Here is a 224,803-nt window from a genome sequence, read left to right on the forward strand (position 1 = left end):
TTTTAGCAAAAATGTTTTGGAGATATAAGTATCATCACTACAAAGAATTGTATGTTCTCCAGGATTTCATTTTGCATTTATTTATAGGACCAAACTGTAAACTTACCAATAAAGAAATGATTATTCATTTAATTTTAGCAGCCAAAATTATAATTATGCAAAACTGGAAAACTGTCATCCCCTTCCCTATTTCCCATCACATCCCTATACATGCTTATTGTCCTTTTGTTCTCTGCACCCGTCTCCCCCCTTTCCTCCATTGGTTGAGTGTTCTATAATATATTCCTACAGCAATGTCATTGCTTTTTTCTTTTATATTAACCTAAATACATTCAAGAAAGTTTTCATCCTTGTTCTTTTACATTCAAGAATGTTTTCATCCTTGTTCTTTTGCATTTGTGTAGAGATGTAGTTATTTCTTATATATGATGCAACTCCATCTTTTTTTATTAGATCTTTCTTTTGAACAATTTAAATCCCTCTAGCAATATGTTCTAGTCATAGGTTTTATTCCACCAGGTTTTGGTAATGGCACCAATGTAATATCTGCTCTCATATACTTCAAGTTTATCCTGTTTGTTCCTCCTACTTTGAGCATTAATGTCAGAACAATCAGCTTTGGCTTTGCACCTTGCCAGCATTCTGTCATCAGTGGGGGAAGGGAGGGGAGACAAATGGTCATGTTGTAGTTTAACTTCTAGATTACTAAATTGTTCTTTCAGTTTAAGCTGTGTTTGTATCTTTTCTTTATTCTTTTTAGCAAGATAATTAATAATCCCCCAGCCAATCAGAGCACAGCCAACCCCCCAGCCAATCAGAGCACAGCCAAGCCCCTAACCAATCAGAACATACCTCCACCCAATCAGAACATAGCCAAGCTCCCACCCAATCAATTCATACCCCCACTGGCAGTTAAAAGGAAGAAACAGCTAAGACCACACATTGCTCCTCGAAGCACGAAGCTGAAAACACCAGCCTGAAGATGACAAACGAGACTTCGTCGAAATGTCGCCAAGACATTTCCAATTTTACGCGGGAGAAAACCCAAATAACCAAAGACCTACATACATGAAGCAAACTGACACCCACCATGAAGATGAGGCACGACCATGAACGTGAAGCCAAAAAATAGCAAGGCAGCCCACCATCTTAAATCCCCCTACAACTCAGACTAACCTGATCACAACAAAGCCCCCACCCAAACAGAACACTCCCCCAGCCAATCAGAGCACAGCCAACCCCGCAGCCAATCAGAGCACAGCCAAGCCCCTAACCAATCAGAACACACCTCCACCCAATCAGAACACAGCCAAGCTCCCACCCAATCAGTTCATACCTCCACTGGCAGTTAAAAGGAAGAAACAGCTAAGACCACACATTGCTCCTCGAAGCACGAAGCTGAAAACACCAGCCTGAAGATGACGAACGAGACTTCGTCGAAATGTCGCCAAGACATTTCCAATTTTACGCGGGAGAAAACCCGAATAACCAAAGACCTACATACAAACACCCGCAAAAACCTCAGAAAACAAATATCAAACCTCTACGGGGAGGAAATCCACCATCTGACCAGGACCTATGAAAAACTTGAAGTCCAAAGAGCTTCCATTTTATGAGACCTCACATTCCTACACAACTGCCGAGATCAAAATTTAATCCCCACATGTTTCCAACTAAAATTCCACTCCAACTCTGCAGCCACCAAACGCATCCTGAGAAGAACAGAATTGGCCCTAATCAGAAATGAACTTCACACAAAAAGATTCCTCCTAGACCGAATTAACAAAGATCTCCTCACACTTCACCTCAAACTCAGCAACAAGATCCACCTGCATTTTGGGACAAATCCGAACAACTCGCCATCTGGAGAGCTGAAACCCAGACCACCCTCAAGACAGACACACACACCAACAAACTCCAAAGACTACAAGAACGCCAGAAACAAACCTCTCCTCCCTCACAGCCACAAATGAAACAGTGTACAACATCTCAGATAGGATCCTCACCAAAGCCTGAAGGTTCTGGTATTTTTAAAGTCAATTTCATGTCCTGTGGCTTTAAGGTGTTGACATGAAATTGACTTTAAAAATACCAGAACCATTGCCAAAAGTGAACATTTTAATAACAGAATAATCAGAGAAGCCATCGAGATAGAAAAACGCCCACACAGCATGAACAAGCGAGATGATACCTCCCGCCTACCAGCCATTTGGAAACCCGCCCTTATTGACAAACGACTCCCTAACACAAAAAATGATACCAGACCCACACTTACAAAAACCACACAGGAGGTCACCACCACACATCCACGCAAAAAACAAACCCAAAGCCACACCGATGACAAGGCACGACCACAAACCAGAAGCCAGATCACAGCTGCATCATTAGCCACTTTAAACCCCTCCAATCCATACATGAAGCAAACTGACACCCTCCATGAAGAAGAAGCACGACCACGAACGCGAAGCCAAAAAAAAAATAAGAAGGCAGCCCAAAATCTCAAACCCCTCTGCAACTCAGACTAACCTGAGCACAACCAAACAGAACACTCCCCCAGCCAATCAGAGCACAGCCAAGCCTCTAACCATTCAGAACACACCTCCACCCAATCAGAACACAGCCAAGCTCCCACCCAATCAGTTCATACCCCCACTGGCAATTAAAAGGAAGAAACAGCTAAGACCACACATTGCTGCTCAAAGCACGAAGCTGAAAGCATCAGCCTGAAGATGACGAATGGGACTTCGTCGAAACGTCGCCAAGACACTTCCAATTTTACGCGGGAGAAAACCCGAACAACCAAAGACCCACATACAAAACACCCACGAAAACCTCAGAAACAAATATATATATATATATCCCGCATAAAATTGGAAGTGTCTTGGCGACGTTTTGATGAAGTCTCGTTCGTCATCTTCTGGTGTTTTCGGCTTCGTGCTTCTAGGAGCAATGTGTGATCGTAGCTGTTTCTTCCTTTTAACTGACAGCGGGGGTATGAACTGATTGGGTGGGAGCTTGGCTGTGTTCTGATTGGGTGGAGGTGTGTTCTGATTGGTTAGGGGCTTGGCTATGCTCTGATTGGATGGGGGGGGTTGGCTGTGCTTTGATTGGCTGGGGGAGTGTTTTGTTTGGGTGGGGGCTTTGTGGTGCTCAGGTTAGTCTGAGTTGCAGGGGGATATGAGATGGTGAGCTGCATTGCTGTTGTTTGGCTTGACTCATCATCCATCGCCAAAATATCACCAAGACACTTCCAATTTTACACGGGAGAAAACCCAAATAACCAAAGACTTGCATACAAACACCTGCGAAAACCTCAGAAAACAAATATATGTACATGTATATATGTATATGTATGTATATTATATATGTGTGTGTGCGTGTGTGTATGTGTGTGTGCGTGTGTGTGTGTGTGTGTTGTATGTGTATGTGTGTGTGTGTTTTGTGTGTGTATGTATATATATATCCTTAATGGTTGTAAAAATGCGAATCCCGGGCATATTTGTTCAATAATGCAATCTCCGGGAAGAGTATAACCTAGTTGTTTATTGTTAAAACAATATTTAAAACAATAAAAACAGTTATATACAAAGTTAAAAACAAATTAGCTTTCGCTGGTCCTCTGCCAGTGTCCTCAGAGTGAGGCTCAGGGGGTGGGGAAGTTCTTTTTATCCCCCTGTCGATCTAACTGCTTGCTCATTGCTCGTGTGACAGAGCCACTCTTCCTGATTGCTTGTAACTGCTTTAGTTGCCCCGCCCTCCCTTTATTGCATTCTAATTTTGCATTTTTCTGCTCTGTCAACCTTGTTCAGCCTCCTCTTCCCTGTACTGTTGTTACTAATATACTCTCCAATCGCTCTTTCCTACTCATTGCGGGGTACACCTTCCAATTCAGTATTACAAGAGTCCTGCCATGGGGTTTTCCCTTTTTATTCTCCTTGTTGGTCTGCTGGTCTGTGTTGGAATATTCATGAACAGGAAGAGTCATGTGGTAACTCAGTCAGCCAATGGGAAGAAAGTGCTACTGAGTCTGTGCAAAAAGAGTATTGAGTTAGGAGCTGGATTTTCAGTCTCAAAGTTTTGTCTCTGATCTATCTCTGTAAGACGTCTTCATTAAGCTATGTTGCTGTAAAGAAGAATGGTATTGTAAATATTTTTATATAAATATAAAGTTATTTGAATCAGCTAAATGCAGTCAACTGTCAGAGCTTCTGATTTATTTTTCACCAATAGAGAAATTAAAATTCTCTAACAGTCTGCCTGCTGTTTTTGCGTTCCATTATCCGTTCCTATCCCATCTCCCTCCTCCGGTTTTTCTTCTCTCCTGATCTGCCGATCTATATACCATTTCTGCCTTCCATCATCCATTCTTATCAATCCTCCCTTCTCCAAATTTTCCCCTCCCCTGACCTGCCTACCTATATACCATTCCTGCCTACCATCATCCATTCCTATCGATCCTCCCTTCTCCAGTTTTTCTCTCCTCCTGGTCTGCTGGTCTACCTGCTGTTCCTGTCTCCCGCGTCAAATTGGAAGTGTCTTGGCAACGTTTCAATGAGGTCTCATTCATTATCTTTAGGCTGGTGTCTTCAGCTTCGTGCTTCTAGGAGCAATGTGTGATCGTAGCTGTTTCTTCCTTTTAACCACAATCACACATTGCTCCTAGAAGCACGAAGCTGAAGACACCAGCCTGAAGATGATGAATGAGACTTCATCGAAATGTCGCTAAGACACTTCCAATTTGACGCAGGAGAAAACCTGAATAACCAAAGACATACATACAAACACCCGCAAAAACCTCAGAATATATATATATATATTCAATAGCACAAACTTCAATCTCCGGGAGAGGTATGAACCAGTTGTTTATTGCTAAAAAGATATTTAAAAACAATAAAAACAACTATTTACAATATTAAAAGAAACAACTTAGCTTTCGCTGGTTCTCTGCCAGCATCCTCAGAATGAGGCTCAGGGGGTGGAGAGATTCTTTTTATACACCTTGCTGGTCTAACTGCTTACTCATTGCTCGTGTGATAGGGCCATTCTTCCTGATTAACTGTAATTGCCTTGGTTCTCCCGCCTTCTCTTTTTTTCACTCCAATTCCACACTTTTCCTCTCTCTCATCCTTGTTAATCTCCTCCCTCCCAGCAACGTTGCTGCCGTGTGCTCTCTAACCGCTCCCTCCTACTCATTCCAGGCTGTGTATTCAAACCCAGTGTTCCAAAAGGTTTACCATCAGGGCTCCCTTCCTTTCCAGCCCGTTGGTCTGCATGCTGTTCCTGCCTTTCATCATCCATTCCTGTCAGTCTTTTTTTTTTTTTTTTTGGTTTCCCTCCACCCCATGAGGCATGCTCCATTGTGCCTCATCCTTCTGCTCCATCTGCCTACAACCAGTGGGGATGCCTATCAGTTTGCTCTTAGGTTCAGCCCCTCTCATCCTCGTTAGCCTTATCTCTCCCAATTTCCTTTCACACGTAGCTGTGCGTGTGCACGATCTTGTCCCATCTCTCTGCCCTGTCTGCCCACGGTCAGTTGAACTGTCCGTTGGCTCCTCTCCAAGTCCAACCTCCCCCTCTTTTCCATCGCCTTCCCCCTCCTTCCCCTTCCTGGTTAACCCTGTCTTGTTAGGTATCCCTGTCCTATGTGTTTTAAGTTGTATGGCCAGTTCTGGCATTCCTAATGCCCCCTCATTATCATCTCCCCCTTACAATTCTTCACCATGCTCATGTCCTCCCTCCTTTTCACCCCATCCATCCATCCGTGATGCCAATACTTCACCATCCATCCCTGCCATCCCTATTCCCTCCAAATCTTTTCTTTGCCTAGCCATGCAACGACTGCCTTCCCCAGTTCTGGATCTGCCTCTAGTAAGCGCCATCCGCGTCCTGACTTGCTCCTCATGTATTTTTAATGTCTGGTATGCCGGGCGCAATTTTATGCATCGATTGATTGAATCCATGTTGGAGAGCCAGGCCTCCTTCAGCAGGCATCCTCCTTTGGAGGCATCTTGGGCGATGGCTTCTGCCCCCTTGAAGTCGAATGAATGTCCGTTGTTAACCATATGCATCCATATTTGGGAATACTGCTCCTGCCTTCTGACAGCCAATCTGTGTTCATGTATTCTGATTTTTATCCATTTGGCCGTCTCCCCTGTATAGTTACATTGGCAATCCTTGTAGTGTACCCTGTATACAACCGATCACTTTTCTTCCTTTGGTCGCGGTTCCTTGGGATGCATTGCTTTCATCCAAAGTGTTTGATCGTGTCGGTGAGCCACTCTGATGTTGTAAGGCGCTAATATACATGCTGTTACCTCTGATACTCCCTGGACATACGGTATCATTGTCCAGGATGTTGTCCCTGGGTCATCCAGTACCTTGCAGGGTTCTTGACGTTTGCTGTAACTTTGGATGAAACTGGTTGGGTAGCCATTCCACCTACACACCTGATGGAGCGGGCACAATCTACTTGCTTAGCCTTTTTAGTATTACAGTGCATGTTTATGCGTGCAAATAGCGTCCTAACACATGCGATCTTATGGGCTGCTGGATGATTACTTGTGTAATGCAGCATCCTATCGGTGTGAGTGGCTTTCCTATATACTGTCATGTGGAGGGCACCATTGGTTGTAGGCAGACGGAGCAGAAGGATGAGGCATGATGGAGCATGCGCACACCCGGGGGTGGAGGGAAACAAAAAAAAAAAGACTGACAGGAATGGATGACGAAAGGCAGGAACAACGTGCAGACCAATGGGCTGGAAAGGAAGGGAGCCCTGATGGTAAAACTTTTGGAACACTGGGTTTGAATACACAGCCTGGACTGAGTAGGAGGGAGTGGTTAGAGAGCACACCGGCAGCAACGTTGCTGGAAGGGAGGAGATTAACAAGGATGAGAGAGAGGAAAAGTGTAGAATTGGAGTGCAAAAAAGAGAAGGCACGGCAACTAAGGCAATTACAGTTAATCAGGAAGAATGGCCCTATCACACAAGCAATGAGTAAGCAGTTAGACCAGCAAGATGTATAAAAAGAATCTCTCCACCCCCTGAGCCTCACTCTGAGGACACTGGCAGGGGACCAGCAAAAGTTAAGTTGTTTCTTTTAATATTGTAAATAGTTGTTTTTATTGTTTTTAAATATCTTTTTAGCAATAAACAACTGGTTCATACCTCTCCTGGAGATCAAAGTTTGTGCTATTGAACAAATATGCCTGGGATTCACATTTTTGCAGCTATCAAGGACATATATATACCATATATCAGTTTGTGTCCCACATTGCTCAGTTTGGTAAAACACTTGAGATATATTTCTGAAAACAATGCATCATAAAAAAAATCCTGCCATGGAGACATTAGCTTATATCCCATTTCATGTGCCTTCTATAGAGATTCCCACAATATTCAGGACTTGCAATGAAGATGGCTGACTGACCAGTCTAGGAGAGTTTCCTCCGGACTGACATTTCTTCAACTACTAACAAGGGAACCATGTTTTCTTTGTTTTTATAACATTCCTGGATTAGAGAGTGTCCTAGAATCACCCCACAAGACCCTCCATACAACAGCAATCTGCAAGTAGCTTCAGGAGCTGTGCTTCAGAATAGCTGGTGAACCGTTCAGCTGGGAGGTGAGGCTGCAATCCCTTCCTTGTTGAAAAACAGCCATTCTGAAATTTATTTTTTAAAAGGACAATAACTCATGGCTTTCATTTCTTAATTACTTTGTAGGATTATTATTTTTATTAGCTAAAAGAGGCTTTTTAAACCACAACCTGTTACTTCCTTTTAAAGATCTGCATCATTTTTTGTTCTTTATTGTTAAATATCAATGAAGAAGGTTGCTGGAGGCAAGCTAAAATAATGAAGCATAGAATATCTTTGATTGTAAAATATAAGAGCAGAAAGTTTTGGCTCCATTTTATTACATTTAAGTAATCTATAGCTTTGGATTGTTTTATTGTGGGTGGTTGAAACTTTCTTATTTATATGAATTCTCATTGGCCAAGAAGTATTAACTGATTTATTTTTTAAAAATCTACTCTTTGACCACAAGAGGAAGCTAAGAAGATGGAGATAGATGGATTTTTGTCATTTTGCAAAAGAGCTTCTTGAGAAATGTTTAAATAAACTGTTCACTTTATAGATCAATTATGCTCTAAAGATGTTATGAAAACTGCTCAGGTAATTGGAAGAAAAATCAGTAATTCAGACATGCAATTATGTGTAGAAATTCCCAAAATGCATCCTAGCCTGGCACTAAAGTCAATAAAGATCGCCAGACATGAGGAATGGCTTTTCCAGCTTTTTTTATTGGAGTAATCCAGTAGAAGAGTTTCAACAGCTAAAGAGGGGGTAAAGGGTAAGGAGGTGGATCGCCATCTCAGCAAATTTTTTCCTCCTTGTTCCCAATCCAGCAAATTTCCTAAGACAAACAAGCACACAAAACTAAATGCATCGTTATATAAAGACACAGCAAAGGAGCCAAATGAGAGAAATCCACGATCCTTTGATGCTTCCTGGGTGGAAGAAAAAGAAAGGAAAAATGCATTTGAGAAGTGGGCAGGGGACGGGAGAAAAAAGGGGGTAGGGCACTGTTGTGCTAAAGGAGGAGATTAAAAGTGAGGAAGTCAGAAGGAAGGCAGCCATAGTTCTGAAATGGGAAGGGGGGGGTCACAGTGCTCATCCCAGTTGCTTGGCTAGCAGCACCCGAAAAGGAAGCCAGAAAGAAATTATTGGGAATTATTTTAAAGTAAGCCAGCAGCAACCTGAAACCTACTGCTGCTGGCAAAGCCTCACCTCTCTCCCTTGCCATCCAAACGCCGCTAGTGAATGTGACATTGCACCCCCTCCAGTACCCTCTATACTGCTGCTGCTTTCCAGCATCACTGCTGCCAATTTGCCATGTGCCTCTCGCCGTCAGGTATGCTTTAGTGTGTTTAATCATCCCATAGTGGGAATTGGCTATGAAGACTGAGTTGCGATGCATCGGCATGATTAGGCAACCTTGGAGAAACAGCGGAAGTCACAGTGGCAATATGTCACCAGTGGAAGAACAGCCATGGACAAAGGGCCATGATGGGTTAGCCATGCTAGAAAATCCAGGGTGAAATGGGCAGGGTCATGTGACTGTGAAGAATTGTCCTAGGTCCATTGGCCTTCACCATCCATCTTTAATTTTTTTTTACCCAATTCTCGACCCAATCCTCTTCCTTCTGAGTGTCAACCATCCCATTTGCAGATTCAACAAAAGAAACTCCCAGCTCTTTAGATTGACCAAGAGCGTAGCTTTATTGTAAGATCCATCTAGACATAGCAGAAGCAAGTCAGTTTTGACCATGAAAACCCACCTAGGTAAAACCCTCCCCCCCCCAGGCACCCATAGTTCAAAGTTCACCAAATGAGTTCAGTTCTTTTATTTTGGAGGAAATTGTCTGTGCCAATCAAACAATCATGATAGATAATATCTCTCCAGCATTCCATAGCCTCTCCTCCCCTTAGGAATTCCCCACCCTCCTCCCGTCACTGTTTGGAAAATTGTGATAGAAAGCAGGTACAGGTAACTATGGAGTCGAGAAGTTTGACATGTCAACATGTCCCTCCAGAAGAATGATAATCTTGGAAAATAAAACACAAGAGTGCACACATTATTAGACATTGCTGTCCACTTTCAAGATCACCCTTACTTGGGCTGACCTGATTACTCGGCATGAAATCTGCACACTAACCTAGCTGCCTTCACATCTATTTCTGCCACTCATTCTGAATTAGCTAGAGGGTAGCCTTTCCATAATTCTAAATATTGCAGTTTCCGTCTATGATACCTGGAGTTAGGAATTTCCTTAATTTCACAGTTCCGCTCCTTTGATCAGAATAGGAGGAGGAGGCACTTCCACAGCAGATCTTAATCCCAAGCTGCAGGCTGCAGTGAAATACTCGGTGGACTTGCCTAAGGCTTTTTAGCAGTTGTAACTCTACAGTAACCAGATTTATAATCCAGATAATTTGGAAAGGTCCTATATACATGGGACCCAGCTTTTTACAAGGCTACCTCAAGTTGAGCAATTTTGTAGACAGGTACACTTTATCTCCCACCTTGAATTCCTTCTGTGGTGCCCTCTTTTTTTCTGCTTGCTTCTTTTGTGTTTCTCTAGCTTTCTGTAATGCTCTGCTCACTACACATCACATTTCCTTTAAAGTTTCCATCCACTTAGCCAATGACACCGAGAATAGCCATCTTTGAGTGATCTCTGGCATCATCACAAACTCCACCCCAGTAGCTATCCTGAAAGGGTGAGCTGCACCCCACCCCATCTGATGCACTTTGGCATTCCAATGCAGCCAGTAGATATGTTGTATGAACAGCTTTGCCAGGGTTTGGGCAGAGGGAATCTTTCTGCATACCACAAAATTTGCTTACTTGGAGAATAAATCTGTAACGATCCAAATTATAATGTTCCCTATGCTCTCCAGCAAATCCACAATAAAATCCCTGGGGATTTCCTCTTAGGGGTTCATCAGGTTGGCTACTGGTTCCAGTAACCTGGGGGGGCTTCCAGGGCATTTGTTTCATTGAAGCACACCAGGGCAGCTGACCACATAAGCTTTTATGTTGTTTTTAATTTTTGGCCATCAGAATTGTCCTGGCATTGTGAGTCGTCGATAAAATCCAGGTCCACTGGTTGACTGGGACATAGATACATTTTGGCACCTTTCCATGCCAGCTTCTCCCTCACTGATAGGTCATCTTGTGCTGCTGGAACCATTCATCTCTTATTAGGGCATCTTTTAAGGGTTGCACTAAGATTTGGGTTGGCTTTGGCCAGGGCATTGCTTGTTGTTTGGTAAGAGCTGATGCTGCAAGCCAGTCATATGGGATGATGGACATTACCACTGCCTCTTGGGTGCTAGTGTACTGTGGCATGTGAGAGAGGACATCTACAAGGAAGCTTTTTCCCCCTGGAAGATACTGGAAAGTGATGTTGAACCATGTGGACACTCTTATGCAGGAGCTGTGGTAAAATTTGAGACTCCATGGAAACCTGCTGGCCAGAGGCCAGAATCCACTCCATTCAGCAAGGAAAGCAGCCGGTTGTGGAGTACATTTGAGAGTTTGGTGGCAAGCTTGAGAGAATGGTCTGAGGCCCTGTCCCAGTTCCGGGACAGGCTGAACTGGGAGCTGTACACAACTGCCTACCTCGGGGGATGCCTAATGACCTTAGGACATAGTACCAGCTGGCCACTAATGTGAAGCTAGACCTGATGGAGTACCGACAGCATGCTGCCCACAAAAGCTGGCCCTGCTAAAAGATTCCCCGCAGCCTGAGAGGGGAAGAGCAGTACCCCTTGGACCCCAGGAGAAGCCCTGCTGAATCCTAGAAGCCTGCTTCTGATGCAACAAGGAAGGCCACTGAGTGGCCGACTCCTTGGCTCTGCATCCAGCATCTACACTGCAGACCCCAGCCCAGCCAAAGGGGGAAAAAACTGCCGGCAAAGCCAAAGTAAAAGATGTGGGTTGCGCAACAGGTCATGGAGGTCTCCCCACCTATCCAGCGAAGGGGAGGGAACTTTGACCTTTGATAAGTCTGGTTTGGTCTTTTATGAGTGTGACAGCAAGGGAGAAGACGACCCAATGGTAAGTGGCACCATCACCCTTATGACTACTCAGGTAGAGATCTTTGTCCCCTACTCAGACTAAAAGATATCCTCATGGCTCTGTTAGACTCAAGTTGCATCTGGTGCCTGATCGGCTTGCCAACCGTGGAAAAATTGGGGTTGAGACTCAGGAAACTAAGGTAGCCTGTGGGATTTGAACAGCTAGATGGTTCCCTTATTGGGGGGGGGGAGTGCCAGTGACCTACTTGACAAATCAAGTAGGTCACTTCCCAAAAGGATTGGGAAGCATATTTTATTGCAGCCTCTTGAATAACTGAGACTATGATCTAGGGCTGGCCTGGCTGAAGAAGTGGAATACGGCAGTAGAATGGGACAATAGCAAGTGGTGCATGAGAAAAAGGGTGGCTAAGTAGCAGAAACTGAGGAAAGCACCAAGTGCCAGCCATGAGCCTATGGTTAGAGAGGCAAAAGTGGATCTTGCTAATGCACTAACAGAGGCTGAGAGGTTAGAACCATTCATTCTGGGGATATACTGCAATCTTGCTGAGATGTTCTGCAAGAGGGAGTCAGATGTGCTACTGCCTCACCATCCAATGGACTGTACCATTGAAATTATACTGGGGGCTGGGGGGCGGAGCCAGCTGTCAGAGCAGGTGGCAGTGTGAATGGTGTCTCCGGCACTGCCAAACACTCATCCTAGGTCCGTGGGGCTCATCCAAGCCGAAAGAAGCCTCGTGGGGGCGACAGAAGGTGTGGGCGATCTGCTGCTCTGCCATCGGTGACAACTGGTGAAGGGTAGCAGATAAACCCTGTACCGAGTGGATCGGGAAGAAGACGGCCAAAAATGGCCACTGAAGCTGACAGCTGGATGGAGTAAGCGAGGAAATAGTGGGACGACGGTAAATTAGATTTGACTAAATTGACTTTTCCCAAAGCTTTCTGAGCAGTTTTGGTAGACGCATCAAAAGAGAATGCGGAAAGGGGAAACTTGGAAAAAGAGAAGCTGAAGGAGTGGAAAGACAGCGGCGAGTGAAAGTGGCAGGAAGAATGCCCGGAAGGACCTGATGTGGAGGAGCCAGGCTGCACTGATTAAAGACCTGGCATTTTAAAAGCCACACAAAAGGACAGGAATTAACCTTCATTTAAGCTAAGAACCTTGTCTTATGGCCTCGGGCTTTTGCCTTTGTCTGCTGAGTGGATTGGCCGGCGGAAAGATGTCTCATCTCTTTCTTTTAGTGTTTTTTTTCTTCTCCCCAAAAAGAGATAGAGATTGCATGATAGAAGGAACTGGAACAATATAGAGACTGACAACTTTGGAAAGTGTTGCTGAGAAGATAGCAAGTGACTATATGGACGTATAGAATGGTGTGGTGTGAGACAGAAGAAAGAAGAAAAGAGAAAGGACATTAAAGAGAGATTGAAGGGTTTATTGGATTATAAAAAGAAAAAAGGAAAACGCTGGGAAAGCTTAAAGTTAACAGCTGAGATTGAACTGTTAGAACTTGTACTCACATTAGCATTATATTGATAGAGTTACATAGATGGAATATACCAGCGATATTGTTGTTGTTTAAAGGGGGAGAAAGTAGAAGAACGAAAAGAGGGAAGTGGAAAGTGGATATTTTGGGAAAAGAGTAAGTTGTGGGAGAGTTTATTTAAAATGGCAAGCAATCCAAGTTTAGCTAAGATTGGTGGGGGGAAGAAAAACGTAACACAAGGTTCCAACCCTATGAGCCAAAGATCATTAGATGACATGCTTCAAAGAGAATGTTCCAATCCACTTAAAGAATTGCAGGCAATGATGCAGGCAATCCAGGAAGTCATGATGAAGAACCATGAGGAAATCAAAACAGAACTAGAAATAGTTAAGAATGTTACTGGAGAAATGAGAGAGAAGATTCAGGCAATGGACGGAAGATTTGAAGCTTTTCAGCAGCAAATTGCAAAAAAATGAACAGAAGTTGCTGGCAGTAGAGCAAAGATTGGATAATGAAGAAAAGAAAGTGGAAGAGATGGACAAAAAATTAACTGAGGCTAATAAAGAGTTAATGACAGTGGTGACGTTACTGGAAGTGGAGAAGGTGACCCAATATCTTAGATTCCAAAATGTTATTGAGGAAAGAGGAGAAGATCTTCCAGACAAGATGGTGGGTTTGTTGGCAAGAGCTCTGGAGATTGACAAAGAAGAGATGATTGCTGGAATTGACGAGACATACAGGGTGCAGACAAACTATGGGAGACGACATAACCTTCCCAAAGAGGTCCATGTAAAGTTTATAAAAAAGAAAATTAGAGATGAATTATTATATAGAACACGTGATGAACAGTTAGAATATGGAGGGAAACAAATTATTGTATTAATACAGATATTAAAAAGCATAGAGAATTCCGAAAGAACTACCTCTTCCTGACGTCCAGGTTACATCAAAGCAATGTAAATTTTAGATGGTTAACACCAGAGGGGCTTATTGTGACTTGGCAACAGAAGAGGTTTAGATTGGATACAGTAGAGAAAGCGGAAGACTTTTACAGGCAATACTGTGCTTCAGAGGAAGACTTGAGGGATCTCGGAGAAGAAAGAGTTGTAGTTGAAAAAAGAAGAGATATTGAAGAGGTCAAGATAGGCTAGAACAACAGGAGAGAAGCTCAAGAGGCGAAGGAAATAAGAATTACTAGAAGCACAAAGACACGACAAAAACAGGACAATGGGAGAGGAGTATAAGATTTGATCTACAAATATTAGAGGGTTGAATGCACCAGTAAAGCATAGGAAAGTTTTCAGTAAGCTTATCAAACTAAATGTGGACATTATCGCCTTACAGGAGATTCACATAAAAAATGATCAAGAATGTCTATTAGAACAACCTAAATTAGGTAGGCTATATGTTTCACTAGACGAAAAAAAAAAGAGGAGTAGCTCTATATATTAAGCAGAAGATAATTTCGAAACAAATCTATAATGACAAAGAGGGAAGGGTCTTGATAGTTGAGGCTAAGTTGAATAAAAAAAATATAATAATTGCTGCAATATATGCCCCAAATGGAGCTCAAGTATCCTCTTTAAAAATCCTTCATAATAAGCTGAGTAATATAGAGGGAGATGGTTTCTGTATAATCAGAGATTTTAATGCGATTGCAGATAAAACAAAAGACCATAAAAGTATGGAGGCAAGGAAAGGAAACAAACAAACAAAAAAAAAACACTTCCCAAAACCTTTTTTGAGATGTGTACAGATTTTAGCTTACATGACATTTGGAGGGAAAGGAATTAAGATAAGAGGGAATACACATACTTTTCTAATAGACATAGATCAAGGACCAGAATAGACATTCTTACAAAAGAATTAGCCTTGGAAATTTAAGAAATTATATTGAACCTAGCCTCTGGGCAGACCATAATCCAATAGGTTTTCGCTTGAAAGGACAAAGGAGCAGGCCAAGATGGACTTTCCAAAGAGTGATTCTTAAAGAAAAAGAATTTAAGGAAAGAATGGAGAAAGAGATGCACCTTTTCTTTCAAGCGAATGACAATGAGGATACATCCTTGCAAAACATTTGGGATACAGCAAAAGCATACATGAGGGGTGTAGCAATTTCATACATGGCCAAGAGAAACAAAGAGAAAAAACAATATAGGATGAGGCTCGAGGAAGAATACAAACAGGCCAAAACACAATTTCAGAGAGATCCTGAAAACAAAGGATTGAAAAACAAAATGGATTTAGTTAAACATAAACTATGTATAGAGGATTCAGAAAAGTTAGCACAAAAATTACAGGCAGCTAAGCAAAATAAATTTGAACACGCGAATAAGCTGGGAAGATGGCTAGTGTATAAACTAAGAAGGCAGAAAGAGAAGCAACGGATTATTAATTTGGAAGACGAGAAAGGAGAGATTCAGGGGGAGGAGACTATAAAAAGGGGAATCGCCCAAAGATACTATGAAAAACTATATAAGAGAAATGAGGGGGAAAATGCAGAAAGGATAATAGAGTACTTAGAGAAGGCAGACATATTGAAGATTCCAGAGGAAATAAAATCTATGTTAAATGAAGAAATAAGAATGGCTGAAATAATCAGGGTTATAAATAAACAAAAGATCAATAAGGCGACTGGCCCAGATGGAATACCAGCGGAACTATATAAAGAACAACAAAGTGCATTCAATCAATACCTATTAGAAGTTTTCAACACTGTATTAACCAATGCTAAAATACCTAAGTCCTGGTCAGAGGCAAATATAATATTGATTCCAAAAGAAGAAGCGGAAAAAACACGGATACAAAATTATAGACCTATATCATTATTGAATTCTGACTATAAAATTTTTGCCTCAATAATGGCGGAGAGATTTAAAAAATACCTAATTGACTTCATACATTCGGATCAAAATGGGTTTTTACCAAACAGACAGACTAAGCGGAATATAAGAACAATCTTAGACATTCTCGAATTTTATGAATCGCATAGTGATCGTCAAGTGGCACTTCTGTTCCTTGATGCACAGAAGGCTTTTGACAATGTCAATTGGCAATTTATGATCCCACAACTAAAATTAATGGATGTTGGGGAAAAAAAATTAAACATGATAACCGCAATATATTCTGAACAAAAGGCCCAGATCATAATAAATGGAGAGGCCACTGATAAATTCAACATACAGAAAGGTACAAGGATGTCTCTCATAGTTGAGGTCTACCTATGATGACAATTACAGGCCTCTCTCATCTTTTTAAGTGGGAGAACTTGCACAATTGGTGGCTGACTAAATACTTTTTTGCCCCACTGTATGTGCCCCTCTTTCCATTTTTGTATTTGTCCTTTTTGTCTTTCAGTTTGTCAGAGAGATCTTTGTGCAGCTATGTTGGTTTCTTCTTGAATTTCTTGTTTTTCTTTTTCAGTGGTATTGTGCTGGTCTGGGCTTTTGTGATCACATTTTTCCCACGCTTCTTGGGTTGTTTTCCCCTTTAGGATTTTCATCCATGGGATCTTTCCTAGGTTCTGAGTCAGCTCTTTTGAAGTTTAAGACACTGGTTGAGTTGTTTTCTATTGCTAGTGTTTTCATTATATTAAATTCCAGTATGATATGGTCACTTTCACCCAATGTTCAGCAACTTCAACTCCCTCTATCACTTTTTCTCTATTAGTAAGACTTAAGTCCAGTATAGCTTTACATCTAGTTCCCTCCTCCACCTTTTTGGTGACAAAAATGTTGGCTAAGTTGGTTAGGAATCTATTTGATCTCCCAGTTGATATCTGGATAGTTGAAATCTCCCATTACTACTGTGGTATGCTTCTTACATACATTTGTTAACTGGTTAGTTAGATAGCCATGGACTTTATAGCTGAGCTGCCAGAAAGTGGTGGGAATTCTGTAATATGGACCATTGTTGACCTATTCTCCAAGCAGGCACATTTCATACCATGCCCAAAGCTTTTCTCAGGCCAGCTCCTAGCAAAAATGTTTGTGCAGTATGTTTACAGACTGGACAGGGTCCCAAAGATGATTATCTCGGACTAGGGGGTGCAATTTACTGCAAAGTTCTGACAGGAGTTTGTGAGCCTGGTAGGCTCATCCTAGGAGCTTGGCTCCAATTTCCATCCCAGTACTAACAGATCAGCAGAGCAAGTGAACTCAATGGTAGAACAATAACTAAAGTATTATTATGTAATTATGAGCACTTATGGGTTAAAGTTCAAAAAGATTTAAATGATTGGCAAAAGCTACAACTATCGTTATTGGGGAGAATTTCAGTAGTGAAGATGAATGTTCTACCAAAGTTTCTTTTTTTGTTTCAGATGATACCCATTTTAAAGAAGGATGCTAATTTGGATGAGTGGCAGAAGGGTATTAATAAATTTATTTGGGGCGGGAAGAAATCAAGGGTAAAGTTTAAGATTTTACAAGATGCTCGAGAAAGAGGTGGACTTAAAGCACCAAATTTGAAATTATATTATGATGCGGCCACTTTAACTTTAGTAAGTGACTGGCTTAATTTAACAAATAGAGATATTCTTGTTCTTGAAGGGTGGGATTTATTATATGGTTGGCATGCATATTTAATTTTTGATAAGAAAGTAGATTTGGTCTTTAAGTCACATATTTTAAGATATGCTTTACTTCGAGTTTGGAAAAAATATTATTATAAGTTAAATTATAAAATACCTATTTGGGGGATCCCTGGACAAGCAATCCAGGGGGTTTCTAAGGGGGTGAATTTTGACAACATTTCGTATAAAGAGTTACTTACTTGGTTGGGTACTGATTGGCAATTAAAGTCTTCTGATGTGTTAAGGCAAGAAAACATTTTACAATCGTGGTTTCAATATTTGCAAATTGTGCAGAGATGGACTTTGGATAAGAAAGTGGGAATTACTTTATTAGATGAAAATTTGGTAGTTCAGATCAAGAATCAGAAATGTGCCCATATTAAAAGAATTTATAATGAGTTAATAAAATTGGATTCAGAAACAGAGTTAGTTAAAGATTGTATGATTAAATGGGCCCAGAATATTCAAGAACCAATCTCGTTGGACTTATGGGAGGTAATTTGGACTAGAAATGTTAAATTTACGCAGGCCCAGAATTTGAGGGAAAATTTTTACAAAATGTTTTATAGATGGCATCTGGATCCTAAAAATCTGTCCTGTATGTACCCGAACCTGCAACCTAAATGCTGGAGATGTGGTTGCTTGGATGCAACCTATTTTCATGTTTGGTGGACTTGTAAAGTTATTAAAGCCTTCTGGATTATGATTTGGTGGAACATTTAAAAGGTTTTTAAAAGGAAGATTAAGTTTACTCCCCAACTGTTTCTTTTGGGAATTTTCGTGGACTTTAATGTTAAAGAAACTATTTTAATGTTGAATTTAATAACAGCAGCAAGATTACTGGTGGGTCAATATTGGAAGAAGGATACTCTGCCTTTTTTAGAAGAATGGGTATTTAAGGTTTCTAATTTAGCAGAAATGGCTAAAATTTCTGCTTATTTAAAGGACCATTCACAAGAGAGATATTTTAACGTATGGAGAAGATGGATAGAATATGTCCAGAAGAAATATGGAACTACAAAGTTTCACTTATTCTATGAGTAATGATTTTGTTTATAAACTTATGATGTTAAAGTTTGAAGAGAGTTAAGGGTTTTTATGATTTTGTTCATTGTATAATTAGTAAACTTAAATAGATTATGTTTAATATGTTTGCATAATCCTGTATTTTGCTCTGGGAAGTTGGGGGGGAGGGGGGTGGGGGGTGGATGGGTTGAAGTTTAAGTAGTTCAGATAAAGTAGAAATAGTCTTATTGTATATAATATTAATGTTTTAATTTTGAGAGAGGAACTGCTCGGGCATTTCCCCTGGATCACATCAAGAGGGACGAGAAGAAGATGAGAAGTAAGTAGGAAGGTTGAGGTGAAGGAGGAGAGGGGGTGAGTGAAGAAAAAGAGGGAAAAAAGTAAGTTGGTTTGAGATGGGATGCGGTTTGGGGGGAAACGGGCGGGCAAGACCAAATGTGGTGTGTATCAATTTGTTTTATTTTTTATCTGAAGTATTTGTAAGATTGTTATGTATTGTAAAGTTGAAAATAAAAATTTTTACAAAAAAAAAACCCCTAAGTGTTATGTATCAGCAGACTAACTGGGCTGAGCTGCTGCTGTTCACTGAAGTGGCTTACAATAACTCAGTGCATAGCAACACAGGACTTACCCCTTTTAAGGTCAGTATGGAGGGTTGAGTTCATAGCCATGCTGAAGCTTTTCCCTGGGATCCCATCCTCCGCAACACTAAAGGAAATGGGTGGACTCTCTGAGAGGTACATGGGTTATGATGAACAAGCCACTAGGGAAAGCAAGAGAGGACTGGAAAAAGCCAATTAGAAGAGATCCCTCAAAGGGAGTTCAGAGTGGGTGATAAAGTGTACTTGTCCACAAAGTATTTAAACCTAAGACAGCTCTGTAAAAAGCTGGGTCCTAAATATATAGGTCCTTTCTGCATTGTGTGGATTATAAATCCAGTGACAGTGAAGATGCTGAGAAGTCTAGGCAAGTCCACCCAGTGTTTCATTGCAGTCTACTAAAGTCCATTTGAGATTCTAAGCTAAGGCCAGTGGAGGCATCTCTCCACCTCCAATCCTTATGAAAGGGGAGGAACACTATGAGATTAAGGAAGTCTTGGACTCTAGGCACCACAGGAAAAATTGCAGTACCTTATGTGGTGGAAGGGCTATCCTGTAGCAGATGCTGAATGGGTGGTGGCAAAGGACATTAAAGCAGCTAAATTAATAAAGAAGTTTCATGCCAGGTACCCTAAATGACCAAAATGAAACAGTGTTTTGTAGATGGTAGATTGTGTATGGTAATGTGTTTGTGTTCATTCCAAATGTATCATTCTTCCAGGGGGGTCAGCATGCCAAGAGTGATTCGTTTTTTACCTAGTTTCTTCTCCGCTCTCAACTTGACAACTATCAGGAGGGGGATAGTTGAATTGCTTGGGGTGGTAATGGAATGCTAGGAATCCATCTACAGATTATGAGGCCCTACTTCCCCCTTCAAAATCATGCTGCACAGGTATTTGAACAATCCAGCCAATTCTCATAACGAAAGGAGCGTAGTTGATTGGACAATGCAATGGACTGAAAAGAATGGGCAAAGGGGGGAATGCAAGTTTAATTATGTAGACTTCTGAGCGGGAAATTCAGAACTGGTTTTGCTTCTTTTGTGCCATTGCAGTGTATTCAATAAAAGTATTGAATAAAAGTATTGAATATTTTTGGGAAGAAGAATGTTCCAGGAGTTTCTTTCTTGGATTTGCTAGCTGGACATCTGACACCTGCCTTCTTGCCCTTCATTTGCCTGGCCACTGTCAGGGTTTTCAGGTATGTTGCACTGATCTGGGCGTTCTGCTCCACTTAGCTGCTGTGCAGTTGTCCACCATACTGCCCTCAGCCACTGCTGATCTGCCACACTACTCTCAACAGCTGCTGTGAGCACTCCAATTCACTGTCGTACAAATATGTATTCATACACACATATATTTTCATATATATTCATACACAAATATATTGTCATACACATATAATCATATATATGTGATATATATTCATACAGATATAATCATATATATGTCATATATTCATACACATATAATGTGGTAGGATATTTATTGCAATGTATTACATTGTTTATTGAGTTTATTTTCAATGACAATGATAAAAGATATTTTATTTGATTGTACAACATCCATAAAAGTTATTGATAGAAATATTGAAACCACAACAGCTGAAATATGTATGTTCAGACAACGATATATTACAATGTAGCAAGGGAAAAATAATAAACAAATAGAGATGGGTTGTGTGTCTGAAGACTATCTTTAAATATAACCAGAATACATATTGATGAATAAACAATAGCTAACATGCAACACTCTCACAAAACTCTGCTAAAACTAAAATTCTGAACACTTGAATAACTGTTCCAAAAGCAAGAGCAAACTGTTCTTTCTGCTCACAGAGCAATTCATTATCCTAGTTACTTAAAAGAGCTTCATTCTGCAAGGACCATATTCTTTGAGTGTAATTTATCCATTTCTTGACCAATATTTCCTTCCACTGTATCACACTGTGCAAGAAAAGCCTGAAAACAAAAATAAAGACAAAGCAATATTTGTCAAAATATAATATTCTTACTACATTTCTAAGATAAAAGTGACAATTTAATTATTTTAGTTATTAATTATACACTGAACACCACAGACAATTCTACTAGAGCATTTTCTTCCATATAGTTATATTAACACAGTTTTCTTCCTCCCTTTCATTTTCCTTCTCCCCCCTAGTGCAGCTACTCTTCATTTGACAAATTAACTGATTGACAAACCACACTCAACATATAGTGCTTAATAGAACTACATCTATATGGAGGGAAGTAAGCAGAGGGGTACCCAAGGTTCCGTTTTAGGCCCAAGAATCTTCAACATCTTCATAAACGATTTAGATGAGGGAACAAAAGGGAAACTCATCAAATTTGTAGACAACACTAAACTGGCTGGAATAACCAACACCCCAGAAGACTTGAACACTGGGGCCTATTTAATAAAATGAAATTCAATGAACAGAAAAGTTTTACACTTAAGCAAGAAAAACTAAATGTACAAATATAGATTAGGTGAAACCTGCCTCAATAGCAGTAACTGTGAGAGGCTGAAGTCCTAGGGAAAATCATTTAAATACAAGCCAGCAGTATGCAGCAGCCACCAAAAAAGCCAATACAATCCTAGGTTGCATTAACAGAGGAGTAAAATCATCATGTGAAGTACCGTATATTACGGCGTATAAGATGACTGGGCATATAAGACGACCCCCAATTTTTGAGAAGATTTTCAGGGTTTAGAAAGTCGTCTTATACGCCGGAAAATATGGTGCAATATTGAATTTCTGTTTATAGATGAGCACAATAGGAGCTCCATTCCTTTGCTGCTAGAAAGCGGGTGTTGCCCACCACTGCTTCCCTAATGCTTCCTGAACTCAGCTGGTATTTTTTCCCCATATATTTTATTAATTTTTTAAAACATAAATCACTTAATAGTTGGTGTGTTTCCTGGGTTTACATTTGCAAAGAAAAATCATTAACAATTGGTTTCTATAATCTATAATCCACATAGTACATTTAGTTGATTTCCCCTTTCCCCCAAAATGTCTTCTTTGCAAACCTTGAAATAATATAGTTCTTATTATTTTGATAAAATATATTTAATCTTTAAATATTCCATTTAATGTGCCTAGTCATCTAATCCTTTAGGTCTTATTCAAAACATTTTTTTCTTTTTTATACATTATAATTTCCCTAAATTCAGACACATTTAATTATCTAAAACATTTCCTTCATCTAGGCCATTTCAGCAGTATTATATTACTTATATCAAGAAATAAAATAAAAGGGGGGGAAGCATACAGTATTATTTAAGGAATTCATCTCTCTTAGAATGACATATGTATTCAGAATCTTTTGTTTCTTTAACCATATTCAAACAAATGTTTCTTTTTAAAATATTTCTCTGGTAGATCCCATCATCTATTTACTTAATTTTCACTTTGAACTTTTTCCTTTGACCAGTATCTTTCTTAATTAATGTGATTTGCTGAATCAAAAAGTTTTTCCATATATTCATGTCTGCTGCTATAGGTATAAGAAGTAAATCGAATGTTTCTTTTTTTGTAGATGTAATATCCTTAATTTATATAGCTTACTGTTTTCTACTATTTAATTGCTTTTCCTGAAAAAGAATAAAGTGATGGGCGATGTAGAAAAATGGGATTTTTGTATGCTTTGTCCCGTTAGTGCTTATTTCTGTAAAAAAAAATAGGGCTGGCCTCTAGGGGACAGATTGGTTTTAAATTCAGAGAACAACTACCTGTATATTCCGGCGTATAAGACGACCCCCGACTTTTGAGAAGATTTTCAGGGTTTAGAAAGTCGTCTTATACGTCGGAAAATACGGTATTAGTACCACTTTATAAAGCCTTAATAAGACTGCACTTAGAATATGGTTTTGGTCACCATATTATAAAAAAGATGTTGAGACTCTGAACAGAATGCAGAAAAGAGAAACAAAGATGATTAGGAGTCTGAGGGTAAAACATATGAAAAACAGCTGCAGGAATTGGGTATGCAGTCTAGTGAAAAGAAGGACCAGGGGTGATATGGTAGCAGTGTTCCAATATTTAAGGGGCTGCCACAAAGAAGAGAAGGTCAATCTATTTTTTTAAAGCACCAGAAGGCAAGAGAAAAAAACCAATCAACCAATCAAGGAGCGAAGCAATCTAGAACTAAGGAGAAATTTCCAAATAGTGAGAACAATTAACCAGTGGAAGGGGGCTCCATCACTGGAGGCTTTCAAGAGACCGGACAGCCGCTGGTCTGGAATGGTATAGGGTCTCCTGCTTGAACAGGGGTCTGGACTAGAAGATTCCCAAGGTCCCTTCCAACTCTGTTATTCTGTTATTTATTTACCCTATTTACATCCTTTTTTTTTTTTGCTATTTTTTCTGGAAAGAAAGATGGAATTATACAGGTCTGTGTTTTGGTTTATGAAAGAATGGTACTTTAGTACTTTAGTTTAGAGATTAATTTTAATGGATAATTATTAATTTAATTATTTTTTTATCATAATCTTTTTTGAAGATGGTTTCTGGAACAAATGCATAAACAAACAAGCTTACACACAGAAAGGTATACAGTTCTTATGTATTATTATATAAGAATATATAAGTAGTAGTAAAAAGATCTATGTAATCAATGACATTTAGCTATTCTAATGCAAAAATTTGGAAGTATTAAATTATGTGTTCAACTTTTATTCTTTAAATATAAATGTGTATTTAACTCTCATGAAATAATGAAGATAAGAACTTGCTGGACAGGCTTCAGGAACTGTTTTCTTCTCTTTTCTCTGTAACTGTTTCCATTTGGTGTTAGTGGATGAAGACAGGTCTAGACCTAGTCCCTACAGTGTGGATTGCCACAAGGGACGTTATTTGATAGCATTGGATGCAGTATTATTAGTACACTCTACTTACTTAATCAGTGTATTATTTGCTGGTCTTTTATTGTCTTTGGTTTGGACTATAAATACATTTTGATTGATTGATTGATACAACTCCACCTTTGGCCAAGGATGTGATGCTATTTCAATGCTGACTCAGTAAACTTGTGGCTGTGAAGGCTTGGGTGGAAATGAACTGTCTCTTATTTAACCCCATAGTCTTGTTATATAAGCGAAAAAGGGTTCTATGCTGGAGTTCTGTCAGCCTCCTGAACATACCAGATAGGAAACAAGACTTGATGAGCTAAATCTATTTTAAAGCTACATTAACCATATCTTACAAGTCCGAAGTTACAATGCTCCCAACACCACTTTTAACCATTTGCAATTTCTGATTTTCTAATTTCTGCTTTACATGCAAAACTTTCTCTTTATTTTTAGTCAATCTATCCATTTTTGCACACTCTAAAATTTTCTTAATTAGTACTTCTTCAGCTGGTAAATTTTCATTTTTCCAATGTTGGACAAATACAATTCTTGCTGCCATTAGTACATGTAGTATTAAATATATGCAATCTTTCTCATAATTTGCTCCTATTATTCCTAACAAAAATAATTCTGGCTTAATGTCTATTTGTTTTTTAGTCATTTTCTCCAACCATAAATGTATTTTAACCCAAAATCTTTTTGCTTTAGGGCATGTCCACCAGATATGATAATAAGTACCTGGTCTTTGTTTGCATTTCCAACAGTTGTTTGAAGTATTTTTAAATATTTTTGCTAATCTCACTGGTGTCATATGCCATCTGTAAAATATTTTATATAAGTTTTCTTTATATGCCACTGCTTTATTTAATTTAACATTTCTTTCCCATAACTTTTGCCAGTCTTCTAATTCTATATTATATCCAAAGTTCTTTGCCCATATTATCATTATTTCTTTTATTTGTTCTTCCTCCATCTTTAAGTTTAACAGAAATCTATAGTTTCTTAATCAACTTTTTGTCTGTTTTTAACAGTATCTGATCAAATTTTGTCTGTTCTTTATAAAATCCTGTTGTTTTAGCATCTTTTTCATATCTTGTTTGAATTTGCAGATATGGCCACCATGCTAAATCAATACCTTGTTCTTGTAAATCTTGTCTGTCTTTCAATTTTCCTTCATTGTCCAAAATATCTTTATAAGTCACAACTTTATCGTAGTTAATTAAATTTGGGTAAGCAAAAGCTTCCATTGTTGAAAGCCATCCAGGTATCTTAATATAAATTTTTTCTTTTATTTTTTCCCAATCCGAAAGAAGTGCATTCCTTATAAAATGGTTTTGAAAGTATCTATGTATTTTATTCTTCCCATACCACAGAAAGGCATGCTAACCAATTTGTAGGTCATGCCCCTCTAGATACAATAGTCTTTTGTCTCTAAGCATTATCCATTCTTTAAGCCATGTTAGAATAATTGCTTAGTAGTATAAATTCCAGTCCGGCAGTCCAAATCCTCCACTTTCTTTCGCTTCTTGTAGCATTTTCAATCTAATTCTAGCTTTTCCCCCCCTTGTCAGATAAATTTCAATATTGTTGTATTCAGTTCATCAAAAAGGCTTTTCCCAATCTTACAAGAATCGTTTGAAATAAAAAGAGTATTTTTGGTAAGATACTCATTTTCACTGTTGCTATTCTCCCCAACATTGAAAGTTGGAAGTTTTTCCACTTTTCCAAATCCAATTTTTATTTGTTTTAGCAGTCTTATATAGTTATCTTCTTTTATTGTTACACATCTTGCTGTTAGATAAATTCCCAAATATTTAACTTTTTTAACTATTTGAAGATTTGTTTTTTTGTTAGTTGATTTTTTTGTTTTCTGTTATATTCTTTGTCAGCACTTTAGTCTTTTCTCTGTTTATTGTCAACCCTGCCACTTCTCCAAATTTTTCTATTTTCTCCATAAGGTTAGTGCTTGTTTCCAATGGATCTTCCAATATGAAAACCAAATCATCTGCAAAATGCTTGTAGTTTATATTTTTCATCTTTTATCTCCAGTCCTTTAATTTCTATATCTTGTCTAATATTTCTATTCGGTGCTTCCAATGTTTGTATAAATAGTAATGGAGATAGTGGGCATCCCTGTATTGTGCCCTTTTTAATGTTGAAGTTTTCTGTATAATCTCCATTTACAATTATTTTGGCTGTGTGTTTACAATAAATTGGTTTGATTACATTTATAAAGTTTTTTCCAAAGCCCATTTCTGCAAATTGCTGGAACATAAATTGCCAGTTTACATTGTCAAATGCTTTCTGTGCATCAAGGAATATTAAAGCCATCTATTTCCCTGAATGAACTTCATAGTACTCTAACACATCAAGAATCATTCTTAAATTATTTTTTACCTGTCTTTTAGGTAGAAAACCATTTTGGTCTATATGTATAAATTCAATCAAAATTTTCTTTAGTCTTTCTGCCATTATTGAGGTGAAGATTTTATAATCTACATTTAATAGTGATATTGGTCTGTAATTTTTTATTTGCATTAAATCAGAGTCTTCTTTGGGTATTAAAGTAATATTGGCTTCAGTCCATGTATTTGGTATTTTAGCCTCCAGGAGTATTTCATTACACAATTATTTCAGGATCGGACTTAATACATCTTGTAATGATTTATAAAACTCTGCAGGTAATCCATCTGGGTCAGGAGTCTTATCAATTTTTTTTGCCTTTTTGTAGCCTCTATAATCTCCATCACTGATATTTTTCCATTTAATATGTTTCGAATATTCTCTGACATTTTTGTTAAGTTTGCTTTTTTAAAATACTGCTGTATTTTTTCTTTTGGAATTTCCTCTGCCTTATAAAGTATCTCAAAATAATCTTTAATAATTTTTTTTAATTGTATCATTTTGAAACTGTAATTCACCTTTTGGATCTTGCAGCTTGTTTATCATTTTTTTCTCTTTTTCTTTTTTCAGTCTATATGCTAACCATCTCCGCGGCTTGTTGGCATTTTCAAAGAAGTTCTGTTTAGCCCCTTTAATCTGTTGAGCCATTATTTCCATTTCGGCTAGAATTAATTTATGTTTTATTATCCCCATTTGATTCTTAAGTATTTTCTTTTGTGGGTCTATTTGTAATTCTGATTCTAACTTTCCGAATTCTTCCTTCAACTTTAATTGTTTTGTTTCTTTTCTTTATTCTTTTTAGCAATATAAGTTACAACCAACCCTCTGAAATATGCTTTAGCCATATCCCACACATTTTAGCTAAATCTATTTTAAAGCTACATTAACCGTATCTTGCAAGTCCGAAGTTACAACACTCCCAACGCACTCTTAACCATTTACAGTTTCTGATTTTCTAATCTCTGTTTTACATGTAAAACACTCTAACTTTATTATGGAACTTACCTGAATTTTTTTCACTAGTCCTTTCTTTTTTTGTTTACTATCATTAAAGTTGTCTGGTAGAATCTGAGAAGAATAAAAATAAATATCATTAAAATTGTCTGGTAGAATCTGAGAAGAATAAACATAAATCTTGGATGAGAAGCGAAATGTCTTCAAGGAAAAACAAAGAAGTCCAGTTGCCTCTTAGAAAAGCACCTTTGGGGCAATCATGACTTAGATGACAGAATTTCCATAGACATCTTGGAGCCCTTGTTATTTAAAAGGTAAATTGACTCCCATTATTAAATGTTGAATTCTGATAGAGGAATAATGGCTTCAAAAGTTTGCCAACAAGAGAAAATGAAATTCCCTGCTCCCACTTTGTCTGTGAAGAGAAATGTTAATAAATATATTTATAAATAAAAGCTTTAAAGAAGCTGACAATAAACTACTGATAAATATTGCTGCATTAGAAATAATTATTCTCTTTCCAGATCCTATTAATACTCTTGAGAGAGAGGAAAAAAACCTTTCTTATTTGGAATTTTTGGTCTTTTGGAATCTCTTTTCAGGATTTATAAAAGCATTAAGCTAATATCAACACAGTGCTGCAGAACAAATATTTTTCATAGAGATATGAAAATGAAAGACAACTACATGAGACAAGATTTTGAAAACAAATAGGAAAAGCACTAATAATTTAGAAACAAGATTTCAAAATATTAATATCAGCCACTTAAACATCTTTATAGAGTCATTTTTAATTAGCTTTTTTCATAAAATAGATACAATCAGGAAATTAATCCTGTATCATGCAGGGTTTTGCTCTAATTTAAAACTGAGGTCATGCTTAATTATATTCTTTTGATCAACAACTCAAAATAGTATCTTGCAGCTCACTGGATTATATGTTCTTTGGAAAACACTGAAATAATTATGTTTCCTGGTGTTGAATTTCAATTCCAAGGTGGGAATAAAATGGAGGCTGCTTAAAAAAGGTTTCTGTTTATTGACGAGTAGAACCAGTAACAGCATGCAGTTCTGGGACAGCTGACAAAATGGAGTTGAGAATAGGTGGGTTTTTATACCTTCTTTGGGCTTTGTATTTGAGATGCCTGTTCCTGTGCAATGTACTTTGACCTGTGCGTGAGCATGCCCTTTTGGTATTCTAATTATTGTTGCCTGACTCCTATTGTGTCTGGGAAGTCATTTCCTGTCCTTGGAGCTAGGTAAGGAAATCTAAATTCTTAATCTCATCAGCTGTGGGGGCTGAAGGCACTTTGCTTATGAATAGCGTACCTCAGTTTTTCTGAATGGATTACCAAATCTCCATTTCTAAAAACTTCAAGCTCTTCAGGTTTCCTGCAGCAGGAAGACTGGGGCAGCTTTCTGTCTTTAAGATATGCATCTCAAATACAAAGTCCAAAGAACATATAAAAACCAACCCCCTCTCAACTCCATTTTGTCAGCTGTCCCAAAACTGCATGTTGTTGCTGGTTCTACTCATCAATAAACAGAAATCTTCTTTCTTAAGCAACCTCCATTTTATTCCCAGCTTGGAACTGGACCTGCCTTTTTTGTCCAACAATCTGGCACCCCAGATGGGACTCCAAGCTAACTTGACCAATGGACTAGGCTTGGGTAAGCCTCCACCTTGCTGGCAGCAGATCCATTGTGTCTGTGGATAGGTTTCTCAGACCCTGCCCATTTGGAGCAAGAGTAGTAAAGGAAGTTTTGAGCTTAACCTGTTTGGAAAGAAGATGCGTACCTCTAAATTTTAACTTTTAAAGCCCAGGGGAATGAGGGAAATGTCTGTATGCCTGTCTGTGTGAACAAAAGGAACCTTCTCCCAATCACAGCTGGATCCTTCTCCCTCTATGTCTTTCCTAGCCACAAAAAGATCTGTTTAACTGACAGATCCTGGAAAGCAAGGGGGTTTGGCCAGAGCATAGGATCTTTTGTTAGGGAAAAGGTAGAGGTTGTGTGAAAATGGAACAGAAAAGTGAGTGAGAGAATTGGACCTGGGCAACCAGCTGGGAAGTCACTGAGCAGGTCCATTCAGTAGGAGGTGCCCGTACTACTGCTGAGGAGAGCAGAGGTCCTCCCAGACTCCTTTTTGGTTTGAAAATCTCAAACAGGGCAGATGTTCATAAAGAGACTTAGAAACACTGATTTTTTACCTCTCTCTTTCTTTTCTATGCAACCACTTATTATGTTTGTTAAGATTTTTGCCTTCCCTAATTTGAGTTAACTGAGATTTATGATAGGAATGACCAGGATGTGTAAACGTGAGAGTTCTGTTTTCCTTCCCTTTTCTTTCCCTTGTCTTTTTATGTATATGTGTATCTGTTAGGTACATGTAACTGTTAAATGTCTCTAACCTCTAGAGAAAAGAATTTTCAATTCTGCTAGGAAAAAATGTTAAAATAAGCCACTAAAGGAAATACCTTCACATTAGTTTGCCTGGCCAGCAAAATAGGGTGAAGAGAAATGAGTTCCCTTATTCCTCCCCTCTGTACCTTTAACAACAGCCCAACGTTGTCAGGAGGGAATGTTTTAAGCTCATTCAGAGGAAAATGTTTATTTGCATTTTCTGTAAGTGTTGTAAATGGGTTTTACTGTCTATCCTTCTCCTGAAACATGAGGTACGTCCACCCACAGGAGCCTCATGAGCTCAAATTTGGGCCTGCAGGGAAATAACTTTTTTCTTAAGTTACTTTTCTTATCATTTCAGTAGTCAGTAAAATTACTATGGAACTAAACCTGGAACATATAAGCATTTTTTTTTCAATTTCTAAAATAACGTAGTCTTTTCATCTAAATTGTGTATTGATAATGCCAGGCAAATGCCATCAGGATGTTTAAAAATTTCAAAACAAATGTCAAAGGTAGACTCTCCTGCCTCTGGCAATTTGTACACATTAAACTATTAGGATTAAGTACTCATTTAACAAGTACTGTTTAACATGTGCTTTACAAAATTTATATTGCATTTGTTCAATTTCAGATGTTACATCCTTCCTCTTTTCTTGTTTTTTCATCAATAGACATCTTTTGCCTTATTACCAGAATCCAGCTTCTCTTTTTCCTCATCTGTGGTGTTCCCATTTTGTTGTGACTGGTCTCATCTATTTCTTTAACAACTGCAGTATGAATGTCTTTTTAAACTCTGCCTGCAAGCTACCCATCCCACTCTACATCCCATCTCTTATTCTCTGTTCTCCATTCCTATGTCAGACCAACAATGCCTCTTCTGGGATGGTCATCCACAAAGGGGGAGGGACCCTGTTCTAATATCATTCAGCCCTGCACAGATGACTCCACAACCTTTGGAAGACGAACACATGACCTAGACGCTGCCTCCAGAGGAGACCCTCCATTCATTTGAGCCAGGGAATTGGGTATGGATCTAGCCATTCACTAGAAAGTCACTCTGCAACCAGAGCGGAACAGATTTTCCCAGGTCCTATATCACCCAGATGCCTGTGAAAGCTGAAGAGAAAAGAAGGACTTATGGATCCATTGGCCCCACGTAAAGCCTCAGAAGACAACTGGAAAAACTATGGGGGGAAGGTAAAAACTTATTGTAAGGTTTTCTTTTTTGCCTCATTTATGTTGCAATTAGCCAGTTGAATGGATTCATGGAGCGATGGCATTTGGGAGTGTTTGGCAGAGGAAGTCTGAACACCTTGGACTTCTGTTTAGTGGGAGGGAGATATGTGAAGGATGTTTGTATTACCTGCCTTGTAGAACTACACACACACAAACACACACACACACACACTCACTCACACACACACACACACCAGAACCACACTAAGGCTTCACCTACCTCTGTGTAAAGCTCTCCAAGGTCAGCACTTGCTCCTTTGCACTAAGGCCTATGCATGCATACCTTCCTGCAAATTCCAAATTCCATTGGGGGGGGCATGCCCACACTGAGGAGGTAGCAGAAAAAAGATCTCCAAACCCCAAGCCCTGATTGTGACTCATAAATGATACTGCCCAGTAAGGCAGAATATGTTGCATTGGTGGTCTCATTAGTTGGAGTCTCGGGCTCACTCTGTGCAATTTAAGAAATATTAATAGCTTGGCTTGCACACTGGCTAATCTCAATTTTACATCATAAACTCTGCATGCACTAAATTAAGAGCTAAGGCAGGTTTAGGAAGCAACTCTTGAAAATGGGTAGCCAGTAATTATTTACTATGGCAAAACCGTGACTGTGAAGAATTTTGGGGCATGTGCTTGCTTCAGACCTGAGTGAAAGCTCACAGAAAGTGACATCAAACATCTAAAAGAATAGGCACAAAATATTGGATCAAATAATTTTTCTTTCTACCTTCACTGGCTGGAAGCTCTTCTTTTGGGAGCCACAGTGATAACCATCATAGGATTGATTCTCTGCTTCCTCAACCACTGTATTTTCCCTTGTCCCAGTAGCCTGCAAAATCACTTCCCATCTCAACAGACACCCCTTTAATGATGAGCCAAAAAGACAACAGATACCAAGTCTACTCAGATAGGACCTAAAATTGTGCAAAATACAAATATTTCAGAAAATATTTAAATTAGCACAAAACTGGGGACTTGTAGAAAGTCAGTACTTCCCCCCTCCAGAGAATGAAATATTTTCGGGAAAATTAAAATGAGGCAGGATAGAATGTTTCCCCTAAAGGAGAAAAAATCTTAACAAAGACAGAAAGCTGCCCCAGTCTTCCTGCTGGAGGAAACCTGAAGAGCTTGAAGTTTTTAGAAATGGAGATTTAGTAATCCATTCAGAAAAACTAAGGCACACTATTCATAAGCAAAATGCCTTCAGCCCCCACAGCTGATGAGATTAAGAATTTACATTTCCCCACCCAGCTCCAAGGACAGGAAATGACTTCCCAGCCACAATAGAAGTCGGGCAGCAATAATTAGAATACCAAAAGGGCATGCTCATGCACAGGTCAAAGTACCTTGCACAGGAAAGGCATCTCAAATACAAAACCCAAAGAAGGTATAAAAACCCACCCACTCTAACTCCATTTTGTCAGCTGTCCCAGAACTGCATGCTGTTGTTGGTTCTGCTCATCAATAAACAGAAACCTTCTTTTTTAAACAGCCTCCATTTTATTCCAGCACGGAACTGGAACTGGATCTGTTCCCCCCCCCCAACACTGGTCTGTTTCCTCAGATAATTAACAATTCAGTGAGATTTGGTTCTTCCAGGAATACAATGGAGTTAGAACCTTAGTGATAAGAGGAGCCAGTGAATGGATCAACTCTTCAGAACTTTTCTCAGGAGAGGACTACAATCACTACAAGTTTGTTCCATAAAGAGAGTTCTCATAAAAAGACCAGAAAATAGCAATCTGTGGCAAGTTTTAGACCTCTGGATGCTTGGGGGCATACAAATAAAGGGAATCATACAAATAATAAGTGAGAAAAGGAACTTTAAATCTTTCTTACCATGGATTTACAAAAGGGAACTAGTGAAGGAGTTCCTGAGAGGAGATGAAGAGAAAAAGATAAAGAATCAACTTTTCAGACCTTATTTGAAGGCATTAAATATGAATCTTTTTTAAAAATGGAAGGAATATAAAATAGACATACTTGACCAGGGTTAAAATATATATGTTGTAATTTTTAATAGCTATTAATGCAAATTTTTATTTGACCAAGACTGACCAAGCTTTAAGATTTGTTTATAAATAAAAGATAAAAGATTTCTTTTGCTTTATTTCTTAGATAAAGTGATAAGTTGGATATTCAAAGTGGATTTATTTGATTAAGATTAAAATTCATTTATTCATTTGTTCATTCATTCGCCTTTGAAGGACATTTGCTGGTTAGGATTGAATGTTAAGTTTTTACAATAGGTAAAAGGCAGGTATCATTTATTTACATATCTTTTTTCTTATTTTTGTTGATTTTCTCTCTGCAGTTTTCATTTTTTCTTTTTCTTAGTATTAGTCTTTTACCTTTGTATTTATAAATGGAAAAAGGTCTCCTTTACTCAATGGAAGTACCTGTTTTGCAATTCAGACATGTCCGTTCCAAATTATATTTTGTTTTTTTCAACACTAATATTAAGACTTGATCTAAGACTCACAACAAATGACAAATGACAAAATTTGAACTAAGACCTGTAACAAATGCCAAAAATAACAAAAAAGTTTTTTTCAATATGTAAAGAAGAAAAAAAATCAAGGATATTATTGGTCCACTAATGGGAGAAAATGGCAAGAAGGTGACAAGAGGCAGGGAGAAAGCAGAACTGCTTAATTCATTTTTTTTGCATCTATCTTCATGCAAAGAAAAAAAATAGTCCAACCTACCAAAAGCAGCATCATGGGAGATAAAAAAGAATGCAGGTCAAAATAGGCAAGAAGCTGGTAAAAAAAACACTTATCTATTCTAAATGAGTTCAAATTGCCAGGATCAGATGGTTTGCATCAAGTTTCTGAAAAAGGTGGCAGATGTGATCTCCAAACTACTGAATAAAATCTTTCAGAACTTCTGGAGTACTGGGGAAATACCAGAGAACTGGAAAAGAGCTGTTATGCTTCCATTTTATAAAAAGTGGTTCCAGGAAACTATAGACCAAAAAACTTGACATCAATATTCAGGAAAATCCTGGAAAAGATAAACACTAAATTTGTGAGCATCTAGAAATGAACCAGAAGCCGGCCTGGGTTTGTTAAAAACATATCATGCCAGACAAAACATATTACCTTCTTTGACAAAATGACTAAATTAATGGATCTGGGAAAATGCTGTAGATATAATATCTTTCAGTAAGGCATTTGACAAAGTAGAACACAGACTATCTCTTGGTAAGGTATAACAGTGAGGGATAAATAGTACCACCATCAGATAAATATGCATTTGGCTGATTAATTGCACTCAGCATGTAGTCCTCAATGGAACTACATCTATACAGAGGAAAACATACAGTAGGGTACCTTAAGGTCCTGTTTTGGGGTCAGTGCTTTTCAACATCTTCATAAATAATCTTGATGAGGGAATAGAAAGAGGGACTCATCAAATTTGCAGATGACATTAACTTGGGGGGAATTGCTAACACTTTGGAGGATATATTCAAGATTCAGAAATATCTTGGCAGACTTGAGCATTGGGCCCTAGCCAACAAGATGCAGTTCAGTGGTGTGAACTGTAAAGTCCTGCATTTAGACAGGAAAAATCAAATGCAGAGAATAGGACCTAGCTCACCAGTAGTAACTGTGAGAGAAATCTAGGTGTCCTGGTGGACAACCACTTAGGTATGAATCAGCAGTGTGTGCAGCTGCCAAAAAAGACTGCAATCATACGCTGCATCAACAGAAGGACTGCATCAAGAACACAAGAAGTGATAGTACTGCTTAATTCTGTACAAATGAGGCTACACTTGGAATACTACATTCAAATCTGATCACCGTGATATAGTGAAGATGCTGAGGCCCTAGAAAGAGTGCAAAGAAGACCTACAAAGGTAAGGAGTCTGCAGGACAAATCATATGAGGAATGATTAAGAGAGTTAGATATATCTGCAAATTTGAAGAGAAATATTAGGGGTGATATGATAGCTGCCTCCCAGTACATGAGGAGCTGCTTATTCTCCAAAGCTCCTGAGGATGGGAAAAGAAGCATTGGGTAGAAGCTCATTAATAGAGATACAGCTAGGAACTAAGGAGAACAATTAATCAATGGAACAGCTTGCCTCCTGTAACTGTGGGTGCTCCATTGTTGGAGTCTCAAAGGTGTTTTTTGAAAAGGCAACTGGACTGATTTTTTTGAGGAAAAAAAAGAAAATGCTTCCAATGTACAACTAACCAAGCTTCCTGGATGGGAAGCAAAATGTCTTTTTCTTCTCCTTCCTCAAAAAAATCAGTCCATTGCCTTAAAAAAAAAAAAATTGAGAAAACTACGACCTGATGACTGAGAATCTTCATAGGCATCCATTGCTGGAGTTTTCAAGAGAAGACTGGACAACCATTTGTCTGGGATGATATAAGATCCCCTGCCATGGGCAGAGGGGTTGGACTAAAAGACCTTCAAGGTCTCTTCCAGCCCTATGATTCCATTCCGTTCTATTCCATCCCATCCCATCCCATCTCAAACACTACACCACATTGGCTCTCTTTAACTTCTATCATGAAAATCTGATTATTGCTTTGAATTTATTAAAATCTGTTTTGTTCAAGTCTAAGCTATGTCTTTAATTACATACATAGTTTTCCTTAAAATCAAGAATTCTTTTGATGTTCCACTTCATGTATAGTTAGATCTAAACTATTCTTCACTTGATGCCTTTCTTTACCCTCTGAAGGAAGAAGTTGTTCATAGGACAGATCAGGAATCTCCGAGAAGGGGCATAACTGACTTTGTTCCCAGTAGATATATTAGTTTAATGAAAATCCCTTTCACTATCACTTCATTTCCACTGAAATATCTGCAATTTGTTTCTTGGAAAATATTGTATCTCCTGTGATAGGGCTGAAGTTGAAACTATGGAACATGTCTTATCATACTGCCCTATGTATAACACAGCCAGAATTAAATTATTGTCTCTCCTTGGAATTGATCCCTCTGGTTCTAATGTTAGTAATTTGGTGTCTTATATTGTCTAGGGGATGGCTCCTCCTATATTACTTCTCAGGTTTCTAAATTTCTTTTAAGAGCTGTAACTATTAGAGAACGTTGTAATTCCCTTTAGCCAAGGTTTCAGTTAGCAAATTAGCCAGAAGACATCCTGATAGAATGCTTCTAGGATGGGCTCAACAATATGTATACAACACCTGCATCTCACGGGGAGCCCCCTGCACTCTACGCCAGTGGTATGCACTAGCTGGGGAGTTGGAAATCAACTTGGGTAAGAGTCACAGTCACAATGCCCACGGATGGCACTGTTCCTCCCCCCTGGAGAAGGATGCCCCAAGAACACCTGGATGCCCATACACCAACTCATTGGCTGCTTCAAATGTGGGAAGGGCATTGTGCCGCCGACTTGCAAAACAACTCCAAAACCCAGTGGCAATGCTAGGAAGAAAGTGGGAAAGCTCACCCCGAGGGCTCGCAAGATGGTGGAGGGACTTGAAATCGTTGAGTTCTCCCTGCCTAGCTACAGAGACCAGGGAACTCTGACCACACTGGAGAGGAGCGACATGGACTCCAATAATGTCCCCCTAGTAAGTCACCCTTGAACCCCGTAACCATTCCAGTCTGATTGTGCCGTCATTGGGCACCTAGGGGAAGGTGTTGGCTTTACTGGGCTTAGGCTACACCAGGTGCATTGTGAGCTCTTAGATAGTAGAGAGTTCAGATACTGGTTGAATTGTCTCTATATAAAAATAATGATATAAGTCTGCCAGTTAGATATATGGGCTGATGTTTTGGAAGTATAAGGTTTTCCCTCATTTCTTTGATGTAGAAGTTAAACAGCAAAAGATTTAAAATATATTCTTGTTTAGATCTTGAAGATAAGTGCCATAGCAGAAAGCTGACCTGAACTAAGGTCAAGTCTTAATTGAATATATATGTTATTAAGCAATATTTTTATGAATGCCAGCAGGAGTTTATTAATATCAATTGAAGCTTCTAATTATTTTTTACACAACTTTTCTCCAGAAATGGAGTCAAAGCTTTTTTTAAAATAATGCAGCGTTATGAAATTTATTTGCCAGAATGGACTGGCAAATCACCACATGATGCTGCCCATTTCACCCTGGCTAACCCACCACAGCCATTTGTCCATAGCTGATATATCGCCGCCACAACTTCACTGCCTCTCCAAGACTGCCTAATCATGGCTGATGCATCGTAATCCAAGTCTTCACAGTCAATTCCCCCAGAGGACGATTAAATGTGCCTCTGGTGTTTCTAGCTCACTTTTGGCATGTGCCTGATGGGGAGAGGCGTGGGGGCATTGGCAGGAGCACTGCTGTAAATCAGCGGTGTTTTAGCAGGTGCTGGGGGGCTGCAGTGTCACATTTGACAGCAGCATTTGGATGGTGGGGAGGGTGTAACAGAGAGGCTTTGCCAGCAATGATATTACCACATTTTGAGCATTAAATTCTCACACAACATGGGGAAAAATCTATTAGTTTAGGGGCAGGGAGGGAAGGTAAAAACGTATGCATGCAGGCATCAGGCGCAATAGCCACCATCCCCTTAGTTTGAAGAATGAGGATTTGGCTCCCATGCAGCTCTACTGGGGCCACAATCCCATGCCACCAAACACGCCCTCCCAATATGCCTCTTCCCCCTGACCCAATATATCTCTTCATTCAGAAATTGCTCCTCCTTTTATTTTCCACACCTGAAACATCTCTTGCGCTTGTTTTTCCTTGCACTGTGAAGTTCTTTGCACTGGGGGAGGGGGAAAACTTAACAGCTGCCTTGAAAAAAGGGGGTGATCACCATCCCAGCAAGAGCAGATTAAATGCTGGGTGGGGGAGGTTGGCAGGAAGGGAGCCACAGCTCCAACAGTGTGTGTGTGTGTGTGTGTGTGTTTGTGTGTGTGTGTGTGTGTGTGTGTGTGTGTGTGTGTGTGTGTGTGAGAGAGAGAGAGAGAGAGAGAGAGAGAGAGAGAGAGAGAGAGAGAGAGAGAGATCCTCCCAGTTGTTGGCTACCAGAATCCATCACAGCTGCTGAACTTTGATGAAAAGGAAGCCAGGAAAAAAAATGGGAAATTGAGAATCATTTTAAAATAAGCCAGCAGCAACCCTGGTCATAAGAATAATACATTTCAGCCACTCTCTTCATCTCCCACCCTGAGCTATTGAAATGCTGCTGGCAAAGCCTGTCATCCCCTCCCCTTGCCATCCAAATGGTGCTGGTGAACGTTGTACCGCAGCCCCCCAGCCCCTTAAATATCACCACTGCTTTCCAGCACCGCTCCTGCCAATGCCCCTTGTGCCTCTTGTGGTCGGGCACGAACCAAAAGCGGGTCAGAAGTTAGAAGAACCAGAGGCACATTTAATCATCCATGGGGGGAACTGGTCATGAAGACTTGGATCATGATGCATCAGCCATGATTAGGCAGCCTCGGAGAAGCAGCGGAAAAGTTGTGGTGGAGGTATATCACCAGTGGAGGACCAGCCATGCACAAAGGGCTGTTGTGGGTCAGCCGTGCTAGAAAATCCAGGGTGAAATGGGCAGGGTCATATGGCTGTGAAGAATTGTTTCAGACCTTTTATTTGCTGCCCATCTTGAAATTCTAGATGACACTGAGAATCTTATAGTAAGATAAAATATACAAATATCCGAACAATTAGAAATAGAAAACCATTATAAAATTACAAAAATTAAAACAAACTAAAATGATAGGCTTAGAGGTGAGGGGGCATACCTTCTTTGTTAATGTACCAACCACCTCCAGCCAACAGCTTCTCCCTCATGACCCCAAGCCAACATAGTTAGGTTTTAAGGCTTTTTCTGAAGGCTTAAAAGAGACGAGGTAATAAGAAGTTCCAAAGAGCAAAAGTCATGGCAGAAAAGGCTCTTCTCCTGGATCACATCAACCAAAATTCTGTGGTTTATGGGATCCATAGTAGGCCCTTTCTGTCAGCACATGTGGAGCAACTGATACCATGGTAGAAAGACAGTTCCACAGGAATCATGGTCCCATGCCATAAAGGACTTTAAAAGATAGCAACCAACATCTTGAATTGCACCTGCAAGGAGATTGGCAGCCAGTACAGCTCACATAACAGTGTGTTACAAATGCCATCCTAGGATCATCTAAAACTGCCTGCGCTGTGCTTTTTGACAATCATACCTTCCAAGAACGCTTCAAGAGTGGCCCCAAATACATCACATTGCAATAATCCAAGCAGGAGAGGACCAAGATATAAGTGACTGAGTGCAGGATCTCATGATCCAGAAAAGGATATAATTGGCACATAACACAGAGATGTGCAAAGGCTCTCCTAGCTATGATTGCCTCGGCTCTTTGAGCAGGAGTCATGAGTCTAGATTGAAGAAACTCTCAGCTGTGGATTGGATCTATCTGGGATAGTGCCACTCCACCCAAACTAAAGATGATAAACATCTGGATCCTGAGGCTCCACATATTTTACCAGGACTCAGTTGCAGTCTGATGTCCCCCATTCAGGCCCCCACAGCCACCAGGTATTGTGAAAGGCAGCTACAGCATCCCTTGGGTACCAGGGGTGAAGATGTAAAGCTGAGTATCATCAGCATATTGATGATATCACATCCCATTGTGTTGTATGATCTCACCCAGCATGTAGAAGCTAAAAAGGAGTGGAGAGAATACCATGCCCTGTGGAACCTCACAAAGAAGCAATCTATTAACCCAGATTGTAACCGGTCATGGGGAAAGAAACTAAATTGATGCAACATTGTACCTCCCAGTCCCAAATCTGGCAGTTGGTCCAAAAGGATACCATGGTTGATGGTATCAAAAGCTGCAGAAAGGTCAAGAAGAGCAAGAATGGATGGACTGCCTCTATTCTACTGTCAGCAGAGATCATCAACTAGTATGACCAATGTTGTTTCTTTCATATGACCAGGTTTGAACCCTGACTGAAAGGAAGCTAGGTAATCTGTGTCATCCAAGACCTTCTAGAGCTGCAACATACTCACTTTTTCCATTACCTTGTCTAGAAAGGGAAGGTGGAAAACTGGATGACAATTGTCCAGTACAGTAATCCCCCAAGTACGAATGTTCATTTAGCAAGTTTTTACAAAAACAAATTTATTCAGAAAGGGTACTTACATTAGAAATTCAAAATTGTAAGCAAAGAGGCCTCTGTAGCCATGTGACTTGGATTCAGTTACTGCTGCAAGTCGTGGCCATTTTTAACTCTGTGACTTGCCTGGGCCAGTTGGGTTACGAATGCAATTTCCTGAAGTTGGGGGGGGGTGTTTTGGTCCCTGGTCACATGGCCAAACAAGAACTGAGTGGCACCAGTTTGTTTTTCTTTTTTGGTGCTGCGTGGAGAATCTGCTGCTGTCTGGGCTTCAGGACTGCTTCTGTAAGTATTTTAAAATATTTTTTTTTTGTTATTCTATAGTGCTTGCTTTCTGCAAGCACTTTGGGAACTGCTCTACTTTTTAAATACTGTAATTTGCAAACTATTGTATTTGTAAGTACAGTATTTTCAAAGATAAAGTTTGTTTCCATTTTCCTTGAAACTGCTTGTAGGAATGCTAGCCAGGATCTATACAAAGTATTCCACAATGTTGTGTTTCCTTGTTTTTATTTTAGAGATTAGCGTATATTGCTGTAGATTGTAGGTTTTAAATTTAAATTGCCTTCAGAAGTTGTGGGTGCTCCATCACTGGAAGCTTTTAAGAAGAGTATCAAGGTTGAATTGTTATGATGCTTGCTAACTTCTATAGCTGCTCAACTTGCCATAGAAAAGGAGGGGAGAGATAGTCTGGGAAAGAAATGTTTCAGAAAGCCATCTATGGACTGTGAGAACCAAGGTCATCCAAAGCAGGTGTCTGGCAGAGAAGTGGACCATTCCCATAACAATCAGAAAGAACGTAAGTAGCCAATGTGAACACATGGTGAGTAGGGGTTATGAAAAGCTATTGGTAACTAACCAGAATTTTGTGCAGGAAACTTAGAGTTGATATTACTTCTTCAGTGCCGGGATGTGTATTCAATAAAAATTTATCTTATGGCATCTCAAGGCGGTAGAGTTTCTTGAATATTGATTTTGCCATCCGAGACTGGATAGGCATTTATCAGAAATTCTTTATTAGGGGAACAGTGGGTTAGACTAGATGACCTCAAGGTCCCTTCCATCTCTATTACTGTTGCAACCTGAGAGTTCTGCAAATCCCTCCCCCATCTCTCTTTGTGTACCTGGCTGGAAACTCTTAAGCTAATTAGTGGCAAGTGATTGTTGTTTTTTAAGCACTTGCTCTGGGCAGTTGAAAATGCTTGAGCTAACTACAATAGCAGCAGTTGTTTTTTTAAAAAAAGCAAAAAAACAATTGCAATGGCTGCAAGCCCAGCTTGAGGCAATTTAATTCCTGCACTGGCTGCACCCCAAATAGCTAATGGGCGGCCGGCAGGAAAGCCTCTCAGTTCAATTAACTGAACTGAACGTGGCAGCGATCAATTAACAAATCGGAGAAAATTGTAAGTCAGGTCTTCGTTCATTTAACAACCCATTTCATTCAATTAATGAATTTGATTTAAAAAATTTGTAAAATTGAATCTGATTCATTTGATGAATTTTTTGACTTACGAGCCTAATGGGCATAAAGTTCGTACCTCGAGGACTACCTGTACAGTAGGGTCTAATGATGGCTTCTTAAGGGAAAGACATACCATGGCCTCTTCAAAGGATGTCAGGAACTTCCCCTCCTGCAGTGATGCTTTACTTGTTACTTGCACCCACCCAGAATTCACTGTTCTGGAAGTTTTCAATAATCAAGAGGGGCAGAGATCAAATAAGCAAGTAATTGCACTGACAGTCCCAAAGATCCTATCTACTTCATCAAACTGCTCCCACATAATAGGGTAAATCCATTCCCTGGGCATTTCAATTAGAATTACACCACATTGGACTCCAATCAAGAGTGAATCTGAGTGATTTTATCCATCAAGTATTGCACAAACTCTTCTGTGAGGCCCTGAAGATGATCGTCTGAGACCTTTCCCCAAGGTGGGACCAGATGCCAATGTTGCTTCTGTCATCAACTCTTTTCAGTTCCTTGTGGACCATCGAGAGTGTTGGGGCTGATGTGCCAGGGGAAGGCACATAAGTACAATTCTGTTCAGAACTTCAGATGTTCTCTGATTCCAGGTTGCAGCCAAAGCCTCCACAAGAGCATATAGCAATGTCTCTAGGATCTCCCCTAGCTCTCTTTGGAACCCAAGTGGATTCATCAGTCACCGAGACAGACCATATGAATAAGTCTAGTGCTCTTCACAGTGGGGGGCAGTATAAGAGGATCTCAAAATCATCAGGGCTTGGACTGACCATGAAAAAGGGGATATTGACAGATCCCCCATCAGGTCACGTTGCCACTGCTCCAACATGAAGATTATATCTGGAGTACAACCATGTAGAGTCATGCCATGGATGTCTTGTTATCAAAGATACAGAGTTTGGGAATAGTGAGGGAGAAGCAAAACAGTTTAGGGAAGAAACAAAGCCATTATAGAAAAGATGTTTGAGTCTAGAGAAGAGGAAAAAAAGAAAATCACTCTAGTTACAGTTGAATGTAGGAGAATTGTTTTGATTAGCTTTTAAAATTCCGTAATGTTATATTACCAGCAATAAATATATTTCCAGAAATCTAAGGGATTCTTGTTTCCTAAGCTTTCCAGCCTCTGAGGGCTTGACAGTCTGCATTAAAAATGGCCAACATTAAACTTAACTAATAAAATGCAGTTTTCTCAAAAGGGAGATTTTACAACTAATGATTTAAAGCAGGGGTATCAAACTGGTGGCCCATAGGCCGGATGCATACGCGCAGGGCACGCCCACCCTGACTTCACAAAGGCAAAAAAGTCACAATACGTCATGAGATGTGATCGAGTTTCACACCCGTGATTTAAAACCTCAAGATTTCGTTATAAGACACCTATAAAGCCATGGCTTATCTTCCAAAATCATGTCCATAAACACCAAGAATTCAATTGAAAATAAAATAAAATAAAATAAAATAAAATGGCCAAAATCTCATGAGAATTTGACATTCCACGAAACTTCAAAAAATCTGGATATGAAGTTCAACAAATCTTGTGGATTTAAAAGTATTTTAACATTCAGAAGATTTTCTTGGGATGGTGGAACTACTTAGATTATTGAAGGTTGGTAATCTCTGTGACAAGGTATTATATTACTATAGTGATTATTATAAATTTACTTATGTTGACCATTACGATTAACCATGCTTAATAACTCTGATATCAACATCATTTCAAATTAAAGAACTGAGATTTCTTTCAGTTAACCACAATATGTTGTCATTATTTACTTACAATAGCATCTATTTGTTCCAGAATTTTCATAAACTGCTCAGCAATTCCCTTTATCCGCTTATCCAACTGACTAAGAGCTTCAGTTTGATTATTCTTTGCAAGAAAATCCTATATGAAAAATACACTGTTTACATTATGCTTATTCATAAGTTAATTGGAATAGGCATTTTTATTATTACAGCTGTAAGAGCTATGTTCCTATAATATCCATAATTCTGTAATTCCATGTATACAACAGGCAATATGTGTCCAACTTTCTATGGAGAAAAGCACTGACTCATATGAATATAAATGAAATTTACTAATATACCTCAGTAAGCATGATACACCACTGACTTACATTTGTTCATCAACATCACATACTCAAACTTCCTTCATGTGCAGGCTTCTATTCTCTATTTTCTTCTCTCTCTACTGCTATGCAAGCTGGCTGTCTTCTACATCAACTCTGAACCTATACAGTCCTTCCCCAATATCACATGAACAGATCACACATAGTCTTACAATTCCGCACCATTAATTGGGAGAGTTACTTTCAGATATAGGCTCTATTATAATGTTAGTAATACTCATAATCAAAGATATATCACTCTTCCCTCACTGGGAGCGCCTTCCCAAATCTCAGTTAGATTAAATCTATCACAATTCTAGACTAAAATATGCATGATCTGCGTTACACCTGCACATATCTCAGAGTCACACCTCCAGAGCCCTACATATTATATACAGTAGCAATCATTCTGAAGAAAATTCATTTTCATATTCATATAGAGATACTTTTGACCATACATTTTGCTAGATTTTGTCAGATTCTAAATTGAAAAATCTATCCCTGACTTTTACAAATATATATTAACTATTGAAATGTAAAGTAACTTACTTTCTGAATCTCTCTAAGTTCTTTATTTACTTCATCTATTTTTTTAGCAAGCTGTTCCACTGATTTCTCCAAAACTTTTAGTTTCTTTAATTCGGTCTCCTCCTCAGGACTGTTCTGTTAAGAGAAGAAAACATTACATCATGAAGTACCTAGCTTGCTGGGGTAGATGCATTCAAATAAAAGGCAAAAATATTATAATCACAGAACAATATATAAGCGAACAACTGAATGTCAGCCATAAATCACAACAAAATTTACATTAAAACATATAATGAACAGGAAGCTATATGATATAAGTACACACTATTCCATTTGGCCTTAAACAGATGCCTAATGTTACAGTCCAAATGACTGAATATAACTGCTCTGCAATCTATGGGGAAAGTAAGATGCTAAGCTAGCTTTTCTGTTTTCAGATTGCTACATATTTGCCTATAGATAGGTTTCTGAAACAGATAACAATCTCCAATTGTCAAAATCTAAAGTTTTTGCTTTAGTACAATCCCTGCTTGATTACTGATGCTACAATAAATTAAAATATATTTATGCCTAAGAAAGATAGGGCATTTTTTATGACATCTTTCAAATCCTACTTCTAAGAAGCGAGTATGTGATTACATTGCAGAATCATTTTATTACAGATTTTGAATATTATAATACTAATATATTATTTTGCAAACTACTTTTGCATATTTGCTAACCAAAATACACTCCCTTTCTTTAGAATGTTTCAGGATTGACTGATATGATTGATGGGAAGAAAGTACAGTTATCTTGAGTTTGAAGCAGGAGACTCTGAAATAACAGAACATCCAGACAACCTTAATGGCAAATATTAAAGGGCTCCCTATGACAATAGTGGACGGATGATAAATGCACAGGGAGGTTTGTCTCTCTGGAATGGTATTTTTTTCAACTTAATAACAGAAGAAAAGGCATTCCTTTAGTTTATATGATTCTCCTTGGTAAGGGACAGTCCTAGAATCACCCCAGAAGATCCTCCAGATAGCAGTCGTCTGCAAAAAGCTTCAGGAACTGTGCTTCAGAGCAGCTGGTAAGCCGTACAGCTGGGGGTTGGGCTGAATCACTTCATTGTTGAAAAAGAAGCCATTTTGGAATTTATTTTTCAAACAGACAGTAATTTGTGCCTTTCATTTCTTAATTTATGGGATTATCTGTATTAGCTAAAAGAGGCTTGTTTTAGTCACAATCTACTATGACTAAATGCACCATTTTTGAGACTTTATTATTATAACAAGGAAGAGGGTTGCTGAAGGCATGCTAAAATAAGTATGGAGTATTGGGGTTTTTTTAAAATTTGATGGAGAAACATAATGGAAATCTGTGACTTTATTTTACTATACTTAAGTAATCTGTTGATTTGAATTGCTTTATTGTGGGTGACTGAAACTTTTCAATTTTTATGAACTCTGGCTAGGAATCAATAACTACTTTATAAAAAAAATATTCTTTGACCACAAGAGGGAGCTAAGAAAATGGTTAAAAATAAGCATATTTTTATAGAAACTAATTCCTTTATAGACCAATTATGTTCTAAGGATGTCATAAAGGAAGATATGTTATAAATGATATAAAAGAAGAGCAAGAGGTGCAATCATGTGTTAAAGGTATCAAACCACTGACACAATTTCACAAAAACCTGACAATGTAAAGCAGGACTCCCCAACTTGTCTATTGGTCGCCAGCATTTGTAGCCCTGCCTGCACAAGCATTGTTATGAGTGTCACAGGCATTTGTGGCCCCATTGCGCGAGCATTGCCACGAGCATCATGGGTGTTTGCAGCCCCATTTGCCACAAGTGTTGCGGGTGTTTGCAACCCCATGAGAACATGAGTGTCATGGGTGCTTGCAGCCCCACTTGCACAAGGGCTCATGGCCCTGCTCATGTGAGCGAGGCCACAAACATTGGCAACACTCGCACAAGTGGGTCTGTATGTGTGCGCACACACTCATGGACACACACATATACCTGCCCCTCCCACAAAACCATCCCTTCTTTTCCTCTTTTTTTTTCCTCTTCTTTTCCAGGCTGCCAACCTGGAAAGGTTGGGAAATTCTGATGTAAGTGACTTATCTGCAATTATGGAATACAAATATGACACCAATCTTTATTATGATGGTGCATTAAATCCAACCCTCCAAGCGCAACTGAAACAAGAGTTCCAAATAAATCCACAACTCTCAAGAGGACAAGTTTGGGACTTTTTCTTCATGGATACTAACAAGGATGAAAATTCTTTGAGAAAAAGAGATTTGACAGTCATTCCAGAGAAGCATAAAATTTTGTTCTCTGAGGATACGTTAATGAAGCAACTGGAGTTAGGACAGCTCTTTACAAATCTGATATATGTAATTGAAAGGAAGCTCTAATGTAGTTTTGTGTTTATATAGTGGGTTTGAACATTTTTTTATACATACAATGCTTAAATAATTCTTAAAATTTGTAAATTCTATTGAAAGTGAATTTGAAGGTATAAAAGTTAGGAGGAAGTAAAAATGATGTACTAAAATTTATTGATTTTAGAAATATTTTCAAAGAAAAGTCTTGAGTCTTAAAATGGGTTTAAACAAAAGGTTTTTCTCCTTTAAAGTTAAAGAACCTGAGAGAGTTAATAAATTTGGTTAATATAAATGATAGTTCATAAAGATTAATAAGTACAAACAGAAATATATATTATTTCCCACAGCAAAGGAAAAAAAGTAGAGACAGTTAAATCGATTGCTTTATTTTAAAAAAAGAACCTAATCTTCTTTCCATTTGCAAATCACTTCTGGATTTTGTGATTGTGATAAAAAATGAAATTTTGATTTTGCTGATTAGATGGGTTTGTGCTGATTAGAAATGGCTAGTAATTATTACTTAAAAGTACAAAGTTGAGGCTCTACTTTTATTATCGAAAGTCAACACCTTTTTTTCCCTTCTAGTCCATTCTTTCTCCTTTCTCTTTTTTCTCCCCTAATTTTCCATTTTTTTTAAATTTTCTTTGTATTTTATATTCTGATAAACTAATAAATTTTATAACAGACAACTTTAAAGGCCAATATTAATCAGTTTTTAAAACCCCAAAGTCTTAGATTTTTGGACCAGAAAGTTGAAAACCCCTTAAATCTTAGCCTCCTTGGTATGGAAGGGATTTTAAAATCATCATAATGAAATGGAGAGCTTTAAGGAATTGCTCTGACATGGCTAGATATACTAAAGAAAAGATTCTCAATGTTTTAGACTCCATTCCTATCACTTATAACCTAGCAAAAAAAAAAAAAATCTGTTCTGAAGCTGTAAACTTTTCTTTAGAAAAAAAACTGATAAAAGTTTAAAAAATAATAAATCCATGGTGAGCAGGGTATTCTTTTAAAAAAGGAATAAGATTGAGACAATTTTACTAAGCAAATTGGATGCAAATACATTTTGTCCTAAACCATTTCTTTAGTGACTATTTGAAGTTACAACAGCACTGAAAAATGACTTACTTATAACTGGTCCTTAAACTTACAACTGTTGAAACATCCCCACAGTCATGTGATCAAAATATGGGCACCTGGCAACTGAAGAAGAAACTACCCTGTCTCAATTCTCTGGGTATCTGGGTTCCTGTGGAAAACTTTGGAGCAGCATGAAGAGACTCGGTTAGTCTTCAGTTACGGGCAGGCAACCAAGAAGCAAGATTACCATGGAAGAATCAAAGATTTTTAATTATTTTTAAAATGGACAATAAATTGTGTATTCCATCTCTTAGACATTTAATTTTGTTGATTTTTTCTACTTTAAAGGGGACTTTTTTTGGCTGCAGCCTGCTTCTTTTTTTCAAACTGCATCATTATAGAAGCTCCATGACTTTAAAATGGCAGGGAGGAAAGATAATGGAGATGAACCAGAATTACGAAGCTTAAAAATATTTTCACATTTTTGAAACATAATGACTTAAACTTTTTTGAGGAGTCTATTCCTTTTACATTGACTTTGCCTTAAGTTTTTGAATAAAAACTTTTATAACTAGTGATTTTAAGAAGTTTGTTGTGGGAGAAAAAGAATTCTGATTGGACAGAAAATAATATCAGAATTAAAGCTGTTTGATTTTAATGGAATATTTGAGCACAAGAGAGAGCCAAGACAGAATATTGCTTGTACCAGTAAGATATAATTTAATGGAACAAATTTCTAGAGCTACTATTTGACCACAAAAGGGCAACAAGGATCGCAAAATTGTCTGCAAACAATTAATTTAACTTTAACAAACTGAGCCTTATCATTCATATGGGTTTAGTTTAGTGGTTAAAATATCAGACTGGAAACTGGGAGACCATAAATTCAAATCTTGCCTTCTCTATGAAAGCTAGCTAAGTGACCTTGGGCCATATACTCTCAGCTCAATTCACCTGACAGGGTTGTTGCAGTGGGGAAAATAGGAGGGGGAAAGTTTGGGAGTTATGGTGATAAGGAAAAAGCAAGAAGGAAGAGTTTAAGAGTAACCTCAATTCCTAAGAGCTGTTCTGGAAAATATTCAAGTGAAACACGTCAAGCAATTCAAGCAAATGAAAGCAAAGCTAGAATTAAAAATTAATAGATTCCTAAAAGACATTTGTGAGAAGATTCATCAGCTTACTGGAGAAATCAAACAGCTAAAGAATAGTGTGGATTTTTTGAAGTGTAAAATAGAAAAGAAAGACATTCTGTATGAAGCTGATTTGGATGAGAGGCCCCCTTGGAACTATGGGGAAAAAAATTCAACTGAGATAGGGCTATTTATTTAGAGCTGCAAGTTGATTTCTCAGCCCTACCTAGAAACACTTCTTGAGCCACTCTGCACACCCTCTCTACCAGCTAGGTATCTCTGTCATATAACCAGTGCTTTTTTTCTAAAAAACAAAAAAAACAAAAAACCCTCTCATCTTGTTAATCTTTTATTTATATAATTTTATTTATAATTTTATTTATATAAATATGTATGTATGTATGTATGTATGTATGTATGTATGTATGTATGTATGTAGGTCTTTGGTTGTTCGGGTTTTCTCCCGCGTAAAATTGGAAGTGTCTTGGCAACGTTTCGACGAAGTCTCATTCGTCATCTTCAGGCTGGTGTTTTCAGCTTCGTGCTTTGAGCAGCAATGTGTGGTCTTAGCTGTTTCTTCCTTTTAACTGCCAGTGGGGGTATGAACTGATTGGGTGGGAGCTTGGCTGTGTTCTGATTGGGTGGAGGTGTGTTCTGAATGGTTAGGGGCTTGGCTGTGCTCTGATGGCTGGGGGAGTGTTCTGTTTGGTTGTGCTCAGGTTAGTCTGAGTTGCAGAGGGGTTTAAGATTTTGGGCTGCCTTGCTATTTTTTGGCTTCTCGTTCGTGGTCGTGTCTCCTCTTCATGGAGGGTGTCAGTTTGCTTCATGTATGGATTGGAGGGGTTTAAAGTGGCTAATGATGCAGCTGTGGTCTGGCTTCTGGTTTGTGGTCGTGCCTCGTCATCGGTGTGGCTTTGGGTTTGTTTTTTGCGTGGATGTGTGGTGGTGACATCCTGTGTGGTTTTTGTGAGTGTGGGTCTGGTATCATTTTTTGTGTTAGGGAGTCGTTTGTCAATAAGGGCGGGTTTCCAAATGGCTGGTAGGCGGGAGGTATCATCTCGCTTGTTCATGCTGTGTGGGCGTTTTTCTATCTCGATGGCTTCTCTGATTATTCTGTTATTAAAATGTTCACTTTTGGCAATGGTTCTGGTATTTTTAAAGTCAATTTCATGTCCTGTGGCTTTAAGGTGTTGGACCAGGGAAGATGTTGGTTCCTCTTTTTTGACTGAGTTCTTATGTTCTTCAATGCGTGCACTTATTCTTCTGTTGGTTTGTCCGATGTATGTGGTGGGACAAGTGGTGCATGGGATTTCGTATGCTCCTTGATTTTCTAATTCAATTTTATCTTTGGGGTTTCTAAGGATGGTGGATATTTTTCTGTTTGTGCAGAATGCTGTTTTGATGTTGTGTTTATGGAGGATCTTACTGATTCTGTCTGTGGTGCCTTTTATGTATGGGAGGAGGGCTTTGCCGTTTTCTTGTTCTTTGTCTTGGATTTTAGTGGGGGTTTCTTTTTGGATTAGGTTTGTAATCTTATTTCTATGGAATCCATTGGATGTTAGTACATTGGTGAGAGTGTGCTCCCACCCAATCAGTTCATACCCCCACTGGCAGTTAAAAGGAAGAAACAGCTAAGATCACACATTGCTGCTCAAAGCACAAAGCTGAAAGCACCAGCCTGAAGATGACGAATGAGACTTCGTCGAAACGTCGCCAAGACACTTCCAATTTTACGCGGGAGAAAACCCGAACAACCAAAGACCTACATACAAATACCCGCGAAAACCTCAGAAAACATATATATATATATATATATATATATATATATATATATATATATATATATATATATATATATATATATATATTCAATTCTTAACATAAATTTAATTTATTGTATTAAAGACAAATGTTCATAATAAATTCTAAAGTTTTGTCTAATTCTCATCCGGCAAATCTTCTCGACTCCTTTCCTTGCTCTTAGTATCTATGGCCGAATGTCGTCCTCTGAGTAACCACAGATCAACGTACTTTGAAGGATTGAAAAGTCTCAGAGGTGATCTGACAAGTTTAATGAACAAAAGTGCTGAAATTGTTTTAGTCTTTAACGAAGCTCTTGTTTGGGTAGCAATTAGATTAAACTATGAAAATCCACGTTCACATTCACTTGAAGAAATGGGAATGGTATTCAGAGTCTGTATCAAATGCAACAGTTTTTCTGGATATGTCTTTTCAAGAATATGTTCACAAAATCCACGAATCATTTCTCTTTCATTTGACAAGTTTCTAATTTCCACTTCTCCAAATGTCAGTTGAGTATTAACATCTTCAGGTCAATGTTTTTGATCAAGTATGTGAGACCAATACGCCAACTCATCGTCTTTGCTATCAAGCAATCTTTTTTCAATTGACTCTTTCAATTTTATATAAAATATACTTGGGTCAATGAGAGGATCCTTTTTTGAATCTTTTTTGTGAAGTAAAACTCCACGAAAGCGAAGATCATGTACAGCAGCAACAGCACATTTATAATAAGGCCCAAAATTCTGCCTTCTTTCTTCAAAAAATTTGTACCAGTATTTTTATTTTTTTATTTGCCTTATACAGGTCCATGTTGCGGTCTTGTAGGTCCAAACTTAAGTCTGATAATTCTTGGAGAGCATCACACATCAATCCTAGGTCCAATAAAAATTCTGTAGATGTTATTTTTCTTTTCAAGCCATCGTAAGTGCACTTATCATTTTTATCTCTTTTTTATAACAAATTTTATTGTTTTTTTAACTTTTACAACAGAATGCTCAAGACACACCATGGTGGTTAGGTGATCAATCATCCAAAAACAAAATCATATAATAGCTCAAGTAAATACATTAAATGTTCCCTCTCTATTTCCTTCAAATAATATAATCTATTTAACATAATCCATTTCTACATTACATATCTATAAATCCTAATCCTGTTTTGAACTTTATTCATTTACAGTTACCATAGTCCAATTTAATCTTAGTTAAACGTATTATCACTTCAGGTATCTCTTCTAAAATACTAATCCAGATATATTCTAATTCATAATCTCATAAATCATTAATTTTATCACAAATCTCTCTTATTTCTTCAGATAGCTGTTATGGTTCCGGCTAATGAAACACTTCAAAGAACTTCCAGGCAAATATTGTATATTCTTGCTTTGACAATAGCATTTAAATCTCATTCAAATAATTATCATGTCTAAAAAAAAGGAACACACCTATCATTACACAAAACATCATCTTACTAACTTAACATGCTCAATTAGTTGTTAAAGTAATCTGAATTTCTAAAAAACTCTTTCATACTCTTATTCTCATTCCATTACAAAATAATTTTCATATAAATAAACAAATTACTCCAAAAAGTACATTCTTACTCTGTTTAACATATACATTCTAATAATCACGAATTTTCAACTCTAAATCTTAGTCCTTATATCAATCCATATTTCTCAAAATCTTTTTAATTCATTACATATAATTTTAATTTTCTCTTTTTAGTCTTATTCTGGCTTTCTTTTTATGCCAAGCACGTTTCCATAACAAAGCCTCTATTTCAGCAAATAGATCTCCCATTATTGCTTGTAATGTCATTTGGGTCAGTAAAAGACCTCCCATCCTCTGTTTTTGACGCCTGGCTCCTGTCTGCTGGATAAAACACTCGATCATGTCCAATTTTATAATTAGTAGATGATTATCAAAGTTGTCATAATTCTCCAACAGTTGTAATTTCAAGTCCATTTCTGTTGGTTTTGCAATTGTAGATAATTTAGTTACAATCATTTTCTGGTCATCCAAAGTCTCCATAGGTTGTATGTAAATTAATTCCTCTTCTATTGCTTTTTGGTCTGTAGAATGATCAAATAGAGTCTGAAGGTCAGTTTGTAAGTTTACAGTAGAATTTCTGTTTATTATTTCTGCAGTTCTCTCTCTTATTTGGGAACATATTTCCTCAGTAGCTTCATAAATTTTTTCCAGTATGAGTTTACAGTTGAGTTGTAAATATGGTTTCTCCATTTCAGTAGTAACTAAATCCAATCCTGTTATCTTTTAGTGGAGGCAAAATATATTCCAAAACGTTTAGTCAGTATCCACCCCCACCAAAGAAACAGGAGATAGTTGCAATTTTAAATTTCTCCACAAGATGTCCTCAGTAAACTATGAAAGTCTCTTCCAGACACCAAGAATGAGATTAGCAAGGTCAAAAAGCTATGAAATCTCTTTTCCGGCTTCTCATAGAGTTGTTCTTGTTGTTGTTTTTCAAACAATAAAGATTTATCCCTTAAAAAAAATAAGTCCAAGACCTAGGAAAACAATATTCTCCAGCTTAGAAGATATAATAATAAAGTTTTATGATAAGGATTTTTCCAGGGTCCCCAAATAACCAAAAATAAAAATAGTCAATAAAAAGTTTTTTCCTTTGTTATGGAAAGCTCTTTTCCCCAGATAAACAAAGGCAGCTCTTTCAAAGCAGGGAAGTAATTCCAAAAGGCTTTCAACAGAAGAGTAGTTAGGCAAAGAGAGAGGGAAAAGTCTCACCGGGATCATCCACAATGGTTTCTTAACGCTTAGATGTTCTTTTGACTTTTGGCTGGAGCAGCTAAATGATCGGCCATGTTACTGGCCGATCTTTTCTCCGTTGGCCCTGAGGAGCTGCCTCGGACCACGGAGGGAGCTGCCTCCTTCCCCCGCAATCAACGAGAGTCCTCCTCATTGGTAGTCACCTGTCCAGGGTGACTTTCGACCCAATTAAGAGTCTACCGGCAGAGGAAAAGCAGATAAAGAAGAGAGAAGCCTCTTCATGTACCTGCAGCCACTGCAACCCAAAACCGGAAGTCATCATTTTTATCTCTTGTGGGATCATGCATTGCTTCTTCAAAATGATACACAAGGGATTAAAAATTATTCCACACAGCCAAAACTGTACGCAAACTAGATGATACCCATTCAGTACTTAAAATTCTTCCAATTTTCAGCAGCTCACCCCCCCAGTAATTCTGAACATAAATGCAACTCTCTACTATTCTTTGCCGAAGCATGGTATATGTCATAAAGTTTATCAATAAATGATTTGAATCTATTTATTCCTGAAGTTTCCTTGACAGCATCACCTACTGATAATTCTAGTCTGTGATTAGCACAATGCCAAACTATAATAGAAGGAAAACGTTCTGACAGCAATTTTTTCACTCCATTTTTACATCCTATCATCACAGCAGCGCCATTGCATGCCAGAGAAATCAAATATTTTTTTAAATAATCTTCTGTCATCCCATAAGAGTGAAGACATTGGAGTAAGGAATCAAATACTCCTTCTGCTGTTACTTTTTCAAGTTCTACCAAGTCCAAAAACAAATTTACCAGTGAATTCATTCCAACACCTTCGATACAGCATCAAACATATACTATGAAGGTAGTTTTTTTGCTTATTGTGGTTGATTCATCAATTATCAATGAAATTTTTTTATTGGATTGAATAATTTCTTTAACCACAGTTTTCCTCATTTCTTCACTTATATGATTAACAATGTTAATACACGCATTTGTAGAATGAAGAATGTGACCCATTTCAACTCTGTTCTGTTCTTGTAGATCAATTTGTTTCAAAATGATGGAATGATTGATTTTCCTTTGCTACTTTATATGCAGTTCGAAAAAATTTTGCAGTTATTATTTTTTCATGAGATAATGATGTTAAAAAACCATTCTCAAGAGTCATTTTTCGCTTTCAGCAACTATTTTTTTTATTAAAAGTTTTAAAAATTTTATACAATATATATCCCAAATCTCTCCCACCCCTCCCCCACTTCCCAGAGCTGATTACAGGGTTAAAAATAAACAATCATAATCTAACTAACATTACCTAACTATACAAACAGTCAAATCCATAACATGCTTCAACTCCTTTTCAAAGTAAATTTTAACAAATTAAATACAAAAATAATAATATAATTAAACCATAAAACTAAGAGTAATATAAATTTTACCATATTAAACTACTAGTAATAATCTGAGATTTACTCATAAGCTAGATAATGCTTTTTAGTCTCATATTTATTCTGAATATAATCTATCCATCTTCTCCAAACCGAAATATATCTTTCTTATGAATAGTCCTTCAAATAAGCGGAAATATTTGCCATTTCTGCTAAATTAGACACTTTGAGCATCCATTTTTCCATAGTAGGCAAAGAATTTTTCTTCCAATATTGCCCCACCAATAATCTTGCTGCTGTTATAAGATTCAACATCAAATTAATCTCTTTAACATAAAAATCTACAATTGTTGTTGTTGTTAATTGCGAAGTCGTGTCCGACCCATCGCGACCCCATGGACAATGTTCCTCCAGGTCTTCCTGTCCTCTACCATCTTCTGGAGTCCATTTAAGTTCACACCTACTGCTTCAGTGACTCCATCCAGCCATCTCATTCTCTGTCGTCCCCTTCTTCTATTGCCCTCAATCTTTCCCAGCATTAGGCCCTTCTCCAGTGAGTCCTTCCTTCTCATTAGGTGGCCAAAGTTGAGTTTCAACTTCAGGATCTGGCCTTCTAAAGAGCAGTCGGGGTTGATCTCTTCTAGGACTGACCGGTTTGAACGCCTTGCAGTCCAAGGGACTCGCAGGAGTCTTCTCCAGCACCATAGTTCAAAGGCCTCAATTCTTGGCGCTCAGCCTTTCTTATGGTCCAACTTTCACAGCCATACATTGCAACTGGGAAAACCATGGCCTGGACTATATGCACTTTTGTTGGCAGGGTGATGTCTCTGCTTTTTAGTATGCTGTCTAGATTTGCCATAGCTTTCCTCCCCAGGAGCAAGCGTCTTTTAATTTCTTGGCTGCAGTCCCCATCTTAGGTGATCTTGGAGCCCAGAAAAATAAAATCTGTCACTACCTCCATTTCTTCCCCATCTATTTGCCAGGAATTGAGATGGCCAGATGCCATGATTTTGGTTTTCTTAATGTTGAGTTTCAAGCCAACTTTTGCACTCTCCTTCTTCACCCGCATCAAGAGGCTCTTTGGTTCCTCTTCACTTTCTGCCATTAGCGTGGTATCATCTGCATATCTTAGGTTGTTGATATTTCTTCCGGCAATCTTAATTCCAACTTTTGTTTCATCTAGCCCTGCCTTTCTCATGATGTGCTCTGCATATAAGTTAAATAGGCAGGGCGACAGTATACAGCCTTGCCGGACTCCTTTCCAATTTTGAACCAATCAGTGGTTCCGTGTTCGGTTCTCACTGTTGCTTCTTGACCCGCATATAGGTTTCTCAGGAGACAAATGAGATGGTCTGGTACTCCCATCTCTTTAAGAACTTGCCACAATTTGTTGTGATCCACACAATCAAAGGCTTTAGCATAGTCAATGAAGCAGAAGTAGATGTTTTTCTGGAACTCCCTAGCTTTCTCCATGATCCAGCGTACGTTGGCAATTTGATCTCTAGTTCCTCTGCCTCTTCGAAATCCTGCCTGTACTTCTGGTAGTTCTCGATCCACATCCTGCTGGAGTCTAGCTTGTAGGATTTTAAGATAACTTTACTAGCATGTGAAATGAGTGCAATGGTGCGATAATTTGAACATTCTTTGACATTGCCTTTCTTTGGAATTGGAATGTAAACTGACCTTTTCCAATCCTGTGGCCACTGTTGAGTTTTCCAAATTTGCTGGCAAATTGAGTGTAGCACTTTTACTGCATTGTCTTTTAAGATTTTGAATTGCTCAGCTGGAATACTGTCACCTCCACTAGCTTTGTTGTTGCTCAGATTTTCTAAGGCCCATTTCACTTCACATTCTAGGATTTCTGGTTCGAGGTCAGTGACCATCTCATTGTGGTTATCTGGGATGTTAAGCTCATTCTTGTATAGTTCTTCTGTGTAGTTTTGCCATCTCTTCTTAATCTCTTCTGCCTCTGTTAGGTCTCTGCCATTTTGGTCCTTTATCATGCCCATCTTTGCATGAAACGTTCCCTCATATCTCCAATTTTCTTGAAGAGATCTCTGGTCCTCCCTATTCTGTTGTTTTCTTCTATTTCTTTGCACTGTTCATTTAAGAAGGCATTCTTATCTCTTCTAGCTACTCTCTGGAATTCTGCATTCAATTGGATGTATCTTTCTCTTTCTCCTTTGTCTTTTGCTTCCCTTCTTTCCTCAGCTATTTGCAAAGCTTCCTCAGACAGCCATTTTGCTTTCTTGCATTTCTTTTTCTTTGGGATGGTTTTAGTTGCTACCTCTTGTACAATGTTGCAAACTTCCATCCATAGTTCTTCAGACACTCTGTCTATCAGATCTAATTCCTTAAATCTATTTGTCACCTCTACTGTATATTCATTAGGAATATGATTTAGTTCATACCTGAGTGGCCTAGTGCTTTTCCCTACTTTTTTTAATTTAAGCCTAAATTTTGCAACGAGAAGCTCATGATCTGAGCCACAGTCAGCTCCTGGTCTTGTTTTTACTGACTGTATAAAGCTTCTCCATCTTTGGCCGCAGAGCACATAGTCAATCTGATTTCTATGTTGACCGTCTGGTGATGTCCATGTGTAGAGCCGTCTCTTGGGTTGTTGGAAAAGAGTGTTTGTTATGACCATCGTATTCTCTTGACAAAATTCTATCACCCTGTGCCCTGCTTCATTTTGTACTCCAAGGCCAAACTTGCCTGTTATTCCGGTTATCTTTTGGCTTCCTACCTTAGCATTCCAACCCCCCACGATGATAAAGACATCATTTTTTGGTGTTAATTCTATAAGGTGCTGTAGGGCTTCATAGAACTGGTCAATTTCATCCTCTTCGCCACCAGTGGTTGGGGCATAGATTTGGATTATTGTAATATTGAATGGTTTGCCTTGGATTCGAATTGAGATCATTCTGTCATTTTGGGGATTGTATCCCAGTATTGCTTTTCTTATTCTTTTATTGACTATGAAGGCTACTCCATTTCTTCTGAGGGATTCTTGCCCACAGTAGTATACCTGATTGTCATCTGAGTTAAATTCACCCATTCCTGCCCATTTTAGTTCGCTGATTCCTAAGATGTCAATGTTCAGTCTTGTCATCTCTTTTTTGATTACGTCTAGCTTGCCTTGATTCATGGATCTTACATTCCAGGTTCCTATGGAGAAAATCTACAATAACACCTAACAAAAATAATTGTGGCGTAAAGTTAATCTTTCTCTTAAAAATCTTTTGAATGTTCCACCAAATCTTAATCCAAAAAGCTTTTATATTTCTACACGTCCACCAAATATGAAAATAAGTTGCATCTAAGCTTCCACATCTCCAACATTTGGGCTGTAAATTAGGATACATACAGGATAACTTTTGAGGATCCAAATGTCACCTATAAAACATTTTATAAAAATTTTCTCTTAAATTTTGAGCTTGAGTAAATTTTACATTTCTAACCCAAATTGTCTCCCATGTGTCCAATAGAATCGGCTCTTGAATATTTTGTGCCCATTTTACCATACAATCTTTAACCGTTTCAGAATTCAATTCTATTAAAACATTATAAATTCTCTTTATATGGGCTCGAGTTTGATCTTTAATCTGTTTTATCAGATTCACGTCATCTAAAGTAATACCAACCTTTTGATCTAAACTCCACCTGACTAACAATTGATTATACTGAAACCAAGAGTGTACAATATTTTCTTGCTTCAACTCAGCTAAAGATTTTAATTGCCAATCCTTCCCTACCAAACTAAGTAATTCTTTATAAGAAATCCTATCCATATTCACACCCCTAGATACCCCCTCTATCACATGTCCAGGAATACCCCATATTGGAATTTTATAGCTTAACTTATAATAATACTTCTTCCAGACACACAATAAAGAGTTTCTTAAAATATGAGATTTAAAAACCTGATCTTTTTTTTATTGAAAATTTTTAAACTTTTTACAATAAAATACCTCTCCCCCTCCCACCCTCTATAACCCTCCCCCCTCCTTCCCAGAGCTGAATACAGGGTTAAAAAGAACAAAAAAAACATACAAGTTAAATGAACATTAATCAACTATACATACATCCAAAAAATTTAAAGTACTTTAACTCCAATACATAAAAACAACAAGTCCAACCATAACATAACAATAAAAAAAGAAAAATACCCACTTTAAACTATAAATTATTCAAAAGCTAAATAATAGTTTCTAATCCCATATTTATTCTGTACAAAATTTACCCATCTTTTCCACACCGAGATATATCTCTCTTGTGAATGGTCTTTCAGATAAGCTGAAATTTTTGCCATCACAATCTTCAATAATACCTAACAAAAATAATTGTGGTGTAAATTTTATCTTTCCATTAAAAATTTTCTGGATGTTCCACCAAGTCTTAATCCAAAAAGCCTTTACATTTCTACATGACCACCAGATATGGTAGTACGCTGCATCCAAACAACCACATCTCCAACATTTGGGCTGTACATTCGGATACATACGAGACATCTTTTGTGGACCAAGGTGCTATCTATAAAACATTTTGTAAAAATTTTCTCGTAAATTTTGAGCTTGGGTGAACTTAACATTCCTCACCCAAATTATCTCCCATGTATCTAATAAAATCGGCTCTTCAAAATTTTGAGCCCATTTAACCATACAATCTTTAACTAATTCTGTTTCTGAATCCAATTCCACTAAAACATTATAAACTCTTTTTATATGAGTTCGACTTTGATCTTTAATTTGTTTCATCAAATTCACATCTTCCATAGTAAAACCCACTTTTTGATCTATACTCCATCTTTCTAATAATTGCCTATACTGGAACCAAGAATAAATAATATTTTCTTGCATTAAGTCCTCCATAATTTTAATTGCCAATTATTCCCTTCCCACTTAAGCAATTGTTTGTAAGAAATCCTATCCATTTTCACTCCTTTCCTTATCCCCTCTATTGCATGCCCAGGAATCCCCCACAATGGTATTCTAAAATTTAATCTATAATATTTCTTCCAATATTATATATGGAATTGCAATAAAGCAATTCTTAAAATATGGGACTTGAAAACCCTATCCACCTTTTTATTATAAATTAAATACGCATGCCATCCAAATAATAAATCCCATCCCTCCCAAAAAAGTATATTTGAATTTGTTAAGTTAACCCAATTACTAATCAACGTTAAAACCACCGCATCATAATACAATTTCAAATTCGGCACCTTGAGTCCTCCTCTCTCTCGAACATCTTGTATAATTTTAAGCTTAACTCTTGGTTTTTTTCCAGCCCAAATGAATCTATTAATACCCTTCTGCCATTCTTCTAAATTTACCTCTTTCTTTAAGATAGGTATCATTTGAAACAAGAAATTTTGGCAGAACATTCATTTTAACTGCAGCAATTCTCCCTAACAAAGATAATTGCAATTTTTTCCAATCATTCAAATCCTTCTGCATTTTAAGCCATAACATTTCATAATTGTTTTTATACAGTTTTACGTTAGAAGCAGTTATATAAACCCCCAAGTATTTAACCTTCTTTACAATTTCAAAACCTGTCAAATTAACTAAGATCTCCTTGTCCGAATTGGTCATATTTTTAGATAATATTTTAGTCTTATTATTATTGACTTTAAAACCAGAAATTTGCCCATACTGATTTATAATCTGTAACAACTCCAATACCGAATAGGTTGGTTGAGACAAAGTAACAACCAAATCATCAGCAAAAGCTCTTAATTTATAATCTTTCTTATTAATCATTATTCCCTTTATTTTAGATGATTCACAAATTTTAATCAACAAAATTTCTAATGTTAAAACAAACAACAAAGGGGACAATGGACATCCCTGTCTTGTACTCTTTCCGATTTGAAAAACATCAGATAAACCTCCATTAATTATAAGTTGTGCCGATTGTTTTTGATAAATACCTCTAAGACCTTGCAAAATTTTATCCCCAAAATTCATCTCTTCAACCAATCTTAACATAAATTGCCAATTTAACTGATCAAAAGCTTTCTCAGCATCTAAAAAAATCAAACTTGCAGGAATCTGATTATTTTTATCCAAATATTCTATTAATTCTAACATTATTCTTCATATATCTCCCAGTTATAAAACCTGTTTGATCAGTATGTATCACTTGGTTCAAAACAATCATAAGTCTATTCGCTAAAATTTTTGAAAAATTTTTATAATCTATATTCAAAAGAGATATAGGTCTATAATTTTTAGGTAAAGTAAGATCTTGATCCTCTTTTGGAATCAAGGATATAAAAGCCTTCTCCAAGATGGAGGTATCTCTAAACCCAATAATATACTATTAAAAAGTTCCTTTAAAGGCTCTATCATCTCCTCACTTAAAGTTTTATAATAAATTGATGTCAATCCATCAGTACCAGGTGCTTTACCAACTTTTAATTGCTTAATTGCCATAATAATTTCCTGTGAAGTAATCAATCCGTTAATCTCATCTCTTTGATCATTTGTTAATTTAGGAAAATGAGCCTCTTGTAAATATTTATCTATATCCAAACTCTGTACCTTCTGACCCATATATAATTTTGTGTAAAAATCTAAAAAAGACTTTTTAATCAATTCTTTCTGAAAAACCACTTTACCATTATAATTTATTTTATCTATAATTCTCAACCTGTTTCTTCCTTAATTGATAAGCCAACCACCTACCCAGCTTATTTGCGTTACAAAATGTGTTATGTTTCATATAACGTAAATTAGTTGCAATCTGATCAGCCATTAACATATTAAATTGTGTTTTAAGCAAATTTATAGAAGCCTTTACATTCTTATCCAAAGGAATCATAATTAATGCTTTTTCTTTTCTTTTAATCTCATCCTCCAATTCTTTGTTTTTGCATTTGTTTTCGCCTATAAACATTATTCATTTGAATCAAAACCCCACGCATATAAGCCTTACTGGCATCCCAAACCACTGCCATTGAAGTTCCCTTGGACATATTTAAAATAAAAAATTCCTTTAAATGTTCTCTAAGTTTCTGTACATTCACCTCATATCTAAATAAATTTTCATTCAACCTCCAGGACCTTCTCTCCTCCTTCTCAGCAATTAATTCCAACCATACAGGACTATGATCAGTCAATGTCCTTGGGAAAATTTTTACATTTTTAACACTAAAATATAAATCCGTAGTAATAAAAAAAAATCAATTCTTGAAAATGATTGGTGCCTATCAGAAAAAAATGTAAATCTCTCTTCCGTATTACGCTCCCGCCAAATATCTCTCAATTCCAAATCATCTTTCAAATCAAAAAAAGCCTTAGGTAGTTTAGCTTGCTTGAAGAAAGTAGAAAGTCCTTTTTTATCTTTATGTATATCCAAAACTCCATTCCAATTCCCCATCAAAATAACAGATTTATAATCCAATAAAGTCAATTTTTGATGTAAAAGCTTATAAAACTGTTTTTGTTGTTGATTAGGAGCATACAAACCCACTATAAGCAGTTTCTTACCATGCAATCCCACTTCAATCATAACATATCTTCCTTGAGAATCAGAGTCTATTAATTTAGCTGACAATTTTTTCTTAACATAAATAAAAACACCCCCTTTTTTCCCAGGAGCAGGAGATACAAAATGTGAACCCAATCGAGCATTAATCAAATATTTTTGATCCTTTAAAATAATATGAGTTTCCTGCAAACAAACAATATCATTATTATATTGCTTCAAATAATGAAATATTTTCTTTCTTTTCTATGGAGAATTAAGGCCGTTAACATTCCAGGTCAGGAGCTTTGCCATCTCCTCCGGCTGCAAGCCTGGAGAAGACTGCTCAAAGATCTACTATCGAAGATCTCTTAGGTCTTGCTCCTCCTACAGGCTCAGAAACAGATTCTTGTGTGGATTCTCTTATTTCCTTCTTCTGTTGCTCCTTTTCTTTTCGTCTATGAGCTGCTCGGGTCATTCTCTGTTCTTTTATCTCAGCAGACTGCTGTAACAACTCAGCCTGTGATTTAACAACTTTCAGTGTTACAGCATCTTCAACTAACTGCTCTCCCTCTTTCACATCAAGAACTTTAGACCGTGGAGGTGATGATGAGCGAGCTCCCAGGACAGAAATGTAAAACTCTCTTGCCTTTAAAACAGTATTAAGTCTATAACATGTCCCCGCATAGCTCACCACAATTCCAATTGGGATATCCCATCTGAACGGCATCTGTCGTTTTTTAAGTTCATCTGATAGAAAAGCAAAATCTTTTCTTCTTCTTAAAATTTTTGATGGAATCTCCTTTAGAATTATAACATCCTGAGCAGCAATCTGAAATCTCTGATTGTAAAATGCTTGTATTACTTCATTACATAAAGATCTTTTTCCAAAATAAATCACCACATCTCTTGGTAAATTTCTCTGCTTTGCAATCCACGAGTTAACTCTGAATATTTTTTCTATTTCTCTCAATATCTCCTCAGGTTCCCTCTCCAATATCACAGCAATATCATTTGCCACCACCTCCCTCAAATTTTCTTGCATATTTTCCTTTAAACCTCTGATTCTTAAAGTGAATTCCATTTCTCTATACTGAGACATAACAATTTCATCCTGTGAAATCTCCACCGTTTTTTCCACACTTTCAACACAATCTTCCAATAAATCCACTTTATCTGCAACATCCTCAATACGATAGTCCAGCTTTTCAACAACAGAGGCAAGTCCTTGCAAAGCCTGTACTATATCCTCCCTCATAACTTTATTTCTCTCTTCTAAAAGTTCCTTCACTTCTTGTCTAATTTGGCACACAACATTGCCCATAACATCTTAAATATCTTTTACCGTAAGTGGTGGCACAGGCGGAGAGGGTGGTGGTGATTTAGGTTTAGGTTGTTGAGCTGTCAGTATTGCCAGAGAAGAAGCCATCTTAGGCACAGCAGAGATTGCTTGATGCTTTGAAGCCATTTTAAAAAGTTTTTCTCCTTCTTGAAAAATCCAAAAGACCAAAAAAAAAAAAAAAAAGAAGAAGAAGAGGGAAAAGAAAACCCCTCTTCTATTTATAAAGAGAAAAAAGAATATTTATCCTTCTCATGCAAATATCCAGAGTTCCAAAAGTTGCTAAAACTTTATAACAAAAAAATAATAATGAAAAAGTGAAAATCCTTTCCTCACTTTCCTTTCATGCACATGAGAAAGAGAAACCTCTCATCGCCATTTTACTTTCCCTTAAAATAAAAAAAAGGAAAAGATTGTTCTTCTCTTCTCCAGAGTTAAAGCCCAAAATTAACATATAAATTCCCCTGATCAGCTCTGTCCACTTCAAAATCAACTCACCAGTTCACTTTAATTGCGGATGTGGAAGCGGCGTCTTGCTTGATCTACTTTTTTATTATAAATTAAATATGCATGCCATCCATATAATAAATCCCATCCTTTAAGAAGGAGTATATTTTTATTTGTTAAGTTAAGCCAATCACTAATCAATGTTAAAGCCACCGCATCATAATACAATTTTAAATTAGGCGCCTTAAGTCCTCCTCTTTCCCGAGCATCTTGTATAATCTTAAACTTAACTCTTGATTTTTTTTCCCTGCCCAAATAAACTTGTTAATACCCTTCTGCCATTCCTCCAAGTTGGCAACTTTTTTCAAGATAGGTATCATTTGAAACAAAAAAAGAAACTTTGGAAGAACATTCATTTTAACTGCTGAGATTCTCCCCAGCAAAGATAACTAATTTTTTCCAATCATTTAAATCCTTTTGCACTTTTACCCATAAGGTCTCATAATTATTTTTATACAATTTAACATTAAAAGCTGTAATATATACTCCCAAATATTTAACCTTTTTCACTATTTCAAAACCTGTTAATTTGGCTAACATATCCTTTTCCTTCATAGACATATTTTTCGGTAATATTTTAGTCTTATTGTTATTTACCTTAAAACCAGAAACTTTCCCATATTGGGTTATGATTTCAACCAAATCCCTTACCGAATCTGTTGGTAATGTCACAACCAAATTGTCTGCAAAAGCTCTCAACCTATAATCATTCTTATTTATTTTTATTCCCTTTATTGTAGGTGATTCACGAATTATAATAAGTAAAATCTCCATTGTTAAAACAAATAACAATGGGATAATGGACATCCCTGTCTTGTACTCTTTTCAATTTTAAATGCTTCTGTTAATCCCCCATTAATTATAATTTGGCTTTCAGCAACTATTTTTAATGCTGCTTTATGTGCAGCAGATTCTCTGTGATCAAAAATTTTTTTACAAAGTGAGCTCAACTGTTGCTTCCTATCTTTGCCAGAATAGGTTATCTCATTGTTGATCCATTCTTTGGAAAGTTTCATTCCCATTTTTGTCTCAACTCCAAGAGTTCCAACTTTTGTACAAGGCATACAGCCAAGTTTCATTTTACAAACACAGAGCCATTCATTCTTCAAGCAAAATTTTTTTTTTTTTTTGATCATAGGTCCAGCAGTCTGGCCAATCATTTGTAGTTTGGCTTTGCTTCTCAAGATCAGATTCAGAAATATCAACAGGCATTGTTATTTCCGTGTGTTCTGTTATTGTGTCTGTTAATATTCTGGCCTTTTTATTAGCAGGACCAGTGGTTGAGAAGTAATTAGTAATTTTCTTCATCTTTAAATTTGGGGGTCACACTTTTACACTAAAAATTTAAAAAAATTAAAAAATCAGTCCTGCAATGGGGCGTTGTCTTACCTAAACACCTTTTCTCAGCACAGAGATGGAGAATCCACCAATGGGTTTAGACTGTGTTCCTGACCAATCAGATCAAGTCAGCCAAAGTTGCCATGCCTCTCCTGGGCAAGAAGATCCCAGACTTGATGGAGGCGAAGCCATGACTGACAGCAAGACATGTTGGCTCATAAATGTAAAACTAGACCTAATAACCTGCTAGGGTGGGAGTGGATTCTCCATCTCCATGCTGAGAAAAGGTGTTCAGGTAAGACAACGCCCCTTCTCCAGCACTGGAGATGGAGAATCCACCAATGGGATATATTAAAGCTTATTGTCTCTAAGGGAGAGAATCTGGCCTGCCCAGTGTGGCACTTAGTACGTTGCAGAACCCTCCTGCCAAAGGATGCCTCCGCTGAGGCGAACTTGTCGATTTTGTAATGCCTAATGAAGGGTGATGGAGAGGACGACGTGGTCGTTCTGCAAACGTCCTCAATGGACGCTTGAGTGTCCCAGGCTGCAGAAGTAGCTGCGCTACAAGTGGAATGGGCAGGGATGCGCCCTGGAACCGGCACTGAATCCACCCTATACGCCTCTGCAATATAAGCCTTAATCCACCTGCCAATCATGGAGGACGACACTTTCCTGCCCCTGGAAGGAGGATGATATGAAACGAAAAGGGCTTCAGCAGAGCAGAATGCAGCTGTCCGCGAGATATAATAATGGAGTGCTCTGCGAATGTCCAGCAGATGCCACTGTTGTTCCAGATCATGTGAGGGATTAGGACAGAAATCTGGTAACACAATTTCCTGTGAAATAAGGAATTTACCTTTGGAACAAAAGTCAGATCAAGACGAAGGACCACTCGGTCCCGGTGAAAGATACACAAATCATCTCTGGTGGAGAGAGCAGCTAATTCGGAAATCCGCTGCACAGATGTGATAGCCACCAAAAATGCTACTTTGAGTGATAAGAATCGCAAATCACATGTTCTGAGGGGTTCAAAGGGCGGATTGGTAAGAGCCCGCAAGACCCTCGGTAATTCTCAGGAGGGATATCTATGGACTACAGGGGGCTTGGTGTTGGTAGCACCCTTGATGAATGATCAGATCAAGGGATGGTGATCCAGGGAAGTTGCAGATTCACATGTAAGGATGGTGGAAAGAGCAGCAATCTGTCTGCATAGTGTGTTGGGAGCCAAACCCCTCTCCAGACCCTCCAGTAGGTAGTCCAATATGTGAGGAATTGTCAGATCCAGTAATGTCAAGTGGTGCCTTTAGAACCATGAACAGAAATTTCTCCACGTGGCTTCATAAATATGGTTGGTAGAGGCCCGACGGGAAGCCTCCTGGCGAGCTGTGCTCCCAAGCTAAAACTGAGCGCTCAAGTGCCATACAGCTAACTGGAGCCATTGGGGGTCTGGGTGAAGTAGTGTCACCTGACTGAGCAAGACCCTGTCCGGAGGAATTCTCCACGGTTCCGCTAGTGAGAGGTTCACTAAGTCGGTAAACCACGATCTCTGAGGCCAGTATGGTGCCACTAGGAGAACTTCTACTCTTTCCCTGAGGATCTTGCGTATGACCGCCGGGAGAAGAGGGAGAGGAGGGAAGGCGTAGAGCAGACCTTCCGGCCACAGACTCCATAGAGCGCCCGTGCACTCTGCCCCTGGGCATGGGAAACAGGAGAAGAATCTCAGTACCTGAGCATTTGTCGGGGAGGCAAATAGGTCTAGAATCGGAAGACCGAATCTGTGGGATATTTACCTGAAAATCCTCAGGTGCAGGCGCCACTCTGAGTGGTTCACCGTCGTCCTGCTGAGGAGATCTGCTTGCGTGTTTGCCTCCCCTGATATGTGATCTGCCTTGATGGAGGCCACATTTGACTCCGCCCAAGAACCCAGAAGAGCCTCGGTCAGGAGGGCACGGGGTCGAGTGCCCCCTTGCCAATTCACATGGGCTTTGGCAGCAACGTTGTCCATGAGGACCAGTACGTGACGTTTCGCTACCAAGTTGTGGAAGTGTCGAAGGGCCAGGTGTATGGCTCTGAGCTCCAACCAGTTTATATTGTGTTGTAGGTCGGATCGGGACCAATGGCCTTGGACCCATTGTGATTGTAGGTGCGCACCCCAACCATACAGACTGGCGTCAGTCGTCAGAGTAATTTGGTCCAGCTCCTTGAAAGAGGACCCCCTGAGCATGGCCAATGAGAGCCATCACCTGAGGTAGCGGAACACTTTGAGTGGGATCCACACTCTCCGAATGGATGAGCTGAGGTTCCGTCTCTGAAAAGGGAGCAGAAAGCACTGAAGTGTCCTGGAATGGAGCCTGGCCCAAGGCACGATGGCAATGGCCGATATCAATTTTCCCAATAATTGGGAGAGACTTGCAAGTGTTGCCATGCCGCTCCCACAGATTTGTAGGACCAACTGTCGTATGCTGTTCCGACGTTCTTGGGATAGAAAAACCCGGCAGTCAACTGTGTCTATGATGGCCCCTAGGTGTAATAGCCTTGTTGTGGGGGACAAGTGACTCTTGGAAAAATTTACCAAAAACCCATGGTTTTGAAGAAGGTGGATCACCCGTTTTAGATCCGCCAGAGCGGCTTGTCCTGATGATGACTGAATCAGAATGTCGTCCAGGTAGCACTGGGACTCTGACTGACACCATCTGGAGGTGAGCTGCTAGCACAGTGAGGACTTTGGTAAAAACCCTCGGGGCCGAGGATAGATCGAAAGGTAACGCCCTGCCCTGTAAGCAAACCTTATAAACCGGCGGTGGCTGAGAGAGATGGGGATGTGAAGATAAGCTTCCGTGAGGTCTACGGACGTCAGGAAGTCTCCTCTTCTTACGCTTCCGAGAATTGACTGGAGCGTTTGCATCTTGAATTTGTGATAAACAAGATGCTGGTTTAGTCTTTTTAGATCTAGGATTGCTCTCCATCCACCTGAGGCTTTGGGGACGACAAAGAGGATGGCGTAGAATCCCCGACCTCTCTGATCCAATGGTACTGGTTCTATGGCCTTATGCTTGTGAGGTGCTGAATGGCCTGTTGCATCAACCTTTTCTTTGTGAGATTTCTTGATTGGGGACAAGAGATAAAGCAATTCGGAGGGTAGGTGAGGAATTCTAGGGAGAGCCCGTAGTGAACCGTGTTCAGCACCCATGTGTCTGTGGTGGTGACCTCCCACTGGCTGGTAAAGAGAGAAAGTCTGCCGCCTATGGGAGGGACCGCCGGAGAGTCATCTGCAACAACGGAAGGGCCGATCACTCCCAGGAAAGGGCCGTTTGCCCTGAAATTGTTGTCTGGCTTAGAGCCCGTTCTGTCTGATTGTCTGTCCTGTCTGACAGGAAAGGAATGGGGCGGATAGGAATAATTGGGCCTAGTCCCTGTACGGAAGGACTGCCTCCATGAGTATGTGTTGGATCTTTTGTCCGGATGCTTAATAAGGTGATTGAGGACCTTACGCTTATCCTTATTCTCTGTAAGGTATGGCTCTAAAGCTTCCCCAAACAGCTACCCCCCCTCCCGGTAAAGGGCTGCAGACAGGCGCCATTTGGACCTGGCGTCCACATGCCAGTGTTTCAGCCAAAGCATACGGCGTCCAGTAACATTGGAAGCCATTGCCCTGGATAAAAATCTGGCCTCCTGTAGCGTTGCATCGGAAGCATATTCTATTGCCGCCACCATCTTGCTCAAATCCTGGTGGGTTCGTATATCTTCCATTGGAATTCTGGTCTGAAGCTGTCTGAGCCAGCGGAGAGCAGACCTATTAAAGAGGCTGATGTAGCTACCCTAATAGCCTAAGCTGTAGCTTGGTGTGTCTTGCGAAAAGTTAGCTCCTTTTTATGGTCTTCTGCCTTTAGGGCATCAGACACGTCCCCAGGAGTGGCAGTGAGAGATACCAGGGGTCCCAAGGGTTCATCCACCTTGGGGACCTCCAGGGCATCTGCCAAGTCCTGTGCCACGTTATAAAGCCTTTTCTCACTGCCACTCAGAATGGAGAGGGTACCCGGGGATTCCCACTGTTTCCTGGTTGCATTTAGAAACATAGATGGGCATGGTATGTGGTGTTGTGTAGTTACCAGTTCCATAAAGTTCGGATCCGCCTCCGAGTCCGGAGCAGCAGTCGATGTTGATGTGGAAGGCTCAGGATGGGCCGTTGAAGTGCCTTTCGGAGCAAGGGGACAAAATGAGACAGATTAAAGAGACCCGTAAAGGATGGGCATTTCAGGAGAGTCTTCCTCCTCATCTGACATCAGAATCCCCACGTCCGCATCATACTCACGAAAGGATGAACTCTTAGAGTAAGAAGACTGTGAAGGTGAATTAGGTGCACCATATGCCTCGGTAGTTGGCTGGTGGATCAATAGTGGGGAAACCGAGGTAGACCTAGGCACCTGAGATCCAGCCTGAAGGGCGCGTGCTACCTCCTGTGCAATCAACTCATTTAGGCGGTCCTCTGAGGGAAGAGGAACTGGCTCTGTTGGTCTGAGTCCAGCCGCAGTAGGAGTAAATGTGGCTTCCGGAGCCGACTGTTGAGCCTGCTGAGCCACAGGCTGCACAATGTGTTCCCGATGAGATGAATCACCCGGTAGAGGGGTAGAGACAGTATCCCCTGTGGACCAGATCCCCAGAGGGGAAGCAGAGGTTCCCAGTGGTAAATCAAATGAAGGAATTTCAGCCTGAGTGGCTTCAGTCCTGGCCTGTCTTTGAGCTTTAGAGAATACCCTAATTCCTGGTATCTCCTACTGGCCTGTTTTTCCTCCTTTTTTGATGTTTTGCCTGCAGACCTAGCCTTGGCTGAAATCTTTCCTGCCGCCTCTTGATTAGAAGACTTCTGTCTTTTAGAGGCTGATGAGAGTGGTGAAGCTCCCTTCTTGGAAGAGCCAGACTCCTCCATCCTCGTGGATTATCACAGAAGCACGATTGGGTACTCCTGGTATCCAGAGGCAGCTGTTTGTCTACTGTAGATAAGCACAGGAGCACGATAGGGTACCCCTGGAATCTAGAGACAGCTGTTATTGTCTACCTGGATAATCACAGATGCATGATAGGGTACACCTGGTAACCAAGGACAGCTGATTTGTGGATAACACAGGTGCACCATAGGGTACACCTGGTATCCAAGGACTGCCAATTTGTGACTAACACAGGTGCACGATGAGGTATACTTGGTATCCAAGGACTGCTAATTTATGGATAACACAGGTGCACGATAGGGTACACCTGGTATCCAAATCCTAATTTGTGGATAACACAGGTGCACGATGGGGTACACCTGGTATCCAAGGACTGCTAATTTATGGATAACACAGGTGCACGATAAGATACACCTGGTATCCAAGGGCTATTAATTTGTGAATAACACAGGTGCATGATGGGGTACACCTGGTATCCAAAGACTGCCAATTTATGGATAACACAGGTGCACAAAAGGGTACACCTGTAATCCAATACTGCTATACAGGGTGAGCCAAGGACCTACTGTGTATGTAAATAATGTTAAGTGTAGATGAGGAGACACCAATTCAAATTATGCCAGAAGGAGTAGTGTTATCAACTGAATAACTGTTTGGATAAGAGGATTAGTGCAGGCTCCAAACAAACAAACCAGGACTGGCAGATAAAATATGAAGAGAACTGTTAAGTTCTCAAAATGGTGGTTTCAAAATGGCGGCCGTTGTGAAAATGAAACTCATTGAAGCTATTAAACAATAGAGAATGGTGCCCAACGTCCACAAAAAGGCGGACGCAATTCTGAAGGAGCTAATTGGCCACTACGATGTGGTCTGAACGTCCCTAAAGAATCCAGAGGACCTTCCCAACAGAGAAATCAATAAATAGCTTAGGCGGCACAGTCACAGCATCCGAAAAAACAAACGGAGCTCGCCTGCATCTTCCGCCCTTTTTAGCCACCTAAAGGAGCCACCAGCCAGCTTATTTAATGAAAAAAAAACCCAGTTCGGAGTGGCGTGTGCTCAGCCGGTGACGAGGACTGCAATAAGAAAGGAATGAGCCTTCAGACTGCTAGAACTGCAAAGGCAGCTCCGTAAATCATGAAAACAGCGTTTTAAAATGTTGGGAAGCCTTCCTGCTTCGCTCTAATTCAATTGTGTCCTTGGGCCTACGCACCCAAAAACGAAACGAAAATAATCCTCAGGGAAGCCTTCCTGACTGATTAGTACTTCTACCCTCCCCCTCCTGAATCGCAGCCTTGGAGCTGCGGTTGCAAACCCCAACCAGGGAAGGAAAGCAGAGCAAAATAGAGAAAAAACAACTATTGATGTTTGTGAAGAATTAATAAAAGGTATTGAACTTAATAGAGAACCAATGAAGAAGGTTAGGGAGGAATGGAAAAAAAAGAAACCGAAAGCCAATCAAACACAGAAAGAGAAGCTGAACTAAGCCTCACTTTAAGGCTAAGAGGGGAAGGGGGGGTTGGAAATAAACAGCAATCTGATCCCAGTGCTGAGCCTAGCACTGAGCAGAAAACTGTTTAAAGTCAAAGAAAGATGGAAAATCCACCAATGGAGACTATACGTGCCTAAGAATCAAACTTGCACGTCCGTCCATGGGCAAGATCAAGTCAAGACTGGGATCTTCTAGCCCAGGAGAGGCGTGGCAACTTTGGTTGACTTGATCTGATTGGGCAGGAACACAGTCTAAACCCATTGATGGATTCTCCATCTCCAGTGCTGGAGAATATGGTTTTTTAAAAAAGTTTCCTGTTTTTAGTAGTGTACATTTAAATTGAAGAAATGCATGGAAGCTGACATTCTTTTTTCTTTTTACACATAAGTTATATTTCCAATGCCTATGCCAAGAGTTCCATTGTTTCTTTGAAAATATAATCTTAAAGGACTTGCCATTGTGATAGAAGATTTCTACTACTTCTCCAGAGTTTGGCTAACATAAATATGCATAGCATAATTAGATTTATTATTGCTGCTAATCATATCTTACAAAACATGTACTTTCAAACATTTAAAACTGGTTTATTTGGGGAATACCTATTACCGTTTCCATTTGAAATAACCAGTGTTTCGGCAGAGATGTACCTGATCAAGTGTTCCTGCCAGAATAAGAACACTGAATTTATTGCAGATGGTTTGTAATTTCACCCAGGGACATTCTTACTAATGCTGCATCTTAAAGATTTGAGCTAAGTTTAATTCATAATTGCCTTTAATTTTTTTCATCTGTTTTTGGCTTAAATGAAGTAATACATCTTTCAGGCATTCACCAAAAAAACTAGAATTTGTTGAGATCATCTCCTTAAATACAAACAGCTCATAAGCCGGACTTACTTGTATTAACCACCACATTATTGATGGCCTGTACATCTGTCATATTGGAACAGAACTGCAATGAGTTTAATGTTGTTGAAGTTTAGAATTACTCTCATTGCTTTGCCACAGTTGCTCTTAAAATTAATCTCAGCTAAAACTTGTAAACCAACTTTGCTCAGTTCTAAAAATTCTAACAAAATTCATCCAAAATTCTACCAAACAATAATTTTACTGGGACCAATAAAAATTCCACAAAGAAATGTGTAATCTTTTGAGCGCTCCTAAATTATTCTGCAAAAGTAGGAAAACTCACAGTGATCATTTTCAGCCAAATATCCAAGTCCAACACAGGAAAATAAAACAATTTTGGTACCTTAATGCTTGTTCAAGCTTGGCAATGTTGAGATTTGTGGGTTTCAGCTCCAACTAGCATGCTACTTCATAGCGGCTAGTAACTGAATTTCAGTAGTTGCTGCGTGAACAGTTGTAAGTTGAAGATTACCTGTATAGCATCCACCCACACTTTTTTTTTTATGAATGCTTACATGGAACCAACTAGGACAGTTTTTGGAGAGGTATGGATGCATCCATCTACAGCAGAGTTCTCCAACCTTTCCAGGTTGGCAGCCTAGACAGGGGGGGGAAGAGGGGATGGTTTTGTGGGAGGGCAAGCATGTGTGCGTACACATGTAAGTACATGAGTACCTGTTGCTTGTGTGAATGAGGCCCCGAGCGCTTGGGTGAGTGAGGCTCCAATCACCTGTAACACTCGCACGTGAGGCCCCAAGTGCTGATATGAGGCCCTGACCGTTCGCGCAAGCGAGGCCCTAAGTGCTTGCGACTCTCATGGGAATGATGCCCTGAGTGCCCGCTCACAGCCGCCTCGCCAGCACCACCATCTGAAAAGTCAAAAGTTAAGATTCTTCTGGCATTCCTCTATTCCTTCAAAGAAAACACATTTTGAATGAGATTTCTCGTCCTCATCACCATCCCTCACAGGAGAGTTTCTTCATTCCTACTCTTTCCATCTTGGGGAAAAACTTATTTTCTTTCTTATGTTCCTCAAGAAGATCCCAGAACAGCTTAATTCATCCCTCCACCTATCAGGCCAAGTGGGCTGTTCTCCCTATGAAGGACCAGTTTCCTCCTCTTCAGGAGGATCAGGAGGCACATAGTGACAGCCTTCCAGTACTTGAGGGGCTATCACAAAGACGTGGAGATTGTGTTATTCTCTAAGGAGGGCAGGACAAGAATTAAGGGTGGAATCTTGTTACAGGGAGATCCATCCTAGAAGAAGACTTTTTTTTTCTGACAGTGGCAGCAATTAATCAGTGGAATATCTTCCCTCCTGGGGTTGTGGGTGCTCCATCACTGGTGGTTTAAAAAAAAACAGACTGGACATTCATTGGACTGGGATGGTGTAAGTCTTCTGCCGTCAGCCAGGGATTGGATTAGAAGACCTCCAAGGTCCCTTCAAAGTCTATGGCTCTATAAAATATATCACTGTTCCTTCTCAAAGGATAGATCTGTATCCTCTTCAAACTTTAGGCAAACCATGCTGCCTCTGATTTTCCATCTTTCTATCTAGACTGAATTCTTTCTCCAAAGTGTTCTTGCCCTTTCTTCAGTCATTTATAACTGCAGCCGCCCCTCCAGCACCACCACCCCGCCGTGTAGAGCGGGCCCCAGTTCTGGCTCTGGGGGCAGCCCGTCACTGATGCACCCCGCAACCCCGCCTGCAGCCGTGCCACTGCCCCATGTAGAACGGGCCCCGTAGCTGCCAAAACAGTAGCTGTGCCAGCTCCGGGGACAGGCCGCCGCCAGAGCACCCTGCGCCCTCTCTCACAGCCACGCCGCCACGTAGAGCGGGCCTCGCAGCTCCCAAAACAGCAGCCATGCCAGCTCTGGGGGCAGCCCACTACCGGTGCACCCCGTGGCCCCGCCCACAGCCGCCTCACCACGTAGAGCGGGTCCCGTGGCTGCCAAAACAGCAGCTGCGCCAGTTCCAGCAGCAGCCCGCCGTAGGTGCCCCCCGTGCCCCCACCTGCAGCTGCACCGCCGCCCTGCTGTGTAGAACGGGCCCCGCAGCTGCCAAACAGAAGCTGCGCCAGCTCCAGGGGCAGACCGCCACCGATGTACCCCGTGCCCTCGCCCACAGACGTGCCACCCCATCGTGTAGAGCGGGTCCCACAGCTGCCGAAACAGAAGCCGTGCCAGCTACGGCTCCGGGGGCAGCCCGCCATTGGTGCACCTCACGCCTCTGCTCGCAGCCCCATGTAGAGCTGGCCCTGCGGCTCCCAAAATAGAAGTCGCACCAGCTCCTGCTCCGGGGGCAACCCGCCTTCCATGCACCGGCATTCTGCCCGCAGCCACCCCATTTAGAGCAGGCTCCGCGGCTGCCAAAACAGCAGCCATGCTAGTTGCTGCTCCGGGGGCAGCCCACCATTGATGCACCCTGCACCCCTGCCCACAGCCGCGCCCCTGGGTAGAACGGGCCCTGCAGCTGCCAAGACAGCAGCCATGCCAGCTCTGGGGGCAGCCCACCGTTGATGCACCCCATGCCCCTGCCCGCAGCCACCCCGTCGCCCCATGTAGAACGGGCCCCATGGCTGCCAAAATAGCAGCCATGCCAGCTCCGGCCCTGGGGGCAGCCCGTTGATGACTCCGCACCCCCACTTGCAGCCGCTCTGCCATGTAGAACGGGCCCTGCGGCTCCCAAAACAGCAGCCGTGCTGGCTCCAGCTCCGGGAGCAGACTGCTGTCGATGCACCCTGCGCCCCTGCCTGCAGCCGACCCGCCAGCAACGCCACCTGCAGCAGCCCCGCCACCCCTGCCTCCTGCACCCACAGCCATTATTGCCCTAGCAGGGCTGAAGATCAAGAGAAACATACCGTGGTGTCGCCACTCCAGTCTCTTCCAGGTATCTTTGGGACTAACTAGGAGATGGTGTAGTTGGGCAGCAAGGAAGGTTGCAAAATTCCTGCCAACTCTTGTTTGCTGCAGACAACTTGCACGTGCAATGTTTGCCGGCCAGGTCTTTTGGCGCACTCAGCAGCAATTCCTATTGGCTTTTGAAAACCAATAGAGGGAGTAGCACAGCTCATGCAAAAGTTGAAAAAAAATGCCTTTGCTGCAGACAACTTGCACATGCAACATTTGCCGGCCTGGTCTTTTGGCCCACTCAACAGCAATTCCTATTGGCGTTTGAAAGCCAATAGAGGGAGTAGCACAGCTCATGCAAAAATTGAAAAAAATCCCTCAAAAGAAGGTGCCTGACGTCATTCTGAGCGTTCTATGAGAAAAAAAAGAGAAGGAGAAGAATTTGCTCCTGGAAGATTATTTCAGGGTTGCGAGGGATTGTGTGGAACTGAAATGATGAAAGGTCCAGAATGCCAATAAAGGAGAATATTTCTGACTCAGGATTAAAATGAAGGGTCCTTGGGGAGTTGCTGAGAATGGTGGTTTTCTTGCAGATATTTCAGGACCCAAAGTGGGATAATAAGTGAACTGATGATGTTATCTAGTTTGGGTCATGAGACATCTATAAGAAAGCCACGAAGCTCAGAGGACCAAGGAGCCCACAACTGCCTCCTCTTCCCTTCTCCTATACTCCATAAACCCTGCTCTCTTCTGGCACTGCGGTTGTTACCTAGTTTGGGTCATGAAACGTCTGCAAAAAAGCCACCAAACTCAGAGAGCGCCAAGGACTCCACTGCTGCCCTCCTTCTCCTCCTCCATTCCACAAACCCCCTCTATTCTGGCATTGCTAATGTTACCTAGTTTGGGTCATGAGGCGTCTGCAAGAAATGCTGAATGGAAATGGCACCTTGCCTTTCTGACAGATGTAACATAGCTACTCAACAGTTTCAATGTGCAACTTCAAGGAAAGGGGAAGCTCATCTGTGACATGCATTCATATGTGAAAGCATTTGAAGTAAAATTGGACATACTCATTAAACAAGTGAGGGAGGAAAGCTTCTGCCATCTACCCACAACTCAAAAACTATTTGAGGAAAAAACAGCAGCTGCATTCCCAAAGAAAACATATGTGGATTCACTGGAAATGTTGTATATTTTCTTCACTTAAAAACTCATTCAAATAATTAACCAATTTATTTTTCTTGTTTCATTTTTTCATTTTATACTTGATTTTACATTGTTCTATAGTCATTATTTTTTTTCAAACTATAGTCCGCCCCCCCAACAGTCTGAGGGACAATAAATTGGCTCCCTGTTTAAAAAGTTTGAGGACCCCTGATTTTGACAATAACTTGAACAAAAGGACAAATGTAATTATTGTTTGGGATGCTAGTGATGAAGTCACAAGAGGTCACGTTAAACATTAAAACCATTTAGAGCAGAAATCTCAAAAAAAAAATGCAAAAGATACTGAATGAAATTAGAAACAAAAGGATTGCATTGCAAAAAAGCACCAATGGATTCTAAAATCCTACATCAAATTAAATTCCTATGCCAACAGTCTATGTTAACAGTCCAAGAAACTAAACTGAATTATGTGAAGCAAAAACCTTTTGAATTTGTAAATTAACCAGAAGTTTGATTGGCATATAACCTGAGAAAGGAAAAGGAAAATCATAGAGAAAATCCAAGGAGACAAAGACCTTATTAAAAAGTTGTTTTATAATTTCTTTTCCAATTTTTTATAAGAAACAGAAAAAGACACACAAAAAATAGATGCATATCTACAAAACATTTACATAAGCTCTCACAAGCTTAGAGACAACTTATGAATGAACCACCTTTGAAATATCAGAAACTGTTTACAAAAAATGAAAATAGGCAAAGTTCCACATCCACAAGGTCCCACAAGCCAATTTTATAAATGTTTTGAGAATCATTCCTACAGCCATTAAAATATATAAATGAATTGTCTATTACAAGAAGCAAAGATTCTTCCAACTTGGAAAGAAACCAACATAGTGGCATTATCAATGAGGGAAAGATGCTTTGAGGATAAAAATTATACACCAATTTCATTATTGAAGAATAAGTATAAAACTTTATTTCAATTTTGGCAGAAAGACTGAAGAAAGTTCTACAGCCTTATATTCATGAAGACCAATCTGGCTTTCTGCCAATTGAGAGACAATTTGAGAACTGTTTTGAATGTTATTGATTACTTACAATATTGCAATAAGAACCAATATTTAATATTTCTGTTTGTGGTGAATGCCTTTGACAACTTAAACTGGCTCTTTACATTTGTATTTTGTCTTGTATTTTGGAGAGAAATTTATTCAAGGGATTAAAGCAATATACACATCACAGCAAACAAATAACATTAATAATGGAGATTTAATCAAACCATGTGAAATTCAAGAAAGCGTGAGACAACAATGTCCCTTATCTCCTTTGTTGTTTATATTAGTGTGTGAAGTTTTTACTAAAGATATTTAGTCATAAGGAGAAAATAATGTGTATAAAAATTAAAAAGAAAGTTGATAATCTTTGCTGATGATCTACTTTTATTTCTGCAAAACCAAAACCTGTATAGAATATTTGTTGAAAAAGTTATATGACTTTATTTTGAAGCCTACTAACCCTCAAATAGAAAAAAACAATGCTTCTCAAGAAGATAGCTTTTTCAGATTATAAAATATTGGCAAGAATGACAATTTTCAAGGTGAAGAAAAAGGTTAAGTATCTTGTGGTTACTCTGACAAATACAAATTCTAAAAAACAAATTTGTGTCCGTTTGGAGTGATATTAAAAAAAAACCTTATTAAGATGGGACAATTTACAATTATCCTCATTGGACAGAATCTCAGTAATTGAGAAATCTTACCAAATGGGCATGCGCACGGTGGGAGCACTAGCACCCACGCACATGTGCAAGCAAGCCACGCACACCCGCAGCGGGGCTAGTAGCAGAGATGGCGCATGTATGTGTCTGCAAACGGGCTGGTAGTGCCCACATGGATATGCAAATGGGCCGCTAGTACCCGTATTACACTGGTGGAAGCGCTAGCACTCCTGTGCATGCGCAAACAAGCCGCTAGCACAAGTGGAGGGCTGTATGCACACATGCACTTATTTTCCAGCTATTCCCACAGCCCAGTGGCCAACAGACCTCAGCTTGGAGACCCCTGCCCTATACCAGTGATGGCGAACCTATGGCAAGCATGCTAGAGGCAGCACTCAGGGCCCTCTCTATGGGCATGTGCACTGTCACCCCAGTCCCGTCTCCCCCTGCCTCCCCCTCACCAGCAGCCCCCCCAGAGAGTCACCACCGAGTGCAGCCCGCACAGAGCAGTGCAGCCAGGGACATGGCAGTTGGGCAGCAGGGACAAGACCCCACCCTCATGCCCCATTGCCCGCAGTTAATGCTGCGGGCCGCGGGCATAGGGTGTGGCTGCCATGACTTGCTGGGCTGCCTGGGCAATCTGCAGCAGGCCATGGAGACAGTGGGTGGCCCTTTGGGCAGGCGTGGGGCGGAGCGGGTACAATTATTGGGCACTTGGTTTCTAAAAGGTTCGCCATCACTGCCCTATACCATTTCAGACAAATGGTTGTTCAATTTCTTTTTTAAAATCTCCAGTGATAGAGCACACACAACTTTTGGAGACAAGCCATTCCACTGATTAATTGTTCTTACTGACAGGAGATTTCTCCTTAATTCTAGGTTCAATTTCTCTTTAACAATCTCCATTCCATTGTTCTTATCCTGCCTTTAGGTGCTGTGAAGAATAGGTTGATTCCCTCTTCTCTGTGACAATCCCTCAAGTACTGGAAGACTGCTATCATGTCACTGAAGAACTTTCGATACTTATTCTTACAATTGAAGAATGGCTGAAAAAACTTATGGAAGTAGCAGAGATGGCCAAACTATCTATTTTAATCAAAGAATACATCTATTTTTACTTGGAAACCACTTCTGAATTTTGTGTTTGAAATAGAAAAAAAATGAAGCTCTGATTCTGAGATTTGCGGCTGAGACAAGTTTGTTGTTATAGAAATGGCTAATACATATTAGGTATGCAAAAGTATAAAGTTGAGGCTGCTATGTTATTGTTTTTATTCTACTGCACTGAAAAAAGTAACATTTTTTTCTCCTTTATGCTAGTTCATTCCCCCCTTTTCACCCTTTCCGTTTTTTGTCTATTTTCTTTTTCATATGTATGTTATACTTTTATAAGTTTAATAAAATTATGTATAAAAGAAAAAACAACTGCCTTGCTTAGCAATGGAAACTCTGGTCACAATTGTGGTCATAAATTGAGGATTTCCTATAGTGAATAAACTGTACCACTGAAATGAAGACTGGATTAAAAGAGCTCTGTTCATAAAATTGCAGTTTCTAAGTCAATATTGCAGGAAAATCAGTAGATTTTAGGATATTTTTCTGTAATTTCTTAACTTTAAATTATTTAAATTTATTTAAATTTAATAAAAAGGTTTTAATTAAAAATAATTTAATTTTAATTTAACCTTCAATGTTAAATTTAATTATACTTTATTTTTAATTAATTAACTTTAGTTAGATATTTCAAATTCAGTTTGTCTTAAGTGCAAAATATGGCCTAACTCAGGGGTGTCAAACTTGCAACGTCATGTGATGTGTCACGACGTATCGCGACTTCTTGCCATTACTGGCAATGGGGTGGGCACGGTTTCGCTATGATGCATCTGGCCCGTGGCCTAGCTCATTAGCTTAAGGACTGCAGTACAGAAGCTCTTTCATAAAATGAGACAAACATGAAGAGTACTACAGTATACCATTAAACATTAATTTATTAAATAGCAGAAATAAACAAAGGTGTTATCAATTTCAAATACAACAATACAGTAACTACCAAATGTAGAGCAGCAGCTTGACTAGATGTAGGGCAAGAGCATAACAAGAAATAATTTAATACCCAGTCAGAGAACGATGAGAGGCTGATGCATTCCTTACCCCACATCAATGCAACATCACAGCCAGGAACAGGCCCTATAAGCTTGCTGCTAGTAGTAATGGTAGTAGTAGTAATAGTGATAGTAGCAGGGACTACACTCTTCTTCATGTAAGGATAGATCTAGAGCGCATGGCCAAGATCAACAAGATGTCTTAATGCGTGTGTTTAATAGATGCACAAAATTATATAAGGGACATTTTGATTTTGTAAGCCTCCCTAAAAGCTGTATCTTGATTATTTATTGGTTTTCTTGTACTGTAAAACAGTTTTCCATTAATTGAATTGTTTCACATTTCATCAATATATTAAGTTATTAACGTAATTTATTAGGTTCTTACTTCCTATATTATGTGAACCATGCCACTCTGGTTTATTCAACACATGGCAAGAACAAACCACAAGTCTAAACAATGTGTGAGTCCAATTATACTGCCATAACCAAACCAAAATCGTTTGGTGGAAGTTATGCAAGTATTTGGGTTTGAATGGAAGAGCAAAAATTGCAGAATTAAATTTTTTTATTGTTCCTTTAATTCCTTGACGACATAAAATGAAATAAAATTATATAAGAGTTCCAAAAACAGACTAGAATACAATGCCATTCTATACTTATCGCGTAATGGATATTCACCAATGTCATTGATTTGCAAAATTCAATATAGACTTCATAAAAACAGTTACCCTTTTCCCAATCAGCATAACTTTACAACCATTTTTCACTCCAAGCGTTGACAATGGTTGTTCCATTTCTTTCAATGACTTTCCTAATAGAAAAAGAATAACCAAATCCTCAAGTTCATTTTGGGAAATTCAACAAACCAAAACAAAAATAAAGTTTTAAATGTACTCAAAATGTGTGAAACAACTTTATTTAAAAAAAATATATTATACTTCGTATATATGGTATATGTCAATAAAAACTTAAGTGCAATCTGTTTCCAATAAAATTATTAACCTCTTGCCCCAAATGCAAGACTACTGCTTTGGGGAGTGGGGCAGGAAGGAGGTAGCATTTTGGAGGCATGCTGAGCTCAAAGCAAGTCTGCTTTAAGCTCAGATTCCTTCAAAAATGCATGAACTATCATTATAGGAATGAAATGTTTTACAAAATTTTTCCCCCACCACAATATTTTAAATCAAAATAATTTTTGTATTAAGTTTTTTTCAATCCATCAAATAAGCGGTTTAGAAATTATCTTAACATTTCAATTTTATTTCAAATTTTAAAAATATTTTAAATTTTAATTTTCTTTAACATTATTAAAAACAGAAAGCAAGTGAAATAGTTTGGAATGGTTTCCATCATTCTTGACTATTACTGATATTTTTGTTAATATACATATCCTTATTTTTCAACTATTCCTAAGTAAAAAAGTTGATATGAAATATTATGAAAACATTTCTATGTCAAAATCTCTTACGTATTTTCCTCAATAACAATAAAATAATTGTATATGATTTTAAAATCAACCCACAGATAATAAAATATGAAATTATTTTAACTATCACAGTTTTCCACATATTTAATACTAAATACAGAAAGCACTTTGTTTACAATTCTATATCAGGGAGTAATCTGGATAGAACTTAACAGGATTTATGCCTGAATATACATGGAAGTTATACTTACCCCTATATATCAGTTTCTGAAAAGAAACTGGAACTCCAGTTACTTGCTCAGTTAGTAAAGCCAAATCATGTACTGTTGGTTGACTATCTTCCTGAGAATCAACCTGAAGATTATGCTTTTCATTGCCTGAAGATAAACAATAAAAAAATATATTCAGGTTCCATTCAGGAAAAACAACAACTAACATTAGAATCCTTTTTAAAAAAAATCTACCCTGATTTTAGACTTCTATCAAAGATTAGACCAAGCAGTTTTAATTCTAAAATCTCTAAAAAACTAGGTAACAGCAGATATTTCAAGGATTTTTACTATTAAAGTTTTTTTAATACAGATACAACAATCATTTGGTAAATATATAGGAGCCTAACGCATAAATGTCAGCCCCAAGGATTCAACCTTAATTTCCTTTCAGTTTTAAATAAAAAAACCTTTCGATTATTATTATTATTTTGGCCTCGACAACAAAGTCCATATAATAGATCTGTCTGGTCTGGATATCATTGGTTTTCACCTCATCATCTTTAATCATTACAGCTTTTTTCTTTAAAAAATGTTTTGTTTAAAAAAACTAAACTATTTTTCCTCATAAATTTTTATTTTATTCAGAAAATTAAAATACAAACTTCAAAAAACTTCAGAAAAACAAAACTAGACAAAGCATATTAGTAAAAAATTGTGTGTCGTGGTGAAAAAATTGTATCTTGGTAAAACAGGACGCAGGAAGGCAGAGCTCTGCCTTCCTCACCCGATTTCGCCCTGCTGGGGGCCTTGAAAAGGGCCTAAAGTCGCCTAAAGAGGTGATGAAGAAGGGATGCCTTGTAGATCACTGAGAGGTGGTGGTCTCTCTGTTTGATCCAAGGAAAGCCCTCTAAACCAGCAGGAGAAAGACTGGCCACATTTCTGCGGCCAGCCATTAGCTGCTGACAATTGAAAAACAAAAGCTTTAATTAGCACATTGTAAACAGCATATTTGGACTGTGTGAGAATACTGATCCTTTCTTTACTATTTTACAACTGATTTTCCTGGGAAAGGCTCCCAAGAAGCTTAAAACCTCCAGATGTGAACGGAAGCAGCATTTTAATTTTTTTACAGGGGACAGAAATACACAATACTGAAGTGAAAGTAATACAAAGCTACAGTTTTGGTAAATCTGAGAACTGAGATAATTGTTAAGATTTTCTCTTTGGAAAAAAAAACTATTGAGGTGAAATATAAGAAATCAACCCTTTGGAAAATGGATTTTGAATGACATCCAGTGGTGGATTTGAGTATAGCACTATAACTAGCTTCTTGGCTGCTTGGTGACTTTCAGCTTAAGGGAGAACAGCTGGCAATAAAGGAAAATATTAATCATCCTTCATGGACTATAAATACCTACTGAGCTTGGACTTTTAATCTCAAGACCTAGTGGGAGAGAAAGAAAAAATTGACTTTTGAATATGTCTGGCTGCAGAGAGGTTGAACATTTTGAAATTTGGAACATTGTGGATTACAGCCTTGCCTGATTGATAATTTTCAGGGTATTTGAGACAAAGGATCACTATAAAATATTGCTATTAAGACTGGATTATAAAGGTTATATATAAAGATCAGGAAACTAGAGGAAATTTTGTTCCATTCTTACTGAGATTGGTGATACTAGAGGATTTCTAGGAATGATGCCTCAAGAAAAAACAAATACTTTTTAGAAGGAAGTACTCTCTATGCTACAGCAAATTTCCCCCTCATTAAACAATTACAATTCTTAGTACTATTAATGTATACAGAATTAGATATCTGCATCATATTTTAATAATATTATATAAATAACAATAATATCAATTCATAAGTCAATATCCTGTTTTTCCCATCAATATTTAAAGTATTTTGTCAGTTATGATTCTCTCAATATTAATTACATTTATATAGCTAAAAAAATTTATTCATACCAATCCTTCTCTTATTTTAAATTTTCCATATCAAAAGAAATAAAATGCTATTTTAATTCTAAATAATATCTTCCATTATAAAAATCTAGTTATATCTAAGAGTCATCCGTTCTTTTAATCATATTCAGACAGATAGTGCCCCCTCTGATAGGTCAAATCCTCTGTTTTTTAAGACTAACTCTCGCTTTCTTTCTTTGGCAAGCAACTTTCCAGGCCAGGGCAATTAAATCACCCAAGAATTTTCTTTCTCTTTTTGTGAAAGTTGCTTGGCATAAGAAAGACAATTTAGGTAAAGTATTTGGGGGGGGGACTCCGCCCATCCACATTCTCTAGATATTTCCCCCACCCGCTCTCTGTTCCATTTTCTAGAATCTTCTTCCTTGTCTTCAGGTGTATTTTGGAGAAAGGAGTAAAGGGTCTTTTGTATTTGCAACCAGTTGACCTGCTATCTATCTACTGTGTATAAAAATGTAGTTAACTGGTAATCTAACAGTGAAGTTAAATTTTAAAACCCTCTGTTAACAATCTGTTACTGATTTAACTTGTAGGTCTACAACAGCTTCTTATCTACCACACATCACAAACATTGTCTCTGATCCATTATCTTTGTTTATTATTAATAATAAATTTCCTTAAAATTTTAATTAAGATCTTTCTGAACAATTGCTTCTCATTTCCAAAGTCATAGGCCCTACTGTAGGTTGAGACATGTCTCTTAATATTTATTTTCTAGTTAAATATAATAATTCTACTCCCCTATCTCCATCAATCTTCTTGAAAGAATCCATTTCATCAGTCATCAATTTTGGCAGCTTTGAATCTTTAAGATCCATAGCCCCTTCAGCTTTCTCCAAGCAGCCCGCATTCAAACTGGGCTCCTTCTTCAGCTCTGCTAGCAGCAAATTAAATTCTAACCCATCCAGTGTAAATCTGACTTGATAATTGTTGTTGTTACTGATCATCCTTAGGTGGATTTAAAACCATTGTTAATTTATCAAACTTTTAAACTAAAGTTTCAATTATGGCTTGTAAATTGAAAAGTATTTTGTTTTTGAAAGCTTTACAAAGGACTTTGTCTTTAAGTTGATTTATTGTTTGCATTTTTTTAATCCAAGGTTCTTCTGTAGCTGAGTTTTTACAGCGAGTTATAAAGAATTCTGAAAGGCAGCAGAGGCACCATGACAAAGGAGCTCAGAGAAGGTTGAAAAAAATCTTTTCCACAGTAAAAAATATAAGCAAAAATCAAAAATTAAAAACCAGAAGACCAGAGCTTTTAAAAATTAATAAAATATGAAATTCCTGTAGTGAAAGTCCAGTACAAATGCAAATTATTTCCAATCCCTTTTACTATCTAGAGCAGTGTTTCTCAACCTTGACAATTTTAAGGCATGTGGACTTCAACTCCCAGAATTCCACAGCCAGCATTGCTGGCTGTGGAATTCTGGAAGTCCACATGCCTTAAAATTGTCAAGGTTGAGAAACACTGACCTAGAGAATTGCCATGCACTTCCATGTGGAGAAAATGAAAATGGTTTAAAACAGCTGTCAAGTAATAAGAGAAAGTACAGAGAATCTATTTTAAATACCAGCAAGGGCTTAGAATAATTCAGCATTCAACCAGTCAATTAATATTTGAAACTAAAGGTCAAAAGGAAAAAGTATCAAAATGTGGGGTTAAAACAAAGGCAGGTTTAAAAAAATAGATAACTGAAAGGAAATGGTGGAGACCCAATGCTCTGGCCACTCCTATCCAAAATTGCAATAATCAAGATTCCTCTTCAGGTAAGTCCACATTTGTCCAAGGGTCATTTTGGATCATTCAAATCTAGAAAGCTATGTGCAGCCAAAAGACCATCTTTAGCAGCAAATCAGCTGTCTGGCAAAAGGTAGAAAAATTACTTTGTGATAAGACACTAAACTAAACTCTTTTTCTGACTTAAGATTTTTATTAAATCAGCAAAAAAAATTCTGATCATGAAAGTTTCTGAGCTTAAAACAGCTGTTTTCAGCACTTGTATTCACAAGGGTTTGTTCCAACTAGAGATAAAACATAGCCATTTTTACAGTATTTCACTTTATATCTTTTCTGGGGAGCACACACTGGATGTGAATAATTACAGTTTGAATACAAACTTCCTTGGAAAATATTTGGCTTGGCTGCCCCATAAGTCATTTGAGTAATACTGTATGCTTATAGTTATTGTAGCTTAAAGCAGATAAGAATGAATAGTCTGAAAAAAATTGAGAGGAAAAAAGATGCCAAAATTTCAGACGTTTAAGAGAAGCTTTTAGCCCATTTCTGGCAAAATCTGAAACTGTTGCCACCTTGGGTTGTACTGTTACTTTTATTATGACATTTGTCACCTGTATTTAATTCGACTTCTAAATCCAATTTCTAAGCAAGCTACAGAAATTCTCCATTTCATATTTTTCTTGCAGAAAGTAATGATGATATCACTTTTAAGAATATCTTATCAGTAAGAAATGGATTGTGAAACAAGATATATATATAACTCAACCTCACTAGAAACAAAAGGATATATTTAATTTTAAACTTAATTTTATATTACTCTATTTTACAACCGAGTATCATGTTCTCTTACACTATTGCAAAGTAGTATTAAAATGCAATGATTAAGTATTTAAGTATTTTTATTTTTTATTTCTAATTTGAGTTTTGCAAATTATATCACACTAGAAAACCAAAGATGCATTGGGTCATGGTTTCAGAGATATTTTCTTACCTAAACCAATAAACCAAATGACCACAGCCAGGCGAAAAAGTAGTGAGAGTGGGTTCAGATTTCCTGCAAGCTTCCTCATTGACTGCTTGTTGGAAGTTAACAAGGAGTATTGATCAAATGACTATGGTGGTGTTGCAGGGGATGTGGCTACACATTACCTTCTACACATTACATACCTTCTATTAAAGTACTGATGTTTGCAGATGCTACAACAACCAATCTCATTCAAGAAGTGTTGAATTTGCATAGGATTGAACAACTAGCCCTATGGTGCAGATGGAATAATCTGAACATGCTTACAACTGTAGAGATGAGAATGGATTTTAGGAGGAGCCCTTCTATTCTACCACCTCTTACTATATTAGTCAGCACGGTATCAATAGTAGAGTCCTTCAGGTTTTTGGATTTTATAATCTCCCAGGATTTAAAATAGATACCTAAGATTAGAACCATAATTAAAAAGGCACAAAAAGAATGTACTTCCTGCATTAACTTAGGAACTTCAGACTGCCCCAGGAGCTATTGATACAGTTCTGCATTGATTCTGTCATTTGTACTTCTATAATTGTCTGGTTTTGTGTAGCAACTAAACAGTACAAGTACCGACTCCAATAGATAGTTAGGACTGCAGAAAAAAACAACTGCAACCAGCTTGCCTTCATAGAGGACCTCTATATTGCATGGGTCAGAAGAAGGGCCAAGAAATTATCTACAGCAGGCATGTCAAACTCACGACGTCACGTGACATCGCGTGATGTATCGGAGCTTGTTCGCTATTGCCGGCAATGGGATGGGCGCGGCTCCAGTATGATGAATGCGGGCTGGCAGTTTGACACTCCTGATTTACAGACCTCTCATATCCTGGACATAAACTGTTTCAACTCTTTTCCTTGGGATGCTGCTTCAGGGAATTGCATCCCAAAACAACTAAATATAGAGACATGCCATCACTCTAGTAAACACCTGATTCCCGCAGTACTGTCTTATGTCTATTTACCCATGTAGTATGGCTATATTATTATCTTTCCCATCTTCTCTACTATCTCCTATTGGTATATCATTATTATGATTATTTGTACTGTTTTTTGCGTGTACATTGAGAACCTCTGCACCAGAGACAAATTCCTTGTGTGTCTAATCGCACTTGGCCACATAAAGTATTCTATTACATTATATAGTAGTTCAAATACCACAGGACCAGAACCAGCAGTATACCTTCACTTAAAAGAAAAAGGACACTCTTCTGAAGATCATAATGTTCACATTTTGGACAGGGAAGATAAAGATAGATGGTTTGAGAGAGAATGAAAAAATCCATTCATGCTAAAATGGAAAATCCTTTCTTCATTAGAGTTGGAGGCCTGAGACACAACCTGCCCCCCATTTTTAGGCTGCTTCTGCATCAGTCCCCAGGAAGATCAAGACTACTTCACAGGTTCACCAAGGAGGCCATACTTAACCACCCACCCAAGACCTAAGAGAAGGATTTAGGACAGTGGTTCTCAACCTTTCTAATGCTGCGACCCCAATAATACAGTTCCCCATGTTGTGGTGATCCCCCAACCACTTATACATCACCAGGTGCCAGGGGTGTGGCCGAGTGGGTGTGGCAGAGTAGGCGTGGCCACCAAATGGGCATGGCCACCAAGTGGGCGTGGCAAGAAAAACAGCCCCAGCCACTATTAATGCTGTGCCGCCGTTGCATGTATTTTAATGCATGTTTACCCTGCCTTTAAATGTGGGACCAAAATTTACAGAAAGTTAGTAAATAATAAATAAGAACAGGCTGCTTTCATTTGAAAGCAGTGGGGACCTAGAGGGATTTTCTTTCACTGAAGATGAAAGAAAGTATATGAAAGAGAGGGAGTAAAAAGCAAAGCAGAAAGGAATAAGAAGAGTGAGAAATGGCATGGAGGTTATAGGTTTCGTGGATCAGAAATAAACAAAACAATTAAATCAGTTTTAAGAGAATAAATGGTAACAAATGGAAGATTTAAACTAGTTTTAAGGGAATAAAAGGAAATAAATGGAAGTATTAAACCATTTTAAACAATAAATGGAAGAATCAAAGCAGTTTACAAGCAGTTTATGAGGGGAAGGGATGGAGATGGAGAAGGAAGGAAGGAAGATTGAAGGGGAAATGAAGGAGATGGAGAAGGAAGGAGATTGAAGGGGGAAGGAAGGAAAGAAAGAAAGAGATTGAAGGGGAAGGAAGGAAGATTGAAGGGGAAAGGAAGGAAATGGAGAAGGAAGGAGATTGAAGGGGGAAGGAAGGAAGGAGAGATTGAAGGGGAAGGAAGGAAGGAAGGAAGGAAGGAAGATTGAAGGGGAAAGGAAGGAGATGGAGAAGGAAGGAGATTGAAGGGGGAAGGAAGGAGAGAAAGATTGAAGGGGAAGGAAGGAAGGAAGAAAGGAAGGAAGATTGAAGGGGAAGGAAGAAGAGAGAGATTGAAGGAGAAGGGATGGAGATGGAAGGAAGAAAGAAAGGAAGACTGAAGGGGAAAGGAAGGAGATGGAGAAGGAAGGAGATTGAAGGGGGAAAGGGGAAGGAAGGAAGGAAGGAAGGAAGGAAGGAAGGAAGGAAGGAAGGAAGGAAGGAAGGAAGGAAGGAGAGGGAGATTGAAGGGGAAGGGATGGAGTTGGAGATGGAAGGAAGGAAGGAAAATTGAAGGGGAAAGGAAGGAGATGGAGAAGGAAGGAGATTGAAGGGGGGAGGCGCTGCCAAGGACGCACAAGCAGCTCCTCACAATTGCCCGGGGAGGCTCTGGCAGAGAGCTTGGCGGAGAGCCAAGCGGCGGCACATCCGGGGCATCAGAAGCTGCGCGGAGGATCCACGCACCTTGGAACCGCCGGCTGCCCTCTTACACCTGCCAACCTGGAGCCCCCCATCCTCATCCCGGCACCTCTTGCCCTCTCCCAGCCGCCCCCGGGACCTGCCCACCCCTCCAGCCTCCTGAGCGCCATTGCCCTCTGCACCGGCCAAAGCATTGCCTGACGTTACAGCTGACGGGCGCAGGTCCGGGGATCGCCAGCTGATGGCACAGGAGGTAGGCGCCACGGCGGCCTCCCACAGTGGGAGCCAGGCCCGCTTTCCCACAGGTGCAGCACTGGCACCCGCGGGCCTTGCCGGCCGCTGCTGACTCCTCACCCAAGCACGGCGGTTCCTGGCCAGCCAACGGCGTGGGCCCCGAAGACGCCGAGGAGGAAGGCGGGTCTGCAGAAAAGGTGCCGCACCCACCACATCTCCCTTCCCGCCCGACAGCAGCCCGGAGCTCCGACTCTGGTACCACGGCCTGCCTCCAACCGGCTCCCCATGGCTGGCCCTGAGATCAACAAGCAACTTCCGCCCAGCGCCGCCTCGGCCCCAGCTGCCTCGCCCCATGTGGCCGGGCTTCCCGCGGGAGTTTCCGCCGCGCCAAGCGCTCTCTTCAGGCAGTGCCTCCTTGCAAAGCGGGAGAGGCTGCCAATAACGCTGCCAGGGACGGTCCCGCCTGACTCCCAGGCCGAGGGGCACCCCAGTTCCCGAGCGGCCGTGGCCAGAAGTGGCAAGCGCGTGTGCAGAGGGACCATGGGACGCCCGCCAGGTACACTGGCCTCGGCCCCTTCCCACGAACAAGCTGGAATGCCAGGCAATGCTTTGGCTGGTGCGGAGGGCAAGGGGGAGGCCGCCGCAGCGCCAAACTCCTGCACCCGTCAGCTGGGAGGTCTGGCGGCGGAGCCGGCTGGCGTGGAGGGCAATGGGGAGGTGGCAGCTTGGTGGAAGTCGAAGCTCTCCCCCCCTCCCCTGCTCTTTGTCTCGCATCCTTCTAGATTTGCCACAGCGAGGCGCAGGGCAACCACCAGCTGGGCCACCAGGTAAGCCACCCGCCGGGCCTCATGTGCGCCAGCAACCCTCCCTGTGCCCGCCGCTGCCCCGCTAGCCTTACATTGGCCACCGCACATTCGGTGCAGTGTCAGGCACGCCCAGGCGCTCCTGGGCATCCATAGCACGCGGGAGCGAGGGCGCAGGCTGACCACCAGCTGGGCCACCAGCTGGCCCAGCCCAAGGGAGGTAAGGCACCCGCCAGGCCCCACGCGCACCAGCAACCCTCCCTGCGCCCGCCAGCCTCCCACCCCTCGCCCTCTTTTACTTACTTTTAGTAGTTGCTCAGCAGGGAGGGAAGCTTTCCAGAAAGTTTGCCTTGCAGCACCGTTTGCAGACTGGGGCTTTTGGCGGGCTTAGCAGGACAGAGACAGCCTGGACAATTCCTATTGGCTTTTGAAAGCCAATAGAATTAGACTCTATTCAAGAGAGTCTATTCTATTGGCTTTCGAAAGCCAATAGATTCTATTGGCTTTCGAACACCAATAGAATAGAGTCTCTTGCATAGAGTCTATTCTATTGGCTTTCAAAAGCCAATAGAATAAGAGGGAGTAGCACAGCTAAAGAAAAGGGGGAAAAATGGCGAACAGCCTTGTTTGGCGACCCCCGTGAAATGGTCGTTCGACCCCAAATAGGGTCGCGATCCATAGGTTGAGAACCGCTGATTTAGGACAATGCTCTTAAGGATTATCTGCCTACTCACCTAACAAGCCTATTTAGATAAGATAAAACAATCCAAGAGGTCATATATATAAGGCCCACCCTAAACAACTTGCTCAGATTGAAAAAGCTATGTTTGAAGCTTCTTCAAGAAGAGAAACGTTTCAAACCAAAAAAAGAAAAAGTCCAGTTGCCACAACTTCCAGACAACTACTTAGATGACTGAGAATATTTATTGATACTGAGATTGCTACATTAGGGTCTGAACAAGAACTATAGCAGTTTATCCCAAAGATAAAAAAAAAACTTCTATTACAGGTTGGAATATAACAAAAATAAATGTCTATATAGATTATTCAAATTAAAATTTCATTGGATATTAGTTTTCTCCTAAAACTTTCCTATTTTCCATATATAAAAAAGGGAAACTTTTTTTTTAAAAAGCCTTCACTTTTCCAGTTCTGTTCCATTGTTTCTTAAGAGACAGAAAATGTTACAATAGTAGGGGCAGAAATAGGAATTAATATAGGAATTAATATAAACATCAGACCATGGGTTTGGGAAACTATATCTGTAACAAAACAGGCTGTTGTTAAAGCACTCCTCCTTAAGCCCAATTCTTCCTCTGATTTAGCTTCAAACAACTGAGTGAATTAACTCCAAGAAGGCTAAGCTCCTTATGTGAAAAATGGCTCATAATTTAGTTAATTATGACTTACTGAATAAACCATAATTGGCTGGGTTCATACAATTTACTAAACTTATAATTAAATGAACCTCTGTTTGTGTGTGTGTGTGTGTGTGTGTGTGTGTGTACTCATTTTATCCCTAAACCCCATAAATTTTAAATGAAAACAGACACATATGAAGAAAAAGAAGTAGCCTATCAACTTTTAGAATATAGGGTGTTCTCTGCTTACAAATATTAGTTTAGTGACTGTTCAAAGTTACAACCACATTGCAAAAAGTGACTTATGACCATTTTTCACAATTATGACCATTGCAGCATCTCTATGGTCATATGATCAAAATTCAGAGGCTTAAAATATTTATGACAGTTGCAGTGTCTTAGGGTCATATGATCATCTTTTGTGAACTTCTGACAACCAAAGTTAATGGAAAAGCCAGATTCACTTAACAACCATAATACTAACTTAACTACTATAGTGATTTACTTACCGTAACAATTTTGGCAAGAAAGGTTGTAAAATGGAGCAAAATTCACTTAACTGCCTTGCCAACAGAAATTTTGGCTCAATTGTGGTCATAAGCGGAGGACTATCTGTATAGTCCTTGGTATGCCATATAAAACCTAATATGACCATTAAGGTGATAAATGAGATAAGCCATAATTTGTTTAGTTTTAGTTTAATGTGATAACCAACCAATAATTGATGGATTGTTACATATTTTTTTACGAAGAAGGCTAGTAATTGTATTGTGAATTACAGCCAATTGAGGTTTATTCATATGATTATATAAATCTTTTTATGCCAGTACACACTATGAATTATGAGTTAGCATCTCAGTACCATTTCCAATAATTCTATAACACTGGTCACTGTTAGTATATTATAATCTAGATTTTGGAAAATGGGGGATTTAGTTGCTAAAGCCACCTAGTTGACTGTCAGTAATAAAGCTATTATTGTTCCTACATGTTGCTCCATTTCATGATTTATAGAATTATAATTTTAATTATATTAATTTTAAAAATTAATTAATAACATTTAACAATCTGACAGGCCACTCTTTAGGAGCAGCATGACCAATTCATTCTAAATACGTTTTCAAACAGCCATGTTTTTACCATTCTATGAAAATAGTTAAGGACAGAATGTTCCAGATATCCAGGTATAAGCTATTCCAAAGGCACAGTTCTTTGTTAAGAGTTTTACCTAACAAGATAAAGTGTAGATCCAGCCACTGTATATGCCTCATCTAATTGTTAACTTTACATGCATCTATGAGAAGTCTAGTTCAGCCTTCCCAACCTAGTTGCTATGGTAGAACTACAACTAACATGCATACAAAGATCATCAAAAGCACTGTCATATGAGATGATGGGCTCTGTCGACAGCATTAGCTGCTCTAAGCATGAAGTAGTCGAAATGTGGTTTTACCTTTACCAGTTTTTTATTTATGCACGCACTCACCAAAATACAGTACGGCTACTTCCACTGGGAGAAGTAATTACCAAGCCAACTGCTAGATTAAATTCGATCAAAATTCAAAAGAAATAGAAATAGGATGGGGAAATGGAGGCGAAAACACCAACACAAGAGGTACGAAGAGAATTCCTGTACAGTTTCTGTGGACACTCTATCTCACAAACCCAGTTAGCCTCGCGAGACTGCGAGAGTCAGAGATCAGCAGCCGCAACAAGTCAGCTAAGACTTGTTCTAAGTCAGCTAAGACCCCTTCCTTTTCCCGTTTTTTGGCATGACTTCTTACCGTACGTGACCGTTACTATCACGGCCGACTTCTCGTAAGGCCCCGCCATTCCTGTTGTCCACCTCTCCGCTCGAGCTGCCTCTGAATACCCAGCAGCTACTTCTCCTTCCTTCTAATCCGGAAACCGCCCGGCGCCTAGAAAAAAAAGGGAAGAAGGGATGTGACGCCAAAAAACTTCCGATTGCCGTCCAATCCCTCTTGACAGCAGGGATTGGACGGCAAAGAAATGCCGCCTTCTTTGTCCTACAAATAAGGTACTGCAAGATATTTCTGAGAACCAAGTTCAAGCAGCATTTAGACGTTCATTGTGTAGAAGGAAAATTGTTGGCAGTTTATTCCATTACACGATGTCAAAGAAAATTTTTACAGTAACACAATTCTGAAGGCAAAGATAATTGTTCCAGCAGTAATAAAGGGATTTTCGACTATCTCATAATTAGCAATTTATTCTATATTTTTTGCTTGACTGTTCAAACTGAATATCCAAAGCAGTGTATAACTTAAAAATAACGATAATTAAACGGTTTTGTTTTGCATATGTACCAATACAAATCATATTGCGTTATTCCATCAGAGCAAGATTTTGTGATTAGATTTAATTGACAGAAAAAGGGACCTGAAATCCAGCAGTTTATCTGTTTTGAAGTAATTGAAATAATATTATTACTTTTACACTACATTTATAAATCAGGTTATAAATACATCTATTTGTGATTATATGACATGCTTTTGTTGTGTGTGTCATCTTATCCTGGCAACTGTCTGAATTATGTCCCTGCAGTTTTCTTGGCAAAGTTTTCAGAAGTATACAGAATAAATATACTTTATTAACCTCAGTATTTGAGTATTCATAGCACTCTGAATCATAAACATGATTGGATTCACTTAGCATTCTAGACTAAAATGTAATTAGGTTGTTTCAAATTCAGTGTGGTACTGGATGCAGACTAATGGAGAAGCTCTAGGAACCATAATTTTTACTTATAGCTTGTAAAACTCTCAGTTTTATCCAGGCCAAGAAATGGACATTAAGACCTGTTCTTACAGTTTCCCAAAATGGTTTTGAAACATTAATCCAGTTCAGCATTTTAATACAATACACTGAACCATAAAAACAGAGGAACTATAAACTGGACAGATTCATAATATATGGCACTATAAAACAGCCTATATCATCTTTTGTCTAGCACAGTGGTTCTCAACCTGTGGGTCGGGACCCCATTTGGGGTCGAACGACCATTTCACGGGGGTCGCCAAACCACGCTGTCCGCCATTTTTTTCCCTTTTCCCTAGCTGTCCTACTCCCTCTTATTGGTGGCCACACCCACTTGGGGGTCACCACAACATGGGGAACTGTATTATGGGGTCACGGCATTAGAAAGGTTGAGAACCACTGGTCTAGCAACTTTCATTGGCTTTTATTTCCTTTGCCCAAGTCTGCCTCCATATCTTTTTTACTACCATATCTTCATGACATTGTATTCGTCTTAAGGTAGAATAATATAGAATAATGTGGAATAATAATAATACTAATGAAAAATCATTAAAATGATGTGTCTGCATAATTACTGGAATAAAGCTGTGTTAACAATATGTGACTAACCAAATGCACATTGCATTCAGATACAATGTATGTAGCAGATTCTCCATTGTGTGCCCATGAGAAATGAATCTAATGTATTACAATGTAGATTTCTATGTGTGTTCCTTTGTTCCTGAGAAAGGGAAAGTATAAAACTGTAGTTTGAACCCGCCCCCAGGGTTCAGAATTGCTTGTCTTCACTGCTTCTGAACCTTGCGCAATAAATCTCTCTGCTACACCCTCTGGAATTCGTAAAAGTCTCTTTCGTTTTCTACAAGAATTCTGGCACTCCAGACGGGATTTTTGGGAAAAGGCCGTTGACCTTCCAGACGGACTGCCCTGGTGGGGAGCCACTCTCTTAATGATGACTCCTCCAAGCTGGCTCCGTGGCCTTTGTCTACGGGGAGACCTCGATGGGAAGGGAAGGGAACTGAACTCACCCGCCAGCGAAGCACTCTAGTCAAGGATCCACCGAGGGTAGCAGACAGGTCTTTAATCCTGGGAAGGGTCTGGAACACCTGCAGGCAAGTATCGTAAAAGGGGATACCTGATCCCTTTTGGATCAGAAGAGGGGACTGATCATTCTCTAGAAGACAAGGCGACATCCTTAAGTCTTCAATAGGTAGGATTGTGTGGGTGGTTAAACCATCGCATTTTCTGCAGTGACCGTTGGAACGTCCAGCACCTCAGGTCGGTGGTAGTGTGTTAGGGAGAAATGGGGGGGAATCAGACAAAGAAGGGCGTTGATCAGATGCCGCTTCAGTGCATGTTAGGAAATTTCAAAAAGGATTTTTCTAGGGATTATGGGGATCCAAGACCAAATCCAGCCATGTTAAAAAGATTATGTGAATCTGAATCGACCACCTTTGGCGTAGGGTGGCCCAAAGAGGGATCGGCGAATCCCGAACTCGTGGCACGGGTTCATCAAATTGTGACTGGAAGTGGTCATTGGGACCAATATCCCTATATAGACCAATGGCAGATTAATATTGAGAAAAAGCCTCGATGGTTAGCAAAGCGTCAGATAGAATGTGCTAAAATATATTTGGCATGCCAAAAAGCCAAACCTCAGACAAAAGCTAAGATTTTGAGCCAGGAAGACAGGGAGGAAATTGCCAGACCCCCTCCCTATGTTCCTAGAAGAGAAGAAGGGAGAATACATCAGCAAATTCCACCCCCTTCAGTTGAAAGAAATGAAGTCCATCTTCAACCAGAAGCCGGTGTGGAAAGAAAGATACTGTAAAAGAAGATAAAACCGTTCAGAAAAAAGAACAGGACTTAGATAGCGATGAAAGCAAAACATCAGTTTCTAGTCGAAAATAGGGGTCAAAACAGAAGAAATGATAGCCCCTCTAAGAGAAGTCTTGGTCCCTGGACCAAATAACACCAATATTCCAATGCTTCAGTATGTTCCCTTTATAACCACTGATCTATTTAATTGGCGTCAGCAATATGGACCATTTTCAGAAAAACCTCAAGAAATAATAGACCTACCTATTCTCCACCATTATTCAGACGCATAGTCCCACCTGGGATGATATGAAACAACTTATTTCTACTTTACTGGATATGGAAGGAAGAGAAAAATATAGATTAAGGAAATTAAAAGTACTTGCCCGCTGACACCCCGAGGGAGAAGCGAATTCTCAGGCAAGCAGAAATACCGATGCAATAGAAGAAAGACCAAACTGGAATGCTAATGATGCACAGCACCAAACTTTGTTGCACAATTATCGGCTTTTGTGTTTAGAAGCCCTGAGAGAAGCAGCAATCCGTCCAGTTAATTATGCTGCAGTAACTAGTATTTGGCAAGAGAAACATGAATCACAAACCGCTTTTCTCAGCAGACTGATAGAAGCTTATAAAATAAACACAGGTCTTGATATGGAAATGGCACAAAACCGCCCCCTCCTAATTGAAAGATATATCACCCAAAGTGCCCCAGACATAAGAAAAAAGTTATAGCGCATGTATGAGAAGTCTCATACATGCGCAAGAGGCATTAGGCAAGAATGTAGCAGAGATGGGGTATTGTCTTACCTGAATGCCTTTTCTTAGCATGATGATGTAGAATCCACTGGATGGGTAATTTCAGCCTTCCTGCTCAGAAGGGACTAGGTCAGAACTTTGGCCATGCCTCCCTCTGGGTGTATCCTCCCAGTTTTGATGAGGTGAAGCATCCCTTACGAAGTCCGATGCAATGGCTCCAATCATCGTGACACCTGCCTAGACTACCCTAATGGGAGGGTGTGGATTCTACATCATCATGCTGAGAAAAGGCATTCAGATAAGACAACGTCCCTTCTCCAGCATGATGAGTGTATAAACCACTGGATGGGACATACCAAAGCCACTCATGTCCCTATGGGGGGAAGTTTAGGCTTGTGACCCCTGAGAAGAAACTACCTGTTGCAGGACCCGCCTGCCAAACGCAATATCCGCTGCTGCAAAACTATCTATCTTGTAATGTCTAATAAATGCAGACGGGGAGGACTACGTCGCAGCCCTACAAATCTCCTCGACCGAAGCCTGTGTGGACCAAGCCACAGATGCAGCGGCACTGTGCATTGAGTGAGCTGTGATTTGTGCAGGAACTGGAAGTGACAGGGAAATATAAGCCCGAGTAATGCATGCCCTAATCCACCTACCTATGGTGGAAGAGGAGACCTTCCGACCCATGGTAGAGGGTTGAAAGGACACAAATAAGGCCTCCAACTTGAGAAAGGCCGAAGTTCATTTAACATAGTGACGCAGAGCCCTGCGTACATCCAATTTATTCCACTGCCGTTCTAGTCTATGTGAAGGAAGCGGGCAAAAATTGGCAAGAATTAATTCCTGGGACCTGTGGAAGGAGGTATTAACCTTTGGAATGAAGGAAGGATCCAATCTGAGGACCACCGTATCCTCGAAAAAGGTACACAAATCAGCCCTAATTGAAAGGGCAGCCAATTCCAATATCTCCCTAGCCGATGTTATAGCTACCAAGAAAGCCACCTTCAAAGACAGAAAATGAAGAGAACAAGAATTGAGAGGTTCAAACGGAGGAGAAGTCAAGGCCTGCAACACCTTGGGTAAGTCCCAAGACGGATAGCAGTGTACTACGGGCGGTCTGGTGTTAACCGCCCCTTTCAGAAAGGCACTAACTGCCGGATATTGTGACAGAGGACCCCAATTATCGCAGGAGAGGACTGTTGAAAGGGCCGCGATCTGCCTGCGAATGGTACTAGGCGATAAGCCTTTGTTCAGACCTTCCAACAGATAATCCAAAATATTGGGAATCGTAACCGAGAGCTGGTTGAGGTTTTGTTTGGTGCACCATGTGCAGAAGTTTCTCCATGTGGCATCATAAATCCTATTTGTCGAGGGGCGTCTCAAGGCTTGAATCATCGAGATCACCCCGGACGAATAGGATTGCCCCAATCCCAATCCAGATTCCCGCTCAAGTGCCATGCGGCCAACTGGAGCCACTGTGGATCTGGGTGTTGAAGTTTCCCTTGGCTGAGAGCCACTCACTCTGGGGGAATCCTCCACGGAGGCAAAAGCGAGAGATCCACAAAGTCGGCAAACCATGGACGCCTTGGCCAATGTGGAGCAATCAAGATTACCTCCGCCCTTTCCTGAATCAGCTTGCGGATGGTTGCCTGTAACAACGGAAGGGGAGGAAAGGCATAAAGTAGACCCTTTGGCCACTGGCACCGGAGGGCCTCCGTTCCCTCTGCTCCCCGTGTCAGGAACCTGGAGAAGAACCTGGGAAGTTGAGTGTTCGATGGGGAGGCAAAGAGATCCAAGTGAGGACAACCGAACTTTAATGAGATGTCCCTGAACAGAGCCGGGTCCAGTCGCCATCCAAGTGGTCCACTGTGGCCCTGCTCAGGGAGTCTGCTTGTTGATTCGCCTCCCCCGAAATGTGTTCTGCCCTGATGGATGCCAATGGGACTCAACCCACAGACCTAGATCCAAGGCCACCTGCATGAGTGACCAGGACCGGGTCCCTCCCTGCTTGTTGATGTGAGCCTTGGATGCCACATTGTCCGTCAGGATCAGGATGTGTTGCCCTGCCACTAGGAATGAGAACTGTTGGAGTGCTAGATGTATGGCCCTGAGTTCGAGCCAATTTATATTGTGAACTAGATCCGACCAGGACCATTGTCCCTGTGCCAGATAAGTCTGAAGATGAGCACCCCAACTGAACAGACTGGCATCTGTGGTCAAGGTAAGCCTGAGGGGTTCCTTGAAGATGGTCCCCTTGGACATCATGGACGAAGTCCACCATAGGAGGGATAACAAGGTGTGGTGGGGAACTCTGACCCTTCTGTTGGAGGAACTGAGGTTCTGTTTCTGGAAGGGAAGAAGGAACCATTGGAGGCGTCTTTTTTTATTGAAAAGTTTTACAAAAAATTACAAAATATACCCCAAACCCTGGACTAGATGACCTCCAAGGTCCCTTCCAACTTTACTACTATTACTAAGGCTCTGATAGATAATTATATGGAGAGAAATTAAGTTTATTCATAACAAATTTCATTTTTATTCATTGCTCCAAATATTATATCCTTCTGCCATTCCTCCAAGCTGGCATCTTTTTTCAAAATAGGTATCATTTGGAACAGAAAAAGAAACTTTGGAAAAACATTCATTTTAACCGCTGAAATTCTCCCCAACAAAGATAATTGTAATTTTTTGCAATCATTTAAATCCTTTTGCACTTTTACCCACAATGTCTCATAATTATTTTTGTATAATTTAACATTAGAAGCTGTAACATATACTCCCAGGTATTTAACCTTTTTCACTATTTCAAAACCTGTTAATTTAGCTAACATATCCTTTTCCTTCATAGACATATTTTTCGGTAATATTTTAGTCTTATTGTTATTAACCTTAAAACCTGAAACTTTCCCATACTGAGTTATAATTTCCATCAAATCCCTTATCGAATCTGTCAGTTGAGATAATGTCACAACCAAATCATCAGCAAAAGCTCTCAACCTATAATCATTCTGTTTTATTTTTATTCCCTTTATTGTAGTTGATTCACGAATTTTAATTAATAAAATCTCCATTGTTAAAACAAATAACAATGGGGATAATGGATATCCTTGTCTTGTACCCTTTTCAATTTTAAATGATTCTGTTAATCCTCCATTAATTATAATTTGTGCCGATTGTTATTGATATATAGTCTTAAGAACATATAAAAATTTATCCCCAAAATTCATTTTCTCTACAACTTTCAATAAGAATTGCCAATTTAACTGATCAAAAGCTTTTTCAGCATCCAAAAATATCAAAGCCGCAGGAATTTGATTATTCTTATCCAAATACTCAATTAAGTTAACAATTTGTCTTACATTATATTTCATATATCTTCCAGTTATAAATCCAGATTGATCACTATGAATCAATTGTTTCAAAACTTGCATTAATCTATTTGCCAATATTTTTGAAAAAATCTTATAATCTGTATTCAAAAGAGATATAGGTCTGTACTTCTTAGACTGGGTCAAATCTTGATCCTCCTTTGGGATCAATGATATGAAAGCCCTTCTCCAAGATGGAGGCACCTCTGCCCCCAGCAAAATACTATTAAAAAGTTCCTTCAATGGTTCTATCATTTCTTCAGATAACATTTTATAATAAATTGCTGTTAATCCATCTGTACCAGGAGCCTTACCAGCCTTTAATTGTTTGATTGCCCAAATAATTTCCTCAGAAGTAATTAAACATCATCTCATGTCGTTGATCGTTAGAAAGTCTAGGAAAATGTGCTGCCTGTAAATATTTCTCTATATCTAAAACTTGTATACTTTCACTAGCATATAACTTTGAATAAAAATCTATAAAACTCCTTTTAATCAGGTTCTGTTGATATACCTCTTTACCTCTATAATTTATTTTGTCTATAATCCTTGACTTCTGTTTCTTTCGTAGTTGGTAAGCCAACCATCTACCAGGTTTATTTGCATTGCAAAATGTATTATGTTTCACATACCACAAATTGCAATGTGATCAGCCATTAACATATTAAATTGCTCCCTAAGCATAGTTATAGAAACCCTTAAACTATTATCCGATGGATTTAAAATCGGAACCTTCTCTTTAAGTTCAATCTCTTCTTCCAACTCTATACATTTTTGCTTCTGTTTACGCCTGTTCACATTATTCATTTTAATCAAAACACCTCTCATATATGCTTTACTAGCATCCCAAACTATTGGCATCGAAGTACCCTTATATATATTAAAAAGAAAAAATTCCTTCAAATATTCTCTACATTTCTGTACATTCACCTCAAATCTAAATAAATTTTCATTCAATCTCCAAGTCCTTCTATTCACATCTTCAACAGATAACTCCAACCATACTGGATTATGGTCAGACAATGTTCTAGGAAAAACCTTGACATTCTTGACCCTAGAAAAAAAGTTATTAGTAATTTTTAAAAAATCAGTTCTGGAATATGATTGATGCCTGTCCGAGAAAAAAGTAAAGTCTCTTTCTTCAATATTCCGTTCTCGTCAAATGTCTCTAAATTCCAAATCATCCTTCAAGTCAAAAAAAGCTTTAGGTAGTTTAGCATAATTAGAAAGTTTAAAAGAACCCTTCTTATCTTTACTTAAATCTAAAACCATTCCAGTCACCCATCATAATAACAGATTTATAATCCAATTGAATTAATTTCTGATGAATCAACTTATAAAACTGTTTCTGTTGTTGATTAGGGGCATATAATCCAATAATCAGACATCTCTTACCATTCAATAATAAATCAATAATAACATATCTTCCTTGTGAATCAGAGTCAATTAATTTCAGTGACAAATCTTTTCTCACATAGATAACTACTCCTCCTTTTTTCTGCGGAGTAGAGGCTATAAAATGTAATCCCAGCCGGGAGTTAATCAAATACTTTTGGTCCTTTGAAGTAATATGAGTCTCTTGCAAACATACAACATCATTCTTGTGTTGTTTCAAATAATGAAATACTTTCTTTTCTGGGGAGAATTCAAACCATTAATATTCCATGTCAGAAACTTTGCCATCTTTAGTAGCATGAAGCCTCCGGAACACTGCTTGTAAATCTGCCATTGAAGATCTCTTCGGTCTTGTTCCTCCCACTGGCTCTGAGGTAGTTGATTGAATTGTAGAACCAGCATCCACTTTCTGTTGTTCTTTTTCTTTACGTCTATGAGCTGCACGAGTCATCCTCTGCTCTTTTGGATCATCTTTTATCTCGAGACACTGTTGCAAAGATTCAGCCTGCAAATCTCCTGAAACTGATGACATTGCTCCTTCAGCCAGCTTTTCTTCAAGCTTTCCTTCAATTTTCTTAGATGGTAGAGATGGTGGTGTACCTGCCTTCAAAACGGAAGCATAAAAATCTCTTGCTTTAAAAATTGTGTTAAGTCTATAATGTATCCCAGCATAGGTCACCACAATTCCAACAGGTAAATCTCATCTGAACTGAACCTGTCTATTTTTAAGCTCCTCAACCAAAAAAGCAAAGTCCTTTCTTCTTCTAAGAATTTTTGGAGGTATTTCTTTTAAAATTATAACATCTTGAGCTGCAATTTGAAATCTCTGCTTATAAAAAAGCCTGTATAATTTTGTTACGAAGTAATCTTCTGGAAAAGTAGATCACCACATCTCTTGGTAGATTTCTCTGTCTCGCAATCCATGAATTAACCCTAAATTTTTTTTCTATTTTTCTCTAAATTTCTTCAGGATCACATCCCAAAATAGGAGCTAAATCTATTGCAATTTCTTCTTTCAAATTCTCTTTCAAATTCTCTTTCAACCCTCTTATTCACAAAGCATATTCCATATCCCTATATTGTCACATAATAATTTCATTCTGTGCAGTATCAACATTATTTTCTACTTTTTCCACTCTATCTTCTAACCTTTCAATATTTCCCACCACTTCATCCACATGGTCATCCAGCTACATGAGCTGCTAGCCCTTGGAGAGCCAAAACTATATCTTCTCTCATCTCCCTATTTTTCTCCTCAAAAAGCTCTGCTGTCTCTGTTTTAATTTGTCATGCTGTTATATCTCTGAGTGTGAGTGTGAGTGCCGGTGGTGGGGGAGAGGGTGGGGGAGACTTAGGCTTGGATTGCTGTACAGTCTGAATTACAGGAGAGGAAATTGAGCTTTTAGGAACGGCAGAAATTGCAGGACGTTTAGAAGCCATTTTCAAAACACTTAAAACCACTTCTCTTATAAATCCAACAATTACAAAAGATAAAAATAGGGACAGTATAAAGAAGAAGAAGAAAAAAGCTTCTTTAAATGAATACCAGAATCCGCTACTTTGTTAAAACTTTGTTATCAAATGAAAGTGAAAGTCTTTCCTTTCAAAAAAAAGAAACAGCATTCCTCCGCCATTTTTTCTGCTTCCTCCCTTTGTTAGAATAATAGATGTGAAAGATACTTCAATTATTTCTTGAGTTAAAGTCCCAACATATCACAATTCTAATCCTCCTGGTCAGCTCTGTCTGCTTTTTGTTTTACTCACAATTCCTCTTTAAGCAGCAGATGTGGAAGCAGCATCTGGCTTTGTTCCTAAGAACAAAGGCATCTCAGGATGCGGAGAAGAACCCAGATTCCAAGGGAGTTCTCACCCTTCGCCCTCCAAAAAATAAATTTATGGAGGACCTGGGGAACTCAACTTCTATCTGAGTAAGCTCATCTTCTCCCCTTCTCCTGGGGAGAAAGGCTCGAAGCCGTGAAACAGCTGTTAATCACTGTCTCTGCCGGTTTTAACGCAATCCCAGGGAAGATGGCTGAAAAAAAGCTGCCATCGGTGCGGTGATTGCCACCGGAGACATCTTGAGTGAAGCCTGGCCCACGGGACGATCCCCATGCAAGAAACCATCTTTCCCAGGAGCTGGGACAGCTGTACCAGGGGCACTGTTTTGTCCTTCCGAACCTGATATACCAGCTTCCGGATCCTGACCCGACGTTCCTGGGAGAGATGAACCTTGCAAAGCTCCGAATCTATGATCGCCCCAAGATGTAGGAGGCGCTTTGTAGGGATCGTGTGGCTATTCTTGAAGTTCATGGAGAACCAGTGAGCTTGAAGAGTCCATATCGTGATCTGCAAGTCTGACTGTGCCGACTGAAGGGAACTGGACTGAACTAGAATGTCGTCTAGGTAGCATTGCACGCGCACTGGCATCAGCCTGAGGTGAGCTGCCAAGACTGCCAAGATCTTTGTGAAAACCCTTGAGGCAGAAGATAGACCGAAGGGAAGGGCTCTGTATTGGTAATGTCAGTGCGTGTGACAAAACCGGAGGAACTTGCGGTGTTCTGGGAGTAAGGGAATGTGTAGGTACGCCTCTATGAGGTCTATGGAGGAAAGGAAATCCCCTTTTCTGATGCTGGTGAGAATGGACTTTAGGGTCTGCATCTTGAATCTCCTGTAGGTCAAGAAGTAATTTAGACCCTTTAAGTCCAGTATCACCCTCCATCCTCCTGAGGCTTTTGAGACCACGAACAGAATGAGTAAAATCCCTTTCCTTCTTGATCTCGTGGTACTTGTTCTATGGCCTGGATTTCTAACAGATGGGAGATGGCCGTGGCTACCAATTTTCGTGACACCGGACACCATATGAATCGGTCTGGAGGGGAGGAGTAGAACTCTAGGGTAAGACCGTATTTGACGGTCTCCCTTACCCAAGAGTCGGTGGTGGTTGCTTCCCAAATGTCACTGAACAGTGCCAGATGACCCCCGATGGGAGAGTCCTCCCTGGCGTCACGTGGACCGCCTGTACGGGCAGCCCCCCGATCCCCGAAAGGGATGTTTGGCCTTGAACTGTGCCCTGGCTCCCATGTTCTGGCGGTCCTGCAGACGATCCTGCCTGGGGGGGAAGGATCATGAGCCTCTTGACCAATCTCAGAACTGCCCTGCCCGAAAGGGCTGTCTCCACTCCCAGGAGCTGCTGGGACGGAAGGGCTGCCTACGAAACTCCTGTTGGGGCTGCCTATCAGACCATTTGGAGGGATGAGCCAAGATCTTGCATTTATCCTTGCCCTCAATAATGTGAGGTTTCAGGATTGGGCCAAACAACTGTGTACCCCTATATTTAGATGTGGACAAATGCCACTTTGACTTCAAATCCACTCTCCACTGTTTCAGCCATAGCAGTCTATGAGAGGCCACCATGGCTACAATGGATCTGGTAGAGTACCTGGTCGAATGAAGAGAGGCATCTGCCACGTACTCTGAAGCGGTCATGAGCTTGCCTAGTGTTTGGTGTGTTCGAACCTGGTCTGGAGGAATGATTGCCTGTAGCTCGCGAAGCCACATGACTGATGCCCTGGCGAAGAAAGAGGATGAAGTTGCGGCCTTGATTGCCCATGCCAAAGCCAGATGCGCGCAATGGAGAGAGAGTTCAAACTTCTTGTCCTCCACTTTCAATGCCTCAGCCATATCCCCTGGAATAGCAGCTGTGGAAAACAGAGAAGTCAGGGGGGTGTCAACAGAAGGGACTTCCAAGAGGGAAGCAAACGAAGAAGAAACATTGAACAGTTTCTTCTCTGAACTGTTAGGAGAAGGAGGAGTTGCCAGGGAAGATCACTGTTTCTCCACTGTGGTACGGAAAACCTGTGGACAAGGAATCTGCTTGTCTTCCACCACCTGTTCCGCAAACAGAGGGTTAGACTCCTGACTGGTGGAGGTAGAAGGCTTCTCCTCCAGTACCGAAGTGAGGTTGACGATAGTAATAGCCTTTACCAGTAAAGACCTGAAGAGAGAAGGGTCAAAAAGTCCCGAAGTTGGTGCCTGTTCGGGCACTGCCTCCTCATCCTCTGACATGGGCATGTCAGCTATCTCCAGGTCAACAAACTCTTCCTCCTCCAGTTGGGAAGAGGTCTCGGAAACACCCAAAGCGGGGACTGTGGTATGCCCTGCTTGAGAATGAGGGATAGATGGAGGTGGTTGAAAAGGTCATTGTCCTCTGGAAGATATGAATTGCATGAATGCATTTTGCATGAAAGACTGAAACTGAGTTGACCACATCCCACCTTGTTCCATGTAACTATCACCAGTTTCAGCTGGAATGCACATGGCCTCAGGGCCTTGGTAAGCCAATGATGATGAGGAGCGAGGGGGGCCAACCTGCTCAGTTTCCCCCTGAGGAGACCAACCCCTTGGGTCATCACGATAAGGAACAACAGGAGGTTCAGATATAGGAATGTCCAATGGAGCGGGGGAAACCATTTCCACTTCACTGGACCTGAGCCTTTGAGCTTTAGAGAATTCCCTTTCCAGTGCCAAATGTCTCCTCGAAGCCTCTCGCTCGGCTGATTTTGAGGGTTCCTTGGGAGAAATGTGTTTTCTTTTGTCTTTCTTCTTCCCCCCCCCCCCGTGTCCAAGTCAATAGATCTGCGCTTTGATTGAGGGGGGGGATCCCGGAACCCTGTGATGCCTGAGTCAAAGAACTGTCCGCCATTGCGATCCAGATATACCAAGTAGGAAATATCCAGATGGTGGGGGGAGACCAACAACACAGATCTGGTTGACAGAGATGGAAAACCGATCCTCGCTCTGCACAACAGCAATGGCAAGGGACAGCCAGACAGTTTCCTAGAACTGCCTGTCTAGGCCTGTGACAAATGCCACGCACTAATTGCAACAGGTGGATTAAATAATGCCCCTTTGCTCAACTCACCCCAAGGACCAACCGGAAATGTGCTGAAGCATAATAGGTAGGTAGAATCCCAATGACCCACAATACGGGTCTGAAATCAGCCCAGTATAACTTCCCCCAAAAGAGGACTGACAGGTCAGGCCCACAAAGAGAAGGATCAGGCCTCTGTGCCATGTAAGGCACACCGAGGTTGTCCAAGATGGCTTCCCTGTTCAAAAAGCCCCACTCAAAATGGCGACCCTCCAGGCCACACCCAAAATGGTGGCCGTTGTTTCTGCTGGCTTCAAAATGGCGACCGCCTGCCCTACATGCGGTTAAGATGGCGACCGCGCCCCTTTTAGAGCCCTCCAAGGACAAGTACTCAATATAGAAAGGGAATGAGGGAAAACAAATCCCCTGCCAGAAGCTGATCCCAGAGCCAGATAGAATGAATAAGCTATTTCTCCTAAACTTGCGGTTAACTGCGCCGCCTCCGCTGCGATCTCAGGGTCCGAGAGAAGCCTCATGTCACCAAAGCTGAAAGGGAACCGTTTGAGTCCCAAGGGACTCCAATCGCCGAAATCCAGCTGATCTGCCAATCCGCAGCCCCGCTATTACGCTGCTTGAGAGCTGAGTCCGCAGCTGGAAAGAAACTGCTGCAGCCCTCTTCAGAGGAGCCTGTGGCTATTGAAGCCAGAAGGCCCTACAGTGAATTTCAGCATTCAGTTAGCCAAGTTGCCAAATTTAGTTCCAATTTTGAATAAAATACGAATTGAATAAGCCAATTATAATTTAAAATTGATTAAATTCCAATAAGAGAATATTAAAGTCAATTAACCTAGCCTGACTAAGGGAGTCGAAAAATCTGCGCCCAACTGAGCCAGAGACTAAGTCAAAACTGGGAGGACACACCCAGAAGGAGGTGTGGCCAAAATTCTGACCTAGTCTCTTCTGAGCAGAAAGGCTGAAATTACCCATCCAGTGGATTCTACACTCATCATGCTGGAGAATATGGAAATAGCACAGGTGTTCCGTAACCATGAAAAAGAAGAGGAGCATAAATCAAATCAGAAAGAGAAAAAGAAAGTTGAAATGTTAGCAGTGGCATTGGGGGGGATGCGTATTGGACCCAACCAATGTGCCATCTGTAAACAGGAAGGACACTGGCAAAGGGAGTGCCCCCAGAGGAATGGCCAACCTAGGGGACAATTTCGCCAGCATAGAAGAGGACGAGGAAGAGGATTTAGAGGGACTTTCCAAAGAAGTTACAGGGGAAGCTTCAGGGGAAGAGGGCGTCCAGCCTATCCCAGTCAGACAGAAGAAAGAAAAGAAAACATGATCGGCTTAGCTGACATGGAATGGGGAGACTGAAGAGGACAGGGTTCTATGGTCCCACCCCCAGAGCCCATTGTTAAAATAGGGTGGGAGGACAAATTGTCCCGATGTTAGTTGACACAGGAGCCACCAGATCAGTCCTACATAAATCTATTGGCAAGCCATCAAACCAGACCATCCAAATTCAGGGAGTATCCGTAGAAACTCAATCCCGACCACTCCTGGAACCCCTAACATGCCAAGTGGGACAAGGAATCATTAAACATCAATTTCTATATGCCCTAGACTGTCCAATTCCATTATTGGGGAGGGACTTGCTTACTAAATTGAAAGCCACAATATCCTTTCACCATGGGAAACAATTAATGCAAGTGCACCACCCAGTGGAAGAAATATGGCGTTTGATGATAGTGACAGAAAAAGAGAAAGTAGGAGGTAATACATGGCAGCAGTTTAATGTCTCACTCCTGTGGCGGAGGATAACCCCCCTGGATTTGCAAAATATGCCATGCCCATTATGGTGGAACTAAAACCCCAGACATACCCTGTTAGGGTACCCCAATGATATTGTACTTCAGAGGCTGCAATTGCCATTCAAGAATTAATTCAAAAATACTTGATAGCAAAAATCATTAGAAAAATTCAGTTACCCTGGAATACTGCAATTCTACCTGTTCGTAAGCCTGACGGACAGTGGAGACCAGCACAAGATCTCCGCCCCATTAATAAATTGACCTTAACCCTACACGCAACTGTTCCTAATCCATATATTCTTTTGAGTACAATACCTGCATCCGCTAAATGGTTTTCAGTTGTGGATTTAAAAGATGCATTTTTCACCATACCTTTAGCTGAGAATTGTCAGCCAATCTTTGCATTTGAATGGGCTAAACCAAAGACACGTTAAGACTCAATATACCTGAACTAGACTACCACAAGATTTTAAGAATTCACCTACATGTTTTGGTCAAGCTTTAGCCCAAGATCTTGCATATTTGAAGTTAGTCAGACAAGAGGACTGTTGTCTTCAATATGTAGATGATATTCTGATAACTGGACAAAGCAGGGAGGATTGCTTTGAAAACACATCCAGACTGCTTCAATTGTTACAGGACTGTGGCTACAGAGCATCCAGAAAGAAAGCACAATTAGTTCAAAAGACTGTAATGTATTTAGGCTATGAACTATCACAAGGACAAAGAACTCTGGGCCCCCAGAGAAAGCAAGCTGTCTTACAGATTCCCATCCATAAAACTAAACAGGAAGTTAAAGCCTTTTTGGAAATTACAGGCTTCTGTAGAATTTGGATTCCTAACTTCGCTCTCACAGCTAAACCATTATACCAGATTTTAAGGGGACCAGAAAAGGAACCTCTTTTGTGGCAACGAGAACAGACCCTAGCAATGGAACATCTTCAACAGGCACTTACTACAGCACGAGCCTGAGGACTATCTGATATATCTAGGCCGTTCTCACTTTATGTTGATGTGAGATAGAATGTGGCGTTAGGAGTTCTTACCCAAAAGCAGGGAAATTGGAACCGTCCAGTCGCTTATCTGTCAAAACAGCTGGATATGGTCTCGCAGGGTTGGCCACAATGTTTAAAAATTCTAGCAGCAGTTATACTGTTACTACAGGAGGCAAATAAGTTAACCTTTTCAGCACCGGTGGCTGTTTGTACTAGTCATGCCCTGCAGATAATTATTGACAATAAGGGACATTTATGGATCAGCAATCAGAGGATGCATAAGATACAGGCCCTTTTATTATAAAATCCACAAGTTACACTGCAACAGTGCTCAACTCTCAATCCAGCCACTCTCATGCCAATACCAGATTCAACTATGCCCTTGCATAACTGCATGCAAACAATAGAATTACAATATTCTTGCAGACCTGACCTTACGGACCAACCATTGCATGCTTCAGACTTTCAGTGGTTTACTGATGGATCCAGCTTTATGGATCAAGGAATTAGATACTCTGGTTACGCAATTGTTTCTCAAACTGCAACTGTAGAATCAGCACAGTTACCTAGCCAAGCAGGTACACAATTTGCAGAATTATATGTCTTAACCCGAGCATTAGAAATAGCTGCAGGAATGATTTTAAATGTATATACGAACAGCAAATATGCATTTTTTGACAATTCACGCACATGCAGCAATCTACAAAGAGAGAGGATATTTGGACTCCACAGACAAGATCATCCAATATGCAACTTTGATTAAAAGACTTATTAAGGCAGCTCAATTGCCGTCCAAAGTTGCGATCATCCATTGTCCTGGACATCAAAAAGACTCAAGCCTCATTACCCAAGGCAATAGGAAGGCAGACAAAGAAACCAAGAAAGCTGTGTTAGAAGGCCCCCCTCTCCAGTCAGATGTCACCAGGTTCATGTATTTAGACACTTACTTAGAACAACTTGATCCTACATATACAAAAGAGGAAAGCCAAAAGTTAAAGCAAGATATACAAGCCGAACTGGTTAAAGGCTGGTACACCCTTCCTGATGGACGCATTGCTGTTCCTCTGGCGCTTGCCTGCCCCCTTATTTTTCAAGCCCATAAGCAACATCATCTGGGAAAAACTGCATTATTACAACAGCTTGAATGATTTTTCTATTTTCCCTTTGCTTCTTCGCTAACAGCCCAAGTATGTTCTCAATGTTCCATTTGTGCCCAAACCAATGCATGCCAAGGACCGATAGTATCACCTGGTCGACAACCAATCGCTATGTCGTTGTTGATTTTACTGATATGCCTAGGAGTAAAAAATATGTAGCCCTGTTAGTTATAATCAATACCTATTCAGGGTGGATTGAAGCCTTTCCAACTGTAAATAAGAAAGCTATACAGGTTGCCAGAATCTTTCTAAAAGAAATTATTCCTAGATTTGGTTGCCCTTCTAAGATTTCATCAGATAATGGCCCTGAGTTTGTACACTAAATTAACCAGGCTCTAGCCCAGGCATTAGGAATTAAGTGGAGATTTCACTGTGCCTTTCACCCCCAATCGGCTGGAAGGGTAGAACGTGTTAATTGCACAATTAAAACCCTCATTACCAAATTTTGTTTGGAAACTCATCTCCATTGGCCAGATGTTTTGCCTATGGTTTTGTATGCAATCAGACTGCCCCCCCCCGCACTAAACTACAACTTAGTCCTTATGAGTCATGTTTGACCGTCCCCCTTGTCTATTTAAACCTGACAGTCAGGGCTGGTCAGACTTGGCCCATAAGGGGGGAATAGACCAACAGAAATTGTTACATCAGTTACAGCTTCATAATTTAGCTGTTTCAAATTTGCGCCATTATATGATGGAACAACAACCCCCTCCAGTGGTCACGGCAACACATGGGTTCAAACTAGGAGATAGAGTATGGGTAAAACACTGGAAATCAGACCCCTTGAGCCCAAGATGGAAAGGACCCTGTACTGTTAGTCATGTATTCTCCTTTGGCAGTGAAAACCTTGGAGGGAAAGTCCTGGATCCACTGGAGTAGATTGAAAGCAGCTGCACCTGCCGATCCAGTAACTTACAAGGTGGATAAAACGGACAAACCTTTGGTGTTGAAATTTACAAGAAATACACCCTGTCGAACCCTACCGGCAACAGGTTCTCAACACACAGTGTGAACAAACCCTGCCGAGACACTCCGGAAGCTGTCTCTCTACGCACAGTGGAAGATATGAGGATTCTACAGCTCGTAACATCTGTTAGTTATTTAACATGGGGAACATACACACACAAAGACAGAACAAAAACACAGGGGAACCAGGGTTGTCAAAACTGCATCAAAATTACAAAACAAGGAAGCCTGATAACTAAGACTTTGATTTATTATACAATGAAACCAGAAGGGTGCCAAGATAGTTCTCCTAGCTCCTGTACATACAATAGAACTACATATAAAGTTTGTATAAAAGGGGTCCAAGGTCAGTGTTATAACCCGAAGTCTGATCCTCACAGCTGGGCCTTGCAGATCCGAATACATAGAACAAGAGGGAGCCCTAGGGACCAGGCATTATTAGGGATCTCCCAATGGAAATCCAACCCACACTCCAGTTTTAATGTCACCTTTGATGTTTGTAAGGCAGCTAATTATTGGGCTGCAATATATGGTTGCGGAGGGATCGGTTATATCCACAGCTATATCCCAAACCATAAGTACTTGTGCCCACCGGATGGATGTGCAGTCTCTATGGTCAGATGTAAGTAGTGGTCATGTATTAAGTGGCATACCCAAGACCCAAAGGAGATGGAACACATCTTGTTTGAAAAGAATAATACAAAAGCAGACTCCTGTGGAAGGGACAACTGTAATTTGGTGACTCTCACAGTCAATAATGGCAGTTGGTTCCTGGAACAAAATAGATGGGAAAGAAAAAACTGGATGTTTGGGATAGGAATAGATGCCAACGGCTATGACCCAATATCAGAGGTAGAAATCAAAATTAGAACTGCAACCAAAAGATCAGAACAAAAATCATTATTCTGGTCATATTATGAGGAAATGGAGAAAACAAATATTCCTGAAATACCTAGACAGGTAGTCAATACCTTTGTTAAGTTAGCTGAAGATATTTCCCATACTTTAGGCGTGTCTAACTGTTTTGTGTGTGGTGGAACAAATATGAGAGAAAAATGGCCATGGGAGGCACAAGAGTTAAATTATACCAAGGTACTAGAAATGTCTGAGAATAATAGTTTAACCTATACAAGCGGGAAAGATGGTGATTGGACTCTCACTTCCAACTTGGTAGGACATGTATGTTACTCAAGGAACAAAACAGAATCTTGCATAGCAGTAGGTGACCTCCTATGCACAGGGACTTGGGAAAACAGTAAATGGTGGTTTGGAACCAACAAAACCACTACTATGGATCATTATGCCCTTACTAACATATCTTGGATGCCATATCTAAAAGACCCCACAAATACCAGTCTCCTTTGGCTAGCCCCAGATGGAATGTACTGGATTTGCGGAAAAATGGCATACGGACAACTACCTAAGAACTGGTGTGGATCTTGTGTATTGGGAATAATTCAACCAGGATTTTTCCTGTTACCATTAAAAACTAAGCAAATTCTTGGAGTTCCCATCTATGATGAAGTTGGCAATATAAGACAAAGAAGGGAACCAAGTGCATACACCCAATGTGCAGGAGTCACTTGGCAAGAACATGACTGGCCACCTTACCGCATTATCCTAGTCTATGGCCCGGCTACTTGGGCTGAGGATGGAATGTATGGATACCGTACACCTATTTATATGCTTATTAGGTTATAAGCGGTGGTAGAATTAATCACTAATGAGACTGTGAAGGGACTAAATGAATTGGCCAAAGAAAATGTGAAATCAAGGACATTTATTAGGCAAAATAGGTTAGCCTTCGACTATCTGTTGGCCAAAGAATGAGGGGTATGTGGAAAATTCAACCTAACAAACTGTTGCATCGAAGTAGATTAAAGTGGAAAAGTGTTGAAGGACATAACAGACAGAATGGTCAAACTAGCTCTTGTTCCGGTGCAAACCTGGAAAAGATTTAATCTGGAAGACATATTTTCAGGATGGTGGCCAAAGTTACCAGGCCTACAAACCATCATTGTTATAATAGTATTGTTAATTCTAGGATGTATTCTGATTCCCTTACTCCCCTGTGTTATACTGATGATTCGAAGAATCTCAGAAAGTACAGCCCAATTAACTGCAAAACTTGAAACAATGTTAGCCTTATGGGAATACAAAAGATTCTGAATCAGAGGTAGAATGATGGAAGTTTAAGCAAGAAAACTTCCAAAGGGGGGAATAAGGTAGAATAATATAGAATAATGTGGAATAATAATAATAATAATTAATAATAATAATAATAATGAAAAATCATTAAAATGATGTGTCTGCATAATTACTGGAATAAAGCTGTGTTAACAATATGTGACTAACCAAATGCACATTGCATTCAGATACAATGTATGTAGCAGATTCTCCATTGTGTGCCCATGAGAAATGAATCTAATGTATTACAGTGTAGATTTCTATGTGTGTTCCTTTGTTCCTGAGAAAGGGAAAGTATAAAACTGTAGTTTAAACCTGCCCCCAGGGTTCAGAATTGCTTGTCTTCACTGCTTCTGAACCTTGCGCAATAAATCTCTCTGCTACACCCTCTGGAATTCGTAAAAGTCTCTTTCGTTTTCTACAAGAGTCTCATTGAGAACTCATAACTAAGACAACTTAAAGTTATCCATAACTATATTTTAAATGCTGAAATAATGCTTTTTCCCCAAGCAACAAGGCAAGATATTTTTTGTGCTGAAGAATCTGTACATCTTACCAATCATTTGGATGTTAGTGAAATCGGGTGACATTGCATCTCCCACCCCAGGGCTGGGATTAGTTTGGTATCTATTGGTTGATTTGGGCTAAGGCTGGCATGTGCTCTCTTCTCTCTAGTTCAGGGCTATTTTGCTTTATACACAGAGTCTACTTTTTGAAACCGGACTGTCCTTCTGTACTCAACTGGTCTACAAACTGACCACAGTTCAGAGACCTATATCAGTCTGAAGATCAGTTGATGGCCAATGGCAGTAGATAAGGTGGGGGGAGGAATACGCCATACTGTAAAGAGAGAGGAGATTTTCTGTATCTGTTGTGCAGGTCTCCCTATATTGCAAGTCTCCCAAGTTGCTCATTGGATTGCTTTTGAACACAGGTGTAGCATTTTTCTGTAACTGCCTTGTTTTGCCTAATAATTACACTTCCTTTGATTGCAGCCATATTTGCATACAATCAGAATGAACTTTGGTAGGTAGCTAAACTCTTGGTCTAGCTATCAGTCAGAACTCGTTTTCCTTACTTCCATCTCATATTAAGAGAGTGATTAACTTTTCATCTACTGTCAGAACCCTCAGTTATTAATTATGCATATTCTCTGGGTTTAGGTTATTGGGGTTCTGCCATCCTCCTATGGGGGGAGGGGGGTAGCCGCGGGCTTGTAGTGCATATAGACTGTTTTCTCTATCTGCTTTGATATATCCTTTATGGGGTGTGAAAGGAATGCCTCGGGGCCATCTGCCTTATCTCAGAGCACAGGGAGAAACTAAAGAAGACCTAACAACCTTGAGAGAAGCACCTTATTGGTTGCTTTCCCATAGCTCGATGTCACCTGTGGATTGGCCTGTTTGAACTGACTGGATGGACAGTTGGGGTGGGATTATTGTTTCACAGGTTTAACCTATTGATTCGAACAGGAAGTCCTCAGATCCTGCCTAGCTTTCCTGCTTTCTGTACCTGCCAATAAAAGTTCCTTTTGAAATGATGCCAGTTTCAAGAGTTCTGCTTTCTTGATAAAGAAACGAAGGCAGGTCTTTACATTAGGCAGGATCTGCAAAGTGGTCAACCCAGAGGACTAATCCTACCATGGGCACCATGCAAAATGATGTCTAATCACAGAGGTGAGAAGAGAGAAACCGAGCGCTTGGAGGGGGCCTCGCTGAAAGCTTGCCCAGGCAGCAACGGCTCGGACTCCACCAGGCCATCCAAAGAGGTGGACACTTGGTCGAGATGGTCGATCGGAGTGGGGAAGGACGACTGGGACACGAAACCTAGGAAAGTCACTCTCAAGTGTGGCAGCCATCAACCTGGTTGGAAGCACAAGATGGAGAGATCACTAAATGTCACTGAAGATGAGAGCGAAAGGCCAGCGTGCTCTGACCGCTTCCTCAAGCAAACCATTGGCATGCTGGTAGAGGTGTTCAAAAACCTCCAGGAAGAAGAGGCCGATCCCTACAGGGGTTCAATAGCCATAGGCTGGGACGAGGAAGAAGGCAAACCCTGGCCCTTCCACGAGCGCCTTGAAAGCCGTTGGAGTGACAGTCAAGGTCACCACCCCAGCCCGTGCCACCCCAGCTGGAGGAGATGGATGCTGAGCCAGAAGGAGGGGGATTCAACTGCCTGACTGCAAGGTTCCAGCCCTGTGGGTAAAGTACGATGGATCACCCCAGCAGTTGGGCTTTTTCCTAGCCCACATCCTAAGCTACATGCACAAATATGGGTGGGACATCCCTGGGACCGTGGAGGTGTCAGGATTGTAACCCTGGACCTGGAAGATGGCAGCTGCCCAGTGAATGGTGTCCCTACATAATGTTGATGCTCCTGAGCTCCAGAATTTTAACCTGTTTATGGCAGCCCTGAGATGCAGGTTTGAGGACTTGCTAGCCAATCAGAAAGTGCAGGAAACACTGTCATTTGAGAATATTCTCCAAACAGGTCCACTTTATACTCTGCCAGAAACTTCCCACTGCTAAAGCTCTAGCCAAATTATTTGTACTACATATATATCAGCTGCAAGGGGTCCCACAATGCATTATATCAGATGGGAATCCAGTTTACCTCCGAGTTCTGGAGAGCTTTTTTGGACCTACTTTGTACCAGTCAAGGACTGACATTAGTCATCATCCGCAAACGAATGGTGGGACAGAATGTTCAAACTCAGTATTAGAACAATACCTGAGATGCTTCATAAATTACAACAAGATAACTGTACTGAACTGTTCCCTTTCACAGAAGTCGCTTACAACAATGCACTACATTCAAGTACCAGCCACAAACCCTTCCAAGTGGCAACAGGACAAAGTTTCAACCCAATGCCTGAGTTACCTGTAAATGAGCCCACCATCCCCTCTTTGAAAGAGTGGATTAAACAGCTACAAAACAACTGGCCTGTGGTTAGAAAAGCTGTAGATGAAGCGAGGGAGTTCAGGCAGATAAGAAACAAATGAAACCCAAACCATTCAAAATAGAGGGGAAATATATCTCTCAACCAAATTTTTAAAATCCCTGCAGCCATCGAAAAAGCTAGGATCAAAATTCATACGACTCTTCCCCATAAAACACATAATTAACCCAGTAACAGTGGAATTGGAACTCCCAAAACCATTGAGACAGGTCCACCCTGTATTTCACTGCAGCCTAGTTAAATGGGAACTAACCTCTCCCCACACAACCCTTTATGGTGGAAGGGAAACAGCATTTTGAAATTAAAGAAATATTAGACTCCAGGAAACATCATGGATCGCCCCATTCAGTACATGGTGGCATGGAAAGACCTCCCACCATCACAAAATGAGTGGGTGCATAAAAAGCATGTCAGAGCTCTTTGACTGCTAAAAAAGTTCCATGCCTGTTATCCGGATAAGCCTGACTAACGTTGTTTCAACTCTCTCTCTCTCTTTGTTATTTTCTCTATCTCCAGGTGGATCTCTCATTTTTCTAGAGGGGCGGCATGTCAGAACCCTAAGTTATTAAAACAGTGCCTGTGGAAGAATATCAGTCATCAGTGGGAGGAACATATTTTATGCTGTACAATTTTCTGCCAGTTCAAGGGCTCATGGATAATACTTTAATTCAACAAAAGCCTGTAGTATATAACACTGAACCCAGGAACAAGTGTGTATGTGTAAAATGATTTTAATATTTGAAGAGCACATTGGGACTTTTATTACCTTAGATTACCATGTTCTATAAACACAAATTGAACATAAGACTTACAGTGAGGAGGGAAAAGTATTTGATTCCCTGCTGATTTTGTACATTTGCCCACTGACAAAGAAATGATCAGCTATAATTTTAATGGTAGGTTTATTTTAACAGTGAAAGACAGAATAACAACCAAAACAATCCAGAAAAACACATTTCAAAAACTTATAAATTGATTTGCATTTTAACGAGTGAAATAAGTATTTGATCCCCTATCAATCAGCAAGATTTCTGGCTCCCAGGTGTCTTTTATACAGGTAACAAGCTGAGATTAGGAGCACTCTATTAAAGGGAATGCTCCTAATCTCAGCTTGTTACCTGTATAAAAGACACCTGTTCACAGAAGGAATCAATCAAGCAGATTCCAAATTCTCCACCGTGTTCCAAGACCAAAGAACTGTCCAAGGATGTCATGACAAGATTGTAGACCTACACGAAACTGGAATGGGCTACACGACTATCGCCAAGTAGCTTGGTGAGAAGGTGACAACAGTTGGTGTGATTATTCACAAATGGAAGAAACACAAAATAACTGTCAATCTCCCCTGGTCTGGGGCTCCATACAAGATCTCACCTCATGGAGTTCCAATGATCATGAGAACAATGAGGAGTCAGCCCAGAACTATATGGGAGGATCTTGTCAATGATCTCAAGGCAGCTGGGACCATAGTCACCAAGAAATCAATTGGTAACACACTATACTGTAAAGGATTGAAATCCTGCAGTGCCCGCAAGGTCCTCCTGCTCAAGAAAGCATATATACAGACCTGTCTGACATTTGCCAATGAACATCTGAATGATTCAGAGAATTGTGTGAAAGTGTTGTGGTCAGATCAGACCAAAATTGAGCTCTTTGGCATCAACTCAACTCGCTGTGTTTGGAGGAGGAGAATGCTGCCTATGATCCCAAGAACACCATCCTCACTGTCAAACACGGAAGTGGAAACATTATGCTTTTGGAGTGTTTTTCTGCTAAGAGGACCGGACAACTTCAGCACATCAAAGGGATGATGGACAGGCCATGTATTGTCAAATCTTGGGTGAGAACCTCCTTCCCTCAGCCAGGGCATTGAAAATGGGTCGTGGATGAGTATTCTAGCATGGCAATGACCCAAAACACATGGCCAAGGTAACAAAGACCTTAATCCCATAAAACAGGTCCCCAACCCCAGGTCCATGAATCAGCACCGGGCTGTGGCATGCCAGAAACTGGTCTGCACAAACAAGCAAAGCCCCATTCACGGAATGCAGGCAATACATGAAACCACGCCCCCTCCAGTCCACAGGAAAACCTCTCTCCATGGAACCAGTCCTTGGTGCTCAAAAGGTTGGGGACTTCTGCCATAGAAAATCTGTGGAGGGAGGTGAAAGTTTGATCCACCAAATGTCAGTCTCAAAACCTTAATGACTTGGAGAAGATCTGCAAAGAGGAGTAGGACAAAATCCCTCCTGAGATGTGTGCAAACCTGGTAGCCAACTACAAGAAACATCTGACCTCTGTGGTTGCCAACAAGGGTTTTGCCACCAAGTACTAAGACATGTTTTGCGAAGAGGTCAAATACTTATTTCACTCATTAAAATGCAAATCAATTTATACCTTTTTTGAAATGCATTTTTCTGGATTTTTTTGTTGTTATTCTGTCTCTCACTTTTAAAATAAACCTACCATTAAAATTATAGACTGATCATTTCTTTGTCAGTGGGCAAATGTACAAAATCAGCAGGGGATCAAATACTTTTTTCCCTCGCTGTAGTTCAAATAGCATGTTAAACCATGCATTTTATTCAAGTTTGGTTTAGTCTCTTTATGAACCTGCAGGAATGTATAATATTCAAAATGGGTAAGAGTTGAGGATATCTGTGCTAGATTCAAAGAGCCTTTCCCGTTTTGGACACAAATATTTCATATCTCTACAATCGAGTCATTGTGTTTTTTAAATCATGAATTTCAGCTAGTGCAGTGTTTCCCAAACTTGACAATTTTAAGGCATGAGGACTTCAACTCCCAACGCTGGCTGTGGAATTCTGGGAGTTGAAGTCCACATGCCTTAAAATTGTCAAGTTTGGGAAACACTGAGCTAGTGTGTTGTATGAACCCAGCCAGTGGTTTATTCAGAAAACCTTGGTTAAGTAAAACATGATTCAGTGCAATAAGTGAAGTCTGACTCTGAGATCACATTCAGTAAAATAGCATTGATAAAAGAATTGTCTATGGTGGCAAAAAAAATAGCATTAAGTGCACACTTACAACTCAAAATTTGTAGTTGACCTTACCCTGAAAATATATATATTATTGTGGAATAAATGGGATATTATCTCCAATCATGCTGGCTCAACATAATAAAAGGACACATATCTTCTTTATGATCTATTTTGTCTATCTAAAGCAGCGGTTTCCAATCTTTCCTATCCCTGCACCCCTAGAACATTTCTGATATAACAAAAGTTCGAAATAATGGCAATGAATTATGCATATACACTATAATTTTGAAACTTCTAAACCCCAGTTTTTGCACCCCATGGAATATCGTCTTGCACCCCCAGTTGGGAACCCCTGATCTAAAGTGTTTGCATTGAACCTATAATTGTGATTTCTATGTGCATGAAATAAAATTCTATTTAAAAAGTTTTATCAGTACTGTGAGATGTAAAAACCCCAAATTTTTATACTCACAATACGAAGATAAGTCTGGTTAACAAAACAAAGATTTATTAGAGAATAATATAAAAAGAATAAAAAGAAAAGAGAATAGAATAGAATTGAAGCGTTTGCAAACGGGCCTCCTGGATCCTTCCCAATGGATTGGCTTCCAGGAGCACATTGGCCTGGTTTCAAGATCTGCATTTTATACCCCTACAATGTATGCCACATCTAAGAAGCTCTTTCATCTTTATAATGTACTTTGAAGTTGTATTTTGTTAACCTGACCTCTTCCATCCATCTGCTGTTATCTTGTTTATTTGTAATTTTCACCTAGGGTCAAAATCCCCCTTTGATAGTGATTTTTACTCAAAGTGTAAGTTCCTGTGTCCGGAGGATTTTTAGGCAGGAAATAGTAAACATTTGGTCACAATTAATTATCTTTGCTGATCATCATTTGTAGTCACTTTTACATGGGCAGGAAACAGTAAACATTCCTGTTTCATATATTGGCATTACATTGTTACATTCGCATTACAGTGTTTAGTTGTACTAAAGAGACAATTTCACATAATGGCATTACATTTCTACAATCATTTCTACAATTATTAAAAGAATAACTTTTATTTCCTTCAATCCTCCCTTCTTCTCTTCCACCTGAATTTATTCTTTTATACTTTTAACAGTTCATAACTTCCTATATTTTCTTTAGATTCCTGTGCAAGCAAGTTTTCATATTCTGAGTCTTCTTTCCCCAATGTTCCTTAAAGTATTGGGCCCATGGTCTTTCCTTCTACCAAAGAAAGTACTAAGAAAACAATAGTAGCAGAAGAAAAACTTTTCAACACATAGTCCAGGTTCTAGGAACACGTCCAATCCATTTAAGTTTTTCTCCCACTTAGATGGAAACAATTCAACAGGTGAGGCAGGTTGAAATTTCATTTTCAGGCCGTCCAGCTGCGGAGTTTTTCACTGGAGAGGATATGATGGGACTTTCCATGGACTCATGCCTTGATTCCTTAAATCAGGAGGACTTGGCATGGTTGAGACCATTCAGGACTGGTATTTCTAGGTGATAGTTCTTTTCACCTGAATCCACTCTCCAGGAACAATGGCCAGAGACAGGTGGTAAGGCAGCCTGGGCCCGTATTGAGATGGAAGACAAAACCTGCACCACAGTAACCTGCAGTTACTGAGTAACTTTCTTCTCTTCTTCATTGACATTCTTGAACCTTCATGTAACAAAAGCCTCCCATTTCAAAGAAACAAAAACAACTTTCCAGTTGAGGCCTATATTGACATGGTCTCACCACTAAATATTGTAAAGCTTTTTTTTTTTAACTTGAATTTTATCACATATTTGTTTAACTAAAATATAAATACAACCATCCTGTTTTAGAAAATATTAATCATCCCTTGCAACCCCCCTTCAGTGGCTGCTTCTGTGTTCCAGCCATTGTTTTGTTGTTGTTTTTTCTTTTTTCTTTTCAACATCCCTCTCCCATCTTGTAATATCCACCTCCCATCTTTAGTACATTCTTATTCCTTCAACATTCTAAGGCTTGTGTTAAGGCATACAATTCACATGTTTGAGCTGACCACGTTAATGGCAGTCTCCCTGCTTAATGCATGCAATTCACAAGTCTGTGCAAACCAACTTAAAACAACTTTCTTGTTTCTTTCTTCTATTATCCATTCCTTCCTTCCCTTCTGCCACTCTAGCATAACTTCTTTCTTTTCTTCTTCCATCAGTATTCAAGACTCCATAAACATACTTGGAGTCAGTGTATATTTTCTCCTTCTCCCTTTGTCATTTTTACACTTTGCTTACATGACTCTAATGGTTGGACAGGTTTTAAGAGTATAATAAGAACCCCCCCCCAGACATACCACCTTGGAATGTTCCAATACATCTTCTAAGACTGAATATCACTATCTCACACCCTGTGCACTGAACACAATTAATAAAGTGAGAGCAGCAACAACACCCACAAAGAAACTCACAAAATCAGCACATGCGGCGGTCTTGGTTTTCCTTTGGTTCTAGATAGAAAAAGAAATATAAAGTTTAGTCCTTTTTCCTCTATTACCCCCCTTTCTGTCAGGAAGATTGACTATTAGTCCATGAAGTCCTTCGGAACTTTAGCTTCAGTGGATCTCCTTGGTGAGATTCCATCTTCTACTCCTCTGGGGCTGGCACGGGCCCTTTTACTCAGGAATAATGGTCCAACTTTTTTTAGCTGTCCGGATAGCTGTCTCAGTGGTTAACAAGACGATGTAAAGTCCTTCCCAGGTTGGAGTTAGTATACCCACTGTCCTGCTTTGTATTGGTATACTGCAAAGCCCAAGGGTGGAGTTTGGGCAAGAATGCCTTTCTATTGCAGGAGAGAAAAATATCTGGACAGTTCGAGTACATATTTTCTAATTATTTTATCTTTTAATTCAATTCTTGGTAAACCCTCCTTCCCCATCTACTATCGTATCTTCATTATGTCTCTCTTTTTCTTGCTCTTTTCTTTTTCCAACTACTTTGTTATGAACAAGTGTATACCTCCTTTAGGCTTCCTGATTAAAATTGTCCACACTTGATAAGAAATGCTAATCACCAAGATGTCCCCCAAGATGTCAATTTTAGATACAAATGCCACTGGTTGCCTTTCCCCCCCACACACACACTTCTGGGTCAAAACCTCCTCCAACCTTTGTCCTTGTTTATAAATAAATTACCTAAGCAAAGAGCCAACAAAGGAGAGCTCACCAAACCCTGTTTGCATTTGTTAACACAAGCTTTTTTTCTAACAGTTTTGCATACAAATCTTTAATCAAAACAGCATAGCTATTTATAATCCCAATTTTTTTCTCAACTTCTTTGTTTTAACTTCACCAAAAATAAACAAGTTTAATAAGATATTCTGAGTTACTGAAATAGTTTTTTTTATCAAACTCTAGTATTGCTTTTAATATAAAGTTAGTCAAATTCCAATTTAATCAAATTCCATTCAAATGGAAACAAATTTCCATTAAATAGGGAAAACATTTATAAATCTAAGCAAAACAATTTAGAATCATTTCTTTTGGTTGATATTAAACAATTTAAACTCAAAAATTTCCCAAAAAAGTTGTCCAACAATTACTGACCTCTCTTTTGAATAGAAAAAATTGCAAAAACGGGCATTAAATTTTCACAGCCACCCCACCTTTCTCAAACCTGAATTCTAAGCAGAGAAAAGGTTAAAAAGATCAAACCCCCTTCTCCTTTCTCTCTCTCTCCCTCTCAAAGCAACACAGCCAGAAAAAAGCAGAGAGAAAGGGGGGGTTGTGTCTGCAGATAGAGTTTGAAAAGGCATTAACACACCTAACATTTGCAAAAGGGAGAGAGCAGAATAGGCAAGAAAATGGTATAGGATATCCTGCCTGAGCAGGTAACTTTGGGCTGCTCTTAAGAGGGAGAGGAAAAAATTAAACAAACAAACACATCTTTCTTCACTTTGTTTGTTGGCCAGACAAACAGAGTGAGGATGTTTCTTTTGGCATCTTCTTTTCTCTTGGGATTAGAAACAATTAACAGTCACATTTACCTCACACACAAAAACTTTGACACACATATACATACCAAGACAAGGAAAAGAGAACAGAAAACTGATTGGGAAAAAGGTCTTCTCACTCACACACAGAGACAAACACACATTTCTCTCATTCCCCTTATTTCCCAAAACTTCCTTTCCTACCTTAGCTCCACATGGGCAGAGCCTGGGAAACCCATTCACAGACACAAGGCATCTGCTGTTAGCAAGATGGGTTTTCCTGTTTGAAGCTACTCAATTTTACAGCGTTTTTTTCTTTAGATTTACAACAACGACTTACAACAACAACCCATCTTCTTGAGAGTTTCCCTGATTATAGTTCCCTGAGGTTCTCGATTTGACGGCCACTCAAAACTCTTAACACCAGTTTGCTTCCCTTCAGGCTGGCCTTCTCCCTTGCGGGAGTAAGGGATCTCAACCTTTCAGGTCCGCACTCCTCTAGACTTACCAGTGTTCCCAGAACACAGCCCATCACACTCACACAGCCGTTATCGCAAAAATCCTCCCACAGTCGCTCTCCTGATCACCCAGGTACAATTGCATGGTTCCCTACTTCGGGGCAAAAGTGTCTTACCTGGGCCAGTGCACTGGGTTACCTGGTCTGGGCTTCAGTTGCTGATTTTCTTCCTTTTTTCCCGTTCTTTGATTTTTGTAAACCAGAGTTGTCAATTTAGTTTGGCTCGGAGCCTGCAAAGGGAAACTAGATCTCAGATAACTCCAGGCAGTTGAAATCAACAGGTGCACTCCTCATTTTACTGAGAACAGTGTCCTCTAGAAGCTCTTAATGCCCGCATTCTCCACCAAGATTGTGAGATGTAAAAACCCCAAATTTTTATACTCACAATACGAAGATAAGTCTGGTTAACAAAACAAAGATTTATTGGAGAATAACATAAAAAGAATAAAAAGAAAAGAGAATAGAATAGAATAGAAGCATTTGCAAACGGGCCTCCTGGATCCTTCCCAATGGATTGGCTTCCAGGAGCGCACTGGCCTGATTTCAAGATCTGCATTTTATACTCCTACAATGTATGCCACATCTAAGAAGCTCTTTCATCTTTATAATGTACTTTGAAGTTGTATTTTGTTAACCTGACCTCTTCCATCCATCTGTTGTTATCTTGTTTATTTGTAATTTTCACCTAGGGTCAAAATCCCCCTTTGATAGTGATTTTTACTCAAAGTGTAAGTTCCTGTGTCCGGAGGATTTTTAGGCAGGAAATAGTAAATATTTGGTCATAATTAATTATCTTTGCTGATTACCATTTACATGCTGATTACCTTTACATGGGCAGGAAACAGTAAACATTCCTGTTTCATATATTGGCACTACATTGTTACATTTGCGTTACAGTGTTACATTTGTACTAAAGAGAGAATTTCATATAATGGCATTACATTTTTACAATTATTTTTACAATTATTAAAATAACTTTTATTTCCTTCAGTACTTAACTATTTGTTAAACCAGGATCACATGTAATTCAAATGTATAATTCAGTGATGTTGAATAGTCATTGTAGTTTATAAATTCATGTCTTAATTTATTATATGAATCCAACCAAAATCTTTCCTATTGGCTGTATTTGCATGATGCACCTACATTATCTGAATATTATGGAATATTTAATCTTTTAAACTTCAATGGTACAAAGAACTAGTAATTTCACAGACTGGGCTCACATATACTGGAGTAAAATTTGGTTGGTCTTTCCAGCATTCTATGCAAAACAAGAAATATATGCATCTAGAGTCTGAACACATTCACGGAAAAGGAACCCTAACTTTTATATTGTTAAAAGTAAATTAAGCCAGTTATTGGTCTTTTGTCCTTATTCAAGTCACTGTTAAAGCTGGTTTACCTAATTCACTAAAACATATTTAAAGATCAGTACAAATTTAGCCAGCCATTATTAAATAAAACAAACTTAACAGAATGTATAAACTCTTTTAACGTACAATGGGAACTTGTTAAAATGGTTTCCATAATAATCCAGAAAATCTTGTAGCTTTCCTTTAGTCCAATCTGTCATAGTATTTTGCCTACTATTTTGCAAAGGTAAAAAGAAGATAATAAACATTCCTAAGACTTTACTCTGTCCCTGTTACTCCAGTCTTTATTTCCATCCTTTCCTTGTTCGAAGCAAATACATCCTTGCTCTACTAACAAGTTCTCCTCCACAACGGGGTTTTCCAAAGAAACCCGGAAGAGTTTAATTTTCCTATCACCATTTTTTCTCAACATCTTCCGGCCTTTAATCCAAATGTCACTCGCAGTTTCTATCGTCCACTGATTGGTCGTTGTCTCAGAAGAGCGAGATTACTGAGCAGGCGCAATGGATAGTTTCCGGGTCCGAGGGGTTTGTGAAACTTTTCAAGTCGCTCTTTGTTTTCTATTTGGGCTGTATTTCTCCGGCTGAGATGAATCGTTTGTTCGGCAAATCGAAGCCTAAGGCGCCACCTCCGAATTTGACGGACTGTATTGGCACGGTAGGTACCACACACAGAGAGGGTATGTGGCTGGAGCATCCTTACCTATCGGCTTCTCTAGAGAAGAATATAGTCGTCGTCGAGGTTGAATCTCATTATCAGAACATTTTAGTACAGATATCTATTGGCAAATTTACTATGTTGTTTTTGATAATCTAGGGCAGTGTTTCTCAACCATGGGCCCTTTAAGATGTGTAGATTTCAACATCCAGAATTCCCCAGCCAGCTTTGCTGATTAAGGAATTCTGGGAGCTGAAGTCTACACGTCTAAAAGGGGCCAAGATTGAAAAACACTGATCTAGGGTGAATAAGAAGACGTAGTCGGTAGCAGAGCAGCATACTCATTCTCGGGAGCAATATTTACTGGTCGCGTCGAATGAGTGTTTGTAATGTAGTTTGAGCACTGAATTGCATATGGCTCCATGGCTCTGACTTGAATTGTTTAGAAGTAGTCAGTAATTTGATTCATGTCTTGCGGTGAGCCATGGTTTGCTTAACCATAGTTTGTTGAATAAATTGTTGGCTGGATTCTGAGAACGTGCTTGGCTTGATGTGGTTGTGATTTATTTAAAACCAAAGAATCTATATTATACCTGCTAATCACTTTTATCCCTTTCGTTTGCCCCTCCAAAGAATTATGTGGTTAATTCTGCCTATTTATAATGGTTTGTATCTTGTGCTTTCTAAATAACAAGTTTCATTCTACTTGGCAAGCTATTTCAAAACTAGGGGAATTGGGGAACGGATAGAGAAGTAATACTGTGCATGATCATGTTTTTGATGAGTTCTTGGATTCCAGCCACTATAATTTAGGATGTATTATGGAGGAAAATCTCAAGATAAAAGTTACCTTTTTAGTATTTAGAAGCGATGATAGGGGTACACAGAGGAACAATAAAAGTGTCAGAGTCAATTGTTACTTTTCTCTTATGTGTACTTAAGGCTTTTTAAGCAATGTAGGTGGGGATTAATTGTTTTAATTATAATGTGTGTTATAAACTAAATTTTATTCATGTTTGCATACCATGATATAGCAATTCTTTTTTAACAAGAATTTTTTTAAAAACCCTTTGTTTGTCCCTTACAACCTGTCTACAAATAAATGCTTTTAACAGTTATTTTTTATTACCTTCTCTTTAAAAAGGCTGAGCCCTGTCAAGTTGTTTTTAAAAATTAATCTCTCACTTAGTCCTAATTATTTTATTTCTTCTGTGATTCCTTTTGTGAATAGTTATTGTTGATAAACAAATATAACCATTTGCTAAAGATGGCATGTTTAGAATTAGAATATATACTGTAGAACACTTTTATATACGTATATATATTTTATTGGTTTTTTTTACATATCACCATTGATATTTGGTAAACAGTATGTTGTCTAGGTTTGTATTTACAAATAATCAGTAACATTTAATTTCTATAGTTCCATATTCCACATAGTAATTTTCCTTGATTTTCACTTCTTCCAATATTCTTTTAGCAACCTTAAATTAAAACATTTTTTTGAAAAATAACAATTAAATGTCTACGAATATCCTCCACTTGGTTATTAAGCTTTTTTCTAATTAATCATCTAGATCACCTTGTCATAGATCCTTTTTAAAGTTCTCATTTAAATTTACTTTCCCCAAAATATTCAAAAGAAAGCATTTTACTTGTTAAAATTTTCTTAGAGTTAATTACACTTATATATTGAAATCTTTTTCTTCAAATGAGCCATCCCAACACTTAAATTTTTCATATCTTGAAATAGAAAGAAGAAAAGACAAGAATATCTAAAAAAGCTTATCCCTCTTAAACTAAAATACCTTATTAATCAATGTTTCATTTTTAAAAACATATTCAAATCTTCAAAATCCATTATATTTGAATATTTAATACATTTCCCTGATATAAATCTTCCCACACATTTTTATATTTCTCATATCATAGGCAAAAAAATACTGCATTGCTTAAGGAGCCTATCCCTCCTAAGCTTCTTTAACCATATTCAAACAAGTGTTTGTTTAATCTTTAAATATTCCATCAAATGAATCCCATCATCTAATTTAATAATAAAGTTGGAAGGGACCTTGGAGGTCATCGAGTCCAACCCCCTGCTCAGGCAGGAAACCCTACACCATTTCGGACAAATGGCTGTCCAGTCTCTTCTTAAAAACTTCCAGTGTTGGAGCATTTACTGCTTCTGGAGGCAAGCTGTTCCACTGATTAATTGTTCTCACTGTCAGGAAGTTTCTCCTTAGTTCTAGGTTGCTTCTCTCCTTGATTAGTTTCCACCCGTTGCTTCTTGTCCTGCCTTCAGGTGCTTTGGAAAATAGCTTAATTCCCTCTTCTTTATGGCAGCCCCTGAGATATTGGAATACTGCTATCATGTCCCCCCTTGTCCTTCTCTTCGTTAAACTAGACATACCCAATTCTAGCAACCGTTCCTTATATGTTTTAGCCTCCAGTCCCCTAATCATCTTTGTTGGTCTTCTCTGTACTCTTTCTAGAGTCTCAACATCTTTTTTACATCGTGGTGACCAAAACTGGATGCAGTATTCCAAGTGTGGCCTTACCAAGGCATTGTAAAGTGGTATTAATACTTCACGTGATCTTGATTCTATCCCTCTGTTAATGCAGCCCAGCACTGTGTTGGCCTTTTTGGTAGCTGCAGCACACTGCTGGCTCATATTTAAGTGATTATCCACTAGGACTCCGAGATCCTTCTCACAGTTACTACTATTGAGCAAGGTACTCCCTATACTATACCTGTACATTTGGTTTTTCTTGCCTAAATGTAGAACCTTACTTTTTTACCATTGAATTTCATTTTGTTAGATAGCGCCCAGTGTTCAAGTCTGTCCAGGTCCTACTGTATCTTAAGTCTGTCTTCTGGAGTGTTGGCTATTCCTGCCAGCTTGGTGTCATCTGCAAATTTGATGAGTTCCCCATCTATCCCCTCATCCAAATCGTTGATGAAGATGAACAGAGCCCTGGGGCACCCCACTACACACTTCCCTCCATGTAGATGCAGTTCCATTGAGGACCACACGCTGAGTACGGCCGGTCAGCCAGCTATGGATCCATCTGGTGGTGATGCTGTCTAACCCACATTTTTCTATCTTATTGAGTAGTAGGTTGTAATCTACTTTATCAAATGCCTTACTGAAGTCCAAGTAAATTATATCCACAGCATTCCTCTGATCCACTAATTTTGTCACTTGGTCAAAAAATGCAGTAAGGTTTGTCTGGCATGGTCTGTTTTTGACAAACCCATGTTGGCTTTTAGTAGTGATTTTGTTTGCCTCTAGGTGTTCACTGATTCGTTTTTTGATTATCTTTTCCAGAATCTTCCCAGATATTGAGGTCAGGTTGATAAGTCTGTAATTTCCTGGAACCATTTTTTCCCTTTTTTGAAGATTTCTTAATTCTGGTTTTAGCCCTTTTTTTGGCCAAACACTTTTTCTAGTCAGTATGTTCTGTTAAATCCCAAGATCTTCCCATGGTTTTATAGATGTTATCAGTACAAAAGCTAAGTCAGTTAAAGTATTTTTGTGAAGATATTCCTCAGATACCTTTTTCTTTCTTTCTCTCTTAGTTTCTCCCATCACCTTTTTTCTCTCGAATTCTTGACATATAGGTTGTCTTTTCCTTGTCCAGGATTTCCTGGAAGCTTTTGTCCATCTGACTCCTTCCATTATTAAATTCCATCTCAAAGTTTCTTTCCACTAGTTTATATTCAGTTGTCTGCTTTACATGATCCCTCTCTCTTTTTGTTTTCTGGTCCTTTATTTGTTGTGACATTAAATTGAGAATGCATTCATTTAAATTTTGAAATTCATTCTTAATTTCCTCATGGTTCAAAATTAATTCATTTGTATTTGTTGTAACATAACATAAATTTCTTCCTGGAAAGTATTTATTTTTTCTTGATATATTTTTTCTGCACGCCTCTGATGCTCCATAATGACCAAAAATCCTTTCTCTGCCAACTGCTTTAAAGTTATAGTTTAAAAAATATTTATAGTCCAGGAAGGTCAATTTTTTTCTAAATTTTACAAAGCTAGTCCACAATCTTTTCTTTTATTACAGCTGTTCTTTGTTTAATTAAAGCTTTGAATAACAAGTTTTTTTTTCTGAGCTGTATATTTAGGGTAGTATTTCCATCCACCAGTAGATGTCAGCACCAGTCCATCTTTCAATTTTCAAAATAAATAAACAATTTACAGGTAGTCGTTGAGTTATGAGTGTAATGGAGGCTGCCCATTTCACTCATAATTCGAAAACTCGTAGAGTGAATCTTGTTCAAGGAATGAGATCACTCCCTTGCTTGTTAAAACGCATGCGGCTCATTAAGCAAACATGAGATATCTCAGGGTGGGGAAGGTCATGGAGGGCTTCGTGCTGGAACAGGCCTCCAAGGCCTCCCCAACCCACTAAGATATCACATGCTTCCCCCTCCCTTCCTGCTGCACTGGACTCACATGAAAAATATCCATCTCCTCTTTGCTGCGGTTCCTGCTGCCATCTGGATTTGAGGCGACCCCCCCTCCACGGTCTGATCTGGGCTCCAGAGGCCTTTTCCAGGCTGCTGGATTTGAGGCAAAGGAATGCTTCTGCGCACCCTGCATGGCCCGATCCAGGCTCCAGAGGCTTTTCCAGGCCACTGCTGCCTTGATTTGAGGCCGGGGAATGCTTCCGCAGTCCCCCCGTGGCCTGATCAGGGCTGGAAAAGACCTCCAGAGCCCGGATTGGGCCGCATGGGTTGCGCAGAAGCGTTTCCCTGCCTCAAATCCAGGTATCAGCAGCCTAAAAAAGGCCTCTGGAACTGGACCATGCAGGTTGTTCAGAAGTGTTCCCCGGCCTCAAATCTGGTTAGCAGTGGCCTGGAAAAGGCCTCCAGAACCCGGATCGGGCTGCGCGGGGTGCACAGAAGCATTCCCTGACCTCAAATCTGGCGGCGTCAGCTTGAAAAAGGCCTCCGGAGGCATGTGGAAGCATCTCCCAGCTTCAGTTCCATTCTCTGTTGAGAGAGCAAGGCCTAAAGTACTGTGAGATCATGCGAGATCAGTAGCGTGAGATCTCACCACACTGATCTTGCATGATCTTGCATTACTTTAGGCCTCCATACTCTGCGAATGCATTGAAGGCTGGAGCAGCCAAGAAAGTGAAGGATCTTAATCTTCGCAGAGTGAATATTGAAGGCTTTATGCCTAGGGAGACCCAGGGCAAGGGTGGGAAGGGAGGGAATAACCAGGGTGAATGTTGCAGAGCCACTGCGATCGCTCATAAAGGCGAACAACTGCTGTGTTGCAATATTCGTAACTTCGGGACTTGCTCATAAGCACTAGGAAGCGCTCATCATGTAACTTTGAATGAGCGTTAAGTGAATGCTCGTAACTTGGGGATTACCTGTATCTCCCATCAATAATCTTTTGCCAGGAAACTCTTAATAAATTTCATCAATTTCACTTTTTCCAAGTTTAAATCTTATATTAATTTTATTTCTGTGTATTTTTATCCCCCATAAATTTAATTCCCTGTTTCTGTTTAGAGGAGAATGAAGCAAAGACTCCCCCTCACTTTCAGAGGATTTTTACTTCTGGGGTTTTTTCTTTTTTTTTTTTCAGGAAATCAGTCAGGTAGAAGAGAGAGAATCAGTATTCTTACCCAGTTCAATCACGGTGTTTACGATTGCTTAATTTAGTGCTTTTTGGCTTCAGCTGCATATAGCTTGGGTTAGATTCACGAATGATGCTAGCCTGTCTTCTGTTGGTTTCTGTAGAGCATTCCCCGGACGTCTGGATCAACCACTGTCTTCCGAGGCTCAGCGGGACTTCCCTCCTTCTTTGCCACCTCTCCAGGGTGACTTTTGGCCCATTTAGGGTCCCAAACGCAGCTGTAGAGTATAGAGCCCTGCAGTCCCTCGGCTGTTGCGCTAACTGCACAAAACCAGAAGCCATACTGTAGAAGCGGGCTTTTCAACCTTTTCACAGATTGTACCACTTTTAGGACATGACAATATTTGACTATCACCAGTGCTTAGCAAGGTGTCAAAAACTTGATGATTAAAAAAGGGGGGTTGGGATTTTGGGTTTTACTGATTAGATTCATTTGTTGTTATAGAAATGACTAATTTATAATATGGAAAAGTAAAAAGCTGAGGTTCAGTGTTAATGCTTCCTTCTACTTCAACAGAGGAAGTATATTCTTTTTCCCTTCTCCCCCTCACTTTTCCCTCTTTTTCCTCCCCACTGTGTCCTACTATTTGCTTTTGTATTTTTGTATTTTATTCTATAATCTAATAAAATATTACAAACTGTAGAAAAAAGTGCCAGTTTTAATTTCTTTGGTGGCTGTTCCTTTACTGAATCACTTTCCCTTTGCACTGACAAATGTATGATGAATTTATCCATGTTTATTAATATTCACCACTACCAGTTAGTTCAGGGGTCTTCAAACATGGCACTTTTAAAACTTGTGGACTTCAACTCCCAGAATTCCTTAGCCCTCATGGCTGGTTGAGGAATTCTGGGAGTTGAAGTCCACAGGTCTTAAAGTTGCTAAGTTTGTAGACTCCTGAGCTAGCTGATTTGTCCTTCTGAGCTCTTCCAATGTAGTAAGAATGCACCACCCAATCCCTTAAAGACACAGGAATCAAGTGCAAAGCAAGAAAATAAAGAAACACAAACTCCGTTGTTTTTTTTTCCTCTCTTTAAGCTGCCTCAGGCTTGTTATGTGTCACAATGTTGCAATTCTAGACTGAAAGGTTCCTGCAGTTGTGAAAAGCTTTAGCTTTAAATTAAGCTCTTTACCTTCAAAAGAAAACTTTCTGAAAGCCACAGACAGACTCAGTTAAAGGGGGTAAAACTAATTTCATTTATTTAAAGAGATTAAACCTTTCCTGTTGTCTTTTTTCCCCTTCTCCCACCCAAACCACGTTCTTTTATAGCCTCTCCTCTCTTTCCCCTCCTTTTTTCTTCAGTTCACCTCCAGCTGCTACATTTGGCTAGCAGTCACATACCACCTGCCATGTGGCAAAGTACCAAAAGGGGTAGGCATATCACCCGTTGAAAAGCCCTGCTGTAGAACATTTTTACTTTTTATTTTGACTGATATCTTTTGCTGCCAGTTAATAGTTTCTTTATTATTATTTACTAAAGGTAGATAGCAGAGCAGAATCGATTGATAAGAAAATTTCTAGACTTGATGCAGAGCTGGTGAAATATAAAGATCAAATGAAGAAAATGAGAGAGGGGCCTGCAAAGGTAAGATGTAAATAGTTTTATGGTGAAGTGATTCATGGTCACATGATAACTATGTCTCCTGGTTTTTAGGAGGATTTTTCAATGTACCAGAAATTAGAAGAAAATAAATGAATAATAGTATATAATGGTAGAAATAGGGTCTGCAGGGCTTGAAATCAATGACTAAAAGGAGTTTCTGAGTGACGGCACTTGTCTGTGACTTTTAAGAACAGCTACATACCTTTTAATGCCAACAGAAGCCAACAGTATTGATGTTGAAATCCTGCTTATGTTAAAGAATTTTGAGTCTAGGATGGGTATCACCTTGCACTTTGAACTGTGTGTCTTATGTTCAGGTAATAATAAAGCCATAGTAAAGTCTTAATGAGGCTTTAGTGCACAGAGGCATACTGTATGTGAATTTTAGCTCAAGAGGTATATAACTTAACTGAATAAGGTACAATTGACTTGTGGTTCATATATAATGTGAACTTTACAACAAGATGAATCATCTAACTTTGATTAATACATTTATATTGATTTTACATTTTTATAATGATTATTTATACATGCAATGGGTTGGTGATTTTTTTTAATTATTATTGTAAGTCATCCAGAGTCTCTTTTTGTAAGATGGGTGGCTGTATAAATTTGACTACTAAATAAATAAACCTTTTCAACTGACAGTGGGTGAGTCCACAGAATATGATAGGCCAAAGTCATTTTGACTATATTGTGGATTAATATGTGTGAATCCATGTTCACTATGTTATAAAATTTACTCCATAGCTTTGCTTCTAAATTAAGTTAGCTAGCTTCAAGTCATAAACTGCAATAAGCAAAGTGCATATTGGTTTAATGTATTGAATGTAGATAATGCTTCTTATTGCATCTAGCAATAAAGTGTAATAGAGACTAGTCTCCTCATGGTGCACCCTGGGCAACATGATTTTGTCATGGCTAAATAGTCTACACGTTCTGGCTGCTAGACCTCACAAGGATATCCCAACAAGAAGCAGCAGCATAAATACTGAAAATAAAAATAACATCTCTTTTCATAATCAAGTGATAAAAGACATAGGAGATGTCCTGAAAATTGTATAACTTTATGTGGAAGTTATTTGTTTATTCATTCATTATGAATTTATTTTTTCATTAGTATTGCCCATAAACCAAATTAAATCCTTCGTGCCAAAATAATGTGCCCCAATGAAGAAAGATCTTCAGTGATATATAGAGTGAAATGTAAGGATTGTCACTGCAATTACATTGGGGAGACAACCAAACGGCTTGGAACTAGAATCCATGAACACAAACTGGCCATTAAATGACATGAGCAACGCTCGCAGGTGTGGGTCCATATGGCCAACAGCAATCACACGTTTGACCTTGCCGGGGCAGAGGCCATCGCACAAGATGTCTCCAAAGGTGGCCGATTACTGAAGGAGGCTTGGCTGTCGGATGAACATTCAATTAATCGCCACATAGATTTGCCTGCTTATCAGGCACTAAGGAAGTGGGAACAACAACGCAACAACCCACAACGAGTACAATGGGTACAGCCTATGCAAGACCAGAACCACTGTCTCATACTTCAGCAAAGAAATATGACTGGCAAAAGGGGAGAAATTCCCAGCACGATTCATACAGGAGTCAATGATGGGAAGCGGAGTGCCACACTCACGACAAGGGATGGCCACAAGACAGGATGCACTGGGGGATTATCCTATAGCAAAGTGTACCCAGATACCCCCAAAGCAGGCAAAGAGAGCGGCAATAAGAGAGGCGGTGATCCCTGAACAAATATACAAATATACAAATATACAGACAGATGCAAGACTATTAGAAGTAATACGGTCAGCTGGGGCGGGCAGACCAGTGATGCATTTTATGAGCAGAGCACATAAACTGCTAGTCTTATGAGCAGGCTTTCAAACCTTCGGCATTCCACACTGATGACGTTGGCAGTCAGCTGACGAAAGCTAAGTTGTTAGTTTATTAAACAGTTGTTTTTATTTATCCCGGTGTTCTACTACTTCTCTCAACATTTATTCATTCGTAAGCCTAAGTAAATAGTCAGCTTTAGCCGTGCTTATACCTTCTGCATAAAGTTATACAATTTTCAGGACATCTGAAATTCAGTGGATGTTGTCGTACTATAAGAAATTGATTGCATTGATGAAATCCAACTTAAAAACAGATGGAAACTTCTAGAATATTCTCTAGCTGCAGCTATTTATCCTGCAATATAAGGACTGCAACTTACGTAAAAAACAATATAGATCAAGTACAAGATATGAAAAGTTATACTGAAGTAAATATATTTGTCACACAAACAAAAATTTCCAACATTAAAATCGTCAACATGTATAAATCACCCGCAAAACCATGGGATGATAGGACGTTGTCTAATATGCAGCATTCTACAGTAATTATAGGCAATTTTAATAGCTAAAATACATTATGTGGACACACAGACATTAATGAAGAAGGTAAAATGGCAGGCACTAAAAATGTCTTCCTAGTCCATGATGCTAAAAATAAGGGTATGTTCCACTTGGTCAGATGGAGTAAGGACTATAATAACCCTGATTTACATTTTGTCTCCGTGATATGCACAACAGACCATTACATTGTAACAAAAGAGTAGTTCCAGAAATCTCTTGAAGTCAGCACAGACCTGTGCTATTAAATGTTGGAGTGCAGATCTCAAATGTAGGATAGAACTCTAAGCCTTGATGGAATTTTCAAAAAGCCAAATGAAAACATTTGTTGTTGAACTCAACCACAACATACAGTGGATCCCCCTAACGTAGAAAATTACAATCAATAGGTGGGATTGCTACTTTTTGTAGTTAAGAAGCATATCCCAAGGGGCTGTAATAATAATAATATCTTTATTGATTAGCCCGTGGGCCATATCAAGGTGCAGAGTTCCAAACACACAGTATACTAAAATGCAGTAAAAACAATTTAGAATGGAATTGGTTAAAATATAATTTAGAATAAAATAGAAAGAAAATACAACTTAAAATGAAATTGGGATAAAATACATTTTTAAAATGAAATTAGAATCAAATACGGCAATTTAAGATGTAGATAGATAAAATATGATAAAATTATATTTCACTATCACCCCTACAATCTACCCCAATCAGTCTCACATATGCTGATCTCCGCCAAACCATTTTGCTCAGGTACTATTAAATAAATGTATTAAATGTAATTTTCAAATTCTGGCCACACATAAGGTAAGTTATTTTGATATGGGAGTCCCAATGGGTCATTTGCTTAGTGTATAGGCCAAGGTGCCTGCCTCTCATCCTCTTATACAGGCAGCAGTGAAATAGGATGTGAGCCAGGTCCTCAACTTCTGCCACTCCGCAGATACAGAGACATCCATTATAGGGTATAGAGTGGAATCTCCCATATCTGACCATTGTATCAAGCTGTTCAAATCTCGCTCACGGGAATATTTCCCTAAGATATTTTGGCAGTTGTAACTTCAAATAGCTGTCTGCTTGAAAAGTGCATTTGTATTTGCTCAGCCATTTCAAGTTACTCACCTTACTAAGGATGGCTATGTCATTTTGTGCTTCAATATCCTTAATTCTTTGGGCAGCTCTTTTTTTAGATCGTTTCCCCATTACACAAGAGGCAGGAAGGCCACAGCTTCTTACAAAATTTGTCAATTTAGTGAACCAGGAAGTTTATGATTGTAATTTTATCTGCTCTAGTAGACATAACATGGGAGTCTATCACTCTCTATTTCATTAATTTTATGCCAGTAATTATATGTTCTGATTTTGGATAGAGAATGAATTGTATGAATTCCCAGTTCAGCTCTAACTGGTACAGCAGATGTTCTTGGATCTACGCCCAAAATATATCTCAGGTGCTGGGACTGTGTTTGTTCTAGTGTTGTAATTGAGTATATACCCCAAATTTCTGCTCCATACAAAAGCACAGGAGTAACCTTAGCTTTATATACTCTGATTAATGGAACAAGGGACCCTGGATAACTATGATTCTTTAATTTAAGCAGTAGATTAAAATGAGCCTTTGCTCTAAGTATGCTCTGTTGATGATGGCAAGCCCACGATCCAGTCTTGGAAAACGTTATGCCTAAGTATACAAAGGTGTTAACCTGTTCAATTGGTTCACCCTCTAATTGCCATCTATGTCTCTCATGATGTTTTCCAAACACTATGATTTTTTTATTTAGATTTACTGATGGTTAGGGAGTTGTCCTGGCAATAGGAGTTAAACATTCTTAATAGTCTGTGCAATCCTACTAATAGGATCATATCGTCGGCATAGAGCAAACTATTACAGTGTGTATTTAGCATCATCAGCATATGTACCGTGGGGTCTTTCATTAACCCTGGCAGGTCATTAATGTATAGATTAAATAATAATGGGGCCAGGATACACCCTTGTCTTACCCCTTTATTTGTGTGAATCCTGTTAGTCAGGGCCCCATAAACCCCATATCACATCTTCAAACAGGTACTTGTGTAAAGGGCTTTAATCAAAGCTAGTAATCTAGGTTCTATTTTAAGAGATGTCAATTTACTCCATAGTACTTCTCTGTTTACAGTATCAAATGCTGCTGTAAGATCTATAAAAGCAGCAAATGGGTCTCCTCCTATAGGCATATTTGGCAATTAGATGGTTCAGGACAAAGCAGTTATCAATGGTAGATTGGTTTTGTCTAAAACCCGTTTGTTCTTCTGCAAAGATATGATTTTCTTCTACCCACATTTCAATTCTATTCAAAAGGAACCTAGCATATATTTTTGCTACAATGTCAATAAGACTAATGGGCCTATATTTACTAGGATCCTTTTTATTCCCCTTTTTTATATATGGGGACAACTATTGCCATCTTCCACCCATCTGGTATATGGCAGGTGTTATTTATATTTGTAAAAAGACCTGCCAATACTGGACCCCACAAGTCAGAATTTCTTAAATAATTCTGCTGGCAAAAAATCTTCACCTCAGGCTTTATTATTCTTTAGGCTTTTAATGATGGATTGTATCTCTTTTACTGAGATTGTGGGATCGATATGTGGGATTGCTACTTTCAGTAGTTAAGAAGCATATCCCAAGGTGCTGTAGAAGCCTGAGCCAAGAATGCACAGAATTGTACAATCAATATGTGGAGAGTCTTGAACCTGAAGTTTCTGATGACCTTCAGTGCCTAGACTCTGCCAGAAGAGAAAAGTGGCACTCTCCTATGGAGCAAATGAGTTTTCAACATGCCAGCAAAAGGGCTTACAAAACTGGGAGATAGCTCCATGAAAGAAATCTGAAATGTTGGCAATATCAGCCCTAATGATCCTTACAAGGAAAACATCAGGAACAAATAAAGAGAGAACTAGTGAAATCAAAAGGGGGAAAAAAGCCAAAGTCAATGAACTAACATCTCAGAAGAATTTTCTACATTAGAAATCGCTAAAGTGCTATCGATAAAATCGGGAAAAACAGCTGACCTAGATGGAGTATCCGAGTTTCTGAAGCATTGTGGACTGTATACTATACTCTGACTTACACAATTTTATAATGATAAACAACAAACAGGGAGGCTTCCAACAATACTCAAAAGACCCCAAATTGTAGCCATCCTGAGACCTGGTAAAGAAGAGAAATCTATGAAAGCATTTCTTATAATTTACTGGAGAGACTCATTGTAAACAGAATTAAACCCCTGACCAAGGAACATATATACCTATAGAATAGGCTGGATTTAGCTAAAAAGAAACTGTGATCAGGTATCATCACTAATATCCCATATAGAAAATGGATTTCTGTGGAGAAAAAATATGTTGCTGTGTTCATCAACCTATCATCAGCTAGAATACAGTGTGAAGAGAAAGAATGATTCTAAAGTTCTTATACATTGTGCCTTGTAAGAAAACAGTTATTCTATTCAACAATATGCTTTCAAACAGATACATTGAAGTACATCTTCAATGTAGTCAGAAGTATAGGTTAAATGACGGCTTGCCACAAGGTTCTGTGCTGGATCCACTTCTTTTTAATATTTATACATCAGATCTACCAGGCACTGCTGCAAGAAAGTATATATGCATTGATGACATTGTGTAGATAAAAAATCTGAGGACTTTAGTACCTCTGAAAAAGCCCTCAAAAATTATCTAAAAGAAATTGATTTTTTTTTTTAAATCTGGAGGCTAAAATTAACAAAACCAAAGTCTCCAGTTTTCACTTGAACTACAGACAAGCTAACTATACACTCAAAGTGGATTTAGGAATCAGCTGCTAAAGTTTAATCTTAATGCAAATATTTAGGAGTGACCTTTGACCGGTCCTTAATCTATAAGGAACATTTAATAAAAATCATGGATAAAATAAAAACCAGGAACAATATTATACATAAACTTTCTGGCACTAGCTGGAGAGCAAATGTTACAGCTCTTAGAGCATCAGCTGTTGTTTTGGTATATTTGGCAGATGAGTACTACAGCCCTGTATGGTTAAATAGTGTTCATACAAAAGCAGTGGACACTCAGCTTAATCATATTATGACACTAATATCAGGAACTATTAAATAGATGCCTTCTGAATGGCTATCAGTACTATTTAACATATCACCCCCCACACTTTAGAAGACAATCAGCCTTAAAAAGGGAGTGGCAGAAGTGCAAGGCAAATCAATTATTACCTATATATGAAGACTGTCACATCCAAATACTCAGACTCAAATCTCAGAACTCACCATGGAAATTTGGATAGCAATTAATCAGAGAAGACTTTGATACTAAGACAGCATGACATCAGGAATGCACAACTTATAACCTAGATCTATTTAATTTAGTGCCTGATCCAGTACAATGTCTCTCTGGCTTTGATCTTCCAAGGAAAAATTGGACAATGCTCAACCAGATCTGAACCTACCATGCAAGTGCCAATATTGCAAATAAAATGGGGGTTGTTTAATAACACTAACTGACTGTGGGAACATCCTGCAAACTTTATATCATATTGCAGTGGAATGCCCTTCAGAAAGTTCCCTGTATCTCTGCAAAAACTACATTATCTCCAGGGTACTGCTGTCAATGGCTAAATAGATATCCGGTTATAGGCTTAGCCATTCTGCATAATTTAATTTTATTCATAATTTTATTCATCATTTGTATTGTGCTTTTTAAAAACAATTCACTGTACAGGTATTTTATATTTTGATACACATTTTATATGCTATTTTTGTGAATTTTATGTACTTAATGCTTTATTCTGTTACACCATATGAAATAATAAATAAATTCCATTTAGTGTCTTTATCAGGATAAAGAGATAATAGCAAATAAAATGATGTGATTTGAATTCTTTTAAGAAAAAATAAGCAATTTTGGAGTTTTTTTAAAAAATATCCTTAATTGGTTGATTATTGCTAATCTTATCAATGAGTGTCTTATTTATTGATCCTAGGCATTATAGTAAAAATCTTGTACTGTATATATATTTTAAAATCCATTATAATTAAATATTTCTATTCAACTATTAATCTTTATTGAATTTAATATCTGCTTTTTATATTTCCTTTAGAATATGGTAAAGCAGAAAGCCCTGAGAGTATTAAAACAGAAACGAATGTAAGTGTCTTACTCTCTAAACATTATGTTCAAACAGATCGTCAATCAGAATGGATAGCAACATGAGTCCTAAGTTGTGTTTATAAATAGCCTGCTATCCAGCCATTCTTTTGAACTGGACTTGGGAATAAGATGGGTCATCACTCATTTTGCATTGACTATTGTATCTTGGTTGCCTCTAACCTAGACATATCAAATATAAGGCCTGCAGGCTGGGACTGGCGTGGGGAGGGCCCAGATTTGGCTCCCCGGGGCTGCCCCAGCCCTGGCCCACCCCAATCTGGCTGAGCACGCTCCCGGTGCACACATAGGAAATGACAAGTGCTCGGGCTGCTGGTGCTCAGCAATAGCTGCAGCTCATTTGCCTCAGCCCACCGCACCCCTCCCAGCTAATTCCGTCATGCCCAGCCACGCTCTGCTTTGCCGGGCCTCTCCTCATCTAGCTCTGCTTTGCCACGCCTTTCCTTGCTTGGGCCATGGTGTTCTGTAAGCCTAGTACCCCAGGGCATGCCCGGCCTGTGGGATGAAAGGCACGGAGTTGGGACCACACGGTGGCACAAGCCGAGCATCAGCCAGCTCCCAGGCACCCTCTCCACCACATGGTAGGGCCAGAGAGGGAAATGCAGCACTCATGCAGAGCCGCAGCCTGAAACTGTGTGAGCCTCTGTAGCAGCTGGAGAGAAAGGGTGAGAAAGAGGAGAAAGCAGGAAGAGTTTTCTCTCTCTCTCTCTCTCTCTCTCTCTCTCTCTCTGTGTGTGTGTGTGTGAGAGAGAGAGGGGGGGGCGCCAGGAGGAGAAGAGGAGGAGGAGGAAGCCAAAGTGTTATAAAAAAGGGGAGCTTCCCCCTTTCTCCCCCCCTTCTCTTCTTTTTTTTTAACCTCCCACTCCATTCAGGTGCAGCTGGAGGAAAAGGGGGAGAAAGCAGGGAGAGTTTTTGTGTGTGAGTGTGTATGTGTGTGTGTGAGAGAGAAAGAGATTGAGCCAGCAGGGAAGTAAAAATGTGGGGAACAGGAAGCATTGCAGAGTAAGAAAATTTACAAAAAGGGGATCTTTCTCTGTCTCTCTCTCTCACACACGCACATTTGTTTCTTCTGCCTAATTTATTAAATCAATGTCTCATTCGAAATTACCGTATTTTCCGGTGTATAAGACGACTTTCTAAACCCTGAAAATCTTCTCAAAAGTTGGAGGTCGTCTTATACGCAGAAATATACGGGTAGCTGTTCTCTGAATTTAAAACCAATCTGCCCCCTAGTGGCCAGCCCTATTTTTTTTACAAAAATAAGTACTAACAGGACAAAGCTTTCTAGCAGCAAAGGAATGGAGCTTCTATTGTGCTCATCTATAAACAGAAATTCAATATTGTACTGTATTTTCTGGCGTATAAGACAACTTTCTAAACCCTGAAAATCTTCTCAAAAGTTGGCAGTCGTCTTATACGCCCAGTCGTCTTGTACGCCGGAATATACGGTACATGTTTCTGAGAAATCCAAGGTGGTTTACAAGAAAACTCTCAAAGACAGCTATTGTAAAGTAAAGCATAACCAGCACTGCTTAAAACAATATTAAAAGTGTGTATTTTAACAAAGAAAATATTAGTAGTAATTTACTTAGTGCAGTTTGGTGTTGTTCTACATATGCCTGGCTGAACAGTGTGTTTGGAATTGCCTCTAAACGGGTAAGAGATGCACTGTTCATATTTTCCTTGGGGAAAGTTCTATAATTGGGGTGCTGTCTCTGAGAAGGCACTGCTCTGGGCCACTGTTCTATAAACCAAACCAGGGGGACCATCTGGTCTAAATGGATGGTAAACAAAGATGATTAGGGAGCTGGAGGCTAAAACATATGACAAATGTTTGTGGGAATTGGGTATATCTAGCTTAGTGAAAAGGCCTAGGGGTGATGACATGATAGCAGTGTTCCAATATTTGATGGGCTGCCACAGAGAAGAAGAGGTCAGCTTATTTTCCAAAGCATCAGATGGCAATAATAGATGGAAACTAATCAAGAAGAAACCCAGCCTAGAACTAAGGACTTGTGAAAACAATTAACCAGTGAAAAGGCTTGCATTCAGAAGTTGTGTATGCTCCATCACTAGAGACGTTTAAGAAGAGATTGAATATTCCATTGTCTGGAATAGTCTAGATTCCCTGCTTGAGCAGAGAGTTGGACTAAAGACCTCTGTAAGGCCCCACTTCAACCCACATCTTAAGAAAGCAGAACTCTTGGAAACAATCTCTTCCAACAGGAACTTTTATTAAGAGTAGTTGATACGGGCATAATAGACAGGCTCTGAGGGATTCCCTTACAGGTCGATGTATTAAAGTGTCCCTAAGCACCCCACCCCACAGTTCTTCCGGGCAATTCAAACCGGCAAATTCCTAGGTGTTAAATCCAGGAAAGATAACATCAGTCCGGCTCTGTTGTGCACGATCATTCAACAACTCTTCACACCTTATTTGATGACAGAGAAATAAACCATATCCCAGAGGTCTGTATCTTTTCACACACACCCCTTTTCCTAGCTGCCCGGTAAGGAGGAGATGTTCAGAGGGAGCATAGGATAAGAGGCAAATTGTTACATTGTAATGGTTAGCAGATACGAAGGTGAATAAATAAAATATTACTTTGTAGTGAATAGAGGAAGTGAAAGTAATAAACCCGTATGCATATCCCCCCTCTCCCTTGGGAGTTTGGCAAGATCCAGGGAAGGGTAAGAATTGGTTTTAGATCAAAGAAGATAGGTAGAAAGGAAATATAACTGGATTCTGACAACCTCAAAGATCTCTTCCAACTTTCTTATTCTTTGAGAGAAGCGCTGTCAACCTCTCCCCCTCCCCTCGTCCCTTCCTGGGCACAGAGAGAGGAAAGGAGGGAAGGAAGGAAGGAAGGAGGGGATGGAAGCAGGAAGAAAGGATAGGAAGGAAGGAGATGAGAATGAAAAGGAGGGAGGCAGGGAAGGAGGGGGAGGGAGGGAGGAAGGAAGGAGATGGGAATGAGAGGGAGGGAGGGTCTGAGGGAAGTCCTGCCTTAGCACTTGGCCACCAGCAGCCCTGTTGCCCTTTCGTCATCCCCTGGTGGTCTCCCATCCTATTGCTGAGAATTCTTTGGTTACAAAGCCAGGTCTCCTCACATAGAGAGGGAATGGGCCTCCCTCTGACCCATTCACTTTGCCCTCCTGCACCCACCTTGAGCAACCTGTCCAAGGAGAGTGAGCACAACATTAGCAGTCTTGAGGAGGCTTGACATTACTTTGACATTTTTTGACTGCTTCAAGACCGGTTTAAGCCAAAGTCATCCTTGATTGATGATTTAGTGCCAGAGAGACCTAATAGGGAGCATGACGTTTCTGATATTGCTCCCTCAACCACATTAGTTATCATTGGCCCTGTTATTCCTCTATATCAGAATAATACGTCAAGATAAAAGTAAAGAGAAAAAAAAAAGAATGGAAGGCATAATGAAGTGAGAATTCTTATTCTTCCTGCCAAAGACCTAGATGAAGGGCCAGATTTTTCGGATTCTTCTAAATAACAGCAGAATTGGGACTATTTGGATATGGGGAGAATACCAGTCCAAAAGGCAAACGCTGCTACAAGAAAAGACATGCTTCTAATCTTGAGAGACATTACATGTAAATCCTTGATTTATAACTATTACATGTAAATCCTTGATTTACAACTATTCATTTAGTGACCGTTCAAAGTTACAGTGGCATTGAAAAAAGTTACTTGTGACCATTTTTCCTACATAGTTGTTTTAGTATCCCCTTGGTTATGTGATTAACTTTTGGACACTTGGCAACTGGCATGTATTTATGACAATAATAGTATCCCAGGGTAATGCGATCAACTTTTGCCATTTTCTGATAAGCAAAGTCAATGGGGAAGTCAGATTGACTTAACAACCATGCTAGTAACTTAAGAACTGCAGTGATTTACTTAATAACTGTGGCAAAAAAGGTAAAATGAGGCAAAACTCACTTAATAACTGTCTTGGTTAGCAATGGAAATTTTGGACTCAGTTGTGATCATAAATTGAGGACTATCTGTATTTAATAGTAGGAACCCAGAGCATGCCACCCCTGTAAGACTGAACATGCAGATACTATGCAAAATAGGTGATCCTTCAGGTAACCAAGCCCTATGCCATTGAGTTCAAAGGCAAATTGGAACCAGTATATCTGTCAGCCCTGCCCCAGCTTGGGCATTTAGGAAAGAAAGACCTTTGACTCCATTTACAGAGAAAAAGTATTCTTTTACAAAAGCCAAGTGGATACAGCATGAGCAAAACCAGATCTGAATATTCCCACAGAAATCATATGATTTTCCCTTTTTTCAGGACCTCCCCCTTGGTCATTTGGTCAGTGTCCAATAGTATTCAAATTAAGTGTTTTGGTAACAGTACCAAAGTTTGGTGCCTCTGGTGTGTGTTTGCATTCAATTCTCATACTTGTGTCCTTATATCTATCATCTGTTGTTTCTGGTTGGTACATCTGATTCCTGTCATCCCACTCTTAACCTTTCCCCCACTATTTCCTTTTCTCTTTTATGGCAGGATGCCATCAATGCATAGCGAAGCTAAAGCAATCTGGCATTCTGCCCCCCTTGAAAAAGAGTCTTAATCGTGAAAAAAACAGAAAAATGAGAGAAATGTTTAGAGTGGCATCTGGGTTTCAGTGGGATTTGTCGGGTATTTGTTATTGGAGTTGGGGAGCTTTGACATGTTGGGCATCAACTCATTTAGTTTCGGAAGGGGCAAAGACTTTCCATGATATCAAGTACTGCATTTTCCCTCTATGTCTGCAGGAGTTTAAGATTTCTTTGACTCTGAAGTGTTGTTCTCCTTCAATAAATACAGGGATTGGCCCTTTTGTGGATGCAAGGGGAGGTGATTGCTGGTTTCAACAAGCTGTAGTGGAAAACTGGATGGATGCATCAAGGTTTTGGGAAATCTAGTTGCTCTGTTATGAAAAAAGGTCCAATGTACTTTGATCAAAATTTTTTCAAGGGTTGTCAAGGTATTTGATAGACAGGTAGATTTTGTCACCGATGTTAAAGTCTTTCAGTTTAATCCATTTTTTTAAATCAGCCTGCTTCTTATAGTTTTCTCGTGCTTCTGCCAGCGTTTTGCTCACCACCAGCCACATGCTTTTAGTGCATTGATCCATTCTGTTAGGGATAGATTTGGGGGGAAGTGACCTGGGGTAGCTCCAGCATGGCTACGAAGTCCTGACCTGTGACCACTTGGAATGGCATAGTGGTATAAAGCCTGTGCTTCTGTATACTGCATTGTGAAGGGGAGGAGGTCAACCCAGTCATCCTGTTGGTAATTAATGTAACATTGAAGGTACTGTTCTAGAATGCCATTATCATGTTCACAGCCTCCATTCATTTGAGTATGATGCAAGGAGCTGAGTCCCTGTATGGTGCCTAGCATTTTTAGGAATTCTTGCCAAAACTGAGATGTGAACTCCACTCTGTGGTCCAAGATGATTCACTGAGGCACACTGTGGAGCCTGTGTATGTGTTTTACAAATAGTTTGGCTAGCATATGTGCTGAAGGAATTCTGGGTTATGGTATAAAGCAGAGGTCCCCAACCCACAGTCCATGGACCAGTACCTGTTTGCAGCATGCCAGCAATCGGTCTGCACAAACAAGCAAAGCCCATCTGTGAGATGCAGGCGGCACACAAAACCACACACCCTCCGGTCCGTGGAAAAAACTCTCCACGGAACTGTTCCTTGGTGCCCAAAAGGTTGGGGACCTCTGGTGTAAAGTGCATTTGTTTGGAGAATAGATCTGTGACAATCCAGATCACAGTGCTTCCTGAGGTTTCTGGTAGTTTTAGTGTAAACTCCATATAGATCTCCTTCTAGGGCACTTGGGTTTTGCTATTGGTTGCAGGAGGCCAGGGGTTTCCCCTGGTCGTCTTTTGGCTGAGGAGCAGCTGGGGCAATGTAACTCTCAATGTCCTTTTTCAAGGATGGCCACCAAAACAGGCACTTACTAAATGTAGGATTTTCATGAGCCCCAAGTGCCCAGCCACTTTTGAGTCATGGCTTCATTGGAAAATCAAGTTATGTTAATTCTCGGGTACATACAGTTTAGTATCAATCCAAGACAGACTATCCTGCAGGTACAGTCTGATTGGTGACTTTTAAACCATCCATCTTGATTTAAGGCCTCTTTCAGTATTGCTAGCAGGTTGTCAGTTATCCTGGGGATGGATTTTTTCTAAGTTCTGGTGATAGTAGGGGCAGCCAGGTGGCTGGTGGGGGTGAATGGACTAATGACTTCAGTTTTGGAGCTGTTGTATTGAGGCAGCCAGAAAGTTTTTCCCCTGGGGAGATAGCACAATGTAAAATTAAATTGGTTGAAATACTGAACTCATCGTAGTTCAGTACTGGGAATTTTCAAAGCCTCTAGATTTTTGTGAAATGCCTACACTTCAAAAGGAGCTTTATTATCCTCTAAAAAATGTTTCCATGTGAGGAGAGCACACCATACATCACGCCCTTCTTCTTCCCAGACTACTCACCTCTGCTCATCCTCGGATAATTTTCTAGAGGTGTGGCTGAAGAACCTCTTGTTCATTTTTCTGGAGTAGGGCAGCCCCAACTGCCACATTGCTGGCGTTGGATAACAAATGGCACATTTGGATGTTTCACAGGTTCGGCTGTGAACAGGCGCTTAAGTTTTTCGAACTCCACTTGGCACTTCATAGTCCATTTGAGGGGTTGACTCAGCTTGGGTTTCCCCTTTCCCTTGGTCTTTAGAAAGTTAGTGATAGACATTATTATTTGGGCAAATATAGCAATTTAATTTGATATAAAATTTTAGAATCCATTGGTAACGCCAATGGCATTCACAACATGCTGGGAGGGTTGTATATGAGATAATTTCTCAGCCCGCAAGATAGAATGAGCAGCTCCTGTGTCTATGAGCAGCCTAGCAGGGTGGCCATTAATAGAAACTAGAAGTTCTGAATTGGAAAAACTGAGAGGAATAAGGGGGTAGGCTGAAGAAAAAGCAAAATCATTGATCTTCAGACTATTGGATAGTCATTGGGGAGGGTGAGAAGAGTAAACAGGAGAATGCTGAGGGAGACTCCTGGACTGAGGGACTGGGGGTTGGGGTTGGAACTGCTGGAAATCAGGGGAAGGTGGATACGGGCAAGCAGACGTAAAGTGACCTTCAAGTTCACAATTAAAGCATTAAAAGGTTTTCTGCTGGAGATTAGAAGGAAAATTGGGGTGAGAATTAAAAGAGGCAGGAAAGTTAGGTGGAATTATCCTGGATCTCGAGCGATGGGGTGGAACAGGTAGATGCTCAAGGCCATGGAGTTGCAAGGCCATAAGTTTGGTCTCCTTCTCCTTCCTCTTTTGTTTAAAGGAAGAAGAATAGAGGTCAGCAATATCCACTATTTCAGAAAGTGACTTGCCCTTCCATCCAATGACATTAGTCCTGATAGCTTCAGCAATTTTAGGGCATAGTCCATCAACAAAAAAGGAAACCATACTTTCCGTTGCATTAGAGTGTGGGTCCTGCACCCCAGAATGTTGTTTGAACACCAAGGTGAGACGTTCCATAAATTTGGCAGGTGATTCCTGGTCTAGCTGCTTGCAACGGAAGATATGGTTTCCTTTTTTATTGATGGACTATGCCCTAAAATTGCTGAAGCTATCAGGACTAATATCATAAACTAGCCATGGGGGTGGAATTCATGCCCATGCCAGAATGCCTTTAGGAACCTCCCTCCTTGGGCACCTTAACAGTGGGTAGATCCGTTCAAACGTGTTGGAGTGACACAAAGAAAGCTTTAGCCAAAGCAATAGAGAGGCAGAAGAAACAGGCAGACAAAAAGCTAGCTCCCCAAGGACGCTCTACATAGGGGATAAAATGTATCATCCACTAAATATATCAAGTTGAGACAAACTTGCAAAAAGCTATATCTGACGTACATAGGCCCCTTTCCTATTGTGAAAATCATAAACCTTATGACAGTAGAGCTCAGACTGCCTAGAATACTGAGTAAAGTACATCCAGTATTCCACTGCAACCTACTGAAACCATTTTGGGGCTCTACAAGGAGACCAGTGGGGAAGGCAGGCTCCGATCTGATAATTGCGGGGGAAGACACACTATGAAGTCAAGCGGATCTTAGACTCCAGAATCCACAAAGGGAAGTTACAGTACCTAATCCAATGAAAAGGTTATCCAATGTCAGAGGCTAGATGGGAAAGACTCACAGTGTGAAAGTGGATTTCTTATTTTGTTTCAGCAGTTATTATTTCTCCACTTGTCAACAGACACAGATGGGAGGGGTATGATTGGAATGTATTTGGAGTAGTTTAGTTTGGGAAACAAAGTCCTATTAGATGATTGCTAGGAAACAAAGGAGTTTTCCCATAACAATTATCTGGTGCTTAATTGGGGAATGTGACTTGCACTGTCAGGGAGAAGGGGAGTTCCTATACTTTTAATGTGCTGTTCTGGCACCAAAAGACCAGAGCTGTTTTTCAGCTTGTTAAGTGCTGGTATGCTTTGCCCAATAAAGATTTGCATTAGAGATTGGAATGTCTCCAGTATGCTTACGTTGTTGGGATCTCTAGCCAGAACTATGAGAACTACACCTTAAGAGACAGTTTTGGTGGCCATCCCTCAAAAAAGACATTGAAAGCTATGTTACCAGCTGTCCAGTATGTGCCTCGGCAAAACTGTGGCAAGGGAAAACTCCAGGACTCTCTCAAACAGTAACTGAGCCGTCAGCACTTTGGAAAGAGATTTCTGTGGCTTTTATTGTAGAACTTTCCAAAAGCATGGGAAACACAGTACTTTGGATGGTGACTGATTTGTTCTCCAAGCAAGAGCTTTTATCCCTTGTCAAAAGATCCTTCCTGCCCAAGGTCAGCTGAAACTGTTCTGTATCACATCTATAGACTACATGGAGCGCCCCAGTGCATCATTTCAGATAGAGGGGTGCAATTCACATCCAGGTTTTTGTCGAGCCTTCCTGGATTTATTGTGGACTGATCAAGGATTAAATCTAGTCATCACCCACAAATGAATGCGGGTTGTGAATGAATAAACTCAATAGTAGAATACTGGCTTAGATGCTTTATTAATTATCAACAAGATAATTGGACGGACCTCTTGCCATTTGCAGAAGTGGCATACAATAACTGTACATAGTAGTACTGGTTTCACCCCTTTCCAAGTGGTTATTAGTCAAGACTTCAAACTAATGCTTGAGCTCCCCATTAATGACCCTGGGGTGCCATTCCTGAAGGAATGGGTATCTCAACTGCAAAATCCCTGGCCCATAGTACAGAAAGCACTCACAGAAGCTCGCGACTCTTACAAAGCACAGGCTGACAAAGGGCTGAGCCAAAATCTTTCAATGTGGGAGACAGTGTTTACATTATTTGCAATCACTTCTAAGAATTGGGACCTAAGTTTGTAGGGCCTTTCCCATTAAATGCCTTATCAATCCTATTACAGTGGAGCTAGATTTGCCAAAGTCATTTTGCCGGATCCATCTGGTTTTTCATTCCAGTTTATTAAAACCCAAGATATTCTCATCCCTTAGGCCAGTTCCTCCCCTGTCCCAGAACCATTAATGATAGGGAACAACACTTTTAGGTGAAGGAGATTTTGGATTCCCATAAGCACAGGGCAGATTTCTAGTATTTAGTAGCCTGATAGAACTTTCCTGCTGGCCAGAATGAATGAGTTGATCAACGTCATGTTAGAGTCCTTGATTAGTAAAACATTTTCATAATATCGTTATAAACCTAAATTATTGTTTTAATTTTTTTGTGTCTTGTCTTCTGCAGGTTTAATCCCTCTCTTGTGGGATGGCAACATATCAGGTCCCCTTTTCGGGTGCCTTGCCAGTTTGGTGGAGGGGGGAGTAGGACACTTTGCATACTTTCGCTTTTGCTATAATGCTGTACTGTTTGGGAATTAGGGAGGGGGATCATCTTCAGAGATGGAACGGACTCCCAGACAGTTCCAGCCTAACTCCAAGGCTGCTGCACCCTGACGAGGACCCGTTATCTGTCCTGTACTTCAATGTTCTCAAAACAACTTTGCTGCACTGTATTGGCTGCCAGTGGACAGGTCAAGTGGGAAGAATAGCTTGGTGCTTTGCACTGGAATTTTGGATTCCACTTGACCTTGCTGCAACTGCTGTCTTTCAGTAAAAGTTCTTTTGATTAACCACAGGAAGTCAAGAGTTATACTTTCCAGTTGTGACAGTTCCTTACAATAGTATTGCTTGCACCTTCTCAGAATCTATCTCAGTTGCTTTGTGGGAAATACAGTAGCCCAAATATTCAATTTTGGCCTTTGGAACTCGTACTTAGAAAATTTTTTCAGTACCGGTTTCACCAGTCTCACATGTTCTTACATGGATTCAGTGTAAATTAAAATATTGTCTAGGTAAATGAGGATCCTGTTCATGCCTGAAGGGCAGTATGTGGAACTGGAAATTGAAGTGGCAATGGAAGACTGTTTTCCACCCATCCCCTTCTTTGATGTGTACTCAGTAATATGCTTCTCTTCAGTCTAATTTGGTGAAAATCCTTCCCTTGGCTAGGTGTGTGAGCATGTCTTTCATCAGCAGGAGGGGGTAGACATTTTCAATGCAGATAGCGTTCAGCCTGTGATAATCTATGCACAGGAGGAGAGACCCATCTTTTTTCTCCCAAAACAGTACAGGTGCCGTCATATGTGACTTTGCTGGTTGAATGAAATCCTCCACCAAGTTTTTGTCTATTGAAGCTCAGAGCTCTCTAATTCTTGGGTCAGTGAGTATAGTTTCAGTTTGAGCAATTTGATCCCTGGTACTATCTCTATAGAGCAGTCTGTGGGGTGATGAGGGGAAAGTGTGTCTGAGTCCTTTTCACTGAAAAGTTTCTCCAAATCTAATACTCTTTAGGGATTCGAGGATCTGCCTTTGTTTGCATGTTGGCACAGCACCTTCCGCTTACCTTTTATAATGAATGGCACATGGTGCTGTGAGTTCAACTTCTCTTTCAGTCCTCCGCTGCCTGATATCTGCCTGATTTTTAATATCCGCCTCCAATTCATGGAAGTGTTTCACTTTAGTAGCCACACTAAGCCTAGCACTAGGGGTCTGTCCATGCCTAGACCTATTATGAAACTGATGGTTTCTTCATGGGGCCCCATCTTCATCTCTACTGGCTGTAATGAATGTTGCGGAGCCCCCTACACCACTGAGCCATCTAACTGGCAGAATGACATAGAGGCTTTTAATTTCCTGAGCCGCATCCCTAATTTTTCCACTATGCTAGGACTGACCAGACATCTGGTATAGCTGGAGTCCAATAAGGCAATCAAGTTCTCCTTGCACCTCAAGGAAGGTACAATTAATTTGATTGTCATGGGTATTATGAGGCAACTTACCAAGGGGTGGTTGTCTGTGCCGCTGTTGCTCTCTATCCCAGGGTTTGGGAGTTTGATCAGAATTCCCTTGCAAACAGCAGGTGGTGGGGTGAACTCAATGACTTCTACCTCATTAACGGTCATCTCATGGGACATGGGCTGCATGCTTCCTCATTGCATGCAGCCGGTCATTGGCTGAGTTGATCGGCAGTCAGCTGCCCAATGGCCTTCCTTGCCACAATGAAAGCAGTTGATGGAGCAGTGGCATGGACTCCCTTTCCCGGGTTTTGGGATTTCCTTCTTCTCCACGGGAAAGATTGTCACTGTTCTTGATTAGCATGGCCATGAGTATCTGGTTAGGTCAATTTCTACTTCATCGGCCAGGATGTATTATCCTTGAAGAGTTTGTGGTGCACCCCTGAAGAGACAGGTTAGAGCAGTGGTTCTCAACCTTTCTAATGCCGCGACCCCATAATACAGTTCCCCATGTTGTGGTGACCCCGAACCACTTATACATCACCGGGTGCCAGGGGCATGGCCAAAGAAAAGGGGGGAAAAATGGCAGACAGCCTTGTTTGGCGACCCCCGTGAAATGGTTATTCGATCCCAAATGGGGTCCTGACCCACAGGTTGAGAACCACTGGGTTAGAGGATCTTGTTGCTCAGTTAGTCTTGGAAACACTTAGCATGTCCTATGGCCAATCAACTAACTTACAGGCAAAGCTCCAGAATTTTTGAATATAGACAGTGATGGGTCGCCTGCCCTGCTCTATAGCCTTAGTTCTCATCCTGGCCTTTTGGTCGCTGGGGGGGAGGGCTTTAAAATGCTTCCTTAGGGCTGCTATGAATTTATCAAAGATTCTGTCACGTCGTTATGGAGGGCCACCATCCATTCTGCTGCTTTGTCCTCTAATGCCATGGTGACAATTCTCACTTTAGCTAGGTTGGTTGGTAGATTGGCCTCCATAATCCTGCATGTAGGTCCATACCTGGGTTAGGAAGAGCGGTAGCTGTTTTGGGCTGTCATTGAATTTCACCACCAGGGCCAGTGGCCTATGTTTTCTCTTTCGCAGAAGGACTTCTCAGACTAGTGGCTGTGCTGCTGAGACTGCTCCCAGTTGTTGCCCTGGAGCCAGCAGCATGAGGGCTAGAACTGTATCTGCTTTAGTCGCTGAGTGGGCCGGCTGGGCTGGTGGTGATGCTGACCATTCTTGGGTTCTTCGATCCTTCTTGGGTCGAAAACATCTCTCAGGAAGTTGATGGCTTGCTCAGAGATGACGTCGAAGTCTTGTTCATCTCTTGTTGCCTCGCACTCTTCCTCAGTGAGTGGTGCCCGTGATAGGCTTCCCCGGCTTCCCCAGGAAACATTTTCTCCGTAGGGCTTTCCTTCTCAGTCCTCTCATCTGTCTGATACCAATGGACCATTGGGGCTTCAACTGGTCCCCCAGGGCTTCTGTCCCCTCTTCCAACTTGGGGTAGTCTTACCCTCTCCTGGGTTTTGAAGCAGTTTCTTCCCAATTCCTCATGTTCTCCTGCTCACTCTCATGGATGAACATTCTGTGTATGGTCCCCACAGTAGATGCAAGTCTCTGGGTGAAATGTTATTGCAGACCTGGCTTAATGTGAGCCTTGTCCCAGCTCCAAATGGGAGGACTCGACATAGCCAGCAGAGGGCAGCCTTACCACTGCTCACTCCTTGCTCCCAACCTGCTGCCACCATCTTTGCAGGACATCTCAACACCATGATGAGACTACGACAAGAACTAAACCACTATTTAACTTTGAGATTGAGACCGAGGCTAAACGGATGGTGCTATTTATTTATGATTATTTATAGACTTTGCTTTGGACATTGGACCTTGGTTTTATTTGGTTTTAATACACAGCCACGGGCCCGGTCTTGTTTACAGTTGGCCAGCTGTCCTTAAATTTGGGACTGTAAGTCCATAATATCTTCCGCCATTCTTGGAATGAGTATATCTGCAGGAGACTTAACTTTTATGATGATGTACGATTGACTGTTTTTATTTTTTAGTTTTATTGTATTAGGGTGTGTACGGGTGTGATTGATGGAGCTGGGATTGAGAACTGGTGCCCCCTCTGTTGAGTGTGTAAACAGAAGTGGGGGGGGGGGCGGATGTACTTCCTGGCTCGATATGAATCTAGATGTGGACTGCCGGGAGGGAGGGATGGTGGGAGGGAGACCTGCGGGGTGGGTGGGGAGTTTTCGGGGGTGGAGGTGGGCCGGAACATCCCGGTTATCGTAGGGAGAGGTAGATATGGCGGGAGCCAAGGGGTGGGCCATCTTCAGGGAACAAGGACTCGCTGCGTCAAAGCGATTACTTGTTCTGGCCCGTTGGACTCTTCTCCAATACCTGGAGAGGGGGGTGTTCAGGACCCTGGCCTCAGGTTGCTGCTTCTTAATGCCAGGTCAGTTATTAATAAAGCTCACCTCATCTGGGACCTGATACTGGATGAGGAGGCCGACCTGGCATGTATCACTGAGACCTGGCTGGGCCAAGAGGGAGGTGTTCCTCTCTCAGAGATGTGCCCAAATGGGCTTCAGATAATGCACCAACCGCGATTCCAGGGAAGGGGTGTGGGAGTGGCGATTCTTGTCCGAGAATCCTTGAGACCTCGCAGGATCCCTGCCCCAGAGGTTATTGGGTGTGAGTCCCTTCTCTTGAGGTTGGATTCAAGGGTTCAATTGGGCTTGTTGCTGACATACCTGCCTCCCAGCTATGTGACAACAGCCCTGCCCGAGCTGCTGGAGGGGGTAGCCGGGTTGGCGGTGGAATTCCCCAGGCTTATGGTGCCGGGGGATTTCAATCTGCCGTCACTCGACAAATCTTCCGGTGCAGCTCAGGAGTTCATGGCTTCCATGACAACCATGGACCTGACCCAGATAATTCAGGATCCAACCCATAGGGGAGGACACACGCTCGACTTGGTATTCCTCTCGGGGCAGTGGAGACGTGATTTCGATTTAAGGGGTATAGTTACTTCTCCCTTGTCATGGTCGGATCACTTCCTGTTGAGGTTAGATTTCTCGGTCCTACTCCCCCACTGCAGGGAGGCGGAACCGATTAGGTAGTTCCTCTCCAGGCGTTTAATGGACCCGGAGAGGTTCCGAATAGCGCTTGGGGGTTTTCCTGATTCCCTCCTCCACGAACTGGCTGAGTCCTTGGTTGCTGCTTGGAATAAGGCAACATCAGGGGCGTTAGACCGGATCGCGCCTTTGCGACCTCTCCGTGATTGTGGATACCGGAGGGCACCTTGGTTTACCGAGGAGCTACGGGAGATGAAGTATCAGAAGAGATGTCTAGAGTGACGGCTAATAACTCCGAACCCGACCGGACATCTTTAGGACTTATTTAGTGGCGATACGAGCGGCAAAATGTTCGCATTTTTCCGCACTTATTGCGTCTGTGGAATCTCACCCTGCCACCCTGTTTCGGGTGACCCATTCCCTACTTAATGTACGGGAAGCCAGGGAGCCCTTACAGGGTAGGGTGGAAGAAGTTGTGCAGTTTCTATCAGACAAAATCGCTCGGATTCGGACAGACCTAGACTCCAATTGGGCAGGGCCTTCTGAGATGACCGGGGCAGGTCTTAGCCCAGTTTTATGGGATGAATTTGAGTCGGTGATCGCTGAGGATGTTGACAAAGCGGTGGGAGCGATGAGCGCCTCCACTTGTTTATTGGACCCATGTCCTTCCTGGTTGGTCTCGGCCGCCAAAGAGGCTGGCTCCAGGTGTTGATCAATGCTTCGTTGAGGGAGGGGTCTTTCCCGCAATCCTTGAAGGAAGCGGTTGTGACGCCCCTTCTCAAGAAGCCTACCCTGGACCCGGCTGACTTAAATAACTTCCGTCCAGTCTCCAATCTCCCCTTTTTGGGGAAGGTTGTAGAGAGAGTGGTGGCGCTCCAACTCCGACGGTCTCTGGATGAAGCGGATTACCTAGACGCTTTTCAATCTGGCTTCAGGCCCGGCTTCAGCACAGAAACTGCTTTGGTCGTGCTGATGGATGATCTCTGGCGGGTCCGAGATGGGTTATTCCTCTGTCTTGGTGCTACTTGACCTCTCAGCGGCTTTTGATACCATCGATCATGGTATCCTTTTGCGACGACTTAGAGGGGTGGGAGTGTTTTATGGTGGTTCTCCTACCTCTCTGGCCGGTCGCAGTCGGTACTGGTGGGGGGGTAGAGGTCAACCCCAAGGCCCCTTGAATGCTGGGTACCACAGGGGTCGGTCCTCTCCCCCCTCCTATTTAACATTTACATGAAGCTGCTGGGTGAGATCATCAGACAGCATGGGGTGAGGTTTCATCAGTATGCTGATGATACCCAGCTATATATCTCTTCCCCGAGCTCTCTCAGTGAAGTGGCTGATGTGATGGGCCGTTTCCTTGAAGCCGTGAGGGTCTGGATGGGGGTTAACAGACTCAGGCTCAATCCTGACAAGACCGAGTGGCTTTGGATGTTGCCTCCCAAGGATCATGTTAACTGTCCAGTGTTGACTCTAGCAGGAGAAAATATATCCCCTTCGGAGCGGGTTAGCAACTTGGGTGTCCTCCTTGATCCACAGCTGAAATTGGAACATCATTTGACGGCAGTGGCTGGGAGGACCTTTGCACAAGTTCGTCTGTTGCACCAGTTGCAACCCTACCTGGACCGGCAGGCTCTCCTTACAGTCACTCATGCCCTTGTCACCTCACGCTTGGACTACTGCAATGCGCTATACATTGGGCTACCCTTGAAAAGTATTCGGAGATTACAGTTGGTCCAGAATGCAGCCACAAGAGTGATAGTGGGTGTTCCTCGGTACACCCATGTTATACCTATCCTCCGCGAGCTGCACTGGTTGCCTATTGGTCTCCGGGTCCAATTCAAGGTGTTGGTTATTACCTTTAAAGGTTTATATGGCTCAAGGCCAGGCTATTTGCGAGACCGCCTACTACCTCATAGTTCCCTTCGTTCGGTTAGATCCTACAGGCTGGGCCTCCTTCGGTCCCGTCAGCCAAGCAGTGCCATTTTGCGGGGCCGCAGGGGAGGGCTTTCTCTGTGATGGCGCCCACGTCTTGGAACCAGCTCCCCCCGGAGATTAGGACCACTTCCACCCTGTTGGTTTCCGCAAGCTGCTTAAGACCTGGCTTTTCCAGCAGGCCTGGGATTTATAAAATCTGACCCCTGGATGAATGTTACTATATTGTTTGTCTTGTTAAGTTATATTGTGTTTTTATTGTTAGCCGCCCAGAGTCCTGCGGGAGTGGGGCGGTTTATAAATTTTAATAAATAAATAAATAAATTCACTGTGGGGACAACTCACTACAGGTGCCGAATGGAGAGCCGGGAGGGCAGGTGGGCAAGTCAGCTGTCAGAAGAGAGAGGTGATGGGTGGGGCTGCACTGGATAGGAAGCGAGTGGGGTGAGGTGTCAAAATGGAAAGCCCCTGCTAACCTGCAAATAAGGGCAGCTTTGGGAAGCAATGGAGTGGAGAAGTGAGTGGGGTGGGGTGTCAGAATGGGAAACCCTTGCCGCCCTGCAAGTTTGATTCTGTCCTATGGTCAAACAGCACTCCTACAGTGCTATGATACAATTTACAATTAGAGTTCAGATTGTAAACCTCCTCTTGTGGTCAAATGATCCATTACGTCAGCTTTAAGCTTGATGTTCACTCTTATGCAATCAGCAATAAAGAAAATCAGAACTATTTTTGTCCTCACAACAGACTTTGAAAGTCACATTTAAAGACTCTTTGTTTTTTATTCTACAATTGTAGAAAATCAGTGAAGTCAGTTTAAAAGAAGTAAAATCCTCTAGGAGACTTAAATTTCTGAAAGAGTTTTCAACTTTCTTATTCTGGCTAGGTTACAGCAACTCCTCACCATTTTAAAATCACAAAGCTTCAGAAATGATATTGCTTCAAAAAAAAAAAAAAGGAAAAGCAAGCTGCAGCCAGGAAGAGCTTCTTTTAGAGCAAATAGTAAATGTACAAAAAACATTGAATCTGTGAAGCCTGTGCTGGTGTGCACAGCATTATTGTAGGCTACTTCAGCAAGAGATTCATTCAGTCATCTTGTTGGTAATTAATGAAACAACGCAGGTATTGCTCCAAAAATTGTTCTGTCCTGCCATTTGTCTGTGGATAATAACTAGAATTGAGTGCTTGGTCGGTTCCTAGGAGGTCTGGACTCCTCTGTCCAAGATAATTTGATGTAGTGCTCCACGTAAGTGGTAAATGTGGTGCAGAAACATCTTTGCCAGTGCTTCAGCTGATGGAATTTTTTTGGCAAAGGATGAAATGGACCTGCTTGGAGAATAAGTTAGTCATGAACTTTCAGGGAATTCCACAATAGAATCCATAGAAATCTCTCTCCAAGTTGCTGACAGATCAGCTACTGTTTGAAGTAAGCCTGGTGTTTTTCCCTGCTTCTGCTTTGCGATCACACATATAAAGCAGCTGGAAACATAACTTTCGATGTCCTTTTTGAGTGAGGGCCACTAGAACTGTATTTTAAGAAGGTGTAAGGTTTTCACGAACCCACAATGTCCCACCAACTTTGAATCTTGGCACGTTTGCATGGTTTTTAGTCTCTGGCTGGCAGACACGTACTATTTCCCACCTACCTTTGCTAGTCCACCCTGCATGGAGCAGAGATTTGTGTGGCTACAAAACAACTTGTCCGTTTCCAAAGCCTTTTTAAAATTTGCTGCAATAACGTTGTCTATAGGTGATTTCCCCTTCCCACTCTGCGTTCTGGTGGTTACCTAAGCTGCCAGCTGATGTGAGGGGAGAAGTGGCTTTACCACCTTTGCCTTGGAGCTGTTATATTGTGGCATTCTCGACAAAGCACCAGCCAGGAAACCCCCACGCCCACCCCCCGATAAGTAGCGCAGAGTGAAATTGAAACACTGGAAGTACTGAGCCCATTGTGCTTGCTTTGGAGATAGTTTCCAAGGGAGGGGTTCAAAGCTTCCAGGTTTTTGTGATCAGTCCAGACTTGGAATGGAATTTTGCTCCCTTCTAAGAAGTGTCTCCATGTGAGTAGAGCCCATACCCTCTCCTCACTGAAGACTTCAGCAAGGTCTCTATATTCCTCTGGTATTTCTGTTAATCTTTTTTCCTCTCCTATGGATGCTTTTTCTATTCTTGATTCTGGTAGCCTCCCTTGGGGTTTTAAGTCCATAGGGTCCCCCTTCGGGAATTTGATTTCTGTCATCCTCCAATTTACCCAGGGGTTCCATTTTTTCAACCATTCCATTCCTAGAATCATTGGGCTTTCCATACCTGGGGTCACCACAAACGTTATGTCCTCTTCATGTTTGCCCAGGGAGAGGTGTATTGGTAGAGTGGCTAGGGTAGCTGGCACCCCCCCCTGCTATGGATCCATCTAACTGGCCAAATGAGATTGGTTGTTCCAGTCTCCTGAATGGGATGCCCAGATTCCCCACTAGTGTTGGGCTAATGAGGCAGCGGGTGCAGCCAGAGTCTATTAAAGCTTTCACCTTCACAGCTTCGGGCATGGGGGGATTAATATAGTCACTGTTTTGAAGATGGGTGTGATGCATCCACTTACCAGGGGTTCGCCCTCCGAGCTGTCATCTGAGGTATCCACCGGCCCTGTGGTGTAGGCTGGAGTTCTTTCCCCTTGGTGAGCAGAAGTGGGGGGTTCTGCAATTTCCATCATTCTCATGGCAGTTTCTTTTGGCTTAGCTGAAGACTTTCCGGATTTGTTGATTGGGGATCTGTCTGGGTTGTGCTGGGAGGCCTTTGAGCGGCATTCTACAGCTCGATGCCCTTTTCTTACGCACGTGAAACACCCCATTTGCTTCTTGGCTGTAGCCGATGATTTCACCAGTTCGTGTGTCAGCTCAGGCGGGGGGCGGCTCCATTGTTTTCCTCGGCGGTGTCTCTTCAATATGTCGATCTCTGCTTCGTCTGCCAAGACGTACCATTCCTCAAGTCGGTGTGGGTCCCCTCGGGGCAGGCAAGCGTCATATAGATCATAATTTAGTCTGTCTTTGAAATGGCTAAGGAGGATGTCTTCTGGCCAATTCAGTTTGCTGGCAATGGCCCGGAATTCTTGTGTATATTCAGCCACCGGGCGTTTGCCTTGCCTCATCGTTTTTATCCTTTCACGGGCTTTGCGATCAGCCAGGGGGTTTTCAAATCGTCTTCTCAAAGAGTACATGAAACGGTTGAAGTTACTGAGTTCTGGGGCATTGGAGTCATGCAAGTTCACCACCCAATCTGCAGCCGGTCCATCCAGGGCAGATTGCACAATCCGGATGCGGGCTTTGTCGCTGGGAATGTCCTGCCCGTATTCCTCCATGTAGCTGAGGACTTGGGTTAGGAAAAACCCCAAGTGTGTTGGCTCCCCTTTGAATTTCACCTCCAACGGTGGACGTCTTGGAATGGATCGGTACCTCCATTGTTGGTGGTAGTGTCTTCCGTCCAGATTGCCATCTGTGGTCCGGTAGGAGGTGGGGGCTACTGGATCAGCAGATGTCCCCGGGGTTGCAGGTTCCACGTCCCCCTCGGTGTCTCTCCCTTTGCGGCTCCAGGAGCTGGGGCGGCCGTAGGGCTCAGGATTCTCCTCTCTTAGGGAGCTGAGAGTTCTCTTCATCAGGTCACTAGCTTTCTCTAGGATCCAGTCTGAGTACGGTGCCCAGCTTTCTCCCTCTTCACTTGCGTGCAGGGATTTCTCCATCTCCTGCTTCCATTCTGGTTGCTTGGTCCCCCGTCTCAGGGTCACTTTTCTTGATTCCTTTCCCCACTCACTTTTCTTTCCAACGCCCATTGACCAGCGAGGCTTGTGGTCCTGGGTCTCCACCACTTCTTCTCCTGAGGAATCTGACCTCTCGGATCCCAACATCTGGCAAGGTTCCAACTGGGTCAGCGGCTCTCTTTCCAGGGAGTTTTCCCCTCTCTTGCTCCATTGTCTGACATGGTAAATTTTTTGCAAAATCCCCCGGCAAGGGTCTCCCTTCCAGGTGGATTAATTTTGCAAGTCCTGTCTAATGTAAGGACCCACCCCACTTTGCATCTTAAGAAGACAGAACTCTTGGAATAATTCTTCCAACAGGAATCCTTTATTAAGAAGAAGTGGTTGCAGGTGGGCTAGACAGGACTTGGGGTCCAAGCTCTCCCATTCAAGGTTTTAAGGGGTTCCCCAGCAGTCCCACCCAATCACCCCCCCTTCCAGTGATAGTTTCAGGCATCACAATTCCACCCCTTTGATGCTTTCTTCCGTCCTTCTGGATGGAGACTTCAAATAAACTACATGAAAGGTAAATAGCCCCTTTGTCATGGTAAGGTTCTTTGGTGCTATTTACATTCAAATTCTTTGAGGTTGCAATAAACACATTACTTCATACTGAAGGAAGTGAGGGCCATAAAACCCCTTTGTTCTCCCCCTTCTCTCCCTCTTATGGCAGAATCCAGAGAAGGCAGAATTGGGGTTTTCTATATTTGATGATTAAAGATGAAATATAATTGGATTCTGACACCATTGCTTTGTTTCGGTCAGCTTCCGTGATGTGTATGCACATGGCTGTAATTTCCCCTTCTCATTTTCTTGTAAAAGCACAACCCTAACTGCAACATTGCTGGTGTCAGCTTGGATAACAAAAGGTTTCCCAGGGTCTGGGTGTTTTAGCACCAGCTCAGCAGAGAAAAGTCTTTTGAGCTTTTTGAATACCGCTTAGTTTTCCATAGTCCATATCAAGGGTTGGCTGGGTTTTGGTTTGTCTTCCCCTTTCATTTTTTAGCAGGTTAGTGATGGGGAACCTATTTGAGCGAATGAACTGCCAGTAATAGTTGGCAAATCCCAGGAAGCTTTGCAGTTTTTTTCTGGTTTGGGGAGGTGCTCACTACAGCACTGCCCACACCTTTTCCAGATCCATCTCAACCCCCTCTTAAGAAATATGATAGCCCAGGTAGTCAATTTTTTTCTGTGAAACTTGCATTTGGATAATTTGGCATACAATTTGGCTGCACAGTTTTTTTGATATCACTCTGACCATCTTTACATGCTCCACTTCTGTTTCTGTGTAAATAAGGATGTCATCAAGGTACACTAGAACCCCCTTGTACAGATGTTCATGTAGCATCTCATTTATCAGCTGCATGAACACTGTAGGTACTCCTTGTAGGCCAAAGGGGAGTACTTTGAACTGGAAAAAACTGAGCAGGCAGTTATAAATGGTTTTCCACTCATCACCTACCTTGATTCTGACACAGTAATAAGCCTCCCTCAAGTCTAGTTTTGAAAAAAAAATCCTTTGGCTAGGTGGGCCAACATGTCCATCATGAGGGGAAGGGGGAAGTCCATCCATGGGTTCCATTTCTTCAGCCAGGCCAACCCCAGAACAAGGGGCCTCCATTCCTGGCGCTACTATGAAACTTAAAAGTCTCTGAGTGGGCTCCCATTTTCAACCCCAGGGACATAGTGGCAAAAGAGGCCAGGATGCCTCCTGCAGCTGACCCATCTAATTGGCCGAAGGTGATGGGGGTTTGCAGCCTTCTCAAGCAGATTCCCAACTTCTCTACTAAGGCTCAGCTAACCAGGTATGTTGTACATCCCAGGTCTAGCAGCGCTTTTAAAGAAGCATCCTGCCCAGCATCGGTGTAATTATATAGGCATGATCATAGGCGCGATCGGCCCACTTATCAAGGGATCATCCTCATAGTTGGTATCTGAGAACCCTTGATCTTCCTCCAATGGGGTCAGAGTTCCCTTCCTCTGTTTGGATGAAAAGTGGAACTCCATGACCTCGGTGTTCTTCAGGGCCGTCTCCTTTGCATGAGGTTGTGATTTGGTGATTTTTCCACTTGGTGCCTGCTCTCCCTTCTTGGCTGGGGTCTTCACCCTGCATTTGGCCCTTGGTGATATTCCTTCAGGCACTTGAAGCAGACAGTGGAACTTACTGGCTAGAGTTGAGGTCTGGCTGTTTCCCTCTTCCTGTCTGGGGGCAATCTTTTCCAAACTCTGCTAGTGTGGTATTTATTACAGGCTTGGTTGATTTCAGCTTCCTCGGCTAGCCAGTCATGGAGGCATACATGGTGCCCCCTTGCAATACAGGCATTGTAAGGTCATCATTTAGGCCATCCTTGAAACAGCTCAAGAGGATGTCCTCTGGCCAGTTGAGTCAACAAGCCAGTTCCCGAAATTCTTCAGTATACTTGGCTACCAGGCGACGTCCTTGCCTCACTATCTTAATGCAGTCTTGAGCTGTGCAGTTGGCCAGTGGGTCTTCAAAGTATCATCTCAGGGCTGTTATGAAGTGTAGAAATTTTGCAGCTCTAAGATGTTTGCATTGTGGAGTGTCACCATCCATCTGGCGGCAGCGCCTTCCAGTGCTAGGGTGACTACCCTGACTTTGGCCCCCTCGGTGGGGATCTCACAGCCCTACTCTTCCATGTCATTTCCCTTGTTTAATGGGTCAGATGCAGGCCTCTGCTCATCGGTCAATAAGAGGGTCCTCAAATCGCTTTCTCAAGACTCGCATAAAGGCATTTAAATGATACAGTGCAATGGCATCATCATCGTGGAGAGCCACTAGCCACTCCACTCATCCCCATCTAAAGTTAAAGCCACACAATCAATGCATGCTGCATTGTCTGGATACACTGCCCCATATCACTCCATGTAATGCCAGATTTGGGCCAAAAAGTATGCCAGTCACTTTGAGTTCCCATCAAACTTAATCATCAGGATAGGTGGTTGATAGTCTGCCTGAACCAAGAGTGGAGCCGGGAGCTAGCAGAGCAGCCAGTGCCAGAGCAACTGTGGGGCCTGGTTAAGCTATTGGTGGAGGACCAGGTGCTCTGGTGGCAGGGTGCGGCATGGGGCTATCACCCCCTGGGCTGGATGATTACTCATTTCCAGTCCTTGAAATTTCTCCCTCAATTAGTCCACCGCAGGGCTGAGTGATGGGTGGAAATTTCCAATTAACAGGGTCATTACACTTTGCAGCTTTTTAGTGGCTTCCTCACACAGTGTTTACCCCTGGATATGGCTCTTCAGGTTTGCCTATTCTACCTACTCCTCAAGACCATAGGGCCTTCAAGCATTGGAGGGAGGATTCCTCAGGTTGCTCCTCTGGTGCAGCAGTTGGCCTCATAGGTTTCCCCCCAATAGCCTTCGGGCAGGCTTTGGCAGCCTAAGCAGCTTTGGCTCCCTGTGGTGGTTCCAGGGTTTCAGATTCTGTTTTCTCTGGTTTCTCTCTAGGTTTCTTCCCCTGCTCTGGTTCATTCCCTGGAGCAGTTGCACAACCTCCTCAGCAGGTAGTTTCCACTAGTAGGTTGTTTCTGGAGATTCAGCTTAATGTCATCCGTCCCACTCATTCATCTAGCAAAGAAAGATTCCTGGCCGTTTGTTTTACCAAGGGTATACTTTACTGAAACTTAAATGATTACAGAAGTAATGTAAGCTGAATTTCAAGTTTTCCCATGCAAAAAACACAAAGGAAAGTTCCCTCCCCCCCCCTCCGGCTTTCCCCCAGTTATCTGCAAATGTCCAATTAGATGCTGTATATTGTTCAGAAACAGGTGCTCAGTTCCCAACTCTGCATATTGTTAATGATCTTGGCTAGCTGGAGCTTCTCACATGGCTCATCTGGGCTCTCATCTTCCCCCACTCCCACATTCTTCACACTTCAAACTTTCCCTCTCCCCCCCCCCATGCTAATATCTGGCTGCCACTCATGAAGCTTAGATAGTTGAGATGCAGCCATGACATTTTATGAATCAACTATTACTTGTTGCTTATGAAAATTGACTTATTTGGGGGTTGGAATGGAGTGATGTCTCCAGCCTTGGATAGAACATCTATTAAAGGGAATAAACCGTCTCATCGTAAATTACCAAAGCCATTTTTTTTATTAAAAGTTTTTAAAATTTTACAATAAAATACTCCTCCCCTCCCACCCACCCCCCACCCCCCTCCCCCCTGCTTCCCAGAGCTGAACACAGTGTTAAAAACAACAAAAAACGTACAACTTAGATAAACATCAAACAATTATACATACATCCAAAAAACAAAATTTAAATACTTTAACTCCAATACATAAAAGCAAAGATTCTAACCATTACCCTTAAACATAGATTATTCAAAAGCTAAATAATATTTTCTAATCTCAAATTTATTCTGTATAAAATTTACCCATCTTTTCCACACCAAAATATATTTCTCTTGCGATTGATCTTTCAAATAAGCTGAAATTTTTGCCATTTCAGATAAATAAGAAACTTTAAGAAACCATTCTTCTAAAGTAGGCAAAGAGTCCTTCTTCCAATATTGCCCAATCAGCAACCTTGCCGCTGTAATTAAATTCAACTTTAGAATAATTTCTTTAGCATCACAATCAACAATAATGCCTAACAAAAACAATTGTGGTGTAAATTTTATCCTTCTATTAAAAATCTTCTGAATGTTCCACCAAATCTTAATCCAGAAAGCTTTTATATTTCTACATGACCACCAAATATGATAATAGGTTGCATCCAAACAACCACATCTCCAACATTTAGGCTGCACATTTGAATACATATGAGACATCTTTTGTGGATCAAGGTGCCACCTATAAAACATTTTATAAAAATTTTCTCGTAAATTTTGAGCCTGAGTAAATTTAACATTCCTCACCCAGATTATCTCCCATGTATCTAATAAAATCGGCTCATCAAAATTTTGAGCCCATTTAACCATACAATCTTTAACTAATTTTGTTTCTGAATCCAATTCCACTAAAACACTATAAACTCCCAAAGCCATTTTTTTGAGATGGTGGTCATTTTAGCACTGGTAGATTTGTAGAGGCAGAAAAAATAATAATAATAATGGATTTGCTAGAGAATATACTTTTTTTCAGAATGAAATAAATCTTTTTCAAGAATTGATATGATATGGATTTCTAAATGTCTTATGAATAAAAATTTAAAAATTCATATATTACCTAAATCAGTGGTGGCGAACCTATGGCATGGGTGCCAGAGGCGGCACTTGGAGCCCTCTCTGTGGGCACACATGCCATTGCCCCAGCCTTGCCTCCGCCCATGACCCCCTCCTCACCAGCAGCCTCCCTAGAGGAGAGTCGCTCGCCCTGAGCGTAGCCCACACGGAGCAGCGCAGCCAAGAACATGGCAGCCAGGCAGTGTAGACAAGACTCTGCCCTCACACCCCAACATACACAGTTGATGTTGTGTGGCATGGGCAGAGGGCGTGGCCGACATGGTGCTGCTGGGCTGCCTGGGCGATCTGTGGTAGGCCCTGGAGTCAGTGAGTAGCCCTGAAGGTAGGCAGGGTGGGGCGGGGCAGGGCAGGGAGTGGAGCAGGAGCGGGGCCAGTTTTGGGGCACTTGGTCTCTAAAAGGTTCACCATCACTGACCTAAATCTTTCTCTGACTATAACCCAGTTTTTTTGATACTTAGAAAAAAGATCCTGAATTATAAATAGATATTAAATGAATCTATTTTACAAAAAGAGATGGTTGTAAAGGACTGAAAAAAGAAATTAAATGAATATTTTGATACTAATGTAGATAAAGGGACAAATTTAGTTTGAGGAATGGCCACAAAAAAGAGGGAATCAACCTATTTTCCAAAGCACCAAAAGGCAGGACAAGAAGCAACAGATGAAAACTAATCAAGGAGAAAAGCAGCCTAGAATTAAGAAAAAGTTTCCTGACAGAACAATTAACCAATAGAAAAGGTTGCACTCAGAAGTTGTGGCTATTCCATCACTGGAAGCTTTTAAGAAAAGACTGGACAGTCATTTGTGTGAAATAGTATAAGGTTTTCAATTTGTGCAAGGGATTCAACTAGAAGATCTTCAAGGTCCCTTCTAATCTATTATTCTAGTATTAGTGACTGTTTGGGATACCAGTAAAGTGGTGAAGAGAGGCTATTTTATAAAATACAATTGTCTAGATAAGAAGAAATCCCAGGAAAAGATGCAAAAGATATTGATGAAATCTGAAAAAAAAAATTGAACTGCAAAAACCATCTGTGGATACTAAAATTTTATATCAAATTAAACTGTTACATCAACAATTGACTATGTTAACAGATTGAAAAAATCCATGAAGGTGGCAATGTAATAACAAATAATGATCATATTAAAAAGTCCTTTCACAGTTTTTACTCCAGTCTTTTTATGAAGAAAAAGATTATCTGCAAAGACAACATTAACCAAACTTTCACAAATTCAGAGAAAACTTACGTATAATCCAGTAAACTACCTTTGAAATTATCAGAAACTATTAAAAAATGAAAGCAGATAAAGCTCAAACCCAGATGTCTCACAAATCAATATTATTGTTTTTTTATTAAAAAGTTTTACAAAAATTACAAAATATACCTCAAACCCACCCACCCTAACCTCCCTGCCCCCCCCCACTTCCCAGAGCTGAATACAGGGTAACAAATATAAGAATCATAATCTAACTAACATTAACCAACTATGTAAATAAACAAATATAATGCGCTTTAACTCCTTTTAACATAGAGTAAACAATTTGCAAATAAACTTAATCATATAAACAAATTAAAATCATTATTATCGTTTTTTGATGACCAACTCAGTCAGCCGTTAAAAAAGAAGCCAACATTGAGTTATTATCAAAGGAAGGTCAAGATGTCCTAAGGATAAAAAACTATAGATCAATTTTATTACTAAATAATAACATAAACTTTTTGTTGCAATTTTGGCAGAAAGATTGAAGAAGATTTTACAGGCATTTAATAATAATAATAACAACAACAAAACAACTATTATTATTATTATTATTATTAGATCTGGCTTAAAGCGTGGGTAACTATCGAAAACAACAGCTATTTGAGCTGGAGAGCATGAATTAAGATTTGATAGCACACTTATTTATTGTATAATAAGATTTAACTAAATGTTGTTTTCAACAACCATTTTGTTAGACCTGCCATTCTAACAGTTTGAAATACATACAATGTTCTCTGTAAAGATGCCTCTTTAAGCGTCCCAGGAAGCTTCTTTTAGAAAAGAAATGGTGGCAAGGTCAGATTGGTGGATTTATGGTCAAATAATATTTAATTATGGTGATACTTTCCTCAAATCTAAAGAGAAGTTGGAATTAGAAGTATGTGTCTACCATTGGCTTACATATTTATATTTGACAGAAGGGTTTAAATTAAATAAAAAAAACTTATAGATTTGACTTTGGAAAAAAAAGGAAATTCAGTGGTGTGGTAATGATGAAAATATTGCTAAGGTTTATAAATTAATACTGAAATTGAACTTGGAGAATGGGTATGTAAAATATTGTATGATACAATGGACAAAGAATTTTGGATATAATATGCTTGAACAATGGCAAAATGTGAATGAAAATATAATATAAAATATTTTTTTTATAAAATGATGAACCCTTGATATCTAACACCAGAGAAATTGTCAAAAATGTACAAAGGTATTATAATATTTGTTAAGATGTAAATTAAAGAAAACTTTTTTACCATTTATGATAGACTAGTGACAAAGCAAAAAAATATTTGGGCAAGATTTAAATCTTAATATTGAAGATTCTTAAAGTTGTTATAAAGATAAAATCAGAGACTTTTTTTTGAGCTTAAGGAACAGAGAATTTTAAAAAATGAAACTTTGATCTTAAATATGCTGACAGCAGCAAGAACTCTATGCAGAAACATAGAAGGACATTTTGATTCCCACAGTGAATGAATGGGGCAAAAATTGATGGAGTTAGCAGAAATAGTTAAATTGACTGCTTTGATAAAATAAGATAAGATAAGATAAGATAAGATAATCTTTATTGTCATTTTTTTACAGTCGGCACAACGGTACACATCAAAAATGAAATTTTTGTTTTTATTTAGAAAATACTTCTGGACTTTGCTTGAAGTGGAAAAAAATGAAACTTTGATTTTGGATTATGCTGATGAGATAGGTTTGTTATTATATAAATGACTAGTATATATTAGAATAGAATAGAGTTGGAATGGATCTTGGAGATCTCCTAATCCAGCTGCTGCTCAGGCAGGAGAACTTATACCATCTCAGACAAGTGACTGTTCAGTCTTTTCTTAAAAACCTCCAGTGATGGAGTGCCCACAATTTCTGAAGACACGTTGTTCCACTGGTTAATTGTTTTCACTGTTAGGAACTTTCTCCTTAATTCCAGGTTCCTTCTCTCTTTGGTCAGTTTCCAACCATTGTTTCTTGTCCTTCCCTCTGGTGCTTTGGAGAATAATTTGACCCCCTCTTCTTTGTGCTAGCCTCTCAAATACCGGAATACTGCTATCATGTCCCCCTGTTTCTTCTTTTCTTATTATGTATTATTATGTAATAATACTATGTAATATTATGTAATATAATTATGTAAAAATAAAAAGTTGACATTGTATGTTATTTATTCTATTGTGCCAAAGAATTGGAAGTCATTTTTTTTCTTTTTTCTTTTATCCTACACTTTTTCCTTTTTACCTTTTCCTCCCCCTTTTCCCAATTATTGTCATTTTTCTTTGTATTTCTGTATTTTTTATATTTTGATAAACTAGTAAATTTGTAACTCAAAACAGTATCTATTTAAATTGAAAGCTAACTTTTCTTTTTTTTTATTGAAAATTTTAGGTTTTACAAAAAAAACCCTTTTCTTTAATCTTCAGACTGAATAGATGCAGAATTAAAATATGGCAACACCTTGCTCACTATCTCAGATCCCCAAAAGCTAAGTTGCCCCGGTTGATATTGAATGAAAATCTACTAAAGAACTTAGAACTGGCAAATGAAGAAAATTCCCAAAGAAGGCACTGGCAAAACAGTAATATATTATTCCCAAGAAAACACATTTAGTCATCAGGAGATTTTGTTTTCGAATCATTGGAAGCCAGTTATATTTATTATAAGAACTTATGCTGCTCTATGAGCATAGTAAAGATTTGATTTGATTTATTATAGGAACTGACATGCTCATTTTTATTTCAAGTCGTATATTTGGGGACTGTGACTCAAATTTGTACTGTTGAATTTGTAATATTTATGAAAGTCAAGTAATGCTGCAATTGTACCATGATTTTAAGCTTATATGTTATTAATATAGGTACGAAAACCAACGGGATAATCTTGCCCAGCAATCTTTCAATATGGAACAAGCCAACTATACTATCCAGTCCCTAAAAGATACAAAAACAACGGTAAATCTTCCTTTCATTTCCACGTGTATTTATTTATTGTATATGTATTAATGAGTAACTATTTTATCTGGTAACTTTTTTAGGTTGATGCTATGAAGCTAGGAGTGAAGGAAATGAAAAAAGCTTACAAGGAAGTAAAAATTGATCAAATTGAGGTGAGTTTTAATGTTACTTAAAAAAACATTATTATAATAACATCTGCATCCACTATCCAGACTTTTTGTCTGTCTTGTCAACAAATTGTTAAGTCTGGGGTGTTATGTGACAGGTGCTTGCCTGTCTCCATATACATGGAGACAACAGAATAGAAGAGAAAGAACTGGAGAAGATAGCAAAATACAAAGACCTGCAAATAGAAATAAAATGACTGTGGCAAAATAAAGCAAAGGTAGTGCTATAGTCATTGGTGTAATCCCAAAATATCTGGAGCACCACTTGAACACCATCGATATTGACAAATTCACCTCATTCAATTGCAAGAGGCAGCTTTACATTGAACAATTTATATCTAAACAGACTGATCCAGTCTGAACATCTGGCTGATTATGCGACAAAAAGTGTCTTTCCTATTAAAAACTATGGCGAGACATAAATTATAGAAACTCATACCGGCTCAGTAGTCCCCAGGTCAACAAGGACTGCAGTAGGAATTGGAGTTCCTGGACATCTGGTGAAAAATGGGCTATAGGACTAGGACTGATGGCTGAGCAACTAGGGCCAGCAGCTGCAGAGCTACTAGAAGGAAAGGTGTTTAGCTGTCACAACTGTACCATGATTGAAAACAAAGAAATAATGATCTTTATTACAGATCAAGTCCAACAAGAAGATGATATTTGAAATGAATGTACCAGCTCTTTAAATCCAGAATCAGAAATAACAGAACAGAGGCTAGAAGATCAGTGTTAATTTATAATATGAAATAAAAGTATTCACAAAAGCAGAATTGGAAGAATTGCAAAGGTGTACCCAGGACAAAGAAATCAAAGCCTTGCCAGAAGTAACTTAGTTTACAGAGGCAATCTGGGAAGTTGGCAGTAGTAGAAGCCAGCACAGGTATAGAATTGTTCTCCATCATGATCAATGGAGAATCCACAACAGATGGGTTGATCCTTGTCTTCCTGCCCAGAGACTAAGTCAATCAACCTTTGCCACGCCTCTTCCTCTGGGCTAGTAGACCCAGTCTCGACTTAGTCTTCGCTTCAGTAAGATGTGGTAACCAAGGGTTAAATTTAAGATATTACAGGATGCTCGAGAAAGAGAGGGACTTAAGGCACCTAATTTGAAATTATATTATGATGCAGCCGCCCTAACTTGGTTAAGTGATTGGCTTAACTTAACAAATATGGATATTCTTTTTTTTGGAAGGTTGGGATTTAATATACGGTTGGCATGCATATTTAATTTTTAATAAGAAAGTTGATCGGACTTTTAAATCACATATTTTGAGGAATGCCTTACTTCGTGTTTGGAAGAAGTATTATTATAGATTAAATTATAAAATACCTATCTGGGGGATTCCCAGACATGCAATTGAGGGAACCTCTAAGGGGACAAATTTTGATAAAATTTCATATAAAGAATTGTTAATTTGTTCTGGTTCGAATTGGCATTTGAAATCCCTAGATGTATTAAGGCAGCAAAATATTCTACAGTCATGGTTTCAATATTTACAAATAATGGATAGATGGACTGTAGACAAGAAAGAGGGAATAACACTAGAAGATAGACAATTGGTTATTCAGATTAAAAACCAAGGTCCGGCTCATATAAAAAGAATATATAATGTTTTATTAGAGTTAGATTCGGAAACAGAATTGGTTAAAGATTGTATGATTAAATGGGCTCAGAATATACAGGAGCCGATCTCATTGGATTTATGGGAGATAATTTGGATAAGAAATGTTAAATTTACACAAGCTCAAAATTTGAGAGAAAATTTTTATAAAATGTTTTATAGATGGCATTTAGATCCTAAAAAATTATCTTGTATGTATTCCAACATACAGCCCAAATGTTGGAGATGTGGCAATAATGATGCGACATACTTTCATATTTGGTGGAATTGTAAAAAAGTAAAGGCTTTTTGGATTATGATTTGGTGGAACATTCAAAAGATTTTTAGAAAAAGATAAAGTTTACTCCTCAACTATTTTTACTTGGTATTTTTGTTGACTTAAATGAAAAAGAAACTACTTTGATGTTGAATTTATTAACTGCAGCAAGGTTACTAGTAGGTTTATATTGGAAGAAAGATTCTTTGCCTACTTTAGAAGAATGGATATTTAAAGTATCTAGTTTTGCAGAAATGGCAAAAATTTCTGCTTATTTAAAGGATCATACACAAGAAAGATATATTACTGTATGGGGAAGGTGGATAGATTATATTCAGAAAAAGTATGGAATTAAAAAGTTTTATTTATTTTATGAATGAATATCAAATATTATAGAGAATTGTTTTATAGGTTATGGAGTTAAAGGTTAATTATGATATTTTTTTTCTTTCTCTTTTTTTTCTTTTTTCTTAATTATTATAATTTTCTTTTTTTTTTCTAACCCTGTATTCTGCTCTGGGAAGTGAAGGGAGGGGGGGTGGGGTGGGAGGGAGGGTAAGGGGGGGGTTCTCTATTCTAAAATTTTATTGTATTTTTATAAATGATTGTATGTTTTAAAAAATAAAAATTTTCAATTAAAAAAAGTAAGATGTGGTAAGATTGGCTCAGTCTTTAGGGACAGATCAGGTGGTGTTCTCTGTTGTTTATTCCCCATCTATTGTGGATTTTTTCTCCAGTTGCTGTGCCTTCACAGCGCAGGTTGAATCACCCAGTTTTCAGGGGTTTTGAGGCTTCAACTGAAGCCTTGTATACAGCCCTTTGTAGGACGGCCGTTTCAGCATGCGCCAGCAGATGCCACATGGAGGCTCGCTGATTTTTCCCTTTGATTGTCTCCCCTTGCTTGGTTTCCATCTTGTGTTGATCGGTTTGGCAGTGTGTCACTTGAATGCTTGATTCTGGCCACCTTTTGTTCCAGGTGTAGGCTGAAGCCTCAGCTACTTTCATTTTTGCCAGGTAGCGGTCGCCATCTTGGGCGCCGCATAAGCGTGCTGCAGAAATAGGCAGCATTTAAGTTGCTGTTTTTTCCCTTTCAAGTCGGATTGCTTATCCATTTTCACCAGGTAGCGGTCACCGTTTTGGGTGCCGCATGGGCGTGCTGCTGAAACAGGCAGCATTTAAGTTTTGCTTTTTTTCCCTTTTTAAGTCTGATTGCCTATTCAGGGGCAAATGCCAGCATTGTCCCCGGAACTGTGTTTGTGCCTGGTTAACAGACAAAGGCAACAACAGAATTTAAATTCGGCTGCATGTATACTGAGGCCCTAGATCTCAATGAGTCTGAGCGGCGGCCATTTCCTTGGAGGCCGCACATCACAACCAGCAATCAGGCCTTGCATTAATATCTCTGTTCAGGCTTCCTCCATAAGGGCTAAAAGAATAATAGTAAGATGAGTCTCCCCAACTTTCATGAGTCATTCCCGGAAGCTGCCTCATAGAGCGCTTTGGCTTTTCCTGATCTCTGACGGAGGAATCCTGCGTGTTTCTTTTAAAACATAATTATTGCATCAAGTACGGTGCCTTGGTTCAAATCAATCTATCTGCTAATTTCTATTCAGGATCTGGATGTTCAGGCCTGCAAGCAAAGGCAGCATAGGCAAAGCCGTCAGCAGGGTCTCACGACCATTCTGAATGTGAATGTAGGCAGGCTGTTACCTGCCATTAAGCGAAGCACATGTGACCGGGCTGTTACCATTGAATTGGTTTTACCATCACTAAGTGAATTACATGTGCATTGGATCTTACCTTTGAGTTGGTCTCGCCATCACTAAATGAAACACATGTGAATTGGCTGTTACCATTGCGTTGGTCTTGCCATCACTAAGTGAAACACAGTCACTAGGTGAGACATATGTGGGTTGGACATTACCTGGCTTGCCGTCACTAGCTGAACCATTTATGAACTGGCTGTTGGTGGTCTCGCTACCACAACTGAATCGACCAGAGCACTGGACGTGCTCTTACTAGTCCTACTGCCATCAGAAGCATTGCAGGGGTGAGGGCAGTACCATTAATTTGGTTCTGCAGTTCACGTTGGAGCCTTGAGTACACTGTTTCTTACATTGAGTAGCCCAGCCACTATCAGTACTCTGCTCCTACTATTGAGATCCCTCTCAGCACATCAAAGGGATATCTCTGATTGTGATGGCAGACAACTTGGTATCTCAAATGTCACAGGAAGCCTCTCGGCACTTCCACAAAAAGGAATTCCAAGTTCTCCAAACAGGAGGCGGCCGGTAGACCTAGGACCAAGGCTATTTCTGTTAAGAAATCTTCCTCTAATTGCTGAAAAGGAGGCCAGCAGGAGGCTCCAGGCCTTAGAGAAACAATTCTCCGAGGCACAAAGTGACAGAGTGTAGTGGAGTCTGGGCTAAAGACCTCCTCCGTTTTACAACCTTTTGCTATTAAGATGATCTTGCAGCTTCTAAAAGGATCTCGATTGTTCTGGCCATAACCATTAATCTGGCTTACCACCCTTAAGTGGATTACATGTGTGCTGGCTGATACCATAAAGTTGGTCTTGCCATCACTGAGTGGCCATTGAGTTGCCTTACAACCATTACTATCTCGGGCAAGAAGAGGCCCTCTGCGGCTGTTGGGAAGTCAGCAGGAGACACCAGGCTTTAGTGCAACAATGCCCCAAAGAGGAAAAGGGAGGTGGCAAGGCAGCAGCAGGGCAGGTCTCCCATGTTCCAGGGGAGGCATCGGTTTTGGCCCACAACATACTCCTTCAATCTTGACTGTCTCAAGTGACGGGTCTCCGAAAAGGGGAAAGCAGGCTGTCTGCAATGAGGGTTCAGCCAACTATAGAAACACAAATCGCTAGGCATCTGAATACTCTTTAATTGTTACATCAAGGGTCGGATTCCATTCAATTCAGCCCTCCTGGCCTCAAATATGCTTAGCCTCCTTCCCTTCGTTGGGTCTTTTCAGGCCTCAGGACCTTGGACCTATATAAGGAGGCGAGCATAACAACTGCTATCTCGGCCTCGCACAAGATTCCGGCCTAGCGTTAGCTACTCCTTATCCTGACAGGAGAAGGTATGTTGGCTGCATCATTAAGTTGGTCTTACCATCACTAGCTAGGACTAGTGCGCTGACCGTTGCAATTAAGTTGGCCTCAACTTCACTAAGTGAACTACTTGTGAGCTGGCCGCTACCACTGAATTCGAGTTTGGCCACCATGGAGACACTGACCAGAGCACTGGATGTGCTCTTACTGGTCCTGCTGCCATCAGGAGCATTACATGAGTGAGGGCAGTACCATTAATTTGGTCCTGCAGCCACCTTTAAACCCTGAGTACAACTGTTCATTCCATCAAGTGGCCATGCCACTATCAGTACTCTGCTCCTTACTACTGAGACTCCTCTCAACATACCACTGAGACATCTCCTTTGAGATCCCTCTTGGCACACCACCAAGATATCTCTGATTACGATGGCAGACAACAATGCAACGGCAGACAACGATGCAACAGCAGACAACAATGCACCTCAATCCTCAATTTTAAAGGGGATTAAATACTCACTTGGCATATGAGAGGTTCAGGCATGAACGCTCCAATCCGTATTGGTCGGCATCTGAATGGGGGTGGGAAACCTCCTGAGGTCCTTTGGTCTATCGTAAGCCTACCAATGCATTCCCATTCTTCCTGGACACCAGCAATTCCCCAGCCTCTCTTCGGCCCTCAGGGTGTGTATAGGGCCCTGGCGGTGCTGGTTGCACATTTCAGGTCCGACCAGTGCGCATCCAGTGTTATCTGGGCGATATTCTCGTTCCACCCTCCTTGGTTCAGTCAGATCTGTCAGGCTTGCCTTTGTCTGTCAAGACCTTCCAAGTCACAGGCTTCTGTAAATTCTTGGAAGAACCAGACAGTTCCCTCCTCCCACCTCCTTCGCCTGGGTACGGTGAATAGAGACAAGGAGATGCGAGGGCAACCTGTCTTGGGAATAGCTAGACTACATCCAATCCCTGGTCATCCAGGTACAAAGGGAACGGGTAGTTGTCCTGACTAGGTTCTTCCAATTATTTGGAAATATGATTTCCTGCATAGCGATAGTGCCGTGGGCCGGACTACATTGGAAATATGATTTCCTGCACAGCGATAGTGCCATGGGCCAGACTACACTCCAGGAACCTGCAATGGTTTTGGCTTCCATTCCAGAGACTGGACACCAGTTTCTCTAGCTCAAGTGTAAAGATTCCATCTCAGACCCTAAGATCCTCAGTCACAGGAAGGGGGACCTTGTTCAAGGAACCCACCTGGATCATCCTGACTTTGGATACCAGCTTATTTGGCTTGAGAGCACACTTACAAGCACAGCTGGTTCAGAGCTGGTGGTACCAGTCAGACCTGAAACACAACATAAGCTGGTCGGAATTCAGAGCTATACACTTGGCTCTAATCCACTATCGCAGCACAATGACAAGACAACATGCTCCAGTTCTCACGGACTATGTGTCAGCGAAAGTCCATGTCAATCGGCAGAGGGGTACCCACTTGAGGTCCCTCATGGCCAAGGCTCAATGATTGGGAAGCTGGGCAGAGACCAACCTCTCCTTCCTCGGACCGAACTCATCTCGGGAGAGGTGAATCAGCAGGCGGGTTTTCGCTCAAACAGATAACAGTGGATCACTTCGAGTGGAGCCTGTATCCAGATCTCTTCTGGGAGACATCAGAGAGGTTCGGTCTTCCAGTACTGGCTTTATTCATTACTCCGGTGAATTCCTGGTCCCCGAGGCTCTTTCCCCGGTTCCCATCTCCAGGAGCGGAAAGGGCAGATGCCCTCTGCTACCATGACCAGGGGTCTTTTAATTGCGTTCTCTCCTCTTCCTCTGGCTCAGGCAGTTCTCCTTAAGATACTGCAGGAACAAGCAGAGGTGATACTGGTTGCTCCACACTGGTCAGACAGCCATGGTTGCCGTACCCGTGGGTCTCTCGATCTCTCCGTGTAGGATACCGCCAGGTTGAACTTCCCCCAGCGAGGGGATTCTACAGTGCCCTGAGTACCCAGTGGCTCCAGTTGACCACCTGGCATTTGAATGGCGGCTCCTGACACAAGAGTTCTACTCATCAGACGTCATTACTGTGATTCAGGCTTAAAGACAGCCCTCATCTAACAGGAATTATGATTCCACACGGAGAGATTTCGGTCCTCAGTGTGGGGAGCAACAGTTGAGACCATCGATGATCACTATTCCAAAAAATCTTGGATTATTTTTTGGGTGGGATTCAAGAAGGGCTAGGTGCCCTATACAATCCGCAGCTAAGTACTACCCATTCCACAGTGCTTCTATAGGACAACTCTGGGTCCTTGGCTCAGCATCCCATGGTACGCCCCTTGGTTAAGGGAGCAACCAACACCAGACCACCCGGGGTTCACAGATATCCCTTTTGGGATTTGTCCAGGGTCCTGCAGACCCTCACTTCACCTCCATTTGAGCCATCAGAACCTACTCTCTGAGGTTTCTGATGCTTAAGTTCGCTCCTTTTGTGGCCGTTACATCAGCTGGGTGCATTTCTGATCTGGCAGTTCTGTCTATCAGGGATGACTTATGCATCTCCCATATCGACAGGATGGTCTTGTGATTGGCCCCCTCTTCGTTCCCAAGATCAATTCTTGTTTCACGGGGCGCTGGAGATTGTGCTGCCAGATTTTGGCCTCAGTCATCTCATGATTTGGAACGTAAATGGCACATCTTGGACGTTCACTGAGTCTTACATCACTACGTTACATGTGCGCACCTTTTCACAATCTGCAGCCCTCTTTGTTGCATTCCAGCCCCCTTCAATGGGCCTGAGGATATCTGCCCCTACCATTGGCAGATGGCTTAGGACTTACATGGCAGGAGCATACCTGGCACACTCCTTGCCGATTACCAGTTGGGTCACTGCACACTCGGCTTGCGTGGGTGACACAGGCGTTGATCGCAGAAACTTGTAGAGCAGTGACGCAGTCATCGCCTTCTCTTTTGCGAGGCATTATAACCTGGACAGGTTCACCTTGGCAGAGGTTGCTCTTGGTTGGAGAGTTTTCCGCCGAGTAGTACCAGACAGTGGGACACAGGCCCAGACTGTTTCCTACCCAAGGGGACAGTGAGGCTTTGGTATGTCCCATCTGTTGTGGATTCTCCATCGATTATGTTGGAGAAGGGGCATTGTCTTACCTGAACGCCTTTTCTCTGCATGACGATGAAGAATTCACTCCCCCCCATTTAGGTCCGTCAGGTCCTGTGTCAGGGGTATTTGAGTCACCACATGGTAATGTCATCAACAGCTACGCCCTCGTTGAGACTGGGTCTACTAGCCCAGGGGAAGAGGTGTGGTAAAGGCTGATTGACTTAGTCTCTGGGCAGGAAGACAAGGGTCAACCCATCTGTTGTGGATTCTCCATCGTCATGCTGAGAAAAGGCGTTCAGGTAAGACAATGCCCCTTTTCATATGGAAATGAGACATCGTCTCCTCTGCCTCAGAAATAACGAAGCCCTCTAACTAAAGAAGTAGAAGAATTAAAACAAAGAATGACTTACCCTCTAGAACAGCACAAAAACAACAGAATAAGGTTGCCTGCATTGAAGCTTGTTCCAAAGAAACAGCACAAGCATTAAAAGATGCCAATACTGCAATAATCAAATATAACCACCAGCTCACTACAAGAAACAAATCAATTAATGTACATCACAGTTGCAGTTACACCTGGGATATAAAATCAACAAAGAAGAAAAAACCAAACAGTATACTGCTAAAATGGAAGATTAGGCTGAAAAATAAAAAGATTAGCAAGCTGAAATCACATGCAAATAAGCTAAAATAGATGCAAGAAAAGAAACTGAAGAACAAGATCAAAGAATACCTAAATAAAAAATATCACTTAGAAAAAAGGAAAACCAAGGAAGCATTGGAAATAATAAAACAGCAAACAACATTTATAGCCAAGAAGATTAAGCAAATACAAAGCTTGAATTACAAAGTATAGGCAGAACTTCCAATTTCAATCTAATCAGAAAATTTCCAGCAATCCCTCAATAGAGAGACTGCAATGAATCAATCAGTATGAGTAGAGTAGAGTAGAGTAGAGTAGAATAGAATAGAATAGAATAGAATAGAATAGAATAGAATAGAATAGAATAGAATAGAATAGAGACTGGAAGGAACCTAGGAGATCTTCTAGTCCAGCCCCCCGCTCAAGCAGGAGAACCTATACCAGCTCAGGTGATTGTCTAGGCTTTTCTTGAAAATCTCCAGTGATGGAGCTCCCATGATTTCTGGAGGCAAGTTGTTCCACTGGTTGATTGTCCTCATTGTCAGGAAGTTTCTCCTTAATTCCAGGTTGCTTCTCTCTTTGATCAGTTTCCAATCATTGTTTCTCGTCCTTCCCTCTGGTGCTCTGGTGAACAATGTGACCCCTCTTCCTTGTGGCACTCCTCAGATACTGGAATACTGCTATAATGTCTCCCCTATTCTTTTCTTTAAACCAGCCAAATTCAAGTCCTGCAGTCGTTCTTTGTTCTTTCTCCAGGCCTTTGATCATCATAGTTGCTCTTCTCTGAATTTTTTCCAAACTCTCGACATCTTTTTTTTGATATGGTGACCAAAATTGGCTGCAGTATTCCAGGTGTTGTCTAGGGCTTTATAAAGCGGTAATAGTACTTCACATGATCTTGATTCTGTGCCTCTGTTTATACAACCCAGGATTGTATTAACTGCTGCTGCACACTGCTGGCTCATAGACAACTGATCCCTCTTGCAAGGTCCCTCTTGCAGTTACTGTTTTTAAGCCAGGTCTCGTCCAATCTGTACTTGTACCTTTGATTTTTCCTGCCTAAATGTAGAACTTTGCTTTTCTCCACATTGAATCTTTTGTTGGATAGGGACTATTGTTCAAATTTGTCTAGATCTTTTTGGATCCTGAGTTTGTCTTCTGGGGTGTTGGCTACTCCAGTCAGTTTGGTGTCATCTGCAAATTTGATGAGTTTCCCTTCAATTCCCTCATCTAAGTCATTGATGAAGATATTGAAGAGTACTGGGCCTAAGACAGAACCTTGTGGTACCCCACTGCTTACGTCTCTCCATGTTGATGTAGTGCCTTTGAGAATTACTACTACTAATAATAATAATACTACTAATAATAATAAAGTTAGAAGGGACCTTGGAGGTCATCGAGTCCAACCGTCTACTCAGGCAGGAAACCCTATACCATTTCAGACAAATGGCTGTCCAGTCTCTTCTTAAAAACTTCCAGTGTTGGAGCATTCACCACTTCTGAAGGCAGGTTGTTCCACTGGTTAATTGTTCTAACTGTCAAGGAGTTTCTCCTTAGTTCTAGGTTGCTTCTCTCCTTGATTAGTTTCCACCAATTGCTTCTTGTCCTGCCTTCAGGCACCTTGGAAAATAGCTTGACTCCCTCTTCTTTGTGGCAGCCCCGAGATATTGGAACACTGCTGTCATGTCTCCCCTCGTCCTTCTCTTTGTTAAACTAGACATACCCAATTCCAGCAGCCGTTCCTTATATGCTTTAGCCTCCAGTCCCCTAATCATCCTTGTTGCTCTTCTCTATACTCTTTCTAGAGTCTCAACATCTTTTTTACATCGTGGTGACCAAAACTGGATGCAGTATTCCAAGTGTGGCCTTACCAAGGCATTGTAAAGTGGTATTAATACTTCACGTGATCTTGATTCTATCCCTCTGTTAATGCAGCCTAGCACTGTGTTGGCCTTTTTTGGCAGCTGCAGCACACTGCTGGCTCATATTTAGGTGATTGTCCACTAGGACTCCGAGGTCCCTCTCACAATTACTACTATTGAGCAAGGTACCCCCTATATCACAGGTCGGCAACCTGCGGCTCCGGAGCCGCATGCGGCTCTTTGAGCCTTCCCCTGCGGCTCCCAGCCTCCTCTGCCTTTGCAGAGAGAGACAGAGACAGAGAGAGGAATTGCGCTTCCCTGCTTCTCTCTCTCTCTCTCTCTCTCTCTCTCTCTCTCTCTCTCTCTCTCTCTCTGTGTGTGTGTGTGTGTGTGTGTGTATAAAAAAAAGAGAGTGCACTCACAGTGTTCTCCGAGGAGCTGAAAAGCTTACTGGGCGGAGCTCCCCCCTTTGCTGCATCTCTGCAGGAAGCAGGAAGGGCAGGAGAGAGCTAGCTAGCCCAGCTAGGCTGACTCAGGAATTCTGGGAGTTGAAGTCCATGAGTCATAAAAGAGACGAGGTTGACTACCCCTGATCTTGTTGGACAACAGCCTGAAGCTTGTCAGGTGAGCAGCAGATAGGAGGGGGGGGAGAGAGAGAGAGAGAGAAAGAGAGAGAGGGAGAGAGAGAGAGAGAAAGAGAGAGAGAGAAAGAAAGAGAGCGGGGGAAGAGGAGTGGCAGACCAAGGGCAGATAGAGAGGGAGAGAGAGAGAGAGAGAGACCCCTTTTGACATCTAAAATGAAGATAACACTGCATATATCCTTTTTTTACCTGTGTGTGTGTGTGTGTGTATGTATATATACATACATACATACATACATATACATATACATTTATATATACACACACACATACACACACAAAAACACACACACACAAACACGCACACACCTATAATAAAGGTAAAAAAGGATATATGCAGTGTTATCTTCATTTTAGATATCAAAATGGTTTTGTGGCTCCCAGTGTTTTGTTTTTGGTGGGAAACGGGTCCAAGTGGCTCTTTAAGTGTTTTGGGTTGCCTACCCCTGCCCTATACTATACCTGTGCATTTGTTTTTTCTTGCCTAAATGTAGAACCTTGCTTTTTTCACCATTGAATTTCATTTTGTTAGATAGTGCCCAGTGTTCAAGTCTGTCCAGATCCTTCTGTATCTTAAGTCTGTCTTCTGGAGTGTTGGCTATTCCTTCCAGCTTGGTGTCGTCTGCAAATTTAATGAGTTCCCCATCTATCCCCTCATCCAAATCGTTGATGAAGATGTTGAAGAGCACTGGGCCCAGAACAGAGCCCTGGGGCACCCCACTACACACTTCCCTCCATGTAGATGTGGTTCCATTGAGGATCACACGCTGAATACGGCCGGTCAGCCAGCTACGGATCCATCTGGTGGTGATGCTGTCTACCCCACATTTTTCTATCTTATTGAGTAGTAGGTTGTAATCTACTTTATCAAATGCCTTACTGAAGTCCAAGTAAATTGTGTCCACAGCATTCCTCTGATCCACTAATTTTGTCACTTGGTCAAAGAATGCAATAAGATTTGTCTGGCATGATCTATTTTTGACAAACCCATGTTGGCTTTTAGTAATGACTTTGTTTGCCTCTAGGTGTTCACTGATTCGTTGTTTGATTATCTTTTCCAGGATCTTCCCAGGTATTGAGGTCAGGCTGATAGGTCTGTAATTTCCTGGGTCCATTTTTTTTCCTTTTTTGTAGATGGGAACTACATCAGCTCTTTTCCAGTCCTCTGGTAGTTCTCCTGTGCTCCTGGATCTTTGAAAAATATAGTTCAGTGGTTCTGAGATCACATCTGCCAGTTACTTGAGAACCTTGGAGTGTAATCCATCTGGTCCTGGCGATTTGAACTCATCTAGGCTGGACAGGTGTTCACTTAACCATTTTCTTGCCTATCTTAACTTGTGTTTCTATTCTGTTTTTTATGGCACTATTTTTGATAGGTGGTCTGTTTTTTCCCTTTGTGTAAAGACAGATGCAAAAAATGAGTTAAATAGTTCTGCTTTCTCCCTGTTGCTTGTCACCTTCTTGCCAATTTCACCCACTAATGGACCAATCATTTCCTTCACCTTTTTCTTGTTTACTCATTGAATACGCTTTGTCAGCCAGCTACAGATCCATCTGATTGTCTATTCCATTTTTTTCTAGCTTAACAAGAAGTAGGTTGTGGTCTACTTTATCAAATGACTTACTGAAATCTAAGTATACTACGTCCAAAATATTTCAGTTGTCTACTAGATTAGTCACTTTATCAAAGAATGAAATAATGGCATGATCTATTTTTAACAAGCCTGTGCTGGCTACTTGTTATGACTTTGTTTGCTTCTAGTTTCTTCGCAGATCTGTGTTTTTGGTTATCTTTTCTAGGATCTTCCCAGGTATTGATATTAAAGTGATTGGTCTGTAGTTTCCTGCGTCTGTTTTTTCCCTTTCTTGAAGATGGGAACCACATCAGCCCTTTTCCAATCCTCAGGTACTTCCCAGTGCTCCAGGATTGATGAAGTATGTGGTGCAGTGGTTCTGAGATAACATCTGCCAGCTCTTTTAGAACTCTGGAATATAATCTGTCAGGTCCCGGTGATTTATATTTGTCAAAGTCAGATTTTCTTGCTTATTTTAATTTTTTTTTCTAGTTTGTCTTTTACAGTGGTTTTTTTGGTATGTTGGGCTACAATTTCTTTTTGTGTGAAGACTGATGCAAAGTATGAGTTAAGCAGCTCTGTTTTTTCCCTGTTGCCTGTTATTTCCTTGCCATCTTCTCTCTTTAGTGGACCTACAGTTTCTTTGATTTTTTCTTGTTGTTAATATGTTAGAAGAAACTTTTTATTATTATTATTCTTGGTTTCTGCTGGAAGTCTTTGTTTGTTCTGAGCCTTTGCTTTCCTGACTTCATCTTTGCATGTTCTAGCTGTCTGCTGATAATCGGCCTTAGTTATGTACCCCTCTTTCCATTTTTTTGTATTTGTCCTTTTTGTCTTTCAGTTTGTCAGAGAGATCTTTGTGCAGCCATGCTGGTTTCTTGAATTTATTGTTTTTCTTTCTCAATTGTATTGTGCTGGTCTGGACTTTTATGATAGCACTGTTCAGGGTTTCCCACACTTCTTGGGTTGTTTTCCCTTGACAAGGAAGAAATAGTGCAGCTTTGGAAGAAGATATGGGATAACCCAAAGAAATATAATAACACAGATTGGTTAAAGGAGGTGGGTAAAAATAAAAAAAAGTTAAAATGAAAGAACTTGTAATAATAGTCAGAAATGATGGAGAAAAGGGCAAGGAAGTTCAAGAATTGGTCAGTACCAAGTGAAAATGAATTGCATGGATTTTGATCAAAACATGACAAAACCTACCTGATAATGAAAGATCCAACAAAAGGGTCAGCACCAGGCAACCACAAGCCAATTACCTGTTTATAACAACTTTCAAATTGCTAGCTGTTGTAAGTAGCTAATCACTTCATCAGCATCTAGTTGAAAATAAGCTTTTTTGACCCAAGCAGAAAGTAAAACCGCCCAAACAGCAGAGGAATAAATGATCAACTCATAATTGACAAGATGATACTGGAAAACTGTAAGAGAAGGAACACCAAGTTGAATGTAGTATGGATTGATTATAGGAAAGCATTTGACTCCCTGCCACATGATTAGATAAGCAAGTGCCTAAAACTAACAGGAGTCAGTAGAAACATCAGAAGTTTTGTGCAAAGATTGATGGCACAATGGAAGAGACATGGTTGCTGGTCAATGGTGATAGAATGGGAGAGATTAATATCAAGAGGGGAATCTTTCATGGAGATTTACTATTGCCATTGCACTGATTCCTCTGTTTGTCATTGCACTGATTCCTCTGTCAACAATACTGAATAACTCAGACATCAAAAACATTTGCAAAAAAATTCCACCTCCTTTACATGGATGATATGAAGTTGTATGGAAATATCATCTGAACTAGAATTGCTGCTCAACATTATCTGTATATATAACCAAGATATTGCAATGGAGTTTAGATTGGACAAAAGTGTCATGGTTATACCATCAAACAGAAAGAAAAAGTAAAACTGATGGAATCAAGATGCCCTATGGAAATAACATCAAGAGTCTGGATGACAGTCACTATAAATATCTGGGCATCCTTCAATCTGATAACATCAAGTATACTGAAGTCAAGAAAAAGAAATGAATACATCAAGAGAATTAAAAAAGGACATTGGAAGAATACCTGAAGGAAAGCAAAGAAGATGCACTGAAGTTAGTATACCAGGAAGGTCTATTGAGTACTGGAGACACCAAAATAGCCTACAAGACCAAATGAAGAACTGAAAACAGACATGGGACGACAAAGCATTTCACGGCTGATACATTAATAAAAATAGCAGGGAAAACAGATAATAATAATAAGACCTGGGGATGGCTAAGAGCAGGAAAGTTGAAGAAAAAGACCAAGGAGCTAATTTTGGCTACATAAGAGCAAGCCTTAAGAACAAATGCATGTAAAGCTTCCGGTTTGCCATCATATCACCACGGATGCATAGAGGCTAGCTCCGTCTTCAGCGTCCGATTTTATCCCACTGGGGGACCCTGGAAAGAGTAGAAAGTCGTCCTGTAGGGGACCCTCGCTTGATTGCAGGAGGGCGACAGCTCTTCCGTTTGATCTGGGGCAGCTCTCCAAATTGGCGAGGGGCTGCCATAAAAAAGAGGGAATTAAGCTATTTTCCAAAGCACCTGAAGGCAGAACAAGAAGCAACGGGTGGAAACTAATCAAGGAGAGAAGCAACCTAGAACTAAGGAGAAACTTACTGACAGTGAGAACAATTAATCAGTGGAACAACCTGCCTCCAGAAGCAGTAAATGCTCCAACACTGGAAGTTTTTAAGAAGAAACTGGACAGCCATTTGTCCGAAATGGTGTAGGGTTTGCTGCCTGAGCAGGGGATTGGACTAGATAACCTCCAAGGTCCCTTCCAACTTTACTACTACTATTATTATTACTATGGGTCATCGCACAGTCAGGCAGATGTTCAGACTGGATTTGGCATTTTGTCTACCTATCGAGTCCTTACCCAGGACCTGGGATAGGCAGATGTGGATGTTTGATGGTATTACAGATATCGTCGCAGGATGGAAGCAGTTCCTAATAAGGCCGCCTTTTGCAATTGACTAATAGCGAATTTGTCAATGCCAATGGTGTTCAAGTGTGCTCCAGTTGTTTTGGGATTGCACCCAAGGAGCCTATGACTATTGGTACTACCCTTGCTTGCTTTTGCCACAGTCTTTCTATTTCTATTTGTAGGTCTTTGTATTTTGTTATCTTATCCAGTTCTTTCTCTTCTATTCTGCTATCTCCAGGCACTGCCACGTCCACTATCCGGACTTTTTTGTCTTTCTTATCGACAATTGTTAAGTCTGGGGTGTTATGTTGCAGGTGCTTGTCTGTTTGAATTTTGAAGTCCCAGAGCAGTTTAATTTTATCATTTTCTATGACTTTCTCTATTTTATGATCCCACCAGTTTTTGCTTACATGCAAATGATATTTTTTGCAGATCTTCCAATGCACCATTGTTGCTACTTTGTCATGTCGCTGCTTGTAATCAGTCTGTGCAATCTTCTTGCAACAGCTTACCAAGTGGTCCACTGTTTCTTCAGCTTCTTTGCATAGGCGGCACTTACTGTCTGTTGCTGTCTTATCAATTTTGACTTTGTATGCATTTGTCCTTAAGGCTTGGTCTTGTGCAGCCAGAATTAGTCCCTCGGTCTCTTTCTTCATTTTTCCTGCTCTTAGCCATTGCCAGGTTTTATTATTATCTGCTTTCCCAGCTATTTTTTTCATGTATTGGCCATGTAGTGCTTTGTCTTCCCATGCCTCTATTCTGTTCTTCATTTTGTCTTTCTTGTAGGCCAGTTTGGTCTCTCCAGTAGTTAGTAAGCCTTACTGATATACTAATTTCAGTGCATCTTCATCATTGTTCTTCAGATATTCTTCCAAGCCATTTTTTCTTCTTCAACCATCTGATGTACTTGTAGCATTCCACGCCCACCTATTTGCCTTGGTAGATAAAGTCTATCAATGTCACTGCGTGGATGAAGGGCATGATTCATTGTCATTATTTTTTCTGATCTGCCTATCCATTGCTTTTAGTTCTGCTTGAGTCCAGTCCACTATTCCAGCTGTGTACCTAATGACTGGGATTGCCCAGGTGTTGATTGCCTTTATGGTATTTCCTCCATTGAGTTTGGATTTTAAGATCTTCTTCACTCTCTTGATGTATTCACCTCTAATCTTTTTCTTGACTTCAGTGTGCTTGATGTTTTCAGCTTGAAGGATACCCAAGTATTTGTAGTACTCTTCCTCATCCAGATTCTTAATGTTATTTTCGTGGGGCATCTTGATTCCTTCAGTTTTCATTATTTTTCCTTGTTTGATAGTAAGTGTGGCACATTTGTCCAAGCCAAACTCCATTACAATATCTTGCCTATATATACGGACAGTGTTGAGCAGCGATTCTATTTCAGATGATGTTTTTCCATACAGCTTCAGATCATCCATGTAAAGGAGGTGGGATAGTCTGGCAGATGTTTTTGATGTTTGATAGCCATGTCCTGAGTTATTCAGTATTGTTGACAGAGGAAACAGTGCAATAACAAATAGTATTATTACTATCGATCATCGCACAGTCAGTCAGATGTTCAGACTGGATTTGGCATTTTGTCTACCTATCGAGTCCTTACCCAAGACCTGGGATAGGCAGATGTGGATGTTTGATGGTATTACAGATATCGTCTATTATTATTATTATTATTATTATTATTATTATTATTATTATTATTATTACTATTATTATTACTATTATTATTATTACTATTATTAAGACCGGCCATAGCAATATGGCTTGTCACTAAGCTGCTGACAGCCGGTCAAAATTACTATCAGCCACCTTTAAAGCAATGCAAATGAAATTGGGTGAGATCTGATCTTCTCTTTAAGACTTTAAATACCTTTCCTGCAAAAGCTGCCCAAAGTATTTTTCCCCCTGAGAGGAGAGAGGGAAGGGAATTCCTATCCCACCCTCTAAGAACAGCTGCGACTGACTACACTGGGGAAATAGAGCAATTATAAGAACAATTTTAATCTAATTGGATGCATATACTTTTGAAATTTGGGGACTGAAAGTTTTCCTACTCTTACTGGAGACCTTAGTTTTTATCTAAAAAGAAAAGAAATAAATCTTGAAAACCTATTATAAAAACTCAGGATTTAAAAAGTTTTAAACAGCATTAGTGATATCTTGTGGCGAAGTATGGTATACAACTTGTTATTGGCTAAAAGAGACTTGGCTTGAAGCCCAGAATTTACAAAAAAACTTTCCTGACCTTGACGGATACCAGCTGTGAAAAACTCAGCTGTAAAGAAGGAACTGCAGGACAGCATATCTGGCCTGTTTGGACTTTTAAGATAAACTTTTACTGACTTTCAGAGTTATATATGGAAAATTGTTTTCCTATTTTTTTACATGAGAAGTATCTGTTATTACACAATAGAATACTTTGGACTATAAATTCTTACTTGGCAAACAATTTCCAGTATAAAGACTACCTACAACACATGAAATAGGTGCCCCATTGTTGTTGTTAGTTGCGAAGTCATGTCTGACCCATTGCGACCCCATGGACAGCATTCCTCCAGGCCTTCTTGTCCTCTACCATCTTCTGAAGTCCATTTAAGCTCACGCCTACTGCTTTAGTGACTCCATCCAACTACCTCTGTCGTCCCCTTCTTCTATTGCCCTCAATCTTTCCCAGCATTAGGTTCTTCTCCAGTGAGTCCTTCCTTCTCATTAGGTGGCCAAAGTATTTGAGTTTCAACTTCAGGACCTCGCCTTCTAAAGAGCAGTCAGGATTGATCTCCTCTAGGACTGACTGGTTTGGTCGCCTTGCAGTCCAGGGGACTCGCAGGAGTCTTCTCTAGCACCATAGTTCAAAAGCTTCAATTCTTTTGTGCTCAGCTTTTCTTATGGTCCAACGTTCGCAGCCATACATTGCAACTGGGAAAACCATGGCCTTGACTATACGTACCTTTGTTGACAGGGTGATGTCTCTGGTTTAGTATGCTGTTTAGATTTGCCATAGCTTTCCTCCCCAGGAGCAAGCGTCTTTTAATTTCTTGGCTGCAGTCCCCATCTGTGGTGATCTTGGAGCCCAGGAAGATGAAATCTGTCACTACCTCCATTTCTTCCCCATCTATTTGCCAGGAATTGAGAGGGCCAGATGTCATGATCTTGGTTTTCTTAATGTTGAGTTTCAAGCCAACTTTTGCACTCTCCTTCTTCACCCGCATCAAGAGGCTCTTTAGTTCCTCTTCAGTTTCTGCCATTAGAGTAGCACCATCTGCATGTCTTAAGTTGTTGATATTTCTCCCGGCAATCTTAATTCCAGCTTTTGATTCATCTAGCCCTGCCTTTCTCATGATGTGCTCTGCATATAAGTTAAATAAGCAGAGCGACAGAATACAGCCTTGCTGGACTCTTTTCCCAATTTTGAACCAATCAGTGGTTCCATGTCCAGTTCTCATTAGACTGTTGCTTTGTTATGATCCACACAATCAAAGGCTTTAGCATACTCAATGAAGCAGAAGTGGATGTTTTTCTGGAACTCCCTAGCCTTCGCCATGATCCAGCGTATGTTGGCAATTTGATCTCTAGTTTCTCTGCCTCTTTGAAATCCTGCCTGTACTTCTGGAAGTTCTCAATCCACATACTGCTGGAGTCTAGCTTGTAGAATTTTAAGCATAACTTTACTTGCATATGAAATGAGTGCAATGGTGCAATAGTTTTAACATCCTTTGGCATTGCCGTTCTTTGCAATTGGAATGTAAACTGACCTTTTCCAATCCTGTGGCCATTGTTGAGTTTTCCAAATTTGCTGGCAAATTGAGTGTAGCACTTTTACTGCATTGTCTTTTAAGATTTTTAATAGCTCAGCTGGAATACTGTCACCTCCACTAGCTTTGTTGTTGCTCAGATTTCCTAAGGCCCATTTCACTTCACATTCTAGGATGTCTGGCTCGAGGTCAGTGACCACTCCATCGTGGTTATCAGGATGCTAAGTTCATTCTTGTATAGTTTTCTGTGTAATTTTGCCACCTCTTCTTAATCTCTTCTGCCTCTGTTAGGTCCTTGCCATTTTGGTTCTTTATCATGCCCATCTTTGCATGAAACGTTCCCTTTATATCTCCAATTTTCTTGATGAGATCTCTGGTTCTCCCTGTTTTATTGTTTTCTTCTATTTCTTTGCATTGTTCATTTAAGAGGGCATTCTTATTTCTTCTAACTATTCTCTGGAATTCTGCATTCAGTTGGGTATATCTTTCTCTTTCTCCCTTGCCTTTTGCTTCCCTTCTATCCTCAGCTATTTGCAAAGCTTTCTCAGAGAGCCATTTTGCTTTCTTGCATTCCTTTTTTTGGGGGATGGTTTTATTTGCTACCTCTTGTACAATGTTGCAAACCTCCATCCATAGTTCTTCTGTCTATCAGATCTAATTCCTTAAATCTATTTGTCACCTCTACTGTATATAAATCAGGGATATGATTTAGTTCATATCTGAGTGGCCTGGTGTTTTTCCCTACTTACTTCAATTTAAGCCTAAATTTTACAATGAGAAACTCATGATCTGAGCCACAGTCAGCTCCTGGTCTTGTTCTTACTGACTGTATAGAGCTTCTCCATCTTTGGCTGCAGAGCACATGGTCAATCTGATTTCTGTGTTCACTGTCTGGTGATGTCCATGTGTAGAGCCGGATTTTTGGAAAAGTATTTGCTATGACCATCGTATTCGCTTGACAAAATTCTATCAGCCAGTGCCTTGCTTTATTTTGTACTGCCTGTTATTCCAGTTATCTTTTGCTTCCTACTTTAGCATTCCAATCCCCCATGATGATAAGGACATCATTTTTTGGTGTTGATTCTATAAGGTGCTGTAAGGCTTCATAGAAGCGGTCAAATTCATCCTCTTCAGCACCAGTGGTTGGGGCATAGACTTGGACTACTAAGATATTGAATGATTTGCATTGAGATCATTCTGTCATTTTGGGGATTGTATCCCAGTATTGCTTTTCCTATTCTTTTATTGACTATGAAGGCTACTCCATTTCTTCTGAGGGATTCTTGCCTGCAGTAGTATACCTGATGGTCCTCTGAGTCACCGATTCCTGTCCATTTTAGTTCGCTGATTCCTAAGATGTCGATGTTCAGTTTTGTCATCTCTTTTTTAACCACGTCCAGTTTGCCTTGATTCATGGATCTTACATTCCAGGTTCCTATGGAGAAAAGATCTTTACAGCATCAGATGCATCCACAGTTGAACATCCTTTCGGCTTTGGCCCAGTTGCTTCACTCTTTCTGGCACTATTAGCACTAGCCCTCTGCTCTTCCCTAGTAGCATATTGGACACCTTCCAACCTGAGGGGCTCATCTTCCAGCGTCATATCTTTTTGCCTTTTGGTACTGTCCATGGGGTTTTCATGGCAAAGATACTGGAGTGGGTTGCCATTTCCTTCTCCAGTGGATCACATTTTGTCAGAACTCTCTGCTATGATCTGTCTGTCTTGGGTGGCCCTGCACAGCATAGCTCATAGCTTCATTGAATTACACAAGCCTCTTCGTCACGACAAGGCAGTAATCCATGAAGGGGAGATGTTCCATACCTAGCAATAAAAAAACAAACTATTTTTAATGTTTGATTTTAAAATCTTCAGCTTAATACATTAGCAAGAGAATATGGTTGAAGATCAGGAAAAAATCCTTTCCATGTTGAAATCAATATACGAAACCATTCTTTCACCGTGTAACAAAATAAGAGGCAACATAAAGGAACAAGATGCCAACTTAGATATACAAACCCAGATCTTGACTACAGCCAAAGAACTAACAATGCAGAAAGTAACAGGAGAAGTGGTACAACTAAACACTAAGACAGAGGACCCAACTGGCCAGCAGATCCAGCCAATGGGAAAATTAGAAAAGAGAGTGACAACATTGAAAATGGAAAGACTTTTTACATAAATCAGAAGAAATTTGAGGAAAAGGAAGAAGAACAGATTGAACTGAAGATAAACTTATTAGGACAATTGTGGGAAATTGGAGTAATAGGGAGGCGATTAAATGAATACAATCGGGCTAGTTCTTCCTAAAAAACTATAATTAAATAATCTTTCTTATTTCAAACAATACATATAATAATAGGGGGAGAACTGTTTGAGGATTCAAAAATACTGACATGGAAGGTTATTTGGCAAATGAAAAAAGCCAGAGTAAGGTTGAAAGAAACTCGGGTTTTGATTTATTAGAGGGGATTTTATATTACTGATTAGAGGGTTGAATATGGTGGAAAATAGATAATTTTTAGAAAATAAAGTAACATTATAATTGACTAGATAAGATGTGTAATAAGATTAATAGACTTTTGCTTTAATATGGTGAAAATAGATAACTTTTAGAAAATAGAATAAGATTATATGTAAATAAATAAGGTGTATTTAGAATACTAGATTTTATTATAAAAAGGGAAACATGTAGAACTTGAGATGAGGGAAACTCTGGTCACCTAAAGTTTGGAAATTATAATACTAAATATTAAGTTGAATATTGAGAGGAAATTAAAGCCGGAAAAAAAGCAATAACAGGACATTGATTGTATATAAGAATTGAATGCAAACACAATTAAGATATGTATAAGCTAAATGTAACAAAGATGGTTTTACTTAATTGATAACAATAAGAACTATATTAGCTCAATATGAGATAGTAGATATTAAGGGAAAAAGAGACGAAATATCTGATGTTGTAACTTGGAATTTGTGCTAAAGATTTATGTATGTTATTGAATTATTGATTACCCAGTCACCACGTTGCTTTTTAAATGTTTAATTTAAAATTAGAAAACTAATACAATATTATTTAAAAAAGAACAAATGCACATAAAGCCTAATTGAGAAGACAGCAATAGACACCAAATGCCACTTCTGCAAAGAAGCTGAAGAAACAGTGGGTCATTTGATTACCTGCTGCAAGAAGTTCACATAGACTGACTACAAACAACTGCATGACAAAGTAGCAACAATGATATATTGGAAGATCTGCAAGAAATATTGTTTGCTTGGAAACAAGAACTGGTGGGACCATGAAATAAATGTATAGAAAATGAAGAAGCTAAAGTACTCAGAGACTTTAGAATTCAACAGAAAGCACCTGCCACATAAAACTCCATACTTAACAATTGTTGATAAGAAAGACAAAAAAGTCTGTATAGTGAATTTGATAGTACTTGGAGATAGCAGAAGAGAAGAGAAACAACTGGAGAAAATAACAAAATAGGAAGACCCACAAATAGAAATAAATTGACTGTGGCAAACAAAAGTAAAGTTGGTACCAATAGTAATAGGCACTTTGAGTGCAATCCCAAAACAACTGGAGCACCACTTGAACACTATCAGCATTGACAAATTCACCATCAGTCATTTGCAAAAAAACAGCTTTACTTGCAACAGCTTACATCCTGCAAAGATATCTGTAACATCATCAAACATCCACATCTGCCTATCCAGTCTTTGGGAAGGACTTGATAGGTGGACAAAAATGCCATATTCAGTCTAAATAACTGGCTGACTGCGACAAACCATAATAATAATAACAAATTCATTAATTTATTAGTTATTATTGATAAATTCATTAGCGTTGACAAATTCATCGTCAATCAATTGCAAAAGGCAGCTTTGCTCTGAACAGCTTACATCCTATGATGATACCTCTAATACCATAAAACATCAACATTTGTCTATCCCAGGTACTTAAAAAGGACTCGATAAATAGATAAAAATGCCAAATCCAATTCAAACATCTATGCAACAAATAAATAGTGAGAGAGAGAGAGAGAGAGAGTAAAATACAATTGGTTATATAAGTTAATCTGTCTTTATTTATTCGATTTATATTTCACCTTATATTAGTACTTCAAGGTGATATACATAGCACTCCCTCCTCTAGTTTTTCCACAACAACCCTCTCAAGTAGGTTGAGATGAGAGTGAATAACTTTTATGAGTTGCCAGTTTCAGTTAAACAACTTTTCCAGTATGCAATATTTTTAAAGCATGAAAAGAATGAGAACAGCTGGATCCAGACTTAAAGTATTAAATCAGTGGAACATGAAATCATAGTTTACTTTCTCTGATTTCAAGAAATCTAGTCTATAGTTTGGTTCTCATATTCAGTAAACAATGGTTAAACAAGTCATGGTGTAGTATAGCTCAAATCCAACAGAAGTATATCTTATGTCAGTACAAATATGAAATATTCACCAATTACATGAATTAAAAGACAATGCAGAAAGGCTTTGTTAATTTCAGACAAATAAGTTATTTCTGTCATTGTGAAAGACAGAACACCACAGTCCTCCCTTACTGTGATGGATGTATATTTTATAATCCAGGACCTGCAAGATCAGTTGGAAGATATGATGGAAGATGCTGGTGAAATTCAGGAAACATTAGGTCGTAGTTATGGAACTCCAGAGATAGATGAAGATGACTTGGAGGCAGGTGAGTTACCATTAAACATTGGTATAGTTATATAGCTAGAGCTTGGTGAGTTCAGTACAGATAATTTAATTTCTATTTATACATTATTGTCTTGATTATAAGCAAATGGCAGAAAGTATAAATATAATTTTATATGGGAGTCAGTAATGCAGCAAATATAAAATTTTTTGCATTCTCTTCAGTTTCAATTTATTATAGCTATTTGCCAACTAGCAAATGAAAAAAAACAAAGAAAAGACCAAAAAAAGTATTACTGTATTTTGCATTCAGCCTTCTGTTTCACTGTGGATCTCCTGCTGCATCTTGAAGTTAGATAACCAAACTACAGAATATTGTTTCATTTAAATGCTTGTCTGCAAAAAGGAAGTATTTTTTGTAAAAGCCATATATAAATATAAACAAATATATAAACGGGGGCGACATGATAGCAGTATTCCAGTATTTGAGGGGCTGCCACAAAGAAGAGGGCATCAAACTATTCTCTAAAGCACCAGAGAGCAAGACAAGAAACAATGGTTGGAAACTGACCAAAGAGAGAAGCAAACTGGAATTAAGTGAGGACAATTAACCAGTGGAACAGCTTGCCTTCAGAAATTGTGGACGCTCCATCACTGGGGATTTTTAAGAAGAGGCTAGACAGTTGCTTGTCTGAAATGGTATAGGTTCTTCTGCTTGAGCAGGGGACTGTACTAAAAGACCTCCAAGGTCCCTTCCAGCTCTGTTCTATTTTAAATACAGTATATTAGCTTTCCAGAAATGCTAGGGTTTTTAATTGCTGTACTGTTTGAATTTAAATCAACCTCACTCATCTTTAAATTTCACTCATTTATTAGACATTTTCTGTCCTCAACGTAATTTTAGAACTAGAAGCACTGGGTGATGAACTTCTAGCTGATGAAGACAACTCCTATCTTGATGAAGCTGCAACTGTTCCATCAATTCCAGAGGGAATGCCAACTGAAGTGAAAAATAAAGTGAGTTACTCTTCACTCTCTCACCTCCACTATCACATAGCACATAGTAGTCAGTCGAATTTAAAGAGCAATATTCACCAAAACATACTGGGTTTTTTTAAAATTGCCCATCCTTTAAGCAACAAACAATAGGCATATTGGAAGTATTTATTTTTATTTTCATTTCATTATTGATCTTTTATTGCTGTGATAATTTGAGAATTTATGCATAGTAGATTAAGGGGTTACAAACACTTCAATAGGGCTTGTTTTCTTAAATTCATATCAAATATAACAATTGATATAACAATAGTTTGTTGACTAAGGCAAAGTGATGAAGTTCACATAATTCTAATATATAAATCATTTAAAATATAACAAATAAATTCATGTATGACATAGTATAAAGTACTACATGCAATACATTATCTATTTTTTAATTTTTAGATTTGTAAAGCTGTCCAATTCAAACAATTCTGGGTGATGTACTGTGCAAAAAATGAATAACAAAACAGAATCCACTAGGTACACTAAATACATATAACATATAAAACAGTGAGTAAGCAACATAATAGAACAGTTAATATCTGCGGGAAAACCCAGGTCTTCATGGTTGCCTAAAGGTAAGAAGTGTTGGGGCCTGCCAAAAGTTGTTCTAGAGAATGGTGCAACCACAGAAAAAGCATGCTGCATTGGCCCTATAAGATGGCAAGAAAAAGAAGAAACCCAAAGCATTCTTCCTTGTGGGAGTATATGAGATGAGCAATTGTTTTTGGAAGAAATTATACAGTCCTATGTCATGTTAAAATGGGGCAATTGACACCGGCCACATTTCCACACCCATTTTTCCATGGACCCTTCACTGCAGCCGACCCACCATTGGCATTTATGCTTGGTGGGCCCTCTGCTAGCAGTCTTCCCCTGCAATTGTCCACCAGAACTCCTGCCCCACCCCGTTGTTTCAGGCAATTCAGTGAGGGACCACATCACAGCCCCTCCAGCAGCAGCAGTGGCAGCAGCTCAGCAACGGTTGCTCCCTTTGTGGTCAGGCTACATTTGTAGCCACATCCCAGCTCCAGCCTTGCCAACGTTCACTGGCCCACATCCCACTTGGGAGGGCCTGAAAAGGAAAAACGAGACCCTGCCATAATTAGAACCTTGGCCTTTGGGCAGGCAGGCAGATGTGTGGCCAGTCTCCTTGGTGACATGGATATTGCGGTGGTCAGGCAAGTGATGTTTGAGTGGCCCCCCCTTGCCCCCTCTGCATGCACCCTGATTGCATTGCTTCAGAAGAAGATCTGGTGCAGCTGCAAGACCTGCAGGCTGTACTCCAGCTCGGGGGCCATCCACCTCAAGGGACATTGGTGGCGGGGATGAGTGAGGCTCAAGCGATGCCTGCTCCGCTTCCCTGTGATGTCCCCAGGGCTGTGGCAGCACTTGTTTGACTTGGGCTTCTCGCCACTGAGCTACCTGCTGCACTGGCCATGCGTGGGACAAGAGGAGGCTGACCCTTTGTGCCCAGTGCCCCTAGTCTGGCCGATGCCCCCCTGCCACAAACACCCCTCAAGGTATGTAGCCCCTGCTATAATAAAACAAAAAGATGCTCGACCAGCTGCACCAGGAGATTGACCAGCTGAAGCAGCACAATCAGGGGGGGGGAGTCCATGTGGGGCCACTTGAGCTTTGCTCGTCTGATTGCTGCGGCATCTGCCTGCCTGTCCACTGTGGCCACGTGCAGGTGGAGAAGAGGGGCCGCCTGCACAAACTCACAAGTGCATCCATAGAGTGCATAAGCAGCCAAAGCATAAAATTTTTATACTATTTAAACACACAAACGCACACACACACACACACACACACACAATTATATAATAATGTAATCTTGCATTCACACAACTTCAGCAGCATTAAGCAACAGTTCTGTATGAAATTCTTCTGTGAGAAAGATGAGCAGTTTCTAAATTTGAAAATAAAACGTAACTTTACAAATAAATGTGCACACACACACACACATTCCTTGTATGTTTGTCAGTAAAAACAAAGCTTACATTGTACATACAGTGCACTGCGCCAAGTACATGAAACTTTAATTTTTTCCACAGCAATTTTTTAAAACAAGTAACTTACCAGGCAGGCTGATAGCCCTGCAGTTGTCAGCATAGGCGTATCTGCTTTGTTCAACTGCCCCATCACCTTATTTGTGATGCTATATTGGTTAGGCTGGAAGCATTTTGTAATTTGTGACTGGGTACTTTTTTCAGTCACAGCCCCATTACAGTTCTTAATGATCAGGTTTGGTCTTATTTGGGGTCAGAATATGAGTTGCTCTACCTTCATAACAGAATTCTCCAAACACATGTATTTCACTTCAGCTTAAAACACATTTGATAATCGTGAGGATTGAAATATTTTAAGCATCCCTACAATATTTGCAGGAATAATTCCCAGGTCATGAATTGGTTACTTCCTTTTTCATATGAAAGTCAGCTGAACTTTTTTTTTTTTTTTGGTTATCCTCATATAGGATTTGGGCTTATAACATATCTATTTGTATTGTTAATTTACTAAACATCTTGTTCAATTAACCATAAAACAATCATATTACAGTTAAATATTTAATGTTTATAAGATCTTTTGATGAGTGATTAGTGCTTGACATATGTGGACATAATACTCCACTGTTTGCTAGAGCAGATTATTCTTAATCTAAGTAAGATTATTGCAATATTAATCTCTATTTAAAATGAATTTTCATAATTTGGGGACAAAGCAACAGTTAATCATAAATTATGTATCTTCATTCTCACAGGATGGGGTACTGGTGGATGAATTTGGACTCCCACAGATTCCTGCAACATAATTATGAAGTTCCAAAGGAATGTTGTTTTTTATATTATACATTTCTGAGCAAAAACAATTGAGGGGGTTGAGTCTATACTTTTGCAATATCACGTAATAACACTATGTTATGAAATAAAGAATGAATGATAGTTTTTAGGAAATATTACAGCATTAAAGATTTTTTATTAATGCCCAAGAAATTAACATTACTTTTCTTTCTGATATATTCAGAGTTCTAAAATTTGGTTTTGTTGTGTAAAAGTAGTACATAAAATACAGCTTTTTTGTTATAGATTATTGTGCTTTTGCAGTGACTTCTAATATGTTTCTGAATCTATTTCTTTGCAAATTCCTTGATGAAGTAGGTAAGATTATTGGATTTATTCACATCATTGTTTTTATACTAGATCCTTATCCTGATTGCCTTGCAAGTTCCTTTCAGTATTTTGTCCTAACGATTCTTCAAACAGAAATCTACTGCTGACCTAAAAGAGGTGGTGTTGTTACCAACTATCAGCCGGGGTCCAATATTCTAAATTTAGCCAAGGTGGGACTGCAGTTTGAGTAACTATAATGTTATTTGTCTTCATCCATTCCTGCCTAGTTTTAGACCAGAATTTGGCATGTAGATAGACAAAATCATTCAGATGGAAATATTATACTGTGAGACACATAAGGCACTGCTATTCATTCATGGGGTGGTGAGTTGGATTTGCAATCTGATTGATCCATTTTCTTTGTGTTACAAGTATGTAATAGTAGGACTTTTTATTTGACATCTTGGGAATTATTGTGCATTTAGTAATATTTCAACTTGCTAGTCTGGTCATTGAATGCAATAAAAATACTGATTCTGATTTCTTTTTGCCTTTTTGCCTTAATATCAATATAAAGTCACTGGAAAGATTATTTGCACCTTTAAAATTACTGCCCAATATTCTGATGACACTCAGTTGTAAATCTCTTTTTTTGGAGCTTGAGATTTGATATTTCCAGGTTATTAGCTTTAGGGGTGAATGTGGAAGACCTGAATTTGGAAGAATAAATTGAAACCAGTCAAGATGTTACTGATCTGAGGGTTTAGATTGTGTTAGGTGGACATGTTCTGGGTATATGAATGGATATCTACATGACATTGATGGGAAAATGACATGTGTCAAGTACTGACAGAGTTAAGTTCACCCCTACCTAAAGGAGATGGACCTGACTTCAGTGACTTATTTGCAGGCAATACTAAGGCTGATTGCAATATGATCTTTAGCCAACAGTTCTTACTTAAAGCTTGCAGTCTTTCAGATTGGAAATTTTCAGCTGCCTCAGAATGTGGCAACTTAGATGTTGTATATGGCTCCTTTGAGATCCCACATTATCCCAGGCTGATACAATTGCACAGCTTGCTGCTTGCCTTTTGAACCAAATTAAGCAAGTTTGCAACAGTCAGCATGATTATGGGTCCTGCCACAGAAGTGTTTAGCATTAACAACTATTTATGCTTTCTCTAATAAATTATCAGTAGTATAGTATGATCCACTGGAATTGAGAAAAACTTTTTCCATACTTCAGACTCAAAACTTTTTTTTAACTCTTTGAATGTTACAAGCTATTGTCCAAAGCATCTGAAGGCAGGACAAGAAGCAACGGATGGAAACTAACCAAGGAGAGAAGCAACCTAGAACTAAGGAGAAATTTTCTGACAGTTAGAACAATTAATCAGTGGAACAACCTGCCTCCAGAAGCTGTGAATGCTCCAACACTGGAAGTTTTTAAGAGGAGATTGGACAGCCATTTGTCTGAAATGGTATAGGCTTTCCTGCCTGAGCATTGGGTTGGATTAAATGACCTCCAAAGTACTACTACTACTACTACTACTACTACTACTACTACTACTACTACTACTACTACTTATTATTATTATTATTATTATTATCATTCATCGCTCAGTCAGCCATATGTTCAGACTGGATTTGGCATTTTGTCTACCTATCGAGTCCTTACCCAGGACCTGGGATAGGCAGATGTGGATGTTTGATGGTATTACAGGTATCGTCGCAGGATGGAAGCAGTTCCTAATAAGGCCGCCTTTTGCAATTGACTAATAGCAAATTTGTCAATGCCAATGGTGTTCAAGTGGTGCTCCAGTTGTTTTGGGATTGCGCCCAAGGAGCCTATGACTATTGGTACTACCCTTGCTTGCTTTTGCCACAGTCTTTCTATTTCTATTTGTAGGTCTTTGTATTTTGTTATCTTCTTTCCCAGCTATTTTTATTATTATCTGCTTTCCCAGCTATTTTTTTCATGTATTGGACATGTAGTGCTTTGTCTTCCCATGCCTCTATTCTGTTCTTCATTTGGTCTTTCTTGTAGGCCAGTTTGGTCTCTCCAGTAGTTAGTAAGCCTTCCTGATATACTAATTTCAGTGCATCTTCATCATTGTTCTTCAGATATTCTTCCAAAGCCATTTTTTCTTCTTCAACCATCTGATGTACTTGTAGCATTCCACGCCCACCTATTTGCCTTGGTAGATAAAGTCTATCAATGTCACTGCGTGGATGAAGGGCATGATTCATTGTCATTATTTTTCTGGTCTGCCTATCCATTGCTTTTAGTTCTGCTTGAGTCCAGTCCACTATTCCAGCTGTGTACCTAATGACTGGGATTGCCCAGGTGTTGATTGCCTTTATGGTATTTCCTCCATTGAGTTTGGACTTTAAGATCTTCTTCACTCTCTTGATGTATTCACCTCTAATCTTTTTCTTGACTTCAGTGTGCTTGATGTTGTCAGCTTGAAGGATACCCAAGTATTTGTAGTACTCTTCCTCATCCAGACTCTTAATGTTATTTTCGTGGGGCATCTTGATTCCTTCAGTTTTCACTATTTTTCCTTGTTTGATAGTAAGTGTGGCACATTTGTCCAAGCCAAACTCCATTACAATATCTTGGCTATATATACGGACAGTGTTGAGCAGCGATTCTATTTCAGATGATGTTTTTCCATACAGCTTCAGATCATCCATGTAAAGGAGGTGGGATAGTCTGGCAGATGTTTTTGATGTTTGATAGCCATGTCCTGAGTTATTCAGTATTGTTGACAGAGGAAACAGTGCAATAACAAATAGTAATGGTGATAATGAATCTCCTTGAAATATTCCTCTCTTGATATTAACCTCTCCCAGCTTTTCACCATTGATCTGCAACTGTGTCTTCCATTGTGCCATCGATTTTTGCACAAATTTTCTGATGTTTCTACTTACTCCTGTTATTTCTAGGCACTTGATTATCCAATCATGTGGCAGAGAGTCAAATGCCTTTTTGTAGTCAATCCATGCCACATTCAGGTTGGTCTTCCTTCTCTTGCAGTTTTCCAAGATCATTTTGTCTATTAGGAGTTGATCTTTTGTTCCTCTGCTATTGTTGTTGTTGTTGTGTTGTTATTATTATTATTATTATTATTATTATTATTATTATTATTATTATTATTATTATTATTATTGATCATCGCACAGTCAGCCAGATGTTCAGACTGGATTTGGCATTTTGTCTACCTATCGAGTCCTTACCCAGGACCTGGGATAGGCAGATGTGGGTGTTTGATGGTATTACAGGATGGAAGCAGTTCTAGTAAGGCCACCTTTTGGAATTGACTAATAGTGAATTTGTCAATGCCAATGGTGTTCAAGTGGTGCTCCAGTTGTTTTGGGATTGCACCCAAGGTGCCTATTACTATTGGTACTACTCTTGCTTGCTTTTGCCACAATTTTTCTATTTCTATTTGTAGATCTTTGTATTTTGTTATCTTCTCCAGTTTTTTCTCGTCTATTCTGCTGTCTCCAGGCACTGCCACGTCCACTATCCAAACTTTTCTGTCGTTCTTATCGACAATTGTTAAGTCTGGGGTGTTATGTTGCAGGTGCTTGTCTGTTTGAATTCTGAAGTCCCAGAGCAGTTTAATTTTATCATTTTCTATGACTTTCTCTATTTTATGATCCCACCAGTTTTTGCTTACAGGCAAATGATATTTTTTGCAGATCTTCCAATGCACCATTGTTGCTATTTTGTCATGCCACTGCTTGTAGTCAGTCTGTGCAATTTTCTTGCAACAGCTTACCAAGTGGTCCAATGTTTCTTCAGCTTCTTTGCATAGGCGGCACTTACTGTCTGTTGGTGTCTTCTCAATTTTGACTTTGTATGCATTTGTCCTTAAGGCTTGGTCTTGTGCAGCCAGAATTAGTCCCTCAGTCTCTTTCTTCAATTTTCCTGCTCTTAGCCATTGCCAGGTCTTCTTATTATCTGCTTTCCCAGCTATTTTTTTAACATATTGGCCATGTCTTCCCATGCCTCTATTCTGTTCTTCATTTGGTCTTTCTTGTAGGCCAGTTTGGTCTCTCCAGTAGTCAGTAAGCCTTCCTGATATACTAATTTCAGTGCATCTTCATCATTGTTCTTCAGATATTCTTCCAAAGCCATTTTTTCTTCTTCAACCATCTGATGTACTTGTAGCATTCCACGCCCACCTATTTGCCTTGTAGATAAAGTCTGTCAATGTCACTGCGTGGATGAAGGGCATGATTCATTGTCATTATTTTTCTGGTCTGCCTATCCATTGCTTTTAATTCTGCTTGAGTCCAGTCCACTATTCCAGCTGTGTACCTAATGACTGGGATTGCCCAGGTGTTGATTGCCTTTATGGTATTTCCTCCATTGAGTTTGGACTTTAAGATCTTCTTCACTCTCTTGATGTATTCACCTCTAATCTTTTTCTTGACTTCAGTGTGCTTGATGTTGTCAGCTTGAAGGATACCCAAGTATTTGTAGTACTCTTCCTCATCCAGACTCTTAATGTTATTTTCGTGGGGCATCTTGATTCCTTCAGTTTTCATTATTTTTCCTTGTTTGATAGTAAGTGTGGCACATTTGTCCAAGCCAAACTCCATTACAATATCTTGGCTATATATACGGACAGTGTTGAGCAGCGATTCTATTTCAGATGATGTTTTTCCATACAGCTTCAGATCATCCATGTAAAGGAGGTGGGATAGTCTGCAGATGTTTTTGATGTTTGATAGCCATGTCCTGAGTTATTCAGTATTGTTGACAGAGGAAACAGTGCAATAACAAATAGTAATGGTGATAATGAATCTCCTTGAAATATTCCTCTCTTGATATTAACCTCTCTCAGCCTCTCACCATTGATCTGCAACTGTGTCTTTCATTGTGCCATTGATCTTTGCACAAATTTTCTGATGTTTCTACTGACTCCTGTTATTTCTAGGCACTTGATTATCCAGTCATGTGGCAGAGAATCAAATACCTTTTTGTAGTCAATCCATGCCACATTCAGGTTGGTCTTCCTTTTCTTGCAGTTTTCCAAGATCATTTTGTCTATTAGGAGTTGATCTTTTGTTCCTCTGCTATTGGGGCGGTTTCCTTTCTGCTCTGGTGGAAAGAGATTGTTTTCAACTAGATGCTGTTGTACTGCATCAGCTACCACACCAGTTAGTAACTTGAAAGATGTTGGTAAGCAGGTAATTGGCCTATAGTTGCCTGGTGTTGCCCCTTTTGCTGGATTTTTCATTATTAGGTAGGTTTTACCAGTTGTTAGCCACTTTTCAATTTCTCCTCCTTGTAGTATATTGTTGAACTGCTTGGCAATGAGTGGGTGTATAACAGTTAGATGTTTCAACCAAAACCCATGCAGTTCATCTTCACCTGGTGCTGACCAATTTTTGATTTTCTTTGCTCTTTTTTCTACCATTTTTGTTGTTATTACTAGTTCTTTCATTTCAACTTCTGTTTTATTTGCATCCACCTCTTTTAACCAAGCCGCATCCTTGTTGTATTTCTTTGGGTTATCCCATATCTGCTTCCAGAACTGCACTGTTTCTTCCTTGTCAGGTACTGACTGATTCCTTGCAGTTTCTCCATTGATGGATTGGTAGAAACGTTTCTGATTGGATTGAAATTGGAGGTTCTGCCTATAGTTTGCAATTCGAGCTTCATATCTACTGATTTTCCTGGCTATAGCTGTTATTTGTTGCTTTATTATTTCCAGTACTTCCTTGATCTTCCTTGTTTCTAAGTGGTATTTCTTGATTAGGTATTCTTTGGTCTTCTTGTTCTTCAGCTTCTTTACTTTCATCTGTTCTAGCTTGCTTGCATGTGATCTTAACTTGCTGATCTTATTTTCTAATCTAACCTTCCATTTTTCTGGTGCACTGTTTGTTTTTCTTCTTTGTTGATTTTGCATCCCAGGTATTCAGTTATAACTGCAGCTGTGCTGTACATTAGTTGGTTTGTTTCTTGCAGTGAATTGGTGCTTATACTTGATATTGCAGTATTTGCATCTTTTAATGCTTGTGCTAGTTGTTTCTTTGGAACAAGCTTCAATGCAGGCAGCCTTATTCTGTTGTTTTTGTGCTGTTCTAAATGCTCAGTTATTCTTTGTTTCAATTCTTTTATTTATTTAGTTAGAGGATTTTGTTCTTCCTGAGGTAGAGGTATCTGGTTTCCAAATGTGAACAGTTGTATATCTCTGCTGGATTCCTTCATTGCCAACTCCCCCTGGTTTTCCTCTACATTCTGAATTACTTCTGGTAAGGCTTTGATTTCTTTGCCCTGGGTAAACCTTTGCAGTTCGTCCAGTTTTGTTTCTGTGAATACTTTATTTCATATTATAAATCGGCGTTGATCTGCTAGTCTCTGTTCTGTTATTTCTGATTCTGGATGTTGTTCTTTCCAGAACTGGTGCATTCGTTTTAGATATCCTCTTGTTGGACTTGATCTGTAGTAACAGATCATTATTTCTTTGTTTTCAATCACTGTATATCTGCGACGAGTAAACACCTTTTCTTCCAGTAGTTCTGCAGCTGCTGGCCCTGGTTGCTCAGCCAACAGTCCTGAGTCCTGTAACCCATTTTTCACCAGATATCCAGGAACTCCAATATCTAGCGCGGACCTTGTTAACCCGGGCAACATCCGAGCCGGTATGGCATTCTGTAATTTACGTCTCACCATATTTTTTATGGGAGAGACACTCTTTGTCTGACTCTTCTGATGAGACCTGTCCAATATGGTTAAACCTCTGGCATAGCTCTCATCCTCCTCAGAGTACACAAGCCCCACAACCATATCAAAGTAGTGGCTCACTGGGGGATTATTATTATTATTATTATTACTGCTTCAGCTTATTTTGCATTTTTTATCGGTTACGTTTTAATGTGACTTTATGGAGGTATTATTGTAAATTGTATGGAGTCACTAGGGCAGTGGCCAATATTTAAATTTTACAAATAAATAAAACAGTTTACTTGATTTTGGCCTTGTACAATGTGTGAAGTAAGGTATTGTTTAAAGTCTGTCACCACAGACAGATATTGTCTGTTTTTTTCTAATAAAGTGTTTGAGCATCTGAATCTGATGGCCCTCTTCCACCATTTTTTGTACCTAAATATATAATTTTTCAAAAGTGATCAAACTGTGCAAAAATTTCTAAATGAAGATATTCCACAGATTTGTACATGAGCATTGCAATGTTGACATTATTTTCAGTTCTTAATATCCCCTAGCACCATGGTGGCGAACCTATGGCATGTGTGCCACAGGCAGCATGCAGAGCCGTCCCTGTGGGCATGCATGCCATTGCCACAGACAGAAAGACGCAGGGCTGGATTCCTCTCCTCTCCATGCATGCGGAGTCCAGGAACAGCTGCGAGAGCTGGGCAGGGTGAGGGAACCTATACAAGGAGTTTTGGTGGGAGAGTGAATGAGCGGCATTTGGAAGCGACCAGAGGTAGGTTTCAAATCATTTAACAACCAGTTCTCTGCCTTGCCTTCCTTCCATCTTGGTCGGGCTGGGCTGGGCTGCTCGGGGGGGTCAGCTGGGGTGGAGGCAGGAGGGTGGGGGTCATCAGGTCCCAGCAAGGGGAGGGGGAGGGGGTTGGTGTGGGGCAGGAGGGCAGGACGCCTCCATGGAGAAAAGCCATGCCCCTGCCAGCTAAGCCTCTCATCCACACTGTGGTCATGTAGGATTGCATAGAAGGGGCACCGGGCAGGGGCTGGGGCGGCAGCCAGCAGGGGAGAATCAGAGCCGCCATCTCCCGCAGTGCAGTGCCATTGGCATGGGCAAAGATGGCCCCGGGACAGCCAAAACCCTCACCCTGTAGCTCTGACGGGAGCAGCGGGTGCTGCTCCTCCTGCTGCTCTGAGCCCCTTGACCGACCAACCACACAGGGAAGTAGGAGGCAGTGGTGACAATCCCTGCATCGCCAAGCCCAGCTGGCAGAAGATCTGGAAGCGAAGCTCTGCCGCCCATGCTTGCGCTGGTGGAGGCAGTGGGGGGGGGGAAGGTGAGCTATGGCGCACGGCCACCCCTCCCCGCTGCAACCCCACACCGTCCCGCACACAGCTCGGAGGCACACGCAGGATGATGAGCAGCAACGCCAAAGCAACGCCATGTGCTCTCTGCCCTCTGTGTGCGGGTGCTGATGGTGTCAGGCAGCAGATCTGGAAACGAAGCTGTACCACCCATCCTCACACTGGTGGGGGCGGTGGGGGAAGGCGGGATCTGGCATGTGCCCACCCTTTGCTGCTGCTACCCCACATCGTCCTCCGTGTGTCTCTGGACCGTGCATGCGGGATGATGTGGGGTTGCAGCGGGGAGGTGGGGCCATGCACCACAGCTCACCTTCCTCCACTGCTGCCTCCACCAGTGCGATTATGGACGGCATAGCTTTGCTTCCAGATCTGCTGCTGGCTGGGTTTGGCGATGCAGGGATCACCGCTGCCGCCTCCTATTTCCCTGTGCGGTTGGCCAGTCAAGGGGCTCAGAGCAGCAGGAGAAGCAGCAGCAGCCACCCCGTCAGAGCTAATGTGTAGACAGGGCCCACACCAGGTGAGAGCTGCTTTCCGGCCATCCCAGGGCCATCTTCGCCAACGCTGATGGCGCTGCCATGATGCAGGACAGCCAGGAGGCTGTGGCTATTCACAGACACCAACAGCCTCCATGCGCTCGCTGGCCTCTGTGTGTGGAGGCCGATGGTGTCAAGCAGCAGTGCTCCGTCCCCTGCCTCACCTTGCCCCGTGGCAATTGGCACACCTGCCCTGCCTCACCTCACCCTGCAGGACGAGCCTCTGGCCCATCACCACACCCACAAGACCCCCTGGATCTCCCCAATCCTGCCCAGCCCCCACAGGTGTCCCTCCCCACAAGCATTGAGGTGGCCACACCCACTGTGCCCACGCCCACGTAGGCCATAACCACTGCAGCCACACCCACCCAGGTGGCCACACCCACCTGGCACCCGGCGATAAATGGGTTTTGGGTTGCAGTTCAGGCACATAGTCTCTAAAAGGTTCGCTATCACTGCCCTAGCACAATTGGTCTTTTTTCATAGCTATCACACATTGAATTCATATCTTCACTGAGTTATTCATTTTTACTTCAATATCTTCTTGTTATTGTTAGTTATTAATAGCTCAGATCATGTGTCGATATGTATGTAATGTTGAGGGTATTTCCTCAATGTGCATCACTCCACAATTTATTTAAAATTATTGGCTTCTAATTGTTTCTTTCCAGCATGTTCAGCAGTTTGTCTAAACAATTTGTAATAGCAACAATTCATATGCTAGATAGTAAGTCACAATAGAATCTATATATTCATCACAAAACCATGTTTCTAAATAATTAAATTGTTCAAAACCAAAATGCTCTGTGCCCCCAGTACAAAAGGTAAGCTTATTCTCTTTTTATTGCCACTTGTAATGTTCAAATATTCGTGAAAGATATGGTATAAGTTGCTGATTTGACACTTTAGATCTCTAGTACACCCAGCCGTTTAAAAGATGTGGTAATAGCTCTGTGCATATGATACAGTTACCAGAATTCATTGGTTTTCCTACATTCTATAATGTCTTTATCATGATTAGGAGCCTTTTTTCTTTTTTTTATCAAATTTTATTAAAATCAAAATATAAGGTACAGACAAAAATAAAAAGTAATGGAAAATTAGGGGAAGGGAAAAGGGGAAAAGAAAATGTGGAGTGGGAAGGGAAAAAGACAAAAAAAAGCATTGATTTCCAACTCTTTTTGGCACAGTAGATGATAATAACATTACAACCTCAAATTTTTATTTTTATACAATAATATATACTAGCCATTTCTATAACAACAAACCTATCTAATCAACAAAAACAAAGTCAAAAATTCATTTTTTTCCATCACAAACAGTCCTGAAACAATTTACAAATAGAAACAAAATTAAATATATTATCTTCTTTGGATAAAAGGATCGATTTAACAATCTCTACTTTTCCTTACTGTGGGAAATTATATATATATAATTACCCAAAGCCATACCGATGATGAGGCATGACCACAAACCAGAAGCCAGACCACAGCTGCATCATTAGCCACTTTAAACCCCTCCAATCCATACCTGAAGCAAACTGACACCCTCCATGAAGATGAGGCACGACCACGAACGCGAAGCCAAAAAATAGCAAGACAGCCCACCATCTTACACCCCCCTGCAACTCACAGACTAACCTGATCACAACAAAGCCCCCACCCAAACAGAACACTCCCCCAGCCAATCAGAGCACAGCCAACCCCCCAGCCAATTAGAACACAGCCAACCCCCCAGCCAATCAGAGCACAGCCAAGCTCCTAACCAATCAGAACACACCTCCATCCAATCAGAACACAGCCAAGCTCTCATCCAATCAGTTCATACCCCCACTGGCAGTTAAAAGGAGGAAACAGCTACAATTACACATTGCTCCTAGAAGCACGAAGCTGAAAGCACCAGCCTGAAGATGACGAATGAGACTTCGTCGAAACGTCGCCAAGACACTTCCAATTTTACACGGGAGAAAACCCGAACAACCAAAGACCTACATACAAACACCCGCAAAAACCTCAGAAAACATATATATATATATATATATATATATATATATATATAATATATATATATATATATATATATATATTATCTTTGGTTGTTCGGGTTTTCTCCCGCGTAAAATTGGAAGTGTCTTGGCGACGTTTCGACGAAGTCTCATTCGTCATCTTCAGGCTGGTGTTTTCAGCTTCGTGCTTCGAGCAGCAATGTGTGGTCTTAGCTGTTTCTTCCTTTTAACTGCCAGTGGAGGTATGAACTGATTGGGTGGGAGCTTGGCTGTGTTCTGATTGGGTGGAGGTATGTTCTGATTGGTTAGGGGCTTGACTGTGTTCTGATTGGCTGGGGGGTTGGCTGTGCTCTGATTGGCTGGGGGAGTGTTCTGTTTGGGTGGGGGCTTTGTTGTGATCAGGTTAGTCTGAGTTGCAGGGGGGTTTAAGATGGTGGGCTGCCTTGCTATTTTTTGGCTTCGCGTTCATGGTCGTGCCTCATCTTCATGGAGGGTGTCAGTTTGCTTCAGGTATGGATTGGAGTGGTTTAAAGTGGCTAATGATGCAGCTGTGGTCTGGCTTCTGGTTTGTGGTCGTGCCTCATCATCGGTGTGGCTTTGGGTTTGCTTTTTGCGTGGATGTGTGGTGGTGACATCCTGTGTGGATGTCTGGTGAGTGTGGGTCTGGTGTCATTTTTTGTGTTAGGGAGTCATTTGTCAATAAGGGCGGGTTTCCAAATGGCTGGTAGGCAGGACGTATCATCTTGTTTGTTCATACTGTGTGGGTGTTTTTCTATCTCGATGGCTTCTCTGATTATTCTGTTATTAAAATGTTCAGTTTTGGCGATAGTTCTGGAATTTTTAAAGTCAATTTCATGTCCTGTGGCTTTAAGGTGTTGGACCAGGGAAGATGTTGGTTCCTCTTTTTTGACTGAGTTCTTATGTTCTTCAATGCGTGCACTTATTCTTCTGTTGGTTTGTCCGATGTATGTGTTGGGGCAAGCAGTGCATGGGATTTCATATACTCCTTGATTTTCTAACTCAATTTTATCTTTGGGGTTTCTTAGGATGGTGGATATTTTTCTGTTTGTGCAGAATGCTGTTTTGATGTTGTGTTTATGGAGGATCTTACTGATTCTGTCTGTGGTGCCTTTTATGTATGGGAGGAGGGCTTTGCCGTTTTCTTGTTCTCTGTCTTGGATTTTAGTGGGGGTTTCTTTTTGGATTAGGTTTGTATTCTTATTTCTTTGGAATCCATTGGATGTTAGTACATTGGTGAGAGTGTGTAGTTCGGGTTTTAGGTGTTGTTCGTCAGCTAAGCGTTTTGTTCTAGAGATGAGTGTCTTGGCTACGGAGTTGATCTGTGCTGGGTGGTGGTGTGAGAGAGTGTGCAGATAGCGGTTTGTGTGTGTTTTCTTCTGGTAGATGGTGTGTCCTAGGGAGCCATTGGATTTCTTGTAGACTAAGACATCCAGGAAGGGAAGTTGGTTATTAGCTTCTGTTTCCATGGTGAACTGTATTTTGGGGTGTAGGCTGTTGAGGTGTGTGAGGAAGTTGTCCAGTTTTTCTTTCCCTTGTGGCCAGATTATGAAGGTGTCGTCTACGTATCTGAGCCAGAGTTTGGGTTTGTGATCCGATTTTTCTAGAGCTTGGGTTTCAAAGTGTTCCATATAGAGGTTAGCAATGACAGGTGAGAGGGGTGATCCCATGGGTGCTCCTTCTGTTTGTTTGTATTTTTGTCCATTATAGATGAAGTATGTGTTGGATAGGCAGTGGTTGGTCAGATCTAAGATATGTTTGGGGGGTTATATTTGTTTTGGATAGCTGTCAAGGCTTCTTTGATAGGCACTTGGGTGAAGAGGGATATGACATCGAAGCTCACTAGTAGGTCGCTGGGCTGTAAGTTTTGTTTATGATCTCTATAAACTGGAATGAGTTTTTTATGTGTGAGGTGATGGATTCTGCATAGGGCTGTAGTTGTTTGGTGAGAAATTTGGCTAGGTTTTGTAGAGGTGAGCCTATGGAGCTGACTATAGGTCTGAGTGGGGTTCCTTTGTGTATCTTGGGGAGACAGTAGAGTTTGGGGCATCTGGATGATTTCTCTCTGGGAATGATTCTTTGCTGGATCTCTTCGCTAATGGGGGAGGCTTTTATTTTGGATCTGGTGGTTTTTTCCAGGTAGGTGGTGGGATCTGTGTTGAGGGGTTTGTATGTGGAGTCTTGGAGTAGGTTGGTTAATTTGGTTTGGTAGTCAGATGTGTTCATAACCACCATGGCGTTGCCCTTGTCTGCTGGTAGGATTATTATTCTGGTGTCTTCTTTCAGGTTACGTAGTGCTGTCTGTTCCTCTTTGGGTAAGTTGCTTTTGGGTGGCTTGCTGGTACAGAGGATGTTGGTGATTTCGAGTCTGATTCTGTTAGCATCGTCGGGGTTGATTTTGGTCAGGCTGGTTTCAACTCCACATATAATGGTTTCAGTGGGGATGTGTTTGGGAGTGACTGCAAAGTTGAATCCTTTGGAAAGGACATTGGTTTCGGCTTTGGTGAGGATCCTATCTGAGATGTTATGCACTGTTTGTTTCATGTGTGGCTGTGAGGGAGGAGGGGTTTGTTTCTGGCATTCTTGTAGTCTTCGGAGTTTGTTGGTGTGTGTGTCTGTCTTGAGGGTGGTCTGTGTTTCAGCTCTCCAGACGGCGAGTTGTTTGGATTTGTCCCAAAGTGCGGGGTGGATCTTGTTGCTGAGTTTGAGGTGAAGTGTGAGGAGATCTTTATTAATTTAGTCTAGGAGGAATCTTTTTGTGTGAAGTTCATTTCTGATTAGGGCCAATTCTGTTCTTTTCAGGATGCGTTTGGTGGCTGCAGAATCGGAGTGGAATTTCAGTTGGAAACATGTGGGGATTAAATTTTGATCTTGGCAGTTGCGTAGGAATGCGAGGTCGCATAAAATGGAAGCTCTTTGGACTTCAAGTTTTTCATAGGTCCTGGTCAGATGGTGGATTTCCTCCCCAGGTAGAGGTTCGATATTTGTTTTCTGAGGTTTTCGCGGGTATTTGTATGTAGGTCTTTGGTTGTTCAGGTTTTCTCTCGCGTAAAATTGGAAGTGTCATGACAAAGTCCCATTCGTCATTTTCAGGCTGGTGTTTTCAGCTTTGTGCTTCGAGGAGCAATGTGTGGTCTTAGCTGTTTCTTCCTTTTAACTGCCAGTGGGGGTATGAATTGATTGGGTGGGAGCTTGGCTATGTTCTGATTGGGTGGAGGTATGTTCTGATTGGTTAGGGGCTTGGCTGTGCTCTGATTGGCTGGGGGGTTGGGTGTGCTCTGATTGGCTGGGGGGTTGGCTGTGCTCTGATTGGCTGGGGGATTATTAATTATCTTGCTAAAAAGAATAAAGAAAAGAGACAAACACAGCTTGTTAAACTACAAAATGATCCACAAAAGAAGTTGAAGACACAAATGGAATTAATAAAACATAAGTTAAATTTATTGGAGATGGAGATAAGGGCACAACAGATTAAACGATCTAAACAAAACTTTTTTGAAAATGCCAATAAACCAGGAAGATGGCTTGCATACAGATTGAAAAAAGAAAGAGAAAAAAGATTGATAAGTAAACTATAAGATTTAAAAGGCAAAATACATTGCCATAATGATGCATTGAAAAAAAATGAGACACTTTACAAGGCGGAGGTGGTTTCTAAAGAGGCAATACAGGAGTATTTTAAAAAAGTGAATCTTCCAAAGATACCAGAGAATATGCAATATATGTTAAATGATAAGATAACAGTGATGGAAATTACAGAAGCTATAAAAAGGCAAAAGAAGAATAAAACTCCGGGACCTGATGGTCTCCCAGCAGAATTTTATATAGCTTTACAAGATATAGTAAGCCTGATGTTGAAAATCTCTGTAATGAAACTTTTTTGGTGACAAAAATACCAAGTTCCTGAACAGAAGCCAATATTTCTCTTATACCTAAAGATGATACTGATCTCACACAAATTAAAAACTATAGCGGAAAGAATGAAGAAATTCTTAAATGAATTTATTCACTCAGACCAAAATGGCTTTTTGCCTAAAAGACATATAAAGAATAACTTAAGGATCATTTTAAATGTGTTGGAATATTATGAAAAGCATCCGGGGAAACAGACGGCTCTTATATTCTTGGACACAGAAAAAGCTTTTGATAATCTCAATTGGCAATTTATGTTTCAACAATTGAGGGAGATGGACTTTGGTGAAAATTTTATAAATGCAATTCAAGCAATTTATAATAAACAATCAGCAAAGATACTTTTAAACGGAGATTATACAGACAGTTTTGATATTAAAAAAGGCACAAGTCAGGGATGCCCTCTATCTCCTTTGTTATTCATTCTTACATTGGAAGTGTGTAAGATGCTAAGAAAAAGACACAGGCATGTCTTGAGCAGAGGTTTGAAGCTACAGGACACAGCTTGTCAAACTCTGAGTTTATTGCTTCTTATATACTTGTTACATACATAGGCTTTACCATTAAATGCTGACAAAGGTTTCTTCATTGGAAAATGGCTTCATGTAAGCAACTATTTTCTAGTAACACATTACATGGTCAAACACCAGGTAAAGAGCAAACAGGAGAAGGAAGAGATAGGAAGTAACTTAAGCATGTTATCTATTTAGTTAGGTAAGGCATTAAGTGAAAAGGGTATGACCTTCTGGCTGCTTCACTGGGACAAAGGGTATCAAAAGGTTATGAGGTTTGGGAGGGGGGGAAGCATGGCAGTTTGCTGCACATGCATTTTTCCCCACATCTCACTCTTCTCTATTTTATTAGTGAGGATAGTATCCTAAGCTGGAGTAGTTAGTGGGTCTTAGTCAGGGGACATATAACTTTGCATTTGTTTATACAAAACATAACTTGTTCCTGTGGTAAATTAATGGTAGTTTAGTAGGGAAAATTGAAAGTAGAGAAAAAAAGACATTGAATAACCATATAGGTGCCTAAAGGATACCTCTTGAAAGGAGGTACAATTTAAAATTCTTTGACTGACATGTATACAATGAGGTTTTTTAGATGAAGTAGTACAATTGACAATTTTTGCACAAGTAAGATTTGTAGGAACAGCTACAATTGGTATATGTAAAACAATAGCACCAAGGGGTAACATATAAGAGATAGGACCCCAGTTTGACATAGTTGCATAATGAAATTCATTGTCTGATAGAAAATTGCTTAAACCAGTATAATTTTTTAAAACTGAAGCTGGAACACGCACAGGTATAAGACAGGTAGAGAGTAGATTTTCGATATCATATGATTCAGAAATACAAAAGTCTGTCACTTGCGTGACATTAGCTAATTGCACCCAAATATTATATTTCATCCGTGATTCTAAAGAATGAGGTGGGAAAGCTTGAGCCCCCACACAACAATTAAGAAGGAAAGAGAGGCAAAGAATGACTAAGGAATTTGGCAGTGCATAAATTCTCTGGTGTAGGTTCTTTTCCTTGTTGCCGCAAAACCATTTGTGTTTTGGATGTTAGGTTTTTCACATCGCCCCAGGTTGCTGGGGCGATGGCGAGAGCGAAAGGAACATTGTGCTGTCTGAAGAGTCACCTGCTTCATTTCCAGTATTGGGTTCTGGACTTGATGCCATGACATCTTTGGCTGGTTGCACACACCGGGCTGGAATCCAGAGAGGGCCTGTAGGAGCAAGCACAGCAGCATAGCCTCGCCCCCAAGTTAGTAAGGGAATTGGACATAACCAGGTTTTATCAAGCAATTGCCAATAACATACCAATGGATTAGGGAGCACAGCTTTCTGTTGAAAGTGACACTGGTAGGCAATAGTTTTTTAAAAAGAAATATTTAGCTGATTTAAAGTTATTAGGACTTTATTGACTTGATGAATTATCCATGCCAAATTAGGTACCCTTGATCCCTCCTTTTTTATTTGTTTGCAAAGGCAGTCCTTAAAGGACCGATACATATGTGAGAAACAAAGGATAGCTGCTGTTAAAAGTTAAAAACAAAGTCATAAGATTGGGGCCGATCCTGGGCATGATGTAAGCACCTGGAAAATTAAAAATAAGTTGGCACACATAATGAGAGTCAGAGATTAAGTTAAAAGTCTGTTGAGAAAAGGTATGGAAAGCTAAAATAGCAGCAAATAATTCTGAGTGTTGTGATGAGGATTGCACTGCAGTGTAGGCAAATGATATGAAATACAGCCTATATAGTCAGCACTGAAGAGATAAGTTTTTCTGAAAATAAAATTGAAAATCAAATTTTGGGTTAGGAAGGACAATATTAATTAAATCAGTCTCATTTCAAGGACAAGCTCGATTGTGTCCTAAGGTTATTTCAGCAACAGCCTGGATAAAAGATAAAACATTTTGGGATGGGATAAGTGAAGCCATTCAATACAATATACTTTTTGTGCTTCTAACACAGCTAAAACTCCTGTAAGTAGCTTACTAGTAAGAAATATCAAAAAGTGTTAAATGACAATTTTTATGTGGAATTCTGTCCACAAATTGAGTACTCAAGTACTTAATTTGCTCAACTGTGGTAAGTGCTACAGGAACTACAATGAGATCTCCAGGTTGTTTTCCTTTGGTCGGTTTGCTGCACACGCATTTTTCCCCACAGAAGTGCTGGCTAGGAATATTAGACAAGATTTGGAGATTAAAGGACTGGAGATAAAAGATCAGAAATATAAATTACAGGCTTTTGCAGACGATTTGGTTTTTATCTTAGAGGAGCCATTGGAAACAGCCACTAAACTTTTGCAGAAAATAGAGAAATTGGGAGAAGTGGCTGGGTTGAAAATAAATAGGGAAAAGATTAAAGTACTCACAAAAAATCTAACAGAGAAACAGAAACTTCAACTTGTTAAAAAGACAAATCTCCAGATAGCCAAAAAAGGGAAATATTTAGGTATCTATTTAACATCAAAATATATAACAGTAAAAGAGGACAACTATGAAAGATTATTGAAACAAATAAAACTAGATTTGGAAAAGTAGAAAAACCTTCAACTGTCATTGTTAGGAAAGATAGCAACTGTTAAGATGAACATTTTACCTAAGATACTTTTTTTATTTCAGACAGTCCCCGTCAAATTAAAGCAGAAATTTTTTGATGATTTAAATGCAACAATAATGAGATTTATATGGCAAGGAAAAAAAGCAAGAATTAAAATTAAATTACTACAAGAATCTAAAGATAGAGGGGGCTTTGAGCTCCCGGGCTGGAGACTTTATTATCAAGCAGCTATTTTGCTTTGGCTTAAAGAATGAATTATGCTGAGAAACATTATACTGACTTCTTTATTTAGAGGGACATGATTTGCAGCTGGGTTGGCATGCATTTTTATGGTACAAGAAAAACAAAGTACATAAATATTTTCAAACTCATGCCATAAGGAATGTATTACTTTTAGAATGGGAGAGAATTAAACATAAAATTTATATGAAAATACCTGAGTGGCTTTCAACAATGGAAGCATTTGCTTATCCAAACTTAATTAACTATGACAAACTTGTTATATATAAAGACATTTTAGATAAAGATGGAGAACTTAAAGACAGGCAAGTTCTTCAACAACATGGTATCGATTTAACATGCTGGTCTTACCTGCAAATTCAAACAAGATATGAGAAAGATGTAAAATTAATGGGATTCTACAAAGAACAGACACCATTAGATAAAATACTCTTAAAAACAGATGAAAATCTGATCAAGAAACTTTATAAATTTTTGTTAAGCTGGAAGATGGAAGAAGAACAAACTAAAAGAAACAATGATAGTGTGGGCAAGGAACTTTGGTTACTCTATAGACTTACAAGATTGGCAAAAACTTTGGGATCGAAATATTAAATTTACTAAAGCAGCTGCATATAAGGAAAACGTATATAAAATATGTGGTTAGAAAAGATGATTAAAATAAAGATAGAATTTAAACCGGAACTGTGTTTGCTAGGAATATTAGGATTTAATTATGGAAAAGAGAATGAGTACTTAATATTACATGTATTAACAGCTGTGAGAATAGCATTTGCCCAATTCTGGAAAAATGAAAATCTACCATCTGACCAGATTATAATAAGAAAAATACTCAAATGTGCAGAAATGGACAGATTAACTTTAGGAAAGAAAGAAAAAGAAGACTCAATCTATCTTAAAACATGGTATAAATTTTACCAATGGTTAGCAATATGATAGAATGAGAAAAGGATATGAAACTTAATGAGATAATTGATATTTTGTATTTAAATTTCATATTTATTCCTATGAATTTTTCTTCTTTTTTATTTGTGATTTTAACAATAATTATAACCAATAAGTAACATATTAATGTGTTAAAGTTATTATAATTAATTAGTAATATATTAGTAATATTATATTAAGTATTGCTATTTTATATTAATTACTATTATTGAATATGTATACCCGGACAGGTTTACTTGCTGAAGCGTTGACTTATTGTGGGGGACAACCCCACTATTGTACCTATCCCTTCCCCTGGTCTAACCTTTTTTGTTTATTACCCCTTGTCATACCCTTATTGACCCCACTTCCCCTTTACCCTTATAAAATTTAATAAAATATTTATATATATATTAAAAAAAAGACTTCAGCTCAGGTTTAAGCATCTTCGTAGCTTCAGCTAACAGTCAAAAAGTTATTTTTATTTTTTAATTTGTTTTTTCTTTTTCTAGTCAGAGTTCATAAAAATTGGGGAATTTTAATAACCCACAATAAAACAATCCAGAGCTATAGATTATTTCAAAAATAATGTAATAAAACTGTAAGATCCTGCCTCAACTAGTCCTCCCAAGGAAGTAGAACTCTTGAAACAGGCATCGTCTCCAAAGGAACTTTTATTGAGAGATAGTGATAGCAAGGGAGCAAAGCAAGATCTAAAGTCACATTAAACTATTCCCCTCCCAAACTCCACCCCAACAGCCAAATTTCCAGTTTCAGTTCATCCAATCCCCAGGTGTGAAGTTGTTATGGGAACCAAAGTGATAAGCGCAGTTCCCAGGCACCATTCCTGGGGTTTTGTTTCTCTTTCAATGTCCTCCCATCAAGGTAGAGATAAGACTGATGACCCATGGCACATTCCTTCTTCCATTCACATCCAGAGGCATTAAAGGGATAACAAGCAAAGTGGAGGAAACACAGATTCCCCCCCCCCAGCAGAATGACAAAAACCACAAATTTCTATCCTTATACTTCTCCATCAAAATTAAGAAAAGATACTTTACACTTCCTTCTTTTAGGTTGCATCCAGCAACCCTTTTCCTTGTTCTTTAACAATAAATGGTAAAAGCTTCAAAAAGGAGTAAAAGGCTGTGACTAAAGAAAGCTTCTTTTAGTTAATAAAGATAATAGTTTCATAGATTAAGAAATGAAAGGCACAACTTATTGTCTGTTTGAAAAATAAATTCCAGAATGACTGTTTTATCCAACAATTGCAGCCCGGCCTCCCAGCTTCGGCTCACCAACTGCTTTAAAACACAGCTTCTGAAACTACTTTCCAATTGTTGCTGTTTTCCAAGGATCTTGAGGGATTATTCTAGGACTTTTTCTAAACCAGGAGAGTCAGATAAATAAAAGGAGAGCCTGTTCCTTCTGTTAGTAAGTTGGAAAAAAATGACAGTCCATAGATATTCCCTCTCTGGGCATGTCAGTTGCTGGCCATATCACAGGAAGTCTCCGTTTCGGAGCTTTTTCTCATGTGACTCATTGTTTTATTTAAATTACTTTTATTGCTACTCACCGTATGTGTCAGAATTTTGGGTGATTCACAAAACCACAATAAAGCCAAAGGAAACAATAAAGCCATAAAAAATAAAGTTTCTCTCCTGTTTAACATTTACATGAAACTGCTGGTGAGGTCATCTGATGACATAGGGTGCAGTATCATCAGTATGCTGATGTTACCCAGTAGCAGTGTACATTTCTATCCTTGGCTGACCAGATGATAATTATTGTGATGGTGTACAAGTGCTTGGAGGCAGTAAGGAACTGAATAGGGATGAACCAGCTTTGGGTCAACTCTGGCAAGGTGAAGTGGCTTTGGATTTTTGCCTTGTCATCTTTGACTCTGGCAAGGTTGCACTACCTTGGACTGAGCTTGTCTGCAATTTGGGGAACTTTCAGGATTTGCATCCCATGCTTGTGTGCCTATTACACCCTTTCTTGGACCAGGAAGTCTTGTTCACTGTCACTCATGCCTTCGTCAATTCCCAGTTGGAATATTGCAATATGCTTTACATAGAGCTGCTCTAGAATAGACCACTTGGAAGTTAAAACTGGTGTAGAATGTAGCAATGGCACTGTATTTGTTCATGGGTTCAACCATATTACACCTCAATTGTGTGAGCTGCATCAAGTCCTAGTTTCCTTCCAAGTGCAATTCAAAGTGCTTTAAAGCACTAAATGGCATAGCACTGGGTTATTTGTCAGCATGCCTATCCCTAAGAATATGCCTGTGCCACTAGAATGAGTAAAGTAGTGTAGCGGGGCTGTCTTAGAGTGTTTGCAGGAGTTTGGCTGGGAAGGGAGAGATTGGGACAGCTGCTGCTGGTTTGGATGTGGCAGGGGTGGATGAAGGGAAAGGATAGAAAAAGGGAAGGAAGGAAAGGGAAGGGGTGGCTGTTGGAGTTTGTCAGGTGAAGGTAAAGAGAGATTGGAGGTTTTAAGCTGATCCCTTCGTGTGGAGCAGCAGTTCTCAACCTGTGGGTTGCGACCCCATTTAGGGTCGAATGACCATTTCACGGGGGTCGCCAAACAATGCAGTCCACCAATTTTTTTCCCCTTTTCCTTAGCTGTGCTACTCCCTTTTATTCTATTGGCTTTTGAAAGCCAACAGAATAGCCTCTCTTGAACAGAGTCTAATTCTATTGGCTTTCAAAAGCCAATAGGAATTGTCCAGGCTGTCTCTGCCCTGCTGAGCCCGCCAAAGTTCCATTCTGCAAACGGTGCTGCAAGTTGTCTGCAGTGAAGGCGAGCTGTCTGGAAGTTTCCACCCTTCCCTGCTGAGCAACTACTAAAAATGTAAGTAAAAGAGGGCCAGGGGTGGGAGGTGGGAGGCCGGCGGGCGCAGGGAGGGTTGCTGGCACGCATGAACTCCATTCACCTCTGATTTACAGGCAAGCTCAAAAAATATCTATACAAACAAACCACAAAGAAACCATTTAAGCGTCTTCCATCTGCATTGACACTTGGGCTGCAGTGTCTGATTAATTGTGTCTCTTCAGGAAATGGAATTTCTTCAAGATAAGGAAAATCTCTTCTCACAATATTGGATCTGGACACCAGAACCCTTATAAAATTCCAAATCAAGGAAGAGACACATGTAAGATCAATACATCTCACAGGGCAAAAAACAATTATCCTATCCAGACATCATATGTCCCCATGGCAAGTACACCTCATGATTAAAGCCCACTATATTAATATAAATACTCTTTTAACATTCTGACTTTATAGCCTAACTTTATCAGCTGAATTGTTTATTTGTTTTGCTGTCCAATAAACTCTATCGCCACTTCAAGCTTATTTACCCAGCTACAGAATGGACTAGATGTTTCTTCTAACAGAATTTTAATTTTTGGCTGAAATTATTACACAGCCCAGTTGTATTGGTTCCTTTAATTATAACAGATAACTACAACTCCATCTGAGAAAAAAAACATTTCCAAGAAATCATATTTCTGTGGCGGTTTTTGGCAACACTCCTTTTGACAATGGATTAGGACAAGCCAACTCAGTTTAAAACAAAGGATTATAAATATAGGTGGTCATTTGGATTATGCAGCTTGTATTAGTGATTTATTTAACGCCCAATTTACAAAATACAAATCAGCCAATTATCCGGATAAGCCATCCTGGAAACAGTGAGGGAATGGCTCCCACTGCCTTGGCCTCCTGGAAAGAAATAGCCATGGATTTTATAGTGGAATTACCTGAAAGCAATGGAAATACTGTCATCTGGATGGTTACAGACTTGTTTTCCAAACAGGTGCACTTTATCCCTTGCCAAAACATTCCTAACCCAAAAACCATAGTGAAACTATTCGTGCAGCACATCTACAGACTGCATGGGGCATCCCAGCACATCATATCTGATAGGGGAGTGCAATTTACGTCAGCATTTTGGAAGCACTTTTATCCCTCTTAGGAACTCGGAGTGTATCCAAAGCTTCCTTAGCAATAAGATGGGAGACCCCAGGATAGGCCAAGAGGAGGGGCAAGGGGATGGTGAAAGGGCAGCAGGGCAGGAGTTCCCTCAGATCCTCCCTCTCCTTTCTTTCTTTCCTTACTAAGTACAGAGTGGTGGGAAAATATTTGAGATGAGAGAGGGAGAAAAACAGGCAAGAAACACAGCTGGGGAGGTGTCACCTCCCCAGCATGCACCCAGAGGGCAGGGCTGACACACCAAGGGCTGGTTCCTCGCTGTTTCCAGATGGTCTTGTGGAGCTAAGACTGAATGTGTTTCAGCATAGATGGCCACCACAAAATTGTACATTGGCTCCCAGCCAGCCTGGGCCAGGGCCGAGGCAGCGGGGGCCGTTCCCTTACTGTTTTTCAGGATGGCTTCGCAGGCCACATGAAACCACTTCGCAGTGGTTCCTTCCATTCGGGTTGATGGCTGCCCCGTCTCAGGGTCACCTTTCTCGATCTCTTTTCCCACTTGTCTTTCTTGCCAACGCCCATCGACCACCGAGGTTTGTGGTTGCGCATTTCCACTTCTTCCCCTGAGGAGCACGATGTCTCGGATCCCGATAGCTGGTGAGATCCCAGTCGAGGGGAAGGCTCCCTTTCTACGGGGTTTTCTCCCTTCCCTGCCTTCCAGGTTGACTATTACTGCAGATCCTGTCTCATGTAAGGACCCACCTCAATCCCACAACTTAAGAAAGCAGAACTCTTGGAAACAATTTCTTCCAACAGGAACTTTTATTAAGAGTAGTTGATAGCAGGCATAATAGATAGGATCTGAGGGATTCTTTACCGATCAATACTTTAAAGGGTCCCTAAGCAAACATCAGACCACATTTCATCCGGACGGTTCAGACCAGCCAATCCCCAGTTGTTAAGTCCATCGTGAGAAAGGGAAGATAACATCGGCCCGGCTCCATTTGTAGTACAATGTTCCACAGCTCTTCACACCTCCTTTTGAGACTGGAGAAATAAGCCAGGTTCTAGATGTTTGTATTCCCCCCCCCCTTTTCCTAGCTGCCAGGTTAGGGAGAAGAAAGTTCAGAGAGATACATAGTGCAGGAGGCTATTTGTTACATAGTAATGGGCAGCAGACCCAGCGGCAATAAATGAAAGGTTACATTGTAGCAAATAGAGGAACGGAAAATCATAACCCCGCAGGCATATCCCCCCTCCCCCTTGGGAGTACGGCAGAATCCAGGGGAAGGTAAGATTTGGTTTTAGATCAGAGGCAGTGGATAGAAATGAAATATAAATGCATTCTAACAGGACCGCTGGTTTGAAAGAGGGGTCAAAAAGACCATCTATGTCAAAACTGAATAGCCCTTCAGTCTACAATGCAGTCCTTTCAACAGTTCCAAGAAGGCTCCATACCCATTTCCACTACACAGGTGACCCTGATAACACAGATAAACCTTCAGGTGACCTCAATGATGGTCTAAATGAATACAAATGACCAGCTGTCTCCAAGGAGTATAAATCGTTCCATTCTCTACCATTCAATCAGCTTCTTAGATGAGAAGTGAAACATCTTCAAAGAAAAACAAGGAAGTCTAGTTGCCTCATGAAAAAGCATCTTTGGAGCACTGTCCTGTATTAAACTGAATTGTGTAAACTGATTATAGTCACATCGACTTGACCCACCATAGCGGGTAGCCAGGGAATGATAGGGGGTTCCCTCTTGTAAGATGGACCAAGGCCTTCTTGATGGTGACTCCTTTTTGTTGAACATTATCATCTTGGAGATAAGACTGCTCCCCACTTTTACACTTTTTCACAAGGTGCTGAAATATGGTTTTGTCAATGGGCCTGAGGACCCCAGAATGGGATGGACTCCATCAAATGTTTTATTTAATTGTTGTTGCCAGGGGGATGGGACTGCTTTTTTTTAAATTTTTTGTGTGGTAATGGGTTTTTTATTTATAAATGCCTAGAGTCACTGAATAAATTGGGTGGCCATATACATTTTCTTAAATCAATAAAAATAAATGAAAGCAGCATGTAAATCATATTAATAAATATTTTAAAGAAAATTACTCCATATGTCTTGAAAAAATTACATGTGGCTTAATTTATCTTGATAGATTATCATAGTAGACTAATGTAAATCATCAAAATTGATTGCTATTGCTTAAGAAAATATTTTTTTAATTTATTGAACATTTTATCACTGTTTTATCCGGAAAGAACA

General features: G+C 40.3%; 2 protein-coding genes across 4 annotated transcripts; one reads left to right on the forward strand and one right to left on the reverse strand.

The window, feature by feature from the left end:
- Nucleotides 1–20,769: 20,769 nt before the first annotated feature.
- On the reverse strand, nt 20,770–126,602 carry BAG1 (BAG cochaperone 1). Of its 3 annotated transcripts, XM_039332199.1 has the most exons (9): nt 126,350–126,602; nt 124,965–125,077; nt 94,078–94,212; nt 82,429–82,554; nt 81,480–81,562; nt 44,368–44,481; nt 43,488–43,595; nt 27,551–27,613; nt 20,770–21,246 (listed from the first exon to the last, which is right to left on the reverse strand). In XM_039332199.1, the coding sequence occupies exons 3-9, from the start codon at nt 94,124–94,126 to the stop codon at nt 21,157–21,159; spliced, it is 633 nt and encodes a 210-aa protein (XP_039188133.1). In that variant the 5' UTR covers nt 94,127–94,212; nt 124,965–125,077; nt 126,350–126,602; the 3' UTR covers nt 20,770–21,156. The 3 variants fall into 3 exon arrangements, with proteins under 3 accessions (XP_039188133.1, XP_039188124.1, XP_039188142.1); XM_039332190.1 differs by lacking the exons at nt 124,965–125,077; nt 126,350–126,602 and adding an exon at nt 122,811–122,828; XM_039332208.1 differs by lacking the exons at nt 43,488–43,595; nt 124,965–125,077; nt 126,350–126,602.
- A 116-nt stretch (nt 126,603–126,718) lies between these two features.
- Nucleotides 126,719–200,369, forward strand: CHMP5 (charged multivesicular body protein 5). The gene is made up of 8 exons (XM_039332180.1): nt 126,719–126,880; nt 134,026–134,130; nt 141,685–141,731; nt 171,236–171,329; nt 171,413–171,484; nt 195,610–195,718; nt 196,580–196,692; nt 199,481–200,369. The coding sequence occupies exons 1-8, from the start codon at nt 126,812–126,814 to the stop codon at nt 199,529–199,531; spliced, it is 660 nt and encodes a 219-aa protein (XP_039188114.1). The 5' UTR covers nt 126,719–126,811; the 3' UTR covers nt 199,532–200,369.
- Nucleotides 200,370–224,803: the final 24,434 nt, after the last annotated feature.

This window comes from Crotalus tigris, unplaced genomic scaffold, assembly GCF_016545835.1.
Source record: "Crotalus tigris isolate CLP2741 ecotype Arizona unplaced genomic scaffold, ASM1654583v1 scf7180000017623.1712378, whole genome shotgun sequence".
NCBI lineage: Eukaryota > Metazoa > Chordata > Lepidosauria > Squamata > Viperidae > Crotalus > Crotalus tigris.

Coding starts and splice junctions, on each gene's coding strand:
- CHMP5 (XM_039332180.1), top strand. CDS start 126,812: ATGAATCGTTTGTTCGGCAAATCGAAGCCTAAGGCGCCACCTCCGAAT. Junction 134,131..141,684: donor TGAGAGAGGGGCCTGCAAAG/GTAAGATGTAAA, acceptor TATTTCCTTTAG/AATATGGTAAAGCAGAAAGC. Junction 171,485..195,609: donor TAAAAATTGATCAAATTGAG/GTGAGTTTTAAT, acceptor TTTATAATCCAG/GACCTGCAAGATCAGTTGGA.
- BAG1 (XM_039332199.1), bottom strand. CDS start 94,126: ATGGCGGGGCCTTACGAGAAGTCGGCCGTGATAGTAACGGTCACGTAC. Junction 43,596..44,367: donor AACTTAGAGAGATTCAGAAA/GTAAGTTACTTT, acceptor TTTTTCATATAG/GATTTTCTTGCAAAGAATAA. Junction 27,614..43,487: donor TGGAACAAATAGATGCTATT/GTAAGTAAATAA, acceptor TATTCTTCTCAG/ATTCTACCAGACAACTTTAA.